General features: G+C 41.8%; 2 protein-coding genes, 1 long non-coding RNA gene and 2 pseudogenes across 10 annotated transcripts; 3 read left to right on the top strand and 2 right to left on the bottom strand.

Annotated features, from left to right (window-relative positions):
* Window positions 1-4,260: 4,260 nt before the first annotated feature.
* On the bottom strand, window positions 4,261-4,717 carry LOC100767376 (60S ribosome subunit biogenesis protein NIP7 homolog). The gene is made up of 2 exons (XM_027387734.2): window positions 4,459-4,717; window positions 4,261-4,346 (listed from the first exon to the last, which is right to left on the bottom strand). The coding sequence occupies exons 1-2, from the start codon at window positions 4,715-4,717 to the stop codon at window positions 4,261-4,263; spliced, it is 345 nt and encodes a 114-aa protein (XP_027243535.1).
* Window positions 4,718-22,494: 17,777 nt separating this feature from the next.
* On the top strand, window positions 22,495-22,877 carry LOC107979144 (annotated as a pseudogene).
* Window positions 22,878-32,606: 9,729 nt separating this feature from the next.
* On the bottom strand, window positions 32,607-191,191 carry Sptbn1 (spectrin beta, non-erythrocytic 1). Of its 6 annotated transcripts, none has more exons than XM_027387933.2 (36): window positions 190,978-191,191; window positions 150,894-151,088; window positions 96,457-96,608; window positions 87,373-87,546; window positions 85,340-85,431; window positions 83,220-83,300; window positions 82,779-82,894; window positions 80,775-80,887; window positions 79,886-80,073; window positions 78,155-78,272; window positions 77,079-77,237; window positions 76,189-76,491; window positions 74,366-74,519; window positions 72,420-73,290; window positions 72,186-72,323; window positions 70,722-71,478; window positions 69,714-69,916; window positions 62,329-62,419; window positions 58,455-58,601; window positions 57,370-57,633; window positions 55,239-55,463; window positions 54,717-54,806; window positions 54,286-54,567; window positions 53,775-53,905; window positions 52,277-52,481; window positions 51,584-51,958; window positions 47,730-47,974; window positions 46,311-46,449; window positions 45,332-45,416; window positions 43,379-43,575; window positions 42,546-42,655; window positions 41,930-41,993; window positions 37,301-37,539; window positions 36,268-36,441; window positions 34,752-34,794; window positions 33,704-33,922 (listed from the first exon to the last, which is right to left on the bottom strand). In XM_027387933.2, exons 2-36 carry the CDS (start codon window positions 151,039-151,041, stop codon window positions 33,704-33,706), a joined length of 7,092 nt encoding a protein of 2,363 aa, XP_027243734.1. In that variant the 5' UTR covers window positions 151,042-151,088; window positions 190,978-191,191. The 6 variants fall into 6 exon arrangements, with proteins under 6 accessions (XP_027243736.1, XP_027243737.1, XP_027243738.2 ...); XM_027387934.2 differs by lacking the exon at window positions 190,978-191,191 and adding an exon at window positions 190,566-190,674; XM_027387935.1 differs by lacking the exon at window positions 190,978-191,191 and having other exon boundaries at window positions 32,607-33,922; window positions 150,894-151,041.
* LOC118239617 lies at window positions 138,217-138,617 on the top strand (annotated as a pseudogene).
* Window positions 189,967-210,110, top strand: LOC103161978. 3 transcript variants are annotated; one of them, XR_003479640.2, is made up of 7 exons: window positions 189,967-190,126; window positions 190,416-190,940; window positions 191,983-192,223; window positions 199,283-199,379; window positions 203,929-204,171; window positions 204,519-204,622; window positions 210,052-210,110. It is a non-coding gene; the product is annotated as an uncharacterized LOC103161978 (long non-coding RNA). The 3 variants fall into 3 exon arrangements; XR_004772234.1 differs by lacking the exon at window positions 199,283-199,379 and adding an exon at window positions 195,555-195,708; XR_004772235.1 differs by lacking the exon at window positions 199,283-199,379 and having other exon boundaries at window positions 189,969-190,126.
* Window positions 210,111-243,793: the final 33,683 nt, after the last annotated feature.

Here is a 243,793-nt window from a genome sequence, read left to right as displayed (position 1 = left end):
CTGGATTGAGAAAATATCCCCCACCAGATTATCCTGTTGGGCACTTCCTTATTGACAATTGATCTGGGAGGCCCCAGGCTACTGTTGGCAGTGTCACTCCTGGTCTGGTGGTTCTGGGAGCTCTATGCCTTTGATCCCAGAAAAGGCAGAGGGAAGCAAATCTCTGTGAGTTTGAGCCCAGTTTGGTCTACATAATGAGTTCCAGGACAGCCAGAGCTACAGAATGAGACCCTGCTTCAAATGAATAAATAAATAAAACAGACTGAGCAAGCCATGAGAAGCAAACCAGTAAACAGCATTCCTCTATGGCCTCCGTTTCAGTTCCTGACTCAAATTCCTACCCTGATTTTTCTCTGTGATGAAGTGTGACCTGAGAATTGTAATGGAAATAAACTCCTTCCTTCTCAAGTTGCTTTGGTCATGGTACTTTATCACAGTAACAGAAACCCTTAGAGAGATACACATATAGGCTAAACACCCCTACTCATAAGATAAAAAAAAAATAAAAATTAAAATTAATAGCCAGCTACTAAATTTTACCTCAAAAACTATCTCATTGGGCCAGATGGCTCAATGGCTAAAGGTGATTGCCACCAAGGGTAATGACCTAAATTCAGTTGCTGGGACCACATGGTAAAAGGAGAGATCCAATTCTGGAAAATTGCTCTCTCACCTAAACACACACACACACACACACACACACACACACACACACACACACACACGTATTTTAAAAAATTAAGTCATTTTCAGATAAAGTAGAAAGAATGGCAGGAAGAATTGAATCATAAGGTATGAGAAAGAAATGCTCTAGGAAGAACTGCCTTCATCAAACATTAGCAAGATGGAAAGAACAGGCACCGCAGAAGCAAACTAAAACCCCCAAAGGTACATTATGTGCAGAATACAAACTCTAGTGTGAAGAAACTGTCAAGGACACAGATCTCTATCAAAGAACTTAGTTACAATATGAATGTAAAAATATCAAGAGTTTAGAAATAAAAGGAAAACCAAGCTTTAAAAAAAAATCTAAATTGACACTCATAAATTTGAGGAAAGAAGATCAGAAATTCTAAGACCATATGTGGTGAGACCCTGCCTCTCTAATAATAAAAACAATGGTCCAAAAGTACAAACCAATTACACATCAAACGGGTACGCTTGAAACAACAAAAAACTGGAAATACAATTACCAGAATGGTGGAAACCGCCAGAGGGAATACAGGGAGAAAGTCAAGTAAATAAAGACAATTAAAGAGATGATGGCTACAGAAGAAAGTTAGAACAGCAAACATATTGTAGTATTTCTGAAAATTATGGAGCAAATAAGTGGGAACAGTAAAGAAATTTAAGAAAACAGGAATAGTGTAATTGAATCTATGGGCTAAGGGGTAAAGTATATGCCAGGAAAGAGAGTATTGATTACTCTCTGTGGAGGCATATTATATTTAGTTAAATTGTGTAGCTTTAAGGCAAAACATTTCCAAATCATTTAGTGTCTTTAGAGGGAATTATTATACTTGCCAATTAACAGAAAGGATGATTTAAGAATGTGTTTTTTGAGAAACTGAGGTTAAACCTGTTAATTAAGGAAAACTATTTACCTAAACAATGCCAATCAATGTAGAAAAAATAGAAACTCAGTCCAGTTCTGTAATTGATCAGGGTGAATGTCATAAATATACTAAAATAATGAGATAAAAAGATATCCCGGTAATGCTGATGTCACTCTCACAGATTATGTGGCCATCTAGAAGTCACCGTCTCAAGGAACTGATTAATATTAGCATGTCTAGAGGCTGGGAAGATGACTAAGAGCTTACCATACTGACCACAAGGGTGGGGACTGGAGTTTGTGAACCCAGAAACTACTTAAAGGCTGGGTGGGCATGGTTGCCGTGCCAGTGATTCCAATGCTTAGAAGGATGGGATGGGTATTGGTGAACTCTGGGCTTAATTGGGCGACCTTGCTTTAATGAACAAGATGAGGAGTGTTCCAGGAAGCACATGACTTCAAATTTTGGTCCTACACACACACACACACACACACACACACACACACACACACACACACCTCTAACCTCCACCTGAGTGCACCTACACAATACATCCCACACCCACACCACACATATACACACCTCTTAAAGAAAATACTGCATAGGGTTGAATATGTAGCTCAGTGAATTGCTTGATTTCCATCCCTAGAATCTATGTTAAACAGAAAACAAAAACTCCAAGTGTGGTGGCGCTGGAGATACAGAGGTCCATAAAGCCTGGCACTCACTTGGAGGCTGGGGATAAGGCTCGATGGGTAACAGTGCTTGCTATGCAATCATGAAGACTTGGATTTGAATGTCCTGCATCCACATAAAAACTTGAGCACAGGGCCAGTGCTTGTAACTGCAGCATAGGGGCTTAGACACGCAGATCCTAAAAGAGTACTGGCTACCCATTCTCACCAAAAGTTAGTTGAAGTAACAAGAAAGCAACGAGGTTATGCATCATTGAAATGTAAATAATGGGAAAAAACTTGGAGGACTATTCTTGGATAAAAGAAGCTAAAGTTACAGGACAACCAAAAGTATCATCTCAATTCTGATCAAATCTTCTTTGGTTTTATTTCATTTTATTTTGCCACAGAAGAGAAGCTGGGCATGGTGGCACACTTCTGTAATCCCCAAACCTTGAGAGGTAGGGGCTGCAAGACCAGGGATTTATGATCATCCTCATTTGAAAACAAAACAAAACAAACACAAAAACAAAAACAAAACAAACAAAATCCTCTTACATTTTTGGTTGAGTCTAGCCTTTAATGGCCGAGCCATGTTCAGTGAAAGAAGCCAATAACTGACGATGATAAATTTCAGGATCCCATGTATGTGGTGTCCAGAATTGGTCTAAATGTGTGTGTGTGTGTGTGTGTGTGTGTGTGTGTGTGTGTGTGTGTGTGTGTATGTGTGTGTGTATGTGTGTGTGTGTTCATATATATGGATGATAGATAGACAGACAGAGGTGAGATAATTAGAATGTATGGGAAATCTTTGCAAGTGGATAAAAAAATGTTTGTAATTGCAATAGTTATATAATGATGAATAAACCAAGTGAGTAAATTTTTGTGGTATGTGAATTAAATCTCAGTGAAACTCACAAATAGAAACTTAGACATCACCCAAATATCCTTTTGTCAACTGACGGCACATCCACTTAGTGGGATACTCAGAAGCCATTAAAACAGTAGAGTACATCTTTGAAAATAGCATAACCTGAATCATATCCAAGATTTTATATTAAGTTACAACTTAAGATGCATGCATGTATGAGATGTAGGTATAGTAATGGTACATTTTTAAAGCAAAATAGTTCATGTGCATAGTTTTTAGAGATAATTTCAAAACAAATGTAGGAAAGGAGCCAGAATGTGTAGAGCAGACTATAAACCTGTTAGATGTGGATCTGTGCTAGCTGAAAAAAAAATGCCTTCACCTTGTGAACATTTCTAGGTAATATGATTCGTAGTAGTTTTCACATTTTTAATATTTTTAAATTAAATTAATTTTTAAGTATTCTTACAAACAGTTGCTTCCAGAATATTTGTCAGACCTGTTCTGATGATTCCTGACTTTACTCAGGACAGACTTCTATTCATTTGCTACATTGCTCACTTATGATTAATACTCCATTTTTTTTAGTTCCATCTATTATTTTTACTAAATTCCATTTGTAAATCATAGGGATAGCCTACTATCCTTATATGGCTGTTTCTATCTTTAATGGTATTAATAAAACAACACCATTAGTCTGCTATTCTATTACTAGCCTGGAAAAGCGTTAGCACAGATACAGTAAAATTGCTCCTGTCCTCAGTGCAGTAACTTAGAGCTCGTTATCAGAACAAGTCTGCTGATTCAAACAAAGAGATACAGATAGAGAATAGAAACACTATTTACTCACACAAATACTTGACATGTTTTGGTTTGTTTTAGATTTTTGAGACAGGGGGCTCACTAGCAGGCTAGCCTTAAACTTGCCCAAATAGCCCCCTATACTTGTGATCCACCTGCTTTTGCCTCTAGACCACCTGAAACCCTATTTTTGAGCCATTTCTGTTGAGTAAGAATGCAAGTTGCATATATCAGTGTTATCCAAATTTGACATGAAGTCTGCACACACAGGAAACAAAGCTAAGTCCTCTCATACAGCAAAAAGTTCTTGGGATGCCCATAATGTCTCTTCATACTGTCCATATTCTCTAATGCCTGCTCAATGAAACACAACAATTGCCATGGGGTCCACTTTTCTGCAGTCTTGAGTAGACTTTGCTGCCACCCCAAAACCCAAAGGAATGTCTGCTGTGGAGTAAACCACTACTCCCTAGTACTATTTTCAGTGATTCGACCCAGCCAGATTTCAACACATGGTTGCCATACAAGAAGGACTGCTCTGCTCCAGGCTTTATACACACTTTGTACTTAGCATAGGGTGCAAGGTACTCGAGATGGGTAACGTGCAACCGGAACTTGTGGGTCTTGGTAAACTTCCTAAAACACGTCCCCAGTGACACTAGTTTATCCCCGGAGATGTTGGCGGCCAGCTTCAGGATCATCTCACTTACATAGTACACTCTGTCGTTGTGCAGCCGGAAACAGTAGGTGCCATCGGGCCTGCCCACCAGAAGCTGTAGATTCTCCCCGATGTATTTTGCAATCTTCTCAAACATTACTCGGATCCCTTCTTCAGTCAAGGGCTCATGTTCCCGCTAGCTTGATTCCCGAGATCCTCTAATACTCCAACTTTTGACAGCGCCTAAAGGATGAGAAGTGAAGGATCCTGGTTACAGCTTCTTGCACACGTTGCCCAGAGACATAAATCTTAGCCAGGTTTCCCTTCCCTTTCCCCTTCCTCTCAGGGGGCAGGCAAACTTTGCATCCTCCTTATTAGACCTACAGACCACTTAAAGCTGGAGAAAATAAAACAGAGGAGACCTTTCAATGGGTGCAGAGATACAGAAACTGGTGTACCCAAATGATGAAGTCTATTCAGCAATAAAAACTAAGGGACCATATATGCAACAATTTGGATAAATCTTAAATGTATTTTGCTAAGGAGAAGAAGCCAGACTCCAATGGCTGCTTACTGTTCAATTTTATTTGTGTGTTTTCAGGGAAGGATGAAGTAATAAGGCAAAAAACAAAACAAAATAAAAAACAGTAAATACTAAGTGTTAGCACAAGGTTTTTTTTTTTAAATAGTGGGAGCTTTCTATATGTTGTTTATAGTTACATTGTGAATATATTTGTTAAAACTCAGAGAATTATACACCAAAAAGTGAATTTTAAAAAAATAAATGTAATTTTATTTTAACACAAAAACTAAATTAAGAACAATTTTTAAAAATACTTTGGGATAGTGGTGGCACATACCTTTAATCCCAATGCTTGGGATGCAGAGGTAGGCAGATCTCTGAATTCAAGGCCAGCCTGGTCTACAGAGCAAGTTCCAGGACAGCCAGGGTTACCCAGAGAAACTGTGTCTCAAAAAACCAACCAACCAAGCAAAAATAGCTATTAAAGGCCACAAAAAAAAAAAAATGTGAAGTGAAGCAACAGCTGGAGAAATTTGAGATACCACAGACTAGTAAATGATGGCTACTCTTCTTGGGAAAATGATGGTTAGGTATAAAGAATAAAAAATGTTGCCTAGGATCTCTGTGAGTTCAAGGCCAGCCTGGTCTCCAGAGCGAGTGCCAGGATAGGCTCCAAAGCTATACAGAGAAACCCTGTCTCGAAATATATATATATCCTAAAGTTTATCTTCAGCTGACTCAGGGGGAAATGTGAACAGATAGATGCCTACACTTGCAGATACACAGCAGAGATAAACATTAGCAATTGATGAATCTATATATTACCTACTTGTTTGAATTTTTATTGTAAAAAGTTAGAAAAGTTTGTGGGGGTAGAAGATGCATATAACAACAAAGATAGCAAAGCCTTGTGCCAAGACCAACTGGCAGACATTCTAAGAAAACATGAGGCCAGCACCAACAAACATGAAGAGTTAGAACTTAGGAGACCCTTGTTCTCCAGAGTGGTGGGGAGAGTCATAGAGCAAGAGGAGATGAGCAGGTCTGAGGAAAAAAGGAAAGCAGACCTGATCAAGCAGAGCGTATGTTAGTCCTGTGGCCTCAGGAGCAGGGAGTGAGTGTGGTGACCTACTGTGTTCACCCACAGTATGTAGCTTCAGTAATTCCAACTAGATTCCTGGGTGTTTTGCCTGTGTATGTCTGTAGACCAAGTGTACTCCTAAAAGAGGGTGTTGGAGCCCCTGGAACTAGAATTGCAGACAGGTGTGAGATGCCATGTGAGTGCTGGGAATTGAACCAGGGTTCCCTGGATGAGCAACCAGAGCTCTTACCAGTGAAACATCTCTCCAGCCTCTATCCAATGTTGTGTTTACAAAACCTGAATTTTATTGCTTGCTGTGAAGATAATATTTGATTTATTCCTTATACTTGAACATTTGGATAAATTTCAAATGAAGAGAAATAATAATTTAAAAACATTAGTAATTAAAAGAAAATGTGATTAAATTTAGCCACAGAATGAGTCTGAGAAAAACATGCCTGGCCATGAATTAAAACTATGGAAGCAATACGGGCAACAACCAAAATATCTGACTGCCAAAAATGTAAGTATCATGGCAGAGAATATAATATGAAAGATGGCAAAATGAAGAAACAATAACCAAACAAAATATTACTAGCCAATATGGTAGAAAACACTAAGCATATCTAAAGTACAAGAGCTTCCTTTGATTTAAAAATAAGTAGTATTTAATGGCTGGGTGGTGGTGGCACATGCCTTTAATCCCAGCACTCCAGAGGCAGAGCCAGATGTGTCTTTGAGTTTGAGGCCAGCCTGGTCTACAGAGCTAGTTCCAGGACAGCCAGGGCTATACACAAAGAATAAATAATAATCCTGTGTCAAAAAAATAAATAAAACCAGTATTTAAAATAGAAGTTCATATAAAACAAAACAAAAATGGCTCTTAACTGCATGGAGGAAAATACTAAAATAAGAGAAAGCACAAATTAAAACCATATTTTTTTATGGACACAGGATCTCTTTTAGCCAAGACTAGTCTCAAATTTGCTATGACCTTCAACTTCTAAGTCCTGAGATTATAGGCAGGCACCACAATACCTGGTGAGACTCAAGCCCAGGGCTTTCTTCCAGACACTCAACTATCTGAGCTAGAGACCCACCTCCAAGCCCAAATACTGATTTTAAAACATGGAAAACTATATCTTTCTGAGGATATGTCTCAGGAACAAAAGAACAGAAAAGATGTTTCCCTAAGTATAAACCCTAAACTTAAAATTAAATATTTCAACCCTCTGCTGGCATGTAGGCCGAAGACTGTATACATAATAAATAAATAAATAAATAAATAAATAAATAAATAAAATCTTAAAAAAGAAAGAGATTAGTAGTAATACAATAGTCCTTAAATATTTGTTTTTCTTCTGTTCCATATCAGGTGGCCCTTCTGACATGAGACAGAGATTTTTTTATTTTTCTTTAACAAGCATGCTTGGGTTTAGAGAAGGAGAGAGACACACTCCAACTCCAAAGCCAGCTTTAATCTTTAATTGGACTACCAAAAAGATCATTTGCATTATTTGATTTTGAGGCAGGATTTCTCTGTAACGGCCTTGGCTGTCCTGGAACTCTGTAGACCAGGCTGCCCTCTAACTCACTGAGATCCACGTGCCTCTTGCCTGCTGAGTGCTGGGATTAAAGGCATGTGCCACCACGCCCGGCTCCACCTGGGTTTTGAACAAGACAATGTTTTTAGATTTCAATTTATTTAACTGTAAAATGGAAAAGTAAATATGTAGCCGATGTTCTAGCTTGCTCTCTGTTGCTGTGATAATACAGTGACCAAAATCAGCTTAGGGGGTGTGGCTTGATTCAGTTCTGAGGTCACAGCCCATCAGTAACAGAAGCCAAGGCAGGAGTTTGAAGGCAGACACCTTGTTGAAAGCAAGAAAGTAGTATACATAGTTGGTATAACAAAAGTTATATTTTATTATGCTGAGGATTATCACACAAGGTTCACACTCTTTGAGTTCCTAACTACACTCCTAAGCCTATCTCCCCCGGCATTGGTGGCGCACACCTTTAATCCCAGCACTCGGGAGGCAGAGGCAGGAGGATATCTGTGAGTTGGAGGCCAGCCTGGTCTCCAGAGTGAGTGCCAGGATAGGCTCCAAAGCTATACAGAGAAACCCTGTCTCGAAAAACAAAAAACAAAACAAAACAAAACAAAAAAAGGCCTATCTCCCTAGGGCTGCTCACCTGTGTGTGTGCATCTTAGCCAAAGGTTGGGTCCACTCTCTCACAGTAGTCTCCAGTTCAAGAGTCAGAATATCCAGGGAGACTCTGCAGCCACAGGATGGGTCAAGATGCTATCTCTCCAGCAGTCCTGAAGATGTGAAGAATACTGCATTGTGCTTGGTCTCTGCTTTTATACTGTCCAATAGGTGTTGTGAAGTTCTAGAGATGTGTCTGGTTATCTTGACTAAGCAATGTCACAGGTTCTGATTATATCAGATGCAGCTTTGTTTGTAATAGGGTTCCTGACTAAGCTATTTTTACAAGTCTAAAAAGCACTTCTTACTGTGTTCATCACTTTCCATTCCTTGTTCCTTGTGTTGTACACAGTGCTGATGAGAACCAGAAATAAGAATCTCAACATCATTATTTTCACAGCAAGTTGTAATTAGGACCACAACAAAAAAGAGAAAACATACAGTGAATACCCCAATCACTGATAGACAAATAAATGAAGATGATAAATCTTAGGCAACGAAGCATACGATTGGTTGTTGAGCAAAATGATCAGAACAGAGTAGAGTGAGTGTGTGGTAGTGCATCACAGGAGAGTTCCACAATCCTATGGAATATGTATATGTTTCCAAGTTTGTACTTCCCCAGGTTTGGTATGGGACAAGCTGAAAAACACATTAAGAAATAAAAGGCAATGTAATCAGGTTCAAATAAAAATGTAGAGTAATTGGGGGCATAGCAGGGTTGGAGCTGTTGGACTTCGAGCTGAGCCCATCATAGTTGAGCATCATCCAAACTTGATCAAATAGGAGCGTGTGAGTCATGGCTCTCAGCCAGGTATTTCTTCTTTTATTAATGAAAAGAGCAACTAAGAGTCCAGTGTGCTTCATAATTAGCTTCCAGTGTTGTTTTTCAGTTTTACATATGCTAATATAGCAAAACATGTGGTGGATATAGAGCATCAGGAAGTCTTGCAAGTTTCTGAAGGTGTCTGTTCATCATTGGTCTAAGACCAATGAATACAGACCATCTCTTCAGACAGAAATGGCATTTTCTTGGTGGAGTAGAACCAAGAATTGGGAATACAATATTCCTACCTTTGGGTGCCACTGAGGAGATGAAGCATCTTCTGAAGAAGGTTCTCCAATCACAGTTTGCACAGATGTTTGCAGAATCATGCATAGCTAGTGTTTTCTTTCTGGAGCAATAGTAGTCTCTGGAGCTCATTATCATAGTTCTTCCTGAAATCAAGTTTGTTAAACAAACCCAAAATGATCATAAGGAGTTTGCATGCCAAAAGGGCCAAAAGCTCTCTTTTATGCAGTGTAGTAAGTTCCATGAGGTGAAGCAAGTATAGTCAAATCTAAACATCCTATCAATCACCCCAAATTCAAAGCACTTCTTAAGGTTGCCAACTTTGTGGGTTTAGGCCATAGTGTCTGCTCTGATTACAGCTGATAAGTATTGGACTGTCTATCTGTCCTCCCAGGGGCTTGATATCCCTAGTAATCTCATAATCCATTAGTTGTAATTGTGGCATGTTAAAGGACAGAGCAGTAGAAATGTCATTAATAGTTTCCTAGCCTTTTCTAGCAAGCCATCTTCATGTTCATTATTATATAGGGTACCCAAGTCAAAAGCAGGTCTCTATGCAAATGTTAGGGTAGAGATCCTGGACATGTTTACCTGAAGAATGAGCTATAACTCTAGTAGCATTGTATACAACCAAACAACCAGGTTCTGCAAAGTAAAAAGTGGAGTCCAAGGTGTCCATGATGATATTAGAGATGGCGACTGGGAAGGCTTTCATGGAGCATGCAGAAAAGATTCAACTGCCAGGTCTGTGAGTTGGTTTTGAAAGACTGGGAGGATCAGTTCTGATATTTGGAGCTCATTGGGCAGAGGGTGGGTGGACACAAATGTGTTGGCCCCGAGTCAGATGGCATGCTTCTCCAGGTAGTAGACATTCTCTGTATTAGTCCAAATAGTCCATAGGAAAGAATCAGTGGGTATAACAAATCCATGCCCAAGTTTCTTAGGCAATGAGTGTGTGTGATAACCTGGTACCACATTGTCCATAAAGACTAGGAGTAGATGTGTTTTGCAGAATCCATGCTCACACCAAGAGGTTTGCCTTGGTTCTGGTAGAGTCTTATAGACCTCCATTTCTGTTCCAAATCCTGCAAAAAAAAAAAAAGCTGAGACAAGTCTGTCTCTACTCTTTGAAAAGTGAGTCCTGCTTGGATACATTCTTTTCTTTTTTCCTCTGAATAAGTCGTAGCGGACAATGTTGAGAAATCTGGTTGCCTACAGCTAGTCTCTTCACATTTTTAGCAGTATATTTGTTAGTATCTGTCAATGATTGATTTAATACTTTTGGCTCCAGGTGAAGGCATGTAAATCAGTTTGTAGGTGGTAGCTAGTTTGTCACACAAGGCATTAATAACTCATGTGATGGAGAATGTCTTCTTATATGTTTGTCTTATTGGTTGATGAATAAAGCACTGTTGGCCAATAGGGAAGCAAGATAGGTGGGATTGGAGAGGAGGAGGATTCTGGGAAATGTAGGCAGAGTCAGTCGATAGGTAGGATGCCAGAGGAGTAACAGTTCCCTAGACCTTTCTCCAGTAAAATAAAACCACATGGAAATACTTAGACTAATAGAAATGGGTTAGTAATTAAGACAGAGCTAGCCAATAAGAAGCCCAAGCCAACGGCCAACAGTTTCATAATTAATATAGTGTCCATGTGCTTCTTTTGGGGCAAGGTGGCTGTGAACCTGGATAGGAAGTTCCATAACACCCATGTATGCTGTTCAGTAAGATTCTAATATCTGCTACATCTGCATTGATGTTCAAAAGAACAGGAGACACTATGTCAGCTCCTAATAAGGAGCCAACCAACTAAACTTCAGCAACCATCAAATGTAAAGGTTTCGTACAGCAAACCTATTTCCTGAGAAGTAAAAGACTGGCATTCTGCTAAATTCACGCTCAGAGCAGAGTTCTTCAGGTAGGAGCCATGATTTGAGGTTGAAAGTAAGTGGATCTTCTGGATCCTAGGTGTAATTATAAATCTTGCAGGCAGGCTACAGTCATTTCATGGGCATTCTGTAACCATTGGTAGAGAAGAAGGGGAGTTAACAAATGCTGCCTTGTAGTGGGCTGTGAAGAATTTGTTGTTTTCTTCCCATCCTCCTCTACTAGTGATACATGGTGTTAGGCTGCCTTCTTTGATTTCACAGGATTTCCACATTATGAAGAAGGCATACCTTATCAAATTGGGGTCCTTTATGCAGAGTCCCTGCATGTGCTGTACTGAGTCTGGGCTTATGGGCCACAAAGCCTTCAATGCTCCATTCCTTGAGCTGTGGTAGTGGAAGAATTAGGTAGAAATAATAGGGAAGCCATTGGTGTATGTGTTTCCAGGGTTCCTGTTTGGAAAGGTCCATACCTACATTTTTCTACCAATGTAAGTTTCTGTGGTCTGCCTTTTTATGTGATAGCTTGGCACAAAGGAGTTGTAGACTCTAGGGCATTCTCTGGTTGCAAATTGTATCATGTCCACTCTTGAGTTGTTGTAATCAGCTTAGTATCTGGTATAAATTAAGGCTGAAATTTCAACAGACTAGGAAACAATGTTTTGAAATTGGGGGGGGAAATGTGTGTGTTATTTCTGTTGTGTATATCCACAGGTATTGGGAAGACTATTGCTTCATTATGATTTTCCCCTTTTATTAATTTTTTTTCCATTCCAATCCCAGTTCCCCCTCCCTCCTCTCCTCCCACTCTCCCTCCTCCCATCTCCTCCACAGAGAGGGTAAGGCCTCCCCTAGGAAGTCTACTAAGTCTGTCCCATCATCTCGTTGAGACAGGACCAAGGCACCTCTCCACCCCCCATGCCTCTATGTCTAGGATGAGCAAGGTGTCTCTCCATATAGAATGGGCTCCACTAAGTCAGTTTGTGCATTAGTGTTAGATCTTGGACCCACTGCCAGTGGCCTCATATATTGTCCCAGTCACAAAACTGTCACCTGTATTAAGGGAGTTTAGTTTGGTCTTATACAGGTTCCCCATTTGTCAGGCCTGAGTCAGTGACCTGTCACTAGCTTGATTCAACTGATTCTGTGGCTTTCCCCATCATGGTCTTGACTCCTTTGTTCATATTTTTGCTCCTACCTCATTTTGATTGTATTCCAGGAGCTTGGCCCATTGGCTAGTTATGGATTTCAGCATCTGCTTCCATCGGTTTCTGGAAAAGGGTTCAGGCTTCTCTGGGGTTATGGATTGTAGGCTGGGTATCTTTTGCTTTATTTCTGGTATCTACTATGAGTGAGTACTTACTATATTTGTCTTTCTGGTTTTGGGTTACCTCATTTAGGATGTTTTTTTTTTTCTAGTTCTTCCCATTTGCCTGTGAATTTTAGGATGTCATTGTTTCTTATCACTGAGTAGTACTCAATTGTGTAAATATACCACATTTTTATCCATTCTTCAGTTGAGGGGCATCTAGGCTGTGTGTATGATCTGGCTATTACAAATAATGTTGCTATTAACATAGTTGAACAAATATCCTTATGGTGTGAATGTGTCTCCTTCAGGTATATGCCCAACATTGGTATTGCAGGGTCTTGAGGTAGGTTGATCCCTAATTTTCTGAGAAATTGCCATACTGATTTCCACAGTGGATGCACAAGTTTGCACTCCCACTAGCAATGGAGGAGTGTTTCCCTTTCTCCACATCCTCTCTAGCATAAGCTGCCATTGGTATTTTTTGATCTTAGCCATTCTGATCAGTGCAAGATGGAATCTCAGAGTGGTTTTGATTTGCATTTCCCTGATAACTAAGGATTTTGAGCATTTCCTTAAGTGTCTTTCCACCATTTGAGACTGTTCTGTTGAGAATTCTCTATTTAGACCTGTACCTCATTTTTATTGGATTATTTGGTAGTTTGATTTCTAGTTTCTTGAGTTCTTTGTATAGTTTGGAGACCAGCCCTCTGTCCATAAGATTTGAAGGTTGCAGTAGTGGATCAGTCAAGACCAATGGAAATCTGTAATGTTGTGTTCCCAATGCTTCCATTTCCAGCCGGTCATTAATAGATGGAAATGAATAATTTTTTACTTTCCATATCAGGTAGTTATACTATATGTCATTCTTACCATAGTATGGTAGGTTGGGAAATTCAGCCATATACAATACAGTCACATTTGTTTTATTAAATTATGGGTATAATCCAAAAGTGAATTTGGAGATTTGAATCTTTATGGTGGTGGTATTGTGTTCCAAGAGAGGAAATGTTTTCATGGTGTTCTCCTATCAGTGTCAGAGTTGAAGGTGCAGTTCTCCCATGTCATGGCTTTACATAGATTCACTGTGATTGATATTAATATCAACTAATCTGGTTCCCCTTCTTCCTACAAGATAGGTTCTGTGGCCACCCCTGTGGATTTGTCATTGTGGCAACCACAGACTGTCATTGTGGCAACCACATCATCTGCTATAGATATAGGTAAAGAATGCTGAGAGAAATTGCATGTTTGATTCTATTGCACTGTCCAACAGGGAGTCTTCCCTTTCTGGCATCTCAAGGGTTACTCTCTATTTGTTCTTCACTGTAAGGCAGAAGGATGGTTTAAGAGATATTTCTCTGCAGTAGAAGTTGTAGATGACTGATGCTGCTGTGATATTTCTCCAAATCTGTATTAAATGCCATGTCAGTGGGTTTCTTCCCTTAAAATTGTTTGCTTCCTCTTGGTCATTGGTGACTACGGCTATCAAAATTTGTGAAAAGTGCATGTTAGCCTTCCTCCATTCATCACAATAGCTGTATCAAATTGTATTCCCAAATACATAATGAGCATGTTGGCATAGAATGCATTCCTGGCATTCTAATAGGAATCCAGCCAAGGTATAATAGCGTAAATCACTAATATCATATTTGACTCTTAGTTTACTTGTTATTGTAGCTATTGGTATGGTGGTTGCCTCTACTGTAATTCTATTCATTGTCCCTGTTGTGGTTGTTGATGATGACGATGTCTCTGCTTGTAGCAAGCTTGATGGTGTTGGTGATGGTCATATGGGTGATAGTATTATCAAGGATCCTGAGCTTGACTTGTTGGGTAATGTTAAGCTTATAGAATTTAACAGGAGGAGTCCCAGGAGCAATGTCCTGAGTGCCATGGCCCAGCAGATGAATGTAATTCTATGTTCTTTTTTATTTTCTTGTTAAAGTTTCTATGAGGCACAGAGTATAGTTCGTTATGGCTCTGCCTTGCCATGTGCTATTTCCCTCTCTGTCTGGTTAGATGGTATAATGTCCAGTTAGTACCAGTCCTGAGTAAGCTAATCCTAAAACTCTCACTATCCTAATGAAAGTATAAACCCAATGTATTGGATCAGGTCCTGTTCTTGTAGGTCATCTAATTTTCCAAGGTTCAGATATCTCTTCTCATCTGTGGTCCAGATTGCATTGCCTGTTCTGGGTGCCACGACTTCTGTCTCCTTTAAGTCTCTAGTATTTCTGTCCCTGTAAACACATTTATGGGGAATTATTCTGCCTGGTCAGGAAGTATCGGGTTGTTGTTCTATGTCTAAGTCTGATTTAATAGCTTCTTCTAAGGGAAAGGCTCTATTCAATCTTGGTCTAGTATTTAACTCAGTATGCAATTTCAATAGCATTTGTCAAGGGGTGTCTTTGAGTTGTAACAACTTGGTTTTAAGTAGTCCACTTCACATTTCTGTATTTCCAGGTGCAGATGGGTTATATGCTTGATGAAGTCCCATTATATGCCCATAGTCTGGGACCACTTCTGGGCTTGAGATCCTGTAAAGTGTGTTTCTTGATCTGTCTCAATAATTATTGGGCATCCATATCTGGGATCCAACACAAGAGTGTGTATAGAGCTGACAACTGATCAGGTCTATGACTTTCTTCAGCTATTCCAAGTTCTGGGCTTACATCTACAAGAGTACAGGCATGTGCCTGTGAGTATTCAAGGAATCAATGAAATCTATTTGTAGTTTATAATTAAATTGTTTTAGAAGACTGTATACAGCTGGTATTCTGTGACTGAATCTAGTTTTAGGTGCTGTGCAAAGGTGGCAATCTCTAATGGTCTGCTTGCAGGCCTGCCAGGATGCCTTGAAATTCATTGATCAAACCATTGGAACAAAGCATGTGTGCCTATATGTCCCAATGTTTTATGGATCCTAGGATTTCTTCCTTATTAACTCTGCTAACTTCCTTATGTTTTTTAATTTTTCAGTCTGTGTTTCTTTTAGTAGGTATTCTCATAGAATTGTTCTGATTTAATTTGGTTTTCCGTTTCTCCTCATCTTTCAGTATTAGGGATAAGTGAGGCTTAATCCTAATTAGTCTTAATAATAAAAATCCAGAGTCAGATATCTAGGTAAAAGCTGAAAAATCAGAAAAGTAAAGGACTAGCTACACACAGGAGTCCACTTCCTGAACATAAGACCAGTAGCACAGACACTGAGATCTACAATTAATAAATGGGACCTCCTGAAACTAAGAAGCTTCTGTAAGGCAACCCCACATCTGACAGAGGGCTGATCTCCAAAATATATAAAGAATTCAAGAAGCCAGTCACCCAAACACCAAATAATCCAATTAAAAAATGGGGTACAGAACTAAATAGAGAATTCTCAATAGAGGAATCTCAAATGGCTGAAAGACACCTAAGAAATTGCTCAACATCCTTAGCCATCAGGGAAATGCAAATCAAAACAACTCTGAGATTTCATCATATACCTGTTAGAATGGCTAAAATAAAAACACCAATGAAAGTTTATGCTGAAGAGGATGTGGGGAAAGGGAAACACTCCTCCATTGCTGGTGGGAGTGCAAACTTGTACAGCCACCTTGGAAATCAGTATGGCAGTTTCCCAGGAAAATGGGAATCAGTCTACCTCAAGTTCCAGCAATTCCACTCTTAGGCATATACCCAAAGGATATACATTCATATAGCTACATTATTTGTAATAACCAGAACCTGGAAGTAACCTAGATGCCCCTCAACAGAAGAATAGATAAAGAAAATGTGGTACATTTGCACAATGGTGTACTACTCAGCAGAAAAAAAAGAGAACAAAACAAAACAATGAAATCTTGAAATTTGCCAGCAAATAGATAGAACTAGAAGAAACCATCCTGGGTGAGGCAACCCAGACACAAAAAGAAAAACGTGGTACATACTCTCTCATAAGTGGATATTAGACATAGAGCAAAGGATAACCAGCCTACAATCCACAACCCCAGAGAAGCTCAGAAACAAGGAGGAACCTAAGAGAGACATACATGAACCCCTGGAGAGGGGAAAGGGACAAGACCTCCTGAAAAATTGGAAACTTGGGGGAAGACAGGGAGGGAGGGGAAAAGAGGGAGGGAAAGAGGGAGGAAAAGTGGGAGGGGGAAGGAAGGGAGGGAGGGAGGGAGGGAGGGAGGGAGGGAGGGAGGAGGGAGTTTCTTCAATGCCCATTGTCTTCTCTGAAGGAGATTGGTGCTGCCAGGAGCAGACTTGTCTCATTGTCATAAAGAAGAATCTATGTTATTAAAGCATTTAAATACCATATTCTGTAGATATCTGTAGTGTTTGAAGACCACCTGTCTAAAATACATCTGATGTTGAAAACATACGTAACATGACAAGTTTGATTGTAATAGGTGACTATTTACCTGTATTCCTTTATTATCCTAAATAGTTTGTAATAATAACATCTAAGGTCTAGAAATCTGCATTACATTGTAAATGAGCTGTAGAAGTACACTACCTTGTACAAGATTAGAAATGTATGTGTAGTATGTTTTAGCAAAACTAACCTTAAGATTTTATCAGTATGCAAAAATCCATATCAATGTAAAATATTTAAAACCTGTAGGTTTTTTATTTAAAAGTAGATTCAACAATCTACCCTTTTATTCTATTTCTATATACCCCCTTTTTCTTTTTAGAATGAGATCCCTGAATATAATCTCCTTTGTTCAGCTTTTTTCCTGACCATTACCAATAACAACTTGTAACCAAACCACCTAAATAATGACAAATATTTATAACCCGTTGAATGACCAAAAGCCACCTGCCCCATCTCTTTGTAATGAGGGTGTCATGTTTTCGAAATTACTTCATGTTGTCTGGGGGCAATGGCATCTCTAGGGGACCCTGAGAAAAATGGGGTTAATTGTCAAGTCTAGGAGAGGTAGCCATATCATTTGTTCTCCAGTCTCTGAGTAACGGGAAAATGCAGGGTTTATTTAAAATCCTGGCTAGAGTAGTCTTGAGGCTGGATCATCTTAGCTAGCCACATTGAAATTGTCCTGAGCAGTTTATACTCCATATCCCATCTTCAGGTGTTTTTTTTTCAGCTTAGTGGTGTTGTCATAGTCCTGGTGGAATAGTCATTGTGGGGCCCCATCATCCTTTTGATAAAATCAAAGATCACTGTTAGGCATGTTCACGGTTCACTGTAGACAACTTAAACATTTTAAATGTCATATACAGCAGATCTCAAGAAGTTTAAGGGCCATAATTTGTTATGTAATCCAAAGTACAGAAACTTAATTTCCAGTTACCTGATAGAGACTGAGAAAGCCAGGAATCTATGAATTTATCATAGAATATTAGTTCAAAGGTTTATACACTCAGAAGTATAGGTTATAGTATAGAATTCCCTTATTTTCTTAGAATCCTCAGTTATGTTTATAACTCCTTTAAAATTCTTTGTAAGATTACCTCTCAATATAGACAACAAAATGACTGATTATTTACTACTGCAATTTGCAGCCTGCCAATGAAAGAGTTGGCTAAGAAAAATATGCCCCTTCTTTGGTCTGTGACATGTTATTTAGATATATTGAAAGTGATTTGTCAGGATGACTCTGCTTTTAATCATTTACTTAAGAAATGGAGTGTGACCTCTTTGTATTGCCTGAACGATTTTGTTGGTTACATAAGCTGTGGAGAACAGATGAGTGAAAAGCATGAGAGAATAAAGAGGGAATCCATCAGGAGAGTGCTTGAATGTCTTTTTTCCCCTAACCCCTCAGATAAGAAAGTCTCATTTCACACACAACCAATCTCATGGATTTTTTTGAAGCCCTGGGTGGTCTAGGGGCTGGTTCCTCTAGGCTGTGATAGTGAGGTCACCTACAGGGTGTGGCTGCCCGTCCCCCCACAAGGGCTGAAACAGAAAGTTGTTGCCCAGCAGTGACGATGGATTTCCCATAGCTGCATCCATGGAGACCCTCCCTTAGTTTATCCCCAGCCTATATACTCTAGCTGCTCTACTCAAGACCACAGGCAATTAAGGCAGAGTTGCAACTATAGGTGATAGGGAGCCATAGGATCCTCCCTAACCTACAATGTCAGGATGGAAGCAGTCAAAAAGTCCAGCTGGGACAATCCTTTGCTAGGGCACAGCTGAACTCTCCAAATTGTCAGTTGCTTGGCTCAGAAGATAGATACGCACACACACATATTTTAACCATTAATGTTCAAACTCATTAGAAAATGTTTTTGAGCAAATACCTTGAGATGTGTTAATAGTCATGTGCCACACTGACTATTTTTTTTATCAACGAGGGACCACAAATATGATGACTATGTTTAATAGTTGGTAATGATGAGACGTGATTGTTTTAATGGATTGTTGTTTACTTTGTTATCTTAGAATGCTCTCTTTCTACTTCTAAAATAATAATTTTATGTGAAACCATGTGCCTTATTTTGCTGGCAACAGCTTTCTGCATCTGGTATTTACTACATCTCATGATTGCATGAAGGAGCCACGTTGTGCCATGACTTACACTATCCAAAGTTATTCAGTGATGATTTTCCAGAATGAATTACCATCATTAAGCAACCCACTAGTATAGATAGCAATACACAATATAAGGGAATTTCTAATATGCTAATATATCAAATAACTTTGCAATTCAGACAAAACAAAGACCCTTTAAAATATGATGTATGGACATTCTAATTTCTTCTTTTTAAATGTTTTATTTATATATTTTTTGAGAATTTCATATATGATACATGTTTGGGCATATTTGCCCCCTCTAGTTTCTCCCAGATGCCACTGCCCTTGAAGGACATTCCTGATCTAAACTACAGCACATCCCATACTCCAATCAGTTACTTTTCGAAGTTAGCCCTTAGTCCTTCAGCAGCACTTAAAGACGCTGCTTTCCCTACTACAAACAGTAGGAAGCTATAAAGGAATAAAATTAAAAAGTTTTTTTTTCAGGAAAGGTTGTTTTTCCTTAGGCCTATGAAAAGCAGAGGTCATTAGTTTTTAATCCTAAAGGATAGTAGCCTTGGATAAATCTAACTATCCTCCCTGAAATGCAGAGTTGTTTAGGCCTGACCTGGAGTTTGGCTTAACCTAAGTGATTTGCAAAGCTGTACAGTAAGCATGGATTTGCTTTGGGATACAAGGAGAGAAGCACTTGTTAATAGATGCTTACCACAAGCCTCACTGTCTGTTGGGGCAGAACTGGGACCCTGCCAGCAAAGACAACACAGAGCATGGATGGGCATGCACCCGCATTTTTCTTTAAAAGTCAGAATCTGCGGTTTGGAATACTTGTCTGTCCCAGAACTGTAGCTTTTAGGCCTCAACTTAAAGAGGGAGCTGCTACAGTGTTCAGTAAGAGCAGATGTTTGTCTCTTCCTGAAGATGGCGACACAGGACCATGTCATTAAGACAAGAGCAGCTCAGGACCTACAGCCGGTTGATGCTGAAAATAAAAGTCTTTCCCTTACTTAAATACACATCATTCTTTTAAAGTATAAATAAGCAATAGTTCTGGGTCAGTTAACTTAAAAGCTGAACTGTTTAGACCAGTGGTTCTCAACCTTTCTAATGCTCAACCTTTCAATACAGTTCCTTATGTTGTGGTAACCCCCAACCATACAATTTTGCTACTTCATAGCTGTAATTTTGCTACTGTTGTGAACCATAATGCAAATATCTGATATGTGAAGAAGTTGAGAACCAAAGGTTGAGAACCACTGATCTAGACAGTTGTTTGCTTTGTAATAATAGCAGGACAGGGATATATTTGTTCCTAGTTGTCCAGGATTCATTTGGTCAGTGGATGTCATGAGTCTGTTTCAGTTTTCACATAAAGAATTTAATTTAGCTACAAAAAATCTCAGTTTCCTCACTACCCCTCAGCTAATTCATTACTCATCCTCTATACAACATTGCCTTTCCAGTGGAAATGTTTGTTCTCCACAAAATCATTCGCCAGTTTTGGTTTACCTGCTGTCCAAGAGATTGAAGCCCTTTGGGAGAAATGGAGGCACCATCCATCAGATGCCATTTGTATCTGCCCTTCCTGAAGGTGGAATAGCAGAGAAATCTAGGGCCGCAAGTGGAGATTTTCCCCAGACTCCAGGAAAAGGATGGGATGAAGGTCCCACCAGATGAAGCCTGGTTTTCTTCAGCTGCATGAGCTGATGCTTGCTAGAATTGTGCAATGCTGTAGCTCAGTGTGAATACTGGCCCAGCATGAGCAAGGTCTGGCCTTGGCCCTCAGCACTGTGAAAACAAGGCCATGTCTTCCATATGTTACCTCACAGTCCATATTACTTAGCTGTACTCTAAAATTTGAAGAGGACTGAGGTTTTTTGCAAGTCAGAGACTCTTAGTCCATGTCTTCTCTGGCCCTCATTTCATTATCTCTCTCCTTCTGCCTAGTGGCTTTATTGGACAGAAGTGAAACCATCCTTATGAACAAAACAGAAAAAGTTTTGTTGTGTTACTTTGGTGTCCCAGTGAAATAGTCTTTCTGGGATGCAAGCTCTCAGGTCTCCAAGCCCTCTAATCGGGGACTGACAAGGAGGCTTACTATGGCCAATGTGACAGTACCAAGTGTAGTGAAGACAGAGGCCTGACAAATCCTTGCATGTGAGCTCTTGTCCTTTTCAAAGTCCTCATCCTGGAGCTGCACCACTGAAGGGTGAAAGGTCACGTGGCTGGAGATCCTAGGTGATGAGGGGCCATTTGAACTTGCAGTCATCTGCTGAATACATCTTTCGAACAACCTCAGTCACCCATGGTGTAACAGAAGAGTCATAAGAAATACTAAATGCTTTAGCTACTATACATCGCCACAGCTTATTACCCAGAAACAGATAGCTGAGAGACATGGTATTAGGTTGCCCTAGTAACGACACATGGTGCTGAATAGATTTCTCCTGGGAAATGTGGCTGCATGCACATGATTGAGCCCTAACTTTATATCCAACTGAAGTGTCAGGAGGGTGCAACACATGCTGTAATGTGCCTTTGAGACATTCAAAACACAGTTGTCACCCCACGCAGCCCTGTCCATCCCTGCCTTGCCAGCATCTCTATCAGGAGCCTCCCTGGCTGGCACTTGGACAATGAGTCCTATTTCTGAACATGCTGACAGAATACTGTGATGCCATGGCTTCAGAGAATCATGACACCTCCACTGTGGCAAATTATCCTATGTGTTGGCTTTATTATTTTACACAAGATTGGGCATGTTCAGGGTGGTATGGCTGTAGACCCTGTGGTTTAGAATTCTATGTAACTATGATTTTTAAATCTCTAAAATTAGAAATGTAATTTTCTAAATTATAATTAACACCTATAAGCTTGGTGGACTGGGTCATGACTATAATCTCAACAGTACTCGAGAGGCTGAAGCAGGAGTATTACCATGACTTCAAGACCATCCATGAATATAGTGTAAGACTCTGTCTCAAAAACAGTGGTAGTGGTGGGAGTGGGCTGGAGAGATGGCTTACTAGGTAAGAGCACTGACCACTCTTCCGGAAGACTGGGGCCCAATTCCTAGTACCCACATGGCAACTCACAAATGTCTGTAACTCCAATTCCAGGGGACCCAGCACCCTCACACAGACATAATGCAGGCAAAACACCAATGCACATAAAAATAAAATAAAATAACCCCAAACCACCAAAACTCCAGATTTAAACACTTCTAATATTTGGATCAATCTTTTAAATTATTTGTCAAATTCATTAATGAAATGTAAATCCTTTTTATTAAAATACAAATTAGTAAAGATAGTTTTGAAGTTCATCTACAGAGAAAGCACGATTGGCTTTCCAACTTGAGCCTGGCAGAATGGCTCCAGCAAAGAAGGGTGGCGAGGAGAAGAAGGGCCTTTCTGCCATCACTGAGGTGATGACCTGAGAATACACCATCAGCACTCACAAGCACATCCACGGCGTGGGCCGCAGGACAAGTCTTCCTCGGGAACTCAAAGAAATCAGGAAATTTGCCATGAAGGAGATGGGAACTCCAGGCTCAATAAAGTCATCTGAACCAAAAGAATAAGGAATGTTCCATACCATATCTGTGTACATTTGTCCAGAAAAAGTAATGAGGATCAGGACTCACCAAACAAAATCTATACATTGGTAACTCATGTTCCTGTTACCAAGTTCAAAAATCTACAGTCAATGAGGATGAGAATTAACCTGTTGGATGTCAAATAAAGTTGGAGAACTGCCAAAAAAAAAAAAAAAGGTAAGAAAAGAATGGACTGGTTAATTAAATAAAGTGGTATGTGTCCCGGTTAGTGTTTTTTTTTTTTTTTTTTTGTCAACTTGATCCAAAGTAGTGTAATCTGAGAAAAGGAAACTTCAGTTGAAGTTTCTAAATTATCAGTAACTGTTAGAACCTATTTGTGTCGGAAGCTAGGCTGAGGTAGTAGGATCAACCTAGTCTGCATAATGAGACCCTTACACACACACACACACACACACACACACACACACACACACACACACACACACACACAGCATCTTTTGTTTGGGAAATATTTTCCTCTGACACCTGCATTTTGTTTCATTTCATTTTATGGTTTATTTTTGAGTCAGGGTTCTACTCTGTAGTCCAAGGTGGCCTAAACTCACTCTGTAACCCATAGCAGTCGTTTTGCATCAGTCTCCCAAGTGTGGAGATTACAGATGTGTGCCACCACACCCAGTTGTCTAATTGAATTTTAGAGTGCTAGGTATTTATATACTCACTTTATCTTAACATTATTTCCCTCCGTCTGAAGTCTAAGAAAAATTCCACTGTTTTAATTTGACATATTTTTATTTTTAAAAGCTTAATTTACTTTGAATTCATTTCTCTGGGCAATTTTAGTTGAGGGTTTAAAGTTTTAAGATCATCTAAAAAATTGTGTGTGTGTGTGTGTATGTGTGTGTGTGTGTGTGTGTGTAGGCCAGAGCTCAACCTCAGGAGCCCTCCACCTTATTTTTAAGACCAGGCTTCTCATAGACTTGGAAATCACTGATTTGGACAAGCTGGCTTGGCAATAAGCCCCAGAAAGCCCGCTGCCTCTGCCTTGCCAGCATTAGGATTACAAAAATGTGCCTCTGTGCCCAAGTTTCTTTGCATTTATCCTGGGATGATACTCATGTCCCCATATTTGTGTGGCAAGCACTTTATCAGCTGTGACATCTCCTCAGCTCTAATCCAGACATATATATATATATATATATATATATATATATATATATATATATTGTTTTGCCTACATGTATGTCTATGTTCTGTGTGTGTACCTGGTGTCCTCAGAGGCTAGAACAGAGCATAAACTCCCCTAAGGCTGGAGTTACAGATGACTGTGAGCCACCATGTGGGTGCTGGGGATTGAACCTGGGTCCTCTGGATGAGCAGCCAGTGCTCTTAACCATTGAGCCATCTCTCCAGCCCTCCTCATCCTAATTTCTTTATAGCATTCATTGAAACTCTCCTTTCATTGATCCTGTGGCTTTCCTTTTACTTTTGGTTAGGTCAGCATCCATTTCTGTATTAGCTATTATATTCCATTGATTATATCAATACAAAAGCCTAATGTGGTTCCCATCATGGTCATTTTCCTCAGTGCTATTTCTTCTTTCAGTGTGTTTATTCTCCATCTAGTTCAGCTAAAATTTATCTTTTCAAAATAGTCCCAGGCTTTTAAAAATGAGAATTTGTCAGAATTGTCTATGAGTACAAGTCGGGGAGGAATAGAAGAGAGCAAGAAAAGAGATACCTTAATAGAGGGAGCAAGTCTAGGTTTAAAGAGAAATACGGCATTAGGGAAATGTTCAGAGATCCACAAAGATGACCCCAACTAAGAATCTAGGCAGCAGTGGAGAGGCTGCCATTGATGCCCTTCCCCTACAATGAGATTGATGACTACCTTAATTGCCAACCTAAAGTCTTCACCCAGTAGCTGATGGAAGCAGAAGCAGGCACCCACGACTAAGCACTGAGCCATACTCCTGGTCCAGTTGTGGAGAGGGAAGAGGGATGAGCAAAGGAGTCAAGACAATGCTGGAGAAATCTACAGAACTAGCTGACCTGACCTCGTGAGAGCACACAGATCCCAGTCGTAGAGATGGGGAACCAGCATTGGACTGAAACAAACCCTCTGAATGTGGGTGCCAGTTAGGTGGCCTGGGCAATCTATGGGACCTCTAACAGTGGAGCCTTTTTTTTTTTTTTTTTTTTGGTTTTTCGAGACAGGGTTTCTCTGTGTAGCTTTGGAGCCTATCCTGGCACTCGCTCTGGAGACCAGGCTGGCCTCGAACTCACAGAGATCTGCCTGCCTCTGCCTCCCGAGTGCTGGGATTAAAGGCGTGCGCCACCAATGCCCGGCTGGAGCCAGTTTTTATCCCTAGTGCACAAATGGACTTTGGGAGCCCATTCCCTACGAAGGGATACTATTTCAGCCCAGATACACAAAGGAGGGCCTAAGCCCTCCCGAAATGATGTGATAGACTTTGATGATTCCCCCATGGAAGACCTCACTGTCCTTGGGGAGCGGATGGGGGGCGCTGGTAGGTAGCATGGGAAGGATGGCAGGGAGAGGGAACAGGAGTGGAAATGTAAAATGATTGTTTCTAAATAAAAAAAATGGAACATTGTTCTTATATGTCAGCACCATTTTTGTTGCTTGTTGGGTTGGTTTTATTCTCACAGGTCACATATATCTTACACTAAAGGTATCTCTAGTAGGCAGAGGTACTCGCTATACAGCTCTCATCTAGCATGTCACAAGCACTGGTTTCCATTCTCAGTATTAAAAAAAAGAGTTCCATGGTATTTTATTTCAAAGTTGAAAGAAGTGTCATTATAATTTTATAAGTATTCCTTGGATAAAAGAGCCCTTGATTCCATATTAACTCAAACATGTTTTTTTGGGTGGCTCTATTACTGTATTGGGAAAGAATTTCCCATTTAGATTTTCTGGGAATATCAGGTGTTTTGATATTTAAAATTCTTTGGTAATTCTATTAATTTGGGGAAGAAAAAAAGTAATGGCCTCACAATGGGCACTTTATGGCTGGTGGGCAGTACCTGAGTAACAGCACCTGAGGTTGTCCTTGGGCCAACACATACATGTGTGTGTGCCTATGCATCTATATATAACCACATACCACAGCACACACACCTAGATTTGACCTGGGAGGCCGAGACAGGAGTTACAGTGATATCCTGTCTACAAAAAGATGATTCACTCAGTCTGCTTGCACAGCTGTTGAATGGACACAACAGAGGCTCTTTGGTCTGTATTAGTCACTTCACTCCCCTTGTTGCTGTCACAGCAATACCTACAGAAAGGGGTAGGAGAATTTAATTTTGCCTCATGGTTTCAATAGTTTTCGTCTCTCATGGAAGGAGTGTCAATTCTGGATATTCACATGGCTGGAACTGGGCAGTAGGGAGAATGCATGGAAACTAGAGGGGCAGATCTGACCTCCAAAAGCCCCATCCCTAGAGATCTAATTCCCCCAGCCAGGCTCCACAACCCTCAAAGCAGTGCCATAAACAGCTTAAAGAACGAACCTGTGGGTGCTAGTTCCAGATTTAAACCATCCCGTGGCCCTTTCCAAGAAGGCCCTCCATCAGGGATGTGGTGCAGGGTTAGCTCCTCTTTTGCTAATACTAGTTTCAAGGCCACGGATTCTCAGCTCACAGAGAAGCAGGAGGGAATCCAGCAGGTATTAGCTCAGAGTGAGAGTGAGTTCTGGACAGGGTGTCAGAACTCTAGTCTCTGGAGTTATACATATAAGAACAAAATGCTGAGCTGCATGTCCTTTCCCTGTACAATCAAGATGTTACCCCCAGTTGCAGCAAGGGTTCGATAACATAACTCTGTGTGGCATGACTTTATGGCCAGCGGTTACCTGTTATTATTAGCAAGAGAAAGTCATTGCCTGAGAACGAAGAGAGGAAACAAGTAGAGCCAATTGCTCATTCCATATCGCACCCCTGGCTGCCTGGCCTATGGGTTGTTCTTGCATGCTCAGTTCTGCTCACACTCAAAGCCACATCCACAGAGCCTAGGCTTGTACAGCAGAAGAGCCGGACACAGCCTCCTTTCAAGCTCTAGACAACACAGCTGAGTGAAGATGAGGCAGTGGAACAAGCCTGGCAGAAGGTCAGGAGGGCCTTGTCCAAAGCTTCAGACACTACAGTCATGGCCCAGCAGCTCTGGCGTGGATGGCTTCCCTTCCTTGTGGTGACAGTCCTGCTCTTAGAACCAGCAATACCTCAGTGACTGCAGCATCACTGTGAGGTCACATGAGTGACATAACGTGAGTAGATGGCTAAGGGGAGACCTCAAACATGCCCTGGCAGCTAACACTTGCAAATGTTGGTCACAGCCAATGTGGCAATGACATTCCTCTTGGTTGGGCTCCAAGTTCTATGCAATGGAATATATAGGCCGTCCTTCAGCCCTAGAGCCCAAGGACCAAAGACTCAAGGGGCATCTTTTATGTTCCCACATCAGGGCTCTTCCTCCCTCTCCTCTCCTCTTCAACTGTGGTAGATGATGGGAATATTAAGTACCAGAATTTAAAAGGACAGGTTCATCTCTGAAAACTAGGGCCCTATCCGGTAATTTAAATTCTTCCCCTCCTGAAGAATGTTGGACATTCTGCTTCTTCTCTTCCAAATACTGGCAATACCCTCTTTCAGCAAGCCTCACACCTGGGTCAACAGCTTTCCCCAAGCCCATGAGGACCTTCTCAAAAGAAACACACTAAAAGTACCATCATCTTTGAGAGGACCTTTTTTCAAAACTCTTTTCTTGTGGCCCCCAGCATTGCCACCCTCTAGTTTGTCTATTCTAGGATATGAACACAATAAGCCAGAGCTCACCAAGGAGCAGACACAGGCTTTGTGAGTACATGGCAAGCAAGTAAGGGAAACAGGCATTCTTCTTGATTCTCAATTCTAGGGATTTCCTGCCCAGTGCTTTTCTTGCTGATTCTTTGGTAGAGATTTTGCTAATGTGTAAATTTACAAGGTGTGTGTGTGTGTGTGTGTGTGCGCGCGCGAGCGCGTGTGCACGCGCGCTCGTGCGCGCACACATGCACACACGCGAGAAAGTGAAAGAGAGAGAGAACCGACATGTATGTGTACCACGTGTGTGGCCAGTACCCATGAAAGCCAGAAAAGGATGTCATATCTCCTAGAATCATAGCCACAGTTGGTTATGAGCTGCTAGTGGTGGGTGCTGAGAACCCAGCCTGAGTCCTCTACAAGGACAAGTATTCTTAACTGCTCAGCTGTTTCTCTCCAGCCCCAAGTGTAAATGTATAGCACCACATCAGCATTTTTCCTGCTGACCTACAGTGTGTCTGAAGTATTCTTCCAACAGCTTCTGGAGCAGGGCCCACTCGAGGACCTTCCTCCTCAGCGACCAGTGTCTGCTCTCCCAAGCCAGGTGTGGCCTGAAGTAGCATCTTGGTTGGAAAATAGAGAGGCACTTTTAGGATTATGCAATGCCACAGGACAGTCTTCAGTACATTGGCAAATGTGTTCAAGAGCAAAGTACCACCAGATGGACAGAACTGAATTATGGACAGTGTGTTCGCCTCTGAATCCCAGCCCCTCCCAAACATAGAGGCTGAAACACAGTGTGGTTCTAAAGCTCCTGAGCACTGCTTTCTGGAGTGGCTGGCACACAGTGGGTGCTTGGCAGTGGTAATGGGAGTTGCTTGTCCCGGGGCTGGCAGGAAAATTCCATAATTTAACCATCCTGGTCTCAAAGCTCATGGTTTTTCATCAAAGAGCAGAAGATAAGATGAAAACTAAGATAAAGTGATCATGCGCACAGGAACAAGGCCCTACCTACAACCCACAAGAAAAGATGTGGCAGCCATGTTTAAGAGTTGGCAGCAAGAAAGCACCTGATCGGTACACCAAGAACTGGCTTCAGAACACACTCTATGCCACGTTCATTAAGTGGGTAGACAGTCCCCTTATAACGTGGAGGCAGTAGTTCTCAACCTCCCTAATGCTGTGACCCTGACCCTCCAATATGTTGTGGTAACCCCAACTAAAAATTTATTTTGTTGCTATTTTATAACTGTAATTTTGCTACTGCTATGAATTGTAATGTAAATATCTGATATGCAGAATATCTGATATGTGACCCCCAAAGGGGTTGTGAGCCACAGGTTGAGAACCACTGCCTTAGATGAAGACCTTGCATGGGAGATTAAAACACTGAGTAACAATTTCCCTTAGAAAATTAAGCTTGAAGAACAATGGAAATAATTTACTAAAACAGACTAAAAGGGCAACTCACTCTTGAGTAGATGCTCCTGGGGGATGTGCTATGCACTAGGACTTCGCCTCAGTGCCTTATGGAACTCTCCCAGGTTCTACCCTAGCTAGACACCAACCCCATAGAGAAAGTCCCCATGTTACCTTACTGTAAAATGCCTTCTCTTTAAAGATGAAGTTGGAGGAAACTTTCCACTGCCTCCATTCTGACTTGAGACAATCAGTCTCCAAAGTGTGACAAATATTTGAAGGGACAAGTGAAGGTCAAATGGAAACTTTCAAGCCCTGTTGCCTCTTGGGGCCCCATCATGTTCACCCTCCAGGGGACAGGAACAAAATGAACCAGGGCTCAGCAAGGAGCAGTCATCGGTCTTGAGTGCAGAATAAGTGAGTCCTTTGCCAAGTGCTGTTTGCTGAGACTTGACCTCGATCAGAACAAAAGTAAACTTGGATTGCTGGATTTGAAAGAGACACCACAACCAAGACAGCTTCAGATACTCTGACCCAGGAGCCCTAAGTGTTTTGGGAAGCCCTATGCCAAGCTAGCAGTCAGAGCAGACTCAAAATGAAGAATTACTTTGGAGTAGTGTGAATCCTACCACACCACCTTCACTTTAGCCTGGTTTTCTAGTACTAGGGTTTGGTGGTGCCTCCTCCTTGAATGGGTCTTTAGTTCAAACCAAAGGAAGCCGGGTATAGTGACATAAGCCTGTAATCCTAGCATTCTAGAGCCCATTGCAGGAGGGTCACCAGCTTGAGGCCTAGGCTGCAAAGCAAGACCCTGTCTCAACCAACCCACCCACCGTCCGTCCATCCATCCATCCATCCATCCATCCATCCATCCATCCATCTATCCATCCACCCCATCCACCCACCAGAAAACCCAGGTCTAATTCTACTTTGTGAAATCCTTCTTTTAAAAAGGTTGACCTCTCAGATAAACAGTCAACAGTCAAGGACAAGGCAAGTCCTCCCACACCAGACCAGTGGAAGCTGTCCTTTCCAAGGTGAAAACTACTCCCACCCTTTTTTTTTCTTGAGGGGGTAGCTTGTCTTCAAGTTGGACTTAAACCTTGGAAACCTTCTTTAAAGTTTAACCCAGAGAATTGGCCGACCAAAGGAAAGGCAGGGGCTCAAGAAGAAACTATGCTTCAAGGGAAAGTGTTTCAGAAACCAGAGGGGTTTGGGGAACAGCAGTAGGACCAGTTAGGTACACAACTCCAGATTCAGAAAACACACTCTAACAGCGACCAGTTAGACAGCAGTCACCTCAGAGTAGTCTGTTCCCTATTAGGCTTGCACAGACTTCCATAGCAACCTGTGGGAGGGTATAAGGGAGATCAAGAGGGAACCAGGGTAAGAGTTGGGAGACAGAGGGCCATTTGTCCATATATTACAGGTACAGTAAAAGTTACTCAAAAATGAGACTGAAAGGGAAAATCGAGAGACTATTCAACAATGATTTTAAGCTCTCCCAGAAAGTTTAGGTGTCTTTGCTCCAATAAAGCTCACACACGAATGCTCATGATCATGGTTGTATTCCTAAGTGTTCCAATGAGAAATGCCCTTCAGTAAGTTAACAACTAAATAAACGATGGTATGTCCATTTGATGGGGGAAGTTCTTCTGTATATGTTTATCTTATTGGTTGTTGAATAAAGCACTGTTCAGCCAATGAGGCAGCAAGTTAGGCGGGACTAAGAGTCAAGGAGGATTCTGGGAAATATAGTAAAATCTTGTGATCCAGGCAGGAAGTGACATAGCAGGCTGACTCAGAATATAAGCAGGGACAAGCAGGAAGTCGTCTCTTCCTCCTCTTCTCTGTGGAGCTTGCCATGTAATCCCAGGAAGCCAGGACGCATTCCACTGGCATCCTCCATAAGATAAGTCTTATAAAATATAAAGATTAGTAGTTATGGTTGATAATTAAGACTGAGTAAGCATTTAAGAAATCCTAGTCATTGGCCAGCAGCATTGTAAATAATGTGTTATTTTGGCCACCCATGTGGCGGGCGGAACTCGGGCAGCATGGCAGAAAGATTTATCGTTACATCCACTACAGCAAGTTGTTCAGTAGCAACAAGAACAAACTACTGACTCTTTGTGGGATATTACTTTAACAGATCTCTAATTGCACCAAGAAAAGCCAACCCTAAAATGTTTTACCATCCCGTACAACTCCATATGAAGTCAGGTGGTTGCCAGAACTTTAAAGGGCAGGTGGAGGTGGAAACGGATGTGAAGAGGATGGAGGGATCCTTATGGAGACACGGCTGCTGTGTCTCCCACCCTCGATGACACCACTCTGGATGTCATTCGAGCCTTATGAGAAGTTACCACCAGGGCAAAGTAGACAAAGGAACTGTATCTCTTACAGTTGTACAGTGGCATCTCGCCTTGCCAATCAACTTGTGGTTGTGGTCACACTCTTTGGGTGTGGTTTCAGGTGCAGACTCGACCCACTATAAGGCAGAGGAGGATCGGGCCTTGCTCTCTTGGGTTTCAGAGAGCATCAGAAGGGCAGAGACTGTACCTTCTGGAGCACGAAGACTGAGGTGGTTATTTACTCTCATCTATGCAAGTGCCTCCCTAATAAACACTTAATTATCATTTATCTTGAGTCTGGTGGGCTCATTTAAAGCCTGACTTCACAGTTGCATGCCAGGTTACAAATACTGAGGGTAAAAAGGTTTAACTAAAAAGCAGTTGGGTGGCCAGGTATTGGTGGCGCAAGCCTTTAATCCCAGCACTTGGGACAGGCTGAAGGACCCCCTTTAGTCAGAACAGCCTATGCAATATACCAACATCCTGCCACAAGCAAACAAGCCTGTGTGTTTATCAGCAGTGTACTCGTGAGTCTTTGTTGTTACCCTGATCTTATGTATACAATATGGGCAAAGCAATAGAAAAGTATTGATGGAAAACAAAAATCCAATTTTGAATTGGAACATAAGCTTAAGCTATTTTTTTTCTTTAGGTAAGGCCTAGCACCATCATGAGTGTTCTTTAAACTCAGATTCTGACTTTGTTTGTAAGACTACTTCCCAGCCTAAGGGTTTCTTAGATAAGCAGCTGGCTGCAGTGACAGAGACAAGGGCTGTGTTACACAAGCTGAACAGTTTACCTTTCCAGATAGGGAGAAAGCTACCAACAAATTCCTAAGGCTATATATAAAGAAATCCCAGTGTTTCCCACCATACAGTTTCCCTGAATACAGCCATGTCCATTTGTTTTTGTATTACCAGGAATGACCTTTGTCTAAAAGGGGGAAGCAATAGGGGCAATACAGCTTTGCATGGCTTAAAATACTTATTACCCCTTGCTCCTTTGGAGAAAACATTTACCTACCCCTATGTTGGGGCTCAAAGCTACAACAAGCTACAAAATATGAAATTTGTATGTGTCATCATTCAACGCTGCTACTCATTCTTTATTTACTACAGCTTTCAAAGCCAGGTGTTGTGCGCGCGCGCGCGCACACACACACACACACACACACACACACACACACACACACACACACACGGAATGTGACAAAGGAACCCAGATTCATCATATAATGCTTTGTTAATTCTTCCCTTGCAATTTCTCTAAGAGGCATGCATGAACATGGGAGGAAAAAATACCCGTTAGTCACTAGGCTAGATTTAAAAGCATTTAATGACATAGCATATATTTAACAGATAGGGCAAAAGTTGAGAGGTACAGGTCGTACGATGGAGCACCAGGCCTGAGCGACCACTTCCTGTCCAGGCTCAGACTCTGGAGTTCATTCTTGTCAATGCCATTTTGATTGTGCAGTAAGATGAAAATTTGTCATTACAATAGTTACAGTGACAGAGAAATGCACACTATGTATCAAAGAGCAAGGTAATGAAGCAAATTATAACAGTGTGGCCACGCACAAGCAAGTAACCATTAGAGTAACATTACTTTGTCCAGTAAATGCTTCAGTCCCACTTATACACTTACCAATGATTTAAAGGGTTTATTATACATCTAGTTTTATTATACTTTGTTCTAGAATTATCTCAAACATACAATATAATGTATTTCAGAAAAAAAAGATTGAAATTACAGATTTAAAACCTTATCAGTTTTCTATTCCTTCTCATATACTGACATTCTGAACTGTCACAGCAACTGATGCAGAAAAGCTGCATGTCATGTGTTAGTAAGTGATGCCAGGTACAAACAGTTTGGCCTGTAGGTTTACATGGAGCTGCACTATGGCTGCAGCAAGAGATCCTAATACACAATCTGTTTAACAAAGGTTATACCCATCGTGGGCACTTGTAATAGTCAAGACTCAGGGTAACCACTGAAGTGAATGGAGAATAGTGTCAGGAAATCCGTCCATCGTCTCTGAAGAGCACAGGAAATATTGTGTAAGCACCGCTGCCTTGCAAACCAACAGCATCAGAGGCGGGTTATTTCCAACACAGCCTCACAAAATTGAGGAACAGTTTAAATATTGAGATCTAATCTATATAATTTCATTTAAAAACAAAAAATCTGGCCTTCCCTCTGCACCTCAAACTTTTGTAACTTGGAGATAAATTGTTTAGGTATGTTTCCCCCACCCTCGGAAATACTCTATAAATTAAAAAATTTATTTTTAAAAAAAGAAAAGAAATCAACTACATGGAGGAACATTAGGCACAGAGTAATGTGTTGGTCTGAGCTTGCATGCTGGACTCTCACTGAAAGGTAAGAGAAGGGCAGGATGAGAGGGAAGTTCACTTCTTTTTGCCAAAAAGGCTGAACCGCTTTTCTTTGTCTTTCTCTTTATCCTTCTCCCTCTTGCCGGGACTAGACTCGCTGGTGATGGTGACAACGCTGGTGGGTAAGGTCTGCGCCCGGCTGGATGCTGGCGTACTCTGGGTGCTGGCGGACATGTCATGTTTGTCAGAGGAGATGGCGGAAGAGATGGCCTGGATCCACGTGTTCATTTCCTCCTAGACAGAGGAAGGGACACAGGTAAGACTTGGTTAAGATGGTGGACATGAGGTGTTCAGGTCTTTCCTTAGGAGCAGTGCCTCTAACTAGTTCACGGTTCCTATATGAATCTCTGCTTTCTCAGCACCAAAGAGTGGATATGGCTCAGCCTGTCAGATGAACTCAGTGCTATGGCACCCATAGGCCACGCTGGAAGACTAGTCTAAGGCTGTAAGACATCATTCTCATCCTAGAAAGTACGCCCCCTTCCTCCCTTAAAACAGAGAAACATTTATTTCATTTATGTTTGTGCATGCATGTGAATTGTGCATGTGTGCATGTGCGTGCACGTAGATCAGAGGACAGTTTTTTAAGAGTTGGTTCTCTCTTACATAAAGTAAGTAGGTCCTGGGGAATTGAAGTCAAGTCATCGAGCTTGGTGGCAGGTCCTTTACCATCCAAGCCATCTTACAGGCCCCTCCCTTTCTTTTCTATAGTATCTCTCTTGGTAGGAGCCTTTTCATTTGAAATTGTTGCGCATGCTGTCATCATTCCAAGGTGGCACGGTTAACGATAGTGGAGTACAGTGCAGAGGCACCATGACATGCACCCCATCCTGGGTCACCTCATCGTCCCTTGCCCCACAAGGAGCAGTGGGCAAGGTCTTTGCTCCTAGGCTCCAGTGATCTAGAAGATGCTGTACTAGCTTTCCTCCCTTGGTGAGGGACAGCAAGATGGCATTTGCTGCTTTTAGCCCAGTATTAGTGACTGTGGAGACCAGACAGACATCCTTCAAACACTTCCATGCTCTTCAGTATCTGAGAAAATGAAAACTAAGTAGTAACTTACGTCATCTTTGGCTTGGAAGAGGTACTCGTTGCCATCATTTAGTCTGTAATTTCAAGAAAATGACAACTTACAATTGTGTAGGTAACAATTTCATGTTAGGATGTTAAAAAATAAAAAATTAGATCCCCATATGAGTTACAGGCAGGCCATGGTCCTCACTTCAGAAATGTCAAATGAGCACATGCACCATTGACTGACAGGCTGGGGATAGCCCCATGATCATTAGAAATTCATACATAGGCCGGTCAGTGGTGGCACACACCTTTGGTCCCAGCACTTGGGAGGCAGATGCAGGTGGATCTCTGTGAGTTTGAGGCCAGTCTGGTCTACATGGTGAGTTCCAGGACAGGCTCCAAAGCTACACAGAGAAACCCTGTCTCAAAAAACAAAAAACAAAAACAAAACAAAAAGAACAAAACAAAACAAAAATGGGTCACACGTTCACCAGACCAACCCAATATGCACAGGGAATCTGGTCTTCAATCCAACAGAAGGACCAAAAAGCCCCAACTACAGAAAGGCTTGGTTTTGTTATGGCAAATGCCACTTGTACTCTTTAACTGTTGACCAGAAAGGAATTCAGAAGAAAATTCTTCAACAATAGTGAGTTCTCTTAAAATTCTAGCTTCTAGATTTGTGTCTCCCACATCAGCAAATTCTAAAGTTGACCAACTGATATGGAAAAGGTCTCCTAGATTTTTCTTATGGAAATGAAAGTAGCCAGGCCTGGGAAGCATCAGCATGATGCAGTGATGCTTGGCACTAGGGTTGCAGCAGTAGAAACTGACTGAGGTCCACGGAAGGTAATCTAAGAAAAAACAGTTAAGGGGTCAGGCTATCTGGGACTCTTGTGACAAAATATCTGTCTCTATGGTCCAAATCTATGTGTGCCAGTGCACTCATGCAGGTCAACAGGCAACCTGCAGGTCAGTCCTTCCCTGCCATCATGTGGGCTCTGAGGGGAGAATTGGTGTAGTCAGGCTTGACCAACCAAATAGTCTGCCTATTTCCAAACACAAGGAGAATGGGGTGTGGATGTGTCCTCAGGAGGTGTCTTCCATAAGGGGGAATCATTTAGAAACAGAAGTGTGGAAGAGCTGGGGAGGATGGTCTGCCTTACCCAAATACTTCCTGTGTCTTCTCAGGCTCTGAGATTACTTACAGTACCTTTCTTCTGGAGCAAACAATGGCAATTCCTGAGTCTGCACAAGCCAGAAAGACTCAAAACGGTTTTTAACGTTTTGAGTCTTAAAAGTGAGATGCTTAAAAGCCCACCAGCAGTGCAGGGAACAGAATACTCCAGGCCATGAAATGAAGGCTTCTTTTCCTGAGTCCAACTGTACAGCTGAGCACAGGAAAGTGCTGCCTTGGTCTCAGTAGGCTGTATGAAGCCTGGGTGTTCACCTTCTTAGGGACTGAGACTGACAGGAGGAAGCACACTCACACAGTGCTTTTGTGGGAATACCAACCCCAAGTGAGATGAACGTACCCCAGGAAAACACGTGACAATGCTCACCTTAGCTTGAACACATGCTTCTTCTTCTTGTAATCAAGGGCCACTTCACAGACAGCCTCTTTCAAACTCACAGGGACCTCACTGTGGTAAGGGATGCCAGAAGCAGCACTCTTGGCATCTTTATAGAAGCCCATTTCTTGGTTATTTATGACACAATAGACATTGTGCCAAGACCTGAGTGAGCATGGGAGAGAAAGGAAGACCGAGGTTTTGCGTCTCACACATGAAAATGATCTTCACACACCGCTTTTGTTAAAAGCCTTCCTAACCTGAATTGATAGGGAACAACCCTCCACCCCACTCACCCCCACACAGCCTCTTGGGGACACAGCACATGTAACTCAGTAGCAGCTTGGAAGGACTACAGCTGTCTGCATTAGGGGACATGCAAGCTGCCATTCCGTTCCGTCACACATTGCAGCTTTTCACTGACGCCCAGGAACACAGGCAGGGTTCCTTATTCTCAGAGGAGAATTCTCACAACCACCCCCAGATTTAGTGTCATTCTTTCTGCGGTCCAGCCACTGGCAAGGGGGTAGATCCAGGGCCGTTAGTATTTATGGCATCCTTGTTAGAATATGTTACAGATCTTAGATGACAGAAGTCTTTGCACAGTGGATGCCTTATGTGTACACAGCAGTCTTAGACGTTTGGTTTAGAGTTAGGTATGATTTCATCTCAGCTTTGCCATTTATTAGATAACTTAAAAAGTATGCTTTTTATAATCTGTCAGAGCCCCTGCTTCCTCATCAGCTAAATAATGAAATTAGAGACTGGTGGGAGATATGGTGATGTGAAGACTCACGGAGAAATGGTGAGTCTTGGTGAATGCGAAAAGATTGCTTAAACTCACTCTAGTAGGCTCCTCCTCAGGAAGAGCCACAGGCCCCATTCCTGCTATCCGTCTCTGCTTCTCCCCAGAGAGCAATCGGGAGAGCACAGAGGTCTGGAACTTTGAATGCAAACCCTGCGTGAGCCCGGGCCACCGCTGCAAGGGTGACTCCCCTCTCCACTTCACCTGTGCTGCCTTTACCTGCTCGAGGCTTTCTTATTGTGGGTCTCCCACTCGTGCTTCCTATTGAGGAAGCCTTCCATCTGGGCTGCTGGTGGCTCTTGTGTCCTGGCAGGCAGGGTGGCAGCACTCTGAGCCGGAAGTGCAGATTTGGCCTTTCGGTCAGAGGTGGGAGAGGGAATGGGACTGGACTCTTTGGAGCTTGTCCTCTGCTCTGCAGCACCGTTGACCATTTCACTTGTGTCCATGGTTTCTGCCATCTAGGGACATCGGAGAGGCCATTCAGCTAACCCCGAGAGCAAGGGATGACCACATACGCTCTTACTCGCACACGTGGCTGTGTATAAATGCCTGGCACAGATGGAGGCAGTACAGTAAAACCATTGCACACCCCGCAAAGCCAGCTGGACGCCAAGGACATTAGAAGGTGGGAATGGATTAATGCCGCCCGCTTGCGGGGAAATGAGAAAAGCGAAATGCCAGTATGAGTTTTACTGCACTCTACTCCTCTGATCACTCCATTTTCTCTAACATAGCTCAGATCATCTCCTCTTACAGTTACTTTAAAACACAAAGACAATGGTAACAATCACACATATCAAATATGAGAGTGGACGTTATACAGCAGCCACCTTACAACCAAGGGTATCACCAGAAGGGCTGAAGTAGAAGCAAAGGGCATTCACAAACAGATGGAGAGACAATCCTATCAGAACCACACAGCATTCCGCCAGATGCAACAAGAAAACATCTTTGGTTTCTCAAAGAGGCTCCCGGGTTCTTCTCTCCCACCCCTCCAAATATCACCATAAACACATGCAGAAATTAGGACAACAGTCATGCATTTCATATCTATCAACCCCGTTAGACTTTGGAACTTAAGAGCTGGAAGGAAATGAGGCAAGTCAACAAACGCCAACTGAACCACATCTGCCCAAGTTGAATCGTGAGTGGGTTGTAGTTTTTGTTAAAGGAGCTGGAAAAGCCAATCACAGTCACTCAACACCACACAGCTATTTACCCCCAAACAAAGACAGAACCAGGGCCTTTCCCATCACGGGTGGTTGATCACGGTGCCTTGCTGCACTGAGACGGGAGCCCAGAGACAGCCAGGCTTCCAGCGGCTCTGACCCTTCAGTCTGGAGACGTCTTCAGGAGCGTTCCTTCCCAAGCTCATTTAAATTGTAACCCACACGGTTTTTCGGCTTTGGGAATGTAGTAGTGTCTTGATTCATTATCGTTTTCGGCCTGTGTACCATCAACTGTGTACCATTAACTGTAGCAGCCTCTGGCTGATAAACCCAGGGCACGGATTAGCAAGTTACTAAAGCTGGGTGTGGCTGATGCTTTAGTAGATTACAGACAACCTGCACCCCTCATACACAGACAAACATGGAGGTATCAGTGGCACAGTCATTAGCTATAATCCCCCACCACTGCTGCCCAGAGTCAGAGTGACACCCAATTAGCAGCAACCTTGGCAGTATAAGAGGCAAACTGGCCACCACCACTTGAACACTCAGATCTGTCAACTCTCTTGCTTAGGTCTTATCTAGATTGATGGGCCCAGTGCTTCATTTTAAACAAAGCTAGTTATCTGGGAAAATGATAATGAAAACTTGGCAAAAGGGCAGGGAATTATAAACTTATCAAAATTAGCATCAAGGTTTAGGGTTATTGCCAGAGACTATACAAGCTTAAGGTTTTTTTGATTAAAATTATCTATTCTCATACCAGTATGGATGGGGGTAGGGGGCTGAGTGCTTAGTTAGCTTGGCTTTGCAAGCAATAGCCTGCAGGCGCAAGATGAGCAATAGTATTACATTTTTCCCCTCCTTTCATTTCATTCTTAAGACAGTGTCTTGCTATATTGCCCAGGATGGATTCAAACTCCCAATCCTCCAGTCTGAGCCTCTCCAGTAGCTGGGAATGCAGGTATATTCAATTACATCTGACTTCTCTTTTCACTGTTACGGGTAAGTTGCAGGAGGGGAAATAACCAAGACAAAACCCAAGTCAAAAGAATGTTGAGTGGATCTTGTAGCTGACACAACTCTTCTAGTGAGAGCTCAGGAAACTCACGTAAGGAACAAGTGTGAGTGGGTGTGGAAGGCCTGAGCCAGGTGTGAGTGCAGAGAAACATGGGTTAGTTACGTACAGACACCAGGTTAAAAAAAAAAAAAATTTTAGTGCTGCAGCTTTGACCTGAAAACCACTGGTGGCAGTGACTTGGGTGGGCAGGTTTATCCTAAAGGGTTGTCATTTATCAGAGTTGGTCACATCTCAAGGTAGGTGAAGACAAGTCTCTTCTATTGGCAATTCTGCAGCAAAAATTTTTTCTTTGGAGTTAGAAGGGAAGAGAGAAACCCCAAACCAATATGCAGAGATCATTAATGTTTATGCAAATGAATGATTGACTAACCAAGGAAACAATGAAAATAAAAGGAACAAAAATGAATTTTAATGGACATGTGCTTTAAGCATGCCAACAGACAACACACCACTAGAGACAAACATCAAAAGCAAATCATAGTGCTATGATCAAACAATGGTACACGTGACCCCACCCCCCACCCTCATGTTGTTGCTTCTCTTTAGCAATTAGTTCAGAGTGCTTTCGTGGCCAGGCACATCTGAGACACTTAAATCAGGGAGTGAACATGAATGCAACGTGACAACTAGTAGCACAGGAAACACCTGATTGGTTTAAAGTACAGGAAGCAACAGCATTTCCAAGTTCATTAACATGAGTCTCTGCATATCACCCGAAAGAATAAAATTATGTTTTCTTCTTCCAATAAAATCCAATTGTTAATTTAAAATATAGACAAAAATAGCCATGAGAGCAATGCTAAAAAGCATCATAGCAATCCCATCTGTGTGCTTATGTGGGTTTTGTCTTTTGAATTAAAAAAAGCATTAAAATTTGGTATCAGTCTGGATGATGCAAAATTTAAACACATACACACATATACACACATATATAGAAATAATATTTCTATATATGACATAATATGATTTGGGGCCACAAAGACATAGTCAGGGGACCCTAGTGACCAAAGAAAAAGCTATAGTTTTTTTTTTTTTTCCCCTAAAATAAATTTGGATGTGTTTTAAGGCAGAGACCCAATAATGATGCATACCAGCCCACAATATAAGAAGCTTGGTGTCTATCTAGATACCTATCTACGGTTCCAGGTAGATAGATATGTACATAGAGATTAGGAAAAACAAACAAGATGCTATATGACGTTATCCTGACAAAAGAAAAAAAAATGCATCATGAAATGAAAAGACAAATTAGACTTAGCTCATGGAAAACACATACCAAACAGGGTTCTGACTGAACTAACACATCTAAATATGGCAAATAAGCAAAGGAGTGTCTGGCAAGGCTTTGTTGTAATGTGGGTTTGGTTTGGTTTTGAACAGAACCAGGAAATCACTTTCACCAGCTTTTACTCCTAAGAAAAAGGATTTCTGTTAGAATGTTTTTACTCCCTGCTAGTGGCCTGATAACATGCCACCCTGAAGACTCCTTACGAGAGAATTCCACAAAGAATCTTAAGAAAAGGAAAGAGTCCTAAGATTCATTGGGGACATACAAAGGAGTTTTTGTCTACAGAGACAATGAAGTAACTCTCTAGGGCCAAGACGCCTCTCCAAGTGCTCCCAGGCATGGGCCATTGAGTGTACCATTCAAGTAATCAGGATGAACCAAATGGCTTTTGTTCCATTTGCTTAAAAAATTAAAACATAGTTTTGACACCCTGAAATCTCTGACTGAATAGAGGCCTGATGACTAGTAGGCAGGCCTCTGAAACATGCTGAGAGCTGCTGGCACCTGCCATGCATGACCTGAGTGCTGGCAGCGGTGACACTGACCAAGACAGAGCTGGTGGCAGCAGTCAGGCTGGCTGTGATGTGTGTTGCACAGAGGCCTACAATTCTAGGTTGAGGACTTGGCAGAAAAGAGAGACTTATTGGGTTTGTACAAAGTAATAAATGACTTGAGGGTCTTAGAACATTTGGGGTCCCACACCTAAAATTTAAACAGCTTCCCAACAAGATCACTCAGCTTCTTTCCTGTCCTTCCAATGAACGCATTCTCCATGGAATGTTACAGAATGACTGCAGGCACAAATAACCTAGTAGTGAACTTCTCCTTCCTTACACGCCAGCCTTCCTAGTTGAAAAACTACTATAGGTTAATAATACTTGTAAATAACATATAGCACCTGTAGCAGAGAATTGTACCCTGTTAGTATAACTTGGATGTGCCATACCTGTTAGAATCTAGTTTCTTCATTATGCTGTAATTTAATTTCAATTACTCATGTAAAATCTTAATAAAGTAGAAAGCTCACAATAAATAAACAAAAATGAGTATGCTGCTTTGAGGCAATGAGCATCCAAATAAGCATAAATTAAACGCAAACAAACGTGAAACCAAGGAAGGCTATGAATTAACTGAAAATTTTAACACTTTGGGTGACATGGAAGCCAAAAGGTCATCACCAACAGGCTGCAGAAAGAGTGGTTCTTGACAAACGGTAGTGAGCTTCACAGTCCAGACCATGAATGGTCACTGGCTGTCCGTCTGCTATTAAAGTTTTTGTAGTTTTGGTACATTTGAGAGCGGTAACTAACCCGTGGAGAGCCCTGCTCAGCTGGCAAACCATTCTGGGAAACTTGGTCTCCTTTTGAAGTATCCCTGTTAGGGTGAGATTGGGAAAAAAAAGAGGGAAAGGAGAGAAGGGGAACAGAAAGAAGGGAAGAGAGGGAGAAAAACAAAACAATTATAAGCAGCCTTTTTTTACACAATGTCATGCTGCTAAACTTGGCACTTTTAGACAGATGCTAAAATAGCTAAGCCTTCAGAAACACCCTGTCACCACCCCCACCACATAACTCCACTATAGATGTTTTTATGGAGCTTAGAAGCCATCAATAGCCTCTTTCAATGGAAAAATCACAAAATCCTGGCTTGAAGAAATCTCAGTGGGATCTCTGAGTCATACGGACAAGTATGCATGTGTATACTGGTGCCATCCTCTACATTTCACTCTGCTGTGTGATAGTTCTCAAGTTAAAGTGTTCATCTGTTACTTAGGATGGCTACATGGATTCTAAATAGTATAAATGAAATAGTGAACAGGAAGGATATGAGGCCTGGCTCCACAAGGCAAGACTAAGAACAGATGCTCTGTAATCTCACTTGTCACTGAAATCAATGTTCTAGGCCCTCACACTTTCAGTGCCTCACCATTGCTGGGACGAAGCCTCCTCTGAAACCTTCGTGCTTGGCTCCGGAGAAGGTGGCCGTCTCTTTCTTTCTTCTTCCTCTTGCTGTCTTCGCACTTCCAGTAGCTCCAACTAAGGAAGAGCAGGGTGCCGTTTATTATGGCTAAGGCCCTTGCTGCTTTTGAAGAAGAGTCTAGAAACCTGGGAAACTTTTCTACAGTGGTTCATATTGGACAACCTCAAGGATCAACACTCCGAATACAATGGCAGTATGTTCATGCACATTGTAGCTACAATCTAAAATTGCAAGGCACAGAGAGGGGCAGTCGACCCTAGGTGGAAAATTCCTTGGAGGGGTTGTATGCCATCTGGGAGTAGGGTTTCTATTTCAAAATTTAACTGTGCAGCTTTTAACTATGTTGAGGAGGAAAAGTTGCTGGGGGTTTCAAGCTGGACTTCCCATAAAGTCTCAACAAAAACCCAGCACAGACCCACAAAAACTTTCAAGGAAGCCATTTGTATTGTAGTAGAGAAACAGGGAAAAAAGAAATTAAAGCCACAAAACAGTCCACCTGAAATGAATCCATTCCATGAGCAATAAATATACTCTAAAAGAATTCTGTTTTGACACACATTAACTCCCCAGAAGAATGAAAGTCAGAGTCCATTCTTTATGAGTATGAAAGCTTTGGAAGAAGAAAGATCAGTACTCAAGTTCTACGGTAAGAAAAGCTTTCACTGGCAGAAAATATCATCTGGAACGGAGATGATTTAACAGTGATCTAGGATCAAGATACGGTCTGATGTCCACATAAATAGGTCAAGCACTGTGCCCAACACCCTGAGGTGACTTACTGTTGTCAGCCTTTCCAGAGCAGAGAATCTCTCATCCCAGGTTGCTGCAGACTTTTCAAATGCCTCGTGACGCTTGATGAGTTTCTCCACTTCATCCACACTCTGGCCAATTTCGCGGCTGGATAGGTATGGCTCCTGTCCAAGCAGCCAAGCCTCAGCCACACTGGCATCCCTTGAGAACTGATGGACCTCCAAAACTGCACAGGGAACCAAGAGTAAGTGTGGACCACAGGGCCACATGGTAGCACTGTGCAGAGACAGCCAGCTTATCATCTATGGAGCTGACATGCTATCAAGTGTAAACACAGTGAGGCACATAGGCAACATGAATGCTGCCAAGAGACATATCACTAAGAATAGCAGTAACCCACTTGGTTTTGATTTAATTTAATATATACAAAAATACTACTTTAACATGTAATCACCACAAAATACTGCTGTTTTTTAACTTTTCTCTCAGTTTGCCAAATATGAATACAAGTTAAATTTTATATGCAAGCAATACTGCAACATTAATTTAAGAATAGTCCTATTTTTCAAGAGCCATGTGTGGACAGTGGCTCTCAAGTGGACTGTAGAGGCCTAGAATGTATTCTGGTCATATGGCCCTAATCCTAAGAGATAAGACTGAAGAGCCCTATAGGATACCCAGCCTACACATGCCAGACTATGCAAGTGGAATAGGTACCCACATAGCAGCTTATATTAGGCTGAAGCACGATTTTTCTCTTGGGGTACTGAGAGGGTGGATTACTAAAGAAGGGAGGAGGCAGGGTTCTTTCCAAGATGCATTCTGTTCCTGTATGTGAGGAAAAAGCTCTCCTCCCACTGCAGTTACGAGGAAGGAGGTGGATTAGAGCTGGCTCAACGGACTTGCTAACACCAGTTCCCATGCATCTATCTCATTCAGCAGTGACTGGAGCCAGTCATATGTGAGTATGGGTTATATCAGTGTAGCAGGAGCAGGCTGGCCTCATTTTGACATTGCAATGGACCCCCGAACATATTAATTGAGAAGGAACTAGGAAACGGTTCCATGCAAGCATCACTTCAGCCAGGTATCCAGTTCACAGCAGTTTATGATAATAGGTTTTGCTACAAAAATCTGAAACTGCCCCAGATTTCTCAAAACCTGGAAATAAAATTCTCAATAACAGAATGATTCAAAATAGGATTATCTTAGGGCTCTGGGCCCAACTGGGTCTTCTAGACACCTTTGGTTTCTACTAAGAATCTACAATATATAGGAATTAGGCTGGAATACAAGGACAGAGCCTAAAGCATCAACATAGAATGTTAGAATATAGTAAATAAAGCTTGAATTGAACTACTTTTAATGTTCAAACCAACCATGAGGTGCTATTCTTAATACTGTACATTTTAAATCCAACGAGGGCTCATAGTTCCAGGCAAATGGGATTACATACACACATACATCTACGGGGGGGGGGGGTTGTTAATATTTATTTTTTGAGACAGAGTCTGTTTTTGGAACTTGCTAGGTAGACTAGGCTAGCCTTGAATTCACAGAGAGCCATATGCCTCCACCTCCTGAATGCTGGTATTAAAGACACATGCCACTACACCCTGCATATTTTTATTCTTTGTGTGTGTGTGTGTGTTCTTTTGAGTACAAGTGCCCACAGAAGCTAGAGATGCTAGATATCCTGCAGCTGGAGTTATTATACAGGGTGTGAGCCTGACATAGGTGCTGGGAATTCAATCAGGTCCTCTAAAGAGTAACAATTGCTCTTAACCACTGAACCATCTCTGTACCCACCCCAAAGAACTTAAAAACAGTAAACAGTGAGTAATAATATATGGAAAAACATTTAAAACTTTAAAATCATTAAGTAATAATATCACATTAATTAAAGCAAAAAAAAATTTTTTTTCGTATACTTTCCACGGATACCCAACAGCAGAAAGATAAATAAGTATGTAGGTCCTTACTCAGTCTTAACCATTCCCATCGGTCTTCCCACTTGTCAATCATTTCTTTTCTTTTTTCTGTCAACTGTAGTAACTTTTCCTTGATCTGCACAAAAAAAGAGGGGGGGGCATTAATAAAACACTGCAATCTTTTGTCTTTCCCCTTATGGTCACTTTGTACAAGAAAATCTATTTTCCCCTAAGGTAAGAAGTATCAGTTTAAGTGTACTTTTTATTTCTTGGGAGAGGAGAGAAAACACAAGCAGTTTTTCAGAAGGGGTGGGAGTCCTATTTAAAGGTGCTTGTAGCACACTATGTTTTGCCTCACTAGACTTTGGGGATCCTGGAAACTATCAGTTATGAAGAGAAGGACAATTAATACTAGCAAAGCCTTGGCTTTCTGTGAAGGGATATCAGTACCACCATCCTAACCAGAACCTGTGTCCATCCACCAAGGAGGCCCAACACAAACACAAGTGCAACCACAGCAGTGCTGACTGAGGAGTCAGCTGCTGACTGGCTGCTCCTACACCTGGGATCCTCAAAAACTATTTGGGGCCTACAATCTCACACACTCTACGAAGACAGAATAAGTTTCAAAATTATGCAAAGTAGTGCATTTATTTGCACATGTGTAGTAGACCTTGTTGAAGTAGGTCTTGCATACAACACAACTACACAGAATGAATACATCAGAAAAAAATCCAACTACAATGGACACGAGGACTTGACTGTTGTCATTCCTTAATACAGTACAATCATTTACCCTGTGTTAGGCATTGCATGGGATCTGGAGATGTTTTCAAGTTTATGAATAAAACCTATGCCATTTTACCTAAGATATCTAGCCATCTACGGATTCTGGTATTCACAGAGGTCCTGGAACCAATCCCTGTAGATTCTGAGAGACAATTACAAAGATATGATGCAAAGTAAAACCATTTGATACCCCAAAACCGACTGAGTTCGTGTCACATCCCAAAGCACAACAATATCCTACCTCCTCAGAAGCATAGTGTTTCCTTGCCAGCAGGGATTTCCCAAGTTCAATGCAAGTTGTGAAACTGTCATTACGAGCATCAATTTCAGCTTTGATACCTTGATGATTATTCATTAACAACTCAACAGATGACACATCCCTATAAGAAAGTAACATCTTTAAGAGACCAAGCTTTTTAAATAAATACGTAGGTTTTAAAACACATAATCAAAAGGAAACTGACAGCCTAACTGTCCTTTTAGGGCTGACTCACAGCCCTCACTCAGGCTGAGTTCAATGCTGCTCAACTCAGAACCTGCTAGCTTCATAACATTCAAAGGCAGGTATCTTTGGATACATACAAAAAAACTGTTGGGTTTCCCTTCATATCTTTACTTTTAAACATAGTGCTGGCAGACACTCCTTCAAGAAGGGACAAAGGCAGTTAGTTGTAACAAAAACAGCTGGTAGTTGATGTCTTTGAGAATAAAGAAGCACAAAGCCAGATGTGGAAGAAAGTACACACCTGTAATCCCAGCACTTAGGAGACTAAAGCAAGACTTTTAGGTTTGAAGCCACCTTGGCCATAGAGTGAGACCCTGTCCCAACAAAGCAAAGCAAAACAGAAAAGAAGGAAAACACCCAGGCGTGGTGATGTGTACCTGTAATTCAAGAGGTAGAGATAGGAGAGTTCAAGGCCAGACTGAGTGAATGCAGTTAGCAAGTACATGAGGAACAGTGTCAAAAACAATGAAACAAATTTAAGCCTAGAACACCAGCTGCTGGGAGGCTGGGGCATCAGGAATGCAGGCCTAACAATTCAGTGAGAGCTTGTTTCAAAAAGCAGGGGAGGGGTAGGTAGGGGAAGAGAACAGCTGATGCAGTTCCCTAGGGAGTGCTTTCCCAGCAGTGTGCATGTGGAGACAGCTAGGGGGGGAGGAAGGGGAGTAAGGGGCTTACAAATCAAAGACTAATTTTGCCATAAGACCTTCTCATGGATGAAAATTAACAGAGCCCGGCCAAGAATACACCTGCTTCTTAAGACATAGATAAGGGTGAACTGCTGGTTATGTAAGCCCTTGCTCTATTCTTCTATTAAACTTCATTGCTTTGAATAAAAGCAAACTACAGGGAAGACACAAATCATTTCAGGACACTTTTGAAGCAAATGTCAAGGGTGAACAACACCTTTGTAATATACATGGAAACAAACAGTGATTTTTAATATGACAAAGACACAAAAAAAATAACGCAAAAAAGCCTGAGTGAAAATGCCTGGGTGAGTGAGGGTGCAACACCAAGTTGTGAGGGTGAGAACCTAGGAGAGATGAACTTCACCCACCCACAGCTCCTTGTTCCCTAGCAACACCGTGTGGTAGAAAACTTCAGCAGTGGAGGCTCTTTTCCGAACATCCACACCTCAGAGGCTAGGAGCCTTACCGTGGTTTCTCCTGGGCCTCGATCTGCCGGATGACATCTTCCATCCAGAGCATGAGGTCACGAACCATGCTGAAGAAGCGGAACTTGTCTCCCGTGTCCACCAGCCGCACCCTGCGACCCTCACAAGCATCTAGCAGGGACTTCCAGGCTTCCAGGACCTCATTCTCACGCTTCTGGATGTCATCAGCCTTGTCCCCTGCGTAGGCTGCCTGGAGGCGGGCTGCATCCTCTTGCAGCTGCCTCACCTGTGAAGCCACAGGGAAGAAAAACCAGGTTTCAGTACTGTGGCCTTGCCCATCGCCCATTCCCTTCCTTGCCTGCTGTTTCACATACACAGCAGTGGCAGAAAGCATTAGTTTATCGGGCCTGTGCCTCTTGACAAGCTCTTGTTTCACCGAGTAGAGCCAAGTCACGAAACCTCAAACCTAGGTCTGTACCTATGTTATTAAGTACTGTTCAAATAATGAAACAAATGAAATGTACAGGAACACAGACAGGGTAGCTGAGGAAAGGTTCCCCACAGGTACCCTGAGACGTAAAGACATTGTTTTGCAGGGGCACATCTAGGTATATTCTCCTTGACTGGCTGGGTGTGGTAGCACACACCTATAATCCCCAAACTTGAGGTAGATGCAGGAGGATCAGGAGCTCAAGGTCACCTTCAGCTAAATAGTGAATTCCATGCCAGCCTGGGCTACATAAGATCCTAACTTCAAAAGCGGGTCGGGGTGGGGGTAGGGGGTGACAGATGGCTCAGCAGGTAAAGGCATGGGTCATATAAGCGTGATGATCTGAGTTTTAATGTCGAAACGCACACACAATGGTAGAAGGAGGGGACCAACTCTAGAGTTGTCATCTTACCCACACATGTACAGCTAAGGTATGCATGCCTCCACAACACACACCAATATTTCTTTTAAAGTTAACACTCTTTCTGTGCCAAAAGGGTGAAAAACAGGCTATCACTTTAGATAATGGTGGGGGTTTTCCATTATAATAAAACCAGTGACCCTTCTTCCTTCCTTCCCTTCCCTTCCCTTCCCTTCCCTTCCTTTTTTTGAGACAAAGTCTCTCTTCTCTATCTTTATGTAGCCCTGGCTATCCTGAAACTCACCATGTCAGCTGGCCTCAAGCTCACAGAGGTTTACCCGCCTCTGCCTCCCGAGTACTGGGACTAAATGTGTGTGCCATCACACCTGCTGACTATCTAATACTTAGATGTGTATTTTTACTATGTTGTATATAAAACACTTAACATATTAGCAGTGTCATACATTGAGACACAAACCCGACATTTTCTGGAGATAAAATTATGTGACCAAAGTCTACAGACAATAGTCCTGGATGAGCCTTTGGATGTCTGTAAGAAGTAGCTGGAAAAATGCCAGGTAAGGACCTTCCAGGGACAATGAGATGGGGACACCCAATGCTGTGAATTGGGAGAAGGTAGACTATGACCATTAATTGTACAAATGGATTTTAAGTGGTGGCAAGAACATGAAATTTCTGAAAAAATATACACAGAAGAATCAATGGGATTTGGTTTACACATCTGAAGGCACTGGGTGTAATGATTTCACTAGACCCATGATAAATGATAAATGGGTGTTTATTGGGGACACTTACACAGAAAGATATAAAGAACCATGGAAGCACTTCTCTCCCCTTCCCTCCAGATCAGCTGACCCAAGAGAAAAGATCTGTGCAAGAGAGACCACACTTTAGCTTCCCTCTTTCTGCTTTAGTCTGCCTGAAGCCACACCCAAAGGGGTGTGGCCACCATTTCAGGTTGACAGGCAAGACACTGACTGCTACACACATCTATGGTACTTTGAGAAATAGTCTCTAATACCAAACTACTTTTAAGGTATGTATTTCAGACTATCATGAGCAAGTTTGTAGGAAATGACTTGAAAATCAATTTTCCTATCATCCAAACATCCAAATCATCATTTCTTGTGTCTGTTTTTTTTTTTTTTTTTCTTATAGATTCTCAAAATAAAAGGTGGGAGAAGCTAACACAGGGAAAATTCACACAGCAATTAAGTACTCAAGACTGTTCCTGATTGACTGCTCCCTTCCCACTGCTGTACCCCTATATGGAATGGAAACAGTGGCAGGTCAAGGCAGCACAAGAGAACACAGCCAAACAGACGAGGAGCCTGTGCCAGGGCCGCCTTCTCCTTTGTACTGATTCGATAGGGGAGTGCTTGCAGGAGGGACACACATCTTTTTATGGCTCGAAATTGCTTTCTCAGTGAGATGGTAAGGTAGGTGCAATCCAGCAGGCTTAAGGGAGTTGGTTTTTGTTCTATGGGTATTAAGACTCACCATTCTCGTGAGGCAAAGCGATTTAAATAAAAACAGGAAACCACTTTCACCATCTCTTGAGCCTCCTATAGTTCTAAAGAAAATAGTTTTACAAATGCAGAGGAAAGATCTGTTTCCTGATAGTCTCTAGGTATCTCAAAAGTGCTCCTTAGCATTTGTTATATGACTGGGACAGTGTCAGATCTTACCCTAGGGCTTATGTCTTACAAGAATTGTTTCAATCCTCAAAGCATCAGGAAACTAAAGTGTAGAGGAGTAGGTTAACTCCCAGCCACAGAAAGTGGCAGAACCAAGAATCTAAATGGAGGTCAGAAGATAATGGCAGTCACGAGGATCCCTCCACAGAACAAGTCAAAGTACTGGCGCATAGTGAAGCTGATGATACTCAACTGAAACCACCAGGGCCAAGTGTGGGCCTTTATTGGTGGGGATGTGGGTTAATTATTTACTGGAACATAGCCTCTGCCCATTCATTTACCCACTGGGTTGCTTATCCTAAAACAGCAGCACAGCATCTGTATCCAATAGAGATAGCATAGCCACAAAGTCAAAACTATATACCATCTGGTCTCCTACTGACCCTGCAGTAACCCGTTTTTTTTTTTTTTTTTTTCTTAATAAGTCCTGACCAGCTCAGGATTAGAAAGTCAAACAAAACCAGCTTCTTCTCTAGAAAGCATTTTCAACTGCAAGATCTCAGACTAATCAGGAAGCTACCGAGATTAGAAGGCGATGAGAGTGATCACATTGGAGTCTCACTGCTACACTGTTCACTTTGTCAACACCTTTGAAGCACAGTTTCAGTGCTAAGCCACTTACTGCAGTGCTGGAGCTAAAAGATCAGGTGTGTTAAAACGTTAGGGTCTAGTCTCTACTAGGAAGAAGATCCAAAGAGAAAAGAAGAGATCTTGGGGATAGGGATGAGGAGAAAGTAATGAAATATATACCACAAGAAAGCAGAAGTGGGGCCATCTGAGGAAAGGAAGGGAAGTAGGGTCAGGGAACAAGGAGTGGGGCAGTGGGGAAAGGGGAATAATGGAAACAAATATAAAACACCCATTTATCAATATGACTTCAGATTTATCAATTTGTCTGCTAACCTAAAAAATTAATGAAAATAATCAATGCAGAAAAATAAACTAATATTATTCAAATAAAAAAGTATAGATTTCTTTCTTGGGATGGTTGGTGGGAAAAAAATGAGGTATTATTTTCCAAGTGATCCTGATGGTCATGTTAACTAATAGAAACTTGTATTCAGGCCTATTAACTTGCAAATGCTTACATGTGCCTCTACTAATTTAAACACCAGCATTTTCATCTAACAATATTTGCAAGCATGACAAATTCAAAACTGTACAGACTGCAAAGCTTTCCTGTGTGTGGAGTTTGTGTGTACACACGTGTTTAATCTGGGTAGTCATTTCAGATATGTTCTGAGTAGCCATGGGATACAGAGAGGCTCATGATGCACAAAGATAATCTTACAAGGAGCCTTCCTTGCACTGGGCAGCTCCACCCACCTGAGTGCCCAGAGCCTGGATATCATGCTCAAAGGTGGTGTGCATTCTCTGTAGGGTCTCCACAGTGTTCTGATCTCGTCCAAGCTCCTCAGGGAGTTTCTTGTGTTTGTCCTGGATGCGGCCAAAGATCTCCTTGGCATCATGGTAAAACTTATGCAGTTCATAGGAGGCAGCAAGAATCTGTGTTCTCGTGTCAATGAGCTCCAGGAGGTCAGCCCAGGCTTCATTGAGACCATCTTTCCACTCAGCAATGGTGGCAGCATCTGAATGTCCAGAGTTGATGAGGTCATCTGCCATATGATTGACTGTATCCACACGCTCCTGCCCAATGTTTCCTGTGTCCCGAGCAAATTCTCGGAAACGTTCTTGTAACATCTACAACGGGGCACACATAAAGAAATCACTGAGACCACTGCTCTTATACCCCATCACATGAATGCTGCTGCTGAGAGACTGCCAAGTGGGAGGCACAAGTTGTATGCAAGCTCTGCGAGCCACAGATCTCTACTGCAGAACCTATCTTGTCTCTTGGGGAGAGGTAATCCAACCCATGACAAAGTCACTTGACAAAAGCACCAAGTTGAACCCATACCTATGACCTCTGATGTGAGTGTAGGCGTCGTATTTGCTCACAGCCTAGGCCTTCCTTGCTACCACCCACCGCATACCACTCACTCTGCCCAAAGTACTTGCCGTGACATGCTCATAGTCCTGTCCCAACTCATGGGACCCTGCGACCACTTCCCTCTCAGCAATCCACTGTTCCAGGTCGTCAACCTCCCTGTTGAGCTGGAATAGCCTGTGCCTCTCGTCAAGTTTCCCTCTCCTTTCTTCAGCAAGGTCCTTCAGGCCGGCATACAGCTTATCTACTTTTGACTGCCGCATGCTAATGCGCTCACTGAAAAAGAGAACCAGCAGTTAGGAAAGGACCTCAAATGTCTTCTTCCAGAGAAAAACAAATTAGCGAAGATAATGTGTTACAACAAATTTCTTCAAAGAAGCTTATGTTTAACCTGTTTTATCTAAAAAATAAAATTCTGAATGACCTCAGTTTTAAATGATGAATAATGAATAGGGAAACCAAACATAAGGGCAAAGGCCGCCCTGAGTACAATAACTGCGTTGCCGGTTCTGCAGTCATAATTTTTCTTTTTTTTTCACTACAAAACATTAATGCAAAATGTCAGAACCATTTTCTATTGCCAGAAGGCACACACTGTCTGTCCACTGGGTTCTATGCTCTCCCTGCTAGCAGAGCTGGCTCTGGCTGCTCCTGTTTCCTGAGGCACAAGCACAGTGAGGAGAATGCATCGCACGTCCTTGGATTCCTTGCCAGAATTACATTTCATGATACGAGATCAGGAACCAGGACTCACTGCTGTTCTTTCATGGGAATATGATGCGAACACCTGAAGGACCTCACCTTTCCCAACCAGCCTTACATTTGATAAACAAGCACACAAAGCCAATTCCTGTCCTTTCTTAGTCCTGAAAGGCAGTTCCTGAGAAGGCCTGACAGGATTGCTCTTCTCTTCAAGTTAACACAGTAGCCTAATGAACAAAAGAACGCACACCCTCACTAGTTTTCACTCTGGTTTCCAGGGTAATCACTGTGCAAAAGTTAGGAAGTGCTACCATTTTGTTTTTCTGAGAGACATTTTATGTCACAGGTCTAGGTATTCTTGTCTCCCAGTCCTCTTAAATCACTGTTCCCAAATTGATCTTTTTTTTTTTTTTTTTTTTTTTTTTTTTTTTTTTTTTTTAAATTTTAGACAGGGTCTCATTATATAATCCTGGCTGTATATACTAGGCTGGCCTTAAACGCAGAGATATAACTGCCTCTGCCTCCCAAATTCTGGTATTAAAGGTGTGCACCATAACACCTGACCTAAAGTGGATGACTTTTTCAATCCAAGTATGTACTTCATCGCCTCTATCTGTAAGTCAACATATGTTTATGACTTATGACCGTAACAATCTTTCAACTGGGCCTTGGCCAGTACGAGCTATTTAACCCACAAGAGCAACTTCTCAGTGTAACAATTTACCTTTCTCATCCACCATAAGCTTTTGGGTCTATGACCCACTACTTTATGATGAATGCTGTCATTTTCTTTTGGGGCAGGTTAGTAAGACACCTTCACTGAAGAATCAACAGCCTGCATGGCCTCATTCTCAAAGTGTCACTCACCTTTCGGGATGGCTGTCAGCCACCAGGGCCCGGCTAGTCTTGGAGAGCTGGTGCACTGTCTCTGCATAGTCCTCAACAGCTTGTTCCAAAATCTGATGCTTTTTCAACATGGAGACAGCACTCTGCTCATCCTGCCAAGAAACAGACTGTCAGAACCATAGCCAGACACTGTGCCTGGGGTGACAAGTTGACTTCGGGGAGGGGGAGGGGTGGCGCAGGGTAGAAGAAGGACCACCAGAAAGAAAAAAACAAAACAAAACAAAACAAGTATGATATGGCCATGAACACGGACACATTTGAGACCATTACCAGGGACTAAAGGAGGCCTCTGCAAAGGGGAACATGTAGTGTGACCCCCCCAAGAACCCCCTAAGGTAGAGGGGAGCTTAGGTAAGTCTATCATATATTAGTGTCATCAAGTCACTGTGCAGCTAGCAAGTTTGAGTAGGGCACTCTTGTGAGGCACCCCTTCCCTCCCTTCCTCTCATGGAAGTTGGGAAGCTTCTCTCACCTTGGCCTTTTCCTCAGACATCATGTACAATTCCTGCTCACTCATCCAAGCCTCTGCTTCAGCTGCATCAAAGTAGTATTGCTGGGCCTTGTGTGCCTCCTCGAGCCGTCTATGGCGTTTCTCCGTCTCTTCAATGAGGAGTCCCCACAACTGCTTCAGGTCAGCAAGCCTCTGCCTGATAGCCTCAGCATTGAGGCTGCTGCTGTCTGTGATGATGTTTTGACTCCTCTCAAAGATGTCATCAATACGAGGCTGGTGTCCCTGGATTTCTTTCTGGAGGGTCTGTGCAGAAGAGGCACGAACAGTTTTGCTAAATGCCACGGCCTGATACTTACTTCAAATTCACAAACCATCAAAGCGCTATCATTTCCTCTGCCGTGTAAGTCAGTCATTATTTACCAGACACAGCTAATCCAGACAGAAACACTTACCTGATTTTTCTTTATCAACAGCTGCACAGTTTGAAGGTTATGGCCATGATCTGTGGAAGTTGCCAAAGGCATCCTCTCACCAACCCACAGCTAGAAAGAATTGAAAATAAGCAGTGGTCATCACCATGTGGAAACACAAACAAATGGCCCAAGTCAGAGGACAAGGATGGCAAGGAAGCTTCAGGGAGGAAGAGCCCAATCGTCCTTCAAAGGGCTGCCAGGGCATACAACTGTTTCTTCTGGGATATGAGGCAGGGGTTAGTCTTTCGAACTTACTTCACCCTAGTTGTTGGACACACTGTGAGCCCTGTGGTTTGTTTAAGTCCTATTCTATTGGCATTAAAATTAAAATCCTGGAGTTATCTTTACAACACCAGAAAGAAGAGAGCTGCATTTGCATGTGGGGGGCCAAATCACTAGAATATGGAGGATGGGGCTATGAGAGTTCAATTCATTGACATGGGCTGAGGTAATATAAAACTAAAGCAACCATTAGCTTCAGAACAGGTGAGGGCTACTTACAATCTCGTCCTCCACATCCCTGTTGAACTGATGGATCTCTTTGGACGCTAGCAGATTATGCTTCCTCTCATTCAAGGGCTCCAGAAGCTCCATGAACTTGGTCTGCACAGTGAGGCGCTTGCTGTCCACCTCATCGGTGCTCTTCCCCTCCTGACTCAGTGCCTGGGCTTGGCTCTGGAGTTCCTCGATCTCCTTCTTCCGCACTTCCATCTGATTTTCCAGCATCTAAGGGAATAAGACTGCATCAGAGCCAGAGGAAATACAGAGATTCCATCCGGGACTTTGTTCTGGGCCCTGGCTAAAGCGCAAGACTTGAAGAATACAAACTTACACAGCAGAGTGGCCAAGGAAGAAAGCACCAGTGAGTGCCCCAGATCACCAGCTAATGCTTAAAATATCCCCCTCTGGAACTTTAAAGCAACATTAAAGTTTAATCAGGAACTCAGGGGAAAGAAAGCCAGGGAGAACCTATTACTTCTGCCTATAAAGAAGTCAGTTTCTCTATTAGAAAGGAGAACATTTTTGAGGCTCTAGTTCTTTCTGGCTAGAAAATAATGTATTCTTCATTTCTTCAACCCAGAGCTCAGACTAGAATCATGCTAGGGAATGAGGGAACAGAACAGCCATTCACTGAGAGAAATGAGCAAAAGTGGAAGCAAGAGCACTCTCTGAGGAGCCACCACACCCAACAGACCACACAGCAGGCCATATGCCAGAGAAGTGTCACCGGAAACTAACTATAACCATCCCAGGAAGAGGCGGCAACTACAATTAAACACCACCTGCCTTAAGTTCATGAATGCACAGTGACCCCAAGAGCAAAGTAGCTAACCATGTAGCAAAAGGGTGAATGTCCCTTTTCGTGAAGAAACCAGGCTCAGCATTCAGCCAAGACTGTCTTGTCAGTGACTGGTTCTAAGCAAAACTGCAGGGCTTAGGACAGGTCAAATGCTGCAAACTTAGCAGAGGAACTGCTGGGAAATTTGACAACTATTACCTTGAAAAGAAAATAGTGTATCTATGCACGGTGGTGCACACCTTTAATCCTAGCACTCAGGTGGCAGAGGCAGGTAGATCTCTGAGTTTGAGGCCCACATGGCCTACATGGTGAGACAGGGCTAGAGATCCTGTCTCAAACCCAAACCAACAACCACAACACAACAAACCAAACCAAACAACTAACCCAAAAACCAAAAGGGTGTATATGCATGTTTCTGGCCACGTGGCTATTTGTGCATATTACACATGTAGACCAGTAGACAAGTATGGTATGAGTGATATTCTCAGGAATGTCAGCCAACTTCTTTGGAAAACGGTCTTGGTGGCCTGGAGCTGACCAATTAGGCTGGACTAGCTGGTCTGTTTCTGCCTCCCCAGCACCAAGACTACAAGCACATCTTTAGGCTAATAAGGCAAACAATGTTACTGTGCTATCTATCTCCCCAGACTACACCATTGATGATACATGCATGTCTGTGCACAACATGTATGTCTGTGTACCACGTGCCTGTGGAGGTCATAAGAAGGTGCTAGATCCCCTGGAACTGGAGTTACAGACAGCTGTGAGCCACCATGTGGGTAACAGGAATAGAACTCAGGTGCTCTGGAAGATCAGCTGGTGCTCTTCACAGCTGAGCCGTCTCTCCAGTCCCTGCTGCTATACTTTTAATACAACTGTTTTCTCATTGATTTGGGGTAAATTCATCTGCTCTCAGAACCACCTATCACAATATAAAAAGTCTTTCATTTCTTTTACCATCTACCAAGTAGATAGTGAACAATTTGGAGTAGATAGCAAATAGTTCTTTCAGTTCAACCACCAATCTATCTAAGACACTATATAGAATGACAAATATGATTATTTTCATAAAGATAAATAACCACTGAATGAGAACACTCATCAGTAAGATCTAAAAAGAAGTATTCCCATACACAGACACCCAAAACTTTTACTAATTCCAGTCTTTCCAGTAGGAAAGGCTACTGCTGTCAGGGCAAGCACTTCTCTGGGAGGTTAAAGCCCTTCTCAGGAGGGAAGAGGGATGGATGGCAGAGATCTTGATAAATAAGGATGAAGATGAAAGCCATGACGTGGGCTTAGCCCAGGTGGGCAGGTGTCTCATCCACTTGCCTGTTGCTTTTTCAGCAGGATATTGACGCTGGTAAGGTCTTTGCCATAGTCATCAGACTGAATCTGGCTCTCCAGACCATGGAGCCATTTGTCTAGATCTGCACAGCTCTGTGTGAAAAGCTCAGCCTTATTTGCATCAAAGAGCCGCTGAGCCTTGGTCTGGGTGGTGGACTCAAGGACTTCCCACATTTTATGCAAACCAGTGAGTTTCTCCTTCACCACAGCTTCTGTTTCTGGCTTTTCTGAAATGAGCTGCATTCCTTCCTGGAGAACACAAGTTAATGAGGTTAAAAATAAAAGTTTGCAAGAGAATAAATGTCACTGTTAAAAAACAAAAACCAATCCCTGAGACATTTGCTTCCCCCACTCCCTTTATTCACCCATGAAGTTACTGCTGGGTAAAACCAACAATGGTCTTATGTACATACTCTATGCTTCCGGAATGTCAACAATCAGCGTTGCATGCTCTAATGGTTTCAACTGGGGCAGCAGGACATTTAGTGTTAGTAACCTACAACTTCATGCCCCAAAGACCACACACAACACATCATTAACTCTTAGGAGTCTGACAGTGAAGGGAAAGGAGGGTGAGAAACAAGCAACTCTATTACATTGCACAGAATCTCCCTGTGTAAACATAAGTATTATCAGTTAGCACCTAGAGTTCAGTGTGCCACTGGCCATATACCTGTGTTGCTTTATAGCCAGCTTTATGAGATACTATTTATGACTTTTAAAATGCGCTGTGTGTGGTCAATGGCAGTGAGGAAGGAATGAACTTGGGGTTTACCTTCAGTGACCAATCACCTGGTAGTCACTGGAAGATAAACCAAGCCCCCATGTTGAGTTTCCACTTCTCTTCCTGCTGGGGGACTGGAGTCAGAAACTCTTAAGTGGAAGCGGGGGATTGCTACTGGCTCTATAACTTTTGTAAATGATGAGATATGGCTCTAAGAGGACCCTAAATAAAAGGAATTCATTTCCTCTTCTCCCTCCGCCCTAAGTTTTCATGTTTTCCTCCTTACTAAGGCTACAATGTAGAAATGAGAGTAGGGGGAGGGGTCTCACCAAATAATTTAACCCACCTTCTCAATTTTGTCAAGCCATTCTTTGTTGGATGCAAGTTCTGCCATAAATGCTTGATGCTTTAGCCATTTACTGTGCAGGTTTCTGGCTTCGTCGTAAGACATGTCCTGGGCCGTAAGCATCTTTTCACTGATCCAGAGGGATAGCTATGGTGGAAAAGCAAACAGTTTTTAGAAGCTGTCATTATAGACTAAACCTTTTTATTCTACCCAGAAAGGATTACATACTGTATGTTTCCATGTCAACAGAAAACCAAATATTTTACTTTGTGTCTCTGACCCATCTTACACCCAAGTTTGATTCAAATGGTGGAGCCAACATTAAACCCAGAAGTACAAAAGCTCTGAAGCAGCTTTTAACCCTAACAAGCACTCTTGTGTGCTTGCAGTTCTACTCTAATTAGTTCAAAACACAAGCGTTTTCCTCTCCCAGATACCTGTTACAGCTGTAACATGTTAATCGTGACTGTCATTTAATTCATTTGGCAATCACACATTGTAAAGCAACCCACACAGCTGGGTGGTGGCGCATACCTTTAATCCTAGTACATGGGAGGCAGAGGCAGGTGGATCTCTATGAGTTTGAGGCTAGCCTGGGCTACAGAGCAAGTTCCAGGACAACCAGGACTACAAAGAGGAACCTCATCTCAAAAATCCAAAAACCAAACTAACCAACCAACCAAACAAACAAAAAACCCAACCTGCTCAATTATCTACCAGTCCCACCCGAAATGGGTACATGTGTGGGAATGTCAATGTTAAATGTCAAATAAACAACTTGCTCACTGTGGAGCTAACGCAAGCCCAACACCCTTTCTTCATCTCTGACAATCCTAAACAACCCCCACCTCTTTCGGTATTGCCTCTAGCTCTCTTAAGGAACTTCCCATCCAGATTAAGAACACTTGATGGAACTTGATTCTGAGATCCACCATGTACAACTGAAAGTAAATTCTGGAGAGCCGTACAAAGCTTGTCAACTGCTAACAGACAAAAGTGAATTCTAAGAGGCTTGGAATGGGGAGTTGCCAAACACCAGGCCCTGACCCATATTTTCTTCAGGCTTTTATCCCAAGCCAGCCCCTGCTTGGTCCTATTGTCTACAAGTGGTCAGGCCAGAGATACACAAAGGAACCCATACTCAGCTGGATCACAAGTGTCTTCAGGAACCATCTCGTTAACTTGGTTAACAGTGAGCAACTTACTTTTAAGTAGTCACTGAAAGGTTCAGGCATTATGCTGGCCTGCCCCTGTTACCTGGTGGAATCCACTCAGGCAATACCCTGGTCAGCCCAAGGTTCCATGGGAAAGAAGTCTGCACACAGGTGCAGAGGACCCCTTTAAAAGATAGGCCCCTGCCCTCTCTCTCTCTCTCTCCCCCTGTTCCTGCTCTCTGTCCCCTCTCTCTGTTTCCCCGCTCTGTCTCTCTATGGCGACCGGCCATGGCGGTCAGCCATTACCCTGTTCCTCTTCTTAGTCTCCCCATTCTACCGGGCCTTATAATAAACTTATAATCTTATGTCTGTCTCAATATTTCTCTTTTCTTCTTTTTAAACAAAAGAATAACATTTGGCGCCCGGACGTGGAAAGGCTCTGCCCTTATACCTTCTCGAGACCCGCTGGTGGGCGCGTGTTAGGCAAGGGCAACCTTACAACCCACTTTCATCTCCGCTTTTCCTGGTACTCCCTCCTGCCTGCAGCAGCCTGAGATGCCGGAATTCAACTTGCCGATTTTTCAACTAAGTATTTCTGGAACTCACTGATCTGCCTATTCGCTACAATCCGGTAAGAAACCCAAACCGTTCCTATGGGGCAGACCCAGCGCTGTTCAATCTGGGTCCATTTTTCAGTTTCGGGCCGGGTGCTCTCAGACAGGGAACTACAGCCCTGTATACTCTGAGGAAAACTCTGCAGGACCCCTGGGTCAGTCTGAAGGGCCCTGGAATTCAGCCAAGGATGCTGATTAACAGCAAGTTATGGTGTGGTATGGGCCCTCCTCCCCCCTCCCCCCAGATGCTCCATGACTCAGCACTTCTTGCGATTCCACTGGGAAGGAGTGTCTCTTTACTAGCTTCCTCTACAGCTTTCTATTTATGAAACCTGTGCCTAGGAGGCTAAGAAACAAAGTGCTGAAAACATCAGTTATAAATGAGCTTCCCTCAGCTGTTTCCCCAGGACACTCATCTGTCTATTTCTCGGCATTCTTGTCTCATATTTAGAGCCTCAGTTTTACCATGGTTCAGCCAATCAATTGTATTTTATTAACTTGCCCTTTAAAAGCAGGAGCAAGACTGGGGCAGTGGCTCACACCTGTAACTGCAGAACTTGGAAGGATGGAGCAGCATCTCAAACAAATGAATAAAAAAAAAAAACAGATAAAACCACAAAACCAAAAAAGCAGGCTTAACAGAGCTCCTCAACTCTCTGGCCAAAGGAACAAAGTCTCAGCTGATGTTTGTTTCAAGGCACACACATTCCCAACTTCCTCCTGTTCAGAGAAGCAAGTGTCTGAGGCTCCCTTCAGAGCACACTTCTGTGAGTGAGTAAGCACCCTTTCTAGATGACTAATTACATCTACCTGCCACTCAACAGAAGCATTCTTAACATAGGTGCTTAAAGCTCAGAGACTTCCCTTCTCAAGGTCTGTCTGCCGACCGGTCCCTTCCCTTCACTGCACATGAGTACCTCTCATGATAACAGATCTAACATGGCTGTTGTATTTCTCTGAACATCCAGCCACATGTTCATATACAAGGTGCTTGTGGTGAGTGAACTACACACCTTAGACCACAAACTAGTATTACTCCTGGCCCCTGGCCCCTGACCCCTGGGTCCCTCCATTCCTTATTCCATTTTGGGCTCCAAGGTAATTTATTCTAATAAACCAGAGAAGACTGAATTCCACTGATGTTCTCTGGCAGACAGAGAAATAGGAGGTGTTTGTGAATTCACACATGCCGAGTTCTCTACACACTCTTTCCCAGCTGGCTTGCAGAGAGACTATATATTTTCCTGGTCAACTTCAGTTTTCAAAGTTTGTTTATACATTTATCAGGAGAGTGTCATGTGATTAATACCACATGTTAAAATCTGGTCTTTGACATCAGAGTATCACTTAGTTTTAAAGGTCTTAAATGAATAAGAAATCTGGTTTGTAGTTTTAAATTTTGGGTTTTTTTTTAAAAGATTTATTCATTTTTATTCTATGTTTATGGGTGTTTTGCCATAGGATGGGTGTCAGATACCCTGGAGCTGGAATTTCAGGCAGTTCAGAGTCTAACTGAACCCGGATCCTTAGGAAGTGCAAGCCAGTGCTCTTAACCACCAAGCATCTCTCTAGCTCCTAAATTTCTGGTTTTTAATTATATATATAGAGAGAGACAGTTTCAGTGCTTATAAGTTCATTTCTTCCATGATGTTTAACAGTACCTTATTTCAATGAGTTAAAATGCAGCTAAATGCTTTTCAGGGTATTTCTGGACATTATTGCTCAGTCAAGTTTTCTGAAATGATAGAAAGTATCTATGTCTGTGCTGTCCAGTGTTGTAGCTAGCAGCTACACTAGCAATTGAGCACTTAAAATAGAACTAGTTTGCTAGAACTATGCTCTGAATTTTAACTTAAATGAAACAACCACATGTAGTTAAGTATAGCCCTACTCTGTAATATCCTAAAATGTAGATGAACCGACAATTGAAAATACTGATAAATACAGTTCCTCTAAAGTAAGACGACGGGAATGCTGTACCGCACCCATAACCATGAACAACTAATGGACTTCTTAGCTTCGTTAATTTCACAATTCAATTTCTTTTCTCCAAATGCTGGCTGGCTACTGTTAGAAACCACATAGGATGAGTGGAGGAGAGCATACCTCTTGACAATCTTGGAGGAATTTCTGTAGATCTCGGTTGTCCTTTAATCTCATCAGAAGTTCACTGGCTGCCTCTCTATTCTTCCTGTGTCTGTCAAGAGAATTAAATAATTTAAAAATAATTAAATGTAGAGTTTACAACGAGCTGATTTCTTCCCTGGACTTCTGTATGTACTAAGAAGTGCTTGCTTCAGTTCTTAACTATTTGACAGAGGCAAGAAGGAGAATTTTAGCATCCCCAAATGTGTAAGCCACATTAGGTACAAAAGATACCTCAACACCTGTCAAAACTACACTAGAGGCCAATGGCAGTCACTGCACACCCTTAAATGAATCTAATTCTAGAAGAGAAAATCTGAGTGTGCACTGTGCACAAGACCCTGTTACCGACAATGTGGAAGAATTTGAAATTTATTCTCCAGAAACTCACAACTGGGTACTGTTCAGCTGGAACCTCCAGCTCACCCATGCATGATTCAAAAGCCCCATTCCTATCTCTCTCTTTCTCCAAATCCCACCCTCTCAGAGAATCTCCCACAAAAGGAAGGCACCAAAAAGCCTAGTTATGCATTCTCCTCCACTGAAGTTGCCAGCAGCCCAAATCCCTGCCTAAGTGTTCAGCTTTTGATCATACTTGGACACAAACCCAGCTTGTGGTGGACATGTCATCACCATCACCTACAAGCTATATAATCTCCCTGCTTTAGTTCGGGTGTGTGGCTTCTCCAGCCTCAATCTCCGAGACTCTGAGAACTTATCTGGGAGTTGCTTTGCTCAAATAAACTGTTTTTCTAATTTTTCAATTCGGCTTGATCTGGCTTACTGCATCAATGGAGAAACTTTTTTTTTTTTTTTTTTTTTTTTTTAAAATCAAGGTACAGAAAACTTATTAGGTACAAGGCTAAAAATACATATGATTATGTAATTGATGAGCCAGAGAGGTGGCTATTGGTTAAGAACACTGACTGCACTGGGTTGTGATGGTACGACGCCTTTAATACCAGCACTTGGGAGGCAGAGGCAGGTGGATCTCTATGAGTTCAAGGCCAGCCTGGTCTACAGAGCTAGTTCCAGGACAGGTAGGGATGTTACAGAGAGAAACCCTGTCCCGAGAAAAGAAAAAAAAAAAAAGAAAAGAAAAAAAAAGGCACCGACTGCTTTCCCAGAAGTCATGAGTTCAATTCCTAGCACCCACATGGCAGCTTACAAACCTCTGTAACTCCAGCTCCGTGGGACTCATATGGTGAACAGATACACAGATAAAACAACCATAGACATAAAATAAATAAATAATGAAAATAAGTCACGTAATTATCTTTTTTTATTGGTTTTTTGTTTGATTTGTTTTGAGACAAGGTTTCATTATGTACCTCTGGCTGTCCTGGAACTCACTATGTATACCAGGCTGGCCTTGAACTCACAGAGTGCAGCTTCCATCTTCCCAAGCACTAGAATTTAAAGCGCACACCACCATACCCAGCTTGATTATCCTTTAGAAATAGTTTCTGGTAAATTCCTATCTTGAGAAAAGTCATCACACCAAACACTACAAACGATTTTAAGTAAAAACATAAAACCTTAAGACAAAAAACAACAATAAAAAAACCCTGTAAGATCGGAAGTTGTTGCTAAAATTGATGAACAATATGCAAAGCAGGTACTCAGAGTCTGAATCCTAACTTGCTGGCAAATGTACTTCTTGTGCCAGTGGCACAAGTCTCCAGAAACTGGAACAAAAGGCAGTGTGAAGCCAGGAAGGGGCTACTAATGAATGAAGGCTGTTGCGCCATGGTAAAAGATCAACAAGGAGGTGGCAGACATTTCTCTGACATTCCAGGTTACCCTTGCAGGAAAACATGGCTACACTGAAGGTGTTACAGGGATAAAGACAAAGCACACATGCTGCAGATGTAGCTCAGCTGGTGGAGAGCTCTCCTACCTAGCATACAGCACGCCCTGCAAGCACTCTCGAGCACCACACAAAATGGCCTGGTGGTATATACCTGTAATTTCAGTATGTGAGTCAGAAGTTCAAGGTCACCCTCAGCCTAATGAGTTTGAGGCTAACAGGGAGATCTGGGTCTCCATTGTGATTGGAAAAGCAATGATTCTTTGCTGTATGCACCTTTGGAGAACAGGAATGTACTCCATTCCTGCTTCCAACAGTAGAATAGCCCAGGAAACACACAAGTGTTGAGTGACAGTCAAAGAAGCCTCCTTAAGAGAAAGAATGATCTTAACAATGAATGTGTCACACACACACCTTCACCTCAATGAATTGTGACACTGCAGCTACTACCCACATACAGACCTGAAGAAAAACTCCCTATTCCCAGGGCTGTAAGAATATCACAAGGGGAAACAATATGGCAATTAAAATGTTTGATACATAAGAGGACTTTTTCCCCCTTTCTTGTAGCTTCCTATGAACAAGGAGATCTTAACATTTAGGCAAAATATGCACATGTTACTTTGCCATTGCTATTCTTTATCAGAAACCACAAACTAAAGCAAGACTTCAATGAACCTGAGCTGAAGGAATGATTATCTAAAAATGTTCATTGGGAAGGAATGTCAAGAACATTTCTGAAAGGCCCTTACCCTCAAATTCCAGCTATTTACAGGAAGGTTTAATAAACAAATCTTCCAGTGAGAAATAATTTGAGTGCAATTAGTGGCAAAACACAGTAGTCTTGCCTTTAATCAAAGGCCTTAGAAAAAAAGATTTCATTTCCTTCACTACAGCATCCCATGCAAATGTCACAAAAGCTCGCGCGCGCGCGCGCGCACACACACACACACACACACACACACACACACACACACACACACACACACACACACGGGGGGGGGGGGAGAAAGAGACAGAGAGAGAGAGAGAGAGAGGGGCAGTGAGAACAGAAAGTGCATTCTGGTGCTCACTGAATCAAGGGAATGATAACAATTTCAACACTGTAAAAGAAAGACTCCCCCCTTAGGGAGAAAAACCACCAGATAGAATCTGAATGCATTTCTTAGGCAATCAAGTCCCATGCACGCATGCAGATTTTTGTGTTGATGACTCTTTCACCGATAGTGAGACCATGAAGAAGAAGGTTCAATCCAAATGACACTGCTTGGGGGAGAGCACATGGCCTTCACATGTTATGCTCTGAGGAGCTAAACTGCCTCAGATAACACGGCACATGAAGCCTTGTATGGTGCTATGTGCCTGTGATCCCAGCACTTAAGAGAGGGGAGTGAGGCAAGCAGATTACTGTGAGGCTGATGTCAGACTAGGCTAAAGAATAAGACTGTGTCTCACAAAACCAAACCAAACCAAACTCAAACCATTTGTCATAGCCAAAAGGTTTACTGGTGATGTTCATGAAAACAAAACTTAAAAACGCTCTCAAGTTTGGGTCATGGATTAAGTGATAGGGAATGGCCCAGGAAGAGTTTCTCAAATATTTCTGCAATCATAAAAGCACTCTATGCAGTGATGTCCTCTGCTTTATTTCCATCTCTCACCACTTGTCCCTATAACAAGACTCATAAGTGGAGCAGATACTAATGCTGGGTATAACTCGGTTTCCTTAGAGTTTGAATGAAGGCATAAAATAATTTGATAATGCTAACCCATGTGACGGGGTGAATTGGCTAGTTTTTGTGTCAACCACCTGACAAAGGCTAGAGTGATTAGGGAAGAGAACAGTGCAGACAGTGGAGGCTTGGCTAGCAAGACTTCAGAAGGAAGCAAAGATTCTATTTGGTCCATTTATATGGTATTTTAGATTAAGGATATGTAGAAGTCAGGTAGTGGTGGTGCATGCCTTTAGCCCAAGCACTTGGAGGCAGAGGCAGATGGTTCTCTGTGAGTTCAAGACTAGGCTGGTCTACAGAGCAAGTTCCAGGACAGCCGAGGCAACACAGAGAAAACCCTGTCTCCACAGAACAGAAAGAAACAAACAAGGAATCAGGAGAAATTGGAGTGATGCTTCAGTGAGTGAAGCACTTGCTGCCAAGTGTAACAACTGGAGTTCAATCCCTGGGACCTACATGGTGGAAGAAGAGAATTGGCTGCTTCAAGTTCTGTCTGACATCCACACAGAGCACTCTCATATATAATAAATACAATGGGAAAATATTATTAAAGTATTTCATTACAAAAAGAAACTGTGGAAATAAAATCTTCACTTTGCTGGGAGTATCCAAAGCTGGGAAGTGTTTTCTTAGGGTCAGCACACAGAAGCTGTAGTTAAGAGCTGGCTGAGGCTGCTGCTCCAGCTGACAGTGGGACTTTGTACTTTTAAGAGTCCTCCCAGGTGGAACTGGCTTTGAAGGCATGAAGGGGTCATGGAGAGAAGCTGAGCTCTGACACCATGTGGCAGGGTCAGAGTACCTGAAGAGAACCCAGGAGAGGCCATTGGTAAAGGTGCACCCCAGATTCAGGGGAGACCCAAGAAGTCTGGAGATGCCAGCAACATGGGAGCAATGGGACCACCAGCAAGGGCAACAGTAACAGCAGAAGCTGTGGAGTAGCACTGAGCTGATTAAAGGAGACAAGCTGTGAGTATAGTGAGTGGCTGGGAGATCCTCTGTAACCCAGCAAATCCTGAGTGGGTCCCTGAAGTCTGACACTGAGCCTTTACAACTGCTGGACTTTGCCTTCAGTGTGACTGAACCTTGGTTCTTCCTTTTTGAATTAGAAAGCGTTTATATTTTATTTTAAAGAAAAAAGTCACAGTTGAAAGACTAGGGAATTTTAGAGACTTTGGAATTTTCTTTTTAAATTGAATTTTAAAGATACTATAGATATATATTTTGATGACTTTAGATATTTTAGAGAGGCTTGGACTTTGAAAGAGACTGCAGATATTTTAAAGAAACTGAACCTTTAGGTGTTTGAATTTTTAAAGACTGCCGGGTTTTTTACATTATTTTGTTTTACATTGTTATATTAATATTAGCATGGCATTTTGAGGACAACAAGAAAAAAGGTTATGGCTTAATTAAGTGATGTGTTTGTGTGTCAAGTTGGTAAGGGGTCAAGTGTGCTGGCTAGTTTTTATGTCAACTTGACACAGGCTAGCTAAGTCATTTGGAAAGAGAGCAATAATTGAGAAAATGTCCCATCAGATTGACTTGGGGCAGTGTCACCCCCAGGGTGGTGCTCCTGGGTGCTATTAGAAAACAGATTGAGAAGCCAAAGGAACCAGCAGCACTCATCCATGGCTTTGGCTCCAGTTCCTGCCTTGAGTTCTTACCCTGACTTCCCTGGATGATGGACTACAAGCTATAAGTCGGAAATAAACCCTTTTCTTTTCAAGTTGCTTTTGGATCACAGTGTTGGAGACCCAGACTACAACAGAGGGATTTTTGTGTCAAGCTAGACAGAGGTCCATGCTGTGCTGCCCTGTATCTGGACACTGCTGCAATCTTCCTTTGGGGTAGGAGGCTCCCTCTCATGTTCAGACCTTTAGGGAAGACTGTGCCCATATTTTCTCAGCATGAACATACTGTAGCTTTGTATTCTACAGGAAGGCTGGCTTTGTGGAAGTGCCTTTCTGTACAAGAAGAGGGATCTGGAGGTTTAGGTATTTACTTAGATTTTGTCACTACAAGCCCTGGAACTCCCAGATCTGTCCCCTAAACCCGCATGCCTTCAGGGATAATGAAATGATACTAGGATTCAGTTCATCATCAGTTGTAAGAAAACAGACTGATGTCACATCAATGTGTCAACAGAACTCCTCCCTGTTCTATTTCATTTTTAAATTTTTTGCAAGACCGGGTTTCTCTGAGTAGAACTGGCTATCCTGCAACTCATAGATATCCACCTGCCTCTGCCTCCCAAGTACTGGGATTAAAGATGTGCACTACCACCACCACGCTCTATTTTCTTTATAAACCTGAGAAATCCTAGCAGGCTGTTGTTAAATCCCTGCATGGGGACAGAGGCATAGGGATTTCTGAGTTTGACGCTAGCCTCATTTACAGCCAGGGCTACAAAGAAAAATCCTTTCCTGAAAAACAAAAGCAAACAAACAAAGTGAGAAATCTTAAGATAGCCCTGAAGTCCAGCAGTCACTCATCCTCAAAGCCACCTGCTTCTAAGAGCCCTGCAGCTACAGCACTGTGGACATGAGAAGAGAGCCAGGAGGCCGCAGGCCAGCTGCACGACTGAAGATCACTCTTGCCTTGGGGAACCAGCAGATGCATCTCATGTGGAAGAACAAGACAAAGTCCATTCACAAAATGAGATTCAACGTTGGGAAAGAAGGAAGTCTTTTTTCTTTCTCATCCTCTGAAAGATTAGAAACTTCAAGATCTTTGTGGTTCTCACATTCACTTAAGATTCTGGTAGAACTTTTTCTATTTTTAAGAGCAATACATGCAAAATTATAGTAAAAGTTATAGTGTATTTTACGGACACACCCTTAGAACATACAGCAAGAAACATACAGCAGTTACAAGAAAACTGGAGCTGCTAAACCTGGGGAAAAAAGCAACCTCCCTCTGTACTTTATGTCTTATTTTAAGTTTATCAGGCCCAGATTTCCCAGGAGACCATTTTAGATGTAGAAAGCAAGAAACTGGGCCCAGCAATAAGGTCTTTTGAACTGCACAAGATGAGGAGCCCAGAGATCAGTCTCAAAAGAAGACCCTACACTCAGTATACACTGCAAGCAAAAGGCGGACAGAACACAGGCTAATGACTAATCTGTTGGCCAGCCCAGAAGCGACCACACTAGTGTATCATGTCCACTTTGGTCTGCTCAGGCCTCCCATTTTAACCAGTCCAGGGCAGGACTCAAGACTCCGAGCAGACTGATCTAAGAGGAGGAGAAGATGATATCAGACTGTCTAATCTTGGAGAATGCCCCATATAAAGAGGGAATGTTTTTTTCTAACACACACACACACACACACACACACACACACACACACACACACACACACACTCTCTCTCTCTCACACACTCACACAATGACAGTATCATCCATGCCAATTTTCTAAGAAAGGGCAGATACTGCTCACCTGCCTCCTGACACCTGACACATGCATGAGAATTGTCTCATGGATGAATGAGGATGTGGCCTAGGTTAGGAGAACTCAAGGCTCTCCAGGTCCCCTTGGGTGAGCCACCACTGACTACTCTGCAAGAGTACAGCTCATGGAGGATTGCTGCTCGGCACATGGCATAGACGTAAGCACCAGTTTAGCTTCCCAGCTTTCTTTTGAGGACATTATGCATGCTTTATAAGAACCCTACTCCTCAAGTAACCATGTACCACTCACTCATTTTCTTGGTAGGTAGGTGCAATTTTGATTAAGTACTGGGAAACTCAAACCCACAGTCCCAAGGACTTTTGGTCAATGACTCAGAAGTATAAACACTGTACCTGTCATCAATAGAGTCCACCTTCTCCTGGATACGATCTGAGTTGATGTTACCGTCGCTCACCAGCCTTCGGCCTGTCTCAACAACGGCATTGATCTTCTCCTCATTGGCATCCATGGTGGTCATGAAGTCCTCCTGTTTTTTAATAGCGGCTTCAGCTCCTTCCAGGGTAGTGGGCATCTCAGTATGAGCCAAAACATACTCCTTGTTTTAAAAGAGGAAAAACAAAATCCTGAATGGCATGACCTATTAGCAAAGAATTTTTTCCTATATATTTTTATGGAAATTAACTTTTCAATTATTGTTTCACTGTACTTTCACTCCACAAAATAATTTATTATTGAATCACGTAAAATTAAAGTTTGAAATGAAAAAAAAAAAAAACAAACAAAAAAATCCAAGTAAAAGTCACCGTTAAGTTGCTTCATTTCCCTAAGTGGTAAATGTTACAAATTGGTTTCCCACAATAAGCAAAGCTGGGTCTGTCAGTCGTATGCTAGCCCTTGAGTCCTCTCATGTTCACAATGGAGGCAGCAGCAGCATTCCCTTTGTATTCTCTCTCTCAGGAGAGATTAATAACCCTGATGCTGGCAGTCATCTCCAGCTACCTTTATTACTTTTTTAAAAACTCTGCTTTGCTTTGCATGCTTGGGTAAAGTAACTCCCCCAAAACTTGTTCACTGTGCTCTTCAAATTGGGCTAGCACTTCACAGAATGTTGTCAAATTAAATGAGTTGTTATGAGGATCTACTACAAATGTTAAGTGGGCCTCAATAGTAACCTCGACAGAACTATACTTTGCAAGACAAAACAGCTTCCTCAGAAAATTTCAATTTGAGGTCCTTATGTCATGAGGGACTTCAATGCCACTAAGAGTCCTGGGCATAGGGGCGGGGGGATTCAAAATAATACATCTAATTTCACACAGACATGGTCTAAACCAAAAGTCTCAAATATCAGTCAGGGACTGCTTCAAAAGGATGGAAACCAAGGCCAAATCAAACATTACCTGGTTATTAAGAAAAGCTTCCGCTTGTTTCGTGTCCCGAAGGAACTGCTGGTAGGCATGGGACTGGGAGAGAAGATTTTGTCTGTTCTCCCACATCTTGTGGAGCTCATTCCAGCCAGTGTCTAAGGCCTGCAACCGCTGCCGCAGAAACATGTACTGGGCATCAGTCTGTCCCTGGGTGACCATCTCACCCATGTCCCTCATCTTCTGGTAGTCTTCTTCATAATTGTCAATCTCATTTTTGATGTTCTCATGCTGTGTGAGCAGCTTCTCCGCCTCAGTCAGGGTGTTGGGCATGTCCTCTGAGGCGATAGCAGTCTGGGTCCTGGAGAGCCAAGACTGGAAGTCATCCAAGTCCCGCAGGAACTGCTGCAGCTTGCTAGCCTCTCCCAGGGAGGCCTCTCGGTTCTTCAGGGTTGTCTTCATTTCCTCCCACACATCACTGATCTCGGCCAGCCGAGACAGGATGGCTTGAGCCTGGTCAGGGTGCTCAGACTCCAGCTTCTCGGCTTCTTTTTGCAGGTCGCTCAGCTTTGCCTCAATGGCCACCAAGTCTCGTTCCATGCCAGTCAGCTTGCGCTGTAGGGCCATGACACCTGCCAGGTCGTTGCCAAGGTCTTGGGTAGACTCAATGACCTTGGTCTTTTCCCGGATCCAGGACTTGGTTTCGTTGCACTCGAGGTGGTAGTTCTGGATGCTCAGGGCAGAGAGTAGAGCATCCTTTTTCCTGTCCACCAGTTCTCTGAACTGACTCCACCTGTGAATGGAGAGAGCATCATGAAAAGGGAGACCAAATCTATGCTAGAAACTGGAATAAATAGTAAGAGTTCAAGATGCCTCACTGTTTTCCTTCCTTCTTTGACTACACGCTTTCATCTGTTTGTTTTTAAATCAAATCACACAGTCAACATCCATTAAACGGCAATGCAATGTAGCAAACAGTTACATCACATCTGTCCCACAGGGCCTCATAATTCCTATCTGCTGTGCTCATCATACACATTTCAAAACTGCTCCCAAGGAACATTTTCCAAACTGACTGTAACCTACTCAAAAATGTGTGTTCAACAAACAGGGGAGAACAAGACAAAGATCTTTCCTAATAACAGTCTTTTTCCAGCTTCACCAGAACCTGTTCTAGGCTTCATTTAAAAAACAGGTTCCATCTTGCTGTTTTCCACCATACTGGGTACAGGTCACCAGGGCTTTAACTTCAATTTGGGGAGAAGTAGGTGCTGGGTGACTACCTGTCTTATGTTCTGAATGATGTCACCTCACCCTAAAAGCCCATTCTTACAAAACAGGGCTGAAAAATACATGGAAAAGGCAGATGCCAATGTCATGACATTTGTGCTGTAAGGCCAGAGACCTGAGCAGGAAGTTCCTGATAGCAGAGCTGGGCAAGTGCCTCAACCCACCCCAAACCCATGCAGGGGCAGTGGGCACTGCTGCAGCCAAGTGTACCTCGTATTGAGTTTGTCCTGCTGAGCTCTGATTTCCTTTTCACTGGGGTGGCCACTGTGCATCAGCTGCCGTGCAATCTGGTTCACCACGGCAACCCGGGAAGCCTGGTTGTTCATTTCAGGTTCTAGGCTCTCAAATCTAAAAAATGCAATTCAACAGGGTGGTGAACTCCATGGTCACTGGTAACATGTGTCAGTTCACAGTCTTTGCACCCAGGCAGTAACTTCAACTCACCTATGCTGGATGACTTCTAGGTCTTCCAGCTTCTCTGGGATCTGCATGTTGTTGAGCCACTGCTCCTTCTCATCAATCCAGAGCTCACAGGCATCAGCCTCACTGAACATCTTGTACAGGGCCAGGGTGTCCTGCAGAGCTTGCTTCCTTAGACGTGTTAGCTCTGCCACCTCCTTGTAGCGCTCCTCAATTCCTGCCAGGCGGCCCCTCACATCTGGAGACTCTGCATGTGCTTGGGGAAGGGCACTGGCTTGCTCATGCAGTGTGTCAATAGTGGGCCTGTAGTTGGTGATCTCTTCTGCTACATCTTTATGCTTCTTGACCAGAGACTGCGTGGAGTACTCGTCATGGCCCACATCATTGCTAGAGACAATCTTGAGGATATCTAGCATCCAAGCATCGATGTCATCAGCATCAGCCTGGAACTGGTGCAGTAACGAGGCCTCTTCTAGGCGCTTCTTCCGAATGGCTGAGAGCTGCTCCAGGTTGGCCCACTGCTCCCGGATATAAATGATTCTTTCTCGGATCTTTTCTGATCCAAAGTGTTCCTCTGCAATCATGTCTTCACCTTCTTTAATGGCCTGCTCAAAGTGGCCACTACGGCCGCTCATCTCATCCTCAAATGCCCGGTGCTTGCTCAGCAGGCGCATGACACTGGTCAAGTCTTTCCCATAATCATCAGAGGACAGGATCTTCTCCTTCTCCCGTATCCAGCCTTCCTCTTCTGCCATCTCCCAGAAAAACTTCCAGAGGCGACGGGACTCTTCCAAGCGAGCCCTACGCTCAGCTGCCAGCTGACAAAGCTCTTGATAGCAGAACTCCATGTGAGCAACACGGTCTCTGATGACCTGGGGGTCGCAGGGCTTATAGCCTATTTTAACACCAAGGAAAGAATGCTGAGAATCTAAGTTTCTAAAAGCTTCCTGCTCATCTGCAGACCCGGGTCTAGCTTGGTTACAGGTTCAGGTCTAAGCAGTGCCATGTAAAAAGAAGCAGGATACTTCCTGGGATCCTGACTTGTGGAATATTTGTTTAACTATGTAAAGATGTGTTGCATTTTAAAGATGTGTTGCATTTTAAAGATGTGTTGCATTTGTTTATGTTGCAGAACATTTGTTTTGAAAAGATGTGTTGCTGTTTTACCTTGCCTGCCTAAGGTACCTGATTGGTTTAATAAAAAGCTGAAGAGAGGGAGAAAGAGACTGGGGGCCAAACAGACAGACAGGGAAGAAGGAGGAAAGCAGGATATACAGAATGAAAAAAAAGGTAAAAAGCCCGGAGGCAAAATGTAGTTGAACAGAAAGATTAAATTAAGTTAAAAATGCTAGTGGGACAAGTCTAAGCTAAGGCTGAGCGAGCATTCATAGTTAATAAGTCTCCATGTCTTTATTTGGGAGCTGCATGGCAGTACAAAGAAAAATGCCAAGTACACTGACTAGAGCAGGAAGAAGGGATATGCCATGTACTGCTCTTTTGGCCCAACTGTAGACAAAGATCACTTATAAATCAAGATGGCTCATGAACCATGTGAAAGAAGGCAGCTGTGTTTACTTGGTTCTTAAGAAGCAAGGCCCAAGAATACTGTTAAATATCCTCTAAACAGCATGTGACCAGGTGTCAAAGCTGTGAGCTGCTCGAGTAGCCACAGTAGGTTGTTAGTACACATCTTTATTGAGCACAAAATGGCAGCACTTTCACTGCTAGATGCCAAAGCTCTCAAAACCAATTAGCATTTCAGTACTGAAGGAAAACATCTATTTCAGAAAAAGACAGTGCTGAAAACCACTATGCTACACACATTATAACCTGTAAGCAAACAATCTGCCCAGAAACCTACAACAGTGTGACAGTAACTCCAAAGACCTGTTGCCACATACAAGGTTTGTACTCCACAGAGACTTATTTCCATTGTCGAGGAAATAATGCTTAGTATAGCCCATTCTTACCTTCCCCATCTGTTGCAAACTTCTGGGCAGAGGCATTCACACCTCTTACACGCTCTGCTTGGATTGCAATGTCTGCTTCAACCAGGGCATGCTTCTGTAACAGGTCTTCTACACCAAGCAAGTGTTTGCCATAGTCTTGAGATAGCAATAGCACCTGTGCACAAATGGCAATAGAGTCACATGTGTGAATACAGCTTTCAATTCAGTGCATCATCATCTTTGAACAAGCAGATTCAGCATCCTCGGTGTACCTTCCCTCTGGTTTGCCAATGGCCACCTTTAGACAAGACAATGCCAAGTAAGTCAGAACAAAACAAACAGGAGACCTATATCAAGAGAGACACAATAACTTAGGACCATCCACCTTAGCAAAAACAAATGAAATTCACATTAAAAAGCACAGAACAGAAAGGGACCCCCCCCCCCCCCCCCCCCCCCCCCCCGCTTCCCCAAGAGCTGATTGGCATGCCTTTATGCTAGCTATGTAACCAATATGAGAATCTACATATTCTGTATACTACTTATTTAACCAGTAAGGAGACCATGGCCAGGTGCCACATCTACAACCCAACAAGAAGACCATGCCAGGTGCCACATCCACAACCCAACAAGAAGACCATGGTCAGGTGCCACATCTATAACCAACAAGGAGACCACAGTCAGGTGCCACGTCTATAACCAACAAGGAGACCACAGTCAGGTGTCACCTCTTTATCCAGTAAGGAGACTATAGTTAGGTACAACATCATCATTTTGAAATTCATTGAAATTTTCTTGTTCTTTATTCAACCTGCCAATTTTTCTCCGGTCTACCATCTCACATTGCTTGCAATAAAATTTCTATTTCACTCTTATCATTTCTCCAGAAAACTATGTTAACTGAATTATAGGATGCATATCATGATTTATAAAATGAAAATCACTTCTTTGCCAAACTTTAAGAACATTTCTTTTTTAAGAGGTCAAAAATCAAACCTTAGAACACTGTAAATGTGTGACAATAGCAGAGGGAAATTGATAGTTATCAGCTGACCTTGTCTCTCTGTCACCACAGCTCAAGAAGTTAGACACAGATGAAGACTAACCCTCAGAGACAGAGTTCTCCCATGCAAAGAACACAGTATTCTGAGAGAAAAGAGAATAGTCTAAATAGCATTCTCTTCTGTTCTCAAGGATAAAAGCCTTTCAGTTCAAGAACTGCCAATAAAGATGATGTTCTATGGTTTGCATCAGAAGATACCAACAGGCTCAGGCTGCCAACAACAGAGGAGGAAAGCACAAAGCAGCATGGCAGCCATTACCATTCAACTTCCTACCAACCTGTACCATTTTACCACACTCCCAATTTCTGAATGGCCAGGAGGCAGACTGACATATTAGCTCCATAAAAAGATCATGTAGGGTGGTTCAAAGGAGATAGAGCAAAATAGCATGAAAGATCTGGAGTTTGACTTCCTGGCTCACGGCTTGTGAGCTCTCCCATCTGCATACATGGTCCTAAAAAGTACAAGTACTACTAATACATAGTTAACAGTGAAAAAAACAAAATAAAAAAAAAAAATCACAATTTGATTCTCTCCATTGGAATATATTTAAGGTAGATCTAAGTCACTGCCGACAGGTCTTGGCTATGAAGTGGTCTTTGTTACAGCTTTTCTGAAGGGCTCATCTCATTTAGCTTGTGAGCTTGTGAGCAATGTAGCCTCACTCTGACTTTGCAGATGTGGGCATCTGACAAAGGACCCTGATGTGTGATTCCCACACAGGAAAGGTCTGGCTGAAGCAGCTCTGCCCCTCCCTATTTTCTTTGAGTCAAATGTTACCTTCATTTCATCCATCCAGTCCATAATGTAAAGCATTTCCTGGAATATCTTTTGCAGCCCCAGGTTCATCTCAAGACGCTGTCTCCTGGCCCTGAGCAATTCCAGCAAGTATTCCCAGAGCCGGATGACATTGTCCTTCCTCGCTGTAATGCGCTTGATGTCATGGTAGTTCTCTGCTTCAAGTTCCCTGGCCACGGCCACCACAGCCTGAACACGTTCTTCATATGCAGCAATGTCAGTCTCAATGGCCTCATGTTTTTTGGTGGCGGCTTCAACTGCAGGAAGGTCAAATCCAAAATTGTCCTACAGAGAAATAGAATGAAAATAAGTTAAGTTATCTAATCAGAAGGGGTGGGATTTTGGGGTGGGGATGATACAGACACAGTACACAAGCCAACTCTGCCTTTGGAGTCTCCTACTTCATTGATTTCTCACTTCCCTAGGATCCTTAAAAACTCCACAAACAAACACATCAGCAACCTCTAATTTTACAGCGGAGCCTGATTCATACCCAATACCTGACTTAAGATACTGACTCAGGTGGGAATTTGTCAGGCCTAGGGAAAAAGGCTGCTTTTGTATTTCATTGCCTTATGGGGCTGGCTGGTCAAATGTTGATGGAAAAGAGCAAGGGGGACTTTAAAAGCTTACAGGAATATGAATGATTCATACACTCAATGACCCTGAACAAACTGCTCGAGCTCCTTCCAAGTCTATGAAGAATATCAGAAATTTTAAATATCTTCTTTATGGGAAATAAAAAGTTACTGGCCAGCAACTCCACAACAGCGGATATTGGCGAATGCTGCCCTGTGCTCCTAGGCCTCTTGGGGAGGGTCAGTGTTCCTTGACTACTTCAGAAAAATCTGTGTTAGTAATATGGACAGAACCTGAGACACCAGACGCTGGTTTTCGCTCAGCCATGTCTCCCTCATAGCTGCCTTTCGATCGAATCTGCGGGCGAGCTGTTCCAGTTTTTCCTGCCTTATGAGCTCATTCCGCAGAGCCAGTTCTCGCTCGTGTTCGGCTTTTTCCAGTCTTTCCCAGGCCTGCAGAAGTGGAGAAAAAAAGCATGGTTTCCTACAGTGTTCAAGGAACTAGCCTTGGCTTATAGCAACAGCTAGGTATTTGTTCAAAGGATCAAAGAACTTGAAAGGGAAACCCTGTTTCTACCCTTGAGAAAAATATGTTTTTTCTCTCTCAACATAGCTTTAGGGAACATTCTCTTATCAAAGCCAAAGGATCCTGTGTCATAAGCTTGGAACAAAAAACAGTTTTAGGATAAGGAGCAATACAACTATAACTTGTAACTAACTCTGACCTGAAAAACATAAATTGACTTTCGTAGGACAAATATAGTAGGAATTTCTTACTCATGCTGCATTAAAAAAAAAAACTCACAAGCATGAATTTTTCTTTCAAAATTCTGACTGACTGCCCACATGCAATTCATTCCTGAAAATGTCTAACTTCATGTTTTTAAAAAAAATTCCAAACATTGAATGCTCATAGGATTCTGTGTGCAAATGAAGTGAATTCTAGCTTTTTCTAATTTCATTTGTAAATAATACCACAGTACAAATTTATACTTGTTGGCATACCAGGCACCACAGTGGAAATAGCTGGTCTGACAGCCTGTCTGATGGAGGCAAACAGTACCCAAAGCCCATGATCTGCAGAGACGCCAAGCACATGGAACCAAGATTCCAGTTCCCCTCTATGGCCTGTGAAGATGTCTGAGTTGACAGCTTCACACAGATGAGGGCTTAAACTGAGTATCTGGATAACAAAGTAAACACTGTGCCAAGGCTGCTGACAGAGCTCCAGTGGACTGACCTACCAGAACTCTTTGTTGGACCTTCTGCTATCCCTAGCAACAACAGTGAAGGATGCTGTGAGTGCATTTTTCTGCACTCTTAAATAATCAGGCAGAGAACCAAAATATGACCACGTGGTTTAGTTTCACCTTGTTGATGTCAGAGATGAGCTTCCCTTCCCGGGGCATGTAGACCTTCTGATTATTAGCTCTCATCTTGCTCTGAATTGTGAAAAGCAGCACCTCCAAGTTCCCCTTCTCAGTAAACCTGAGTAGAGAGAACCAGCCATAATCATTACTATACCTTGTTCCTTCAAGAACAAAAATTCATTTGTTAGAGAAAAACCTATACCTATTTCACACAGTCATGAAATTTTAAATCTACCTATCTCTGGCTTGATTTTTTATATAAAGTTTATATTAGTGAAACAGCAACAGGTTGGCAATTGGTCCTAATGAACTTTGGACTGCACTGCGGCATCGTTTTGTGGCTGGCTGTTGGCTGTTTTTATATTTGAGGGCATCAGGGGCACAGAGTACTACTATCATTAATCGCCTAGACCAGTGCTTCTCAATCTGTGGATTGCAACCCCTTGGGAGTTAAGCATATCAGATATCTTGTGCATCAGGTATTTACATTATGATTAACAACAACAGCAAAAATAGAGCTATGAAGTAGCAATGAGAGTAATTTTATGGTTGGGGGTCATCACAACATGTATTAAAGGGTCACAGCTTTAGGAAGGAACCAATGCCCCATGACAATGGATTTACTTCATTCAGAGAGGTGGATGAATAGATCACCAATAGTTATTTCAAATATCTAACCTAAATGTTCAGTGGGTTTCAGAGACCTCCCTCAAAGAATTCACACCTGAATTTTCAGAAGAAATAAAAGGACTTTGGTAATAAACAAGAAATAAAGTCTGTAATCCTTACTCAAATAATTATGTTAAAATATTAACTTAAAAATTACACAAAAGTGTTTGGAGAATGGGCTCAGCAGGTTAAGAGTACTCGCTGTGCATAAGAAGTAGAGCTCAGATCTCTAGTACCTGCATTAAAGCTGACACAGCTATGTTGACGACCTAGCAGGAGGGTAACAATGATACACAGCACAAGGATTACTGCTAGCTTAGTTTATGGTTCATTGAGATATCCTGTCCTAAGTGAGTAAAGCAAAGCAATAGAGCAGGACACCAGACACCCTCCTCTGGCCTCTGAGCATGGACACAGATGTGCGTTTCCAAACACACATGGGTGTGTACATCACATACACACTTGAAAAAGAAAAAAAAACTTTTTAGGTAACAAAACTTGATCTCAACTGATATGCAATGATTGTCTTTATCTAACACAATATTAATGCTACCACATACTTTTTATAGCTTATTTTCTCAGACCCACCCAGGGTTTTATAACATACATTATACCAATATATATATTAGCTTTTCTTTTTTTCTGAGACGAGATCTTGATATATAGTCCAAGTATCCCTGAACTCAGGATCCTCCGCACTTGGTGCTCTAAGTGCTGGGATTTCAGGCATGTACAACCACACCTAGCTTCTCTGTGCTACTTTTCTAAAATCTCAAAGTAGAATTTTGAAAACATTCAATGTGAGGGTTTTAGAGAAGGGACTAAGGACTTGGGCCAACCCTAGGTTCTCACATATCCCGTGTACCAATGATACAGTCCACTACAAAGAGCTCAGGGGACACATAATGTATAAGAAGTTTCAGCAACTAGAACTCAGGCAAGGAGGAAAACAGGACAGTACAGAAGTCAGAAGCCATTACAGAAGTCAGAAAACAGGTGTCCTTTGGCTGCTGCCATCTCTCCTCCCATATTAATGACAATGCATTACAATCTGCCTCTTACTTAGGTGGTTTCTCCACTGTGCGGTAAGTGTTGAATGCCTGAAGCTGCTGCTGGACCCCAACCAGTGAATTTGCAAATTTGCGATTATTCAGAATAATGATGGTTTGTTCAATCCACTCCAGAAGGTCAGAGGCAAGTGACTCATACTTCTCTATCATCTTCTCTGTTTCAATAGCATTGTCAAGCACCTGTAATGAAAGGTTAGGAAACCGATACCCACATGTCACCAGTCAAGGAAAACATGCTGCAGATGTTTCCATGTGAAACGCACACACTAGATGACTAGCCTTCCCATAGTTCTGTTTCTGGCAGAAGCCTTTTCACTTCAGCGCAAATGGGACCCAGACCCTATTACCTGTGAGCATTGACAGCCTAAGTCAACTGAACTGGTTCTGAAGTCACCCTACCTCAAGGGAAACACTATGATGACTTCAGAAAAGCAAAGACACCTCTGGATTGGGGTGCAGGGAGGAGAACAAAACAAAAATGAACAAACCAAACAGGAGCAGGTGAACTTTACCCATATGAGATGAAAAAGACCTGAGACCAAGGCTTGTTAAATCATGGTGAGTAGGATTTCATGACCACAACAGAGCCAATTTAGTTAAATTTTCAACAGTCAACTTCCATAAAGGATGATCAAAGAGGTTCCTGTCTGAAATCCCGCCTCCCCTCCCAAATTTCCTTTCCAGAGATTGCAGCAATTCCTCTACATCTTATTACCCTTTGGAAAGACGAGGATTCTACCTTGTTCCTGCCACTCACAGAGGCCACAATGAAGTGCTGCTTACTCCTGGCAAAGTAGAGCCCACAGAGGAAGAAGGACTCAAAGGCAGAGCAGGGAGGTCACTAGTTATGTTTACAAGCTACTACACTCATGGAAGCTCACCTTCCCAATCCGCTTTCCTTCAACAGCCAAGGCCTTCATCTTAGAGAAGTAGTGGTAGTAGGTCACCACATACGTGATGATAGACTTCTCATCAGGATGGTCCACGCTGATATCTGTAACCAGAGGACTTTGCTCAGAGTGCCACTCACCATGCAACCACCAGGGCAGCAGAAGCAAGCTGGAACAACTGTCTAACAGTACTTAACAGCCCAGAGACTTCTTATTCTTTGAAAATTCTCCTATCACGTGTTGTGGTTAGACATCCCATCTCGGCCTATGGCACACTCATCTCTGAACATCTTTGTCTCCTTTTACCCATATCGAGCTAGTGACAGAATTCTTAATGTCACAGTTCAGGCCCTCCTGTTCACATAAACAAACCTCAAACTGACGCCCTCACTGTAGTCACCCCATTTCCCTGTCACCCCACTCACTTAACTCAAGCTGACCATCTCGAAGGACAAACACAAAAGTGCCCTTCAGTGAGGGAAGCATGGTCCCTTTAACTCTTTTTATCTTGCTGTAGCTTTTCTTTGCTTTCCCCATTCTTCCTTCAAATAGTTATCAGGTTTTTTTCTAAGTAAGCATTACTCCAGATGTTTCTAATTCCACAGCAGAATATGTGTCTTCACCATTTTTCATATGTGCCCCTACTTTCTGATACTCCACATTCCTCACAACTACCCTTTGCCTGAAATGACCTCTACCCACACTCACTGTCTGGCTCAAAAGGAGCAGCTCCGGGGTTACACGGGTATTTCCCATTCCTGTGTCTAAATTACTGTCTTCTTCCTGCCTTGGGACCTGCTGTATGGATACACAATCTGCCTTCTACAAGGTATTATTTACTCATGATTTTTGCCTACAAAAATTGTCCTGTAAATGTATGGTCAAAGTATATTTACTGAGTATGGAAGCAAATGAATAACAACCTAGGACAGATTAAACATAAGACACATAGAAGTAAGAGGCTCCTTGTAAAAATACAAAAGGCTAGACCTAAGGAAAACATTCTCACAGCAAGGAAGGGTTTAAGACTGATCATAGCTCAAGGAATTTTAGCTTCCTGTTTACATCAAGAAATCAGTTAATGGGTTAGCGCAAAGATAATTTTATCTTGACTTCCTGTAGTAAATCTTATGCACTGGAGAATAGAAAGAAACCAGCTTGGCAGCCTCATGACATTAAGATGCCCTTGGAGAGTTCAACTTCCTATTCTATATTTATAACAACTTTAAACTTTCACACACATTTTTGTCTATAATATTTGCTTACAGCTGAGAGAATCTATAAGCCTCTAGAATTGCAAACCAAATAATCCTAATATATTTTAAGTATTTCTCAAAATTAGAAAAAGTTCTTCTATAATTCCACATTGTGCTGGGACCTAGAAACGAAGATTTTATAGACTTCCCCAGAGAGGTCAGCTTAGTCATCTATAGCAAGCTTTGGCTACTGCTGGGATCCAGATACTTCCTATCAACTCCACACAGATAAGATAGTCAGTCATAAGAAAAACTGCTACTGTCATACCCACTCACATATTCCTTTCCTTATTTAAGCTCCAGCACCCTAAGAGTGCCCTTGTTCTAAATCTCTGCATTCCCGTGAGCATCAGTCAAAAAGCATTCACTGAGTGCCTATGCTACGTTCTCTCTGTGAGCACAGGTGCCAAGAATCTCCACTGACACCCTACTGCCTGCTAGACTTTAGCCTGTAAAATGCAGGCCAACCTCCTTCCTAGGGGTGTTCTCTACACCATTCCCACAGAATCCCTCAACCCTCAAAGATGCCTTCTTTTCTGGTTCTTTACCTTTGCCCATGACCCTCTCTCAGATCCGTCTTTCGAAGCCTTGTCAAATGTAACCCATCCTACAAATCTAACTAACTGCCATACGTGAATTTTAAAGCTCCTCTTCCTTTGATCCTTCTCAAGCTGTGCTGTACACAGAGAGCACACCAACACAAGACTTTACATTAATCTTTCACATCTAGGGTCCTTACCTTCAGGATCTAACAGTTTAGTGAGGCCAAGGTGCTGCTCTGCGAGGTTAAATGCATTCTGTAGATTGTAGTGTGCATTGGATTTCTTCAGTTTATCAAAATCTATCAGATCTGGCCTATACAAAATGACAGTGGAACACCAAAAAACATTATACCTTGGAAATAATTCAAGTGTCTAATGAGACATGATAATTGTTCCAGAAATGCTAAAATACTTAATGGGGTAAAATTACAGCATCATGGAATCACCAGAGACTCATTTTAAAATAATTACCTTTAAAGTTTATCAGGCAAAAGAAAGATAATGGAATGAACTCACACATCTCCCTATGAATGCAGGAATTTCCATTATGGGCAGTATCTAAGCCACAGATAGGAGATACTACAACTCTTCTAGATCTGCCATAGAAAAATGGTTACACATGCTTTCTTCAGACTTACCGGTGTTTGTGTATCAGAGCATTGAAGGCCATGCCATCCCTCCAGCTAGTGGTGAAATTGTGGATGTTGACATTGGGGTACCTGCCAAAGACAGGGCACAAGAGCAAAGCTTAAGAGAAAAGGCTGTATTCACTGTAAACTCAAGGTCATCTATCAGTAAGGACAATGAAGTCTGAGCCTATGTCCCCTTAAAATCAAATTGCTATGAAATAAAAATAAAATAGACAGCTGCGTGTCTTTACATCTACTTGTTAATTCAATTCCATAAAAAATGTGAACTATGTTCTAAATCTACAACATTATTCTTACTCAGGAAAAAGTGTCCATGATCTTGACCGAGTCTATAGCTTTTTGCTTCTTGTAGCTTTGTATTCTATCTGCCAGGGCTTCAGGGCCCATTTCACTGGGATCTGAATTCATATACCACCAGGACAAAGCTTGCCAGGACTGCCTGGCCATGTAATAACCAGCTCTCTTTTTTACGTACAGTGCTTAATTGAATTGATGTTTTCTGAAATTAGAACATTCCTAGAAAATTTTTCTGTTTGAAATCCACCTCTAATGAGTTGGCTATTTTGCATCACATTAATCGATAGTAACTTTGTATCTGTAGCTTTCATCTGCTTATTAGGTTATAACAGTGTTCTCAATCTGTTGGGAGTTAGATAACAGATATCCTGCATACCAGATGCTTATATTAATTATAATTCACAACAGTAGCAAAATTACAGTTATGAAGTGGCAACAAAAATGATTTTATGGTTGGAGTCACTACAACACAAGGAACTGTATTAAAGGGTTGCAGCATTAGGAAGGCTGAGAACTGCTGGGCTATAAACTATGTTTTTCATGCTTAACATTCATTGTTTACACCTATGGGTAGCTAGAGTTTTTTCCTTTTTGAAATTTTTTACATTTATCTATCGGATTGGGTCGTTTCTTTTTTTTGGGGGGGGAGCGGAGGATACTTGCGGGAATGAATTCTCTCATTCCACCATGTGGGTCCCTAGAATCTAACTAAGGTCATCAGGCTGGATAACAAGTGCCTTTATGGCAAGTGCCCTTAACCCACTAAGCTATCCAACCAATTACGGTGATAAAGAACTGGTTCTCTCCTGGCACGATGGGAGGAGGGCACAGGGCCCTCACCATTCCCAGCCCTGCCTGGGGATGAGAAATTTGAGGGACAGAGGCACCTCAGAAATGGGCTATTTTTGTCATAGATCTCGAGCAAGGGGCTGATAAGAACTCTTGTTTTCTTCAAAAGGAGAATTTTTCATGTTTGTTCAGTTCAGAGACATTCTTGAATGCAATTTGGTTGGTTAAAATTAAAAGTTAAATTTTTTTTTTCAGTTAAAAAAAAAAAAGAACTTGTTCTCATTAAGAATCAAGAATGCTAAAATAATTTCATCAGCACTTTACAGGACTTAAAAGTATTTATTCACTTTTATTTACATGTATGTGTGTGTCTGTGAGTTTATATGTACCATGTGCATGAAAGTGCTCACAGAAGATGGAAGGAGCTGGAGTTCCAGCAGTCTTGAGCCACCTGCTGTGGGTGCTGGGAACAGAACCTGGGTCCTCTGGGAAAGCACTGGGTGCTCCTAAGTGCTGAGCCACTTTTCTAGGGATACTTTAAAGGATTAGTACTAGCTAAATATACAAAATGTTAATAAGCCACAAAAGTCACAGTGCTATAAAGGATCTCCAAATTGGGTTTCAGTGAAAGACTACAAGGAAAACTGGAAAACTAGGACAGGTTTACATAATAACTATTTCTAAGTTTGCTGTGCAATGCTCTCCAAATGGCAGAAAAACACCCAAATGCATTTTAAAAAGAATGTTTCTAAGTGACTCTTAGAAATGTTTCCAGAATTTTATAATTAAGATATAATGGTGTGTGGAGCTTTCTGATAAAAAGAACTGATTAAGAAAATGACAGGCTCCAAGTATAAACCAGAACTCCTTCAATTCTGACAGCCAACACACCAATTGTCTACGTGTTCACAAGACTTCTCAATGGGAGCCATGGAAAAGATACTTGTCGACACCTTTGATTCATGACCACAGGGGAACATAATCCTGGGAGATGCTCAGTGCCCTTTTGAGTTCACACTCACCCAGCTGTCTTCATCTGGCACCACAGCAGCAATGCATCCTTGGCAGACTTTTTCTCTTTGTTATCTTCAGTCTCCACACTGATATCCTGGATCTAAAGTTTAAAAAGAAATAGGAGACAAACACCCAAGTTACTGTCCTGACAGGCACCGAGGATTATGTTTATATTTATATAAAACAGACTGAAGTCTCATCCTGCAGACTATCTGCTCTAAATGTAAGAACTGTCAGGTTCACCTCAGAATCCTCAGGAACTAGGTTTCCTATTCTACAAAGCCAAAGGGATGACTCATTGGTCACCTGAATGCCTCCCTAGCACCTATTAAGATCATGTATGGCCCATCTTTCCAACTGCAAGCTAGCTTCATGGTTTCTCAGAGAAACCAAAAAAGAAATATTTTGCTGAGGCACTAAATGTGTACTCCTGAAAACTGACCTGAACTCAAAGACAGACCTGATTGAATGCTATGCTTCCACACTCTCTCTAAGTTCACAAACAAGCTCAACATCAGACATAAAGCCTGGTCTAATAGCATAAAGGTCAAACTGAACAAGTTCTACCATGTCCACTCAAAATCTTAGTTGTTGGGCTAAGAGGCACCTATCAGTTATATGATAAATGCTCCCAATTGTCTTTTGTGGTTTTTTCTTCCCTATAACTGAATTTGGGACAAGGGGTGGGAATACAAGTAATGATTCATTAAAGCTAGTGAAAGGAACTGCACAATGTCAGCTACCAAAACTGTAGACAATGTACTAGTGCCAGCAGTCTTGCTTCTCAATTTCTGTATAGGCTCAAGTACAGAAACAGCACACTCACAGTCAACATCACTCAATGCAGTTCACTCTGACAATTCTGCAAATGGCTTTGTGTGCCTGACATGGGTACTCACCTGCTGGCAAGGGGCCACATGGAAATGTTCTCATCACCACAGGCCAAAGCAATAGATGGCATCTTCAATAATAATTCAATAAGCCTATTTAATTAGAATAGCTGGGACTGGGCCCTGGGAATCTGAATTATGGAGATGTTTTCTCAATGGCAGCAGCCATGAAGGCAGGGGATGGTCTCCCGCTGTAACACTCTCTCCACACACAGAGATATCCAGAGCACTGTTACACTGAAGCTTAATCTCAGAACGGCAACAGTGATGGAAGGACAGTCTCAGAGTTTGAACAGGAAAACTATGACAGTTAAAATTTGATTTTTGATTTCTCTTTCCTTCCCCTTTGGGTGAAATTTTTCCTTACTCAGAAAAATCAACAGTTCTTTACCAAAAGGTGAAAACAGGAGGGAAAGCACAAGGACACAGTCATGCGGGAGGCAGGACTGCTGGGGGATGTTTGTAGAGTAACCTGACACCAGGGTACAAAGTTTTCCCAACACTTCAAATGGTAATTCAAGAGCCTGAGCACAAAACTTGTGCTTGGAGACTGAGCCAGGCCTAAACTGAGGTGCCTCTCCCTAACACTGTGCGCCTGTGCTCACCCAAGGCAGCCTGAACTGAACCCTACACAAACAAGGCTCAAGGGAGTTGCACAAAATGACCTTGAGAGTGCTTTCTCACAGGAGGCTTCTATACACAGAAGCAGTCCATCACATTAATCATCACCCATTCAAACACATAGACTTTCAGCTCTTTCCTCCTGAAAATTGCTCCTTCACACCCAAAGGAACATAAGAAAGTAAAAATGGAGCCCCTAGCCTTCAAGGCCACAATTCAGTGAAGTCTGGACATCCTAGAAGTGCCCAGCACCAGTCACATTGCTTGACTTTTGTAACTGAAAACCAAACGGCAGAGGTCAGATGTTCAGAGGTCCCGGGGAAGCAGTAGGAACCCCATGTCACTGAGTCCTCTCTGACAGGAAAGCCAAGCCTGTCATGGGCACTGAAATGCAGAACATGGTGGCTCTGACATTCCTCCAGAATGGCAGCAGCCTGGTCTCTCTCGGGGGCCCTGTGGATAGGAAGCTCATGTGTGGAGAGCTAGGCTAAGTTCTTTAAGCTGGCAGCCTCCTTAGCAAAGCTCCTTACCTGGAATCGTAGAATGATGGTCCAGATGAGGCCGAGGGTCAGCCGGTGATTCCCATCCACAATGTCATGGGAACCCATGTTCTCAAGATGGACTCTCTGCTCCTTCAGGAACTGAAGGGCCTTGTCTACATTCTCCAGACAGTGGATGCGCATCCGTCCCTTTGTGGGTTTAGGCTAGAAAGAGAGAACAGAGGTAGAGACAGTTTATCCAGCATGCAGAGACCACTCCTGAGGACTACCCTGAATCACACATGCTCAGCCTGTGTGCTATCCCGCCAAAACCAAACTGAAATTTGTGTGCACTCATTTGGTCCAATTTCACGGAGTCTCGGTGCTACTGCTGCCATCCACAAAGGCATTGGTGAGGATCAATTGACCATTTTAAATGTAACAACAGGTTGCTCTGGGCTGGGTCATTTCCTAAGATTGACTTAAGATGAAAATGGGAGAAATCAGGAGAATTTCAGAGTGGTAGTTTTATGAGGCTAGAGAAGGGAACAAGTAAGAAGGTATGGAAAAGAAAGAAACAAGGAGGAGAGGGGGAAGGGACAAGGTATCTAAATACCTCAAATATCTGTTCATTTTACAATTATGTCAACATGGAAAAGAAGCCATTGGAAGGGGAACATTTTGAACATTCTTGCCAAAAATTTATAATTTATTCTCTCTCTCTCTCTCTCTCTCTCTCTCTCTCTCTCTCTCTCTCTCTCTCTCTCTCGCACGCGCACACACATACACACACAATGTTACTAGGGGAGCTCAAGAGATAACTTAGTAGTTAAGAACACTGGCTGCTCTTCTAGAGAACCCAACATGGCAGATTTGGGGTTTTGGTCATGCAGACAGAAAAGGTTACAGATGCTTAGTAAAGACAAATCCAGAAGGAAAAAACCTAAATGGGTTACAGTGTGTTTGTGTTTTACAATGTACATAGTCTTGGGAGAGAAAGGGTATATACAGTCATAGATATAAAAAACTTTAGAAATAATAAAGTCCTTAAAAAGGAAGTGAAAAGAAAAGGCCACATGAAGATGGGAAATACTCAGGAGTCTGGCTCCTGAGTTACTGTGTTGTCTTTAAATTGTTTGACTACTAATAAACAAGCCATAACTGTTAAACACTGGATTATTGAAACTGCTAGATTAAACCAACCTATGTATTTTTAAAAATATCTTGAATTCAAAACAGAAGTGAAAAGGTGTGTTGCTTTGGGAAGAGAGGTTATGCTTTTATTTCCACAGGAAATGAGAGGCTGTGGACTCATTCCAGATTAAAGATGATCAAGTTTGATTAAAGAAGACTCCCTGAAAATTCTGACTACAGATATAAAGAAATAAACCTTAAAAAAAAACCTACAAAACCTGAAAACCAAACGGCAGAGATCAGATGTTCAGAGGTCCTGGGGAAGCAGTAGTATATGCTTCTCTTATTGGTTAATGAATAAAACACTGATTGACTGATTGGCCAGGCAGGAAGTGACATAGCTGGGCAGAATCAGAATATTAACAGGGACAAACAGGAAATCACTCTTTGCTCTTCTTTGTGGAGATGCTGAGCCAGCCATCATCATGAAGCAAGCAAAGGAGCTGCAGGTCTGGTAAGCCAAGACCACGTGGAAATACATGGATTTATAGGAAATGTGTTAATATTTAAGACTGAGCTAGCAAATAAGAAACCTTAGCCAAATGGCCAACAGTTTCATAAATAATATAGCATTTGTACGTTCATTTGGGACTGAGGCAGCTCTGGGACCAGGCTGGTGGGAAGAAAACTCACTTTACAATGTAATGTATATTTTACCTGCTCCAACATAAAACAAAAAAAAATCATCTTTGGCTAACTTGGCTAACTTGTGTACAACAGTCTACACTTGTACTAATACAGATATGTATGTTACCTTTAAAAGTTTATATGTATTTTCAGAGCAGACACCAGTGAAAACAAATGGCCCAGGTGATCCAACATCTCAAGAGAGATCAGAAACACCACAGTCTGTTCTCTGGGGGACAGTTTAAATACTCTATGGGAGTGGTCCTGAGTATCTCTGGGAGAGGGGCCATCATTTGGCAAGCTTTCTGAGATGTAGCAGGGTTTGGAGGGAGATGGGGGAGAGGGCTTTCGTGGGACCTTCACCATAACAATGGGCATCAAAGAAACTTCGTATGGACTTTGCTTTCTTTATGGCAGAAGCTAGCCATTTGGGAGGGAAAGACTCCCTTGCCTCAACTGCTGACAGAATACTGTCTAAACTGAACTGGAAGGACACAAAAGAAAGTGACTGCCAAATTTTGCCAAGACAAGGTAGGACAGTCCTTCAAAATCGCTGCTTCTCAGAAGTCTGTCAGATACGCTGGGCCTGAAGATGAAAGTTGGATGTCCCAGTGTCATAGAAGAACCGAGGGTGACTGTCTAGGCAGCCTGATGTCCTTGTGGTGAGGTAACATTTCACCCTTCTGAGGTCTTTGATGGAGTTGAAGACTAGATAGTCACAGTTAAGTTTTCCTTAGTTATGATAAAAGGTAAATTAGGTATAAAACTTTAGACTCACAAAGACAAGATGAATAATAGAATATTTTCTCTAAATTTGCCAAATACAAATGGACTGGATATTTTAACTGTAATTTTTACTTCATAACTGTTTTAGTTATATATAATTTTATTATGTTAAAGTTAAAACCTTCCTTTTTAATTAGACAAAAAGGGTAATGCTATGGAACAACTTTTGTACATTGTACATATGCATTACTCTCCTTGGTTAATAAAGAGCTAGCTGGCATACAGCTGGGCAGGCAGGGACTAGGAGGGAGAGCCAGACTAGGAGTCTCAGGAGTTGGGAGAGACAAAGAGAGAAACAAGATTGAGGTGCTATGTTGAAAGAAGGTCCTGCCACGTGGCAGAGGGTAGATAAAAAAATATGGGTTAATTTAAGTTATAAGAGCTGGCTGGAAACAAGCCTAAGATAGCAGCCAGGCATATATAGTTAATATTAAGTCTCTGTGTGGTGATTTGGAGTGGCTGCCAGGACACAGAGACATTCTGCCTATAACAGTACTCAGACAAATTGAGGGAACAATAAATTATTCTCAAGAGGTGACAATGATTTCACCTAATTATATGGGTTCCAACATGAGAAACTTCTTAGCTGCCATTTACTGGGCACTACTACATGTACTACTACTCTCTGTGGTGGTTTGTGGCTAATCATATTCAATTCCTCACAAAAGCCATGACTGAGGGAAAACTATTATTCTTATCCTTTTATTGTCAAGGGGATAATCTCTCCAGCTAACTAGTACGTTTATGTTACCTAAGAACACAGAATACAAACAAGAGTGGTATGCATGCCCATGTGAATGGTAAGGACTCAGTTCTCATCTGGCAAATAGTTTTAAGAGCTATTTATATATTATTATGCTTTACATTCTCAAAAGGAGTAAGAAACTAATGACAAAAACTGAACACAAAGGGATAGGGTAGGGGTGTATCTCTCAAGCTGCCCCTCGAGAGTGGCTGGCTCTGCCAAGGAGAGGAGCCTACCATCTTGCCTTCACTGATTATTATCAGATTTCTAGGATGGCATGGGACTATTCCCATGGCAACACATACATTTATGTCCTGTATGATTATTGATTGGACAGTCTCAACTGCCATTCAGTGGATGGATAGACATCAGTTTCATGGGGCTCAGATCCAAGTAGCCTAGGCAGGCAGGCAGGCAGGTTGGTGGGTCCTCTTAAGGAAATGTCAGTTTTCACCGACCTTACTTAAATCAATTTCACAACTTCCCTTCACAACTCACATTGTTTGTTCATTTATTTATAACTTATGCTGCTGTTTTTCCTGTTTCTCCTTCCAGGATATCTCTTCTTGTCCCAAATAACACCAATTATTATTGTCCCTACTCCAGATCCATCTTCCATCAGATTCCAAAAGAGAAAGAATCATGGAGTGAGCAAACATGAGGACCTGAAAATATAATTCTAATTGCCCATCAGAGTCACTAGGTCAAGCCCCAACTCTGAGAATCAGTGTAGTCATGGGCTAACTCTCCTTCCCTGCATGGACGCAAGACCTTTTGAGAGCAAAGAATGGGGTGGGTGCTCCCTCTCAGGCCCCTAACTCTGCCAACTGCCCATGCAGCGTACTTACTTTTTGTATGCAGAGACTGAACCCAGGGCCTTAAACATGGTAGACAAGTGCTCTTTGCAATGCATCAGGATTTACACACTATGGAATACATGATGATGGCAGGGCTTGCTGTCAAGAGTCTAGAGGTGGAAAGAACAAATACTTCCTGGAACTAGTCTGATTTCTATTTTAAACAGAAGAGGACACAGAAAGGATTCCTGGCAGGGTATTCAGTGAAGGAAGGAGGCTTAAGCCAACTATCCCCCCTTAGTAATTCCCTCCTCTCTTTTCTCCACAGAGACCCAAATGAACTTGAAGCTATTTAGAGAGCAGAACGGAGATGGAGGACACAGAGAGCCCCAGACCTAAAAAATACCTTAGTCTGCATCACCACACACATACCTGCTTGGCCTGGATACTGTCTCAATTCCTGAGTTATAACATCTTCAAAGCAAAGACATTGAATTCAGTGGTCACTGAAGTCACTTCCAGCTATAGAACACAAGCTAGGTACTGCAGAGCAGAAGACTTGATCATGCAAGGTAAATTTTAAGTGCCTGATGACCTGATCAAGTGAAGAGGAAGCCAGAAAAGATACTAAATGGCTCAGGAAATCTGTGCAACCAACACTTGTATTACTCATAGATGTATGCCCCACCCACCCACAAAGGAAAACATGATATTGCACAACTGTGGCTGTGGCTGTGGCTGTAAGATGGAGTACTTGAGGCCAACCTGAGCTGTAGCTGTAGTGAGACCATGTCTCCAAAGAGAAAACACATCTACTGACTATACACATAAAGCCAAACTCTGTCTGCAAATTCTTCCCTACCTATCAAACAATGAACTGATTCAGAAGAGTTCTAAAGTCAGAGCAGATAAGGGCCCTACCCTCAACAGTTTATAAACTCCTAAAACCCACACACTCTCCCAGGGCTAGAAAGCCAGCTTAGGGGTTAATCAAGAGTACTGCCTGCCCTTCTAGAGGAGCCAGGTTCAGTTCCCAGCACCCACATGGCAGCTCAAAACCATCTGTAACTCCAGTTCTGATGCCCTCTTCTGGCCTCCACAGGCACCACACAGACATGGCACGGAGATAGACATTCAAACACCCATACACATAAATAAAAGTAAACGTGTATTTTTAGGGAACTCCAACTAAACAGGACACTTGCCCAACTGTAGAGTCCTCTGACAGAACCCAAAGAACCTTTGTTCTCAGTGTGAGCATTAGAGAATGCTTTCTTCCAAGCTAAATCTGACATCATGGCCTCTGGCTGCTTAACCTGAGCCAGTTCTCCAGGGTCCAACTGAGCCTCAATTCCTACTAAGATTCTGGGACACTTAACCCAAAGGGCTCCTTCCTTTTCTCTTCCTAATTCCAGGGCTTTGGTACCATTCTACTGGCACTTTAGTATATGGTTCCTCTCACTATTATTTCACTTTCCACATTTATATAAGTAGATGGCAAATCAATGGGAGTATGAGTTCTTCCATGGCTGATTGTTCAAAACAAAGTACTTAGAAAAAGAGCCCAGCTCTATGATTGGTCCACAAAACTCTGTCTCAACAAACAATACATGCTGGTATTATCACTTAACAGAGACCTTGGAAGAAAAGAGAGGAAAAACAAAAGTTCATTCTAAACAGTTCAATGTGGGATTTAAGGCTTAACAAATCTCATGGTAAACCTTACCTCTTCTACTTAGCTCAAGCTGTTCTGGAATCATTGGCTGTAAAACCAACAGAACAAAACAAAACACCTAAACATTTTTTTAACACCTAAACTTTTTTTTTTGGTTGATTTTTCTTCTAAGAGACTGATTAATGGAGTAAGACAACAAAACATTAAGGCAAAATCAGTAAACATCAGGCAATTGAAACCTAACGACATCTGTGATTGAAAACAGCAGGCACTGGAGAAGCCCCAGATCTCTGGAAAGACTTGCTCTTAGTCAGAGGGGAGCTACACCTGGCAGCAGCAAGGCAAAAAACTGGCTATCTTCCCTAAAATTCTTCTTTGTCAAAGGGGCCTGCCTGGAAGGGTTGGAATCATAGGCATTGATTCACCATTTAAGTGCAAGCCTAATGACACTGTGCTGATTATATGGTGGGCAAGCCTCCACACTTTTAGTCTCAATCTCATCTGGCCTTAAGATCAAGTCCAGTTAACCAAGTGGTGGACAGAGGTTCTGTGTTTATGTTTTTTCTGGCTAAGATGATGCTAGAGTAAACAGCAGTCTATATTTTTAATACAATTTTGAAATAAGACCTTCATGAAGAGTTATAGTCTTCTGCGATTTCTAACAAAACACCAGAAAGGCATGCTTTTATTTCTCATTAACTGATTCCCAGTAAGTAAGTCTTATTGCTCCATGGCTAGACATACCTGAGTCAAGTAAGGGGAGAACACTTCTGGATATCTAGCATGTAGGGCCAAGACTACAGGTGGAAATTTCTCTTCCCAACAAGGTCAGAATCAAGCAAGGCAGAGGGCTACCTGAAACCTCTGAAACGTATCTAATTCCTTTTATTAGGCTAAATCCAGGTATGTTCTGGATCTGAATCTTTTTCAGGTTCACTTAGTAAAAATACATACATACAGAAAACTCCCCTCTGCAAAATGATCCAAAGCTTCATTAATAAAGTTTGTATATTCTAGTCACTGAAACATGTATCTACTATCCCCTCTGAGCTGGTTGTAAGAACTAAGACTAAATCACTTAGTAACTGAGACTAGACTGCAGATGTGTTATCCCAGGTTTTAGATTGAAGGTGCTGGAAACTAGCATAGACTGAGTTAATTGGCTGACTGCACAGTGAGCTTGGACATTAACTAACACCAGAACTAATAATCATTTAATCAGCTTTGGAATCTGAATATGGAGGAATCCTTTGGGGTACAGTGAAGTCTAACAGCCTCAGGAGCCAAGGACAGAATATGGTTTGTGTCTCTTCCAGAAATAGAGACCATGACCAAAGAAATAGGAGTTTTACCTCACTGTATATAGGCTTCTTACTTTTTGAATATGAGCAATTAGACTGCCCAGTCTATAGTCAAGATGGCTGTTAGGAATGGATTATCAAAGAAAACAAAATCTCTGACACTAACTACCTAAGATGGTTGAGATAGTGGGCATCTTCCATTCTTAATCCCTATTCTCCTAGGTTTTTGAGTCATTGAAAAAAAGGGGTGTGTGTGTGTGTGTGTGTGTGTGTGTGTGTGTGACAGAGATGGGTATAGTTCTATACACTGTAATCTCCGCTTTTGGGAACTTGAGGAAGGAGGATTGTTAGGAGCCCCAAAGTCAGCCTGGGCCACAGCAAAAGACCCTGTCTCACAAAAAAGAAAGCAAAAAAGGCAAAAACTTACTGCTAACAGCAAATACCAAAGGAGGATTTACTGACACACAAAAATTATACTTTGCTAGTTGCTATTTTGTTTTCCCTGCTTAGATAAAGGTCAATGGGGCCCCAATCATGGACACTATCACCACCATCAGTCTTCCTGAGCTGTGGGTATGAAAAGGTAAACATTTTACTTCACACAACCTAAAAAGACTGAACTGTGCTAGGACAAAATTAAATGTTCAAACCAATCCCTATCTGTGTGACCTTTTATTATTCTGTCAAAGCTATCATCAAAGCATAAAAAAAAATAAATTTACAGGATTAAATGAAGAAGGGGGAAAGTCTGACAGACAGAAAAAGGACTGGTTATAAAGATTATATTTCTGTAAGACACGTATCACAGTAACTTTCACCTAGGTTGTAAAACAAGTCTCATTGCAAGAAATCAATCAACAACTGTTCTGTTGCCTCCCAACAGGAGACCACTGTCCCACAAAAGCACCACCTTCTTGCAGCCATCTGCACAGAGGATTATTATCTAGTCTGACCTATAAACTCTCAACAAAAAATGAAGCATTAACACCTACACACCTGGACAGACACAATAAAGATGAGAAGAGGCCTGACCACCTTCTGAAGGCAAGACTCTGTTCTTGACCAGAGGGACATGGAGAAAAAAAAATATCACTTTCATTTCTATTGAGGTTTCGAGATGCAATTCTGTTCACAGACTCCTAAAAGAGGAAGGTAATACCCTAGTCTCTCACCAGTAGTCAGAGGTGTAGATTGATCTGCAAAAGACCCACTGCAGCTGTCAAGTTATAGGGTGGACATCAAGTTAAATATGGGACTTTTTTGGCAGCCCCATCAACTACTGGTATCACATTTTCCTGGTGACATCAGTACAGACGTGGGGCTCTATCCACGGGCACCAGCCTGGCTCAGATACGCCACCATTTACAGAACTACATGAGCTCTGGTGGAAAGCAGAGCGTGTGCTTTCACCTGCTGGGCCAGTCAATGAGTGGCTTAAGCTTCAAAAGTCACATTACTAGGACACAGTTTTCACTGTAGACTAACAATTTCCTGCCCAGAAGAGAAGAGAAGGGTGAATTTATCTCCGTTCCTAAGGAGATGACACAGCATCAGCATGTAATATCACCCCCAAAACATAAGGAAAGCAGGAACAGGGAAAAAAAAAAAAAAAAAAAAAAACTGCCAGAGGCCACCAGATTCAGTCCTTGCCACCTTGAGATGGCAGCTCAAATTTTCCAAAGAATCATCATCAGTAAGACATAAATTTAAAACTCCTTCCATGATCTCATGTAAGCGGCAGATTCATCTCAGAGCCCATCCAAGCCTGGCCCTTCTGTTGCTAGCACTCTGCCTTAATAGCACAATCAGCTAGGATCTTCCCTACAAAGGAGGCAGGCGTCTCAAAAACAAAGCTACATTATTACAGTTCAATAACATCACCCAGAATCAATGTGTTTATCTCACTTATCAAGATTCTCCTCCAGAAAACATTCTTAATTGCAGAATTTACCAGGAGACAAGCTCACATTTGCTTCTTCAAAAATGTTTTTCCATTTAATAGTTGCTTACCAGCCTCTCTCCAGAGAGGACCTCCAGCAGCTTGATGAGCATCCGTCCATCTCGAAGGTCAGTGTACAGGTCAGTGATTCGGCAGGACACCCGAGCAAGGTGGGAGTTGACCCATTTGGTGAAGGTCTTCTTCTGTACTGCTTCACGCTCATCTGTAAGCAAAGAACTCACTTTACCACCAACCCAGCAGGGGCAGCAGCAGGTATAAGCCAGCAAAGCCCAAGAGCCCACACAACAAGAAGACATCAGCAAAACTAAACTCAAACGAAACCTCCACTTAGCTCTTCCTTCTAGGAATGTTGAGATTTGGACAACCCTTGCACAAGTCAACTCCCAGGCTTGCAGGCAGCAGAATCCAGCAGATGATAGCATGTAGTCTATCAATTTGACTACAGAGCTTCTGGTGACATACTTATCTAGTGTTCCCCCAAAGGTGAGTGTAGTGCAAGTACTACACAGTACATGAAAGAGTACGGGGCACAGAAACTTGGGAGACAGCAGGAAACTGCTTCCCTCACTACAAAAGCCAAGATAATACCTGACAAGGTAAATTTACTCATGACTGTGAATCAAGGCCAGAGACCACCGGATATTCAGAGATTCAGTCACATGTACTGTGACAACAGAGAAAACAGGTAACATGGTAAAGTGTCCAGTCAACAGGAAGGTACATTCAGGGCCCAATGTTCTGACAATACACTGAGACTACCTTCAGTGTCTTCTACAGATTAAGCACACAATGATCATCTCCAATCAAAATTTTAACTCCTCACTGAAAAGGAACCTACTGGTATACAATTCAGAGTACAATCACTGAAAATTCAAGGCATCTGGAAAACAGTATTAAGTTTTTTAAGCCTCAGCAATCCAGACTTTGTCTAACTCACATCTGAAAACGAACTCCTAGAACTGGCCCTTTGAGTCACCCACAAATAGGCTCCCAAACTGTTTTTGCAGGATGCTCTCATGGGGTTGCTGAAGACCTTCAAGAGGCATCCACAGGAGCCACCCCATTTCCTGACTGCAGGATACAGAACTAAACAACTGCCATTTATATACCCTATCTCTGGTTCCACCAGAGCGGAAGTCCCATATACTGTCCATGTTTACAACACTGCTGTATTGAAAAAACTATCAGGTAGTATGTAAATCTCATTCCTACAGATAGGTATGTGGTCAGTGGGTACTGGGTTCCTAGACTGGCCAGGGGGACAGCAAACAGTCCTGAATCCGGAAGGCTGTGCTGAAGCCTCCATCCCACCTACCACAGTAAGACAGTGAGTCAGAGACAAGGCTAGACAAGCTTGTACTGTCACACTCCAAGCCAGGTACCTGCCAAGACCCTGGGCCTCCTGCTGCAGTTAGCAGGCCCTTGATGACCAGCCTTTACCTATGCAGCAATCCAGCCACTCAGAAAGAGGCCTTCTTCAGGGACAAGGACGAACCAGAAACAAAGTACCAGGAAGAGTAGGACTGGGGGAAAGAAGAAAAGGCAGCTAAGGGCATACTGCAGCCTGCAAAAGGAGTTATGCTAGTAACACCATCACAGGTTGAGATCACATGCATTATTCATCTCACAATCATCATGATGGATGGCAACCTTACCACCACAACTCAAGCCTAATTTTTGTTGTTGTTTGCTTAAAGTTTGACTGCTTTGAAAAAGTAGTTCAGAACAGAGTACAGAGACACATCAAATTAGGGATATTTCTAGAATGTACCCCCCAAAGCTAATAATTCCTGATTAGATATATTTAGGACTTACTAGTTTCTTTAAAAAATTATAGTTTCTTGCTTGGCAGTGGTGGTGCACACCTTTAATCCCAGCATTCAGGAGGCAGAAATAGGCGGCTCTCTATAAGTTCAAGGCCAGCCTGATTTACTGAGCAAGTTCCAGGGCAGAGAAGGCTACAGAGAAACTCTGTATTGAAAAAACCAACTAAACAAATAAATACAAATTTTCTTGTATATGTTACAAGAAAGTGGAAAATGTCTTTAACAGAACCCGTGATGAATATCCCAGGCTATTAATGAAGGGTTTGAGGTTCAAAGTCGCTACCACACTCTATCAAGAGAATAAGATCAAAATGAAAACCTGCTTAGATTCAAATATTTCTCAATAAACAAATGCAGTATGTTCCACAGCCCACCACTGTCCCTTTGGGTGATTCCTACATTAAAGAAAAATTGCTAGCTTCTTTCACATTCAGATGCAGAAGGAATCCTGCCCCAGAGTTACAGCTCAACCCCACCCCCCACTCCCACGGAAGTCACAGAGAGGTCAATGGTGGCAGCAGAGAAAACTGAACTCAAAGGTTTCCAAATTCGTGTTAAGGAGGCTCCCCAGAGCTTCAGTGTATGCCTCAGAAGCTCTAGGAAAGGGGAAGGAAAGAAAAGAAAGAGAAATCCTGTACATGCCTTTCCCCCAGTTTCAGGCTGAGGAAAAGTACTAGATAAACCAAAGACTCTGAGCTCCACAGGCTGTCACTACCACCACTGAAAACGGCAAAGATTCCACCGAAGGACTGGACAATGATTGAGGAAGGGCAGACACACAGCAGCAGGCCAGCTGATGTGTCATGCTCTAAAGGAGTGTGTGCAGAACAGCGAGCACTTCAGAAGCAACAAGGAGGGAGGGAGGGTCTACCCAGTGGCCCAGATGAGGATGACGGAACTGTCCCTGGAGACCCAGGCCTTTGTTCCACCCTTCTTGGGAAGGCAGATGACATCATGCCTGTACTCCCCCTACCCAACCCCAGAGAGGCAAGGGGAAGTAGGCCAGAGACCTGTAGAGGAACAGAAGGCCCTTGACAAAGACAATGGAAGACAGTCCAGAGGGTTCCCAAGCTCGAGCTGCTGTGGCTGGCCAAGCTATGGGAGGAGGTAGTGGGAACTGAACGGAGAACAGTGCCTGCCAGCTTTCGGTCTTATGAGCATGAGGCAACTGCAGTGAGATGAGACAGGGTCCCTTTAAGTGCCACACTGACATGGTTATTTAGACAAGTGGTTGATTATGGTCCCCAGGGGACACTGACTAATGCCTACAGACATTGTTTTATAGTGGTGACTGAAGGATAGGTGCTACTAGCATCTAAAATGCACAGGACAGCATATATATATATATATATATATATATATATATATATATATATATATATATATTGCTGACCATGCCAGGGCAAGAAAGTCCAGTTTAAAGGTTCTGGGCTTTTATCAATCATAAATGGAACTAGAGTGTATCAGTCTAATCAGACTACATAAGCTAGAGAGGAACACCTGAATTTCAGATTTTGTTCAGTCATCTTTCTCTTTGCCTACATCAAAGCCCTTTTGAGTCTAACAGACTCCACAGTAACAGAAAGCGCTTGCCTTCAGGCATACTCATTCCACAAAGGGCAGGCTGCAAAGCAGAATAGGCATGGTGCTTGTATGGGTCAATGACAATGGACATTGCTTGACATTTCCACTCTCCTCTTACCCTTGTAGGGCATTGTATGGCTGTTACCAAATCCAATCATACAGATACATCCTCAGGACTCACCTAAAGACTGTGGCAAACAGGATGATAAAGTACCCGGATGCACCCAGACTATTGTAACTGTTCACGAGGTTACTTCCCTCTGCACTCTCCATAAAAGAAGCATTCTCATGTCCAACCACTAAGACATTAGCAGGGATGGTGGTGGTGGGTGGGTGTGGCGGGGAGTGGGTATCATCTGCTCGAAAGAATCAATCCTGTAGGAGCCCTCTAAATCAATTGTTTTTCTTGAGTGAAATAATTTCTTCTTCAGCACTTGGGCTGAGCCTTCTGGTATAAGCAGAAGACCTACACAGTGGTTCAGGGCCATCCTAGACCATTGTGAGTGAAACCCTGACTCAAAATACAATGTAAAAAGGGCTGGGGCAACTCAGTGGTACAGTGCTTGCCTTGAATGTGCAACATCCATTGTCCAATCACCGATATCCTCTAAACTAAAAAGATAAATGAGTAAAAATCCCAACAGGGTTTATAAAACCACATGTTACATGTGTGGCAGGAGGTTTTATGACCGATTAGAGAAGATAATGTCTCATTTATAATTTTTCATAGAACTAATGGCACTTACTTAGCATTTAATATAGCCCAGCCCATTTAAAGTTTTTAAAGTTGTCACAACTGTATCATGAGGTAGAAACTGACCCCCCAAGCAAGCTGGCTCCAGAGCCAGGCCTGTCAATGACTGGGCAACAGTATCTCATGTACTACACTTGGGGAGGTGCAAAGATAACACATTCCCATTACACGAGAGTCAGAATCACCGTTGCTTTCCCATCTACCCAAGTCTTCTGAGTATGCTTCATCCTGCAGCAAGTCTCTGACATTGGGATGATGTTTCCATGGAGACCAGATCTGCCTCTGCTGCCTACCACAGCTTGTTCCACCTTCAAAGCTAGAAAGCAGGTTGTTCTTGCCAGATTTAAATACTCCTCGGTACCACCTTTCACAGTGATTGTCTTTTCAACAGCTAGCACATTCAGAAACAGTGATGGAGAAAATTAAGTAAAGTGCAAAAAGGAACCAGTAGTCCTGCACGGGTGGAGCGTGGTAATGAAGCTATGTGGTGAGGCAGAGCTGGAAGAAGGCCCAAACTGAGATCATCAGCCTCTCATAAGCACACATTTCAGCAAAACTGTCCCTGTAGCTCTGAGAAACTAGAAACTAAAAGTAGCTCTGAATGTGAAGCCCCAGGCAGGTAGCTCTGAGTGTGAAGCCTCAGGCAGGTAGCTCTGAGTGTGAAGCCTCAAGCAGGTAGGCTGTTAGCTCTACAGACTGGTCAGTAAGTACCAAGCAGACAAGGAAATCCACCCTCAAGAGATGGTGATGTGTCAGCTCTGATCTCTTAAGCAGTGGGTGAAATCCTGTGACTACACTCATCGCAGAAGCAGACTTTCCTTGCAGTGTGCCCTGCAACAACACTCTATAACGCACAGTAAGCCATTTCCTCGAAGTTCCCTGGAACCTTAGAGCAACTGCCAAGGAGGTAGAATCCCAAAGGCACCTCCAACAAAGCCCAAAGGCTCAGTATCACCAGCCAGTAGTTGTGGGGCTGGTGCTAGGAGGGGAGGGTGGGTCACACGTGTAACTTGTCTTTCCCATTCTTCAGTCACATAAAAGGGAACAATGAACTCGGTTCTACCCTCTCTTCTAAGTGCTTCCCTTTGATTCTCTGCTTTATGTTACCCAATAACTTGGAACTTCATTTCATAGCATATCTTTAAAAAGATGGTTAGAATAGAGCAACAATTTTGGATGACAGTTAAACCAAAGAGCTGTGAATAATATCCCCTCTATCACCATCCTCCATTAGAAGTACCTAATGGAAGTCAACTTTTTACAAATATTTATTAATTTATTATGTATATAGTGTTCTGCCTGCATGTATGCCTGCAGGCCAGAAAGAGGGCACCAGATCTCATTACAGATGGTTGTGAGCCATCATGTAGGTGCTGGGAATTGAACTCAGGACCTCTGGAAGAGCAGCCAGTGTTCTTAACCTCTGAGCCACCTCTCCTGTCACCACAGTCTACTTTTCTTTGAGGAGTGGATTTAACAGTTGTGGACAACTGTAATATGTCAGTATCTATTCAGTCTGAAAAATGTGTTAAAACAACAGCACACTTCATTAGCATTGGCCAAGTTACAGGACACAACAGCAGTTTAGATGAACACAAGGGCCTTGTTATAGAAATGACCAGGCAGCATCTCTGTGCAATACGTCTCTACATGGGATCCTGCAACCATATTCACCAGACACTTTTGGCTATGGAAAGGATGGGAGTCAGGAAAGAAGGTAAAGTCATCAAACATTCTGGGGGAAAGTAAGGAAACAGTATACGTTGTTATCTGGATTAAGAAACCTTTTTACTTTTAAAAAGTCTCAACTATAAGGCTTCTTCTTCTTCCTTTTTTTTTTTTTTTGAAGGGGGGCGTGGAGGGAATCTCACACTATAGCCTGGGCTGCCACTGAACTGGTGGCAGCCCTGTATTCTCAGCCTCCAGATCACTGGTTACAGGCAGGTATTACTACTATTCCCAGCTAAGAATATATCCTATCACATTCTTATTTAATTGTGCTAACATAACAGTCTGCCATAAGAGATGGTAATGGCACAATTTTCAACCACGTTAAATGTAGATTTGAACTAAGTAGTGAAAGGAGTTGCAAGAATGGATGCTAATGGAAGGGAGTGACAAGGTCTCGAGAACATACTCCATGGCTGGCTATTTAAAGCCACCTAATTTGAAATTCAGAGTAAGCCCAATTCTGTGTTTAATGTAAGTTCTCATACTTAGTAAATCGGAGTTTAGTTAGGAAAACAAAAAGTTAAAAAGTGACTCAAAAAAGATAAAGCGAAGACCAGACCATAAGAGAATGACTTTAGCAATGTACTTTATAAAGAATAAATTAGAATAATTTCAAGTCCAACCCACAAAGCCCTTGCTCTATGCCTTTCTCTTCATTCCAATTCATTTTAAGCATCACTGCTATGATCACTGGCTGACATTGCTTTTTCAAAGTTTACCTACTGCACTGACAGTCCAAATCACAGATTCCAGCTTCCTGGGTTCCACGTGGCCTTTCTTAAGGCATCAGCTTCATTGATCATCCCTGGGTTCCCACCCAGCAGGCCATGCTCATCCTACTCTCAGCTCTCTCCCAAGCATCTTCTTTGACCCAACTGGATTTGAATTGCTGCTCTAACAACAAAGACATTTTCCTTGTTCTCATTTGTTCTTAAGATCCAAGTCAAAATGACCTACCAAGAGAAGAAGTCCTACTGGGTCTCAGTAATCACAATTTCATTATCTGTTACTTTTCCAGTATGTGCCCACCTATTCGCTACCAGCCTGCAAATGCCTCAAGGGCAACAGCTGCATTCTTCACCTGCTTAGAGTCTTGTCCATCCACTTGGCAGAGTAGCTGCACAACAGACATCACACTTTCAGTACTTAGAAAGGAGGCTCTTAATGTATCTTCCACAACTAGTTGGTGGTCCCCTGAAATCCAGGAGGAAGAAATCCCTAAGGACAGAGACATATTCTAAGCAATTAAGCATTATTGTTGTGCAAAAAAAAAAAAAAAACCCTCACAGTTGAAGTAGTTTTGTAATTGCTTTTTAATGTCTAAAACGTAAATACATTTGTGTTATTTTCATATAAAGTCTAAAAAACCAACCGAAAGGGTTTGACAACTTTTCTGTTTTGTTTTGCATTGTTAACATATACCTGTAAAGTCACAAAATACAAAAAAGTATATAACAACAATATTTTAACACAGTAAGACATTAACCTAGGAGCTGGAGAGATGGCTCCGTGATTAAGAGCACTGGCTGCTCTTCTATCAGATCTGGGTTCAAGTCCTAGCACCAACATGGAGGCTCACAACTTTCTTTTAACTCCTGTTTCAGAACAGTAGGCATGCATATGATGCACATACATACATGCAAACAAAACACTTATACACATAAAATATAAAACAAAAAAATTAACAAGATTCAAATGAGGCCAATTGTAAGACTAAAAGAAAAAAAATGATTTACCTATTAAAGCAAAACCCTTGAATTTTCTCCCCCTTTTTAAGGAAAGAGAGAGATTTTAATGAAATACTAGGATGGGATGGAGATCCCATAATGTCTTAGCTTGAAAAAACAAACAAAACATTTCCCAGGAGCACCATGCACAATGACATAGCAGGAAATCAGAAACAAGCAGCTGGTCTTAGTGATAATAGCACCAACTGTTCTGAAGCAACAAGAGGAAGGAAACCCATCTCCTGACGGAAGGCCTCCCTGGACTAGTCTGGGCCTTTAGTTCATGTTTGTTGGCTGACATATAAATAGAACTTGAGTTAGAAAAATGTTCCTAACAGCCTCCTTTGATGAACAAAACACACGTAAACATCTATTATGAATGTACATGCAGGACTAGGGATGCACTCAGCAGGAGTTCATTTGCTTAGCACTCGTAAGGCCCTAGAGTAAACCCCAGTATCACCACAAATCAAAAAGACACGTAAATAGCAGATATACAAATCTGCAGACTATAAAGCCAGCTGTGAACTCTATTTAACCCGCCGCTGCTCTCTGCATCGGATCAACAGCCCACGTCCAGAGGACAGAGCCTGTCTCCTGAGCAGCACAGCTTGGATTCTGGCATGGCAGAGGCTCTGCAAGGACACACCCCTACAGTAGTGAACTCAGAAAGCAGGCTAAATCCCTTGAATAACATAATCTACAGAAACCATGACTGTGGTTCGAGTTGGGGTTATGGCCACAGCTTCCTTTGAAAATAAGCGGTCAAAGAAATGGAATTACTTCTTTGAAAATGAGATCTAGGAGCCAATGTAAATTAACAATAGTGTACAGTCTGCAGTTACAGACACAGGACTCCATGTAAAACGTTCAGAAAGTATTCACTGAAAATGGCACCCTTTAAAACCACTTCATGAGCAAAAAACCACATCGTGGTCCTAAGTAATCCAATCTCTACAAAACATAGCAGGGGAAAGTGGCCTGGAATTGCTGTCAGAGAGAAATAGGAAGGAGGACAAATGGAGCCCACCTGTCTGTGGACACCAGCAGAGGCTGTTAGGATCTTTGTCAGCTTTAGCTCAGGGTTTAGTTTAATCTGTTAATTACCAGAGGAAACTGAGACACGATGAACTTGGGGCCCCTTCCCCACCCATCTGGCTACTCTGCTTGCTAGAGCCCAGGGTAGAACCTATACATTAAGACGGTTAGCAAGGCTGAATGCTCAAGTTTGGATTTCATAATTGGTTGCATTCTTTGTCTGAAGGGCATTCATGTCCCATCACCAACTCCTTCCTCAACACTCCCTGGAAGGAAGGTGAAGTGGATTTGTGGTGAACAGAAGGTAATGTGTAACAGCCATAAATATTAGGACAAAGTTTTAACATACACAAACATCAGATCCTTAGTTATATGCCAGAATGCTACTACTGATATAGACTGGTACCAACCATCATAACAGGCACAGCAAAGATAAAGCACAAAAGTAGCTTAATATCAGCACATGAAGCTAGATATGAGTGAGCAGGCAATGAAGGGTCTGTGAGATGGCTCAGCAGGTAAGGGCACTTGCCGCCAAGTTTGATGATCTGAGTTTGATCCCTGGAACCTACATGAAGAACCAATTCCTCGGCCTTGTAGTGGTGGCATCTGCCTTTAATTTTTTTTGTTTTTTTTTTTTTTCCGAGACAGGGTTTCTCTGTGTAGCTTTGGAGCCTATCCTGGCACTCGCTCTGGAGACCAGAACTCACAGAGATCCTGCCTCTGCCTGCTGGGATTAAAGGCGTGCGCCACCAACGCCCGGCCACCAACGCCCGGCCATCTGCCTTTAATCTTAACCAGCACTCGGGAGGCAGAGGCAGGCAGGCGGATCTCTGAGTTCAAGGCCAGCCTGGTCTACATAGTGAGTTCCAAGCAGGCTCCACAAGAGAAAAAAATCTGTCTCTAAAACAAACAATAATAAAAAGAACCAATTCCTCCAAGTGTGTTTTGACCTCTGGCATATACACACAAACATACACATAAAATGTAAAAAAATAAAACTCAAAACCAACTTATCATGTGACAAATATACTGGTAAAATTATGATTCTCTACAGCTAGGGCTGGTAATGTAGCTCACTTGATACAGTGCTTGCCAACCATACTTGAAGCCATAGGTTTGAATCCCAGCACCACACAAAGTTCAAGGTCATCTTTAGTGACATGGGAAGTATAAAGCCAGCTTGGGTTATCAAAGAATGAGTGAGACTGTCTCAAAGAAACCAAAATCAAGTAAACATAACAAATTTAAAAATGGCCTTTGTCTCAATGAACATTACAAAACTAGTCATCTAAACTCCATTTGGCCAGTAGTGTTCACGGCCTACTGTAGAAACTATCAGGGTTGAAATGACACTGATCCGTCTCAGTTTCAATGTCAAACTCCAAAATGCAATTATCTACAGGGACTTCATGTGTGTTTGAGGGAAAGGGGATGAGGACTGTCTACTACACTGGGATTTCACACATAACTAATGACTGTGAGAAATTAAAGAACAAAATGAAAAATACTGTAATGACAAGATGCATTCTGCCGTAACCTATTTAAAATAACACACCAGTGTATCAAGTCCAAATGTTACTTCTCAGATTATTTTTCATTTAAGAAGTAATTAATTGAATCATAAGCTCTAATTCAATTCATAGCTCTGTATTTAGCTAGCCAACTACTCCACTGCCTGGAGTTTATGATGATCAACAAGTAGCCACAAAGGTCTCTCATTTTTTACATCTAAGGTTAATCAGCCAATGAGTGTATTGGTTACTTTTCTGTTCCCTGACCAAAAGTGACTTATAAAGAGTTTATCTTTGCTCATGGTTCTGAGGGAAAGTCTATAATAGTGTTAAAGGAATAGCAGCAGAGAGCCGGGCAGGAAGCTGAGAGAATGAATTTCAGGAGAAGCCACACTAAAAACTCAGTCTATATTCAGTGACTACTTTCTCCAACAAGCCTCTACCTTCTGAAGGTCCTATAACATCCCCCATCTCCCACCCCAACAACCAGTGCCACCAGCCAGGGGCCAAGTGGTCAGCTATGTGAGCCCATGGGGGACATTTCTCATTCAAACCACCATAAGGCATAGCTACTTATTGAGGAAACAGTAGTCAACACTAGGAAGGGCATTTAAGAGTAGTCAGAGTTTTTTCCCAGACTAGTGGGATAGATAGCTCAGCAGGTAGTCACTCCCTGACTGCCAAGGCCAAGGATCTGAGTTTGATTCCCAGCACCCACACTATGGGAGCAGAAGACCGACTCCTGTGAACTGTACTGACCTCCACAGCTTGCCATGGCATGCCCATGCCTACACACATGAATAAATACAATTTTAAAAATATCTTGAGAGTTCTTTCCCTAAAAACCAAGCCTCGATGTCCAATTCGTTAAGAATCAGAGCACTAGGCAATTCATACCATCGACCACTGTTGAGTTACTTTCAGAGACTGGAGCCCGAAGTTATCACAACACAGCATCAAACACTGAAACCCTTCCTCTTCACTTCCTTTGTGGCTTTCCTCAACCTTACCCCTATTGTAAATGGGAGCAAAAGGTCTTTCCAAGCCAAACACTACATACAGTTCTGGCTACCAGACCTGCAAGTATACAATGTGTACAGCTTAGTTTTAAAGGGGAGGAGAAACCAGGGGGGTGGGGGGTGGGGAGTATGGGGGGGTGGAAATGACCTGATTCAACCACCTGTTATATCTGTGGGATGGTGTGGACAATTAATAGTTTCTGTAAGTGGGTTTTGCATTTTAATTCAAATTTTTATTCCTAAGAACATAACCAAAGCTTTAAACCTATTCCCATAAAATAAGTTGGTAAGACACAAGTAGGCCCATACTCAATCTCCCTTTAAACTGTAGATCTATCCAAATTTTTTAATGATAAAAATAAAGCTTTGAACAGAAATACATAAAGACTGAAATTCTTTTCCTTCTGCTTTTTGTTGTTGTTCTGGATGCTTATGCATGTCACTAAACATCAATGCAAATCTGTCCAAACCAACATGCCCACTCCATTCATTTCACCCCATGCAAGGCGTGGGTACCTGGCTGTTGGTAGTTCTGCCAGTATGGAGGTGGGGTGGGACAAGGTAAACCAGCCTCCTTACAGAGAAAGTGCTATTGCTAGTTACCTCTTGCTCTACCAATTTGTTCTTTAATGGCATTTCATTGCTTAATACCTAAGCCATTTCTCCTCAACAGCCACTATAAAGATAATAATCTATGATTAGTGTGGGAAGGGCTGGAGGCTCAAACATGTCTATAGGTATTACAGACAGTAGAGACGCCACTTTCAGGACTAGGTACAAGTCCATGAGAATTAAACTATAACCCTACTCTTTACACTTGAAAGATGAATGCCGTCACTCTGGCAAACACATGGAGCAACTGGCATACTTGTATGTGGCTGATAGAAGGATGAAATATGTACCTCTTCACCTATAGAAAGCCACTGTATAGAAATTTATGTAAGAACAAAGATATATAGGATGATACCTACAGATTTTTAAACTATTTATACCTAAGAATAGTACAAGCAAAAGAAAGGATTAAAAACAATGAAGGTTAAGTAAAATTAAAATATGGCGGAGTCACAAAAGCATGTGCACACTAAAAATAAGGAAACCCAGGAGGGTAACTATGCATTACTGAATGTATGGAATGCACAGAACATATATAGTAGCATATATAGTATACTGTATAGTGACTATTTAAAGGTAAGTTATGCATGTACATGTACAGAAGTATGTCTTCTAAACTATAGTCATAATTATCTCAAGTAGGAGTCATTTCCTTCCTTTTGCAGATTTCTGTATTGTTGGCTAACTTCTTTTTTTAAAACAATTTTGAAAAGTTAGAAGCCATTTCCATTTGTGGAAAACACCATACCATTATTACCTGACACAGAACTCAGATCTGCCAAAGGGCCAACCAAGATCCATGAGAGCAAGGCTTTGTTTCAAAAAACGGAAGAATAAAAAAATAGGTATTTGCTGGCACAAGCCTTTGATTCCAATACTTGAAAGGCAGAGGTAGGTGGATCTCTGAGTTAGAGAGCAGCCTGGACTACAGAGAATTCCAGGATACACAGGGCTACACAGAGAAACCCTGTTTTGAAAAACAAAAACAAATCTGAAATAAGTATGTATTTGCACAAACATGTTGGAACCCTGCAACCAATGACTTTAGAAAGCTAGTTTTACAACTTCCTGCCATCATGTACTTTAAAGAAACGTGAAATAATTAATTCACCACTGTATCTGTTTAAAGGCATTATCAATATAGGCTGAAAGCTCTGAGCAAGTCAAGATTCCAGAGAACAAACTCCCAGGCAGGCTTCCCCTTCACCACGGCTTGCAGAGCCACTCTGTTCTCAGCCTGATCATTTCAGGGGCCCCTATTCCAACCCCAACATGAAATCACAAAGCAGCATATCTGCATTCAGAGAAGACACAGGGAAGGTTCTTCAATAGGATTTGGAGGCAAGCAGTGATTAATAAAACACACAGCTCAAGGTAATTAGCAGTGGCAACAAAAATGGTTAGCTATCTTAAGGCTGTTCCTATGGACAAATGCTCAGGATTAATGAAGTTTAATGAGACCAGCAGCAACTGGTAATTAGTTTGTGAAGAGGAAGTAGTAATAAAAGGGGGAAAGAACTTTACTCAGGCCTGGTACATTTGTTCTTTAACTGTGGCCTGTCCCTGGGCCACAAAGTGGTCACAGGGCAAATTAAAGGTTAAAAACTAGACAAACACAACTCCCCAAAATAAGAAAAACAAAGCATGTAAGCTGGCTGCATGATTGGCTTGGCAGTCTAAAAGAAGAAACCAATTAGCACTAAGGCTACCCAGTCCCAGCCAACACTCCCTGGAAAGCTGCAACTCCCTATAAAAGCAGAACATCCAACAGTGCCAGTGTCAATGTGAACCTCCATGAAGCCAGTCTCTCCCCAGAGCACTAACAATGCTGAAGGTCTAAGGAGGAAGATAAGCAGTTATAACTAGTAAACTTCCTATTCTGATTAAAAAAAAAAAATAACAAAAAACGAACAGTGGATAAACCAGGAACAGTGTTGCATGTTTATAATCCCAGCTGCTAGGGAGGCTGAGATAAACGGATACCAAGTTCAAGACCTACCTGGGCTTCAACAAAGTTAGCTTGCTTCAGTGGCAGAATTCTTGCTTGGCATATTCAATCATAACACACACACACACACACACACACACACACACACACACACACACACACACACACACACACACACACACGAGAGAGAGAGAGAGAGAAGGAAGGGAAACATGGGGGAGGAAAAATGAGAACACTAGGATTATAATGTCATTACACACAATTACATGCACCTTCCATACACACAAATTAAGTAACTGTGCAACACCACTCATCTTCTCAAATCCTACGGCTTAAACTTAAAATCGTTTTCCCAGTCTTGAGGATCAATGTGCCCCTCATGTGCTATCAGGAGCTAGGTGGAGCACACAACGGAAAAGTAACTGTGGACTCGAGCAACAGCCTCTGAATGTTGCTGGTTTGTGCCAAGTTTCAAATATTGTTTAGGTCTACATGTAGTTAGTTCTACCTTTAATTTCTACCACTTGACATGCCAGCAAGAAAAATCTTACAAAACAAAGGCACCCTGAGTTAACCTCCAAAAGGAGTTTTTCTCCAAAGAAAAACAGCTCCTGGCCAAAGTTCCCTCTAACCACAGAGGCTGCTTGAATTTTCTTGGTGTTGGCTTCACTTCCTTCCCTAAGGGGCCCACGGGTGACAGAACCAGCCCAGAAATCCTTCACCTATGGCTTTAAGGTAAATGAGGTTAATTATTTACACAACAAAGGCATATGGGTTGGTCATAACAATAAAAGAGCAGGTCTTATATGCTGCTTCTGCCCTGAAGAGGAGAAAGTAATGGCATTTAGAATAGAGAGTTGGTTTTAGAACCCATCCCAAGGTCAAGATAAATAACTGCTATTGACTTGCACAGTCACATTGTACTTTCTGGAAAAGCCTGAAAAACAATAGTCATTTCAATCTAGATGCACTAGTTAAAACCAATTCTCTCAGACCTACTTTATGTATACCCAAGGTCAGGAGTTTCTGAGTCTCACAAAGCAGCTTCATCCTGCTTTTTGTTTTGTTTTGACGAGACAGGGTTTCTCTGTATTGCTTTGGAGCCTGTCCTGGAACTCACTCTGTAGACCAGGCTGGCTTCAAACTCTCAGAGCTCCACCTGCCTCTGCCTTAGTCCTGCTTTTGAGTTGGAGAAGGAACGCTGCTCTCCTGTGATGTGTCCCATGCAGCCATGAACTTCAGCTAAGTGAACACGTTAGGCTGCTAAACGTGTCAAAGCTACTATAGCCGCTCCTTGCATACTGGTACTGAAGTCTTTGTAGAAAAGTTTACAGAGAGTTTACTTAGCCCTGACTATGGGTCACATCCACAGAATGAATCCTCCCTTTGAATGACACACCTACACAGGCCACGGACAATTGTAAATTGTTCCAACTCCATTGACCATGTATGTACCTGTTGTAGCTCCTACATTTTAAAATAACTGCAGCTTAAATAATGGGAGGATCCCATGACCTACATAAATCCACACCAGTTTTATGTTTGGGAGAGAACAAAGGAGGATACAGAATACACACGCTCACACAAAAAGGTTTCTCTGCAGACAGTTCTTGGGAGAAAGTGCATTTCAGAACTTCCCAAGAAATGGTATCTTTCAGAACCTCCCAAGAAACAATTACATTTCCTTTAGACAGAGAAGCCAAGGAACAGGGCCCATCAATTTTATGATGAGTCTGGTGATGCAGGACTGAGCATAATTATCAAATACACACAGAAAAAGTCACCACCAGGAGAAACTGGCTCAGATAAAATTAAGTCATAAATATGAATAAAAACCTTGCTTCTCTGATGCCAGATTTACAACATAATAACTACCAAGAAAAACCAAGTTTGTGGCTTTAGGATATTAACAAGCATGGATAAACCCTTCTAAAAACTGTTTTTACATGATTGAGGAAATTCAAAAGGTAACATGAAAAATGCAAATGGCAGCTGGAACTCTTTATGCTAGGTGGCAGCCAAACCCAAAATAGAGATTACCTACTTTATTCACATGTAGACATCAGACAGCAAAGTGCCCAACTGGGCCTAAATTAACAATGAATGGCAGAGCAGGTGAAAATGTTTAAAGTCAAGAAAATTAAACAGCCGAGACAGTGGTGGTGCACATCTTTAATCTCAGCACTTGGGAGGCAGAAGCAGGCGAATCTCTGAGTTAGAGGCCAGCCTGGCCTACAGAGTAAGTTCCAGGACAGCCAAGGTTACACAGAGAAGTCCTGTCTGGAAAAACAAACAAAAAAATTGAAGTCTGGAAAGCAAGCTGCCTGGGTTGGAACTTTGACTCCACTTTACTTGCAGAGCATTTCTGGCCAACATGCCCTTTTTGCCTCATTGTTTATCTTCATGATGGAGACAAGACATCCCTGGGATTCGGTAAGGAAAATATGAATGAAGGCTGCACAAGGTGAAGAAACTCTACAAGTCTGGTTTGGCTACTTCAGGAATACTAAACTTGCTGGGCACCAGGCTGAGCTCCAGCTCTCGTTGCACTCCTGTCCCAGTGTACCCTCCCATTTTCCTTCCCGGGCCTTTGCAGCCGGTCACAGCCGGTCACTGAGACTGTGATCTCAGTGAACAGGAAACAGAAACTGTCTTTGGTTGTTGTGTTGTTCTGGGGTGTCAGTGGTGCTTTTTCTTTTTTCAGTTGTTTTTTGCTTAAAGCAGTGGTCATCTATCAGAAACTTACGGGATCATTTGGACCAGTCGAACTGCCCAAGGCATATAGCTGTGCATTTATTTTCAGAAGCCTTTAAATTTGAATCAGAAGACCTATGGTCCTTGCTAACCTGCAAGAAAACTGAAACACCAGCCACTTGTCTACTGCCACTTTGCCAATCTTGGCTGCTAAGCAGCAGATTCTCTGGCTGGTGCCAGCATTAACTGATAGTCAGCTAACAAAATGGAGGCAAAAATTCCAAATAGTAAGCATGAATAATTGAAATGGGGGAAAACATCCATCATATCCTGGGTAAACTCCCCACCACGCTCTAGTCTTGTGACTCCCTCTGTTCATAAGCTGTACTCCCATGCATCCATCGTCACATAAGCCTGTCATATTTTTGATAATTCTTCCAAAATTACTCTTTTACATTCCATAATACAGGATGCAATATAGCTTCCATGTCTTGAGTCATTTGCTGTTTCTACCTAGAATTCTCTTTTAGAATGTAATTTCAGATAATGACTGTCCTTTATACACCTGTGTTTCCTGTACATGTATGTATACCTGCAACATGCTTGCTCACCATGTATCTACTCTCTTTTTGTATGTCATGCTGTTTCAATAGCCTGTCTGCAATGGACAACAACTAGAGCACATTATAAGCAACTGGCTTTGAAGCTTTATCAGTAAGGTTTCAAGACATGTTTGAAGTCACCAAAACAGAGTAGAAACCCGAAAACACTAAGTAGGACCAACAGCCTACTTAGACCCCAACATCAACATTCTAGCTTTACTTGAGCCAAGCCCAGGCAGTATCAGAAAGAGGAGGACCTGGGAGACACAATGATAAAGCAAAGACCTAACTCTGCTGTCATAAGTACACTGTACTAAATGTGGGCACTACTCCCCAGCATTCATCCACACACGTCTGTCTTATGCTGCAGACTAATTTCTATCTTAGGAGAAAGCAAGAGGCACAAGACTTTCTGTGGGAACACAGCCTCCTTAATATATGTAAACAAATTTTCCCTCTTTGGTTTAGAGGACTGTAGACTGATACAAATGGGTCTCTGAATAAGATACACCCTGAAATGGCAGTCTGACCGCCATTGTGTCATTGCAGACATTTCACCCAACAGCTCAAATAGCTCCCAGTGAGCTCTAAATTTGTCTCTATGTGCAGAAGGATCCTGACTCTCCCAATGCCAATGTCACCTAAAATGAGGCTAGCTCATACTCCATCTTCCAAATACATTACTTGCCTCCCTCTGTGGAGACTCTTCGTCCACATGTGAGAATGTCACAGATGCCCTTCAAGGTGTGTAGAGCATTACTTCTTGCTCTTACAGTGTCAATGATAAGCAAATTAGCTGACTGCACTGTTTTATGGAAGGATTTAGTCATCAGCAACAATAGCTTTAAGAAAACAGGCTTTTAGGGCCTGGGAAGAGAGCTCACTCAATAAACCACTTGCTTTGAAAGCTCAGACTTGTTCAATCCCTACGCCTTATGTTAAGCCCTATGTTAAAAAACAACAACAAAGTAAATAAGTGAACAAACAACTCAGGTAGTATGTGCTTGTGATCCCAGCACTTTGGGGTTGAGACAGGTAGGTCTTTGGTGGTTGCTGACCAGCCAAATGAATAAGCACCTGGCCAGTGGGGAGGGAGGGGAGGGAGGGAAGGACGGAGGGAGAGAGGGAGGGTGGGAGGGAGGGAGGGAGGGAGACTGTCTCAAAACAAACAACAAAAAACTGAGCTCATCAGGGTGGCTCATGCCTGTTACCTTGGTCCCTGAGACACCGAGTTAGGAGAATAACTGGGCTGTATAACAAGACACCATGTCAGAGGGGAAAAAAACAACCAAGTTTTAAAAATACCATATGATAGACTCCTAAGGAATGACTTCTGTCCTCCACATGCACACATACACACGCAGACACAAAGAAAAAAATAGGCTTTTAATTCAGACATGTTAAAAGCAGCTTTGTCTTGCTATAGTTTCACTGACTACTAGTTACCTATTTGTTTTATTACTTGCCAGGTATTTTTTTTTTTCTCTAGAGACATTTCACTTTACCAGTCTCTGGTTTCTCAATCCATATGACAGATATGATGCCACCTAACTCATAGGGTGTCTGGAAGGATAAATAGTGTGTGTGGGGTACCTGGTTTACACCTCACTCACACTGGAAAGCACCCACGCCCTTTTCTTAAACACACATTCAATCCAGAAGCAGCAGCTTGTGGTTTAACTTTGATAACACAGGTATCAGTAACTTGGGTAGAAAGTGGTGGCAAGGGTGTGGCTTCTAAACCGGAAGGCACTAGTGATGCTTCTCATAGTAGCACTGGTTTACCATGTGGCCAATGTAAGTATGATCAACTTGACAGCAACTGGTAGCTTTCTGACCCTGGGCCAGAAAAGCTGACCTCTGGAGGAAGGAAGGAGACCATGTTTCATACCATCACTCAATGAGTTCTATGCCAGCCGGTTGAGAGAGAGACAGAGACACAGAGAGAAAACTGTAGGAACTGCTGCTAGACAACTCTAGCCACACCCAGGTCCTCTCAAGAAGATAAGTATCTCAGAAAGAAGTGTGGAGTAATGGTTTAAAGCTACTATGGCTTTGTGAAAAGTCAGGTGTGGAAGCCAGTTCTACCACTAGCAGTTACATGACAGTGGGCAAGTTACTTCACTCCTTTAAGCTGAGCTTCCTCATATGTAAACAGATAGTTTCTATTCTTACATCTAGAATTCTTCAGTGCTGAAGTGAAAGCAGAATGCATAAAGTAAGCTACAAGAAAGCCAGGTGTGATGACATTGGGAGGCTAAGACAGGAGGACCAGCAGTTCCAGGCTACTGTAGGCAACAAAGCAGTATGTGTATCAAGAAAGCAACATAAATAAATCCAGAACTGAATGTGTCTGGTGCATATAGCACTCAGCGAGTGTTAGCTACTGCCAACAGAACACTGCCTTATCCCTTTTCCATCAGCAGGAATGTGAGCGATTATGCAAACATAGAAACAGACTTGGCATTTGTCTTCTCCACATAAAAATTTCTTGTATTTAATTATGTATGTTTCTTTTTCACAGAGAGTTCATACAAAATGAATGTAGCTGATTCTCACAGCAACCTAGGTGAGATGTCCTCTGCTCTGCAGGTGTGTAAAGCCCACCTTCCCTATTGCACAAGTACCTATTCAAATCCTCAACAGACCTCCTGTCTTATTCTTGACTTGTTAGAGAGCTCTTCAAGGTGGAAACTATATCCCTGTGAGTCCAGCTGTTCAGTGAAGTTGTACATAGAAGCCCTTCTATAAGTAGAATATTAATCACAGGTTTAATTGTGCCAAAAATCATTATACTAATCATCAGGACTCTTAGTCTAAGAGTAATTTTATTTTCTTTTTAATGCAAGGAATCTAGACAAAGTATACTGCTAGAAGAGAAGAAACATAAGATCACACATCAAGTACTGAAATACCAAGTGACCTGTGTCTTACTTCCTCAAACCCTGAGCAGACATCAGGGCTATTGCTTATCATAAAGAAAGGAGCTGGAAAAAAGCCAGGCAGTGGTGGCACACACCTTTAATCCCAGCAGAGGCAGGCGGATCTCTGTGAGTTCAAGGCTAGCCTGGTTTACAAAGCTACACAGAGAAAACCTGACTCAAAAAAAAAAAAAAAGGAAGGAAGGAGCTGGATCAAAGACTTAATTCAGGAGCTCACAAGATAACAAGGGAAGAAAGGCCTGGTGACAACAGAAGTGGAAAAGGGTCCCTATGGGGGGGGGGGGTGTATAAGGGCTAAATGAGGCTCACACTAGCTCCTTCAGCCTTTATTCCACTCTCGACTCCCATCCCCAATTTTACCCCATCTCCCCAAGAAAAGTTGAATGAATTTACCGCCTCAATAAAGACTACAGTATTATGCATGGTTCTATGACCAAGAAGACCCAGACAAATAGACCATAGTCTGGTCCACTGATAAATGACTTTAAAAAATGGTTTCCTGTGTTTCAAATGAAAAACAATATACTTTTGAAATCATCTATTTGCAGAAGAAAAAATATGACTATTTAAAAAATGGAGTAGAGACTGGGAAACACCAAGGACTAAAGAATAGTTAGAGGAAGGACAAAGTTATTTGAAACAAGGTGAGTGTGCACATTAATGTCTTACTTACAATTGTGAGGCCCTGCCTCTGTTTGATCAGTGTGAGTCACCTGCCTGGCTTCCACACAAGTATTACTCATGCTGCAGGAGCAAATGTCCAAGGAAAAAAGCTGGGCTTGCTCTACAGTAACACAACACAATGTGAATGCCTACCACACCCAGGAAAATGGATCCAGTTTCACAGGATACATTTTGAACGCTTGTTGCCATGAAGCTACATTATAAACTTTTTTTTTAAATACAATTTTATGTGCATGGGTGTGAGGGTGTCAGGGCCCCTGAAACTGGAGTTACAGACAGCTGTGAACTGCCATGTGGGTGCTAGCAATTGAACCTGGGAACCTCTGGAAGAGCAGCCAGTGCTCTTAATTGCTGAGCCAGATTATAAACTTTTTAACCATTACACTCAGCAGAGGAAGAAAAGAGTCCATGGGAGACACCTAATGCCTAACTCTAGCCAACTATTTCAACCTACGAAACTTTTGTATTTATATTTGGGGACTTTCTACACAACAACATTAAGAAAATTCTTGAGAATAGATTTATAGGCAGTCCCTAAACAGAGTTTTAAGGGTGGGGATTCAATGGGATCATACTAGCTTTTGTTTAATTAAAAGAGCAAATAAGCTTAGCCCAGTCTTCTTAAAGTTTTACTTTGATTACATCACAGACAAAATCATTATCCTGAATGACTCATTCTTTCATTTAACAGTTTTGAGGTAGCTGTTGGTGCCACCTGTCTTTTCAGGGGAGGCAAGGCAACCAGGAGGAAAACCAGCTTACTTTAAAAAGAATTTTCTGTATAATACTCCACATCCCATTGTGTGGACTAGTTTTATGTTGACTTAACACAAGCTAGAGTCATTTGGGAAGAGAGAACCTCAACTGAGAAAATGTCCCCACCAGACTGGCCTTGTGAGAACTGCCACTACTGATCTGGTGGTCCTGGGTGCTGCAAGAAAGCAGACTGTGCTGTGGAACTGTAAGCGGAAGTAAACCCTGTTCCTCCACCAAGATACTTTTTGGTAATGGTGCTGTATCACAGCAACAGAAACTCCAAGACAGTCCTTTTATTCATGAAACACACACCAAGGACACACCCACCCACCTACTCACTCTGTCTCTCTCTCCTCACTGTTCACCAGGGAGTTCACAAATCTTTACCTAAACAAAATAACCAGGATCCTCAGAACTGAGGGAGAGTTCTCTGGTCAGTGCTCTGGCAGGCCAGGGTGAAGTTACAATGCACTCAACTGAATCTCCACAAGTATCCCAAGGGCTATTCTTTCCAGATGAGAGAAATGAGGTGAGTGAAGTCACCAATGGAGCCTGGGTTGAATGTTAGCTTTAGTGAATCCACAGTTTGCTTGTGCTTTCTAGCCTCCTCCTGCTTCTGAAGAGATAAAGCCCTGTGCAGTCATCCCCACCACACCACCAAGACCAGGTTCTGACCTGCACACCTCCTTCCATGGCTGCCGGCACAGAGTGCACAAGTGGGAATTCACCTGCACAGTAATTCTCTGCAGATCACACAGAATCTCTTCTCTACCATTCAAGATTGACTTTAACTATTAGGATAAATATCTCCCTCAATACAGATCAGAATACTATGTTCAAGCACCAGAAACACACCAAATTCACATCTCAGATGTTATACATAGAAGCTAGTGACCTATACTGACTCCCTGGGACTTACCAGTACAACAGACTATGCATCAATATAGATGCAAATAAAAATGAAGTAACCCCTTAAACCAGTGGTTCCCAACCTGTGGTATCGTGACCCCTCTGAGAGGTCACATTCCAGATAGCCTGCATATCAGATATTTACATGACGATTAATAACAGTAGAACATTATAGTTATGAAATAGCAACAAAAATAATCTTATGGTTGTGGTCACAACATGAGAAATGTAATAAATGCTCACGGCATTAGGAAGGTTGAGAACCACTGCCTTAAAGTTTCTTTTCCTTAAAAAAGAAAACTAATTTTAAAAATGGGGACACTACATTTCTTTTAACAGATTGTTTCATCTTCTACCATCTTGGCTGTAACACTAACTGTGTGTCGATGCTTCTACAATAATGTCTACAGTTTGTACAAGGATTTCAGGTTAAATACACACAGCATCCTAGAAACTGGTTTTTGTTTGAACGGTATCTAGCTACAAAATTCCACTCTAAATGACCTCAAATAAAGACAAATTCTGTGCACTTTCCATCAGAGAAGAACAGAACCTTTAGACTATTTGTGGTTTCCTCACATACTTCATGAATTGTGTGCCTTAGTGCTCCTCAAATTCACTTTCCACCCGAATCACTTCACATTAGGAAGGGACAATAAGGCCAATCTTTCACAAGACCTTCGTGAAAACAAATATAGAGCAGCCTCTATCTCCATGATACTGTGATTACTGTGTCTGCTGCTTAAAGATCTTGTGCCTCCTACGAACAGTGCTAGAAGAGAGGCTAATGTCCCTGTGGCGGGATGGCATCCCCGTGGAGGACCAACAAGCATTAGCTTAGACACACAGACTTAACAACCGGGATTCTGGGATCTGGGACTGGATGGATGTTCCCTGGCTCTGGCAATAGCTGCTCCAGATGCTTTTCATGACTTTGGGAGGAATCACCATGGTGACTTTCAATCTACATCAAAAGTCAGCTGGCCTGAGAGGCTCATTGGCCTTATATTCTTTCTAAATAAAAAGGAGCATGTTTCAGTTGAGTGCATTTCCAGGCAAGCTGAACACTCTTCTAACACACTGAAGGAAACCACACCCAGAAGGGGGTTGTGGGGGTGGGATGGGGGTAGGGCTAGAAGTTGAGGCAGCGGCTGCCAGGCCTCCTTGATCATTTAGCTAACACCTGAAATCATCTCGGCACTTACATCAAGGCCCACACAATCATCGGTTTCCGCACAGAAGCTCATCTGATTCTTACAGTAACCTCATTAATACAGTATGTATGTTATCCCTACCCTACTTAAGGGAACATTCAGACCCTGGTAGACATACTTCTCAGGTTTACAAAGGCAATTGAAAAATTTGCCAGGGTTCACAGAAATAATCATGTGAAAAGCTTAAGATATACTGTGAAGTAAAGATAAAAAAAGACACACTGAATTTATTTGATTATACTGTGCACGTGTTATGAATACTATGGATTTGTTGCACTGTTGAATTTCATGTAATTATTATTTCATTTTCATTTATTTTGAAAACATAAGAATACTGGTGTTATATGTTAAACATGCTAGGAGAGCACAAAGGAGCGGCTAGTGTTAAGATGGGGTTCTAAGTCATCAGGTCTGGTGTGAGCCTGAGCTGCTGCATTTCTAGAAAACTGTAAATAATACACAATATCCCACAGCAAGGTTCTCCAAGGTTCCAACTGCCTTGTGGTCCAAACTCCAAAGAAGTTGCATAGTTTCTAGACTTGGCACCCCAACAAATGCACTGACAACTGACTGCCTGCCTCCCCTTATGATCAACTTTTCAAAACAAGGATTGTGTTCAGGAGTCACTATTTAAATTTAAGACAGACAAAACCCCAATGAGATGCAGTGGCTCAACACCTTCCCTTTCTACTCTGCACTCTAGGATCTAGAGCTGCAGATTTGTTAGTCAGATCAGGCTGCCCCTTCACCCACACACACATTTTCCAACCAGAAGACCAAAGCTCAGAGAAAAGCATGTCACCAGTGAATATGTGTCAAGAATAAGAAACAAGAAAATAAGTGCTGTATTTTAAAGTCAGTTTTATTTTACCTTTTTTTTCCTAATTAGGATCCTTCTTGCTTTTATTTAAAGTACCCTACACTAACCTATTAAGCTTTCAAGTGGTAAATACACTCACTCATTAAGTAGTTTAGCACTGTCAAATTTTTAATTCTCACTTTTGATTTTTATTTTTTCACAGCTGGACCTCAGGGCCAATTATGAAGCTGTTGTGTTGGAAGAAAAGTAGCAGAACCTGAGAGCTGCTGGCTTTTTAAATCTGTCTGGGTAGAGAAAGTGTAATTCCAGTATGACAGACTTAAGGCTGCAAAGGTAAAAAGCCAAACCTAAACAACCCCTCAAGTCAGAACAACACTGGAATTCTCTCTAAAATAATTTATTTAACTGTAATTTTATTTTATGTGCACTGCCATCAGATCCCCTGGAACTGGAGTTAGAAAGAGTTGTAAGCTGCCATATGGGTGCTGGGGATTGAACCTGGGTCTATCTGGAAGGGCAGCCAGTGCTTTTAACCACTGAGCCATTTCTCCAGCCTCAACACTGGAATTCTTACAGCCTATTTGCACATTTAAATTTTCTTTCTGTTTTTTGTTGTTGTTGTTTTTCTGGACAGGATTTCTCTGTGCAGTTTAAATTTTCTTTAAAGGGAAATATATTAGTGGAAATAGCCAAATTTTGTACTTTTAATAGTACCTGCATGTTTTTTAGGGGAACTTGAAAGAGTTTGGCACTTGCTTTCTACACCACCCTGGTAAAGTAAACCCTGGAAGCTACTTTGAGAGGGAGTGAAGCCCTGATCTTCAGACATCAGGCCAGGTTCCACCTACCACCTTTCCAAATTGCCAGGATTTTTATTCTTGAGGTTAAATTTAACAAGTTATTTATTAGGAACATAGAGTTAAAGCAGTGCCTAACTGAGCCATCCTCAGAGCCTAGACATCCTATTATCTTGAGCTCACTTAGTGGAAGAATGCAGTAACTGACCCTATATGGCAGATGGAATGATGCAGGCTCACAGTTGTTAAGTGGCTTCTTTAATACAGCAGGGTAGAGGCCACTCCTGGCTAGCTAAACGCCTTTTTCCTTATTATACAACTTTATTCTAAATATATTGTCCCCAAGTTTTCATTTCTCAGCAAGAAATCATTTTTTATGCCTGTCTCTACATGGATGCAACTCAAAGAATGTGCATAGAGTACCTGGCAAACTATTTAAAAATACTTATTGTTGGGATGCACCACAGAGTTCCAGATTCACATAACTAAAGACTTGAGAATTTATATTTCCAGCAAGTTACCAAGATATGTTGTTACATTGATTCAAAGTCCTCATTTTGACAGCTTCAATCTAAAAACCTCTTCAAACAAGGTAGTCCATGCTCTTAGCTTCTCTGTGTAATGGGTGGGTCTATGATAGGACCCAGCCTGGTTTTTGGCTCCCAGATGTAGGAAACCAAAGAAAAATGCAGTAAAGCTGCAGCAGCCATGCGTGAAAATCACAGCAGAGTGACCAATGCTATGAATTTACATTTTAGGAGAGGAAAACAAACAGGGGTTTTGACTTTCACTCTCTCTGAGAAAGCCTAGAGTAAGACTTATCTGACCCAAACTTCTAAATAATGACCTGGCTCAAGATGTGACCCCCAGTGGAAGGAACCAAGTGGAGGCTCTGCACAGGGGAAAAAAGTCAGGCTTACAGAGTTCTGCTGAGAACACTATAAGGCACTAGAGGGAGACGATACTCTGATGTACATTCTAATGAAATCAAATCCTAAGGTTTTGCAGGGCCAGCTCTTCCTTCCTAGGGCCTTTCCAGGAAAGGGCAGGGCACTTAACAAAGAAGCACCTGAACGGAGAGCAGACCTTCATAAGGCATGAGATGTGACAGGAGGCAGCAATGTGGAACAGTCTTCCAGACGTTGCCCAGCTTTCCCTAAAGCAGAAGCCCATAGTCTCCTTGCTGCACTCTGCTCCCCCACCCCTAAAGACACTCACTGCTTTCCTTCTCTACATAACCAGACTCTATGAATCCTGTCAGTAGTCTTCGTAAGAACTGCATTTAAGGACTGAAGTCTGGTGCTCCCTTGGCTACCCAAACTGAAATCTGAGCAGCACACACTAACTGCCCACACTTAGCCCATACATTGGTGGCACTATATAGGCAGACTGCCAAATTTGGAGTCAGAAAACCTGAATTCTGGAGATCTAGCCTCATAAAGACTGGTCTAAAGACAACTACTGTGTCTTCATAAAAAGCAAGTGAATATCTGCCCACACGGGATTACTTTTAATAAGGAAATACAATTTATTTGGAATTACTAAGTAGAAGTGCTCACGCTAAATACTTTAAAAAAGAACATTAAGCATGATGATATACATTAAAATTAAGTGCTATGACAATAATTACAATAAGCACATCACTCAAAAACAGGGTGGAATAACAAATCTATTAGGATTTAATTCTGAGATGAAACTGGTGAAAGGTCTAGTTTGATTTGATGATTTGCCCCACAAAACAATATATCATGCTTCATAAAATCCCTAAAATGTTCTCATATAAATCCTACCCCTAAACAAACCCCCCTACCAAAAAAAAAAAAAAAAAAATCATTTGCTGCTGGAGATAGCTTTAGTGGAGGATCCGGGTATGGGTCCTAGTGCCCACACGGCTCTTAACAACTGTTTGTAACATTATTTTTTTACTTTTTTTTTATTACAAGATTGAATTACATGACAATCCCAGTTCCCTTCTCTCTCCCTTCCTCCCCAACCACCACCCCAACAAAAATTATTTTTATTTTATGTGCTTTGGTGTTTTGTCATGTGTGTCAGGTCTCCTGGAACTGGAGTTAACAGACAGTTGGGCATTGCCAGGTGGGTGCAGGGAATTGAACCCAGGTCCTCTGGAAGAGTAGTCAGTGCTCTTAATGGCTGAGCTATCTCTCTAGCCCTGTAACTCTTGACTAGATCTAACACTCTCTATTTCCACAGGCATTCTACACACGTGGGCCATATGCACTTGCACACACAGGGAAACATACTCATACACACAAGATAAAAGTAATCATTTGGGTTTGAGAGCTGGCTCAGAGCACTGCCTGCTCTTGTAGAGGACCAGATTCTGTCCCCCACATGGGGGCTCACAGTCATCTCCAAGTCCAGTTCCAAGGGATCTGACACCTTCTTCTGACATTTGAGGACCCAAGGCACAGTGCTGTATACATACATACAGGTAAGACATTCATGAAGAAAATAAATCTGAAAAAAAATTATGTCATCAATTCTGCTCACATTATAATGGAAATTACAGAACATTTCTCTTCAAAGCCTAAGGTATAGACTATCTTCCCAGAAAGCAGATGTAGACTTAGAAATTTTCTTTCTCTAAGGCAAAGCAAATATTTTAAGTCACACAACAAACCAAAAGGGTTACTAAAAACTTAAAGAATAAATATTCTTCTCTGACTTGTGGTGGTGGCACACATCTTTAATTCCAGCAGTCAGAAGATAGAGGCAGATGGATCTCTGAGTTCTAGGCCAGTATGGTCTGGACAGAGTTCCAGGACAGCCAGGGTTATACAGAGAAACCTTGACTTGAGAAAATAAATAAATGAATAAAATATAAATATTCTTTATGACTCATGACTAGAAAATCTTCACTATTCTTTCTTCAAGAGCTAAGAAATTAAAATAGCTGGGCATAGTGGTGGACACCTATAATTCCAAAATTTGAAAAGTTAAACAGGAGGATGAGAAATTTAAGGCCAGACTCAATTACATGTTGAGTTTGAGACCAACTTGGATTATGTAAGTCCCTATTCAAAAATGGTGGTTCAGTAGTAGAATGGGGAGACAGGGAATTAAGGGGCTGGTAAAATGTCTCAGTAGGTAAAGGAGGTTGTTGAGTAAGACTGGTGAACTGAGTTCAAAGGTCAGGACACACAGCTTGAAAGAGGTATCCTGCTCCAGAGAGCTGTCCTCTAATTTTCATATGCACACACAAACACACAATTAAAAAGTAACTCTCAACATGAAATGAACATAGATATGAATTCCCATGATCTGAAATTCATTATTCTCCTTCTTCACACTAAGACACCTTCTAGAGCAAACTCATCAAATCAGACTCTGTAGAAAGCACTACTTCCAGTAAGGTGCTGACTAGGGAGCAAGGTGCAAAGAAGACAACTTTTGTTTTGATGCTTATCATCTAGCTTTCTGCCTTTGCTACAACCTCACTGCTACGGCCAATGGATCGGTGCTCTGGAAGGAAAGGTAAGTAAGCAGGAAGAAACCAGGCTAGAGATGAGGGAGGGACTGCCTGTATAGCAATTTGGCTGCAGTAAAGCAGTTAGAAGAGGAAGGACATGGGATAGGGCCTGAATGCCAACCTTAACAATCTGTAATTTTTCTTATACAATAAGCATAAGAAAACATGTGAGTCAATGACATGGCAGACTAAGCTGGCAGATGTGAAACTGGAGGGAAGGTATTCTGTACTTCTAAGCATGAGGCTAAATCCAGTTGTTTCAACTTTTCTCCCTTATCTAGAAAAGAAAGCAACAACAAACCAAATCCAATTTTATAAGACACCAATTGACCTGAAGAAAGTGATAATTTAATTCGGCAGGTAGAAAAAGGAAAGAAGGCTGTGTATTGGTGGTTAAGGTTAGAGCTCAGAGGTTGAAGATCCTGATCTCTCTTATGCCATGAACATAGGTGTGATAAGGAAGAAAGAAAGAAAGAAAGAAAGAAAGAAAGAAAGGAAGGAAGGAAGGAAAAGAAACATGCAAAAAAAACCTGGTATCTCTCAGTGTCATTCCTTAAACCAATCAGATGCTTTTCCCCCACACGTATTCACTGGCTCATAAATCTCTACACACTGTTATCTAAACAGACCAGATCCCTCTTAATATCAGACTGCTGCTAAATAGAGCAAACCCAATCAACCACATCCAGCAAAAAATATAGTAACATACTTCCACGAAATGAAAAGCCTTCCCAACCACAGATGTTAACTATATAAATTCATATAGAGAGTATAAAAAGAAAAAAAAAAAAAACAGCCAAACATACCATACACTGGGTGACAAGAACTCAGAAAGATAATGGCCACTAGTAAAAGGGCAGACTCCTCAGCATGCACAAAATCTATGTAATCAAAAATAATGTACAAGAACTACAATATCAGAACACTACACTAGGGGCTAAGAGCAAAGAAAGGTTTTTATCGAAATCCTTGAAAGGTTTAAAGCACACTGTTTTACTTCTCACTAGGTCACTGGTTAGTGATCCTAATGTGATCCACCCTATTTGAAGCTAATTCATCCTCTCTTAGTTCCTCAACACAGGTGGTTTTCTGTTACAGAAATACCAACACTAAACTTATGCAACTCAAAACCACAGTATTTAAAAGTAAAGTTATCTGGAGCTAAAGTGGGAGGCAAAGGTCATTTCTAAAACATATTTACTACCCAACTTAATGCACACCATTTTTTTTATGAGATTTCCTTGAGAGAAAAGCACATCAACTAAAATATCCAGGCTATTTGTGTGATTTTTTTTTTAATGTTTCCTTGTCCAGAGAGGACAGTTAAGACATTTCCTGTGTGTAAACCCCACCCTGCTCAGTGAACAGTTTACAACCACATTTAACCCTTTTAGAATAACTGCCTTTTGTTATGGGTGGGTCTGGGAGTGCATTCCACACACTTTATATTTTTTCATATTTTCTACTGTTTGATTTTTTTTCCCCTGAAACTACATAGTGTGGACAGGCTAGAGACTAATGATGGGTTTTCTGACTGAATCCCATAGGTGCTTCTCCTCAGCCCAGACCAAAGGGAAAAGGAAGCATTCAGAGCTCCTCAGATTCCAGAAGTGTAGGGCTCCTAAAAGACCTAGAAAACGAATATGTTTTCTATCTCTTGCAAGCTCTCTCACCTAAGTTTTTCAAAAAAAAAAAAAAAAAATGTAAATTCCACCTTCAAAGAGTCAAGGAGATGAAACCAAAGACCTAGTTGATTCCCTAGTAGTAATGACCTACCTACCTCTTAGCTGACTGTTGAAGGAACACAGCAGCAAATGTTTAAAATCACATCTTGTTCTGCCTCATTAAAAAAAAAAAGTCAATGCTGTCAACTACTTCACAAGACAAGTGAATCAATGAATGAAATGTATCACCCCTACCCAGTGAAAACATACTTGGACCAAGCTGCTTCCTTCCTTACCTCCAGGAAGGAAACACATTTAGTCCACAGAGTTAAAATAAGAAACATACACAGTCCTTGAATATTCTTTACAGTACTAGAGCTATTCCTGCCTATTACCTGGCTCTCAAGGCTTCCAAGTACAAACTCTGTTTTCAGCTGTGAAACTTTTTTTCCCTCCCATATAGGCTGAGAGACTGACCAAGGCCTGCTGGTTGGTCAGAGACAGACCAGGGCTACAAGCAGAAACACAGCACACCACTGCACTACCAGGATCCAGTTCTCCACAAAAAATGTGTACAGTAAATACTGGATGCATTCGATCTTTTGAGCCTGGCATAGACTCCAGAAAGTACCTGTAATTGATCCAAGTAATCCTACCCATAGCCCTGGAATGACGATAAGTGGCTTTTATTATAAATTACATAGCCCACTGGGTTGACGGGAAAGCTCTCCCCCCAACACAATGCATCAAGGGTTAAAATTAGGCTTCAGAACTAAAACTGTAATTTACCAAAGACTCAGGAACAAAAAGACCACTCCCTCCTCCCCTTTGCTATTGTTCTACTGGACTGGGTCTGGAGCAATGCACTTTACACCTTTAGTGCTCCCAGAGGTAAGAGGCTGGGGGTTGGGAGTTAAAGAGGCGGTGTGGAACCAAATACATACTAATGGATCTATTAACATTAATCTCCTAAAATCCGAAGGGTGTGTGTTTCTGTATGTGTGCGTACAATTGGAAGTGGGATACCTGACAACTAGAGCCTAGAACCAAAAGGTATTGGAGAGAAAGACTCCAAATGGTGGCTATTCTAGAGTCTGGAGTAGTGTAGGCAGCTGCCTCCTTTACTGCCTCAATGAGGTTCTCACAGCCAACCTGAGGCCGTGTGGCTGCTATCTTCACTGAGGTCACAACCATACGGAAGAAATAAAGATTCAGAAAGCACCAAGATCCTTTAGGAACACCCTCAGGCAGGCCTGGCCTTTAGCAGGGGACTTACCTTGGAGCTGTTTGAATCTCCCTTCCAGTTGGTTGTAGTTGTAAGGCACCTGCCCGGTGTAGGCCGGCGACAGCGGCCCGGAGATGCTAGAAGTCCTCTGCAATTCCATTATGCCCGACCTAACGTCCAGGCCGACTGCACGGTAGGAATCCGCTCCGGCCCCCTCCTACCCCCATCCAACTCCAAGCAGCTTCCGCGGCTCTGCTCCCGCCCAGGAGAAAGGGCTGGACTTCAAGCCAGCCGCATTCCGGTCGGTCGGAAATGGGTGCAGCGTGATCTGATAGAAAGTTGGCTGCAGAGTCCACCTTAGCCCGGTCCAGTTACCAGCCCGGCATCTAATCCCTGTGGATTTCCTTCCTTGTGTGGCCCTTGCCTGGAAGCCAGAAATAAATTACCTGGGAGGGAGGAGGAAGAAGGGAAGGAGGGAAAGAAGGAAGGAAGAAGGCACGATCCTATTGGAAAATATTTTAAATATGGCCAACCCTAAGCACGCTGCGTTCCTGCTTGCAGAGCAGCGCACACCTCCCGCCGGCCCGCCCGCTGCCGGTTTGTAATTTAATCGGGAGCTGCGGTGAGCAGCGCGGTGATGTCACCTGATTAGCATAACAGCATTGTGGAGGAAACGCAGGCCGAATCACGCGGAGGGCGCACGCAGGCCGACCCGGCAGACCCCGACCCGCGCGGCCAGGCCCCACAAAGCTGCTGGAATTACAACGTTTTGCTGAGCGGCCCCGCCTAACGGAAAAGTCTCACTTGAAAAGGGTGCAGGGCCCAGAGGCGGTCAGAGCCAGGCAGCCCCAGCCGCCGTGCACCTGGGCGCAGGCAGCCACCGTGCGGGCGCCAACCGCGAGCGCGGCCCAGCCAGGCGCCACCGTAAGTCAAACAAAGTCAGTCTGGGCACCCTGCAGGGTACAGCCCGCAGAAATGAGAACTAGGCCTGTTGGAGACTCTCCTCTGCAGACAAGCTGCCATTACTGCATTCTATCTCGGAGGTGATGAGCCCTGATAGTAACTCCATGCTAGGAAGATTTATCGGAGCACCGCGGTGCAAAGCATTGTGGGAGGAAGGTACACAGGTAAACACCACCCAGAATCCTCGACCCCGAGAACTTTACATTCCTGAGGAAGTGAACAGCGATCACCTTTAAATTTTATTTCAATGTATTTACCAACACCTCTAAACTTTTGGTTCTTCCTAGTTGCTTCTCTCACCCACATCTACCAAAAAGAAATCCTATGTAGAAAATAACACGATCAAAATGTATTCGTGGGAAATAATTGGCTCTGGTCCTATCCTCTCACTAAAACTTGCAGATAAATGATAAACTTGGCATTTCCAGCTTGAAACCCTGCAGCACTCACTACACAAGGTAATTTCAGCGCAGTAATGCTCAGGTTTGTGGAGACAGGAAGGTGGATTACAAATTAAGCTAACCTGGCCTACACATAAATTCCAGACTTTACACTGCAAAGTCCTAATTCAAAATTTCCTTCCTAAAGGACACCAGTGTTCACCGAAGAGGTAGCCCCTGCCTCGCCTTAGTTCTCAAGACGCTGTACCCTGACCAAGGCTAGAGATAAGGCCAAACCCAGCTAACCACCCGCTTCTAAACAGTCCCAACTCCTTTTAGCACAAAGTATGTTTTTAGTATATCTACATTGTCAATTTTGGGCTCCCAAGGCAGGTCCAAACAAAAGACATTGTTTTTTATATTCAAGATGTAGAATATATTCTTTAGAATATATTCTAAATATTTTCTATTTCTGCCAATGATAACTGAAGCTAGACGAGACAGCAAAATGCTAGGTCTTGGAAGGCACTCTTGGTCTAAGATGTTCAAAACCTAATTTCAGAGACAGCCAAGCTTCCTCATTACCCCATGGTCTTATAAGAAATCCTGGACTCTCAACCTCAGCTGTTAATACTGAGAAATAATACCTGTCTCTACAAAGCCACTAGAGCTGGGTGTGAAAGTACCCACATTCTTCAAAATTCAGCATATTTTCCAAAGCTCACCTCTCCCTACATTCTCTTTCCCATCATATCAAGACTACAAAGTATAATGGGGATTACTTCAAGGAGCATCTTTTAACAGACCCTAGCTCATTGTTAAATATGTCAATGATATCATGAGCCACTCTCTGTCCATTGACAGCACAGAATACAAGATTATAAAGTGATCTGCCAGCTGATAGCATTTTCTTTTTTTTTTTTAATTTTAAGCCACTTAGTGAAGAACTTGTGAGTGAACTCTCAGTTATCATCCTTTTAAGCTCTCTGGTATGGGGAAGTACATTATACAAGCTTTCTAATTAGCCAGGTCACATGCAGTGTAATGGAAAGGCAAAGAGTCAGATAGCCACACTCAGTCCTAAAGAACTGAACTAAACCACACAGAGTGAATATATCCAAGTACCAGAAAGAAAGGTTTTCAGGCTGTGGAAGGGTTTAGTAACCCCACAGGAGCATCCAGTTTGTGGGATGGGGCCAATAAAAATGGGACACACCTCTACAGGCCCACCTGACCACTCTAACTCAGTATCTGAGAGAGTACAGGACAGCCAGAGACATCATTTCTCCACTATCAGTTGGGCTGCATTTAGAACAATCAGTATGTGCAAGGCACACACTATTTTTTTTTTCAGATGATTCAAAGAGTTTCAGCTTTGGGAGAGTTGCTAGACAAACAATATGGGACAGATTACAGGCAAATAGTCAAATATTAAAGAATATGTGAAGAGTTTAGAGACGAAGGAGGTCACACCTAGTTAGGAAGGGTCAGTGGGAAGAGCCCCAGGAAACACTGGCATCTGACTTGTCCCTGGAACACAGCTAGATGGCCAGTATCCTGGAGAACAGAAAGCTTCCTTATATAACTGCCAGATGAATAGGACAGGTGATGTGACTGACTAGCTGGAGCACATAGGAACTGTCAGCTAGGGAGAGAAGCATGAAAACAAGCTAGAATCAAGCTTGGGCTTGGAGAATTTTGAGCCAAAGGAGAACAGGGTCTGCCCTGGGCTCCAGCAGTGATTAACTTGGCAAATAAGAGAGACTGAAGGCAACAAGACACCTGGGTGATTACTGCAACTGTCCAGGTCAAAAGACCTACTAGGGTGTGGCAATAGGATTAAAAAGGAATGGACTGATGTAAGAGTTCACCTGTGTAACTAATCAGATGTGGGAAGTTCAAAGGATAGTCAAGAAAGATTGGCATTTGAGCTGGGTGGGGGGTATAAAGAAGGAATGACGAATATTCCCTTCTTGCAGGCCAATTCTGAGTCACCTGCAACACCACCAGGTGACATGTACACAGTGGTTGGGGATGGAGAAGAGGTCAAAGCTGAAGATACACTCTGGAGCACATCGTGACAGCTGATGTCTTGAGGCTACATCTAGGAATGGAGGAATAAAGTAGCTAAGCAGGGATCTGGGAAGAAGAAAACAGTGGACAGTTGTTACTATAGCTCAGAGGTACTGCAAACCACCCCAACACAGCAAAAACTGAAAAGAAAAAGCACCAGTGCATACACAGAACGAAAATACAATAAAGGGAGACACCCAAGGAGGAAAGGAGAGGGACAGTATCACATACTACCAAAGGACTGGGAAGTCAGCTAGACAGTAAGCCAGGAGTAGCTTAGACTGCAAAAGACTGGTGACCTGAAGACATAAAAAGAAGAGGTGACACAGACTTGTAAATGACATCTGAGAACCTGCTGTCTGCAACAGCTTTGTCTTGCCCTGAGTTGGCACAAGTAGGAAGAGGCAGTTAAGAAAAGGGCTCAAGGGTGGAGCCCTCAGTCTTATCCAAGAGAGGGCACACCTTTGGTCAGGGGAAAGATGATGCTCTGAAGAGGAAAAGAACTTAAGGAAACTTTGTCTTACCTGACTGAAGCAAAAGGCCTGGGTCTAGCCCACTTTTATGTATAGTAATCTCAGAAGTATAAGCTCCAATGCCCTAACTAATGCAGAAAAATGTGGCATGTCAACGGCAACATTAAAAAAGAGTTTCCAGAACCCTTGCCCATCTTTCTGTAGTACTAGATTGTGCTATTTTAGTTGATCTCATTTTTTTCTCAGGGAAGCAGTTCTGATAAAGGGGTGTGTCTGTCTTCTGCAGCCAGATTCCAAGGTGAAATACAGACAGCTATGACTGGCAAAGCAGCTACAGCAACAAAACAATTCAAGCCCTACATAGGCTGCATCTGTGATAAAAGGTATAACCACATTTATGTAGAGATGTGTAGAAAGAAGCAATTAGAAGCAACAGGGCATAGTAGAAGGGTATTTAGTGCATAGACTCATCCTAACATCCAAGTGCCACCAAGAAACAATTTTGTGCATTGGCTAACTTTCTGGGGGCCTAATAGTCCTTATCCATAAAACAAACAGATTGGAATATATAGTCATAAAATTTTCTGTATATCCTAAAAGTATTCATCTGTGACATGAGTGCCCAAGTTTGGGTTTCAGTTATAACTTTAGTCTCAATTGCCATTCTTCACATACAAGGAATGATCGTTGTGGTGGTTTAGATGAGAACAGCCTCCATAGGCGCACAGATTTAAACACCTGGTCCCCAGTTGGTAGAAATGTTTGGGAGGGATTGTGGGGGTATGGACATGTTGGAAGGAATGTGACACTGGAGGTTGGCTTTAAGGTTTCAAAAGCCCAAGCCATTTCAGTTAGATTTCTCTCTGCCTTGTCCTCGTACATCAGATGTGAGCTCTCAGCTACCAGTCCAGCATCTAGCCTGTTGGCCTGCGGCTATGCTCCCACCCTCCCTCCAATGATGGTCATGGATTCACCCTTTAGAACTGTAAGCTCCAAAAATGCTCTTACTTCTCTGAGTTTCCTTGGTCACAGTCTCTCTCTCCCTCCCTCTCCCTCTCCTTTTTGGTTTTTCGAGACAGGGTTTCTCTGAAGCTTTGGAGCCTGTCTTGGAACTCACTCTGTAAACCAGGCTAGCCTCAAACTCACAGAGATCCTCCTGTCTTTGCCTCCCGAGTGCTGGCATTAAGGTGTGTGTCATCATCACCTGACTTGGTCAGTGCCTTTTAACGTAGCTAAGACAATCATAAAGCCACCATCAAACTCTATAGCTTTCAAAATGTTCTCATGGGCTGAGTGTGTATTGCTCACCTTTAATCTAGCACTTAGGAAACAGAGGAGGTGGATTTCTATAAGTCTGAGACCATGCTGGTCTACACAGACTTCCAAGCCAGACAAATGACCTAGTAAGACCCTACCTGAAAAATTGAAAAAAAAAAAAAAAGTTTCACGTACATTTTCTCAAGTAACTAACCCCACGGTGTTGTCTCCAGTTTACATACAACACATATGCTTTCCTTACCCAGGGCTGCATAGCTGGTGTGTAGCAGAGCAAACTGTTCCATCCCCAGGCTGACCAAGTCCAATACACTCTCAAGATGTTCTTCGTCTACTAAGTAATGATTTCTAAGCTTTTTAGAAAAGCTGCAAGGCCATAAGCTTCCAAACACAAACCTCCACAACATCTACTTTAGGTTTGAACTAGACACATTGTTTACTAGTTCACACAAACTTGCTACTTTGAGACCTCTGTTGTGAATGGATTTGTTTAGTTTTATTTGGTTTTGTTCCTCTTTTCATACTTGATGGACCTGCACACCAAGATTCTATAGGGTTTAGCATGTGGGCTGTGAATGAGAACACAAGGGGTGAGATTAAGGCTCCACTGTGAGAGCCTTTGTGCTGTCCTGGGGTGGAGAGATGAATGCTTTTCCTGCATCACACAACTTGAAAGGGTAAACTCTGGATGCTCATTTCCTGAAAGTCCAAACAATAACAAGACTGACGACATCTGAGAGGATGGTCAAATGCTAACTTGTGACAGGCATCTGTACATATCCAATCCCAGGATGGAGAAAACCAACCCCAGAGCTGAAATCGGGAGTAAGACAATGAGTTTCACACAAACAGTTTTGCTGAATTCTTTGATGCTTTACACTATGGTTTCCAGGTCTGCCTTTTTTTTTTTTTTTTTTTTTCCTTTTTAAGGCAGGATTGCCCTCTGTAGCCCAGACTGACCTGGGCTACAGGTCAGCCTCCTGCCTCCTGCTTCAGCCTCCTGAGTGCTAGGATTACAAGTGTGACTCACGACTCCCAGCTGCTTTTCATTCTTCATTACTATCAAATCACTGTGGCAGATAATCACAGACAGTGTCCCTGGAGCATATGCTTTCAGTAAACAGGAATACTGTGACTAAAATCCTTCTTCCATTAGTGTGTGGGTCAGGGAGCAGGCCCAGCCACACCACTGCATCTACATCCTGAGATACTACTCCTACCTTTCAGCCTCATGCCAGTTCTTACTGCCTTTAAGTCTCTGGCCTAACTACTCCACTGAGTAGTCACACAGCCCACTCCCTTCTTCTTAACTCTCCCATTAGGAAAACCATATTCAAAGTCTTCCTTTAGGGGCAGGCAAGATAAACTCAGTCGTGAGGGACGACTGCCTGATGACTTGGGAAAGAGACAACCAACCACCCCTCCCCATCAAGTTGTCCTCTGATCTCATGTGTTTAATCATGTGCACCTACACACACACACACACACACACACACACACACACACACACACACACACACACACACACACACACACTTGCTTTACTATTACAAAACAGTAGCTTACAAAGCATGAACACCATCCAGACTGTAAAGCAAGTTACAAAGGCCTGTGTTTTGTACTTCAGGAGTTAGGGTAACTACAAGAAAAACTGAAAGAAAAGTTAAAGGTATTTTTCCACTGGTATCAATTACTAGCTCTATTCCTTGGAGGTATGGACTATTCTCATTCTCCCACATCCCTCCCACCCCTTCATGCACACACAGAATCAAAATCATCTACTCATACTACATAATCTGAAATACCAGCGCACAGTAAACCTAATTCCATCCACTTTCCCCTCTGTCTGTCTATGTTGCTCTACTGGTCAAATTAGAATTGACCTCACTACCGCAAAGCAAAACAGTAAGCCACACTAGTAACAAGCACCCGAGGTGCTGGGAAAGGAATGCAGTCTTGTACTGAGCCTTCTACCCCAACGAAACCTATCCATGTCACCTGGTATTACACAGGCAAACATTCCTTATATGGGCAAAAAAACCACCCTCATGCAGAGGCCCCACCTTTGGCAAACAGGTGTTGCTAAGCTAGTAAATATATTACCAGTTGGTGAGACCTGGGCCTCTTCCCTGCAGGTACTCTGTAAGGGGACAGAGTATCTGAGGAATGTGAGAGGAGCCAGGTCTGCTCTTGCCCAGGATTTTATGTTTTCTTTTGAGCTACAACACAGAAGGGGAAAGGTTGATGCACAATTGTGTTGAGAGCTAAGGGGGTCAAGTTTTAGGACGGGCTTATGGGGCTGAATACATTGTTCCTGGGTAGCATAGCTTGAAAGCAAATGAGAAAGGAGATATATAAATCTGTTCTTCGTGAAATAAGTGTTCTGACCCTGTCCTCAGATATTCACAGCCACTTTTACTTTTCCAGGGACTGTAAAGAGAAAAGGTAAAGGAACCACACTGAACAGGCACTGGGAGGGGTTGGGGAAAGAACAAAGACGAGTGTGAAAGGCACAGGTCTTACTTAGCATCAAAACAGGCCTCATACCACCTTATCTAGGCAGCGTCAAAGTTAACCCGCCCTAGCAGCCACCCCAGGCCATTACACCTGTGCATTCCCCTCTTCGGGTAGGCACACTCGGGGAAGTAAGTTTGGGACCAGTGACAGGTCAGCAACAGAGACAGTGATAGCTACAGTAAGCATCATTTCAAATGGATCTACATGTGGGTTTGTCCTCTTTGCTGGGAAATCTGAGTGGTTTTTCCACATACATGCTCTATGTTCCTATGTGATTTTAATGTTGTTCCTAACCAAATCTCTGTCAATATGTGTCATGCTAATATGAGAATGTGGGTTTCTACTTATTTACTACAAATAGGGGGTATTATCTCTTGGTCTTTGAAAACAGATTCGGTTGCAAGGACAGGGAACATGTGTAGCCCTGGCATGCTAACATGTGCAGTATCTTTAGGATGCAGTCATTTCTTCCTCCACCTGAGCGTCTGATGATTGCTCAATGTGATAACACAGCCTCCAGTGCACAGGACTTTGCTAGGCAGACATTCACTGAGTCCAAACTCTAAATAATTCATGGATGGCCCTGTCACTCAAGAGCAGCAAGGCACACCAGCTGCCTATTTGGTGGGAGTCAGGCTCTAAGTTTTAATACTATTAGGTACCTCCGATACCTCCTCTAGAAAATATTATAATCCTTTACTCTTTATTTTCTCCTATTTTAAGCAAGGTAATTTCCTATTGGTAATTTTCAGTAAAACGCATGATTTTTACTTGAAAGAGGATAGGTGCCTAAGTAAATGAGTAGGACGCAAATAGTGTCCTCAAACAAGTTCCCTAGTCAGGACTCTTGGGATGACAAGGGCAAGGCACCAAATACAGCCTGCCCTCTTCCAGCCTATTCAGTAGCCACTACCTGCCTCAAGCTTTCCAAGTTTGCCCCCAGTACTCCTTCTCTCAGTCTATAGTCTAATGATCCTTCAAGAAAAACTCAATAATATCATCTGTAGATGTATAATCTATAGATCCTCCTCCAGGAAGGCTTCCCAGATTACACCAGCTGTGACACTGGCTCCTTCCTTCCTTCTCAAGAGCCTACACCAGAAGTACCAGCTTCCTTTCTGGCACCTACCACAGTCTCAGACCATTACTTACCTCTTCTTCTGTGCCAGTCTCGTCCACATAGTTAAAATAAAGAGAGTGTACCAGTTCTAAGAGTCATGAAGAGTAAAACATGGGCTGTACTCTCAGCTTCTGCCACTGGCTGTGCCACCATGAGCTGGTTCAATACTGTTTCTAAAATCAAGAGATCTGAGAGAGAAGAATCTCAGGTCTCCTGGATACCATGTTCTCAGAAATACATCTTAAGCTGCTTTGGTACACCTATGCAATTACTCAGAAGCATGTAGCTTTTTCAGAAGCCTCAACAGGGACAAGGGCAAAGGTTCTGCGGTGGAGATAGCCCCACAGGATACACTGCAGAGCCTGTTCTAGCCTGAGTAACATGCCAGCTGCTCCATACCTCAGTCCTTCACATTGAGAAGATGGCAAGAGTCCTCAGGTGACACAAATCCCTTTCAAAACCCACCCATTTAAGCCTTCTTATATATACATTATAGAAATAAACAAGGCCCCAAGCTGAATGTCAAGACACAGAATAAGCTGCTGGCATTTTAAAGGTTGGAAATCCGGCCCCCCTGGTTCCTGTTGCCTCTTCAACAAGCCCAGAGTAAACAGGAAAAGTACAGAAAGTTGATAGAGGAAGGGGCAGGGACTTCTCACAGGAATCCATCAGCAAAGTAGTTCCAGGACCTAAAATTCCAGAAAGCTCATCACAGTGCTCTCTCACATCACCTTCCAGAGTCCAACAGCACCAGGCAGCCAGCCGACTCAAAATAAGTAGCAGAGGACTGACAATCTTTGTGTCCCTTCATGCTGAACTTGAACCAGCTCAAAGAGCTGAAGCCTAGACTAGGGCACTGGCAGTTCCCATCTCATCCTCCAGGGCATCCTCTTGGCCTAGCTGAGGAACATGGGTCCCTAACAGACTCAACTGTTCAAAGACCCCTTTAATTGGTTTTCTGTATTGACCTGACCTTGCCTGTATTGTTCTTAGGAAGTCCTGAGTGAGCGTATCATTTTTTAAAATTACCATCTACCCAGAAAAACATGATTTGAAACCTTAACAATGCCTTTTTTATTCTATTCAACCATTCCTTTACTGACAGGGTCTTAAGTAGCCCAGGCTAGCCTGAAGTTCACTATATAGTTGAGCATGATGTAGACATTCTGATCCTCCTGTTCCCACCTTCGAGAGCTGAGATTACAGGATTGAGCAGTCATTTCCAGTCTGTGTGATACTGGGGTTCCAACTCACCACTTTGGGCTTGCTAGGAAAACACTGAGCTGTACCCAGCCTTTCATTATACCTAATACCTAATCAAATCTCTCTCTCTCTCTCTCTCTCTCTCTCTCTCTCTCTCTCTCTCTCTCTCTCTCTCTCTCTCTCTCGATACAGGGTTTCTCTGTGTAGCCCTGGCTGTTCTGGAACTTGCTCTGTAGACCAGGCTGGCATACTTGAAGCTATGCTGTCTAAGGGTACGTTGCAGCCTGTGCAGGTCTTCAGATGCAAGAAGACAGTCACAGCTGTGTTGCACTGCAAACAGTGAACAGACATCCCCTGGGGATGATGGAGCTGCACACACCGAAATACAAGTTAACTGGAGCCCATTCTGTTTCTGGGCAAGGAGCAATTTGCTGGAGTGGATATCCAGGTCCATGTGAAGGGTGGTGGTCATATGGACCAAATTTATGCTATCTGACAGTCCATCTCCAAAGCCCTGATGGATGAGGCCTCTAAGAAGGAGATTGAAGATATCCTCATGATTGGTCCCTGCTTGTAGGTGACCCCCATTGCTGTGATTCCAGAAAGTTTGGAGGTCCTGGTGCCTGTGCTTGACACCACAAACCCTACCAATAAGCCTATCTCAAGAAGATCAGGGTTCACCTTTGTAATAAAGGCCCTAGGATTTTGAGATATAAATATAAAATAAAACCTAGAAAAGTACCATTCCATTTACATTAAGTTCAATTCACGGAAACAGGAAGACGAAGGATACCCGGAGAAAGTGATTGTCTAGCTGTCCCTCATTTTTTACAAGATTAGAATGGGCCAGACATCTGTTACATAACACTGTGCATGAAGTTAATACTAATGAAGGGGTACACTGTTGGTTACTAGTTGTAAACACAAAAATAAAGTTTCAGTAAAGACAGAGGGAAAACCCGCTGTCAGCAGCAGATCTAGAATCACATGTTCTTCACCTGTGTTTTCAAAGCTGTCAGCCGATCCTTCCTAGTCCTGTTTTCCAACCTTAAGAAATAAGAACTTGACTGGGAATCATGCCAAATCTCATTTTTATAACAAAAGGCCTCATAAATTAGTTATTGACTCCTAAGTGCCTCCAAGCCTCACACTTGCATGGAGTGCTGCAGAGTAACTGTCACTCATTAGTCATAACTAGTGTCAGGGCTTATGAGCTAGGAGTCTACAATGTCAACCTTCATTTAATTGTTCAAAATCTTTATTTTCTACTCAGTGTCTCTGAAACTGATATCCAAAACTCAACCGATATTTAGACACAGTAGCAACCCATCATACTGAAGCAAACATATATTCATTTAACAGTGTAGGTGTGTGTGCATGAACAGGAAAGCTTGTGTGTACATGGGATTGCATTGGCAGACATTAGTTTTCCTTACTGTGAGGATTTTGTAACACCCCATCAACTTCTCTGAAAGACTAAGACTTGTCCACCCAGATAAAGAATGCCAATATCCCATCCAAGTGGGTTCCTACAGAATTTGCTATTAGAGATCATTTTATATATTAAAGGCTCATTAAACAACGGCCCAGGTTTCTTACTGATCAAAAAAATCACAATTGTAGTTGGTCTATTGAAGATTATGGAGAGGCAAATGTCAAAAATCATTACACAGGAAAGATGTCAGAAATTTCAAGTGATTATAATTAGTTACACCAGTTCTTGTTAATGACATTTTACAACAGCCTGCATTTCTGACTCATCAAACAGAAAACATTAACAAGAAAATTTCCAGAGACTTGTGTAAGACTCATAGATCTTATTTTTTTTTATTTCAGCCCCCCCCCCCAATACACACACAGGACAAAGGTTGCTACCACCGTCTACCAACAGGCAATCCACTCCTTGCCAGTTACATAGAAACCATTGGAAAAGAGGCCAAAATTCACCTTGGGAACAAAACAATGTCATCTTGCTAACTCCTTAGGCTATCTTATGCCATGAGATCATTTTCAGTGCTGGTATTTAATACTTGGGACCTTGACCATGCTAGGTAAACCCTTTACACCTACACAGGGCCCTCGATAGCTTCTAGTCATAACTGCTTGGCATAATAAATGTCTGCTGTTTTTTAGAACCCCCTTCCCCTAGATTGGTCTTGCTTCTGTGTCTGACAGTCAAATACAAAAAGAAAACACACTGTAAAGCACCGGCTTCTCCACTCACAGTCTTCCTGTAAAGCTCCCAAGAAAGGGTTTGTAAGATCGACCACCACAGAGGTCACAAGTGAGGTACACACGTTATCTCGGGGTCCTCTCAATTTTCTGAAATGAAGTAATTGTGGGGAGAGGTGCAAGGTTTACCCTCAGGAATTAAAGGCTACTGGGATATCTATAGAATATTAACACCAAGAAAGGCAATTACAAGAGGGCTCGAAAAGGCAAGTCAAAGGCTTCCCAGACTTTCAATCCACCTGATTTATATGACCAGTAACACACGCTGGGGCAAGTAAGTACCTGATGCAGAAAAACCTCTCAATTGTAAATTAAGGATAATGCCTCCTATCAAAGACTGCTATTAATACTATAGCATTATTCTACAATGTTCTCCAAGATGAACTCAATCGACAAATTTTAAGTATTCTAAATAATTATCCTGGAAACCTGTTCATATTCCTTTTTTATCATCCTCCGATACCAAGCTATCTCAACAAAGAGGAATACACACTAAAGCTAAATTACCCCACCAAGCATGTTCCAGCAAGAGTTAGCCTGTTTGACTGGGACTTTTCTATACTCGGTATATCCTTCTGTCCCTCTCCCTCCAACCTCAGTTATTTGGTTGGGGGAAAGGGAGAAAAATCAATGTAGCAAAAGTTTAAAGCTACATTCTGTTGTACTTCTTTCTTGAATCATTTTCTCTGCAATTTACAAGCATTCGGGGCCACCGTAAGTACAACATGCAAATCTAAGACAGAAGGCCAAATATGGAGGTCACAGTGTTTTTTGTTTTTTGTTTTTTTCATTAAAAAACAAAGTCATGAGGCTGAGATACAGCTTGATACGTATCTCTTCAGTGGTAAAGGGGCTGCTTAGCATGTGTAAGTCTCTGGGTTCAACCCCAAGAACTGTCAGAAAACAAAATGTTTAAAAATTCCAAACAAAAAAAAGTTGTCTTCATTTCTTTTCCCCACCTCCTGAAATAAGGACTGAGTCAGAAATGCCCTCTGAACACCACAGCAAACAAAGACAAAGGTCATCAGTATCTTTAGGCCATCAGAACATGTGCCCTTTAAAGGCTTCTGCCTTCCCACAGTTAACTTCTAATCCTGCCAGCTTGCATTAAGATAATATTCTCAGTCTATGCATCTCTGAGGGGGGAACCGAGCTCTATCTTCAAAAGACTTATTTTCAGCTGGGCATGGTGGTGCATGACCTTAATACCAATACTTGAGAGGCAGAGGCAGGTATATTTCTGAGTTTGAAGTCAGACTGGTCTACAAAGGACAGCCATGGCTACACAGAGATAGCCTGTCTCAAAAACAAAAATCAAAGATTTACTTTCAAGATGAATATACATAGGTGCTGTGTGCAGACAGATACGAAGCCTGGCACCTTCCACAGTACTAAGTTCTCAAAATGATCCCTCAAAATCGACAGTATTCTTGTCCTGTAAAGCTCATCTACTCCCTCACAGCCAGTAATTGGCAGGGCAGAGATCTAATGTAGAACCAGGACTCTGGGACCACTCTCCCTTAAGACAGCCTTGAGATGAACAGTTCTGGATGGAAACTTTGGTCATAAGAGGATTTTCTCAGTGTGACCTACATAGTCACACTGAGAATCTTGAGTCTACACCATTTCTGAAGGCTGCAGAGAGTTTGGGCAATTGTGAATATGGAATATAACCCTAAAACTGGGATAACAAGGAAATAAGCATATCCAAACAGTGGCCTTTGCCAATTTATTTACCATAATACCTCACAAAACCTTCCTGTACCTGTAACCCTGGCATGCCTATAGGCAGAACCAGGTTCTCAGTCCCTCCCTCCCTCCCTCCCCCTTCACAGCCCTTGCAAAGCAAATCTGAGGGTCTGAACTCAACAGCTTAAGACCTATTGTTGACTGAAGAGTGGAGTGTCTACAAATAGTATTTTAGATTTGGAGGTGTGGTTTCCAAGGCTTGTTTCACACAGGGGTTGGGGAATGGAATTCATCTGTAGACACTGTTACATGCCAGTAGTTGGAGCAAGCACCATGACTGGTAAAATCTAAAAGGAACCGTCTCCTTCTGAATAAATGACAGTTTCCTAAATGCCTTCCCTCCCTCGGCCTCTCCTCTGTCACTGTAAGATAGATGTCATATCCCACCATCCCCAGGACCTCATGAACAGTTCTCAGGTTAATTCATCAGGGCCTTCAGGCTGTCTGGAGATGGGAACTTCAGGGAGTCCTTCTGTTACAACTGGGGAAGTTCCAAGCCTTCCACTGCTGAGGTGAACCAGCCTTCTGGGATAAGGAACAGGCTCCTTGGCTCCCATCCACTCCCTCGGCTTCTAAGTCCCTTCCATGTGCTGACACTGCCTCTCCTCTGTGAAGACAGAGCTGCTACTCAAGATGGCCAGTCTTTCTAATGCTAACCACAGTGCCTGGCACAAAGCAGACACTGAGTATTATGCTTGTTCATCCCATTCTCTAAGAAATGACCAAACCAACAAGATTCTGATTCACACAGCTAATAAATAAGAAACAGTAAGATCCTGATTCATGAAGCTAATAAATAAAAAGAGACCATTTAGCTGTACTTTGAAATGTTAGAACAGGATCTTTTAGTGACATTAATAAAATCAAATACCAGTAAGCATTATATCATAAATTTGAAGTAGGTTCACCCACACAAATGCATCCATAAAAATACATTAATCTAGCAATGAAATTACCAATATAAACGTACTTCTTCCTGGTAATATGATCAAAAATTGTTTCTTTCAAAATGGTGAAGCAGTTACTAACCAAATCAATTGTGGTAACTCTGAAGTCCTTCATTTAGCCTATAAAACAAAAAAAACCCCATCATTCTCCATTATAAAACTTAGGTTGAGTATGCCAATTAAGATGGCTTCCTGAATGGGGGAAGTTAAGAAAAAAAAGTCTACACATGGGAATGCCTGAAGATTACAGCTGATTAAATGTGCAGAGAGAACTGCACACCTGTTAACACCGTCATTGGGTTTTAGATTTCACATTGGTATCAGGTCATCCTTAAGCCCCACCTTCCCTCCATCCTGTATTTCTTAAGGCAGTCTTGAATACCTCTACATTATTTACAAGCATCCATGCCAACACTGGCCTTCCTTTAGTTGTCTGGAGCCAGAGTAAAGTTCCATGAAAGGTGTGCTTGGGGGCTTGGCAGAACCAGGAATCACACACTAACTGCAGAGCAACCAGTTCTGGGTATAAACTTGTTTGTATTGACAGTAGACATCTACAGAGCTAAGTGACTTGGTGTTGAAACTTATTTCTCCAAAATCAATACCACAAACAGTTTCAGGACCCATGGACCTATCACATATATTTTTTTCAACTAGAGAAATCTAGCCACAGGGCAAAGCTGACTGTTATTACCGTGGGCTTAGAAAGTTATTAGGTTGTTTTTCTTGTTGTCAGCCACAAAGGGAAAAGAGATTTAAATTACACAGTAGCTAAAACAGTGACAACACACTCTGCTCTGCTGTTGTCTAGAGCAGCTTGTAGCCAATTGCCTTTGGCTATTATAGCAAAAGGAGATATTCTAGGGATCCAATCCATCCCTGTCATGCTTGGCCACTATAGTCACCAAATGTCTTATATCCTTGTTGAAGTGGAGAATTCCAAAGGAAAACAGCACCCACACTTGTAAGGTGCACACCTTTAATCCTGGCACTTGAGAGGCAGAGGCAGAGGCAGGCCAACCTCTCTGAGTTCCAATGCTACAGTGAGACCCATCTCAAGAAATATGAATCAATTAGTCCTCAAACTCCAACTGCTCACTTCTTTTTCTTTTCTCTTTTTCTTTCTTTTTTCTTTTCTTTTTTGGTTTTTCGAGACAGGCTATCCTGGAACTAGCTCTGTAGACCAGGCTGGCCTTGAACTCACAGAGATCCACCTGCCTCTGCCTCCCAAGTGCTGGGATTAAAGGTGTGCACCACCAATGCCCGGCTTTTCCAACTGCTCACTTCTAAACTTAATAAAGACACTTTAAAAACAATGCTTAGCTCCTGAGATCCAAAAGAAGTAAGCAAGGAAAAGACTATATTTATTAAACACCCTGCAAAGGTCACAAATTAGTAAGTTAGGTGGAAACTAGACATTTCAATAGAGGCATATTTTAAAGGGCTGAAAGTCTAATGTTTGTTTCTCTTCAATAATTCCAAGGACTTTAAAGAGAGGTGTTCATATCTGTTTCCTTTCTTTTAAAGAGAAACAGTTAATGGTGACCATAATCTTACCGTTTATAAAATGTTCTTATCTCCAAATGGAGAACACCTATCTATCTGAAAATGTGTTCTAAACGCCTATTGTCGCCTCCCCTGAGAGGCATCACCTTTTTTTAGAGACCACCTTCATATAGCTCTGTGTTCTTCTGTCTCTTTAGATTCCACATCATACTTCAGTGGTCTGTAAGCAGTCACCTGACCAAAGCCTCCCTCCTCAACAGCACCAGTGCTTCCAAATGCAATTTGAAAAAAAGGGCAAAATGGAATCGAGGAGCAACAAAGCTCCACAGACGGCAGCCAAGCTTCCTGCAATCTGGAAGACCCCCTACAGGGGGAGAGACAGAGCCAGCACAGGAGAAGGTTGAAAGCCTTAAACAAACAAACAAACAAACAAACAAACAAACAAACAAAACCCTTAGTTTGCCTTAATTTCTCTTGTTCTGGGTGTCAGTTTGCACCCATTTCCCACCGAAGATGGTCCATCCATTTCTTTCCCTACTCAGGCAGAACTCTTAATCTCCTTAGAAAGGTTAACTAATATAAAAGACCTTCTTTCTCCACATCATGTGCCATGGAACAACAACCACACCTCCAGTCAGACGGCTGGGAGGCATGGTTACATTTTCAATGAATGCCTTTTTTCTGGTTTGTCATTTTACTTATTTGGGTTTTTGGTTTTTTTGTTTGTTTGTTTGTTTTGAGACAGGGTTTCTCTGTGTAGCCCTGGCTGTCCTGGAACTCACTCGGTAGACCAAGGCTGGCCTTGAACTCACAGGCTGGCCGCTGCCTCCTGACTGGTGGGATTAAAGACGTACACCACCACCATCTGGCTTTATTTAGTTTTAATTTGGAGGAAGGTTTTACACACATACCACAGCCTGATGTGGAGGTCAAAGGAAAATTGCTGTGATTTAATTCTCTCTTTACACCATGTATGTGTAAAGAGGCAGCTTGAGACCTGTGAGGTACTCCTTGGGTAAAGGTAACTTGCTGCCAATCCTGCTGACCCAAGTTTGATCCTCAGGATACCTTTACCCAAGAGGTACCTCACAGGTCTCAAGCTGCCTCTTTTCAGGCAATAATTTGTAAGTCTCCCGCTTGCCAGGGGTGTTATAAAAAGCTATCTGGACCAATCAGAACTTCAATACTACAACCAGCCTTAAAGAAATTTGTACTCAAAAAAAAAAAAAAAATCCATGCCATTAAGTCACTGATGTTTAATTTTTCTGAAGTTAGACAAGAAATAAAGCTGAACCTACATTGCACTCGTCAGGTATGAGCCAAATTACGAAAGAACAGTTACCAGCCTCTTTTCTCCCTCCCCATCTCCTTTCATCCACCTTTTTCTGTCATTTGGGATAGTGTCTTACAATATAGATCTTGGCTGGCATGAAACTTGCTCTGTAAACCAAGCTGGCCTCAAACTCACAGAGATCTGCCTGCCTCTACTTCTTGAGTTCTGGGATTAAAAGCATGGTCACCATATCAGACCCTTGCCAGAAACTTTTCAATAACCGTCTTTACCCTACCTTAATTCTATCACATACTACTACTTATTATATTCTCGTTATTATTATTATTATTATTATTATTATTATTATTATTATTATTATTATTAATGCCAGGGGTGAAACCCAGGGCCTTGTCCATGTTAGGCAACTGTGCTCTTTCTCAGTAAATCCTACCTACCCCTTTTAAATTCAGAAAACATCTCTATTCTTTGCAACCAGAAATGACTGACTAAAAATAATTATAAATTCAGGATTCTGTTTTAAAAAATCTAATCAGTATACACAGACTCAATTTTTCGCTTCCTTGTTTCCTGAATGCTGTCTTATGGGTTACTAGTTCATGTGAATCATGTCAAAGTTATTGACAAATCTATAGTTTAATAATCAATAGAATTGTATCATAAACTAAATATAACTGAAAAAACTACCTAACATCTACCTGGCATCATTTGTTTTAGAAAATCAAATGGAATGGTATCACAGGAGATGCTGATGCCATCAAGACTTTACCCACTACACCTATACTCAGATGTGGAGAAAAGAGGATTCACAGTTCAAGGCTAGCCTGTGCTACAGTGAGATCCTGTTTTAAAACCAGCCAGCCAGCCACATGTGCTGGTGGATAAGCTATTTTTGATGCTGCATGGACTGCATTTAAGTTTAATTAGAAAAATGGTATGCCTGCCTATAATTCCAGCACTTCACAGGGAAACTGTGCACATAGTAAGACAAATTGACTTTGAGTCTATACTGATCAATTTCTTTTGCCATATCCATGATTTATCAAAAAATGTTAGCGTAATGGAAACTTTAATATTGAAGATTATCCTATGTCAAATATTACAAATTGTTAAAATGTACATCCATACAGGCTTTATTCTATGCCTTTTTTTTTGAGGAAAAAAGTGTATCAAATTTCTAACTGTTGTATACAATGTTTAAGATGTTTTCATGATTTTTTTCTAATTACAAAATAATTTGGACTTTATTTCAGGAAAAATTCCAAATATAAAAAAATTCAGAAATAGTGACTACTTTAGCATATACAATTTCAAATTCTTTCTACAGTTTATAAGACTTGATAAAGATATTAATTCCAGTTACTTTTATTAGTATTCTCCAATTAAGTATGTTATACATTTAAGAATACTCATCTCTTCCTTCCTCTAATATGTGTAGATTCTACAAAATATAAGCCACAATCACACACACACACACACAATTTTAAAAAGAAAGCATTTTAAGAGTTATTTTTTGGCTGCTTTTTTTTTTAGTACTGGGGACTGAACACAGGGCCTTGTATATGCTAGGCAAGAATTCTCCCACTGAATTACACCACTAGCCCCTCTGACTTCTCTTAAAAGATTCAAGTTTTATTTCAAATAAAATGCTGGTCACAGATGTTATCACATGTTCTACAACACAGAGGCAAGCTGGTCAGAGGTGAGGAATGTGAGCACGGCAGCATGGGATGTGGGAAATACTTACACAAACTCACTTCACAGTGCACTGCCTGAAGGACAGACCAGCATACCATAAGCCCTTTGCAAACCAACAAGACTGAGGAATGTCCTCACCTTCCTTTGGACTCTCAAGAGCAGCACAATGTGAAAGGGGGAAGCACAATCCACCATGTTTTGATTCTATGTTTAAATTTAGACTGATTCTTACCAGTCTCTCCTAGGTAAAATGAAGGTATATATTTCAAAGACTTAGTAAAATGGGGGAAAGCATTAATAATTTTTCATACTGAAACATGTTGAAAGGAAATTTTACTTTTGAGTATAGGTAATAGTCAATATTAAGTCTAATTACTTACTTACTTAAGCTATCTGAGTCTTGCCGGACATGGTAGCTTACATCAGTGACCCCAGAATGCAGGGTAACTGAGGCCAACATAGGCTGAAGAGTAGAGAGGCTGCTTTTTCTCCCAGTTTCTATGGAGAAGAAGCTAGAGTTACTGTTTTCCATACTGCCAGGGGCTCCAGGTCTTTAGAGGGCAGAGTATACTTCTCTGTGCTTGTCGGTCAGCAGGGTGGTGTGCCAACAGTGTGCTGGGAGAAAGCATTTACTCCTTCCATGCCCCAGTTCCTCTTCTACAGTTAATAGATGACAACAGCCTCCCTCCCTCATGCAACTGTCATGGACTAGCTACTTTTCTTTTTTACTGTTGTTGAGACAAGGTCTCACCATGTTGAGTATGTTGGCCTCAACATCCCAAAGGCTAGTACAAACATGTGCTACCCTGCCTGGCTTCAATTAACTATTAATATGTGCAATGCATTTAAAACAGTTCCTGGAGCATAGTAAGCAAAATGTTAAGTACTTGCTATTATTACTGCAACCCAATTATTCTGGGACTAGACTCAACACCCTTAGGTTATGACAAGGACCAACCCTGAGAACAGCTGGGCTCTTGAGTCCGTATGTATAGAAAGATGTCCCACAGAGAAAAACAAACAAGAGCTCAGGAGGTGGATAAAAAGCTTGCTGTGCAGGTGTGAGGACTGCATCCTGGATCCAAACGATAAGCAAATGCAGGTCTCTGGAGGCAGAGATGGGATCCTGGGAGCAAGCTGGCTACCTAAACTAGCTAGAATTAGTGAAGTCCTCAAGAAATAGAGCAGAGAGTGACTAAGGGAAATAACAGGCATAACTTTGGATTTCCAAACGCTTGTGCAAACGTGTGTGCACATGTACCTATATACATCCAACACACACACACACACACACACACACACACACACACACACACACACACACAGGTACACATGTGGAAAACAGAAAAACCCTAAGAAACTGCTCTATATTTTGTAAATAAAATGTCCATAAAATGAGACAGCATAGGTTACCTTGGAACCCCAGCATGAAGCTTGTGATCAGAGATAACAAATTAGCTACTGCCAGCAGAATGGTCTTAAGTTTGATAACAAATTAGCTACTGCCAACAGAATGGTCTTAAGTTTGAAAGGAAGATTCATGAAAAAGAAGTAAGTACCAACTGATCCAGCAGCATAGACCAATCATGATTTCCATAAAGTAGTGGTTCTCAACCTCCCTAAGGCTGTGACCCTTTGATACAGTTCCTCATGTTATAGTGACCCCCAAGCCCCAAATTTTTTTGTTGCTATTTCATAACTGTAATGTCACTACTGTTATGAATCACAATGTAAGTATCTATATTTCTAATGGTCTTAGGCCACCCCTGTAAAAGTGTCGCTGGACTTCCCAGAGAGGTCACAACCCACAGGCTGAGAACTACTGCTGTAACCCTTCATATTAATGAGTTGGAAAACAAGGTACTGAATCTACAGTGAATGACTAAATGGTTAATAATTCATTCAGACAAGATCAAGAAAGCTCTTTGGGGACTGGGAAGATGGCTCCCTGAGTAAAGCGCTTGTATGCATGCTTAGGACTGAATGCATATGCCCAGCACCCACATAGTCGGCAGCTGGGGCACAACACACCTGCAGTCCCAGCACCTGGAGGCAGAGGCACAACGACCGACCACCAGGTTCAGTGAGAGACCCTGTTTCAAAGAATAAGGTGAAGGGGACACTTGATGCCAACTCCAGCCTCCACAGGTATACCTAAACCCACATACATGTCCATACGATACTACTCTCCCCTCACCTCTCCTTGTCCCGTTCCCCCCCCGCCTCGCCTCACCTCCTCTCTCTCTCTCTCTCTCTCTCTCTCTCTCTCTCTCTCTCTCTCTCTCTCTCTCTCACACACACACACACACACACACACACAATCTTTACATCATCACTACTCAAAGACACAATTATCCTCCAGCCTTGCTGCCCAGGTCGGGTGGGATTGATAAAAGCTCTCTCTCTAGGGAGAAACTTGCTCAGGGAAATAAGTTGAGCATCCTATTCTTCAATGCCAGTCAGGATCACTCAGGCCAATAACTGATCCCAGGACCATGGCAGATGTCCTCTTTTCTACCAGCCTGCTGGGACTTGGGACAACCGCCTGTGACTACTGTAGACAGAGAGCCACTTGTGAAGACAGTCTGCATAACAAAAAGTAAAGAGGGAAAATACCAGACTGCTCAGGTCATTTAAACCCACCAGAAGTCTTATTTAAAGCTAGACTCTGCCTACTCTGTGACCAATAATTTCTCTGTCACTTTGGCCATGTGAGTTAGACTTCCTTTTTCTTGCTTTATAATCGGATTCTACTATAAAGACAACAGAAAATGGAACTATTTTTTCTTACAATGAATAGTAAATGTACCTGCCCATACCATGACTTTTAATCTATTGTAATTAACGACACCGAGGGGAGGATCATTAACCTGCTTTTTCACTTGGAAACAGTTTCTTCTAAATCTCAAAGTGCACACAGATGGTGCCTTAAATACACGCTAGTTGACTCTTGTATGCATTTGATACTGCTCAGTTTTCAAAGCGATGCAACCTTTTCCTGATTAGGGTCACAGAACTGTCGTAGTAATCTGCAGCAGTCACACAGGAAGGACACGTCGCACTAATGTGAATGAATCAGTGGCAGACCTCCTTGTTAACAGCACTCGATGTGCCCTTCCTAGAGGACACCACTGCTTTGCAGCACAAGATACTAACCAACCTTGCATGGCTCTGATCAGCCAATCAGCCACTGGCACTAAGTACACACCTTATTTGGATTTTTTAAAATAAAGTATAGTATGTTTCAACATTTTAAAATAAAAGATGTGTCAGAAATAAAAAAAAAAATTCTTTACAAGCTCTTAGCAGCTCTTTCTAAATTGCTATAAACATTACCACATTCTAAATTATTTTGGCCAAAAAGGTTGGCAACTCTCCAAATGTAGGTATCTTATAAAGGGGTCATCTAGATCTCACAGGACACCTTAAACTAAGGTGAGATCAATTTCAAATAACAAGCAGAGATTTTCAAGGAACTACACATCTGGTGACAGACAGGAGACTCACCTGCCAGGGCCTTGATTCGGGACCGCTCAAAGAGCCGTGCAGAGCTGTTTTCATTGTCCCAGTCATCCACGTCCCAGCGGTTGTTGACATCGCTGTACTGCTGCTGGATCTCAATGTTGTCATAGTCTGTGGCTACTGTGGTTGTCATCTTGAACTGTCTCAGGCGTTCTTCCACATCAGTTCCTTCTCAGAGCTCTGTGAAAAAGAAAAGAGAGAACTCAATTATATATACAAAGCACACAGTCTCTCCAGACTGCTACTGCATGTCCAGATATGTCTTCTAGAGCCAAAGCTGGCTTTACACTTCACCTCTGCTTCATATCTGTGACCTTGGCCAACCTACTTCGTAGCTTCTCCCAAACATGGAAGTGGGAGGCGATGTCACAGGCTGCTGAGAAGACCGAATGAAATGCTGGATGTCAAACTAATAGTTCTTCCTTTTCTAAAAAGTTTAAACTGCAGGTTTTAAGTTATAATAGCTACTTGGGTACTTGAAGAATTTTAGTTTTTTTGTCTATCACCAGAGTCTTTCTAGTTTTTCATTCATAAAATGTTATGTAAGAAAACCAATAAATCATTCATTCTATACATCCCATTTCATATTAAAATTGATGCCTAAGATTACAATGTAAGCATAAACAGCTTCTCCATTCCATGAGCAATTACTCACTTGATGAGCCCAAATATACTGAGGACTAGCTACACACTCAGCATTGCTTTAGATCCCGGGGAGAACAATAAATGATGTAAGTGGAGCTAAAGTCCTCACAGAAGGAGGTAAAAATATATATATATATATATATATACACAAGAAAAGCCAGAGGGTTTAAGGAAATAAAATGCAAGCAGAAGAACTTAAGAGTGGATGTTTTAGACTGGGAGTAACAAAAGCCCCTCTTAGTCCTGAAATGGGTCTCAGTATCCAAAAGGTACAGACCATGCACACAGATAATGAAGAGTGGCACTCTTCATGACAGACAAAGGCAACACCACAAAGGCATGCATGTATGGCTGGACTCTGGTATACTGAGGAAATGGCAACAAGGCTAGGAAGCCAGGCAGGGCCGGGCCAGGCCAGAGACAGCCAGGAGTCTAGCATGATGAACTTTGAGCCAGCACTTGTCATGGCTAGAGGTGTACTTCGAAAGGATTATTTATGGTGCCATGTGGAAAACAGATTCTAGGAGGTAAAAACAGAAGCAGAGCTGGTTGGAGGCTACTCCGAGATGGAAGTGGTTTGGCACTATAGAGGTGATAGACCTGAATGTGGTTGTGCTGTGTGTGGTGGGGTAGTCTGACAGGACCTAGTGAAAGATCTGGCTGGGCCTAAGGTATCTGCAAGGCTCTGTGCTTGATTCCTATTGGTATGGTTAAATTTCTGTATGTGTTCAATTTCTCTATGGGGACTCAGGCTCAGTCAGACACACAACACTATCCAAGTAAGTTAACTGCAAAACTAAGGAACTGGGATGGAGATAACTCTTGTTTATCTAGAAAGATATCACAAGGGAAACGACGCTCTTTATTTCCTTGCCTTCTTTGTCTTCACACTTGGCCCACGTTTTCCCCAGGGTGCACCAAGAATGCGCACAAGGACCAGTCAGCAGAACTCACTGCTAGAGTCGGTGTGATAATAAAACAAGATGCACCAGCAACACAGGACTGGCCCCTTATATAAACACCATACAAAGGAAATAAATCATGCATATGCTGAAATGAAAACAACTCTCTTACTGTGTTTCCAATGTAGCTTTCTCCAGTTCCAACATATAATCACACACCTCAGATACAACTGGATCTCCATGCTTTCACAAACCAACTGTGGCTGGAATGGCACCATTAGTGGCATAAGCAAACCACTGCTTCCTCTTTTACTGTTTCCTCACAAGCCATTGGTGAACATCAGCATATCCTATAAGCTCTTCAGGAGAAAGCACCAAGTCCACCTGACAACCCAAAACATTTGCTCTCACTGTCAGCCATCATGGTATAAACAGGAAATTCTTAAAGGGAGTGGACAGACATTGCATCCCATCAGACAGATGCAATCAGGCCCAATAAGACAAATGGGTTGACATACTATTTTTTAAAGTTAAATCAACAATATATTTGCAGAATTTCAGCAAAACACAAAAGAACAAGCTAAATTCTATTGATTGAGTGACCTTATAGTTAAACAACTCTAACGTAGGGAGATAGGGAAGGAAGAAGGGAGGACCAGCCAATATAGTCACAATACTTGACCTTGGAAATGGTTAATTTTCATGACCACGCCATCATCAAAGCTTTTTATAAACTCCATCTTGGAGCATTCTACCTCTAGCAAAGAAAAACTTGATAGTACCATTAACCCCTCAGAGTATAGTCACTCAAAGTCTAATCCAACTCAAGGAGAAACCCAGGCTCACCAGGTAAGTTTTGGTATTTGGTGCCATCTACTGACCAATAGACCATGCTACACACCTTTTAAACAAGAGGCTGTCAGCTATGAGGACAACTCACACGGCACAAGGAGATATCATTCAGAGGTTGGGTTTTTTCCCAAAGTGCTATCAATCATGCACTCCTAGGGCAGATAAAATTTGTGCTTTTTAAACGGTGAAACAAGACCAGCAGGAGAGAAATGTTGGACATCTCCACCTTCTTAGAACTCTGCCTTTAGGAAAAGCTCCAGAGGGTAGGGTAAGGCCTGGAAGGTATAGGCCTGGAAGTCTGTCTGACTATACCACCATTCTATGAGCTCGTGCAATAACCCTTCAATGAGTAAAGTCAACACTGTTGACTGACATGAGTAATGTCCAAGTTTTTTGCTGCTAGGTTTTGAGCAGACAGTTTAAAGCATCTATCTACCTTCTCTTCTTCACTATGTGTCCATGTGTAAACATAAAAAGGAAATAATACTATAGTTTTTTTTTAAAGATTTTATCTATTATGTATACAACATTCTGCTTCCATGTATATCTGCACACCAGAAGAGGGCACCAGATCTCATAACAGATGGTTGTGAGCCAACCTGTGGTTGCTGGGAATTGAACTCAGGACCTCTTGGAAGAGCAGTCAGTGCTCTTAACCTCTGAGCCATCTCTCCAGCCCCAATAATATAGTTTTTAAAAGGCTAAGAGCTCTCCCTCTCATCTTATTCTCTAATCCTGTCTTATGAACAGGAATTTCCCAAAAAATCCCCAAAGAAATTTCAAATATGTTATCACATTTTGCTTCAATAATCAGAAAATACTTTTAACTTTTTAAACTAGTGGGTCAAAATAGAACATTGGTAAGGAACCTATGATTCTAGACCCATGAAGCAAAATGTTCTTATATGACACAGACTACTACAGGTCATGATCATAGAGAAGAAACTAGAGTATTACTGTTCCTGCTTTAGAAGCATTCAGTTAGTTCTCTCAGTTTATGAAATTTTAAAAGTCAATGCCCGGAAATCCCAAAGCAAAACACTTTATCTATCCTGTTATTTCCTAACATGTCATATTTATTTTCTGTCACACAGGCAACTGTAAGCCCACAGTGTTTTGCACTATGAAGAAACAAGAGTTTATCTCCATTCTACTTTCCAGGCCTCTTCTATTACATAGAATCTCCCATGACCATGCTTTCAGGGCTCTCTGGCGCTTCCTTACCCTAAGGCTGACCAGCTGCTCATGGACAGCTAAGTGGAGTTACTCAGTGGTCACCTCACAATCCACAAATTCAGCTTAAAAGCAGAATACCAATTAATGTGAATGAATACAATAAAGCACTTTGCCATACACACACACGCTAATCTTGGTTTTCCTTTTTATATTTAATCTTTACCAGAGAGAGAGAGAGAGAGAGAGAGAGAGAGAGAGAGAGAGAGAGAGAGAGAGAGAGAGAGAGAGAGAGAGAAAGAGAGAGAGAGTGAGTTCCATCCTGGAACTCACTCTGTAGACCAGGCTGGCCTAGAACTCATGGAGATCTGCCTGTCTCTGCCTCCTGAGTGCAAGGATCAAGGGCATGCACCACCACCACTGGGCAGCTTGACAGTATTTTTTTCCTTTTTTCTTTTTCTTTTTTTTTTTTTTTTTTTTTTTTTTTTTTTTGAGACAGGGTTTCTTTGTAGCCCTGGCTGCTCTGGAACTCTACAGATCTGCCTGCCTCTGCCTCCTCAGTACTAGGAGTAAAGGTGTGCACTGCCACCATCTGGCAGACAGTATTTTTTTAAAAAAAATCTGTCTAAACTAGTAAGATCTTATAGAAGAAAGTAACAGAGAATATAAGAAATTTTCACTGGCAATACACATATGTACACACTTATTTGTTACTCAATCTTAATTAACAGCTCAACTAAATTCAAGTAAAATGAACAGGATGACCCACACCTGCCAACCACTTTCAGGAGGAAAATCAGACATTGCTCTTACAGAATTTACAAATACTACACACACTTCACATGTTCCCATTTCACTCACACAATTTTTTAAAACATTAAAAATATAAGTTGTTCTCAGGATTTTGAAGACAACAAACTGTATACATAAGATTTTTCACTACTACATCTATGAAAGTTTGATATCAACCTTCTCAACTATTTAGTCACCAAAACTCAGGACAGTTATACACTGCCCACTGTTACTTGCCTGCTGAAGCATTCTGTAATAAGTGTAAAACAGCCAACACAGAGGAACATTTAAACAACCAGTGAATCAGGTCACCAACTGCTATTCAGGTTCATAGAGTGAGTATCTTCAGAGGACCCAAGACTCCATCAGACAAACTCATTGTTTGATAATGATATCTTTGGAGAGATGGAGAATATGGAGGAAGAAAAATACCTATGATAATCAGTCTAAGCTTGAGAGGGGCAACTTCCCCTTTCTGCACTGGGAAGTCTCTGTACAAAAACATGAAGACATACAGTTAAAATGGTTTTCAAACTCACAAGCATACAATGTATTTTAGAAAACTATCATATGCTTAAGAAACAAACAACAAAACTCCAACAAGGGCTAGAAAGATGGCTCAAAAGGATAAAGCACCTACTGCTGATCCTAATGGCTCAAGTTCAATCTTTAGGTTCCCACGTGGTGGGAGGACAGAATCAATTCCTAAGCTCTACGATGAGTAGCTATCAATATCATCCTAGGTGTGAAGAGTGTCCAGGTTCTCTGTAACTTGCCGAGACACCTGAAGCACTTGTCAGCTTCCTGTTGGCATGCACACAGGTACAAGTGCTGTTCTCGATTACAGTCTCCCACAAACAAATAAATAATGAATTTTAAAGCACACAACTGCCATAGAGATAACATCCAAAACTCATAAAATTTGACCACTCTGAAAAGAAATAGTAGTTAAATTTTTACTTTTGCCTTGTTAATAAAGGGAAACTTACTATAATCAACTTTAGGCCATTTATCAATGATTTATTACATCCCCTACCACGAGACTCAGAGTACTGGAGTTAAAGGCATGTCCCACCATGTCCAGCCCCATCATAATCAATTTATCTTCTTAGTAGACTGTTAACATTATGAAGCAGTTTTGATAATATATGAATTCTGTTTTGAGTGCTAGCAGCATTTGCCTAGTATTATTTTTCCATCCCATTATTTTAAACCTTCCACAGTTAAAGTCACATGGCCATGATATGTTTGTCACAATACCTTTATCACTGCTGTGTCCAGGGCTGGAAGAGTGCAATCTAAGCTCTAACAGAAAGTTGATGAGACTAACCTCTAACACATAACTAAAAACAACATTTGAAGGCTTACTTTATATGAACCATCCTGCTATCCTTACTTTCTCATTCTGTCCTACTCAACAACCTTATGCAGTCTATACTATTATTGTCAGCCCTTGTTTGGCTAACAAAGAAAGGTAAAATTGCCACACTCCGGTGGTAGCACATACTTTTAATCCCAGCACTCAGGAGGCAGAGGCAGGCAGTTTTAAGTCCACAGAGTGAGTTCCAGGACAGCCAGGGCTACACAGAGAAACCCTTTCTCAAAAACCAAAACAAAAGGTGAAATTAATGAATAAGACTTTGCCAATGATGACACTGGACAAACAGCAGGAAGCCATGCTTTTCTTTGCCTAGAGTCTCCAGCCTCAAGTTGGGGCAGTAACTCCAATGCTCTGTACCAGCAAGGGACACCAGCTACGAACTTCCAGCAATCTGACTGAAACACCAAGGAGCATCAACAGATCAGGGAGCGTGGAACAGAAGCACGGTAAGAAGGGTGCTCAGGGCAGAGCCTCCACAGCATGACGGATTCAACAAACATACCCACTCTACAAAGCCTAACCCTTCTAACCTCAGGGAACCCTGACCTCACCTGTACCAGGTTAGTATTTGATGAACTTAAATTATCCTTAATGGGTATATATGGTGTTGGGAATGGTCACTTAAGGCAAACATTGATAAAATTACCTGCACTATACCTAAAAAAAAGGGGGGGTGTACAAAGATAGAGACCTGCTATTCTAAGATGCTCATTCCAGAACAAACAGCACTCAGTATCAAAGGCATCATCTTAACTAATCACATATTTGTTCCTATAAGAAAAGAGAAAAAAAAGAGGGGGGAGCACCCACGGCTGTCTCTGTCTGGCAGAAGGCAATTTCTCGGCAGGGTGAGGACAGGGGTGAGTCTGCCTCCTTACTAGGCGACAATAGTACTGCTCTCTGCAGCTGCTCAACATGGTTCTTTGCAGTGCAGTCTACTGGTCTACTGAGAGGTCACCAAAGATCCCTTCTGGAAAAGGTCATCCCATTCTCAAGTCAGCCCCAGCAGGGGATGTGGGCCAAGCCATCCTGATGCCTATCACCTTATTCCTTTTCTGCAGAGAGAAAGGCATGAGATTGTCACTGCATCCTGACAGCACTTCCCAATGAGGACTGTGGTTTAGCTGGGCTGGCTCAGGAGCCACCAAAGGCTGGAAACTACTCAGCAGCTGGGTTCCTTCTGCTAAACATGTTGCAAGCTCCAGGTACCAATGAAACTACCTGCACACACCCCACCTCCTCACTGACCAGAAGAAGTCCATCTCCAGCGGCCCAAACCAGAACACTTCGAGCACAAGGAATGTATAACCTATTTTGGAACCTTCCAGCCAGTTTTAGAATTCTGGCACTCTATGTCTTAGATCTCTTTCTTCCGCTATTTGAAACACAAGTCTTACAGTAAGATATCTTATGTATAATTGTGTGGCTATTTAAAATAAGCCTTCAGCTGACAAATGTAACTACTCAGTCATTAAAAAGAAAAGAAAAAATATGCGTAAAACATGTTTTTGTTTGTTTGTTTTCGAAACAGGGTTTCAGCTTTGGCTGTCCTGGAACTCCCTTTGTAGACCAGGCTGCCCTTGATCTGCCTGCCTCTGTCTCCCGAGTGCTGGAATTAAGGGCGTACACCACCACCACCTGGCTGAAAACATTTTCATTCCCTCACTTTTAGTAGATTATACACCAGAGCAAAAACACAAAACAAACCCTAAGAAATGAACAATTAACATAACAAAAGTAGAGAGGATTATAATATCAAGATGCCAAAAATACTGATTACATTTCAATTACCGTTTGTGCCTTCAACGGAGAAGCATATCCTCCACTGGCCAGGACCCAGTCTAACAGCTGCATTGCCTTTTCTACTTCACAAACATTGGGAAGGTTAGCCAAAGCTGTACTGGCTGCCAGCCAGGGTTTTATTATTACGCACTATTAGCTCCTAGTGAGAAATGTGGGCTCAAGGAAGGGGGAAGGCCAAGCAACAAGACGGGGTTCACAACCACGGACAGATGTGAAGGTTTCTCTGTCTGCCAGAAAAATACCTTCTACATTCATTCTATCACTTTCGGCCTTTATTATTTTAATTAAACAATTGCAGATGCTGTATGTTTAGAACATCACTTAGGGACTTAACTGTGGGACTTTTCTTGTATCAGATGCTGCGCCAGGACAATGTTGTAATGTTAAGCAGATAACGTAGAAGCGGACTGGCTCTTCTCTCTCCTCCCCGCACTTTGCAAGTGAAGAAGTAAATGAGAAGCACATAAGCAGCTGCCCATCTTCCGGGTCCACCTCCTATCAAGCCAGTTGTGGCTCAAAGCCTCTCGTTTTCAGACACTTTCATAATTACTGGAGTCTTGCCTTTCTCTTTAAGGTTTATAAGCCAAATAGAGCTGCATGGTCTAAGTACAAACTTTCCAAACTCATGAATGAGTAAAAATTAAACTAAGTGGAGGGATCAATTTAGGTTCCCAACTTTTATTTAAAGAATACAAAATAAACACCAGAAAAATCGATATTTTCACTATTTTATTAAAAAGGAGCCAAAACGGGCTGGAGAGATGGTTCATAGTTATGAGCAATGGCTACTCTTCCAGAGGTCCTGAGTTCAATTCCCAGCAACCAACTAGAACTAAAAGAGCAAATGGCAGATCAAATTCAAGAGGACAAATGGCAATCCCACCCAACCCTGTTCAGAGAGCAGTGGTCTCAGGAAACCCTTGACTCCTAGCACAAAGGAAAAACTGCAAGCCAGCCAGCAGTCAGGGAGAACTGGCCCAAGGGTATAACAGAAAAGACCATGGACTTGGGATTTAAGCCTAACTGGTCTAGCTTCTGTGTCTATCTTATGCTGTACAAAATGGTCATGACATGTCCTGTGCAGCGAGTTAAATTAAGTAAATTTAAAATACATTTTAAAACTCAGCTTTTCAACCGCCCCAGTCTTAGCACTCAGAAGTCACTGGTGATCCCTGGGTACTGTCCTGACAGGGTGGCTGGGGAGCATTCCCAGTGGTACATCCATGAGACCTCACTCCTAGCTCTTGCCCCATTCTCTTGCTGTCTCTTCATCTGGACTTGATTCCAGTGCTGTAGCCTCATCTTCAAGTTGTACCCTCAGCCCAAGCAACCACAACACAACAGACATTCCAGATGGGGCTTTTTCTTGTTTTTCTGTTATTTTCTACCCTTCTCTTGGCTGGGTGTTGGGAGGAATGGTCTGAGGCTGTGAGATCACTGTTGCGCAACTACCTTTCCAGACAGCTTATCTACGGATTCTGGGTAGCCCTTCCCAAATGCAGTTAAAAGTCTGTGGCAATGTTTCAAAATGTAGGAAATGTTCCACACAAAGTTCTTCCCATAACACGAGGAATATTTAGGCAGTATCACAATGACTTTCCATTCCATGGCTTAGAAAGGGACTCAGGCCAAGGTGCCCTTGCAGGCTGATAGTAAAGGGCGTGACTCCTATGATCCACAAACAAGTTAGTTGTTCCCTTGAGGAAAAGGGAACTGTTAATGTTCAGTTATTCCAAGGCTGACAAATCTGGCTTATTATAAAATCTGAATCCAAACAACCAGCTTCTATTACCAAGTACTGGAGAGAAAGGAGACCCAGGACAGGCAAACTGTGTAGTAAAAACAAAACCTTAGCATGGAGAGACAAAAAGGGAATCCTGTGGTAAACTGAGGAAGGAAGAAATGGGCTTCATGGCAGGCTTCCTGTTCAGGCTACGGCTGCACTTTCTTGCTGCACCTGTTAAATGAAGTCAGCATAGTATATATAACAAATGAGTGAATTCTCTCTCCTCCTCCTGTAAGTCAAGCATTCTTGTGATGATCACTGTCAAAGCCTCTCACTGAACCCCAGGGGACCTGAGTGGACAGGCTATCTTCTGTGTCACCAGGTGATGAGTTTCTCTTAGGTCCCAGGACAACAGAGGGAAGCAGATGTGCTGGTTTCTTCATTAGGGGTCTAAAACTCACAACAAAGAGCATGATGTACACACAGATATCAGACCTTCAATCCACACTATATGTTTATCCTCATTTTATTTCCTGAATAACTGTTTTCAGAAACATAAGCCAAACTATGTATGGCTGCACAACATCCTAAGGCTATCTACAGATGTTTCATACTTTATTTAACCAAACCCCTGCTACAGAACACACAGTTGTTTATATTTATAACAGCATTTTTGTAAATACGGTAGTTCAATGCTCTCTAGTTATTTTCTTAAGATTAATTTCTAGAAGGAATTTTACTGCCCTACAGAAACAGAAAGCCCATTAGCACTCTACATACCCATGCACATCTAACGATACATGGAACACAAAAGCATTAAAAATGTTTGCTATTACTTTGATTTATACTTTTTTCATTAAACAATGCATTTTATTTATAACATAACAAACCAAACACAATTATGGGGGGGATACTAGTAGAATTGCTGGTGATGGTCTTCTTTTCTCCTAGTGCAGGACCATCTCCTAGTCCCAACATATCTGAAATGCACAGGAACTTTTCCTGAGAGAATAATCCAACACACAGTGATAGTTTATTTTTATGCCTCCCACAGATGAAATAATGATCATTCAATAACAAAGCACTATTATATACTAACTTCTCAAAAGCACTACTTCCCTTTGGTTAAAATGTCTACCAGATCAAGGCCAATTTTTTCTGTAATATAAACTGAGAAATAATATCCTTCAATATAATTTTTAATTAGATACACATTATTTTGCTTGATTATTAGTAAAAGTAATTTATTTTCCCAGACTTTTTGGCAATATACAAACCCCCAAAAGGATTTTAATGAGATGAGTCACAAGATATACAATATGCATACTACAAGCGATGCTCTATGTCCATATAAAATGAGACAAAAGACTCAGATAAAATAGGAAGTAACAAAGTAGGAACCTTGTAATTCTACTTTTATTTTAAAACATATACTTATATGAAGTATTATACGCAAAAACATTAAAAGTAGTTAATACTGGGAGGTGAGATTATAGACAATTTTAAATTTCTTATTTTTTTTTAATTTTCTTTTAGTTTCTTCTATGAAGAACACTTTATTTCTGATATGAAGAATTGTCAGTATTTGTGCAGGTGGGTATGCGGTGGTATGTGGTATGCAGTTTCTGGGACACACCAGCAGTCTGCCAAGACACACCAGCCTTAGATAACAAGGTTCTCCACAAGAATACCCTTGATAGATGGAGAACAAACATCCCCTGAGGGGTCTCTGAGCTCTGAACCCCAAATTCCTGACTGGTCATTCTCCCAGAGCCAAGAGCCTTGGGCTGCTTACCACCTATCCATGATGACCAAAGGTTTTCAAAACAAAACGCCAAAGTGAAAGCTGATCACACAAGTCTCATGCCCCATGGCAGATCCCTAGTGTCTCCAGGCTCGGCATTCCACAGAAGTGTCCTCCCCCTCATGTTCACAATAGCTGACTTCTCCCAGGACTTCTGACTGCACACTTCAGTTCCCTCACAGAATGGCAGCCACTGGCCCACTCCTACCCCTGTTCTTGACAGGGAACAGATTGAGTGGGAGGGATACAGCAGTCAGGAGGGGTGGACACGTGGGGAAAAAAGAACAGTTTTATTATGGTATAACACAGACTTACTGTGTATCATACAGTTTGGTAAGCTTTGACATACGTACATAACTCAGAAACAATAACCTCAAAAAGAGAGCATATCAACCATTCCAAAAAGCTTCCCTATGTCCCCTGTCCCAACACAAGCACAGTCTGCTTCCTGTTGCTGTAATCTGCATTTTCTACACAAGCAGACATATTGCTTGATGACCGGGCTACTTCACTTGGCACAGGCCTGGGATTAGCAATGATAATGCATACATACACCAACAGTTTCATTTATCCACTCACTTGTGAGGGGACATTTCTTCTATTTCCATTTTTGAAGCTACTACAAAGGAAGCTGCTGTGAACATCCCTCATTATTGTTTTATTTCCTTCTTAGGTATTCTAGGCAAGTATCTAGCAGCACAGTACCCGGATCATTATTTCATTATTGCATTGTATAGCATTCTAACTCAGAGTGAGAGAGCGAGAGAGAGCGAGAGAGAGCGAGAGAGAGCGAGAGAGAGAGAGAAAGAGAGAGAGAGAGAGAGAAGGGAAAGTCACCCACTGGGATCCACCTGCCTGGTTGGGATTAAAGGTGTGCCCCACTATGACCAGCAGCTTTTCTCTGTTGAATTGTTGCCACAGCCACCTGACTGGTTTCTCTACTTAGAACTCTGAGTGACTGAAAAACTCATCCTCTTCCACAATGTAGTTCAACTGGGGTTTTAGGGCTTTTAATGTTTGTTTGCTTGTTATTGTCTGTATGCACATGGCTTCTTGCCTGCATGCATGTCTGTGCACTGCTGGATGCCTGGTGCTCAGAAAGGCCAGAAGAGGGCATCAGATCCCCTGGTACTGAAGTTACAGATGATCATAAGATGATCGTATCTGGTTCAAACCCAGGCCCTCTGGAAGATGAACTAGTGCTCTTAATAACTGAGCCATCTTTCCAGCCCTTGAGTGGGTTTTGAAAGACATACGAAACCAGCCTAAAATCTTTCAAGGTCCTCCTCCATCTTTCGAGGAGGGAGATCTTTGCCTTGCCTGAACTCCCTCATTCTTAAACATCTCCCTCTGCTCTACCCATAACAGAAAGGTTCACAGCACTCGGAAAATCTCCAGAAATCTACAAGATGACCCCAACCAAGAATCTAAGCAATAGTGGAGAGGCTACCTTAATAGTCCTTCCCCTATAATGAGATTGATGAATACCTTAAATGCCATCCTAGAGCCTTCATCCAGTAGCTGATGAAAGCAGAAGCAGAGATTCACAGCTAAGCACTGAGCTGAACTCCTGGAATCCAGTTGTAGAGAGGAAGGAGTGATGAGCAGAGGGGTCAAGACCATGTTGGGGAAACTCACAGAAATAGCTGACCTGAGCAAGTGGGAGCTCACAGACTCCAGACTGACAGCTGGAGAACCAGCATAGGACCAAACCAGGCCCCCTGAAAGTGGGTGTCAGTTGGGGGACTGGACAGTTTATGACATCTCTGGCAATGGAACCTGCATCTATCCCTAGTGCACAAATGGGCTTTGGGAGTCCATTCGCTATAGAGGGATACTCTCTCAATCTAGATACACTGAGGGTGGAGGCTAGGTCCTGCCCCAAAAGATAGACTTTGATGATCCCTGTGGGAGGCCTCACCCTCCCCGAGGAGTAGTTGGGGAATGAGATGGGGGGGTGGGGCTGGCAGAGGGAATAGGATGACAGGAGAAAGAAGGAACTGGGATTGGTATGTAAAATAAGATTGTTTTAAATTTAAGTAAAAGTTAATTCTAAAAATCCAAGTTCAAAGCCTGCCTAGGCTACATAGGGAATTCAAGCCCTGCTTAGGCATTTCGGAGAGATCCTATTTCAAAATAAAAAAAAAAAAAAAAAAAAAAAAAAAAAAAAAAAAAAGGACTTAGGGGCTGGAGAGATGGCTCATTGGTTAAGAGCACTGGTTGTTCTTCCAGAGGTCCTGGTTTAATTCCCAGCAACCACATGGTGGCTCACAACAGTCTATAACTCTAGTCCCAGAAGATCAAACACCCTCTTCCTGCCACAAACACCCATACACACCAAATAAAAATAAATTTACAATATTTTTTAAAAATTTAAGAATTGAAAGTAGAAAAAGAGCAGGTGTGGTGGTGCACACCTTTAATCCCAGCACTCTGGAGGCAGAGGCAGGTGATCTGTGAGTTTGAGGCCAGCCTGGTTCCCAGAATGATTTCCAGGACAGAGAAAAAGGGGGTGGGGGATAGGAAAAGTGTGAAATTACCTTTTTTTCTATGAAGAAATGTACCATCTGAATTTGTTGGTTTTTTGTTTGTTTGTTTGTTTGTTGAGAGAAGGGTAAACTCAATGACAAAGTCAGCCAGATGAGATCACGTGCAGCAGCACAACTTCAGAAAAGAAGCCCAAGATCACTCTCAGGTCCCACACCCAGGCTATGTGGCCGCAAAGGACGGGTGACATATCACCCTTTAAAATGAACTAAGAGATAGCCTATGGGACGAAACAGGAGAACACAACCTGCTGCCAAAGTAAAAAATCAACCCAAAAGAAAGGGATTTAGGAAGGAGACTGCAATATGAGCCATCAGTGGAGCTGAAACTGGAGATTGGCTGTCCCTCAAAGGTACAAGGGACTTCAGAAAGATCTCTGCTCTAGTCTTACTCCTGGCCTCCTCTAACCATAATAAATGAGCTCACCTCCCTCGTTTTCAGTTTCTCCATGTGAAAGCAGAGGTGTGGCGATAAGGCCTCTGTTCCCAACTCAGCTGTGAACCAGAATCACCTAGGAATAAGAATACAGACTCCTGGGACATGCTGAGAAAGGCTCTCATTGGCAGAGATCTGACTACCCAGGGATTACACGATGGCTCTAAAAGCTCAAGTGGTCTAAGGTGATGTCTGAAGCTCCATTGCTCCTCCTGCAATTGAGAAATCCTATCACCTGCCATTAAAGCATTAGTGCTTACCATCTTACCATCCTCTAAGCATTTCCCTTTCGGTCCTTCCATCCACCTTCCATTTTCCTGTTCTTACCTAGCTCTCAGAGCTTGGTGGAAAAATATTAAAGCCTGGCAAAGCGGGGAGGGATGGGTATAGTTCAAAATAGTAGATAAATGAAGTAAAAATTACCGTTCACAGAAATCACTGGCAATGGGAAGGGAAGTATGCCTCTACTATCAATGAAGAACAGCAGAGTTGAAGCTGAGATTGCAGTACAGTTGGATGAGTTCTTGTTTAGCATATATGATACCCTAGGTTTGATCCACAGAGCCACATAAAACCAAGTATAATGGCACTTGGAGAGGTGGAATCAAAAGGATTAGGAGACAAAAGTTATCCTGAATCTGTATAGTGAATTCAAGGCCAGCCAGGGAATCCAGCTACCTCAAGACCCAGCTACACCACTCCTGGGCATATCTCCAAAGGATGCTCCATCCTATCACAAGGGCCCTTATGCAACTAGGTTCACAGCAGTTTTATTCATAACAGCCAGAACATGGAAACAACCTAGATATCCCTCAACTGAAGAATGGATAAAGAAAATGTGGTACATTTACACAACATTGTATTATTCAGCTGTTAAAAACAGTGACATTATGATGGAACTAGAAAAAAAAATCATCCTGAGTGAGGTAACCCAGACTCAGAAAGACAAACACGGTATATACTCACTCATAAGTGGACATTAGCTGTTAAGTAAATGATAAGCATGCTACAATCCACTGACCCAGAGAGGCTAAGTAATGAGGAGGGCTCCAAGGGGATGCATGGATCTCCCTGGGAAGGGGAAATAGAACAGATTTTGTGGGTGAACTGGGAGCAGGCAGGGATGGGAACAGGAGGGATCAGGCTGGGCAGAAGAGAGTACTGGGAGAGACAACTGGAATTGGGGGGAGGGCATTTGGGAGATATGGAAACTCCATGGACTCTACAAGAGGGACCCTAGAGAAGACTCCTAGTAACAGAGGGTATAGATCCTGAACCGGCCACATTCTATAACCAGCAGTGGGACTAGGACATCAACCCAGCCACAAAACTTTTGACCTACAATCTATCCTATCTACAAGATGTGCTGGGGTAATGGTGATAGACTTCCAGTGACTGATCCAACCTGAGGCCTATGCCTGACACTACCAGGAACTAGAGGCTGGACAGCCCAGAGACCCAGGACAGAACCAAACATGACTGTCAAAACAAATAAAAACAAAACAAATGACAATGAAAAGATTCCTAAGGATATTCTGTTAAACTCACTGATCTGGGCCTAGCCTAGATGTCATTAGAGAAGCTTCATTCAGCAACCGATGGGAGCAGATGCAGAGACCCACAGCCAAACACCAGGAGGAGCCAACGGAACTCCACAGAAGAGGAGAAGGGAAGACTGTAGGAGCCAGAGGGGTCAAGAATCACAGACTCAACTAAACAGGGTTTATAGGGGAATCACAAAGACTAAAGTGACAGTCACAGACCCTGCATGGATCTGAGCTAGGTGCTCTACATAAATGTTATGGTTGTGTAGCTTGGTGCTCTTGTGGGACTCCTAACAGTGGGAGTGGGGGTGTCTCTGACTCTTTTACCTGTGCTTGGGACCCTTTTATCCTACTGGATTGTCTCATCCAGCCTTGATGTGAAGGTTTGTGCCTAGTCTTATTGTAGCTTGCTTTGCCAAGTTTGGCTGATAAACTTGGGAGGCCTGCTGGTTTTTTTTTTTTTTTTTTTTTTTTTTTTTTTTTTTTTTTTTTTTTTTTAAGGGAAATTGAAGAGTGTATCTGGGAAAAACAGGAAGTTTGGGGAGGGATGGGAGGAGTGGAGGGAGGGGAAACTGTGGTGGGATGTAATGTATTATAGAAGAATATAAAAGGGGGCAGCAGATTATAGGGAAGATGAAGGTACAGAGGTGAATACTGTTGGGGAAAGCTTGAGCAGGAGGAGCCTGGGGTATGGGAGAAGACAGCTAACCCAATGGATAGGTCTGGAATCCATGTGGGAGTCTATCATCTCAAAAACCCAACTTTAAAAAAAATAAATTGGAGGTAGAACACATGTGAAATGAAAAAAGAGGGGTAATACTGGGCATGAAAATGTTAAGCAACGATGGGAGCAGTAACGGCATCGGGTAATGGGTAGATTAACCAAAACTAAGGAGATATGAAAAAGTCTCACAGAAAGTCACTGGCTAGTAAGCTAATTTTGAAAAACAACTGTAAGTAAGGACAAAGGAAAGATTTTGAATGGAATTCCCCTGCCTGGTAGATGGGTAACACTACTCTCAGAGAACATGGGTTGGTTTGTAAATGAACATCACAGCATCTGGTGGTTTGAATGAGAATGGTCTCATAGGCTCATATAGTTTAATAAAGTCCCCAGATGATGGAATTGTTTGGAAAGGATTAGGAGTGTGTTACTGGGTACCAGTTTTAGGGTTTCAAAACCTCACTCCATTCCTGGTTAGCTCTCTCTCTCTCTCTCTCTCTCTCTCTCTCTCTCTCTCTCTCTCTCTCTCTTTTTTTAAGATTTTATGTAATTATTATGTGTATGCAGTCTTCTGCCTGCACGCCAGCAGAGGGCACCAGATTTCATTCAAGGTGGTTGTGAGCCACCATGTGGTTGCTGGGAATTGAACTTAGGACCTCTGGAAGAACAGTCAGTGCTCTCTGCTGAGCCATCTCTCCAGCCCAATAACATTTTTTGTTTTTGGTTTTTTGAGACAGGGTTTCTCTGTGAGCTTTGGAGCCTATCCTGACACTCGCTCTGGAGACCAGGCTGGCCTTGAACTCACAGAGATCCGCCTGCCTCTGCCTCCCAAGTGCTGGGATTAAAGGCGTGTGCCACCAACGCCCGGCTCTGGTTAGCTCTCTTTACCTTATACTTGTGGAACAAGCTCTTAGCTACTGCTGGAGCGCCTTGTAGGCCTGTCTGTGTCATGTTTCCCACACTGACAGTCATGGGCTCTAGACCTCTGGAACCATGAGCACCAAATTAAAAACATTTTCTTAAAAAAAAAAAATCAGGGCTAAAGTAAGGGTGAAAAAAAAAAAGGCAATCCCTAAGCATATAAAAGTCCTAGGGTCCCAATTAGTTATTCCTCAGGGGAGGTGAGGTCCATGGCAGGCACTAATACTTCACCCCACGTTACCAGCTGTGGTGGTTTGAAGGAGAATGGCCCCCAGAGTCTCATATGTTTAAATACTTGGTCCCTAGCTCGGAAACTGTTTGGGAAAGATTAGGAAGCACAGCCTTGTTGGAGGAGTTACATCACTGAAGGAAGGCTTTGAGGTTTCAAAAGGCTCCCTCCATCCCCAGTGTTTGTTCTCACTCTGCCTCCTACTTGCAGATCAAGATGTGAACTCACAGCTGTTCCTGCTGCCATGCCTTTGTTCTGTAACCACGATCTCTAACCCTTTGAAACTGTAAGCCCAAATTAAACACATTCTTTTATAAATTGCCTTAGTCATTGTGTCTTAGAAAAGTAAGACACTAGCAGACAACAGCAAGATAGAAAGATCTCAAGTGACTCACAAAACCTCTTACACCACAGGGGCTGCATTCTTGGACCACACACGCATGCATCTGACCTGTGCACTCCTAGGGCTCTGTCTACTCATTCCCTGTGCTCTTCAACACTTGCAGCTTTCTTTTTGGTAGACTCAGGAAAAGCCACAGAAACTGCTTCTGAGGAGACACTAATGTCCCCACAAAAAGTGTGAAGCAGGCCCAACAAAGAGCCTTGAGGCCAACTGATAGCTTCAAGACTGCCTCTCTGAGGGAAGGTTTCCCACCACCTAGATAATCCACATGCTTTAGGATGCTCCCTTTCCTCTAATCTTTCTCTTTTCCACAGCTTTAGTTTGCTTAAATCCTACAATGTGTCTAAAAAAATGTGATTCTTACTTTCTCTTAGTTTTTCACCTTCTTGACTCTATACCCCCAAGAAGATGGCATCTACAATGGAAGTTAATTTTTCTGGAAGCATGTGTTATCCCTGTCCTTGATGACCTTGGATCTGGCCACACTTCTCAGGCCAGCCTGCTTTAAATGGGAACTTTCTGAAAGACTGATACACAATCCACTGTACCAACTGCTCCAGGCTTCTATTGCCAAAAATCTCATTGAGAAAAAGACTGCTTAAAAAATATGTGGTAGCTCAGATGGACTGGCAAACCCTACTGGATTAGCTCTATTCTAAGTTTACCCTTCCTGTGTCAGATTTCTCAAATGTTCACAGCTCTTACCATGTTCTGTTGACATCCTACAGCCATCCTCGATCTAAGCTATCCAACACAAACTTTTGCCATGATATAAAATTCTATCTATACTGTCTAATACAGAACCATGACCCAGATGGGCTACTGAGAATTTGAAAGGCAGCCAGGGTGCCTGAGAACAGAGTATTGAATTTTACTTAGTTAGATTAATTTAAATGCAATTAGACATCTGAGGCTTATGGCTATACTACTGGACAAATGCAGGTTAGGCCCTCATTCTGAGAATAGGTCAGAGGGTACACTATACTGTGGCACTGCATAAAAAGTACCCAGTGACCTTTCCCAAGTCCCTGTGTCATGCTGTACCCCAGACAAGTCCACTTAACCTGCTTGGCAAACCAGTAATGGCTCAGTTGAGAATCACTGTTCTACCCTCAAACTCACTACCTTGAGTAGCAATTATTCACCTGCAAACATGACAATTAAGTCAAACAACTCCACCCATCATGCAAATCAGTATTTGATTCGATGACAGACCACTCATTTGTCAAGAGTAAAGGTAAGTCCTACCTCCAAAAAAATCATCGAGGAAAGAAGAAGACCTCAGAAAAGACAAAAAGAAAGAAAGGATTTTTTTTTTCCAAATAGCTACCATAACCCAATGCCATAAGTTCCTATAAATAATTCATTTTTGGTATCACCTTTTAGCAACAAAATACACCTCAAACCTAGTATTTTGAGCCAACAGCTCTAATTGGATTTTTCTTCATGTCTAAGTCAACAACACACTACCTGTATCTAATCATAAACTATTATCATTCCGTAATTTTCTTCAAAAGATAATCTGAAACCTGTCCTTTTCAGTGGGCACATCCAATTTCTTAAAAATTGGCAGTAATTAAAAATCAGGTATTGGTCCAAAATCCATCTGCTGTGGTTCATTCCTTTCCACAGGTACAACTTCCACTGTCACTTGCCATGACTGATGCCACCAAGTGGACCATTAACCTCTAGAGCTTGTGCCAGGAGACCCCACTGAACAGAGGCATCATGAACAGCACTAAAGAACGCACAGACACACTCTGCAGGCTCCAATCTGTCAATGAACATTTCCCAAAGGCAAGCAATGCTCTTCAGGGGGACTGCTGACAGTATTGCAAAGCTGATGTAGACAGTTCAATGGCATTTTCTAGGCAGCACTGCTGAAAAGTTAAAAAAAAAAAAAAAAAAAACAGGAAGATGTTTTGATGGGAAGAGTATCTGAAGGTCACTGAAATACATGTTGAAATAAGCATGATCCAAAGTTATACTCGTCCCCCAATTACTACCAAGGTCATTTAATCACAAAATCCAGATCTTCTGCAGTCGGTCAAGGCTTCAGTAAGTCACCCTAACCAACCAATTCCCTGCTCCAAGAAAAAGATGGCTCACAGCCAAGAAGTACTTACAGAATAAATATAATTCCTGTTGCCATGGAAATCAGGCTGACCCCCTGAGTGGGCATCCAGCAGCACCCAGTTACCTCTCAACTTTCTACCTCAACAGAAGACAGAAAGCAGACTGTGTAACAAGCTAAAATGATCCCCATAGGATCCAGCCTAGGTTTTCTTATAACTTGCTGGATGTGGGCTATATAAGGTAGGGCACAAAGTGTCACCTTTACAACTCAGATTCTCAGATAAAGACTAGACCTCAATTAAAGCTGGCCTTCAGAGTCAAGAAATGAACTTTTGGTATACATAAGCTCTAAAATCTGTATGAGAAATACTAAGAAAAAATGTGATTTATCTGACATTCAAATTTAACCGTATTTTGGATTTCTGTTTTGTTTTTCCTAAGTTTGACACATGCTGGGGACATGGGACAACCAAGAGGAGGAGGACTTACCCTTCTACTCCTCACATACTCCACCCCCTAACATTCTATTACCTTAGGGTCAGCTGTAAAGAGCTAACCTTCTGCAGTGGAAACTAATTAGCTACATGCCACCTCATAAATGAGTGCCCAGGCTTTTGTATACCACATATGCTAATTATATATACCAAAGTGCCAAATACACAAGCAACTTAAAAACTAAAGTTTTTACTTTTCTGAATAAAGACTCATACAAGTGGTTAGGATGGAGCAGACGCCATGAATGGAAGAAGTCACTAATTAGTAGACATTATTATTCAATAAAATTAAAAGTGAAATTTGTTTTGAAAAATAATATAAAGACAATAGGAACAAACAATACAGAATTAGTTATTATGTGAATTAAGTGCCTTAAGTAACAATTTTTAAAGTAGCTAGATCTCTTAAACACTTACATAGGCCAAAGAACATTCTGGTAACTTTACATATGTGTTTTTGACTTTATCCAAACGTCCTAAAAAGTGAGTGCCATCATTAGGCACATTTGATAATATGAAAACTTTAAAACGTCAAGATTAGACAACATGGTGAGACTAGGATGTCCACATGACATAGCTGGTCTAAAACGGTCTTAGTTCACCTGCTATGTCCAGTTAGGTGTCCCCTTTCAGTCTGCTAAGTTACGAAGTTACTACTAAAGGCCCCGTCACAAGGCAGAGTGGACAATGTGGCTTCAGTAGGAACGCAGCTACTGTGAGGCACTCCTCTAAGGTGCTTTCCACAGAATAGGGTGGGGTTAGACCCAAGGGATTGCAGGGTTTTCTCTTTCCTAACATACCCTCAATTTCCTGTGTGGTTAAAATGATTCCAGGTGGTGGTAGCACTCATGAGCTCTACTTCTCAGAGCTGCCCTCTTATCTCCTTAGAGCAGAGGAGATTGCTCTGTTTTAAACATAGCACTATGTCAAGATAATATTTAACTAGCTACTTTCCTAATTTGGAATGCCCTTCACCTTCCTTCAGCCTGGCCTGGAAACCCAGACCAGAATTATTTGCTACTGTCCTTAAGACAAAAGCAGACATATAGCCTGTGCTTTTACTCCCTTTCCCCTTCATCAGATCCTCCAGAAGAGGAGTTACAGACAGCTGTGAGCAGCCATGTGGATGCTGGAATGAACTTGGCTTCGGTCCAGCCACACTTTCTTTTTCTTTTCTTGCCTTTGGTACTGTTTTGGTACACTTTCTGTTGTTCTAGCAATTCTTAACACCAACTTAATGGCATGGAAACAGAAGACGTGAACACAAACTTGGGAATCTCACTCATCCATTTAATTTTAAAATACAGTGCAATTGGCCCCAATAAGAGAGCAACACGCAGTCGCAGGACACTGGCTTCCTGGTGAGAGTTTTAGCCCTTACACTGTGTTAGGCAGAGAGACTTCCAGCTGCCTTGAGCTTTAATTTCTCCTTGATACGATGGCATGGCCACATTAGTATCTACAGAATGGTGCCCAGCCCTCGAATCTCCAAATCTAAATTCTTTCTGACAATGAGATGCAGCCTGCAATGAGAAAGTATTTATATAGAACTTCCTAACTGTTACTATTCTAACTGATGCACAGGATAGCCCATCCATCCATGATGGAACCTAACCAGGTCTCAAAGGTGAGAAAGTAACTCTCCCTCAAAGTCAGACTACACTGGGCAGATTGCTGCATATCAGTAATACTAGCCCCACACAGTGAAGGTGCTCAACAAGCAGGATGGAGAAGTGGCTCCACCAACCAAGTGCTTGGAGCACAAGTATGAGGACTTGAGTCCAGTCCTTAACACCTATGCAAAGAGGATACAGGAGCCTGTATCCTGAAAGTCCTGTACTAGAAAGGCAGCCTGATGAGGATCCAGGGAGATGTTGCTGCCATTCAGTCTAGCCAATAGGTGAGTTCCAGGTTCATTAACAGACCCCATCTTAAAAAGTAAAGTGGAAAATTCATCAACAAAGTTACCTAAAGCCGGGCGTGGTGGTACACACCTTTAATCCCAGCACCAGGGAGGCAGAGGCAGGCAGATCTCTGTGAGTTCCAGACCAGCCTGGTCTACAGAGCTAGTTTCAGGATAGCTTCTAAAGCTACACAGAGAAACCCTATCTCGAACCTCCCTGCCACTCCCCCCCCCAAAAAAAAAAACAAGAAAAAGAAAGATACCTAATGTTGGCCTCTGGCCTCCAAATGTACACACACACACACACACACACACACACACACACACACACACACACACACACCAGATCTAGCCTTTTCATTGAGTAAAAGTTTGTTTTCCCCAGGAAAACAGGGTTCTGACCAGCTCTGTACCAAAAGGTGAGTGTTCTCTCATGTTTCCTTAACACAGAAGCTTGACTCCTGGTAGCCTAGGTCAAGTAAAACACAATGCTTGATTTTGTGGAGGGTCATATTTTTCTTTCAATACTAAAATCAACAAAAGGGAAAAAACTGGGAACCATGGTTCTCGAGGTTTCCTGTCTCAAATCCTCACCTTACCTTTGAAGGGAAGCCTCTTCACAGTCCATGGAAAACGGCCTTGGGAAAGGAGTGAGTTAACTGGGAGAGTAAAGATGTACTTATGGTATCTACTCTCAAAGGAAAAAACCAAAGCAAAAACTTTTGAATCCTCAGTTGAGACTGTACATTATTTCTAACAGACAATGGATTTATGGTTGGAGGAAACCGGGAGGCAGCACAAGCTCAAAGGTCTACAGAGTTGCTGACTGGCTTTGCACATGCACACTTACAAAGCATGATGGGCTACTTCTAACCACGAGTTCATGTTGTGAGGCTAACAGTCACCTCTAAGTGAAAACTCCCACTGAAATTTCCTGTATACAAAAGCATAAGATCAATCCAAAGACATCTTAGTGGAGAAATAACCCCTCATGACAAAAGTTATGCTCTCAGCTTCTCAGAGTCTTCATTTCAAAATTTCTAGGAAAACTGTTATAGTCAGAGAGAACAAAAAGATATTGAAGCAATTTTTTAAAATTATGTGTTTGGCTATGTGTTAAGAATAATTCACCTACTTTATCTCTGGTATCATGATTTTGTTTACCTTTTTCCTATCAATGGTAAGTTTAGAACATAAAAACAATCAAATAAAAAAAAGCCCTAATCAGACATATAACCAATTATGACTAATTAAAATTTGAATAACAGTGGGACTAGGGAAGTGGCTCAGTTGGTAAGGTGGTTGCCATGCGTGCACTAATACCTTGAGTTCAGATCCCTGACACTCACATAAAAGCTAGGCATGGAGGTATGCATTTCTAGTCCCAGTGCTAGGGATCTCTCGGGCTTGCTGGCCAGGATGCCTAGCCAGATCAGTGAGCTCTCAAGAAAAGAAAAAAAAAAAAAAAAAAAAAAAAAAAAAAAGAGCAATTTAGGAAGACACTCAATACCAACTTCTGGCCTCCACAAGCAAATTCACACATGTGCACATGCATCTGCACACACATGAACAAGTGTTCACCCATACCTGCCTCCCCCACAATGCAAATACCCCTGCCTAGAGTCTAATTCGTAATAGAAGAAATCAGGCTCTTCAAACAGCCAACTGTTCTAACAGCAAAAACAAAGTTTCTTCCCAAGGCAAATAATATTTAAAATATATTTCTTTTTATTTCTTTCAGATTTTCTTATTTGAATTAGAAACAACATTGTTGTTACATGATTAAAATATATTTCTAATATTTGTGCTTTGTATGAACATAGACTCTACTATATATTCTATTAAACTCAATGCCTAGGACAGAGTATGGTAAAATAACAATTCCAAAGTCATAGCCCACAGGCTCTGTAAGTCCTTCACTTAAGGGACATTACATTAACTCAGCCCACAACTTCCAATTATTTTCCAATGAAATGGCCTTTTTACATAACAGTATGTTAACACTGAAAAACTAGTGCTTCAAGGAAGCTAATGGGAAGTCCTCAGTTCCATCAGATTGTCCACACATTGTCTTGTTAGCAACTTCTAAAGATCACACATACCCAGTTTCTTTGGAGTTAATCCTGACTGGTCTCCTTGCAGTGGGGCTCAGTTCATGACTGGTTTTAGCCAAGTAACCTAACTCTGCACATCCTGTTAGCAGAGTTTCTGATTAAGAACACAGAGGGCAGAGACCCTGCCATCCTAAGACATAGCTGTGACTTGCCTGCCTTGGAGACTGGAGTTGTCTGCTGTTTCTCAGCACCGGCCTCATTGGCATGATTCTCGATGGATGGGGCATGCATAAACAGTTATGGCAGGATGGGACAAAAAAAAACCCCACATGTATAGAGATAGAAGGACAAGGACATAGCAAAATAAGCACAGGACAAGAATAAATGTTTAAGAAGCCCACTATGAAACCAAGCATGGTGGTGGACATCTTTAATGCCAGCACTAGGGATCCCTGTGCATTAGTGGTCAACTGGTCTACCTACAGAGTGAGTTCCAGGACAGCCAAGGCTACACAGAGAAACCCTGTCTCAAAAAAACCAAAACAGTAAAAAATAAAAAAATAAAAAAAAAAAGCTTACTGTGACAGAAAGACAGAATTTTAAAACTGAGCACTTAAAGACCGGGAAGTTAAAACATCAGCAACAAATGAGTTAGCAACAAATTTAGAGTGATTACATTTTTTGCAGTTTGGGGGGGGGGGCAGAGGAAAACACTGGAGCAGTAAGAGCAGTAATGCCATTAATAGGAGTTCATAGAGTGCCCACCCCTGAGAAATGATGCTTTCAGACTGTGCCCTTTGTCTTGACACTGTGACAGCTGGAGAGGAAGACCTGGCATCATCTCCCTTTCACACATCTCCCTTCAAAGCTCTCCCCATGTTCAAGACCATACTGAATTTAATAACTTGTCTAATGACAAAGCAAATGGAAGTCATATGACTATGTCTGCATTCTTTCTACTTCGCTAACAGTCTAAATTGGTGGAGAAACATAAATTATTAAAAGTTTTAGAAAGTTTTGAGTTTCATTACTCTGAGGACCTTTGCAAGAATGTAAAAGCATGGAGAATGAAAAGGAAACTGTCACCAAATGGAAAGTTATGATCTTTGAAGGAATACAAGCCTCTTAAAACCAGCATTTTAACTGCAAGGGATATAGGCACTTCTCAGAATACAGTTAACTTTTCCAACTTAGAAAAGTACGTATTTCGCCGGGCATTGGTGGTGCATGCCTTTAATCCCAGCACTCGGGAGGCAGAGGCAGGAGGATCTCTGTGAGTTTGAGACCAGCCTGGTCTACAAGAGCTAGTTCCAGGACAGCCTCCAAAGCCACAGAGAAACCCTGTCTCAAAAAAAAAAAAAAAAATCACAGGTAATCCTCTCACTCTTTACCCTGAGCATCATGTGTGTTGTCATATTTATTTTGGATCTTACCATTTAAATCACTTTATGTTTTGCTTTCCCCTATTTATTTCCAACGACAATCCTATCTGGTATATATAATGCTTCTGTCATCCTATAGGGAAGGTAACTGTTTTGTTAAGATTATTATTGCTGCAATGAAACACCATGATTGAAAGTAACTTGAGGAAGTGAAGGTTTATTTTCTCTACACTTCCACATCCTCATTCATTATCTATGGAAGTCAGGACAGTAGCCTAAAAACAGGACCTGATACAGAGGCCATGGAGGGGATCTGATTAGTGGCTTGTTCATAATGGCTTGCTCAACCTGTTTTCTTACAGAACCCAGAACCACCAGCCCAGAGACAACACCATCCACAGTGGACTGGGCCATCCCCTATGAATCACTAATTTTAAAATGCCCTACAGGCTTGCCTACAGCCAAATTTTAAGGAGGCATTTTCTTAATTGAGTTTCCTTCCTCTCAGATGAATTTAGCGTGTGTCAAGTTGACATAAAACCTAGCCAGAATAGTAACTGAGGCAGAAAAGGGTTAATGATTGCTCAAGGCTATGAAGTTTAGTACACAGTGCAGTGGGATTCAGAAACAGACAGCATGGCCCAGAGTCAGTACTCTAAACTACCACACTGTATGGCACTTGTAGTACTCCGTTCTCTAATTCACAATATGGACAACTGGGCTATTATCTAATGTTTTAAATCATGTTATAATATATATTTTCATAGACATCTGAGGCACTACTGTAAGCCAGTACAGAAAGCAAAAACTCTTACCATTCCAGCAAGTTCCATTTCACTTTCAGCTGGCCAACAACAGCTGTAGAAACATCTAAATGGCTTGCATTTCATAAACCAACTCTCTGCTCCACCTCCCATGGTATGACTTTCATGTGGCCCTCACCTGTCCACTCCATTGCCATCTGCAGCAGATTTCAGTAGATTCCATTTGCTTTCACACTGCACAAACTAACACTCCTAGTCTGTTCCCTGTGACCCTCAATAGATATAAACAAATTCCACAGTTTTTATGTCTGGAATATCCTAATGCTCAGCTTATTTGTTCCTTGTCTTTTAAGCTTGTGCTAATACAGAACAAAAAGATGAGACATATCCTGTAAGGTTGGAGGAATGCACAACCCAAAGGAGCGGCAGGCTGAGTGAGCCGGTAACAACAGTGTACTTAGCAGTGGAAAGAGGAGCTTCAAAGTTCCACCATCCAAGGGTCCTTTCAAATCAAAACAGAAGGACAGGAAGGAAACAGAAAAACAAAAATAACAAAAAAGTGGACATCAATAAGCTCAATTCATTTTCTAACTGCCAGAAGCACCATAGAAAATGCATTTTCCAACTGAAATGAAGGCTCAGAACATATGAAGAAGATATCTGGATTGGGATGGAGGTCAGGGGTAAAGCACTTGCCTCAAATGCACAAAGCCCTGGGTTTGATGCCTAGTACCACCATAACCACACACTCACCCCCCAAAACACAGAAGCTGTCTCCACGTTTTCCAGGTTAGGAAAAAGATGTTTATACATTCTAAAAGCATACCTAAAATTGGCTTATTGATCAAAAGGTATAATAATTATAAACAATAAATCTCTGAACAAGGCACTTTCATAGATGGAAATGCTGAAAGCAACAAAGTAAGCAAAATTTAGAATACAATTGGGTGGTGGTGGCACACGCCTTTGATCTCAGCACTTGAGAGGCAGAGGCAGGCGGATAGCTGTGAGTTTGAGGCCAGTCTGGTTTACAGAGTGAGTTCCAAGACTCTGTGATACACAGAGAAACCTGTCTTGAAAAAAAAAAAAAAACTAGAATACATTATAAACATAAAGAAAGCCAATAAGAGAAACAGCTATTTGTAACATATTCCAACTAACTATAAAATTATATCTAGATTCAAATTTCTATTATATTTACATTTATTTGTTAATTGCCACCTCATATATTTAAAGATTCAAGAGGAACTTAGTTTATCTGAAGCCCTCAGAGCTCACTCACTGTCTCCATAAGAAGCTCTGATTCTGCTTCCACTCATTAATACAAATACTGCATTTTAAAAAGCATTTTATCTACAGAACCCTCAAACTACCTGGCTGTTTGCAACCCTGAAGGCAGCTCCCATCTGTACAGACTTTTACAGTTTTCACCATGGCACCAACAGGCTCACACTGAACAGGACCCATTCTCAAGACAGCTCCCTAAGGTACTTTGTTTTTACTATTTTGGCTTGAAAAAAGAACTGAAAGAAATTAATATGATACATAAGTTTGCTTTCTTATACACCCCAGGACCACCTGACATAGTGGGCTGGACTCTCCCACATCAATCATCAATCCATAAAACACCCCACCAGCTTGCCTATGGGCAATCTGACGGTGGTTCTTTCTCAATTGAGGTTTTCACTCCTTAAATTACACTAGATTGGGTCAAGCTAACCAGAAACTAAACAGGATAATACAACACTAGCCAGTATCAAGTACTGGAGACAAATCATCAATGAATATGTATATAAAGGAGTCCACAGGATGGTAGCTGATGCCCCTTATTAAATATCTAAAAAATATCTAAAACACAAGATTTGCTTTAATTTCCAGGGCTCCAACTTTTATTTAAGTCAGAAAACCAGTGTATTTTGTAGTAAGTGGATAACTGTGGAAAGGCAGCACAAGTGAGATTTGTGCAAAGCCATTACCGATAAACACGGTAAAACCATGCAACCACCATCTGCATGGAGGCATGGAGACCGAACTCATACTGAACCCCAGACAAACATCAGAATATTGTTCTGAGTGGGGAGGGATGGGATGCCTTACTGCTCAGAGAAAGGTTTGGTGTTCATCAACATTTAAAGAACGGGCAGGGAAAATATTAGAATCGTTATTTGCCTACATATATTTTTAAAGACCACCAAAACTTTAAAAACAAAAAACCACTAAAATAAAGAAGAAAGTAATCATCCCCACTTCTTGGTAATTCATTTACCAGAACAATTTTGCTCAAGTAAAATGACAACTTTCAAGCTAGTCTGTTAACCCACAGCTATTTTAAGGCAGGCCAAGGTTGATTAGTGCCTGTCACACAGCTTGCTCCCAATCTTTTGGCAGTTCTCCAACACATGCCAACCATTTCTATCTAGGCTTGCTGGAATCACATCCCATTTTCCTCTAAAGGCACAATGTTACACTTCACAACAAACCTGCCATTTATTCTCATCAAGCCTTTCTAGGAAAAAAATTCATATCCATGGTACTGTGTGGATGCAGCCTAGTGCAAAACATACAGCTCATACTAGTTCCCCCGAAAATATCAGAATATGGCACAATCTTAGAAGAAATAAATACCCTGTGTTATTGCTCAAAGAAAGGCTAAACATGGCTGGGCGTTGGTGGCACATGCCTTTAATCCCAGCACTCGGGAGGCAGAAGCAGGCTGATCTCTGTGAGTTCGAGACCACCCTGGTCTACAAGAGCTAGTTCCAGGACATCCTCCAAAGCCATAGAGAAACCCTGTCTCAAAAAATCAAAAAAGAAAAAAAAAAAAGGCTAAACACACATCAACTATAAGGAAGTCGCCAACAAGGAAAAGAAAGATCAAATCCAAAAGGACACTGGACTGTGGATGCTAAGTCTTAGGCAGGTGGTCACTACCACAATTTTAAAGCACACTATTAACTGGCTGTATTTTAAAGATTAATTCTAGTTTTTAATGTGCTCAATTACTACCATGAAAAGAACAATGAACAAAGAACACATCTTGTAAAAGTCAAGTGTTGTTCACTAATTGTTAATATTTAGGGGAAAAAATCCTCAAAAACAAGCTGGAAAGGCTAGCCACATGCTGTTACATTCCTTTCTATCAAAAAAAATGTATCTAATGAACACATCTGAGACTTCTGCTGTGCACAGCTGCCCAACATTCCAGCACCAGGCCAGCTACTGACACATGCTTTACATGAAATGTCTAGTTATTTTAAAACTAGAAAATATTGAGGAGTAATTCTGAAGTATGACCCATGCAAGTAGTAATTTCATGTGAATGAATTTCCTTTTATAAGAGGGCAACCCAGTAACAATATATGGTACCATTAATAATAAGCACACACACACACACACACACACACATACACACAAACACTAATAATACATAAGAAAAATACATATAAAATTCAACTGATATGCAAAACAACTTTTCTTTAAAATTATATTTTTCCCCTTCAAGAACCAAGTAGTATTTTTTTTTTTTTTAGAATTCCACTGAATACTGGTGTTCATGCTGTCACTAACACATACTTCAGAAGCAAAATAAAACACAGTGAGACTCATCTGATTATCAGGGGAAATTCAAGAATTCCTTTAGCATGTGGGTTTTGATTTTAAAACAAGCAAACAAATCAACCACAAAAACCCTACCTTTAAAACAACTCCTCAAAAAGCTTTTTAAAGTTCTCTTCAGAAACAAACCAGAACAGTTTTAACCACATACTGGCAGATTCATGTGCTGGGGTCTTTCCTTCCCAAATGACATCCAAATGTCTTTGCTCTGGGGCCTTTTTCCCAGCTCCACCACAGAGATAAGTTGGGAATCTGTGGCCAGCTGACAGGACAGAGTTGTCAGGAGTTGTGAGAAGGACCAGGCTCCTCTCAGAGATGCCATCTGATAGATAACCTCTGGATGCCACTGACCTCCCAAAATAGTGACAGGTGCTCTCGGGCACTCAAAAGTCCAGCCAAGGCCACATTCCAGCTCCCTGCTCTCCTCTAGCCTAGGCCACTGGGACCTTTTAGCAATGCCTGGGTTGGCTGCCACCCCAGTGTCAAGACTCAACATTTGTAGCTAGCTACCTAGAGGTCTGGCTGAGGTCTCTACCTAGTTTCAGCAGGACAGATACATAGCCATCAAGCATTTCCCTTGATGCTTGATGGCTTTCTGCCACCTGCTAAGCAAAGATTCTCATCAGGTTTGGACTTTCTAAATCCCATTTGTGTAAATGAGCCCACCTAGTGCTGTCCAGCTCCATTCCAGTCCAGTTCAGACTTCCCCATTTACCTGGGAGAGGAGTTGTCACTGTTCTTTAAAAACATCCTGTTTAAACCAGGGAGAAGAACATCATGATTTCCTGGAGCCTCCCCACCCCAAACGTAACTAACAAGAAGCCCAAAGTGCCCACAGAGATTGCTGGGAAGGGCTTTGTTTTCCAATTAAAAGGTATTTCTGCTCTCTTTCCCTGATTCATGTGTCAGAAAGGAGTCAGTCACAAGACCAAAGCAACAAAGTTGCACCCCTCCCCACACACACCATCTTTTTGGTGTCCTAGGAATCACAGAACTGTCGCATCTATCAAGTATGTCTATTACTTTTTATTAAAACAGATCCTAGATCTGAAGCTATCTTCAGAATTCAAGTAATTCAAAGACCCTAAGAAAACTAAGTTCTAATCTATGCTTTCAACAGCTAAAACCAAGCTAAAGTCAGTAAAATGTATCACAGTAAAACCCAGACTATAATAACCATGTCCATTCCATTAGCGATACAGTAAGGGATAGCTGTTTCAATGACTCTAAAATCTGAAGACAAAAAGTAAAATCAGATCTTGTCCAACCATCCCAGAGAGACCTCTCAAGGGAATTGACCAACTCTGATGGGAATTCCTTTCAAAACAAAACAGAAAGCACATATTACCTAATGACAACTTCATTTCTGGTATTTTTCCACTGGAGAGGATTATCTATTGTGAATCCATTTTATATTCTGCTTGTTTACCGCTTTTAACTTCTCTTAAAATAGAACAGAGCACCAGACAGTATTCATTCGTGTAGTACTTTTTACAGTGGCCAGTAACACAATTTGCGTTCCTGTGTTGCCATCTATGTGTGTAGAAAGAAGAGTGGTGCACATCATGGGACTACAAGACTGTCCAGCCTGTGTTGCCATACTGTGTGTACATGAAGCATGATGAATATCATGTGATTACAGTTTGTCAAGTCTCTGTGGCTTAGGTTAAGATCTGATGACTGGTTGTATGTACTGGTGACTTATGAGTGGGTAGGGGGATTAACCAGCAAATTGTTAAGTGCCTGTTTCTGGATTGTAGAGTACTTAGTCATCCTCATTTTCTACATGACCTACAACAGACATCTATTATTTTGGTAATAAAACCATTTAAAATATTTACATTTAAAAATATTTTTGAGCCAGGAATGGTGGCTCTTGCCTAAAATCCCAGCATTTGGGAGACTGTAACAATTTGTTTACTTCAAGTTCAGGGCCAACCTGAGCTACATATCGAGTTCTAGGACAGCAAGTTATACAGCAAGACCCTGTCTCCAAATCAATCAATCAATAAATCAAACAAACAAACAAACAAAACCCCCATACATACATATATCAGTGCACCCCCCACACACACACACAGAGAGGGGGGGAGGGAGAAAGAGAGAGACCCTAGAAGTCACCCTAGGTGTGTTCCTCAGGAGCCATCCACCATTTTTATTGTATTTTATAATATTTTATGTATATAAGCACTTTTCCAGAATGTATGTACATGAACCATGTATGTCCCCAGAGGCCAGAAGAGGGAGATGGGTCCCCTAGAACCGGAGTTATAGAAAGTTATAAGCTGTCATGTGGGTGCTGGGAACTGAACCTGGGTTTTCTACAAGAGCAGTCTGTGGTCTTACCTGCTGAGCCGTCTCTCCAGCCCACACTCTACTTTTTAAAACAAGGTCTAATTGGCTTGGAGCTCACAATTAGGGCAGGCTTCCTGGCCAGCAAACTCTGAGAATCCACCTGTCTCTGCTTTCTTAGCCATGGAATTACCAACTTTTTCATATGAGTTTGCAGGGCTGAATTTAGGACTTCAGGCTCATGGTAAGCATGCCACCAACTAAGCTATCTACCAGGTCTAAAATTTGTATTTGTTATAATGACATATTAATTCATGAATTTCTGGAAGCATATATTCTTTACAAACCACTGAGGAGAAACCCAATACACCATGCACACTAGCAGACAGTATCAAAAAATTGGAGTACATAAAAAGTGGTGAGAAGAAAATGATTATTTTAATACTATTAACAAATAATCCATGGAAAAGCTTTCATATACTCCAGGTTAAAAAATTCAATGAAAAATGACTGAACATCACAGGCCAAAATAAGTTTACTTTAATGAAGAATGTAGATTTTCCTTTCCCTTGAATCAAACAGGACTAGGGAGGAAACATGTCCTCCCACAAGACTGTCCAGCTGGTAAAGAACATGTCAGAAAAACATGCGGCACCTGAATATTCAGACATGGTCTGAAAACAACACACTAGAAAAACTTTCTTCAAGAGCCACCTGTAGGGAGAGATCTGAGCACCTGTGCCGCTAACAACGCCCCTTTTGGGCGTGGCCACAGGTGCGCATTGGGCATTAGGAATAAAGGGCTGAGAGAGGGGGCACTCGCTCTCTTTCCTGGTTCCAGAAGGGTCTCCAAGGGCTGCAGAAATTAACCTGGGTTGTCAGTTTCTCGTGTAAGTAATTTCCAACAAAAAATAACCAACATCATCCTTATTCCATGTACTGTTATAATTCCTCTACAACCACCCAAGAGGGTAAGGAGCCAAGAAGAAACTTTTTGCTGAGTCGAAGGCCATAGCCAGTGACCTCTTGGACATTGCTTTTGTTGGGCTCCCTTGTGGCCCGGTTCCCACATCTTTTCCCACACTCTAAAGAAGTGACAAGGTCTAAAATAAATGTGTATTTAAATGAGGTACAGGGAAATCTTTTTAAAATTAGTACCGTTCATCCTGTCATGACTGATACTACTTTCCCCTATATCCTGGCAGGAAAAAATTAAACAGAAGATGAACGACTTGTCAAAGTCCCCCATGTATTCAAAAGGTCTTTTATCTTCTAAGTATAGCATATAAAGTATATTCTCTGTGTGTGTCTGTCTATGTATAAATATATTACCAGAATGTATATAGTTCTAGGATTTAGAAACTAATTTTTATTCCAATGTGAGACCTTTGAGATGGCTCAGCAGGTAAAGGCACTTACCTCTAATCATGATATTCTGGCTTTGGTCTCCAGAGCCCACGGAGTAGAGGACAGAAGTCACTCTCATCTCAGCATGCACACCATAGCATGCTGTGTGTGTGCGCGCGCACGCATGCGCTCATGCACACAAAATAAAACAATTTTGTTTTCAAATTTAAGTCATGCAATATTACCATCACACTTTCAAACCCTGACAAAAGAATGTATTCAAGAACTCTTTACCAAATCTAACTAATAATGCAAAGTAAAGTGAGAACATTAATGGTGTAAATGCTTACCAGGTAAAAGGAACAGTTTATGAAGTTGTGTAATTATATGCTATTTTCACATACTAGAACCTAAACCGATTAAAGGCTTGTTTCCAGCAAGTGGCTATTACAGCCTGTGTTAATACATAAATTCTATTGGTAATACAGCCTTCTCCAAAAAAAAAAAGTTAGAGTAAGCAATTTAATAGCTCTTCTGATGTAAAAATACTCAGGCAGGGTTTGCCAAGTATTATCAAAGAAGTTTGTGGCTCATATAGATTAGGCATTCCCAAGAGGAAAATCAAATGAACTGAACACCCTGCTATGTGCTCAGTACTCTGAATTGCTGTCTCATAGTAACTAGATGAGGTGATGTTATTTGTGTTTTTCAGATGAAGAAAGTAAGCAGGCCAAGATGAGGTGTGGCCACACCTAGCCACAGTCACATGGCTAACGAATAGGACATTAGGATCTGGGCTCACATCTTTTTGCCCTTTCCAAGATTAGGAAAAATTTCTGCAGCGACAAAATCATTCTCAACAATCTGGATTTGGACTTTATTAAAATTACAAATTTATCCAAAGGAATGATTAGATTTTTCTTCACAAGCAGCACTTAAGCAAGTGATATTTATAATGTATCATCTACAAGGAAGAATGGGTAAGCTATCATCAGAAGCCCTACAAATCCACAAAGACACATTTTAAAGAACTGTGAGCTGAAGACTGAACAAGCATTTCACAGAACACAGAGTCCAAATGGCCAAAAACAGAAATACTCCATCACAATAATCAGAGAAACTGCAAAGAAAGCAATTTTTCACAAATATCAACTGGATTAAGAATTTTAGAGTTAAGAAGGGAACTAATGGTGAGGTTCTAGAGTAATATTTACATACCACCAAGAGCAGTCATCAAACTGCTACAACTTGGCACCATCTGCTGAGGCTGATGATGACATCACATTCTTGGGCAGACACTGTGTACTTGCTGCCACATGTATGCCAAGAGACAGGTACACAAACCATCACATCTGCCCTTTCACAGCAGTAAAAAATCTAGCATCAATCCAAATAGCCACCTACAGTGCTGACGAATAAGCTGTGGTTGTATAGAATACTACCAGCCCTGGAAGTGAGTGAGCTATAGAAATAAAATTCGTGAATTTTAGGACTATATATTAACTTAAAAATTCAAGTCAGAAGATATAGAAACTATAACTTTGCTTATATAAAGTTGGAAATATACAAAAATCAAGATCTTTAAGAGAAGGCTAATCCATAGACACAGAATTGAGAAGACAGAATCAAGAATGGCACACAAAGCGGGAGATACACACAGGGTAGCATGAAGTTCATTCTGAGCTATGGCCATTCGGTTTTGATTCTTTAAGATATATTTGAGCTTGGGCTTGGGGTATAAAGGGGCTATAAAAAATAAACTAGGGGTGGATTCAGTATTCACTGGAATGCCCTCCTGACCAAAACAAAACCAACAAAAAAGATATATTTGAGAAAAAACTATTTTTGTGTCCACTACTCAATAATCAATACTAATTTGGGAAAAACAGTTCTAAGGGAAGAATGGAGCCCAGGACTACATGCAGAGAGTGCAGAGGGTCTGAGCTCTCCAGGCTCCAGCCCACTTTCTCAAAGCCCTGCTCAGCTAGCATTGATTTTTAAACTTCAGAAGTATTTTAGGAAGTAACATAAAACACCGATTAATCTAGATAATCAATAATAGGACTATCCAGATTTCTCCATCTAGTGACAAGAAACACACATATGTGCATACACATGCCCAGAGATACTTAGAAAATTTAAAAATTCATTTTCCTCTCGTCTGTATGTGTGCATGATGGGAGGGCATGTCACCATGTACATTATGAAGGGCAGAGGACAACTTTGTGGGTCTGTTCTCTCCTTTCACTATGACATGGGCTTGGGAAATAGGAATCGGGTTGTCAGGTTGGTGCCTTCACCCACCGGAAGCTTTTGGTATTTTGAAAGAGCAGGGCAGAGTTCCTTAACTGAGTTTTCAAACATTTTGTGCATTTTTTTAAAATGCAGATTGACTGGGAAGTGTTCTGGAGTGGACTCCTGCAGATGCAATAACAAGCAACTGAGGGATTCTAGTAACAGTGTTCCATAAATGAATGATATCCAAGTGTCTTTTTCCAAAGATGATGGGTGTAGGTGTCTGTGTGCGCACACACAGACAGACAGACAGACACGCACGCACGCACGCACGCACGCACGCACGCACGCACGCACGCACGCACGCACGCACGCACGCACGCACGCACGCACGCACGCACGCACGCACGCACGCACCCAAGCTTGTTGTGTGTATTTGTGCCCATGAAGTCAGATTCCCTGGATTGGAGTTACAGGTAATTGTGAGCTGCCTAACTTGGGTGCTGGAACCAAACTCAAATGGTCCTTAGTTAGAGCAGTGGATACTTAACCACTGGACCATGACTCAATCCCTGAACATGATGTTTTAAAATAGAAAATATATGTCTTTCCAATTGTAGTAGTTACTTATTAGTTACAAAAAATGTTATTCTTGTACTATATAAGGTTGAACATGACATAACATGCCAAGAAAAATCAGAGAATTACACTTGGTCTTTTTGAAGAAAAAGTGCTGGGTAATATGCATAGTAAAGAAAGCTTACAAGAGGAGCCCTCTGAGCTACAGTAGTAGTTTTTTTTAGCTGAGACCCTGGCTCTGTCCTCTGCATACCTGTAAAGTATTGAAGGACCCAAGTCTACACAAGGAAATCTACAGAATAGTAGAAAAGGCCACTAAAAGAATGCTGTTGGTTAGGGCTCAACCTAATTAAAGGAGTATCAACGCTGAGCACAAAAGTCAGTAAGTTAACAGAAATACTAACAATAAACTTGGCCTGTAAGGTTATCACTAAAAATACACTCTTTAGCCAGGCAGCAGGAGGGTCACTTAAGCCCTTGAATTTTAGATCAGTGGATCCTGTCTTAAAAACAACTAAGTACAAAATAGGATCTTAAAATGAAAAGTTCAAAATTATTTTAACAACAACAAAACCCAACCAGAAACAAAACCAAAAACACCAAGTGATTGCCCTTCATGTTTAGCTAAATGTGTTTTGTAGTAAAGTCCTTCTTTCTCAAAATAGTACCTCCACATGGAAAATCACACTTTCTTACATCAGGATAAAAGAAGCAAACTTGCCAAAGACACCGCTGGTGTCAGGTTTTTGCTCAGGATGCTCTCTACAACACCACAGAGGTCCTCTCCCCTTGCAATGAAAGATGACCTAGGCATAGTGCTTTCCCCGCCCTAATACTTTTCATTACTGCAGATGAAGTTTTTGGGTCACTGCAGAGGTGACAGTTACAAAGTGCTTAACCCAACAGAGTTCTGCAGCTGCTGTGTAAGTTAGAACAGCTAAACCTCCTGTGACATCAATACGGTATTTTTTACAACATAGTAAATCCAAAATGTCTGCATAACCCATGCACATAATACTCAAAAAATCTTTATGCAGCACAGTTTTAGGCAGCCAGCACAGCCGTGAAGCTCAAATCCAAAGTCCCATCTTTGAATAGCCCTTAAGTATGAAGGGCTCCAGATAATGTACACACGCATAACACACACACACACACACACACACCAACCACAGACACTATACATGCACACCCTACATACACACACCACAGAGACCACACACCACACACTTACCACACCACACACACACCACACACCATACCACACACATACCAGACACCACACACCACACATACACAACACAGACACCACACATACAGATACCACACACTTACCATACCACACACACACACACCACAAACACCATACCCATACACAGACACCACACACCACACAGATACCACACACTTATTACACCCCCCCACACACACACCACATACACACCATAGACACCACCCACATACACAGACACCACACACACACACACACACCCCATACCACACACACACCAAACTTACCACACAACACACCACACCCCCCCACACACACCCCACACACACACCAAACTTACAACACAACACACCATACCACACCCACACACACACAGACTACAAGCTGTTCTACTCTGCACTAACAGATTCATCGGAGATTAAAAATAAAACAAAAGCAGGCTCACCCTTGGCTTTGAAAGGCTAAACTTCCAGTTAGTATATGAAGTCTGCCTTCATGTTTACATTTTAGGACAGCCTGGGGTGACATTTGAAATTTATCCCACCTTATACCTCATAAACGAAATACAGAAATGGCAGCTTAAAGGGACATCTCCTTGTACCAGTGGGGACTTAAATGGTACTGGGAACCATTTCCTCACCAGATACCAACAGCAGAGGCCTCAACCCGTCCCCAGCAACACCTATGAAAATATACCTACAAGTCTGGTTTTGAAGTCAACTAATTTGTTATCAATCATGACATTTATCAACAAACCCTTAATAGAAAGTCAAAATAAATAATAGTACTTGGCATACAGAAAAATCAGATTAAAAAAAACAGGTTAAAAGAATCACGTAATATTTTCTTAGAACCACTGGAATACTATATTTTAATAAATGCTTTCAGGAGCATATGATCTGAAATGAAAAATCATTTCACTTCAAAGATGGTTTCCTAGGGGGGAAAATACATTTTCAGTAATGACCAAAGATAGACAAGGAATTACAACGTCATGCCTGTGATGATCTAATTAATAAGCACCAACTTTTCACAAATGATGGAATTAATGCCTATCTGGTTTATGGGCGATGCACAGAAAAGCTGAGAATCCACAGCGAATGTACCATGGCCTCTGTACACCGCTGGGTCGCGTCCTTCTGCAGCCCCTCCCTGCAGCGCTGATCCCTCCTTAGCATCAGACTCCCGCCCGCATCCGCAGGCCAGCTGCTTTGGCCTGCATCAGTGCTGCAGGGCGCGCCTCGGTCCCCCAGAGCCAACAGGCGGGGCAGGAAGAGTCGCCCCCAAAGCGAAAGTCCCCCCACCCCCAACACACCCTAGGTGACCTGCTCCTCCCAACGCCACATCTCGCCACAGCAGCATGACAAGGTAGAGGCCAAGGGCTGCCCTGGGCCTGGGTGGGGCCGGGCGGGGGCCGCAGGCTCCGGGTGGCTGTGCCAAGCCCCGCCGGCGAGAAGCCCAGAGGCTGCGATACTGCTGCATTGTGCTGCATCACGGTGAGGGCACCGTGAGCCATCCATCTTGCCAAAAACGCACATCCCCGCCCAAAGAGCCCGCACCGAATCCATTTTCTCTTCTGCTGAAGCACTCCCACACGTCCCTCTCCTATCCGCTCTGGCTTGACTGCAAAAAATAACGGGCAATGCTTTCCGTACAGCCTCCCCCGTTCGATGGCAGCACCTGGCACCTCTCCTGTCACAAAAACAAAGGGAAGGCTCCCTCGGAGCGGCTGTCGTGAGCCGGTGACCAGAGGCTACCAGCCCACCTACCCCAGACAGGGCCCGAGGGTCCCGGCGCCCGCACTAACCTGTTGAAGACTGGATGGCAGGAGGCTAAGGCGGGCGCGACGCCCCAGGGCGGCTCCCCCAGTCCTGCGCGGGCGCGGGGCTGGGCGAGGCGGGGGTGGCGGGGCGCGCGGGGCTGCAGCAGAGCAGCCTGGACCCACGCTGCTCGCAGCCCCGCACGGAGCCTAGGAGAGCCCCTGGGAGACCCCACGCTCGACACCCACCCCCGTGACAGGGCCCACGGCACCCGGTGGCAGGAGTCCTCACTGCGGAGTCCGCCGCGCCCCGAGGGCCGCCTCCCCACCCCCACGGCCTTCGGGGCGCAGGGCAGCAGCGGCGTCACGCGCCCTGGCCCGCGCCCCTCCTCCGCCCGCCAGCCCGCCCGCAAACAGCCTCGGGTGAGTTGGCATCCTCCTGCCTCCGACACGAACCTACCTCCGGGGGTGGGGTGGGGGCGTCGGGGTCCCGTCCTCCTCCCGCTCCTCGGCGGCCGGGCGAGTGGGCCGGGTTGGCGACTCCGCGGGGCTGGCGGCGGCTGGGGCCGGGGCTCACAGGACGGGACCAGTGGGCGCTGCTGCGCGGGGCTGCGCGCTCGCTCCGGGCGGAGAGGCGGCCGGGGGAGGGACTGGAGGAATCCGCAGCCTGAACGGCGACAGCTGCACTGATTCCGGGGGCTGGGCGGGCGCGGGGCGGGGAGGAGGGTGGAGAGAGCGCGCGGGGCGGGCGGGCAGGCGGGCGGGCGGGCGGGGGCGCGGCGCGGGGCGGGCAGAGGGGCGCGGGCGCGGCCAGGCTCGGCGTCGGGAGCGCGCACACGCCTCCCGCACCTCCGGAGCTTCAGCGGCTCCTCCCTGACGCGCGCCCTCCTCTCTGCGCGCAGCCCTGCTGCCAGGCAGCCGCCCACCCAGCGCGGGCTCGGTTCGGATGCAGCGCGGATGGGCGAGCGCGTGCACGCTCCCCCGAGCAGTGGCCCTTCCCCGGCCCTGGGCCGCGCTCCCTGCGACAGGGTCTGGCCTGGGCGGGTGGGTAAGGCTGCAGCCGCCACCGCTGGGAGCCATAGGACAATGGGGGCTTTTGTCCCTGTATCTGGCGAGGACCAATTACACGTTTAATTTGAGGCTAATTCGATTACCGCCATGGAAAAAGACAGGCTAATTTTCTCGCAGCCTCTTCTCGCCCGCGATGTTCACCTTTAGAACGTAATGGAGAAAGAGTTGCACCGTTTGCGCGGTTTCAGCTCAGTGATGGTGATGATGTCCAGCTTGGAGAGGGGTGACAGTGACCTCTCCGAGCGAAGCTTTGGGCGTTGGGGCCAGTCACGCGTATTCCTTCAAGCGGTTAATGTATTCCTCCATGGTGAATGCTTTTTCACCTTTCCCCCAAGGGTAGCTGGCAGTAGTCTACAAGTGGTTTATCTAACCCATGACTCATGGTCAATCACAGGCTCAACTTTAACCTGAGGTCAGGTGCTCTGTCCTGGGTCTTTGGAAGTGAGGTCTGCCGGCTGCTGTGGAGGACCCCTGAGATGGCGTGAAGATTGGAGTTCTCCCACCTCCATTTTCTGACACTGGACGTTTTCTTGAATTTATGTTCACTGCCCCTCACAAACAAGCCCACTGGCCACCCTGTCATCTCCCAGGCTGTGCAGAAATCCTGTAACTGCTCTCAAGGGAGGAAAAGGATGGTGAGTCATCCTGACTACGAATAGAAATGCTCTTTGGAGAACAGGGTCTGGAGAAACTGGCTTTCTCCCAGTTCTGTAAGATGCCCAACACAGCACTGTGGACTTTTCAAGGGTCCTTGACTTAAAAAGCCCGAGGCAGTGTTCCCTAAAGATCTACCCGCCGGCTTAAAAAGCACCCCGGGCTGATGGCTGTATATTTTAGTGTTAAAGTAAAACAAAATTCAATAGTCACACCACTCTGAAGGTGATTGTTAGTTCTGGGGCTTTACTATCAGTTTGGATTTCATACCAATGTTTGCTTTTGATTTATATGCAAAAAGTTGAGGAAGACAAGTAATTTAACGTTTTCCTCAGAAGGTTGATAACACAGCCAGAAGGTCAGTTCTTTCAGGGATAGGATTCTTTGTCTATTTGTTCTTTTGAATTGTTGTTCATATTAAGAGGCACTAGAAAGTACTTGTAGAACTGAATCAAACAGAAATGGAAGCTGCTACCCTTCCTGAGTAATGAAGGAAATCCACTAGAAATGGAAGTTGTTTACCTTTCACAGGTGGGGGGGAGGCAGGGCCCCTGGCATCACCCCACCCACACTGTTAATAGATCACCAATGAAAACTTCATCAAGACTGGAAAATGTCTCACTTCAAATTCTTTCAAAGCAATTGTGAAATGGCAACACCTAAGTGCCTTTATTACAGATAACAGGTACTTAAACACATCTTCTCTTGAAGGATGGCTCATCTCCTAGTCCCCATTCCACTCCCCCTAAAATCTTATTTTTTTCTTCAAAAAGGAGTGCCCCCCTCCACAACCAGTAATTAGTCCAAAAAAGATGTGAGAGGCACAGATTCAGACTCTCACTATAAACACTTGCCTCACCATTCCAAACTCTTGTCTTTTGATGGAAAATAAAGATTACCCAGGAAAGACCAGTTCTAAATTGGAGATGTTATTTGAGGTGACATCTCTGCAAAAGGCAAATATTTAGAAAACAATATTTAAAACTTCAGTTAGTGGTGGTGACAACTCAGAGTATCCTCAAATATCTCAGAAGTAGTTTTATAGAAGTTGATTGAAGGAATCTAGAATTTATCATTATCATATCTGTAACATAATACTTTCCATTAACAACAACAACAAACCCTATGATTGTATATAGCTGTGCCTTCCAAAGAAACAATGTGGAGTTTGCTTGTTTTTGCTTTTTGAAACAGGATTTTACTTTATTGCTAAGGCTGGTTTCAGACTCACAGCAATACACCCACATCAGCCTTTTGAGTGCAGGCTTACAGGCATGAGCCACAATGCCCATTAGAAATATTTCATTATGAAAGTTTTGCAGAGGTTGGTAATTTAGCTCTGTACCTAGGCTTGGTCTCTAGCATGAATGGGAGACACTTAAAATCACCAGCTTTGCAAATATAAATTGTCACTTTGCTTTCTATTTAAAATATGAAGGGAAATGCCATTAGCATGTGTTAGTAGCTGTAGACTGTGTTATGAAGCAATAACACAAAACTTTCAAATCTTAACATAACATACAGATCCCTAAGTCAACAAAGGCTAATTTATTGCTTTTTGACATCAACTCTGGTTCCAAGAGGCTTTCTAGAGCAGCGTCCCCTGCCAAGCAGTTCAGCATTCTGGGATACTTTAATGTTAGGGTACCTCCATGTCAATGAGTGCTTCCACTCCACCATAAGGGAAGCCTGTGATAGAGGGTTAGGTGCCAGCAACTAACAAATGGCACTTGGTCTCTTTCTCCCCATTTTATATGCCAAAGCAAGTCATGCGACTACACTTGAAACCAGATCTGTGTAAACAAGAAGATTGTCTACTATAACCATTTGGTTTAGTAAAGAATGATACTCTAATTATTCCTTTGTTATAGTAGCCCAAGTAGAACCTATTTTTATTATACTGACCGTACCCTTAAACTGTAAAATCAGAACAGATTTTTTTAAAACCTGAATGAATTTTCTTAATTTTTATTTATTCTTAAACTTGCCCTCTTTTTAACTCCTATGAAGCCTGGGAAGTTTCCTCAACATTAAAACAGTTTGAAGAGTCAGGTGTGGGAGCTTGTACTCCCAACACATAGGTCTCAGGCAAGAGGACAGGGTACTCATTCTCTGCTTCTTGGCAAGTTTGAGGCCAGCCTGAGCTACATGAGACCCTGTCTCAAAATATTTTAATTTTATATTGAAAAAATACCCTAAAGACATATGTTCAAACCACCACCATGAATGAACACTTTTTGGTGCCGACATACATACAATTGCTGACATAAAGTAATTTATTAAATATATACCTAGAAGAGTATAATCTGTGTTCTAAAAGAGAGCAGTGAGCAGTTTTTTTGTTGTTTTTTTAAATCACCCTTTCCTGAATTTTCTTCTATAGTGAGAAAGAAACCTGATTATATGGTAATATAAACATAAAGGAAGTTTATAAATCAATCAGAATAATCTCATTTCTTTTAAAGATTTCTGGCTTTATTTGAATTGAATATGACGAATGGTAATCATAAATAGCAACTAGCAAGGCTTTACCAAGAATCTAATATCCAAAACGTAGGACTCTTAAATAACAAAATCCCAACTCAAATTGGGCAAAGCACCTGGATATATCTTTCATCGATAATACGTAACTGTTCAACAAGCTCCTGAAAATATGCTCAACTTCATCAGCTATTAGGGAAATGAAAATTAAAAACAAAATAGATATTGTCTCATGCCCGTTAGGATAACCATAATTAAACAACAAACAAAAACAAATATTACTGAGAAAGTGAGAATGTTATGTACACTTACTACATGACAGCAATCCCAAAAGAATTAAAAGTAGGTATTTAAGGATATACTTGTACCTAATATTATAAATAAGTGATGTTATTCATGATAGCCAAGAGTTACAAAAAAAAAAAAAAACCTCAAATGTCCATCAGGGAATGAATAAACAAAATGTGAGATACACACACACACACACACACACACACACACACACACACACACACATGCTATTCAGCCATAATAAAGGAATGGATCACTGATGTCATGTGCTATGCTGTGAAAGAATCTTGGTTACATGTTACATTATCCCATTTATTCAAAATATTCAAACTAGGTAAATAAATATATGGAGATGGAAAGCACATTGGTGGCTACAGGGAGTAGAAGAATTAGAGAGGGGGAAAAAGTTGAAATACTACAGAATAGATATGGTATTGTTTTTATTTCGGAGTGATGAAAATATTTTTGAGCTAAATAAAGATGGTGATTTTGTAGCCTATTTATTAAATGAAATACTGCTGAATATTCACTTTCACCCAGGTGTGGTGGTGCACACTTGTGATCCCAGTACTCAGAAGACTGAGGCAGGAGGATTGCCAAGAGCCTGGACTACAAAATGAGCTCAAGTCCAGAATGAGCTACACAATGATGTACCAATCCTGTAAACACACAAACAAATGTTAAAACAAAAATGGTAATTTTTGGTTTATGCATGTCATTTAGATTTCAAATATATTTCAAAAGTAAAATCATTTTAAATTCCTCTTTTTGTATCATTGTCCAATAATTCCCCAGCTGCCAGAAAGACTTCTTCAGCCTCTTTAGATTTGTTGGAATACTCCTCTTGAGAAAGGACTTATTACAGTTTATCTCCCAGATATGAGCTAACCTGTTCCACCTGCATGTTTCCAGAGAACTGGTTCTAATTATTATAACATAGAAATGTTAAGACTGATTTTGAGTTTCTTCCTTCCTTTCTTTCTTTTCTTTCTTTCTTTCCTTCGTTTTTGTTTTTGGAGACAGGGTTTCTCTGTGTAGCTTTGGAGCCTATCCTGGCATTTGCTCTGGAGACCAGGCTGGCCTCGAACTCACAGAGATCCACCTGCCTCTGCCTCCCGAGTGCTGGGATTAAAGGTGTGCGCCACCACTGAGTTTCTAACTATAGGAATGAAACTGACTACAAGGTTTTCCTGCAGTCCTCTTAAGGGAGTAGCTGTTGAGAATAAAAAAGGAAGGTTCCATGTACCGGAACTCCAGCCCTGGTAACACAAGGCTGTGAAGCTAGAGTAACAGGGACTTGACTTTCAATCCCACTTAGCTTTAATGAATTAAAATTTAAACTTACCACTTACAGAGCATTTTCCTAACACTCACAAGTCCTGGCTTTGACCGCTGGAGCAGCAAAACAAAATGAAAAAGTGACTTTTTATATTTAAAATTTGAGTTTTGGTTTGCTATTAGTAAACGTTTTAAAGTTGAATCTTATTTAACGGTAATATTAGATTTCAAAGACTTAGTTAAAAAAAGAACTAAAATATCTCAAATTTTTTGTTTGTTTTATCCCCCCCCCCTTTTTTCCAGACAGGGTTTCTCTGTGTTGCCCTGGCTGTCCTGGATCTCACTGTGTATATCAAGCTGGCCTCGAACTCACAGAGTTCTACCTGCCTCGCCTCTAGAGTGCTGGGATTAAAGGTGTATGCCACCACTGCCTGGCCTTTTTTTTTTTTTTTTAACTTTTTATTTTGTGTGTGTCTGTAGGAGCCCATTCTGTGGACTCTGGAGATCAAACTTGGGTCATCATTTTTGGTAGCAAACACACGCCCCAGCTGAACCATCTCACCAGGCCTCAATTCTTAACATTTAGACGTTCGGAAATGACATAACTGATACAAAAACTAAAAGAAGTTCCATTTTTAAAGATTAACTCTACCATATTATGCTTAAAAATGTAGCTAGTGGACATTTTACATAACGTATGTGACTTGCCCGTACCTTTCTCTTGGACAACGCTGTTGTAAACATTGTCAAATGAGATTTTCAGTAATTTCCCAGGCTTAGGAAAACTGAAGAAAGCAACTAAAATTTGGAATATGCTACAAAATAATAATTCCATATAGAGGTCAGACGTCCAAGTTCTAGTCTCTCCTACATCTCCATCAGCCTCAGTAGCGGGGGGTGGGTGGCGGAGTGAGGGGGGGTCAGTAGGCTTCTCTGTGAGCAGAAGTGCAGTGTCACTCTCGGGAAGTCTACATAAAACCTTGGCAAGGACAGAGTGATATTGCTTCCAGATAAATCTCTATCCAGCCTTCCCCAAGTTTGACACAGTTTGCTGGTCAATGTAAAGGGCTCATGCCTCCAGTTCATTAAAGAAAGTGTAGAAACTCAAAGAGAATCAGAAAAAAAATTTTTTTTTTCTACAGACAGCAGAGGTCAGAGGCAGTTTGTTGGATTGTTCCTCTATCTAGAACAGTGGTTCTCAGCCTTCCTCATGTTGTGGTGACCCCCAACCAAAAAATCATTTTCACTGCTACTTCATAACTGTAATTTTGCTACTGTTGTGAATCCTAATGTAAATATCTGATACGTAGGATATCTGATATGCAACTCCTGTGAAAGGGTCATTCGACCGCCAAAGAGGTCATGGCCCACAGGTTGAGAGCCACTCCTCTAGCCTGATACTTTAAATTCTGTCTGCTTTGTCCCTAAATACCCTTGTATTGGGATGACCTAATTTCTGCCCTACATCTTCCAATGTCAATTTAGATACATGGTCACAGCATACATGTGATGTCTCTTGTCAGACGATAAATGGACTCCCACCCAGACCCTGTGGGTTGTTTCTTATGGTTTACAGGCTATTTCTCACCTGAATTCCTTCTTTTACTGATAGGCTACCCCAAGCATGAACTTGAGTCCCCTCTCACTCTGCCTTAAACACAGTGTCTTTCTGTGTATCCCAAACTTGTTTGACTTTGGGATCCTCCTATCCCAGCCTTCTGAGTATTGGGATTACAAACATTAATGATGACAATACACTCCTCAAAAGTTTGAAAGAGGAAATAAGATCTGAGACATTTTATTTATTAGCCTTTGATATAAATACATATAATTTTAAAATGTGGTCAAAGACACCCTTTTCCTGCAACCGACAGCTTCAATAAACGTGTAAAAATGTGGTTTTTAAATGAATGCTGTATGGATGGGAAATTTTAGGCACCTGGATTCTTAAGTGCTTATGTTTCAAACAACCCAACTTGAAAGCCATCCGCTCCCTAGTAAGTGGTGCCAATGTGGAATAAGAAAAGAAAAGAAAAAAAACTTTAAATAGAAAATCCCCTTGTGTTCAATGAACAGAGCAGTTCTGTAGTTTGTTTTCTGAAGGGACCAGGAGGTGGAGGTGGGGTGGGGGTGTTTGTTTTTATGAGGACTGCTTTGAAGAGCTCTTCTGAGGCCTTCCCAGGAGTGGCCAAGCAGGAGTTCTGGGTAAACACAGGCCTGTCTCAGCTGCAGAGACATTTGCACTTTTCTGATCTCTCCAAAGAGGACTTTGAACCTGAACAAGCCGAGAGATAATCCATACACTGGATCTCAAATTGCTAGGCACTTTATAATAGGCACTTCATAATATATATATATTATGTAAAGTGTCTATATATATATATATATATATATATATATATATATATGGAATATATATATATTCCAAATTTCCTACAACATTTGAGAGAACCTTGGAATTTCCTCCGTTGGGTGGGAAGACAACGGCAACTGAGGTGCAGATTCTGTGGGAAGGCTTGGAGAGTTATCCATAAGCCATTTCCTGATTGGTCTTAGATATTGATGTAGGTAGGCAGTACCAGCTTTGCCCATTACCAGGAGAGGAATCAAAGCTTGTTCTATTCACTTTTTAGTTTATTTGTTTGCTATGAGATTTGTGCATTGGCTGGGCTACCTGGTCTGTCCTCATGAACTTCATTCTCTCTGATCCTCAGAAGGAATATGGCTGCAGATATTGCTCCCAGTGGCCCCAGGTTTCCAAACCACCATTGTCAGGTAGTATGAACCAAAGAATCCAGACTCCAGGAATGTCTCTTTCCTAGGACAACTCTGCTATAGGGATCTGTACCCTAGTACAAATCTTCAGTGATAGATGAGTTCATCATGCCTTAGTTCTCCAGTCCCACCCCACACAAGCATCTACTTTATTAAAAATGTTCATTGCCACAATCAGAGATTTCTCTTTTAATTGTAGATTTTTCTTTGGATAGGCAATCCTTTCATTTGGGACTTTGGAGATAACCAATACTCATTGCCATTCAAGCATGAGGACTTGAGTTTGAACCCCCAGAACACCTGTAAAATCAGGTATAGTAGCAGATATCTGTAATCTCAGTGTTTTACAGAGATAGGAAGTAGAGACTGGAGAATCCCTGGAGGCTCCTGGGTCAGCTAGCCTGGCTTACCTAGAAGCAAATAACAGAGAGATTCTGTTTCAAACAAAGTAAAAGGAAGTCAAGGACTAACACACAAGGTTGTCCTCTGACACACACACACACACACACACACACACACATGCCATAGCATATGTGCATATACATGCATGTACACACAAGAACACACACAAATCAGGGGACTGCGGTGATGGCTCCATAGGTAAAGTGTCTGCCATACAAATACAAAGACCTAAGTTTGGATCCCCAACATTGTGTAGAAGCCAGGCATGACAGTGAGTGCCTGTAATCCCAGCACTGGAAGATAAGGGTAGGGATGGAGGCTGGGGGATTATAGGCAGTTTTTTCCTGTGCTGGCAGCTGCTCTCAAATAACCACACAGAAACTCAATATTAATTATAAATGCTTGGCCAATAGCTCAGACTGGTTACTAGCTAACTCTCACATTTAATTAACCCCTGTTTCTTATCAATGCTTTGCCATGTGGCTTGGTATCTCAGAACATCTTGCTTCTTTCTGCTTCTATTGGTAATTCAAGACTCCACCCTTCCAGCATTATCTCTGTGTCAGGCTGTCTTGCCCAATCTCTTCCTGCCCAACTATTGGCCAATCGGCTTTTTATTAACAATGAGAACAATACATATTTACAGTGCATAAAGATTGTTTCACAGCATTTCCCCCTTTTGTCTAATTAAAAAGGAAGGTTTTAACTTTAACATAGTAGATACATATATATATATATATATATTAAAATAGTATATTTTATAGTATACTATATAGTATAGTATATCATTGTCAAGTAAGAATTATAATACCCAGTCCATTTGTATTTGGCAAAATTAGAGAAAAATACTTTACCTTATCTTTGTGAGTCTAAAGTTTTATACATAATCTACCTTTTATCAAAACTAAGGAAAACTGTAAGTTTAGCTATTTAGTCTTTGATCCATCAAAGACCCCAGAAAGGCAAAATGTTACCTAATGGCAGAGACATCTGGCTGTGTGGACAGTCTACCTAAGTTCTTCTGTAATGTTGGGGCATCCAACTTTGGCCTACAAATCTCGTATATTTGACAGACATTTTTGAGAAGCAGGGAATTTTGAAGGACTGTTCTACTTTGTCTTGGCAAAGTTTGGCAGTCACTTTCTTTTATGTCCTACGTGTCCAGTTTGATAGTATACTGTCAGCAGTTTCGGCAAGGGCAGTTTCTTTGCCCAAATGGTTAGCTTTTGACATAAAGAAAACAAACTTCATATGAAGTTTGCCCATCATCTTTTCTGAAGTATATTGGTGTTGCCAGCAGCAGACATGTCTCATTGTCATAGAAAGCCTTATATTATTAAACATATTTAATGTCATATTCTGTAGGTCTTTGAAGTGTTTTAAGACTACTTGTCTATTGAAAATGTATCTCTGTATGACCTTGAAAACATACCTAACATGACTGTAAGTTTGACTATTATAGATGACTATTAATCTGTACTTTTAATTATCATTATGTTTTTTGTTTTGTTTTGTTTTGTTTTTCAAGACAGGGTTTCTCTGTGTAGCTTTGTTGCCTATCCTGGCACTCACTCGGTAGACAAGGCTGGCCTCGAACTCTCAGAGATCCACCTGCCTCTGCCTCCTGAGTGCTGGGATTAAAGGCATGCGCCACCAACCAAGGCTCTCATTATGTTTTTTTTTAAATGAACTGTATAATCACAACACCCTAAATAAGAGTAGAAACATAATACACTATAACAAAGTTAACTTTAAGTTTGTATCAATAAACCAAAATCCATGCCAATGTAAAATATTTAAGACTAGTAGGTTGTTTTAGTTTAAAAGTAGATTCAATCATCTACCCTTTTATCATATCATTTCTATATTCCCTTATTTTTCAGAAAAGATCCTTGAATCTAACCTCTCTTGTTTATCACTTTTTCTGAGCATTATCAATGGTAACTTGTAACCAACCCCTCTTAAATTATAATACACATTCATAACCCATTTTTTGGTTAGACTACTTCTTGTTGTTTGGGGTGCTGGTAATCTTTGAAGGAACCTTGAGAAATATCAGGATAATTGTAGATGTTGGCTGGAGTATTCTGTGAGACTGGATCATCTCAGTCAGCAGCCTTGAAGCTGCTGGATGCACAATTCTGAGGAGACTGTAACAGAGGCATTTGAGATGCTGGATTAGCTGGGCCTTCTATTTTCATTGGTGTCTGGTTCCCTTGTTATGAAAACATATAAACTTTTAAAGGTAACATAGATATCTGCATTACTACAAGTAATGCAGTACATTGTATATAAGTCAACCAAAAATGATTTTTTTTTGTTATGTGTTTGAGCAGGTAAAATTCGTATCATGCGTCTTGTAGTTTTTCTAGCTTTATTTTTTTTTATGTCTGTTGTCAGGATTTCAGGGGGTCTTCCTTGATTGAAGCAGATCATCTTTAACCTTGAACAAATCCACAGCTTCTCATTTTTTTTTGTGGAAATAAAAGCACAACCTCTTCCCCAAAGTAACATCTTTTGTCTTAAATTTTGAAGTCAAGATATTTTTAAAATATATAGGTTGGTTTAATCTAGTACTTCTTATAATCCAGTGTCTCTTAGCAGCCACAAAATCTAAAGACAACACAATAATATATAGGATCCAGACTCTCTGTGTATTTCCATCTTTATGTAGCTTATTTCTTTTATATTACTTTACTCTATTTTAAGGACTTTATCTTATTATTTTAAAACTATATATTTCTTTTTTATGACTGTCTATACTTCCTCTTTTCTCTGCCAAGCCTATGTATATATTTAAACACACTGTAACCCATTGAGAGTTTTTTTTTCCCATTTGAATCTCTCTTTATTTTGTATCTGTAATCTTTTTCTGACCAGATGGCCCTTTAAACTGTTAAGCAACATGGTTAGGACCAAAACCTCTGCTTTGGCAGCAGGCTCCACCCCACTTGGTTTATGATACAGGTACCAGAGCAAGAGCCACATTTACCGTCCCAAATCTGAGGAGTTTTCTGGTCCACACTGCCTCCGAGTAGTGCACCTCGAATATGAGTAGCTGCTCATAAACCTCATTTAAGTGTTTGGCAGCAGAGCCTCTTTAAAGAGCCTTGCCCATTTTTGCCACTAGCACTGAGCTAGGAAGCCATCTCTCTGCTTGCCACCAGCCAACAGAGCCTACCTAAGAAAAGTCTGTTACCAAGAAGCTGCACTTGACTCCATTTTTGTGTGTTTAGAATCCTCTTTAAAGCTTTGCCAGGTCTTGTGTGGAAATTCTGGCCCCATGTTGGAACACCATTTTTAGGTAGAGTTTTCCTGTGCTGGCAGCTGCTCTCAAATAACCACACAGAGACTCAATATTAATTATAAACACTTGGCCAATAGCTCAGACTGGTTACTAGCCAGCTCTCACATCTAAATTAACCCCTATTTCTTATCAATGCTTTGTCACATGGCTTGGTACCTTTCTCAGTATGGAGTGCCCATCTTGCTTCTCAGTGCATCTGCTGGTGATTCCAGACTCCACCCTTCCTCTTTCCAGCATTCTTTCTGTGTCAGCACATTTTGTCCAATCTCTCCCTGCCTAGCTATTGGCCAATCAGCATTTTTTAAAAACAATGAGATCAATACATATTTATAGTGTATAAAGATTGTTTCATAGTAGGGGATTCAGATAGATCCTAGGAACTCACTAGCTAGCTAATATTGCTGAAATGGCAAGCTCCAGGCTCAGTGAGAAATCCTATCACTCCAAAATAAAGTGGACAGCAATAGAGGCAGACAGCTGACATTGAGCCGTCTTACCTGGGCTGGTAAGATGATTCAGTGCTTGCAAGTCCAACAACTTGAGTTCAGTCATCAGAACCTGCATATAGTTACAAGGAGAGAACTAACTCCACAAATTATCCTCTAGCCTTGTCATATACACCATGGTATGCAGTTCCACTCTGTCACCCACCACCACACATCATATACACACAATAAAGAAATTGAAATTTAAAAATTATGTGTGCCTTTATTTACTTCATCCAACCCCAATTCCAGTTACTTCGCCCCCCCCCATTTCATATAAGAAACCAGATTTAAAGCCACATTAAAAAGGGTTTTTAAAACCACATTTGTAAATTAGTTAAGCAGTACTCTTCCAGGGAATCAATCCAGTGTTTCTTTTTTATTTTTATTTTTATTTAGTGTTTCTTTAGGCATAAATAAATAGAACCAAATGTATTTCTTAAAACTTCTCTTCTTATTCAGCAGGTAGCATTCTGTGAGGATTGTTCTGCCCCTTGGTTTTTTTTACCTTAGGATATTGTAGAGAGCTTCTGTCTACTCCTTTATCCTTTTATAGCTTCATAATGTTCTATACTATGCCACACATTTATTTCTGTGTGTTGTTTTAGTGTTTTGCTTTTATGAACAGTTCAATGAAGGATTTCTGACCAGAGTATTCTGTCCTCAGACCTTGTTCCTTCTAGTCACCTGGGTGTATACTGCTACCTGAAGAGTCTATAATAGACTTACATCATGGAAGAGATGGAAGTGCCTACAGAGATGTCCGTGTAGCTGCTTTGAGAAAGAAGATGCAATTACCACCACGGTTTGATAACTTTAAGGGTGAAGTAGTGGCACACATGTCCTGGTGGTAACCAACAGCTCTCTAATTGGATTTAAGACCTGCTCAACAAGAGAGAGACCATTCCTGGTACTGGAAACCTAGCTAACACTTCAGTGGTAGTAAAATCATGGTTATTGGAAGAGAATCTATAACAATTAATTTACTAAACAAACATAATCTCTGGCAGTAATCTATAAATATTTGCCCTGGGTGCCCACAAGTAAGTTTAATCTTTGTTTTTCATCAAGGAAGGTATTGTTACATGTGATAGACTGAGCAGAGCTTTCGTTTCAACCACAGGGGTATATTTAGAAATTTCAGGTATTTGGGAGGACTATGGGAATGTTCAAAAATACTATTGGTGGTGGTTTAATTTTAACACAGATTGACCCAATTGTAAGGGAATAGGGCTATTTACACCCATTCTTATTTAGAGAGGTCTTTGGCACAACTCCAAACTCTGAAAACACTCATTGAGGGATTCCTGCACAGTCTGGGGGATGTTTGACAGAGATTCTTCATGTAACAGGATTGGCTGGTGAGTGTTTTCCTAGCAGGGTTTTTGTACTACTTTGTCTGTTTTTATTGTTATCAACTTTAATTCACCTAGATCTCTCCTCTTTTCCCAACTGTTTAAGAATGGAAGGTAGGATATCATCAGTTCCTTTTTGTTCTATATCTACATAAGCAGGAACCTAAAAGAGACATACAAATAAAAGATATCTATTCATTTAAAATCTTTCTCAAGCCATAATGGACAATAGATAGCAAATCAAATGTTGGTGAATGGATTGGAACACAGAAGAGTTCAGAAAGTCTGAGCACAGTGCCAATTGCAAACAAAACACATATCTATATTAACTTGACCCTTTAAGTATTGGGTGAAATAACGCCTTTCTGTCATACACCAGCTAATATGTATAAATGCTTTAGAATGTTTCTCAAGTGTAGGCAATAGGGATCCTCAGCTTAGCCCCATCTTAGAAAACATGGGAATTTCAGTTCTGTGCAGTTCTGTTGATTTCTTTGGTTATGGCTGTAGATAGAAATTCTGTGTTTGAGTGTGGGCTGAAGGAAATTGAAAGATGAATTTCAACCCTGAACTCCCCTCTCTGTGAGCTCAGGCAAATGAGTTCAGCTCTTGAGCTTCCTTATTCCCAGCTTATTCTGCAAAGTAACCAGGAGAAAGTGGGGAGGGGTGGGAGAGGTAAGCGCCTGGTCAGGACAGAGCTTCTGCACAAACTTTGTAGTGGCTTTTATTGGTGGCCCTTCATGTTCTGGATCATTTCTCATATATTTATACATTTTCTTCTGCCTCCTGGAAATCTGAAGTTTCCATGAAACACTGCACAAAGGGTCATCAGCACAGCAGTTTACTAAAATAGCCAGTGCCTATTTATAAACCACAGGAAACTGTTGTTGCTCAGGATACAGTCTGAGCAAGTAATCTGAAAAATGGAAACACTGTCGATCATTTATGTTTTCTCTATTTACTGTTTGCCAAGCTGACCTGGGACATCCATAAGTTTCTACCTTTGTTCATACAGTTTGTGAAATGGCTTCCCCATTTCTTCAAATCCTCTTCTCCTTAAGGCTTGGTTTCCACTGTTTGGAGAGAGAGTGTTGAAACTTCTGTACCTTTTCGGCATGCCCCCACCTCAGAGATCTCCTCCCTCCCTTCCTGCCTCCACCCCTTTCCCCAACCATGAGTCACTTTCAATCTGTAACAGGTCACTGAACACTTAACTAAGCTCTAGCCTTTTGGTTCTGAAGAAAGCTGGATATACTTTGGAGTTTCTGAAGGTTCCAAAACTATAAACTCTTTGAGGAAATGTCCTTCGTGATAACCAAAGTGAAGCATATGAACAGTACTGGATGGCAAAGGTCGGTAGTTTAAGTTTGAGTCACCATGGTTGACTTTTGGGTCAGACACAATGGCATTGTAAGCTGGACCCTACTTTCTACCTTCCTTTCTGAGAAGGCTCTGAGCACTCTTGAGGTTCACCCCTCTTCCCCTACCTTGTTGGCCAGCCAGTGTGGAACATAACCAGTGCACAGTGTATTAGTCAGGTTTATGTTGCTGAAAATTACCTGAGATAAAATTCTTAAAAGGTGGGCAATTTCATTTCAGCTCACAGTTCCAGGGGTTTCAACTCATGGTCAGCTGGCTCCCTTGTTTTGAGGCCTATGGTAAGACAGGACAGCATGACGTGGAGGCACATGGTGGAATATAGCTACTCATCTCCTGATAGCTGGAACACAGAGGAGAGACCAGGATCCCAGTATCTCATTCAAGGGCACAACCTAAATTCTTTCCCTTAGGTCCCATCTCCTAGAGGTTCCATAGTTCCCCAGGTTGGTGATCAAGCCTTCATCAAATGGTCTTTGGAGGACATACCAGAGTCAAACTAGCACTGAGTTTCTGCATTTCATTCCCTTGAGACTTAAGAATTAATGTATCTGAGTTAACATTATACACCCTCCCCAAAATTTGAGCACTGTGACCTCGCTCAGGGAACCCCCAACCAATTAGAATTCAGTTTGTCATGTCATTTTGATCGCAACTCTCTCCCTCTACTGCCTCAGTATGGAGAGATACTTACATGACTGAGATCCTGCAAGTGTCTAATACTATTTCCAATTAACAGAGACAAATTCTTCCTGACAAGCAAAACTCTCCTTTCAATTAATTACAAGGAAACAAAGTGTCTTAGTTGGAGTTTCTATTACTGTGATTAAGCATCAAGACCAAAAGCAATGTGGAGAGGAAAGGGCTTATTTCAGCCTACACTTCTGCATCATAGTCTGTCACTGAAGAAAGTCAGAGCAGGAACCTGGAGGCAGGGACTGAAGCAGAGACCATGGAGGAGTGCTGCTTACTGGCTTGTTCCCCATGATTTGCTCAGCCTGCTTCCATATACAAGTCAGGACCACCTGCATGTGGGTAGCACCTCCCACAGTAGGCCGGGCCCTCCTATGTCAATCATTAAGCAAAAAAATGCCCCCACAGGCTTGCTCACAAGTCATTCTGGTTGAGGCATTTTCTCAATTGAGGTTCCTCTTCTCAAATGACTCTAGCTCGTTCAAATGAACAGAAAAACTAACCAGGACAGAGCAATGAGGATTCTGTTGGTGCTCTGAGAGGCACAGGATGCACACCCACTTAGAGCATCAGGAAAAGACTGAAGAGTGGCTCTACCAGACCATTCTCAGAGGATCATTTAAAATGAGGCTGTGTCAATCTGGAGTCTTTAACCCAGACAAGAGACACACATTTTATAATGAACACATTGATTGACGGATTTAATTCATTTCCCCATCATTCCACCAGGTAGGCTAGAAATGTTTATAAATGAATAAAGGACTTAACAAATTTCTTTTGTTAGTTGTTTTGCCTTTTTCCCCTCCAAAAAAATGTTGGCTCTAACTGCCAGTGTTTTCTTATGTAACAAAAAAGTCAAGCAAAGGCCATATCTTAGTTCTGCTTGCACTGGGCAGACTGCCTGCATGATTACAAGTGCTGGGAGTTGGAGGCTTTTTGTTCCTTGAGGATTATCATGTAATTCCTCCTGAGTGTTAAGCCTTTTTTTTTTTTTTTTTTTTCTGTGCAGAAAGTGACTGTCTTTGGGTAAGTGGGGAAGTCTTGTCCATTTTTGATGCTCAGCAAGGGTTAAATAAATCTTAATGACTTATGGTAAGAATTCTGAATCCTCAAAGCAGTTCAGGTTAATTATATGTAAGTCACCTAGCATATCCATGTCCCTCTGCACATTTGTAACGTCATGGGGTTTGATCCTATAGGATTTTTAACATCCCCTCCAGCTTATAACTTTCTAAGCTTTAAAAAATAAATCCTGATTACCTTTTAGGCACTAGTTTGAAATCTATAAACCAGATAAGTTATTCTAGAAATGAATGCATTGTATTCCTCAATAAGCAACGTTAGAATCAGAACACTACCTTGATAGGAAACAGCCTTCCTCTCCTGTAAATTATCAAGGTTAACTAACATAAACCTGTGCCTGGAGAGGTGCAAAACAGTTCAGTTAAAGGAGGATTTCCTATATTTCCCAAGTTTTACATCCTAGAATACATCCTAGAATGGGATATCCTATCACATTCACCAATGCGGTTGTGCTCCAGTAAAGTCCTCTATAAAGTGTTTCTTTGTGATTTTGCACTGAGAATTTAAGCAAAGTTCACATAATTCATTTAGTTGCTTTTAATCTACAACAGCATCCTCAAAACTTTTTTATATTTAATGGTAGATTTATTTATCTTTTTTTTTTTTGAAACAGGGACTCTGTACATAGCCCTGGTCACTTTATAGAGCTGGCTGGCCTTCAACTCTCAGAAATCTGCCTTCCTGGGTTCTGGGATTAAAGGCATGTGTCAACATGACCAGCAAATTTTTAATTTTTAAAAGTGTTATTATTATTATTATTATTATTATTATTATTATTATTATTATTATTTTGTGTGTAGGTTTGTGTGTATCTGTATGTGGGTATGAGAGCAAGTGCCTGTGGAGACCAGAAATCAGATTCCCTAGAACTAGAGTTACAGACAGTTGTAAGCTACATGATGGGGATGTTAGAAACTGAACTCCAGGCCTCTGTAAGAGCAGTAAACACTCTTAGCTAAGAGCACTTAGCCATCTCTCCAGTCCCAATAATAAATTTTAGAAGTCTATATTTTTTATCTTAGACAATATTAAGGTATATAGATTTATATGGCTATTTAGATTCAGATTTAACATCTTTGACAAAAACCCACATAATTTTCTTAATATGTTTGTTTTTAACATTGGTTCATTTTAACTTTAATATATAATTCAATATTAAAGAAATGCATAGGATATAAATGGAAGTACTCCAAAATGCTATCTTCCCAAAATAGCTTATTCTCATATTTCAGTGTATATACACCATTAGATTTTTCCCATTTCTGTAACAGAATTTAAACTATTTCTGTATTATCTGTCTTATTTGCTCTTTTTAGTTGTTGCTTTATCTTGGAACACTTTCTGCAAGCCTGCACACTCTGTCACAGCCTTTTAATGGTTTGCTTTCAGTATACTGTTAGGATCCATGAGGCAACCAAGGCCCATATACACTCATCTTTGTGTACTTGTTTCTAGCTTGCATCAGCCTAAGTACAACATAGTGATCAATTTTAATGGATATTGATTACAAAAACATATCAGTTAGTACTATGCTACATGAAAATAACTCTTTTTAAAAAATCATACCTGGGCTCTCTTCTCCTTGATATCTTGTTTTTACCTTTGTTTTCTCTAAGACACCTACTATGTAGCTGGGGATGACCTCAAACTCCTGACCCCTTTGCCTGTACCTTTTGAGTGCTTGGACCACAAGCATGTATTGATATGACTGGTTTCTTTCTACTCTCTTGCCTTTTTAAGACTTGTTTTTTTCTTTGTTTCCTTTGTGTGTGGGGCTGTGTGGATGAGTTGATGTTCCATGGTGGGTGTGTGGAGGTTGGAGGATAGGGTGCAGGCCTCCCCTTCCACCATGTAGCTTCTGGGATTGAACTCAGGCCTTCAGGCTTGGTGGCCAATGCCTTTACCTACTAGGTCATTTCTCAGTTCTCTTTCTATTCTTTTGAATCTGGGTAAGTTGGAAGTGAAAATTGCTCTCTCATCATCATTTGAACTTGACTTTTAAAACTCTGAAATTGTGGAGTATATTTTCATACATTTATTTCCTGAGTTTTTTCTTTTGTTGTTGTTCCTTTTCTTGAACTGTCTGTAACTTTTGTCTATTTTCCTGTAGTATGATCTTTCCCTTATTGGTTTCCAATATCATATTTTTATATTACAGAAATTATCCATTTATTTTTTGTAAGGGTAATTATTATTTTATCCAATTAATTGGAGGCTTGTGAAACATGTTTTAAAGAATAGCTCAACCGGGATTGATAACTGACTTATATGCCACCCGATAGCCCTCATCCAGCAGCTGGTGGAAGTAGAAGCAACACCCACAACTAATCACTGAACTGACCTGGAATCCAGTTGCAGAGAAGGACAAGTGAAGAGCAAAGGGGTCCAGACCAGGATGGTGAAACCCACAGAAACAGCTGACCTGAACATCGGGGAACTCTTCTACCCAGACTGATAGCTGGATACCAGCATGGGACTGATCCAAACCCCAGGAACATGGGTTTCAGTGAGGAAACCTCGGAAAGCTATGGGACCTCCTATAGTAGTTCAGTACTTATCCCTAGCATAGGTGTGGACTTTGGGAACCCATTCCACATAGAGGAATACTCCCTGAGCCAAGACACAGGGGGTGGGCCTAGGCCCTATCCCAAAGGATACGATAGACTCTGATGAAACCTATGGAAGGCGTCAACATCCAGGGGGAGCAGAAAGGATATGTGATAGGTAGGGTTTTAGGTGGTGGGGGGTGGTAGGGGAGGACAGGAGGGAGAGGGAACTGGGATTGTCATGTAAAACAATCTTGTTTCTAATTCAAATAAAAAAATCTGCAAAAAAAAAAAAATAGCTGGGCAGTAGTGGTGCATACCTTTAATCCCAGCACTCGGGGGCAGAGGCAGAGGCAGAGGCAGGCAGATCTCTGTGAGTTTGAGACCAGCCTGGTGTACAAGAGCTAGTTCCAGGACAGCCTCCAAAGCCACAGAGAAACCCTGTCTCAAAAAAACAAAAAAACAAAAAAACCAACAAAACAAAACAAAACAAAAAAAAAACAAACAAAGAAAGAAAGAAAGAAAGAAAGAAAGAAAGAAAGAAAGAAAGAAAGAAAACCTCAAACTTGGGTAAAGGCATATTGAGACAGGCTCTTTGACAACCCCCCCCACACACACACTTAGGAAATTGGACGAGAGCACCTGCTGGACTTCAACCTCCTTGTAACAGTAAAGCATGCCATGTGCTTAGACACTTTACTCACTGATGGCTTCTCAATGGCAGTCATGCCAGAGTCACAGTGGGCCCAAGTGTGATCTATAGAAATCTTCCAGAAGATTCTTTTATTTTGTGTTGTGTCCTTTCTCACAGTTTGGATCTTGCCATTGCAGCTCAGCTGACCAAGATAGTTGGCTTCAGAACTGAAGAAATGGCTCAGCAGTTAAGAGCATTGGTTGCTCCTGCAGAGAAGCTAGTTCAGCTCCCAGCCATTACATGGTGCTTCATAGCTCTCTGTAACTCTAATTACAGGGGATCCAATGCCTTCTTCTGGCCTGTGTGGATACCAGACAAGTATGTGATACACAAACACACACACATAGGTAAAACATTCATAAACACAAAATAAAAGGAAATAAATCCTTTTTAAAAAAGGGTAGTTGCCTCCAGAGAGTCATGTATTTTGTTCTGGTGAATTATGTTCAGCAATTTTTACATGATTCTCCTTAATCATTTATCCTGGTTAGCTGCATGTGCTTGCTGGCCCTGTGCCTGGTACAAAGATTAAAGATTAGTAACTGGATGCACAACGTACATCACCATTAGCTCAAGCTCCAAAGTCACATGATCCATCTTTCTCACCTCCTCTGAGTGCTGCCCTCACTCCTCAGTTCTAAACTTGATGCAGTTCTTTCTTGTTAAGTACATTTAGTGCTCTACAGACACAAACAGGAGGAAAAGGCCTTTGATAATTTTGATACCCTAGTGCTGTATTTGTGAGAAAACTACAGTACATTGTTTGCAATAATAAAGCATTTTCATATGTTGCCTTGAGAGGATTATATTTCTTCAGACTTTGATTTCATTTATGTTCATGTTCCATGAGAGTGCAAATAAGATATCCATATACACCCATGCCAAACATAGCCCCAAGATATAGGAAGTAGAGAAACAAACACAACCAAGAAGAAGGAAATTAACACTCTGGGTATAATATAAAGTATAGAATTAACAACACAACAGTACTAGGCTAAGCCAATGAGTTCAGGTATTTAAAGTTTGACCACCCAAACATAAATGAATATTCAAAGAAAAATATTTGGGTTATTTGTTTTTTATGTTCTATTTTGTTTTGTTTTGAGACAGGGCCTCAAACTCACTGCAAAGGCTTTGAATTCCTGATCCTTCTGCCTTTACCTCCCATGTGCTAGAATTATAGGTGTGGAACACCATGCTCAGATCATAGACAGTATTTGTAAAGAAACAGAAATGTCAGCTTACAGCTGTTGTAGCTGTTACATAATACAGCACCATTAATTTTGTTCCACATCGATGTTCTTTCCTCCTGCAGGTTTCCCTAGTAGAACTCAATGGACTAGAAACACCATCACCACTCCCAGGCTGAATAGATGGCCGATTCTCTACTTCAGTCTCCTGAATGCTGTAATTATAGGGGTATACCTCCATGCCTGACTCTCTCTAATTTTCAAGTGCTCGTAGTAGATCTGCTTCAAGGTTGTTATAAAGCAAACTAATCTAACGTGAATGGGACAGAGACTTCCATTTCCACTCAATATCCTAATAAGTGAAAACAGGAAACAGCTATGCAAACAAGCAAAGGTACATTTAGAGTAGAATCAGAACTTTCCCTTCATGGGGCATAAACTAACAGTACCTCTGATTTCTTCTGAGCAGAGATTTGACATAGATGTGGTTTATTGTGCCGCTGATACACTCGTTTAAATTGGTCTCATGGATGAAACACGCTGACAATCATGCTATATCATAGCTGTCCAACTAATCCATCCTCATAAACAGAAAGTTTAGAAAATAGTTTAGCTGTTTCACAGGCACACCCAGACGCTTGCCACACTCTGTCCCACACCCTGGACTCACACTCACTCTGCTCTACCCAGCAAACAGCATGCCAGTTTGTGCTAACTTCATTGCACAGCGAGTATATTCAACCTACCCCAAAAGCTGTATGAGGGCATTTCAAAATTTTCTAAAACTCTGTGTTATCCGGAGATTTTGGCTGAGTTTGAGTCAGATTTGGTGTTTCTCCCAACCTCCCAGGCACACAAAGCTGTCACACTTCTTCCAACCTCCCAGGCACACGGAGCCGCCACACTTCTCATTCTTCAGATTCAACTGCTTTTGCTTTGATGACTTAATTCGCTTTTCATACTTTGAAGATGAATTTAAATAGCTCAGATGTTTAAATCTTAAAAAAAAAAGCCAGTTACCAGTCACACACAGCATCTACTTCCTTTGAGAAATGTCATAAAGATGCTCATGATTTATTGGTGATTTTGGGTAGCACAATGTGAAAACCAACCCACATGTTTATGTTCTATGCCAAACAGGACCTTAAAAAGGAGAGCAGGCAGGTTGGAATGGTGCCATTCCTATAGTGTATAAACCATGTATGCATTCAGAAGCTCCAAATTCAAACGTGTCTAGGCATCATTTCAAGACTGACCCCAGAACACATGGCTTTGGCAATAAGCAGACGGGAACTCTAATGTACAGGCTTTAATAGAAACAGTTGCCACTGGCATTTGATTGCTGTTGCTCATGATCTCTGGGAAATGGCTGTACAAACAGCCCCAAAACAGTGATGCAACGAAACATGTGGCGGCAATCCCTAATGTCCTACACGGAAGCACAGGCAGGACAGCATTGGGTTGAGTGAATGTATTCTGAGACAAGACAGTTATTGGGAAGAACCTTTCAGTCCTGAGGACTGCACACTGACAAAAAGCCTCTCCAAACTCTGGCAGCTGTTGGAAACTGCACAGAGAGACTCTAGTTTGTTTCCCTTAGCTTAGGGCTTCCTTAACAGCATTTAAAGTGGAAACATCTTAGCACGATGTAACATCACACGTTCACTCTTCTTTGCATCAATATGACTGACTAAGGAAGAGAAGGTTTTTGAGATGAAATGTGTCTACTGGCAAGAGATGGAGGAAGAGCCTGCCTGCAGTAGGTTCTGGAGGGGACAGTGCTGCCGCTGTAGGTGAGAATCTTGTCCAGTGTCCCCCCTCCTGGGGTCTAAGCTGCAGATGGTGAACCCCAGAAATGGGCTTCTTGGTGCTGAGCAGAAGCCAAGACAAACTTTTGCAGTAGAAAGAACTGTCCTTGCTTAGAGGCTCAGACTACTTCAGGTACTTACAGAATTAGCATTCAAGTTAATTCCCAAACCCAGCCCAGTCCCAAGAGCCTGCCTGTCAGGGGGTATTAAATCCTCTGCAGAAACTCCATGGACCTCAGGATAGGAGCCAGTAACCCTCTCCAGCCTCACTTTCTTCCACCACTGAATTCCTGACCAGAAAAGTAAGATTTTTTTCTTTCTTTCTTTTTTTTTTGCACCTTTGTGAGTGGATCTCAAAGCCCTTTACAGACAAGAATGAAGGTTAATCCAGGACAGAACTCTTAGTTTATATTCATCAGATTACACTTGGCTAAGGTAACTGTTGCAGTTGGAAGCAGGAACAGGCCTCATGCATCATCCTGGGAAGGCCAGGGTTGATTTGTAATCACAGGGTGAGTCTGGAGTATGAGGCAGATCTCAGACTCTGACATGGCAGAAGTGGCCTTGCTGGGACCTAAGCACTACATATGCTGTTTCCTTTAGCCAGCTAGGATGTCATGAGTACTGGGAAAAGGTCTAAAGCAAATATCATGTACAATTTATTGTATGCCAGATGCTGCCACAAGGTTTTACATTATTGATAACAACACTTGGAGAGAGATACATTAGAATCCTCCCATCTGACAGATGAGAAGACTAAGGCACAGATAAATCCTTATCCAAGAGCACAAGACAGTAATTATAGTCAAAATGCTTGTGATAAGTGTTACTGTGATTTTTCTCAGTCTGCAGATAAGAAAGCAAAGGGAGTTTCACATATTCAAGTACTTATCCAACTTCACACAGTGTGAAGTGGTCGTATTCCCTACCTTTAACATTTTTAGTCTCAGCCAAGGCATAAGCAGTCCATAAGCATAAACATGCAAAAGATACATACGAAGCTAATATTTAAGTGTGTCCTGACTTCCTACTGTTGTAACAGGCTGGAAGCCCAATTTAAAAGAATTTTCAGATGCCTCAGTGCGAACCATCAAGAGGCAGTCAACCCAAAGCGTCAGTCCCCAGCCCTGGCCCAGTGGACTTCTCTCCTGAATCTTGCTTTTGGGTACTGCAGCAGTAGCATCCACCCTGCACAAGGTTTCTGCAAACAGCTGACCCTCAGCTATCCCTGACTCCACACACATCTTTGGGAATATGAATTTAGGAAATAAGGGAGCTCATTATCATTACAGGGATTCTGGTCTCTGACCTGGACCAGGAGTCGTGAAGGGAGATGTGTGCTCACGGCATTGTTCTTTGATGTGACTCTACTTCAAGCCTTCTCGAGGTCAGAGTGGTAGGTTCCCAGAAGATCTTAATGAAGAGACTCTTCAGAGGGTATAGGGTGAGAGTAAAGGCTTTTCTCATCTCCCAAATTCCCAAGTCCAACATGCTTTCTCCAGAGGGCTCCTTCTATCATCACTGTCTGAGGCACCACCCACAGTTTTCAGGGCTCTGAAGTGAGTAGAGTGAATGACACTATGGAAAGTTAGGAACTCTAAAGGGGGGGGGCAGGGTGTGTGAGGGGAGGGAGCCTGAGAGATTTCCCTTCTCCCACCCACACACTTCCTCTTTCCCACTGGTCGCCTTGGCTGCACAAACACTGTCAGAACAGATCCAAGCCCGGCTGAGGCCACACCCTTTCCTTGTTTATGGACACAAAGGGAGCAGAGAACAGGAAGGAGCTGTCCTGAAATGATTCCTTCAAAACCGTTCATTCCTTAACTTTGGAAATGAAGGCTTCTTAAAAACGAGCTGACCCAGAGTAAAGCCCTTTCTTTCACAAAATTTTAGGGTAATGAGGGGCCTGCCTGCATGGCCCCCTCTGCCGCTGAAGTCCTGGCATGGGCTATTTACATGGATTTAGGAAGATCCTCTCAGTCTGCCCAGGCTTCTAAATTTAGTTTCCATACACAAACACAATTTCTGGTGTTATCTATTATAATTCAAATGTTTCGTGGGCTTAATTTTGTACTTGTTGGTGTTCAAATGTCATCATTCACAGTGGCAAGCTTCCATTTTTAAAGAACCAAATCAACACTCCCACTGACTTAACACCTTCCTAGCCCCCTTGAAACCATTCAAACCAGCGGAAACAAAAACAGTGCTCTGTCATGAAGATGGGCTAGATGTGGACAGAGAATGATCAGATCTTAGCCAAGGGACTGGAACCAGAAAAGGGAAAGTGGTCAAGAACTGGTCTTCCTTCCTTTCATCTCCCTACCCATGAATGCTCCCCCACTTTCCCCTTCTCTCTATCATTCTCTCTTCTCTTTCGTTCCCTCCCTCCATTTCCCTCTTCCCCTCACCCCCTTCCTCCTCTCTCCCTCACATTCTCAGCACAGCTTCTCCTACTCCTTTAAATTCCCAGTTGCTACCCTGGCAGCCCAACCGTCTGATTGGCTTGGTTTGAGTCAGGTGTCCATGTTCTGTTTAATCAGCTGTGACTGGAGGTGATTGGTGACAAATAAACCAAATTCCTTTCCTGCGGTGAGAGGAGACCTCCACTGAGTGGCAGTGGGTCAGTACTCTGAAGGGCCTAGCATGGACTTATTGTAAAGTTGGTTTTTTAAATCACAACTACTTCACTGTTGCCTCACCTCTGGATAATAAGCAGCCTGGGTTGGGCATCACAAAACCTGTTATTCTGCTGTTGAAGCATAACCTCACTGAAAGAAAATCAGTGTTAAGACAAAAATCTTTCTCATCCTACCTACCATTATCCAAGTCTTTTCTGGCTCCCTACAGAGAAGAAATACTGTGTAGAAGCCATCATGATCACAGCTTGCCCTGTGCTGAGGCTGTTTGGCACAGGCTAGGATATTACTATTGTCCACCTGGTTCACTTTTCAGGCTCTGAGCTGGGTCATGACTTATACTGTCTTTACTCCGTTTGCCTATTATGCAAAAACAATAACCAGTTCTATCCTCTGAAATATCATAAACCTCTCAGTCCGTAAATCCTAGACTGGGATATCTGAGGAATTTCTGGCAGATAACCAAGAAACACAGCCAATCTAGATGTTAGAGGAATGTCATGAGTTTGTAGCCAAGTAGGAACATTAACACTTAACCCGTATTCCAGAGGAGTACAGTCATTCTGCAATAAGTCTGTAGGGAATTCACAATATCACTGTTACACACTTTAAGAAATGTGGAAATGTGTATTTGATTTCCCTGATATATGAGTTTATGGGGAACAAAATGTTCATTGTAAACTAAATCTGTGGTCTGTAGTGCCAGATTCATATTCTCTCTCTCTCTCTCTCTCTCTCTCTCTCTCTCTCTCTCTCTCTCTCTCTCCCTCCCTCTCTTACTCCCTCCCTCCCTCCCCTTTCTTCCTTCCTTCCTTCCTTTCTTTCTTTCTTTCTTTCTTTCTTTCTTTCTTTCTTTCTTTCTTTCTTTCTTTCTTCTTTTTGGAACATGGTCTCATGTATCCCAGGCTGGTTTTAACCTCCAATTTACTATGTAGCCCAAATGACTTTGAACTGTTCTGGTCCTCCTACCTGCCTTCACTTCCCAAGTGATGGGATTGTAAGTGCAGTATACTATACTCAACTACTTTGCATTAACACACACACACACACACACACACACACACACACACACACACACACACACTTTTCTTACAAGACTGGCTAAAGACAAATTCTGTAACAAAACCAAAATGTCCTTACAGTATGTTCAACCTGTTGTCCTGGGCTTTGTGTAGGCAAGGATACCTGCAAATGCACAGCCCCAATCATAAATTTCTTAAAACGTTACAACTTTTTTTTTTTTTTTGCAAATTCATTGTGCAGTTTAGTTGTGTATGAACTTTGTTTTGTTTGTTTTGCTTTTTCAAGACAAGGTTTCTCTGTAGCTTTGGAACCTGTTCTGTCTCGAACACACAGAGATCTGCCTGTCTCTGCCTCACAAGTGTTAGAATTAAGGGGTGCACCACCACCATCTGACTTGTGTATAAACTTCGTATATGACAACATCATGGTACAGCATCAAAAGGTTGGCCATGCCTGACTATAAGCTAAATGTTATTGACCTTGATATTTTTCATATTCTGCTCATTTATTTGTCATTTGCTATGTACAGGATGTTTTCTATGTTACATATGCAAAGATAAAGCACACAGTCTTTGCCATCCTGACACTCACTCTGGCAACAAAGACAGCCCTGTAGACCAACAATGATATCATAATGGATTAAGGGCAAAAATACACAGCCTGTTAGGAGAAACAGAACAGTAACTTCCCAGAATTGTGTGCACTGAGGGAAAATTTCCTGTTAGATCCTGGTAGAGAATGAAGCTCAACCTGCTTTTTACCATTTAAAACAGAGCTGACCAACTAGATAAAGTGGGGAGAGTATTCAGAAACAGTTAACCAACTAGATAAAGTGGGGAGCGTATTCAGGCTATGGGAGATAGAGTCAGAGAACCATGAAAGAACATGATGCATTGTGGCTATCAATGATGGCTTGGTTGGGCCAGAGATAGCAGGAAGGGTGCTGGAAAGGGAGGACTGGGATCAGGTTATAAAGGGTCTTAGGCCAAGGTGATGAATTAGAATATTGTTCTAGAACAATGTGGAGTCTGTAGAATATTTTTAAAGAAAACTTTATTGAAGTATAAAATATGTGCTGAATCATGCATATACGTATTCAGCTCAATGAGTTTTCATGAATTAAACACAGCTGTGTAGCCAGAAACCAGATCATAGCACACATAGCCAGTGTGCTTGAGACTCTCTGTCTCCTCCCAGGCACTACCCTCTCCAGTGTTCACTGCCCGACTTCTAACACTAGAGATCTGTTTTGCCTGCTTTTGAACTCTAACGATAATTGTGTCTGGCTTCCATCAGTCAGCATCATGCTTATGAACTTTATTCTTGCTGTCACTGGGAAGGAGATGGAGTTCATTCAACCTCATAGTTGTATAATACCATAGTATATAAAGATGTCATAATTTATCTATCTTTACTATGAACAAACATTTGAGCTCTTTCCCATTATGAATCATTGTGTTGTGGATGTGCTTATATATGACTTTTAAAGAAGATACATATGAATTTCTGCTACATATAACTCCTGGAAGCCAAATATATTGGTCATAGGCTAAGCATGAATTGAGCTTTATGTGACTCTGCTATGTAATAGTTTTACAAAGTGATCACACTGAATATGTGTGATCTTGGGAATTCTTGTCTTTCTAGTTTTCAACACTTAATATTGGCTTTTTAAAATGTTAGCTATTGTTTTTGTGTGTGTGTGTGTGTGTGTGTGTGTGTGTGTGTGTGCGCCTGTCTGTCTGTGCAGTTATTATAAACTAAATTGTGTCCATAGCTGTTTAATTTACTCTTCTATTGCTGTCAGGAGACATCATGACCAAGGAAACTTTTATAAGTTTTATCAGGTACTTGTTTCAAGATCAGAGGGTGAGTCCATGACCTTCGTGGCAGGGATTGTGGCAGCAGATAGGCAGACATGATGCTGGAGCAGTAGCTGAGAGTTTACATCTAATTCACAGCATAAGACAGAGAGTGAGTCATTGACCTAACTAGGCATAGCCTGTGCTTTTGAAACTTCAAAGCCCACCCTGAGTGCCATACCTCCTTAACAAGACCCTATCTCCTGATCCTTCCCAAACAGTTTCACCAACTATGAACCAAGCATTCAAGTGTGGTGGCAGAAGGGGTGGTGCTTCTCATTCAAACCACTACAATGACCAACTCCTATTTACAATAATATGTGGGGTTCCAACCTCCAATGTGGCTGTATTTGGAGAGAGGGCTTTTAAGGAGATCAGTAAGGCTAGATGAGGTCATCAAGACAGAGTCCTAATACAGTAGGGCTGATATTCTTATGAGAGGAGGAAGATATATCAGAGTTCTGTTTGTGCAGCCCAAAAGATGAGATAGCTGTATATAAACCAGAAAGAGAGACATCAATGGAAATTGATGTAAACAAAATAAATAAAATGATTTCAATAAAGCTCCCAACACAAAGCAAGATCTGTCTTTCCCCTGACATTACCTTGGGGCAAGCATATGTTAAATATTTGTCAAATGTAACCTGCCATCACTATTATTACTATTGTCATCATCTACTATTATTGTGGAGGTCTCTAGGTTTGCTTATGGGGTAGGTAGACTGCAATGGTGACTACAATAGCCCTTCAATAGCCACGCCTCTTAGAATGTGTGACTTTTAAGCTTTTCCATTAAGAAGTGATATATGCATATGTCTGCATCCTGAGCTGGCTCTGTGACTTTCGGCCAATAGAATGTAATAGAAGTGATATAGTGTATTAATTTTAATCCTGGGACTCAAGAGTCTTTGAATGATTTCTGCTTTCTCATTTGGAGTTCTTACCTGCCATCTGAATAAACCAGGGCTAGTTTATCAGAGAGGGTGAGATAATTTATATCCGGTGTCTTAGGGTTACTGTTGCTGTGATGAAACACCGTGACCAAAAGCAAAGGGAGGAAGGCTTTATTTCATTCATACTTCCATATAACAGTTTATCATCAAAAGCAGTGAGGGCAGGAACTCAAGCAGGACCATCTGCCCAGGGACGAACCTGTCCACAATGGGCTGCACCCCTAGCCAGATCTCTTGAAGGCATTTTCTCACTTGAGGCCCCCTCCTTTCAAATGACTCCAGCTTGTATCAAGTTGGCATAAAGCTAGCAGGCTCCTTCAGTGCCCAGATTGTCCTACCTTATGTTTATATAGGTGAGCCCAGCCAAGATCTGCTGAATGCAGATCAGGACAGCAGAGAATCCCACTACGCTGCAGACTTGTGAGCAATAATAAATGGGTGTTGTATTAAGCTACTACTGCCAGCAGACTTAGGTAACTGCTTTAAGACACTGTAAGGCAACTGGAGACACAGGCTGAGATACAGGATGTATGCAGAGATGAGAATCTGACCAACTTCAGAGCTTAAGATGGAGAAGAGATATTTGTGCAGGTGTTGCAAAGATTAGTCTAATCTGGAAGCAAAAACACAATTCAGCTTTAGGTAATATATGGCCTTAAAAAAGAGACTTCTGGGATGGAGAGATGGATCAATGGTTAAGAACATGTATTGTTCTTCCAGAGGACTTGAGTTTGATGTCCTGGACCCATATCAGGTGGCTGAGTTCCAGGGGTTCAGATGCCTCTGGAATCCATGCCCCCCATGTGGTTACAAATAAATACATCTTTTAAGCAATACAATAAAAAGAGAGTTCTGAGGAATAAACTGGAGAAAAATAAGTTGTAAAGAGGAGATGAAGAAGAATGTGGTAAGAAGAAGCAATCAGACAAGGAAGAGGAAGAGAAGACTGGGAATATCATAGTGGTAGAACACTTGAGGCCCCTGGTTTGATTAGGGCTAACTCTTTCCTCTTTCAAAAAACCCAAACCTACAAACAGAAGAAGTGGTGAATATCATAATTGAAAACAGGCATAGAAGTTTAAACTGCATAAGATGGAGAAGAAGATAGGAATTTCCAAGTCATCCTTTATCACTAGATGACCTCCTAAAATGTATGTACATGGAGAGCATGGAGTATGCCTAAAGAAGAGTTAACAGGCAGACCCTGACGAGTGTCTGTGCTGCCCTAAGGAATCTGGATTTTATTTTGAAGGATTTTTAGCAAAAGAATGACTGAAGTAATTTTCTGTTTGACAATTGCTTTGTAACAATGCAGTGCATAAACTGATTAGGAATGTGACAGGATCAAAGACATTGGTTGGGAGATTCCCCAAGAAAAGCATCTGAGACAGGATGAGAGTCTGGGGTGAGGGAGTGAATGGCTATGGCCATGCAAAGATGAATTCAAGAAAAGGTTGGGAGACAGAACTGGTATGTGGAGGTTCAGAGAATACAGAATGAATCATTTTGAGGGCAGAAGGTCCTTGTTAGATAACATAAATATTGAACTGTATCCAGGAGTATACCCATGAGACATTAAGTTAGTCTTCCCTAGTATATTCAAGTTACTGTAGGATAGTAACGATTAACTGGAAGCTGCTCTTGTCGGTGCCCCATCTTACAGCATCTCCCAGTTGAGTTACAAGTTCGTTGCTTTTGGCTTCTCCCTTCTCATCTTGCTGATGCTTCTGCTACTGGCATGGGAATATCAACAAATGGATGTCAGCATGTAGATGGCCATGGAAGAGATAGATACAGTAGCATGCCAGAGCTAGCTAGCTCTTTTCCTTATGCGTATTCTCTGGGAGCCGCATTGCCTCTTTGCAAATGAGGTAGGACAGCTGAGGAAATTATTCACATTTCTATTTTTCAAAATAATCTTCTCACTCTCATGTGGGTATTATTCCTAAATAAATCAGTTTGGCAGTAAATGCAAATAATGTTTGCCATCATCTGCCTCACTTGCTTTACTTTTTATTTTCTCCAGTAGATGAAATAGTCTTTTTTTCAGTTGTCTCTTGCTATTTGTTCCTTTAAAATCTTACTCTTTAAAATGTTTATTTAAAAATAATTTATAGTAAAATGAAAGAACCCATCATTATGGTCTGTGTGACACAGCCATACAGTGTGTGCCTTGGCCAGTGCTTTTAATAGGTGCTATAAAGCTCTTCATACATTAAAACTCTGCTGACCCATCAGTGTCTTCTTTAGTATATAGCACACATTGATTAATTTATTTCAGAAATATTGTCTATTTTGTTTTTTACCTGCCTAGCCTTATAATGGTTACTGTATGAGAAAAATTCTAAGTAGCTTTCAATGCCAGGTTTCTGAGGTCACTTAGACACTGTGGTCCCTATAGAGATAACATAGCAGAAAGTTTCAGTTTAATGCAGACAAAATATTGAGAAGTTGAATCTTGGGAAACTTCCCAGGTTTGCATTTAACCTTGAGCCGATAACAGAAGGCAGTGATGTCCCCATGGTCAAAGTGACATTCCAGCACAATAAGAGGAGTAAGGACAACAAGAGAGTTTTCAAAACAAAATTTATTTATTTATTTATTTTGGTTTTTGGAGACAGGGTTTCTCTGTGTAGCTTTGGAGCCTATCCTGGCACTCGCTCTGGAGACCAGGCTGGTCTCGAACTCACAGAGATCCGCCTGCCTCTGCCTCCTGAGTGCTGGGATTAAAGGCATGCGCCACCAACGCCCGGCAAATTTATTTATGTTTTTTAAAAATGAGGTTTATACCTCTTTTACTTTTTGGAAGCTGAATACTCTTTGTTCTGTAATATGATGATGATATGACATGGATGATAAACCTTTACTTGGCAAAGTAAAAATAGTTGATTCCTCTAATACCAGTTTTTGGGGATTATTGAAACCTCAAAGTCTAGAAATGAAACAGCGTGTACTTCCTGTGATCATTTGCTTATTTACCACAGTCTCCCACTGCTGTCTTCCCCTCCCTAGTACCCAAACGCATTTACTGTTTTCCAAATCAATTGAAAATTCAAGGTCATGCCTGAACTGGTATGTTCTTCCAGCCCAGTTGTCATGGATTTTTCCATGTGATAATTACTACAAGAATTTTCAGGGAACAGACCAACAGACACATGTGAACATGAACATATGCATTCAGTAAAAATTTGTTGATAGATAGTGGTAAGCCTGGGATTATGGGACAGTTTTCAGGTTGTCTTCTTGGTGATCAGAATGACTTGGGATGATGTCCAGGAGAGGGAGAGACCAGTTCAACTGGAGATTGGGATAACTTCAGGAAGAAAGTGATATTTGAACTGAAGTCTCAGTGACTGTGAGGCATTGTTACTTAGATTGTGAAAAGAACATTCCAGGCCCAGAGAATAGTGCATACAAAGGCTTTAATGTAGAATTTGGCTTTTCAGGGACTGTGGATGTGGAATAGGTAAAAGAATTAAAATTTCTGTTTTGAACACATGAAATTTAACTTGATCATTGACATCCACGTGGACATTTTGCATCTACAGCTCGGTGGGATCAGATCTCTGCTTGCTGGGCCCCAGAACAGAGAACCCTGCTTGTTTTAGTTACTTTCCCACCAAGAAGGTAGCAGCCCATTCAACTCTTCACCACAGGCCCTCCTTTGAAGCACCATTTGAATCTTCAAGCCTGTTTTGTTTCCCTGAACACAGAGAAAAGAAAATATATTTCCTGAGACTCGGAGTCTGCTCAGATTCCACCACAGATTCATTCCGATCTCCATTTATGTAATTAATGTGGACTACATTTGTTTTGCATACAATAGCTTTGATTATGATCCGATTCCCCACCCCACTTTTTTCTGAGACCCTTGCTGTTTCTCAAGGATGTTCCTTTTTTTTTTTTTTTTTTTTTGGATGTGAGGAACATACTCAGAGAGAGCAGCAGAACATTTGGAAAGCACATTCCTGGGATGTTTTCCACATTCCTTTTTGATTGAGTGCTACTTGGTGAAGATGGTCTGGAGATGGCCAAAGCTGCCAGAAAAGTTTTGCCTTCTGGTCTTTTGTCTTTTGTCCTTACTGTCATTCTCCCACTTTTGTATGCTACTTGAACAGTATATCTAATGTCTAAAGATAATAGACTTGAGTTTGTGATAGCTAAGTTCAGCTCTCGACTCTGGACAAGCCGAAACTCTATGTGTCAGAGTATCTCAAGTAAATGGAACTGTCTGATACACCAACATAATTTTTGAAAGGATAAGCCAAAACTCAGACCAATGTAATATGAATATATAGTAAATATTTTATTTCTTGAGGGAACACTAAGATTTTAAAACTTGTCCAAAGAATAATTGTGATTATATGTATGTGTATGATTTAACAAGGAAATAAGATTCATCAGATGGGTACTTTCCAAGATGACAATAGGTTAATTCCTGTACTTTTCTCTCTCTTTATTTAATTTAGAAACCATCTTATTTTACCTATCAATCCCAGTTCCCTCTCCCTCCCATCCTCCAATGCCCCACCCAACCCCCACATCCCATCCCCCATCTACTCCCCAGGGAGGGTGAGGCCTTCCAGGGGGATCACTAAAATCTGTCATATCATTTGGGGCAGAACCTTGGTCCTCCTCTATGTTTCTGGGTTGAGGGAGTATCCCTCCATAGGCTATGGGCTCCCAAAGTTCATTTGCACACTAGGGATAAACACTGGCTCCACTGTTACAGGTCCCATAGACTGCCCAGGCCTCTGAGCTGGCACGCACATTCGGAGGGCTTGGTTCAGTCCAATGCTGGTTCCCCAGCTTTATGACTGGAGTCCATGTGCTCTCATTTGCTCAGGTCAGCTGTTTCTGTTGGTTTCCTCAGCATGGTCTTGACCCCTTTGCTCATCACCCCTCCCTGTCTACAACTGGATTCCAGGAGTTTGGCTCAGTGCTTAGCTGTGGGTCTCTGCTTCTGCTTCCATCAGCTACTGGCATTTAAGGTAGTCATCAATCTCATTATAGGGGGAGGACATTTAAGGTAGCCTCTCCACTATTGTTTAGATTCTTAGTTGGGGTCATCCTTGTGGATCTCTTGGACATTTCCCTGGTGCCAGATTTCTCTTTAAAACTATAATGGCTCCCTCTATTAAGGTATCTCTTTTCTTACTCTACTCTATTCTTTCCCCAATTCAGTCTTCCTGATCCCTCATGTTCTCCTCCCCCTTTCTCCTCTCCCCCCTCCCCCCCCCCCCCGCCATGCTCCAATTTTGCTCAGAAGCTCTTGTCCCTTTCTCCTTCCCCAGGGGACCATGTATGTCTCTCTTAGGGTCCTGCTTTTCTCTCTTGAATAGAAATTATTTGCATCATTATTGGAGAAAACAATTTAAACCAACCTCTACACCTGCAGAACTGGAAAGTCAGAAAATCAGGTACAATATTGCACTGAACAAAGATCCTACAATCTTTCCTGCCTATTTTCAAATGTCAGGAGGTTTTTCTGGCACTGCTCACACATTTGTGTGATAATGAGTAGCACATCTTGTGGATGTTTATATGCTGGGCAGAACAGTGTGTATTATCTCCTTGAAGGTTTACTGACCTTGTGAGGCACACCATTTTATTAACCTTATCTTACAGAAGAGACAATTGTGGTTTTGAATGGTTTATTAACCAGATGATGATCATAAAATTCCTAAGTGCCAAGGGTGCCAATCACGAAGACTCATCTGATGCTGAAATCTTTGAGTCACGAGGAATGATGAAGATGAAAATACTTTACAGATTGTGAATATATTACAAAGTGTAAGGCATCTTCTGCTAACTCTACATTGCTATGAACAAAATAAGGCAGTAAGCATTGCTGGTAGGCCAGCATGGAAGAAGTGTCAATCACAACAGAGGCCTGAACTGGGAAATGCCTGAGACTGATCAGTTTTGCTTAACTTAGCCTGCCCTTCCCTCCCTCTGGCTTTTATCTCTTTTCTTTAGAGGGTAGATGTCATAGGTAGACTTTCTTGGACCACTTTTTGTTATATCTGTGGAAAGGTAGCTACGTTGAAAACATTTCACTTCGTTTTATCAGCAAGAAAGGCAGAGACAGCACCAGCCTTAGGCCTTTTGTGCCTGGCTGTGAACTTGAACAAGTACCATGAATAGCTAGTGTAAGACTTTGGGCAAATAACTAGCTGGTCTGTTTTAAGGTCAGCTGCATCCAAATCATTTGAGAGAAATGCTTATTCCACAAGAAAGCACAGAGGCGCCTCAAATGTTCCATTCTGCATAGAAGAGCATCAGCAGCCTGCCTTGATGGCAACTGCCTCTGAAGTGCTACATAGTGGGGCATCAGAAATGTCGGTCCTGTCCCCTCCTCTCCTGTGATTTCTTACTGATCTCCCAGTCTTCTTAGCTCCGGTCTCCCTCCTAGTCCCATTTCCCCCCTCAACTCCATTCCTCTAGCCTCTTCTGGCCATCTGTCTCTTTCTCTCCTCTTACCCCATCTTGTTTCTTTCCATCCCTCATTTGGGCCTCCCTGCCCCTTTCAGGAGTAGTGCTAGAACCTAGGGCCTCATGAGTAGAAGTAAGTGCTGTATCACTCAGCACCAGCCCTACACCTCCCAATGCTTTCTGTCTCCACTGCTGTTGTTCGTTGTTTTTGCTCTTTGGATCTTTGGACTTTTGGGGGCCCACCATCCAGCTCCCAAATAAATACACATGGAAACTTATTACTTATAAATGTTGGTCTTAGCTTGGCTTCTTTATAGTCAACTTTTCTTAACTGAAATTATCCTGGCTATCTTTTGCTTCTAGGCCTTTCCCTTTTTCTCTTCTGTAATTGTACATTCACTCTACTCTGTGGCTGTCTGAGTGGTGGGTGACTGGCCCCTAGCATCATCCTCTCCTTATTCTACTTTGCTCTTTTCCTCTGCTTTCAAGATTTCTCCTCCTATTTATTCTCTCTGCCTGCCAGCTCCACCTATCCTTTCTCCTGCCTCACTATTGGCCATTCATCTCTTTATTAGACCATCAGGTGTTTTAGACAGGCAAAGAATCACAGCTTCACAGAGTTAAACAAATGCAACATAAGAGAATGCAACACATGGTTGCATCATTAAACCAAAATTTCCACAGCAAAAGCAAATGTAACACACCTTAAATTAATGTTCCACAACATACAGCTGTTCTTCCTAGGCTGCTCTTTCCTCTTCCTGCACTACTACTTGTCCCACTCTCTTTTCATATCGTCTCCTTCTTTCCCTTCTGCCCTTTCTCAACTCTTGGCTTGTTCATTTTCAGTTCCATTCCCTTCCCTTTCACCAGGACCCTGATACCAGACATCTAATAAATATGGAGGCTAGTTCTGCCTTTACTAATTTAGAGAAGCTATGGAATTGAAATCTAGAAGGACTCGCTGCCATTCCTTCTTTCTGTTACAACTTTACTTTACCCATGGGGAGACAGAATTAGAGACATTAGGCTAAACCTAGGTACCCTGACTCCTGTGTCTGCAGGATCAATGCTGTGTTATGTTCCATCCTTGTCTTTGCTGACAGTGTGTTGAGGGACTTAAAGTAAGACTGGAATGAATCTTTGCTGAGTGGGTTCATAAGGAGTTAAGTGAAGTTTGTAACACTGAGGCTCGCAAAGAGAATGTGTGTCATATAGTGGCCAGACTTCATTGTGAAACCAAGCGCCCTTCTTAGCTAGTCAGAAATACATATCAAATGCACAATCTATGAAGAATCCTCTATGGTTGTTTCCATAGAGAGCTACAGCCTAATGTCCCTAGGAAAGGGGGAAAAATAGAGTCTCAAAGATAAGACTGGTAAAGAAAACAGGTAATGAGCTTGGTGAGGGCAGCCAGAGACCTGCCACCACACTAACAAGGCTTTCTTCCAGTTTCCCAGTGGAAAACTTAAATGCACCACCAAATTTTCTTTGTGAGATAGACAAACAAGGTATCTTCTGCCATTACTGGGCTGTCCCACTCTGATTCCCACTGGCCATGCTGTCTTTGAGGGAGTGGAGATGGAAGCTAAGATGGTGCTAGCCTACCCTCAAGAAGGAAGGACTCAAGTGAAGAGGGGTAGGCTGGCCCTGGTATCCCCACCACGCAAGCTGCTTTTACAAGAGTCTGTTTAATTCCCTTTGTTATGTCTGTGCTTCCATGGCATGTGCTAACTTGCATTCAGCCTGCTGCACTTTGGAGAGGGCCAGTGTCCCCACTGAGGTAGGTAGCAGCAGTGGATAGGGTGCTGGTCCTGCTTCCCCAGGCTAGGAGTTGGGGAATAGAAACTGAATTATTTAGAGACAGGAAGGAAACTCTAGTTGTCAAAGGCTGGGAGCAATTGGAAGTGAGTGCTAACATGTTTCTTTCTGAGATGATGAGAACAATCTAGAAATAGTACAATTTTGCGACTATACTAAAACCACTGACTTGTACATTTAATAGACTGAATTTCATAATATGTCAGTTATATTTCAGTAAGAGGAGTTTGAAACTTAAAAAGAAGGTTGAATTTTGGAGAGATGCTCAGTATGGTCAGGCCAATCACTTTCCCTCATGTGTCCTGTGTAGCTGCCAGAGGAAATGAATACCTAATTTATTCTAGGATAATAAAAACTCAGGAGTCAGAAATTGAAATAAAGACCCAAAGAATTCAAGGAAATCAGGGCTGATCCTCTCTCCACATTCTCCAGGCCCTCTCTCCCCAGAAATTCCCTGGAACTCCTTCAAAGTCTCCTCTTGCCCTCTCTAGCAGCTCTGCAAAATCCTCCAAGAACTTTAAGGTTAATCCCTGTCAGGCAATCACTGACTCCCTCCTAGATTGTTGCTTTATTGGCACAGTGGAATGGCTGTATGGACAATTCTCCTGCAACAGTCCTGCCTTCAGAATGCCAGTATTTTAGTGTCTTACATAGTTTCATAGTTTCTATTTTTATAATGGGATAATGGTCCACTGTGCTCCACAATTCATGAGCGTGTGTCTCCAGTGTTGACCATGAATGAATGCTTCATTTTTATTATTGGTGTTAACAAGAACAATAAAGTTCTCTTTTTATTTTCCCCACAAATTCTGGTTTTCCATAAACCTCTTTCTGGAATCTGTGTCCTACTGCCTTCCTGCTGGAACCGAGCCATTAGCCCTATAGTTTACTTTGTAACCCAGGTCTGTCTTTTTCTTTCTGTCCCTTTTGATTTTTTTTTTTTTTTTGAGATAAGGACTTTATGTAGCCCAGGTTGGCATAGAACTTGCTATGGCCTTGCACTCATAGATATTCACCTGTCTCTGCCTCCGGGGTAGTGGGATTAAAGGTGTGTGCTGCCATATCAACGTCTAGGTCATTTGGAAGGCTGCCTGCTCTGTACTCACCCATCCCAGTCAGTCCCATAAAATAGTACAGCTCCCTGGACTTGTTTCTACTACTAGACTTACATCTCCATTTTTAATATGTTTATCTACCTGACTCCTTTGGCAGAAATTGAGGCCCCCTGAGGTCAGGTACTGTGTCTTATTAATTTCTGGTTCCCTGATGCCTCTGTCTGGCAGACAGAAGGTATAAAGTGCATGTTAATTGGATTTAATTGAATCTGTGGAATTACTCCCCTTGGCACTAATTGCAAGAACTGGAATTACTGGGCCAGAGGGTACAAATGTCCCCTGTACTTGCCATATTGCATTCTCAAAGATGTACAAATTTGTAGTGTCAGCTGAAATGAATGAATGGACCATATTCCTGTCACCTGGCCTGCTCATCATTTAAAAACAGATAGTTAAGTAGGTGTCAAATAACATTTTAAGAGTTATTTGATTTGCATTTCTTTGATTACTACTAGGGTGGGGGCATCTTCTCAGGTGTCTGTTTCCTGTTTCTATTTCTCCTCATGGAAACTTCATGATCTTTGACTATTTGTCCACCAAACTGATGAGGTAACTAAGATATAACAAATATATTTCAATAAGCTCCCTTTAGCTTTAAGAGTATTGTGTGTGTGTGTGTGTGTGTGTGTGTGTGTGTGTGTGTGTGTGTGCCTTAGTGCAGTATTTGCACCACATTAATGCAAGAGCCCCAAAAGAGGTCAGAAATGGGTGTTGAATCCTCTAGAACTAGAATTATAGGCAGTTGTGAGCACCATATAAGTTCTGGGAATTTAACCTGGGTACTCTGCAAACACAGTAAATGATTTTAATCACTGAGCTATCTTTCTAACCTTCTCCCTTTCCATTTTACTTGCCTGATATATATATATATATATATATATATATATATATATATAATATATATGTTTTTATCTAAATTTTTAAATTTTAAATATATTTGATCACATTCCTCTCCTCCCCCAACTATGTCCAGGTCCTTCCTCCACCCTACCCATCCAACATTAATTCTTTTCCATAAACAAACCTAAAACACAATACAACAACAAAACGGGCAAAACTTAGAAAACAAAATAGAACATCCAGAAAGGAAATGAAACCAACCTCCCCCCAACAAAATAAAAACCCACCAAAGCTGTAACCAACTAAAAGTGTACACACACGACACACACAAACGGTGGAGTTCATTATCTGCTGGTCACCTACTCCTGAACATGAGACTTGCCCTGGAGTGGTTGATATATAGTGTCTACATTGGAGAAATTGATTGTTCCCCTCCCAGCAGGTATAAATGATAGTTCTGTTGTTAACCTTTACCTTAGTGGCTAGACTTACATTCATTCATTTATTCTTTTTAAAAAATATAACAAAGTCAACATAATAAGAAAAAGCAAAACCTATCACACTGAAGTTGGAAAAATTAACAGAAGGAAAAGAGCCCAAGAGAAGGCAGAGACCCATTTGTTCGCACACTCAGGAATCCCATAAAAACACTCAACTGGAAGCCATAATGTAAGTGTCGAATTCCTGGTGAAGGTCTGTGTACGCCTGTGCTTGCTGCTTCGGTCTCTGTGAGTTCACACGAGCTTTGCTCATGCTGTTCAGAAGGCCTTATTTTCCTGGTGTCCTCCATACCCACTGACTCTTGCATTCTTTCCACCTTCTTTTCATTGGGGTTGTCTGAGACCTGAGGGAGGAATTTGATGGCGCCATTCCATTTAGCGCTGAATGTTCCAAGGCCTCTCACTCTCTGCATAATGTCTGGTTGTGGGTCTCTGTATTTGTTCCCACATGCTACAGGAAGAAAGAAAATGAGGACAAGACCACTACTAGGTATGGTTGAGGAGAAGGTTTTATTGAGGGAAAGAACACCTAGAGTCATCTGGAGGAGTCCAGACTGAACATGGCAAACAACATAAGCCAGGCCATGAGAGGAGAGAAAGACAGAGTTGTAGAGGAAGAGAGTAGCCAAGAGGTCAAGCGAGCACATGGCCAAAATGGCTGAGCTTTATATAGGAAAGGGAGGCCGTGGGAAGGGAAGTGAAGTTCAGGGCCTGGTGAGGTTTAGGGCAGGGGGCAGGGATGAGAAGTGTTGATCTGGTACTTAGGACCCTGACAGGCCAGGGTCTACTTTGATATGCTAATATGCACTTCAGTTAGCCCTTTGTCCTGAGCTTCTTTGAGACCTAACACAGGAAGAAACTTCTCTGATGATGGTTGAACAAGGCACTGATCTATGAATACAGCAGAATATCATTAATCATTAGGAGTCATTTTATCATTGCATTTTTCTTTCCTTCTTTTCTCCTCCCCCCTTTTTAAGATTAGTATTATTTGGTTTTTCCCTAGGTCCCTTAGCTATCAAGTTTCAGATTCTTGGTCACCCAAGCAGTGTCCAGTGTGGGTTCACCTTGTGGAGTGGGGTCTTAAGTCAGATTAGTTATTGGTTGGTTACACCTATCAGCATTGTACCACCATTGCCCTAACAGGTTTTGCAGGTAGGATACCATTGTGGATAAAGGATGTGTGGCTGCCTTGGTGTTTATGTTTCTCTTTTGATAGGTTGTAATGTACCTTCCTATAACAAAGACTCTGTAACATAGGGGTGAAGGCTTTGTGTAGGGACCAGCTCAACATCTCCATGTTTATAGTGAGTTGTGAAGATATTGTCTTCAGCAATAGGATTTTGTGTCAGTTTGTGGAGAACAGCCACAACAGCCTGGTTTTGGGGTGGGGAGTGATTCCCATTGTGCCTCTTTGGCCAATATCTCAATTAGATGTAACCCAGTCCCGGTATTGGAAGCTTCATTTGGTGACAAGAATTGGCCAGTTGGTACTCTGTGTCCCCCATTATTTGACAGTTTCATTTAGATCTTCATATACAAATGTTTTAGTTTATTTATATTCTACTATATTAGGTTTCCATACTTCTCCTCAAAAACCCTTTAATTTTAGCTGTCTCTCCCCATATTCCTTCTATCTCTCTCTATCCCCCTCCCCACTCCATCCCCCAATTCCAAATATCCCCATCTATCAAAAAATACTATATTTCCTTTTTCTAATGAGATCTACATGTTCTCTGTAGTTCCCTACTCTATACTTACCCTCTGTGGTTACATGCATGGTAGCTTGGTTATTATAGACTTAACACCCACATATGAGCAAATATATATTGTATTTATTTTTCTGGGCCTGGGATACTTCACTCAGGATGATTTTTTTTCTAATTCCATTTGCCTGCAAATTTCAAGATGTAACTTTTGATAGTTGGTTAATTGCATGCAAATATACCATTGTATAAATATATCACATTTTATTTATCTATTCATCTGTTCACCGACATTTAAGGTGTTTCCAATTTCTGGCTATTATGAATAGTGCAGCAGTAAACACAGTTGAGGAAAAGTTGCTGTAGTAGGATGAAGAGTTCTTTGGGTATATGTCCAAGAGTGGTATAGCTGGACCTTGAGGTAGATCAATTCCCAAATTTCTGAGGAACTACCACACTGATTTCCATAGTGCTAATGGAATTCTGTTCATGTACCAAAGCATTCAAGACTGTTCCCCACTTTCTCTTCTATCAGTTTCACTGTATTTAGCCATCTAGCCGTATGTTGAGGTCCTTGATCCGTCTGGAGTTTTGTGAAGGGTGATATGTATGGATTTTTTTTTATTCTTCTACATGCATCTTTCTAGTTTGACCAACACAATTTGTTGAAGATGCTGTCTTTTTTTTCCCAGTATGTATTTCTGGCTTCTTTATTTAAACAAAAAACAAAAACAAAAAACAAAAACAACAACAACAACAAAAAACAGGTGTCCATAGGTGTGTGGATTTATGTCTGGGTCTTTAATTTGATTCTACTCGTCAATGTGTCTGTTTTTATTACTATATACCATGCTGTTTTTATTAATATAGCTCCATAGAATAACTTGAAATTTGGGGCGGTAATACTTCCAGCACTTCTTTGATTATTCAGAATTATTTTACCTAATGATTTTTGTCAGTTAATTTTGTATCCAGCTACTTTTCTGAATGTGTTTATTGGCTGTAGGAGTTTGCTGGTGGAATTTTTAGGGTCACTTATGTACATTATTATATCATCCCCAAATAAAGATACTTTGACTTCTTCCTTTCCAATTCATATCCCCTTGTGTCCTTCAGTTGTCTTATTGCTCTAGCTAAGACTTCAAGTACTATATTGAATAGGTATGGTGAAAGAGAGGGGATAATATTATCTTGTTCCTGATTTTAGTGGAATTGCTTTGAGTCTTCCTCCATTTAAGTTTATGTTGGCTATGGGCTTGCTGTAAACTGTCCATATGTTATTATATTGAAGTATGCCCCCTGCATCCCTAATCTTTCTAGGCTTTTATCATGAGTTTTTTCTCCTCCCTGCATTCCTATTGTTCTTAAATTTAGTCTTTTAATAGTGTCCCAGATTTCCTGGACATTTTGTGCCAGGAGTTTTTTAGATAAAGCATTTTCTTTGACCCATGTATCCATTTCATCTATCTTGTTTTCAGTGCCTGAGATTCTCTCTTCCATCCCTTGTATTCTGCTGCCAAAGCTTGCCTTTGAGGTTCCTGTTAGAGTTCCTAAAATTTTCATTTCCAGATTTCCCTCAATTTGGATTTTTGTGGATGAAAGTTTCTGTTCTGCCTGGTCCTGCAGCCATTTAGCCCCAAATAAACACACAAAGACATATTACTTATTAAACTGCTTGGCCAATGGCTTAGGCTTCTTATTGGCTAGCTCTTTCTTAATCATTGGCCCATTCCTATTAATCTATGTATTGCCACAAGGCTGTGGCTTACTTGTAATCCAGCATGTTACTCCTTAGGCAGCATGGCATCTCTCAGCTACATCTTTCTGCCTTCTTCTCCCCAGCCTTCTCCTGGTTTGGTAGCCCCACCTATGCTTCCTGCCTGGCTACTGGCCAATCAGTGTTGTTTGTTTTTTTTTTTTTCAACCAGTAAGAGAAACATATATACAGAAGGAAATCCCCCATCATCTCCTCTTTTCTGTCTAAATAAAAAAAATGGTTTTAACATACTAAAATTATATAAAACAAAACAGTTACTAAGTCAGAACTATAGTTAACAATATTTAGTCCATTAACATTTGGTAAAATTTAAAGATAATATTCTATTATCTATCCTATCTTTGTGAGTCTAAAGTTTTATGTGTAACTTACCTTTTATCATAACTAAGTAAAACCATAACCATAAGTATCTGTCTTCAAAGACCACAGAAGGATAATTTATAAACTCTAGAATTGACAGAGACATCTCACTGCCTGGACACTCACCCAAAGTTTCTCTATAACATTGGAGCCTATAGGCCATCTTCAGCCAATAGGTCATAGTGTGTCTGGCAGACATCTCAGTGAAGCAGGAAATTTTAAACTGTCTGCCTGTATTGACAGTTTGCCAGTCATTTTTCTCTATGTCCTGCAGAATGTCTGGCAGACTCTTCCATGAAGCAGGAACCCTGAAGGACTGTACCATCTTGTTTTGGCAAGTTCAGCAGTCACTCTCCTGTGGGTCCTGCATATCCAGTTCATATAGCATATAGTCAAACAGTCCAGGCAAGAACAGTTTCTTGCCCAAATGGCTAATCTCACCATATTGAAAGCAACTCCACATGGAGTTTCTTCGATGCTCATCTTCCTTTCTGACATAATTGGTGTTGCCAGGAGCAGCTGTGTCTCTTTGACACGAAAAATCCTAATAACCATTTTAAATTTCATATTCTGTAGGTCTATGAAAGGTTTGAAGACTATCTAACCATCTCAAATATAGCCCTGCATATCTAGAAAAATCTAACATAACTAAGTTTTGACTATCATAGGTGATTATATAATCTGCATTTAATTATACATTATATTTTAAATGAGCTGTATAAACACAATACCTAAACAAGAGGAGAAATATACATATAACAAAATTGACCTTAAATTTGTATCAACAAACCAAAATCCATACCAATGAAAAGTATTCATTTCTATGTCATATTCCCTCTTTTTTTCTTTAGAAAGAGATTGACTGTGTTCATTAACCATTATAACCAACCCTGTTTAAATGAAAACAAACATTTATAAACAATATTTGGGAATGTGGGTATAGTTTTCTCTCCAAGCTGCTTCCTGCTGTTTGGGGGTGTTATCAATCCAATGGGGATCCTGAGAAAACCCAGAAACCTGTCCAAATCCTGGCTATAGTAGTCTAAGGCTACATCATCTCAGCTGTTTTGGATGTTGGATCACCTGGGCCACTGCTTCAAGGGGTCTTGCTTGATCAAACTATATTAGTCTGAAAGGAATCCATAGCTTTTCATCTTCTGTAGAAAAAAAAGGAGAACCTTTTTTTCCAAAGTAACATATATTTAGAGTTAAATTTTGAACTCAAGGCATTTTCAAAATATGTAAGTTGAATTAATCTAGCAGTGTTTATAATGAAATGTCTTTTAGCAGCTGTTGCTCCTTCCTCAGCAATCAAACAATTCAAAGACAACACAATAACATACAGTATCCAGACTTTGTGTATTTTCCATCTTTATGTGGCTTTTTCATTACTTTATTTCTTTTACTTTTTATTTTTTTGTCTTTTGAGACAGGGTTTCTCTGTGTAATTTTAGCTGCCCTTGAACTCACTCAGTACACAAGGCTGGCCTTGAAATCACAGAAATCTGCTTGACTCTGCCTCCCGAGTGCTGGGATTAAAGGCGTGTGCCACCACACCCAGCTACTCTATTTCTTTTATTTTTTAAAGGATTTTCTCCTTTTTCTTTTCTCTCCCAAGACTACGTATATTTTTAAACATACTATAAATCATTTAGAGGGTCTTTATTTTATTTTTTTTCTCTAAATCTGTCTTTACTGTATATATCTATCTTTCTCTGACCACATGAGTCTTATCATCTAAACAACATGGCTAAAATTAAAGCGAACATTTTAGCTGCTAGTTTTCCAACTTGGTGGGGGTACGTTTACTGCCAGCACTGGGAGCTGTGCTCATTGCCTCGACTCATGTCCATGCCGCCATCAAGCAGTTTGTAGCACACTGCCCATAAACCTTTTTTGTTTGTTTGTATAAATAAAAGCTAAATCGGCCATGCAGCATGCTGTACGGCTTGGCGATGCCGTCACTGCTGCCACCAAGAAGCATGCCACCAGCTGTTCATAGACACCGTTTAATTATTTGGTAGCAGGGCTTTTTGAAAGAGCCATGTGGTTTTTGCTGCTATTGCTGAGTCAGAAAGCTTCTCTTAAAGCAGCTGAGAGTCTCTGCTTGTCTCTAGCAAACAGAACACTCCCAAGAAAATGCTACTACCCAGAAGCCGTGCTTGATTTTTGTCCTTTTGAGAATCCCTTTTTTGATTTTGTCAAGTTTTACATGGAAAGTGTGGCCCAACGTGTGAGCGCCATTCTGTAGATGAAAGAAAGCCTCTTCCTCCTGGTCCTGCTGCCCTTCAGGCCCCAAATAAACACATGGACACTATATTAATTATTAAACTGGTGGGCTGAAGGCTAGGACTTCTTTCTGGCTATCTCTCTCTTAGTTCTTAATCCATTCCTATTAATCCAAATATTTCCTCGTGCTCTTGGCTTACCCTGTAATGCCCTGGCATGTTACTCTTCTGCTTTAACATGGCATCCCTGTGGCAGCTTCTCTCTGTCTTCCTCTCCCCACCCCAGCCTTCTCCTTCAGGTAGCCTCGCCTATGCTTCCTGCCTGACTATTGGCCAATCAGTGTTTTATGCATCAACCAATAAGAGAAACATCTTCAGAAGGACATCCCCCATCAGATTTTCTTTATTAATTCTATTTCCAATTTCAGGTCTTGAATGATTTTATTCATTTCCTTCTGCTGTTTGTGTTTTCATAGATTTCTTTAATGGATTTACTGGTTTCCCCTGGATCTCTATTATATTCATAAAGGTTGTTTGAAGGTCTTTTATTTATGCTTCTTTTTTCATAATATTGTTATTGCTTATTTGGTACTCTCCCATCATGTACTCTGACCACCTCCCCATCCTCCCAGGTCTGGCTCCCACCCTTGTGACCTCCCCTCAAAAAGGAGAAGCAGAAAAAACAAACAAACAAAATCCACAAATCCAATTTGTGTTGCTTATACACTCACTGGAGCATGGTTAAACTCCCAGTAGCCAGCCAGCCCCTTAAAGAAAACTGCATCTTCCCCACTGCCCCTCACCGGAAGCCATCAGTTGTAGAGAGCTACACTTGAACATCCTTATCACAATTTTTAAGAGTTCTTTTCCATGGTTTCCTGTCCAGGCTGTTACATTTTTGGGGTGTGGGAGGATAAAGGGTTTGTCACCGAAGCCTTTTATTTTCAACTGTGAGTCTGCAGTCATGGATACCACTGCAAAAGTAGCTTCCTTGCCCTTTACAGAAGCATGGATCATGGACCATGCCACATGGTCTCCATTGTCAACACTTGCCGCAGACTTCAGCATGGTCTCCTATTGCAGTACAGACAGACACTGAACAGCAAGATGACCCTCTGTGGCAACACAGGCCAAGGACATCAACATGGCCTCCAGGGCAACATGGGCCAAGGACACCAGTATGATTCCTGGCAGCAGCCTGGACTATGGACATCAACATGGCCTAAAGGGCAGCTCAGGACAACCATATCAACATGGCTTCTGATGTCAGCACAGACCAAGACATCCACACTACCCTCAGTAGTAATGCACAGCCTTTTCTCATACCAGTCACACACACCTCTCAATTCCACCATCTTTCCCACCTCTCTATCACATATATGTTCATCACAGTGGCTTTGGAAACTGCAGTGTGTCACTTGGTGTATATTTTTGCCCTAACAGCTTTACATGCAAATATTTATTGTGAAGAGTCATTGGTTTGGTTCAAGGTTTCTTTCTGGTTTCTGATGCTCCATAAATACTGGACCATTGCCAGTACTTGTCTCAGATATCCTGCTGTTGCTCAGAGTCAGGGTGTTCTTGCTGCTTGGCAGGGCATCCAGGGAAAGGTTCGATTTGATCTTCAGACTACCACACACTTCTCTGCCCTCCCTACCCTCCATTTCGGCCTCCCTGAGGTTTGTTGGGCTTTACCTTTGTGCTCTTTGCAGGCAGCATCACTGTCTCCTCAGCTGGGGGTGACAGGAAGACCTAGTACCTGCCTATTTAGTAATGATATCTGGTTCTGTGGGGCTGGCTCCTTCACACACAGCTTGTAGATGTAGAGGTGGACCTACTCAAAGTGCTAGATCTGAGCCTGGATGGCAGCAGGCTCAGATCTGGTCAGGCTGCTGTGTGGGGCGTCTGCCTTATTTGTGCTTCTAATATGTTGGAGTATTCAGGGCCTGCTGTGGCAGGGTTCCTCAGCTCTAGACATAGTGTCCTGGCTGTTTTTGACTGTGCTTTTACACTGCCATCTTGGCTTCTGGGACTGGGAAGGGCTATAATTCTAGGTGCTGATTGCTAGTCTTGTCTTTGTTGGATGGATGTTTTGTTCCTTGATTTTTGTTTCCCCTCTGGTTCTCAGGAGAGTGTGGTGACTGTGTATGGCCTGTATGAAATTTTTCTGGGGTCTTGATAGGTGTGGCTACTGGGGTATCCAGGTAAAATATGTTTCTAGGTACTGGAACCTGGAGCTTAGGAATGGGGGAAGGCTGGAGGTGGTGAAGGGGCATCACAAGAGAGGAAAGCAAGGTGTTCCCTTGGTATCTGCTTAGTTAGTGCCTGCAGTGGAGGTGGGGAGTGAGGAAAGGGCAGAGCAGAAGCTCTGCTGTAGAGGCGGGATGAGACTGGAGATTTGGAGGAATGGATTTAACTGTTACATTCATTACTATTTCTCATAAGTTTTCAAGAAAATGTTCCTCCTCAAAGTTTTGTTAAATATTTTACTCGATATTCTGCTCTTTTCGTGTAATGATAAAAAATTAACTCAATCCAACTGGCATACATTGAGTACTTAGCTATTTTTAAAATTACTATGAGTAATTCCAACATTCCTTATCAGCATTCCTTGTATCAGTTATGGTTATTTGACTTCAAGTAAACAAAATCTAAGTGTGAGTGGCTTAGAGAAATAGGGGTTTCTACTTAGTTTACAGAATTCCAGAATTGTATAGCTGCTGGGTCATCTGTGTCACTATGATGAAGACGCTAGAAACTTAAACTCTCTTGACCTTCCTCTTGAGCTTTCTACCTCAATCATAAGACAGTTGTTGGGCTTCTGTGTCAAAGCAAGAAGGAAGAACAGTTCCTTCTATTAGGAAAATAAAAATTTCTTAGGAACCTACCTGTAGACTTTCTCTTAGTTTTCCCTAGCCAGAGTGAGTCACATGGTCACACTTAGCTGCAACAGTGGCTGGCAAAGCATTTAATTCCTTTTGACTCTTTAACAGGAGATAGAAGAAAAGTGAGGTTTAGGAAAGCCATTGATTGAGTCAGCTGATAAACACACTTTCCTCTCTGCTTCTAGTTTGTAAGTACTCTTTGCAAACTTTTTTTAAAGTTGATTGTCTCATCTGTACAAAGATTGACTGTCTCACTATGTACCTTTGACTAGACCAGAATTGTGTAGACAGTCTGCCACAAATTTGCAGCAATTCTCCTGCCTCCCATTGCTGAAATAGAGGGCATCATGCCCTGTAGAAACATGCCATGTATGTTTAATTATTTTATTTATGTAGTTACATTTCATTTTACAAAAATGCCTTGCATATCAAGTCTTCTTTTCATTTGGAGTCATTGATCTGTGATATAGCCAGTACATTAATTATTTTATAGCCTTGAATGGTTTATATTGATAAGAATTCATTATTTTCTATATTCCTTGTTAGTGGTAGTCTCCCTATCCATATTATTACACACATGTTTCAGAATTGTAGTATTAAAAATACTGTGTTTTAGATAAGAACAATATTAAATCCATAAATTTAATAAAGTTCAATTCTATTGGTTAATACAGACATTTTAATGTTCTTAGTCTCTTGACTGTGGAACTATTTTTCCACTTATTTGAATAGAGTTTGTTTTTAAAAGCCACATTGTATAGTTCCTAGTTATTCCAGGTTTGGAAACTTTAAGGGGGTTAGTCACATCATTTACCTCATTGTGTTATCTAACTATATTAAAGGGTAGGCAAAAGTTATCTTGGTTTTATTGCTATCTTGAAAATCAAATTGATTCTTTCAAATGAAGCTCTATAGCTGTTGACTGGCACTTGCCTACCCAGAACAGAGTTATTGATCGCATCTCATCATCTGCATGTGTTAGCAGACAAGTGAAGCTGCAGCTTTTCCAGTAAGAAAGGCTCCTTGTACTGAGACTAATTCAACTGCTCTACCAGGCCCTAGGGCTCCCGTTTCCTTCCTGAGGGTGATCAGATGGTCAATCAGAAGAATGTGGATCTTTTTCCTAACCCAGTGGTTCTCAACCTGTAAAGTTGTCACTCCTTGGAGGTCCAAAGACCCTTTCACAGGGACCGTATATCAAATATTTAAATTACAATTCCTAACAGTAGCAAAATTAGAGATATGAAGTAGCAACAAAAATAATTTTATGGTTGGGGATCACAACATGAAGAACTGTATAAAAGGGTCACAGTGTTAGGAAGGTTGAGAACCATTGCTCTAGGACGCCACAAGAAAACCCATAGAATCAGCTAATCAGTGCTCATAGGGTCACAGAGACTGGACGGATGATCTGGATGCCTGCATGGGTCTGTTCTAGGCCCTCTGCATATATATTATGGCTGTGTAGCTTGGTGTTCTTGTGGAATTCCTAACAGTGAAAGCAGGGGCTGTCTCTGACTCTGTTGCCTACTTTGAGGACCCTTTTCCTCCTACTGGGTTACCTCATCCAGCCTTAATATGAGGGGAGGTGCCTAGTCTTATAGCACCTTGATATGCCATGTTTGGTTGCTGTCCCTGGGAGACCTGACCTTTTCTGAAGGGAAACAGAGGAAGAGTGGTCTGGGGGACAGGGAAGGTTGGAGACAGGGATTGGGAAGAGAGGAAGGAGGGGAAACTGTGGTTGGGATATAACATGTGTGAGAGAGAAAAACCAAAACAACCACTGCCTTAAACCCAACCCTGTCGCTTTCCCCATTCACACAGCATGCTTTTCAGTCTCATTGGATTAGTTCATGTCCTTGCTCACCCTAATCCAATAATGCTGGCTGGGAGCAAGAATGCCTTTACTATCTCATTGGGGCTTGAGCTGGGGCAGTAGAATCATTTCTCCCACAACATATGGGTTTCATGTAGAAGGAATGAATATCCCTCCCTTCCACTTCTGCCACCTGAATTAGGATACTTATCAACAGTTGAATAAAAGATGTTGAGGAGACAGCTGTGACACATGTCACACTCTAGATGACTGTCCTATTGCCAGAAGTCAGGTTAGAAGTCTTTTTTTTGTATTCTTCAAACACAGAGTATCAAACCACAATAGAACTGTTATTTATATGTTGTACCAATGAAATATCATTTATTTATAATCTCCTAGTCATCTTCTAAAAGTGGGCATGGAGATATTTTGTTTATAACAAATAAAACTTGCCTGAATATCAGAGTACAAAGCTAGCCACACTAGCTAGCCATAGAGGCCAGGCAGTGATGGTACACACCTTTAATCCCAGCAGCCACACTATTGGGCCATAGAATCTGGGCAGTGGTGGTGCACGCCTTTATTCCCAGCACTAAAGAGAAATGTAAGACAGAAGCTCAGGGTCTCAGAGTATTCAGTCTGCACTCACACTGAGGACAGGATCACCCAGCCTTGGTAGAGGAAAGAATTCTCTAGTTCAGCTTTGCTATTCTGATTTTCATCTTGAACCCAAATATCTGTCGCTGGGTTTTTATTATTTGTGCTACAAGTGGGTATATTGCTAATGAGAGAAACTTTTTAAATTCCTGAGATATAAGCCTAAGTGTTCTGCATAGAAGAAAAACCATGAAGTAGTCTGAAGGGAAGATTTTTGGCCTCTAATCAGAAAAGCAGAGGATCCAGAAAGGTGGGGTGAAAAAGTAAAGTCTGTGGTGGTAGGAAAACCAAAGATATCTCTGGAGAAAATGAATTCCATTATTGTAAACTGCAAACTATATCATTTGCCTTTCCCCCATGCACTGTTCAGTGAACAATCTTTTTCTTACCATCTGAATAGAACAGACATTTATTCATTTAGTTCTGCTAAGGATAGAGCACAGGGTCTTGTGCATGCTAGCCAAGCATATTGGCACCTAGCTACATCCCCAGCCCTTGTCTTTTGATACATGGTCTGACTATGTATGCCAGGTTGGCCTCAAGGGAGGATCTCTTGATTACAGGTACATGCTGTCATGTCTGGCAAGGGTGGATTTCTCTTCACATGCACAAGCATGGAGGTTGGCTTTGGGACATCACAACCTTTGTGCTTCATCTGTTTTTCTCTTTAGATTGTAAAGCCCATGGTGGCAGGGACTAGGTTTGTTTTGTTTTCCTCTTTGCCTAATTCAGTTTCTAGAAATTAGGCTTTGCAAATACTTGGTAGATGAATGAACAGGTGAGTTTGATAAAACTGAAGAAAGAGTTATTCTATCCCAAGTCTACTACTGTTGTATCTGTGGAATGGAAAAAGTGACAGCCACCTCTTAAATTAAACCATGAGCTTTATGTCTAATATAATAATCAGTAACTACAGCTATGGCCATTGGCTATCTCCACACTTGTATCTCACTTTGCAGACATTGAAAATAACAGCTACCAACATTTTCCTTCCCCAAGACTCTTTGCTCAGCACTTCACAGGTGCCATCTCCTCCAGTCCTTCCAGCTACCTTGAAATTACCCAGATGTCAGTCATTTCTTCAGGAAATCTCATATACTCAGCATCCAATGCATTTCTCCTCAAAAATAGGTACCAAAATCTGGCAAAGGAGTGGCAAAATCCTTTGCTGC

The sequence above is a fragment of the Cricetulus griseus genome (assembly GCF_003668045.3).
Source record: "Cricetulus griseus strain 17A/GY chromosome 1 unlocalized genomic scaffold, alternate assembly CriGri-PICRH-1.0 chr1_1, whole genome shotgun sequence".
NCBI lineage: Eukaryota > Metazoa > Chordata > Mammalia > Rodentia > Cricetidae > Cricetulus > Cricetulus griseus.
Note: the sequence above shows the minus strand (reverse complement) of the source record. Positions and strands in the feature narration are given on the sequence as shown.

Bases quoted from the DNA above. Each gene is read 5' to 3' on its own strand.
- LOC100767376 (XM_027387734.2), bottom strand. From the start codon at position 4,717: ATGTTTGAGAAGATTGCAAAATACATCGGGGAGAATCTACAGCTTCTG. The intron at 4,347-4,458 runs GTATAAAGCCTG...ACTCCACAGCAG, and splicing joins CTATGCTAAGTACAAAGTGT to ACATTCCTTTGGGTTTTGGG.
- Sptbn1 (XM_027387933.2), bottom strand. From the start codon at position 151,041: ATGACAACCACAGTAGCCACAGACTATGACAACATTGAGATCCAGCAG. The intron at 96,609-150,893 runs GTGAGTCTCCTG...CTTTGCTTACAG, and splicing joins CCGAATCAAGGCCCTGGCAG to ATGAGCGTGAAGCAGTACAG. The intron at 37,540-41,929 runs GTTAGTTACCGC...CGATGTCCCTAG, and splicing joins CTGAGCAGGGCTCTCCACGG to ATGGCAGAAACCATGGACAC.